Source organism: Coturnix japonica, chromosome 9 (assembly GCF_054131305.1).
Source record: "Coturnix japonica strain WE chromosome 9, WE-NBRP24, whole genome shotgun sequence".
Classification (NCBI taxonomy): domain Eukaryota; kingdom Metazoa; phylum Chordata; class Aves; order Galliformes; family Phasianidae; genus Coturnix; species Coturnix japonica.
This window is the reverse complement of record NC_140671.1, coordinates 348,053-592,349: the sequence shown is the minus strand read 5'-3', so window position 1 is coordinate 592,349 and position 244,297 is coordinate 348,053. Positions and strand designations below refer to the sequence as shown.

Here is a 244,297-nt window from a genome sequence, read left to right as displayed (position 1 = left end):
CGGCACGGCCGGGGCTGCACGGGGAGCGGCGGGGCTCAGGTGCGGGCGGGGGAAGCGCTGCCAACGCAGCATCCGAGGGAATGAGGAGGGAACGCGGTGCCGCATTGAGCGGCACGAAATGCCGGGGAGGTACCGAAGCGCAACGCACTGTGAGCCGCTGTAAGAGCGATGCTGAGTTATTCCAGGTAAAGCTGCAGGAATAACGGCAGGAGGCGGCAGGACGGAGCTCCCAAAGAGCCGCGAGCCCACGGCCGAGGAGCGGCCGAGGAACACGAGCCGACGAGGTGCGGGGCAGCTCCGCTCCCCAGGAACACGAACCCGCACGGCCGGACCCGCCGCTGAGTGCACGAGGGCGGGGAGCACAAGTGACACTGATGCCGAGTGCTCCGGTCCTCGCCGTCATGGCGGCATCGCTCCTCTTTCCTTCCACCCGCTAATTGAAAACATCCCCCGGACCCGAACACGGAGACGCTTCCAAACCAGCAGCTGGCAGCACCAGGCTCGTGGGATTCCCAGACCCATTAACCTGCCCCCGGATTGCTTTTAGCCATCGATTCAGAGCATCGCAGACGGTATTTCATCAGTTGTCAGCATCCTCCCTTGCTGTTATAGACCAGACAGCCACAGACATCAAACTCCACACCGCAATTCAAGGCGCCAATGACCCCATCGGCGATTTAGAAGCTGCATTAGTCTGCACCGGGGGAAAGCCCTGATTTGATGTAAGATGACGCTTTTAGACCCGCTTCCCCAGCACACTAGTTCCTTCTGCAGGACGGGCCGTTCATGTTATCTCTGCTCACAAAGCTCACTTGGAGCACATCAGAACGCCCTGGTTTAGTCGGGGTGTGGCTGCTCTTCCACACACACAGAGACACGGAGCATCGGGCTGAGGCTGCAAAACATGCAGCAGAGTTCTGGCAGAAGCACAAAGGCACAGATAAGGGCACACAATCCACGTGGAACGGGATGGCTGCAGTTACTGCTCTCACCTCGGCTCTCTTGACAGACATGTTTCACATCCAGATCTGCATAAAACCTGCGGTGGCTCTGCAACTGAAAACAAACCTGGCACCTCGTTTCTGCTTTAATCTCCATCAGAGCAGCCAAGGTAACAACAGCACATCCACTTCATGCAGTTTAAGTCCATGGGCCAAATACGCATCCCAGAGATGCCAGCCTTCTGTGAGGTCTGTCCTGATTGAACACTCTGCTGGACAGCACATTAGGGCTAACAGCAACACGATACACACTGCAACACAGTACAGAACACAAAGCATCTCAATCCCACGTGTGCAAGACAATTTACACTCACAGGCATATGACACAGGACTACAAAAGCAGGCAAGTGAGCCACGCGCTCACAACAGCACAAAGGAAACTGCAGCAGCCACGAGTTCATAACCGAGGTGTGAGATCGGACCTCCCGAGGTATTTATGGACACAGCCACTCAGGAGGGGCACACTGAGTGCTGCAGAAACAGCAGCAGAAGCAGATGTGAAGATGAGCTGCCTGACTCCCAGAAAAGCGTTTGGGTGCTTGGAAATGAAACGCAACGGTCAATTCTAGAAGAGCCTTCTGTCCTTCAGGCCAAGTACCACGACTCCTTGGAAGACATTGTGCACGGCACCAGTACAACAACTCACAAACACCAACAGAGTAAATAAAACAGAGAGAGAAAGGCAGAAAACAAAACTCAGCCCAGAATTCATCTTTTTCCACATTGATACAATTTATTACAAAACCTCCATGAAAATTAGTGTTCTGGTATATAAAAGGTTTGGTACATGCCATCACACTGGGCTGGGAGCTGCTAGCACTGCGATAGTTATACCTGCAAGCAATACTGAGGCCTAAAGACAACTCCCCGGAGGCAGCCACAGGAGTTTCAGGCATGCGTAATGTTCATGGGATTTAAGGCACAATGATTTAAAAGATCAGCTTCTTTATGTCACCGGAGAATCGACAGTGTTCTGTATGTGTTCTCATACATCATACAGATACAAACCACCTTGATGAAGCTTGAAAAAGAACTGAAGCACAGAAAGTTATGAAAAACGGATACTATATAGAAGGGTTTAAAACAGCAGTAGGAAGTTATGATACCGTGCAAACACAGTCACTGCCAGCAGGCCACAGGCTCTTAGCACTAATCACAACACGGTTCAGAACAATCTAGCAGACACACGATAAACTCCTTGTCCCAGCACAAGGCCTACTCCAAACAGCATGCGGCTCCATTTCTGTACCAAAGGCATAGGGAGGAGAATAAAAACACACTTATAAGTATGAAGACAGTGTTACCAAAAGAATCAAAAAAGATACAGGATAACTTGATTAACATCGAATATATAAAACAAGCAGTTTTACAACATGATCTTCAGACTCTGTGTCTGTTTTAACGCAGGTCTTGATCTGCAGAATCCGGCTTTCGCACGTAACGTTACCACTTGGTCAAAGACAAGAGAGCACCCGTCCACTTAGAGAAGTGTACGCTGCTGCAAACAGAAGTGGAAAACAAACAGCATTAGAAAAGACAAATTCTCAGCACTACTGGTGTGGTTTTGGTATCCTGATCCTGATCCCCTCCTAGCAAAGCAGCATAAGCCAGGGAACGGAGCACTTCAGCTTCCCCCTCACAAGGACCTGCTCTACCTCGGCTGAGTTAGATGATGACAGCGGCGATTTCTCGATGCAGTTTGGCCACAGATACTTGTCACAAACATCTCATAAGAGCACATACATGAGAATCTATTTTTCGGTGCATACTTTCTTAAGTACCCGCACTGCCTTTCGCCTGCAAGCATGCAAGAACTGTGCTGCAGCTCAGCTCAACACTTCTGCACATGGAAAGCAACCTCCGTCAGCCTGTGATGTGCAGCATTACTTCTGACGCTAAGAACTGCGTGTAAGATCACTTACCATCTAAACAGGGCTAAAATAAGCAGCCAGCTTGACATTATGCACAAACAGAACATTATGCTCTTGTGACACTGCTTAGGAAAAAAAGAAAAGCAAATGGATTTAAAGAAGGAACACTGACCTATCACTTCAAGAATGACTCCCAGTTTTGCATGTCTCAGTAGTTACTTGCCAACTGAACAAAGCACAATTCCAGCTTTCCCTGAAAATCAGGTCCTGCTTCCAACAGCTGTGACAGATTTGGAACTTGGGAGGCACCTCCAGCTCCAAAGGAACTCTTTCCCAAGTGGGAAAAGTAGCTCAGCCCAAGCACCCAGCTGGAGGGCAACAAAGGGATGTGCAGTGCAGCACAACACCAATGCAGGCAGCACCTGCAGAACACAGCTGGGTGAGCGACAGCTGACACGTGGGGTCCTTCACTCTTTGTACTGAACAGAACCCTCACACTGCCAGCAGCGGGGCCACCACCTCACATGACCCAGCCCAACAAGCAGCTGTATGGTGTTAAAGCTGGAGATCACCCACTGCTAACCACCTTTAATATTCAAAGGCAAAAATCAACTTCATGTGCTACACTGTTATTTCAAATATGGAAGAGAAACTATTTTCCTGCCATTGCCTGCATAGCTCTGAACTGTTACAAGACACATCAAAAAGAGATGGTAACCAGGGTCTCAGTCACAGACAGACTAAAGCTTCCAATACAAACCAAGGCTCTGGTTATAAGCAACAGCGTGCACTGATGTTAGCAGCACCAGCAGCATGGTATCCATCTGTTACGTTCACAAAACAGAACTGAGCACAGTGTCTCAGGCATTTCCAGTGTGGATCTGTTTCACTGTTTTCTCCCTTGTCTCCTCCTGAGACAGTATTTTATGACACATGAGGTTAATATTGCTCTATACAGATTTTTGTATCCATTTTTATACACTAATGTGTGAGACTCCCCCATACTTTCCGAGTGTGTTTGCATTAAAAGCCTCCATCTGCAGCAACAATTCTCACCATTATTTAATAGACAACACAGTTCTGCAGTGCACTGCTGATGTGCTCAGTGAGGACCCCAGCGAGCAACACACACACATCCAGACCACCAAGAATCCTGCACTGGAAAGGCTCAGGAAGGAATGGGTTTGCCTCCCCTCAGCTGCTTCCCAGAACACACATCAAGGTGCTGTGCATTGCACTGATCTGCCTCTATAGCTCTGAATTCCCAAGGAGAAAAATGCATTTTATAGCACTTACATTTTCTTACTAACCTAAATGATCTTCCTTCAAATAGCACCCATTTGGTGTTTCATGTAGCTACACTTCACAATCGTTAACAAGAACTTGGAGAGGCTGAGTGTCCCCACAAGGCTTTGCTCCATAGCTAATTCCCAGAACATTTGCAAACTTTGTCCCAACTCCTGAAAGAACAGATCTGTCAGTACTGGGTAACGTCAGTGCCCTGTTGTTCACTAGCTCTGACTCGTGCCCTTACAACCCCAATATCTGGGGTTACAGCTGAACTTCAGCCATTCTCTGTCGGCTGCTGTGCTGCAGGTTTGTTCCATTTCCTCTTGCTGCTCCGTGGCAGCACCTTATATTTTCCCATCATAAACGTCACCAGCCAACTACACACAGCTCCAGAACGGGCTTTTGAACTGCTTTCCAACATTTACCAGTCCATTACATGTGCTAATAGGCTTAATGTCCATTGAGTCATATATACATAAACACATACCAGGCTCCAAGCTCCAGAATGATTACAAATGTTCCTCTGAAAATGTTTGTTCAGTAAAAAGCTGCCTCAAGCATTTAGGGGCCCAGCACAGTAACACGCCATGCTTTGGCACAGCCCTGAGAGGTCTGAATGCCCCATTAATGCCTATGGAACTCCATCAGTAAACACCTCCCTTCACCTTCTGCATCCAGTCCACCTAATGGCCATCTCAGATGCTGCAGTGTTTCTGTTTCTCAGTGCCAAAGGTGGAAATATTTAAATTGTATCATTCCTGGGAAATCCAGCCTCTCTGAGGCAGGAACACAAAGGTGCCACTGTGCACATTGACAGGAACTGAACATGTCACTGTAGCCACTGCATGGTAGACTTTATCTTTCCCAAGGCATCTACACGTTACCAAAAAGCAAATCAATGTCTTTCAATGTTTTGAAGGTTACCACTGTAAGTCCCAACGTTTTTCCTACTGGGAAGAGTTGAGCAACCGATTTCCTGTTAAAGGCACAAACGGGACATGGAGACAGCCAAGGCCACAATCCAAGCACAACATCATCTCATGCTCCTGGACTGCAAGGAGATGGCTGCTCTTACTAACTGAGAGCAGACGGGACTAATAGGAGATATTATTTTTTAGATGTTATTTTCAGATGAACAAGTTCATATGAAAGCTTTATTGTTCTCTGTGTGGAGGATTAAGTCACACCATGATTGTCTGAAGTGTGCCCTGTTACAGCTGAGGGCAGGTGGGCACCCGCTGTGAGCAGGAGGACGCCAGTCACCGGGCAGCTCCTATGGACCCAGTCAACATTTTTCTGTACAACTTCAATTTCCTATGGAGCCACATAGATTCAGCACTACAGCTGTACAGCAGCAAGGAAAAACTAGTTATATGAAAGTCTACTCTCTAAGGGAAATCAGGATTTGTGCTAGCCCATCAATGCAGGGTTTGTTGAACAACTCCAAAACAAAGACAGCTGAAAGGAGCTGGAGAATGACAGCACTCTTCTAATGCAGTTTCTAGCTGGAGAAACAGCCACCGGCAGTGCCAGGCGGTTGTTCCAAACACTACAAGTTTGCCAAAGCTTCGCATTCTCAGGGCTTTCAATTTCAGCTGCCAAAAACGACACCATGATCTTTGCTTCCACCAATGCCATTTCTCATCAGATCCATTCGCCATCCAGCAGCATCATTTCAGAAGGCTGGTTGCTATGGCGATGCTTTGTGTTTTTCTGTTAAATTGTGTCAGTTCACTGGTAGAAGAAACAGCCTGTTTGGTGCCTGTATCAAAAATCAGAACAGCGTCAGTCAGCTCCGAAAGCTTTAATGCTGATGGAAATCGTGAGCGCACTAAAAGAGCTGATATGCTATAGATACCCCAAATGCCTTTCTTCCCTCCATGCATTTCTGTAACCAAAACTACGTTTCCACTTGGCTGTTAATTTTCCACAGACTGACTGCTGTTACTGTGTCCCCATTTGACCCTGAAGCTACACGTAAGATAGAGAATTCAGACTTGTAAAAACAAGAGAAAAACAGATTGCAAAGAGCGATACTTTCAGAAGCAGAAAGGAAAGAAGAAAGCCCCACCACCAAACATTTCACTTGAAAAAATAATTGCTTCAGAAGCCAGTGAACATGCTGGCAGAGTTACAAAGGCTGATTCCAACAGGCTGTAAGTATTTACACTGGAATCAACAAATAATACTATATCAGTTTTAGTTTCTGGTAACTTGGCCCCACTCTCCCCTGCTTTCTCTGAGCCTTAATTTGAGCTGCCAGTGATAAGCAATAAGCCCCTACCAATTTACAGCAATCCTGCATCCTGAAAATCAAAAAGGAAACAATACATGAAACTTAAACTCACTCTGAAGTCTTTATTAAGCTTCACATGGACTTGTAAGACCAGTGCAACAGAAGTTAAGGAAGACGTGGCTCCTGCTTGTTCTAACCTCACCCTGGCGCACAGCTGTGCCCTCACTGCCTGCTACAAACACCTCTGTGCACACAGTCTGCACATTATTTGTTAAGCACACTGTCTTTGTAAAAATCTCTGCCTATGTCACCTCCCTGTGCTCCACATTAGCCCCAAAAGCAAAGGAAAATGTTTGCAGTAAACTCTCCCTTCACTCTTTCCCAAAGTCTTCAAAGATGCTCTTAATTCAGAGCATGCTACATTGGGTATTGCCAGAAGCTGTGAAACGCACAGAACCTGGTGCACTGCTGGCTATCTGTACCATGAATGCTGCATCCTATCAGTGCTCAGATGCTGACCTCACAGACACCCTGCACTCTGCAAGTGACAATTACAGACAAATCAATTAGATTTAGGGACTTTTTTTTTTACTTACCAAGCACCAGTTTAAGGGATGCTGTGTGATTAAGCATGATTTGCAAGCTGCAGAAAGAACAGCACTACCTTGCAACAAGGAATAATTCATACTATGTGAGGTTTCCCCTATCAAACAGCTATTTTGACAAGAGGCCAGAGTCCGGCCATGTGATAGAGTCAGCATGAAACCTTGGGACCTTCACTTTAGGCTAAAGAATTTAACAGGCTGAATAATTACCAGCTCCTGCCTGAGGAAATGAGAGCTTTCTGCCAGGCCCTGCTATCACATATGCTGCATGGTTAGCCACAAATTAACCTCAGTGTTTAGATTTCCAGCTCAGGGAATACGTATCTCAGTATGGAGGTTGGAAGACAAGATGTGAAGATTTCTCTACCTGCAAGACTTGGAACTGTACCATGAAACCTGAGCTTGAACTGCTGCTTTCCCTTAACTACTTCACCCAAAGATTACAGTGCACGTAACAGTAAAACCACCGAATTCTCCTTAAACAGGAGCCCAGTGAGTAAAGTTTATTTCTTAGGAGATTGTTTTTTTAAATATATAAACAGGAAGACTGAGAGTTCAAATAAAGGCAACAAAAATCTCCTTATTTTAGGCTTGGAATGTTGGCAGCTGCCACAAGGTCATGAGGGATAATATAATCCATTTTATTCAAGCTTTACATTCCAGGAGACCAGCAATCAAAACTGGAGTATTAAACTGCAGCATTAAGCAACAAGACTCCTCACATCCTTCTGGTTTTTAATCTTGCATTAAATATATATTATATATGTGCCAAAGAACTGGAAAAAGAACTGCGTATTTCTGAAGACAGGGAGAATATCTGCTATAGGAACCATTGTTCCTTCCCTCATTCTGATCCCACCAATAGATCATATCTAACATCAAGTATTCAGTACACTTCACCAGTTTGTCTAAAATTTCATTTGGTTTAAATTCAGAGGCCTACACACCCCCAAAAACTGTACTTATGTTTATATAGAGACAAACTAATTTTCTGAACAGCTTTTTGCTTGCAAAACCAACGTCAGATGATCCAAAAATAAGGCACTAAGCATTTGCAAATCTTAAAGACAGATGGGAAAGTAGTGTTTGCATCATTTTTCTTAACGTACCAGAACAGCACTGTGTTTTACTACAAGTACTGTAAAGGCATGTCCTAAGTGCAGAACTGGCAACAGTCACTTTGAGAGCCTGATGTAAGAGGAATAAACAAGTCAGAAAAGTCATACCTGATGTACCCAGCTATTAAGTATCTTAGTCATCTCCAGGCTTCATCCTCATCTGGGCTTGCATCTGTGCAATCATCTCCTGCATGCGGCGCAGCTGGAAGAGAAACACTTACATGTTTAGGACCATCTCTCAGCTTCAACACAAAAAGTCCAAAATCCAGGAAACTCACAATGTTTTCTTCCATGGCAGAAAGCAGATCCTATTTTGCCTCCTTATAAACCAGACACGTTTAACTCATTCACAGAATACAGAAAAACTGCACTTTTCCCAACCCAGATTCTTTAAAGCATTGCATACAGCTTTCCCAAGAGACAAGTAAGGATGCTTACAACGAGATTCAATTAATAAAACACAAATCTTTTGAAGCAAGCTATGTTTGCAGATCAGAGAATTAACATCTACTTTACGATAAAGAAAAAACATTCTAGTTAGAGAATGACTGATTTATTTTCTGGAGGGAAAAAAAGAACAAAACTCTTCAACTGAAAACATACTGCTGAGTTTCAACAATTATGTTGTATCTTCCTCTGTATTAGCCACTAAGACACTACTGACTTTATTACATTCAACCTCAAAGAGTTGGCACTGAATGCTTGAGCACATGCATGTAGAGCATTCAGTGCTGTGCTGCTCCCTGCCTAGAACTGGCAGAGAGCAGCTACAAGTGCCTGTGTCACTTTCCCTTGCCTAACTTCAAATACAGATCTGGGAGAGTAAGAAACAGAAGTGCATGCACTGCAGTGCAGCCAGAGGCAGCAGAGCTGGCCTAAAATTAGCTGCCTTATATACTGGGACACATCTCTTGCTGCAGCAGAACAATGCTCAGCAAAGGCTAATTCAGGCTCCTGTGTCTGCAACGTAGATACACTCTAACAAAAGTGCTCAGAGGGGATCACAGAGCTTCTAACAGCTCTCCCAGGACAGGACAGAAACCACAGATGAACAGCTCTGCTTTACCGAGAGGATTTCATCCCAAACACTTTGCCCACAATGCAGACGAGTACTTCACCTGAATAAACAGGGTTCTCAGCAGCCAAAAAGAAGTGATATTAAATATAAATGTATGTCTAAATCTGAGGAACTTCATTTGTTTTCATGTAATCACAGACTTAACGTTTTCCTGGAAATATTCCCTCTTCAAACTTTTAAGAATTTTGTTATGAAACATTTTCAGAGTAAGAAAAAAAAAAAAAGTATTGCACAACACTACAAACCGTCCTGAGTCCACCTACACCACAATGTCAGAACCATGTGAAGTGCAGCACATTCACGGTAAGGAATGTGGTCATCTTTATTCTTATTTTCACTCCAGCTCAGAAAAATGGATCATTCATCACTTGAAGGCGACCAAAAAGCACCAAACTGAGCAACACATCCAAGATGACAAATTAGCAATTCCACATTGTGAACCAGGGACCACATGCTTCAGCATACTAAAAATCATTTTAAAGTGATGCTCTGATAACGATGCTCCTGGCACTAACCCAGGCGCTCATTCCTTCCAAGGTTATATAAACCTTACAGAGCTGTAAATAGAACAAGCACCGTTACTGATGGGAATGCAAAGCAGGAGGGGAAATGGATATTTGTTTTCCCTGAAAGGCTGTGGAATGCAAGCCCATTTCCTCTGTGCTTCTCTCCTCCCCAGATTTTTCCCAGTCTGAACCATAGGGATCATATGGAGATGAAGGGATTTCATACCAGCTTATCTACAGAAGATTCAGCAAAGCTCCTTGATCTCTTAGGGACAATAGAAGGCAGAACATAAAAATCTGTTTGTTTTTTCAAGTTCTAACCTAATCCTCTGCAACTTCAGCAGCAGTTATTCAGAGATGATGAGTCCCAGAGGGAACTTTCACAGACCATCTGTCATGAAATTCAAGACTTCACCTATTTAACCGTAATACATAAAAGCTACATTACATCCATACATATAAATATTATATATAGGTCCACACAGAGTCAGAATAGATCAGTCTACCATGAGGAGCTTACCATACCAACAGCTTCCAACAACAACAGTTACAGCAGAATGTTTTCAGGTGTAAAACTGAAGACAAATAGTTCTAGAACACCTAAATTTCTACCTAACTCCTAGGGCAGAAATACACATAATTGGTTGTATTTTTACTGTTATTACTTTAATATCTTACTACTAATCACTGCAGAGAGAGAGAGAGAGAGAGAGAGACCTTTTAAGTCATGCATTCCTCCATTTACAAACTTGAATCAAAGTTGAAATGGATAAAATAAGAATAAACAGAAAAAGCCACTGCCTGCCAACTGGCAGAAAGCACTTCCACCATGCAAGAAGTCAGAAGTACTGGCAGTGAACTACTTACATTGCAATACTAGGCTGATAATCTCCAAATCTTAAGAATTTTAGCATAAAAATCTCAGGATGAAAGGTTTAGCAATAATTTGAAAGCAGAGTAAGAAAACAAAGACTGAAAAGTTGAGTGGTGTTTAAGAAAATTTATAGATTTTGCTGCAAGTCAGAAGTAAGATAAAGAGACCCACACAAATTATATCACAGGATTTTTAAGACTCTGTAACCTTTTCTACCCTCCAGGCACAAGACATGGATAAATTTACTGCTAACCCATGCCCATCTGGAATGACATCTGAAGAGTGAGCAAAGCCTCAAAATGGTGGTAAGGTAACACTTTGCTATAGAAAGGGAAAGGGGAACTTCACAGAAACCAAGACAAAGGGTAACTGTACATTTAAAAGTGCAGGGAAAGGGGGAATTGCAGACACTTAGTCAAAATAAAGCCAGAGAAGAGGGCAATAAAGATAAGAAGAAACTGTCCGGAGACCTCTGACAAGAAGGATTAGATCCCCCCCCGGGCAAGATGATGCCGACATGGGAGAACAATAACAGCAGATAACACCAAGAAGAAAACAGAAGAAGAATTTCACCCCAAAACATCGGCAAGAGTCGCGGGGAATGGGGTCAGGGGGAATGAGGGAATGGGGTCGCGGGGAACGGGGCCATAGGGAATGTAATGAATATGTAATCAAACTGAGGAGGAGACTATTGATTATGTATTAGCTTAACCTATATCTGTAACACACTTTTCTCTTTACGGTGTGCAAGTTTGGAGGAGCTATCCCCCTTGCACCCGGCGCTGCGCAACGCTGGAATAAACATACCTGCTTTATAACCCATCTCTGGATTATAGAGTTTGATTCCGCAAGTCAATTTGGCACCCCAGATGGGACCCTCTCTGTTCGGCTGCAGGACCAGCTGAGAAGGGGGACGCCTTTGGCGCGCCCCGAGATTTCTCGGAAGGACTCCCCTCCCTCATCTGATCACTGCAGGAGCAGACAAGAACCATCTATCGGCGGACCAGGTATGTGAAATGGGGGACCCGTAAGTCGTGAGGAGACGTCCTACGCAGGGCACAGTGGAGTCGGCGTGCTCCCCCCCAGGGATGTGAGCTCACGGGTTAGGTTAGGTTGCCGGCTGGGTTAGGACTCCCTAGGGAGTGCCTACAAAGGGGCCAGTAAGTCGTACGCATGGTAAAAGGGCTATTGCTCACATTCAGGTGATTGCTAATTGGGCAGAGCTTGTCTGCTTTCTCTGGTACAGGGTGATTTGGGTAATCCTGGGATAATTGGTATCGTACAGCGCTGTTTATATAGGTGACCTAAGTCAACAACTAGCACCGGTGTTCTTAACATCTTTGGTTAAGCTTAACAAATGATATAATGTAATTGTGCTTGAATTGTCGTGTGAGTGTGGTGTGAGTGAGACGCAGCACAGCTGCGGGGCGAGTGCGGAGTCCCGACCCGCGGTTCCGTCCTCCCGCGAGGGAAACGGCCGGGGACGGACGAAGCGAAAGTTGTCTCCAATACTTGTTTGTCTTTGTTTTAATACATGTTTATTTTGTATTATTAATTACTGGTTGTTGTAAAGTATGTGGTCATAAGTCATAACAATGCTGTTGTGTCAGAAGTGGTTTTACTTATAAAAGAATACGGTGGTTTATATTAAGTTACGATGGGAAAATCACAGAGCAAAGAGGTCCCTGCGCGCTCACCCCTGGGGTGTATACTGGCACATTGGCGAGATATCGCTGGGGAACCAGGAGGAACCCTGAGCCGAAAAAAAAAAAAAAAAAAAAAATCCTGATTAAATATTGTAATCAGTGGTGGTTGATGTATAAGCTAGAGGACAGGGACAATGAACATATAGAGGGATGTCTGTATGGAATGAGTATCAAGCCATTTATGTGATACTGTGTTCTGCCTGCGAAGAGGTGTAAGGGAGGTGGGTCAGTCAGTGCTGGCTCTGTGGCGAGAGGTTTATAACTGAACGATATGGATTGCTAAGGGAAAGTTATAAGGTAGAAAGGGTGTTTATGGAAACTGAAGAACTGTGTTGCTTGATTTGTGGGTTTTGAAGGGAATGGGACAAACTGTTTTGCTGGTATAAGAAAGTGTAGTTGTTAATGGCATACGGAAGTATAGTTGAGGGTATGTGGAAGTGTAACTGAGGGTACAAATAGTGGAATAGTGTACAGAGGAAAAAGGGTTAAAGAGAAAGTGAGTTTATCTGTGCTGGCATGAGAACAACCCCCCCGCACCGTTCCCCTGCAATCAGAACTCTCAGAGTGGGAGAGGGAGCCAGGGTCAGAGACTGCTGCTGTAAAGTGCAAAGGGGGAGGTGGAGAGGACAGGGCATTGGAAGTGAGAATAGCCTTCATGTGCAGAGATGTGGGAAATCTGAAATCTGGGCAGCACTGGAAGGCTCTGGAGAGGAGGTGAAATGTAATGATTAGAGTTTGGAAAGCGAAAAAGTTTGGGAAGGACACAGGTTGAGGAAGGCAAAGATAAAAACAGGGATGTCAGGTCTGAAGAGAGGAGTACAATAAGAAGAAAACAAACAAACAACAACAACAACAGAAAACAAAACAAACACCTGATTGAGAATCAGAGATGTTCAGGAAATTGAGAATAATAACAGCTGTTACTGTTGTGGTGCTAGAGTTGGGCCATAGGACCCAGAGATCCCCCACGAGGAAAGGGGGGGGAGGGAGGCTTGAAGAGCCCAGGGAGGGCTCTGCCCCGCTGGAATGAAAGCAGTGTGCAAATGCAGTGGGACACTGGTAGAGAAATCCGACCAAGCTGAGTGAGAAGGAATTGCCTCTGATTGCAGAACTGAACAATGAGAACTTGGGAAGTTAACCCTAGCAGATACACCGATGAAACTGCAGCTAAGGAAGCAGGATAAAGTAGTTCATTTTCTGATGGATATGGGAGCTTCTTACTACCCATAGATGGTTTTGTAACATTAGTAGGTGCTACTGCCCAACAAGAAAAGGCTTACTTTTGGAATTAATTAAATATAAGCTAAGAAAACAAGTAGGAATACAGAAATTCTTGTACCTGTCAGGTTACCCTGGCAAGAAATTTAATAAAACTGGAGCTAAGGGTCAAACAATATTGGCTGATTAAGAATTGTAAGTCTGACTATTAACACAAACTGGGAAAAACAATGTTATACTCCCAGGAGCCACAGCAATCTCAATTAAGACACACTTAGGGGTGTGGGCATCAGGGCCAAAAATTAAGCCCTAAATACAAGTTAAAAGCAAGAGCTCACCCACTCAGGGTAAAGTGGTGCCCTTTGAGGATATGTGACTGTAGAAGGACAAAAGAAATAATAGATAATTTTTTGAGTTTAAATTACTAATTGAATGGGAATCCAAGTACAAAACTCCAATTTTGCCAATTTGCTAAATTTTCGGATAGCAAGTGCTTTAGTTTGGTAGAAGACATGAGGACAAGTAATGGAATTGTTGAATGGATACACTCAGTGATGGAAAATCCATGCACTTTATCAACCAAGTTAAGGAATGAATAGGTGGAGTTTACCTTCTGGATTTGAGGGATGTCTCTTCTGCCTGGTTTGGCTAAAGGAAGCCTAAGGTTATTTGCCTTTGAATAGGAAAACCCTAATAGAGGGAGAAGAGACTCAGTTAACCTGGACAGTGTTACCCAGGGTTGTGAGAATAGCTTAATGATCTTTGAGAACTGGTCAACTCATGAGCCTGAGACCTGGGATCCTCCATCCTAGGGTGGAACTTTACTGGAGCATGTGGATGCCACAGCAACAAAAGGACTGTGTACAATAGACTGAGAGTTTGCTGAGTTTCTTGGTTTACAGAAAGCACAAATAACTCAGAAATTACAGCTGGACTTTGGACCTTAAGGACTGCCAAGAAAGAAGCCATCTGCTAAGCCCCTGAGCTGCAAACTGTCAAGGAACTCCATACGTTCCCAGGAATGACAGGAGGATGCTGACCATGGATACACAGCTACGGACTGATGGTAAACCTCAAACAGCTTGAAGTGAGTAAGGGATGGTGCCTGAGGGCAGTGGCTGCACTGGTGCTCAATATTCAAGAAGCCTATAAATCTACACTGGGCCAAAGGACACCAGTTTTAATATCTCATACAGTGTTTACTATATTGGAGGCAAAAGGGGGACATTAGTTCATTGGCTCTCACCCCAAAGATTCCTGAAATACCAGGCCATCCTGGTAGAGCAAGGTGATGTAGAAATAATTGTGATTAATATTGTCAACCCAGTATCTTTCCTTAGCGGAACTCCCGGAGAACCACTATTACATGACTGCTTTGAATCAACTGAAGCTGCACATTCCAGCCGGTCAGTCGAACCTGAAGGACGAACCCTTAGAAGATGCAGAAGACACCTGGTTTACCAGCAACTGCAGTTTTATGAGACAAGGAGACTGTAAGGCAGGACATGCAGTAACTGCTACTGACCAGGTAATCGAAGCACAACCACCAGCTGTGGGGACTTCCCCTCAGAAGGCTGAAATAACTGCCTTGACAAGAGCTTTAATCATATGGACAGATGCTAAATATGTGCCACACGCTCATAGTACCATCTGAAAAGAGCAAGGATTGCTCACACACAAGAAAAACAGCCTGATTTAAATCTACCAATGGTTATTATATGTTGTAAAAGACATCAGAAATGTAACACTGTACAGGAAACAGAAAATAAGATGATAGATCAGGTGGCAGAACAGGCAGTTGAAGAGGGCTTCAATTCCAGACGGTAAACTTAAAATCTCCGAAGCCAAGTCAAAACCTGTAAAATATTCTAAAGAGAACAGGAGTCCAATTAATGATTTAGAAAGGAAGAGAGCAAGCTGACAGATGTGTGCATGCCCAAATGGACACATTATTATGCCCTTTAGTATTTTATGGAAATTGGTTATAAGGGAAGATAAGAGAATATATTGAGCAAACCAACACTACAAAGTACAGTCCCAGTACCAGGAACAGGGCACAAGTGTGGGCTTCATGGGAGAGGGCCTTCCAGGGCAACAACGGCAAATTGAGTTCACAGAACTCCCAAGAAAAGGGGGGTACCACTGTATGAAAATTTCTGTAACCTTAGAAACAATTGAGGATGCTGCTGCAGATGCTTGATGGACAATCCAAAAAGAGATATCCTGTTTATCCAAAGATGCATTGCAACATGGAGTAGGCAGGGATAACACCGATTGGGGAATAGTTTTCTCTGGATCATGGGATAAACTTACTAGTTGCCAAATTTAGGATGACTAAAACAGCTTTTCTTAGCCTGCATCACCTTGCTACTCTTGGTGTGTTTTACTTGTGTTGTTATAAGATGTCTTTTGTGTCTGTACCAAGGTACTGGAAGGGAATACGAGGTTTGGAAGAGACATGAGCTGAGACAAAAGGTAGAGAGCGGAGCCTATTTTGAGACCCATTAAGAATCTAGCAGGTAAAAGCCTGCTAGATTAAAGAAAAGGGGGGAATTGAAGAGTGAGCAAAGCCTCAAAATGGTGGTAAGGTAACACTTTGCTATAGAAAGGGAAAGGGGAACTTCACAGAAACCAAGACAAAGGGTAACTGTACATTTAAAAGTGCAGGGAAAGGGGGAATTGCAGACACTTAGTCAAAATAAAGCCAGAGAAGAGGGCAATAAAGATAAGAAGAAACTGTCCGGAGACCTCTGACAAGAAGGATTAGATCCCCCCCCGGGCAAGATGATGCCGACATGGGAGAACAATAACAGCAGATAACACCAAGAAGAAAACAGAAGAAGAATTTCACCCCAAAACATCGGCAAGAGTCGCGGGGAATGGGGTCAGGGGGAATGAGGGAATGGGGTCGCGGGGAACGGGGCCATAGGGAATGTAATGAATATGTAATCAAACTGAGGAGGAGACTATTGATTATGTATTAGCTTAACCTATATCTGTAACACACTTTTCTCTTTACGGTGTGCAAGTTTGGAGGAGCTATCCCCCTTGCACCCGGCGCTGCGCAACGCTGGAATAAACATACCTGCTTTATAACCCATCTCTGGATTATAGAGTTTGATTCCGCAAGTCACATCGGTCTACCAGTCTATTCCAACGTATGTTTAAAACAGCACACGTAGGTAACAGACACAAAGAGGCTTTGGTACATAACAGGAAATATAAATTCTGTTTATGGAGGTGAGACATATTCCGCCTTTACAACCAAAAGTCCCCATGTACAACCTACTATCCACAGCATACAAATAAATACACTTTGCACAGGCACCTTGTATGCAGGTTGACATACAATACATTACATCTTGTTTCTCACTACTCCCGTCTTACACTCTGTCTGCAGCAGCTGATGCAGAACCCTGGAAGTGGAGCATGGCAGGTATGTTTAAAGAGCAATAGCTGTAGAAGCTCTTACCTCAGCCTCCTTCTGCTGAAGGATTCTATCCTTGTCTACAACTTCTTCTTCAACAGGTCTGTTGAACAACAGAACACACTGATGATATAAGATACTGAAAAAGTCTCCAAGAACAGCTTCAAGGCTCATATTTCAGCTACTGTAACAACACAAGTCTGCATGCTTTCTCATAGTGGAAATGGAGACATTTTTAAACACATTTGTGTTGTTTCTGTAAAATGTCATCTTCTACTCGTCCCTAGGCCCTGGTTATCCTCTCTCTCTAAGTTTCCTCCTCTGTTTTTCTCAATGTGTAATTTCTTCATTGCTACAAGGATCTTTTTGCTGCAAGATTCTCTCTACCACCCACCCATGGTACAAAATCATCCATGAAAGCAATTGTGGAATTGCTGCTTAAGCTATTTCTTCACCTGTTTAAGATCTAAACACTTAGATGAATACTTAGAGAACAAGATGGGGAGAAGAATGCTCTCAAGATAGATGCAGTTGTGGACTTAAATTTACCAACAGAAGCATTATAAGAAAAAAAGAAAAATAAATTACAAAAAAAAAGATTGCTTGGGCTAAACTTCTCTCTGCAGCTGTATATGAAGGAGCAGGAAAAAATCCAGCATGGCAGTCTTAATCTCATCAGCTTAATAGGTTGTGATCTATATAACCTATATAAACGTGCCCACTAGAGTTTGTTTTTTTTCCAGATAGATTTTATCCGATCATGTCTACACCCTGCTTCTTTATGCATCTTCCACTTAAAAGCACAGAGAAGATGGAATAGATATGCAGACAAGAACAACTGTCTGTTTATACAGCACTTCACAAGACCCATGTTTAACACATTGAGAAAAACATCTTACAAGTTTCATTTACTCCACATATTGAAATTTGATAAGGAATAACAAAGAACAAGGAATTACTTAAGAGAAATGTGTCAGGTCAGAAAAAAAAAGGAAGAGACTCACAAGCAGAGCCCAGAGACACACAAATACTTACTTGCCAGTTCTCTTCAGCCTCTCTGAACGGAAGTTCTCATAGTGCAAATCTTGGGTCACCTCCTGCAGGTCCTGCATGTGAGTGCTACAACATACAAAGCGTTTCTGAGTGCTTTATCCTTTTTGTCAAAGGGAATATAAAAACTGAAGACAAAAACGTTCTTAATTTATATAATGGATGCACTCAGTAGAAGGACAATTTTCATAGACCACATCAGCCATAAAGCTCATCAGGACACTGCCTTCATGCTTGCTAGCCTTTAAATTTATAGTTTTGTACCCTCCCACCGATGATCTTAGAACACATACAGTGTGCTGTGCTGTTCACGCATTACTTTAAAGGAAATGTTTATATGAGTTTGCAGTGTTAGAACCTTGTGAAGATTCGCTCAAAAAGAGTTAATTCCTGAAGTGGTTTTTTTGTTTTTCGTTTTATTGTTGGTTTTTGTTTTTGTTTTTTTTACACTTAAAGGTCATTAACTACAATTTGGAACTGAAAGCTGGGTGGAGCTGCTTGGCTCAGGTAACAGCTGGCATTGCCTCGCAGCTTTCAATTGCCTGGAGAAAGAAATGCTGCTGGAAATGATGACCAGCAGAGGGCAATCCCTGCTCAGCAGAGATTGAAACCAAAAATGCACAACAGAATTCAACTTACAAGAGCAAGATGCATAAGAAATTACTTAAAGCCATCTACGCTGGCAGAATGTCCATATCAGCCTTTAGAATACTTGTCTTCATGGATTCACTAATTTCTTAAGCATCTAAAAGTCTCTCTGCCTCACTGCACTGTAAGAAAGCTTGAATTTATACATAACGACATAAAAACAGTTCATGTAAGATATAACTTATCAGATAACTTAAAATACAGAAAATATTTTCTTAAGTCAGAGCAGAGGATCACAGCAGTGAATAAAGGGATAAAGGTGGAGGCCAAAAAATAAAAAAAAAAGGTCAATCTACACTTCCTGAGTGCTACCATTGAATAAAGTCATCGCTGTGCATGTAATTCTCTGGTCATTCCATTGGAGTTACACTGCCAGGAGATGCAATGATTTTAGCATTACTCACACCAACATCGTGCGTAATTTAAGGAAATCATTGTGCTCTGGGTTCTCAACTTCAACCACTCCCCAGGGATACAGACGGCCTCGGATTTTCTTCCCTTTCACCTCAATAAGTTGATTGGATCCAATAACAGCAAAGGGAATGCTCGCCTAATTGAGACAGAGCAGAACAAGTTATTGCGTTGGCTTTTGGTTGGGTGAGTGGGTTGGTTTCTTCTTTTGGGGGATGGTTTGTGGGGATTTTTTTTTCTCTGCTCAGTTATTTTTTTCTTTTAAGGACAGCACAAAGGTATGGTAAGTAACAGACAGGAGACGGGGAAAAGAAATGTTGACAGAAATACTTTAATAAAATCCTCCTACTTTCCTTCCAGAAAACCAACAAATTCTATGCTGAACAGTGCAACCTCTCCTTGCTGAAATCCAGTTTTGTTAGGATTGGTTTGTCCTAGCAGAAGCTCAAAAGGAAATGACACTTTGCTTTAGGAACGTTTGACTGCTGGTGAAACAATTTGGGCATAATTCGTCATCTGACATAACATCATGCATGGAAAACAGCCAACAGAAACATGCTTCAGATACAGACTAAAGTAGCTGGAGACAGAATTTCAGATGTGTTCTTCGAGCATCTGTGGAAGTATCGGAGCACTAACAGGAAGTGATTTAATTAAAACCTTTATTACATACTCTAACAAGAGGAAAGTTGTTAATTAGAAGAGTAACCGTAATGCACATATTCTCTTTTCACTTGCATTTTAAAAGGTTTGTCAGGATGTCAGACAACAGACAGCAACCACAGTCCTTGGTGAACAGTTACTTACATTTAAAAAAGAAAAGTAAGTCACAATACAACATTTGGACCTCTGATGAAGCAAAGAATGGATTACAAAGGATTATAATTCAGAATCAACATTTTTTCCAAGAACAAAATTTGTATTTTCAATGCATACTATAAAGGAATTATTACCTTTAAGGATACAGTAGGCCTGAACACTGCAGCTAAAGAGTAAATTAAGAGAGAGTGGAACTTGCCTTTAAGACTCTAGTTTGTTCTTTGAATTCTTCATCTTCATCAGAATCTGCATCAGGGAGTTGGTAAATCCTAATGCCATGTTCAGAAATCTCATCTAGAACCTGAGAAGTTTAAAAGAGGAAGGAAAATAAATTCTTATTCCATTGCAGAGTTATCATTATCTTAATTATACAGCACATTTCTGTTCAGTGAGATAAAGATTCTAAACTCTTTCTGGATTTTAGCACAGCTTTTGTTACCCTGTTTCTCAGTACCCTTCAACAAATGGAACTCACTGCAGGGGTAAGCAACTGCTTCATTCTGGGCACGTGGCACTGTTCAGTCCGTTCAAACTGAAGGAAACTTTTCCATTGTCATCCTATTAAAAATATTTGTGTGGGAACAGCACCGTCAACATTTTCTTTCACCAAAGAAGAGCAGTAGTTTGAAGAGAATATTAGGAATGAATGCTGACATTCCACAGTAACTCTCTTCCAATGGTAGAGGATATCTGAGCAGAAAAACAGACAAACTGCAGCAACTCCTTACATGGGTATTCCCCAAGGGGCTGCAGCTGTGACCCACAGCCGCACAGGAGCAGCCGGCAGCACCGCCACAACCAACCTGCGGTGGTTTCTTTCCTTCTTTTTTAGGTAACCAGGAACACTCCTAGATGTCTATGTAAGCTCTTGTGCCATCACATGTCTGTAGGTGTTACAGCAAACAAGCACAATAACTTGATAGCACAATTAAAACTAGATTCCAGCTGCATGGGAGAGGTCTTAATGAATCTTCACGTTGGGTTCCTTCATCTTCTGTTGTGGTGGCAACCAATGGCTACGGTATAAATAAAAGTTGTCCAACTGGACCTTGACTATTAAGCAGCTGTTGGAAATAAAACAATCCCTCACACCATCAGACGAGAAGTGAACTGCAGCTATTCCCATGACAGTGCTTTCCTGGCAGGTATATAAACATCCCCCGCACTCGCACACGCGCCCAGAACAAAACAGGAGCCCACACCAAAGCAAAGAGAACTAATTTCTAAAGGAAAAAAAATATGGGAATAAGTGTCGCCAATAAGCTGTATTGACTGCACTGCATTTAAATCAAGAGATGTTATTCTTGCTTTGCAAAGTGGAAGATAACTGACTTATCACCAAACGATAAGAAAACATGGATAGGTGGGGCAGTGCTGCACTGTGATGCCTTTAAGTATCTGCATAAAACTAGAAAACACATTTAACGTGACTGAGATCTTAAAGATAAAACACAACTGAAACAATAACGGGAAAGCCAACAACAAGGGGTGCTAGAATAATATATTACAGCTGTTAAACCTAGTGCTTTCCTGAAAGGAAAAAGAATCGCAATAAAAACAAACTGTATTTCATGGTCCTAACAATGAAACAGCATTTTGCTTTTTCAAATCTCCATTTTATTGGCCTCAGAGGATTCTGTGTTCTTAAAGATTAGCCTTCCCATGGGAAATCAAAAATAAGTCCAAATATTAGTTCCCCTCTCATGAAGTCATTCTTTTGAGCAGGTTTCCTTAGCAGCCCTGCATGGCACAGCTTGTGAAACTGCCCTGCATTTCTTCCCACTCGAGAGGGACAGAAAATAACTTTGAATTCCAGAAAGACCAAACAGGAATTGCTCCAAGCTGTGTTTCCTTTGCAAGCACCACAAACTGGTTCTGCTGCTTTGGACTAAGCAGCAAAACAAAAACAGTTTACTTTACACTGACGGCCAAAAAAAAAGACTTCAATCTGCATCAGCAAAGGATTCTGATTCTTCCTCCTGATTAGAGGTTCCGTTAGCAGAGACGCTTTGAGTTAGAACAATATACAGCAGCCAGACTTTCAAAGCTTTGGAACCACATTATACATCTGACTTCGTATAAACTCACTTTGCTGAGTGACCTCTGCCAGCAGAACAAAAATAATGAAGGTTGCTTTCTACCTGTTTCCCTCAGACTACAGCACAAGGGCTGTTATTTCATTTTAGTCAGCCCATGTGTGAACTCTGCTCCGCATAAGCACGGACCGTTTTAACAACTAATCAGTAAAAACTAACTTTGCACTAAAACGGAAGGAGGTGGGCATGGATATCATAGAATACAGTCAAGAGAGGTTGCCTTTAAATTAATCTGTTCATCACAGCATGTAAATTGGGATTCGCCTCCATATTCCACAATAAACACGCATCGGAAGCCCTCAAATCAATCACAGAACTGTACTAACTCCAGTTTCTCATCAGGAAACACATTTGCCTGCATTACTGCCACTCTGCGACTAAAATCTTGCGCTAACAAAACACAAAAGCAAGAGTCAAACAATACATGCACTACACTGTGTTGGACTCTAAGAGAGACCAGTGAGCAGCAAATAAAAGCAGCATAGAAGACAGACAAGATAATGATTGCATGCACTGAAGTCTAATAAGAGTATGTTCCTCTTCATTTCACCTAAGAACTATTTAGTGAAAGGTAAATGCAGTTAGAACCCATTCCATGTTCAGTTATTTTAGGCATTTGAACATTCAGCATTCTGAGTGGGTGATGCTGTCAAATATTCCTCCAGTGCTCCACTTAAATGTCTGCTTCAATTCTTTCAGCATCATTCTGCTACCAAGCGCTGAACCAGAAAATAAGTACTTGTGAAAACTGAGCCTGAAACACGCTGCTGAAAGAGCAGACATAGTTTTATAAGCAGCAGCTCCGTGAACACTATTAGCATCGGAAGAAAATCTTTCACCAAGTCAGTATAACCACTGAGAAAAAGAAGCAATAAGGGCAGCATAAGCAGCCATATCTCTGCTATGTCACTTCCCTGAGGTGCTCTTTCCATCTACCCACAATACATTTCATTTCCCCATAGCAAACATTAGACCTACTCTTCTCTTCAGTCTCTCTCTCTCCTTCAGTGTCAGCGTGTCAGCCTTGGCGATCACAGGGACAATGTTGACCTTTCCATGAAGAGCCTTCATGAATTCTACATCTAATGGTTTCAGCCTGCCAACAAATGGACAGAAAATGAAACAAGCTCCAGTGAATTGTGTTTGTTCTAGCTTTGTACAAACCAAGTCATGTATTATAAATGATTTTTTCAAGTATCTACATCAACAGTATGTCCAGAATAAACTAAGTCAGAGCATCTGCTTATCAGCCCTGTTATCTAAAGACTGAATTGAAATTAAAACTGTCACTATGAAATACATGAAGTATTATAAGCTCTTAAGCTTCTAGGTGATAAAACAACATAACACTGATTGCTTCAAAACAATATTAATCACCAAGATGGAACAAAAGCAGAGGAGAACGTTAGTCTCCAAAGACCATTTAATTGCGTTGGCTAACTGACAGTAACTAAGACTTTTTTTCCTAGTTCAAGCAGTGAATAGACTCACAAACACAATTTAACACCCTCAAATATAAGAGCTTTTTCTTACCCGTGCCCAAAGGGAGAGATGAAGTAAAAACAGCAGTGGACTCTATTGTCTATAATGTGGCGCCTGTTCAGCCCGCTCTCATCATGAAGGTATCTTTCAAACTGGTTGTCAATGTACTGGATGATCGTTTTGAAGCTGTTGTATGGCAGGGGGGAAGGAAGAGAATCATTGCAACTTAGCTTTAAAGTAACAAAAGTGAACAATGCAAAGGTAAGAACAATAGGAGAAAATCACGCTTTTGTTAAGATCTCTACTGTTAAAAAATTCAGTGTTGCAGCATCGCATCTATTATTGACAAAAAGTATTTAGATAATACAAAACGGAATTTTCAGAGCAGCCAATTGCCCATTTATGCCTACAGCTACTCTCAGTGCTGCTCTGACCACCTGGACAAAGAGTTCAAGAGCAAGTTCAAAGAAAAGCACTAACTACAGGGTAGGCAACAGAGACAGGAACACAGAACTGCCTGCTTTTTCTTCCCGGGGGCAGGGGCTAAGGATTTGCTTTTAAACCAGCTGACAGATGATATATCCTGGATATCCTCTTGCAACCCTGACCTGGAGCTAGGTTTCTATAGCTACCTATGGAAATCCTCGTATTCCAGTCCACTCGAATTAAATACAAACACATCTGAAAGTCACGCACCAAAGCATCACATGGCTTTGGCTATTTTTGTTACTTTACAGAATCCTTTTCTGTTGGCAAAGGAAAATAATTCCTACTTAGTTCAAAGCAAATTAAAATAAACCCTGTGGAGGTAAAGAAACACCAAACATGGTTATAGAGATTAATCAGCTACAATGAACGGTGGCTACAGAGAGAAAAGAAAACGCAATGCATTACTAAGAGGATTGTTTTAAGATATTCCAGAGCATGTAGACACCTGCAAACAACATCAGTGTAAAAGGACACTTTATATTAAGCACCGCAGGAGAAAGGAAATGAACACGCTGATGCAGATAAGATTAGGCCAATGACTGCACCACGAACATAACTTAAACTACGTGAGACAAAAAATAGGAGCAGAAAGCTTATGCTGAAAATTAGTATCTCAGTTGTGGGAAATTGAATATTCGGATGGAGAAATTAAGAAGACAAGAGAAAGCAGAGAAGAAGAATGAATAATAAGGAAGACAAACACAGTATGTTGGCAAATACTGTGGCAGGCAGAGAAGTTCAAACCCAGGATGAGCTGCACTAATAACAATGAAATAAACAAGCATGATGGAAGAAATCCTGGAGGGAACTTGATTTCTCATTGCTGAGCTCACTCCTGGATTTAGGAGGAATATATTCTACAATGGAGTTACACACACATTTCTCTTTGCAAAATTTGCACTGCTTTAATTCATCCTACAGAAGACAATACCGCACTACATGAATGCACTGATTGTGACCTACGTGCTACTTAGTATCTTCCTATCTAAATGTGTTGAAAAAGCACAATGTGTTTCATGTTCCTGTTGATCTTTAGACCCTTTTAGCTGGTGAAAGGTAACAAGGCTGAAGACACACAAATATTAGGACAGAAACCAAGCGCAAACAATGGGAAAGCAACTATCACACACTTCTCTGGCATTGCAATCAGTTTACATGCAGTTTTCTAGTTATAACAGCCACAATTTTCCCTATGAATGTGGTGTTAGTGTCCTGTACCTCCTGACTTCCGGGAAACACCTGGCTTATACCACAGTGCTATCATTACTTAGGAGGCAGCACATCCTGTATTGTAACAGCAACAACACAGCCACTGCATTTAAGAAGCCCACTGGGGGAAAATGAACAGTATTACCAAGCTGCCAAAACCCACAAAACACAGCTTAACATAAACCAAAATAAATACACAAATTAGCAGCGGACAGAAAGCAGTATCGAAAAAGAGCCCAGTACACTGTAACAAAGATGCAATCAGGCAAATCACCACCAATTCCTAACAAGTCCAGCCATAAACTTCTATTTTCATTTTTTTATGGTTATGGTTAACCATGGTTAGTGTTCACCTTTTCTTACTGCCTATTCAAATACCAAAGAAAATAACCTGTTTCAGAGATTTATTACAATGCATTCACTAATCATGCATTTCCCGATCCAAAACTGCAATGCCTCCAATCCTGGCCATCCAACCAACCATCTCCTAACTACTACCAGCATTTCTGCTGTGACAGAGCATATAGGAACCCTGACTGCAACTCCCGTCCTTGGAAGTCAAACTCTGTTAGAAAACCTACTCAGGAGAAAAGACATTTTGAAGCGGTGATAATTATTGCTGCCTCCCAGAAGCTTCATGCCAGTTTGATTTCTTATTTATCCCTTCAAAAATCAGCCTCGGGAAGATAATCACACTGGAAAACATGTGGACCACATAAACTGCAGCTCTGGGAAAAAAGTTTTTACCAAATACAGACTGCGATCAGCACCATCTACTGGTTAACTGTAACTGCAGCAAGTGCTCCGAAACAAAACTGAAGTTCCAGAACACAAACTTGCTGCTTCCTCTGGAGGGACAAGGAACGAAGGCAGTCACACAGCGTTAGTCTCAGCTACAGATTGAAACAGAGTCTACCCATCCGTGTTCCTATGACATCCTGTAAAGAGCAGACTGTCAAAATGACAGGATCACAGCCCAGTCTGAGCCCTTACGCATGACATAAGAATACACGTTTAGAGAGAGAAATCCAGAATTCAGTGATATTTTTATTTTCCATCAGTAAGTACTACTCGTTCCCATAATGTATGTTCATGTTTAAGAACTGTCATGGAAAACAAAGCATAGAACACTAAGTTATCCTACTGAGTCTGAATCATCACAGAATGATTTCTGTTTAGCAAGACTCAAAAAAGAAAAGGGAAAAAGTCTGAACACGTACGTCTCTAAGAAACATCTTAACAGAATAAACAAAGGGCATCAGAGCACAATCAGCAGGAAGAGCTCTGCGTAACACAATGCACGGGCGGCAGAGCTCCTCGCTGCAGCGGAAGGAAGCTCTGGTCAGCAGCGCACGAAATAAGCAAGGCCATGCTACTGTCCAGAAGGGCGTCCTAATGCTACTCCAGAAGTTAGATGACTTTTCATTCAATAACACTGGAAAAGTGGAAGGTAGAAAAACTACTAAGCAGGGCAGTATTTATGTACATACCAGTCCTGGCTGTTAATGGCATCTCCATAGCCTGGTGTGTCCACTACCGTTAAGCGCAGTTTCACTCCCCGCTCCTCTATCTCTACTGTAGAAGCTTCAATTTGAACCGTTCTCTCTATTTTCTCTAAAATAAAGGAACATTTTGACTGTTACTATTCTTACATTTCTATCAATGCTGCAGATACCCCTGAAAGAGAAAGCAATGAAGAAAACACGCAGCTTTCACTATAACCGTCAGGACAGAATATTCCGTAGAAAAAAATAGTCCAAATTCAACAAACAGAGAACCACAGTGAACCCAGAAAATCAGATTTGTTAGTGATAGTATGCAAAAAATAAAACAATATGAGGAAGTGTGCCAGATTCTTTGCCAAAAGGCATTGACACCTCTAATTAGGACTTCAGACTTCGCAGGTGAAAAACCAATAGAGGAAGTGGGGAATAGAGTAAAACCACATTTAAGTGTTCTAACATCTAAAATGTCTGCCATTTGTTTTTGCTCTGTAGGGTTGTTTTGTTGTTAGTTTTTTAAATAGAACCTGATGAATAAACAATAAACACTGAGTTTTTTAAAGGAGATACAAATGAGAAAACGATGGCTTAAGGACAAGCATTGGGAGATTAAAATACAGTAAAACTGTTTGAAGAAAGGGTCTCAAGGGTGAAGTTACCATCAGGATGAGAACTGTGAGATTTGCTAGAGATGTATGTGCTAAAGGAACAGAGAAACCACATTTACCTGCAGCTCCAGGAATATAACGCTCTGGATAAAGATCAGTCAGAAACAGACTGTTAATTAAAGTTGATTTTCCCAAGCCAGACTCACCTACAAACAAAATAATTCATATTATTCAGCATATACACTTTTTACTCCAGGCTTTTTTAAGCACCACCTCTTTCCCCAAGCCCACATAACAGAGGATCTGTCAGGATCCACCCAAGCTTTTGAGATAAAAACATCAAAGGTTCAGCCAAGCAGTTTTTAAAACACAGGAAAAACAATCCTTTAGTGTTTTCATAAATGCTGCCTGAAAATGCAAAGCTTACTGTTCTGAATTTCATAATAAAAGCTGAGAAGTCACCCAGCCCTTTAACTATGTAGAACCAGAGGTAGGTGGCTGTATTTCATGGAAACGTATTAAACCGGGAGCTGTAGCTCTCTTGATGAAAGTTTACTGAGCTTTGTCCCTGCTGGGACATTGACTGGACAGCACATGAACAAAGCAATGCCAAATTAGCTGTCAAGCTCTGCATCCCTGTAGTTAGGCAATGAGCTAATGAAAAAATCCTAAGAAAATCATTCAGAATTCAGTGAGAAGTTCCATCAATCTAGAATTTCAAGTCATACAAATGTCATCCTACATCAAAGCAGTAAAGTTAAACCTGTAAATGCAATTGTTAAATCTGAATTACAAAGTTATCTTCCTTTTTTTCCTAACTCAAGGCATCAGAAGAGCCAGCATTCAGAAGTGGCCATGCTCCCCTTGTACTTGAACAACACTAAACTCATTCTGTGTCAGCACAGCACATAACTTAGAATGGCTTTCTACCTAGAAGTCTTCCCATCAAAGGCTCCTACAGGTGCTCATTCGCAGAACAAGCAAATCAAAAGTTTATTTATGATGCCAGATTGAGTCAGCACAGAACAATAGAAAGCAGAAGAACAGAACCACCATTACAACAGAAAGACATCAGTGTGCATTCACATGTTCAGCTGTGGAAACCTGACAATAAGAAAGATTAGGCAACTATCCCTAACATCTGATGATGAGTCAGTGAGGATGTCCTGCTGGCACACAGTTATCGCCTTCAATCACTACAGATATCCCCTCCTATGAAACATGACAAATTGGAGATTGAGCCAGACAGAACAGTTCAGCGCTTTTCTCCTCTGTATGCTCATATATCAGTTGTTACCTTGGAAGATAAAGATGTCTGCGTGAAAGAATTATTTCATTTTGATGGTTAAAATCAGGAAAAAAAAATCCTAAACAAGCAACTTACCAACCACCATCAGTGTGAATTCAAAGCCCTTCTTCACAGATTTCCGGTGGACCTGGTTTGGTAGATTAGCAAATCCCACATAACCCGCTGAGTCTGAAAACTAACCAGAAAGAAACAGAGTTCAAACCACAGCTGCTTTCACAAGTTGGACAGATTCAAAGCACAGAACCCTGGCTGTGCAGCCATCTCCTTACCTTCACTTTTTCACCTGACTGAGACATGTTTCGTCACTCCAAGTGCCAGACACTGAAAAATAAAACACAGAGTAAGTGGTAGTTGATGTCATTATTAACTTTGAGCTGATTGATCGCATACAAACACCAGCTTTTATTCTAGTAGAATGAAACGTAGAAGAACAGCATTCTTTTTCATCCTGTTTTTACCCTTTCCACAGATACATTACGTTTTTTCTCTTAACAACAGCTTACAAATAGCAGACACTATTTTATCAGTTGTCTAAAAAGCACCTAAAGGTGACGTGAGGATTATGGTGGCATAAGAAGTTCCCAGGCACTGGGACACTTGCGGGCTACAAAGTTACTTTCAGGCACACTGAAGCACTTTCCCTGAACATTAAGGGGATGCTGCAGAACCACAGTGCTCAGCTCATCCACAACGGGCGTGAAATCTGAACCTGATCTGAGGGACCCCCATAAGTAACTGCAGTTTCGACATCCAGGAGAGCTGTGTTTTGGCAAGCCTTTATCTCCTTCCTGAAGGATGTTAGCTGCAGTACAGCTGAGTTACCACGGCAATGCGAGGCCCTTTCAATCAGTGCTGCCACAGAGCCCTCGCAGGAGGTGAAGCAGTGGAAGGAGCACTTCACAGCTCGCCTTGCTGCCAGCACAGCCCTTGGCCTGGGAAGCAGGAAGTGACCTACGCAGCACCTGTGAGCTCTGACAAATGCCTTCCTGTCCGGCAGCACAGGCCATCCCAGCAGGATGCAGCACAGCTTCTGGCAGCGCCTGCTTGACAGTCAAACCCCGGCAGAGAAACACCAAGCTCTGGGCTGAAGGAAAGGCCTAAGTTAGCATCAGTGCACTCTGAGCTTTAAAGGAAACACATCTTCAACTTCCACACATTTAACTTGTCCTGGAACAGACACAGCCCTACAGACACAGCTGCACTGACACAAAGACAAGGTACAGTTGTGTAACAAGTGCATCGGCAGCACCACTTTGGTTGCCAAGGCCTGCAGCCACATTCTAGCAGGACTAGCAGAAGGACAGCTAAGCTAGAGAATATCCAACAAATTCAACTTTCCAACAGTGGATCTCATAGCAACAGCTCATTCTGGAGCTCAGTGAATTCCCCTCCAACATAACGTGCTGCTCAGCAGCCACAGCACTGGGTGGCACCGCAACGAGCCACAGCCAATGTGGGCATGGCAGCCTGCTGCCCTCTGCAAGGAAATGGGGCTGCAGTGAGAGAGAGAAAGGGGAAGGAAAGTGGGTCATTTCCTCGGTTCCTGTCAGGATGCAGGCAGCTCTCAGGAACACACAGTCTGGGACTTTCTTAGTGTTAAGCAGCACAAAGAAAACGCTCTGACAAGTACCCAAGGAGCCTTTCCGTACACGGCTATTAACAACATTGTAAAACAATGGCTCTGCGGTGATCTTAGCCATCCCTGCAGCAGAACGGCCACCCCGATTCACTCAGTGAGTCACCTTTCTTCTCATCTGAGTTCATGTTCCTTTGGTTCTCTTGTAAAAGCACACATTACAATCAAGCACGGCAGCACAGGAAGCAGCAACGTAAGCAGATGTCCAAGCGCTGAACATGGCTTTGGCACCAGCAACAGAAATTCTGATGGCTGATCTGAGCCACAAACAGACAGAAGAACAAGGACAGCTCCATGGAGCATCACCTGCTGGGTCCTCACCCGTGGCACCAGCCCTCACAGCATGCAAAAATGAAAACACTGAAAAACTTGGTCTCTGAATTGGTATTTGGTGCACAGAAGTTTCACATATTGTTATTTTTGACACTGCATTCATCCAATGACACACCATAACACGTTCGCTTTGCTACTGGGAAGGCAACGCTGTTCATCAAAGCCAATAATGCTTCTATGTCCTTAAAAGCTCTGCTGATCATCAAACCAGCAGTAGAGGAACTTTCACACTAAAAATGCAGCGTGTTACACCTCTGTGACTTGGCAGCGTGTATACGCACAGCAGAGGGATGCAAGGAGTCAGCAACTAAGAGGGAAGAATGGTGTGTGAGCTCCGTTATTAACAGGAAATGGGCTGGAGAAAGTGAATGCAGCTCCAGCTCTGATCCGAGGTGTTCTGTGGAGGGGTCAGTTCTAGTGGTAACACACTGCCCTGGACACCTCACTTTCTCATTGTTATTTCAGCGAACGCCATCACACAGAAGGCACAAAGGAGGCATCAGTTGTGCTCGCATTAAGGGTTTGTTTCAGCTGTTATGTGTTTCCTACACAAGCAGCTATTGGCAGCATTTCCCACAGTTACTGCACCAAAGAACAATACCGTAAGTCAGTCTGCACACACAATGGGCTCCTTAAAGTCAGTTCAGTGAATGACCACGATACCAGCGGGGTAACACAGCGAGCTCACCTGCAGCCACACACCTACGAGAAGCAAAACCGTGGGAATATACGACAAATGAACCGTTAACACACAACAAACGGACACCTCGCTATCTTTATCCTTCTGCATTTAGTCCCGCGGTACCGCACCGCGGACGTGCAGACGCTCCAACCTCGTGCCCCGGGAGCTGCGGGCACGGCCGGCCCGGCGCGGTTCTGGCTGCCCAACTGCGGGCCGAGCTGCTGCGAGAGCGATTACAGCAGCCCAACGACGGCCAAGAAATGCAGCCCGGCCGGCACGGTACGGTACGGCACGGCACTGCGGGCAGACGGGAGCGGGCACGAAGCGGCACGGACAAGGGGCACGGCGGCACGGGACGGAGCGCTAACCGGGACCGAGGGCTAACCGGGACTGAGCGCTAACCGGGACTGAGCGCTAACCGGGACTGAGGGTAACCGGGACTGAGGGTAACCGGGACTGAGGGTAACCGGGGTTGAGGGTAACCGGGACTGAGCGGCAGCCCGGGGTAGGCCCAGGCGCTGCTGGCGGGCCCCAGTTCCGAGGGGCTCAGGGCCGGGCCTGCCGCGCTGCAATGCCGACGGCCCCGGGCCGGCTGCGAGGGCGGGCAGCGACCGCCCGGTGCACACAGGCCGCCCGGTGCACACAGGCCGCCCGGTGCACACAGGCCCCGCCCGGCCGCTCCCCGTGCCGTCCTTACCTCAGCCCGGTGCCGCGCTGACAGGCCTCACCCGCCGCCTCCGCCCGCGGGCCGCTCGCATCCCACACGCCACCGCGGCCGGGCGGCTCTATGGTTGCGGGGCGGGCAGAGCGGCGCCGTGTCTGCAGGGGCGGCCCGCGATGGCGGCCCGCGATGGCGGCCTGCAGCTCGGAGCCGCTCGTTGTGCCGCTCACGGCGCTGCCGCCCGCTGCCCCTCGCTCCGGTCGTAGCGCCCCGATTCACCCGCACGAACGTCTCGGTTCCGGGCTGTCGGTCCGGGCTGCAGCGGGGGCACAGCTCGCAGGTTCTGGAGCCAGGGAGGACTCACGTGTAGGAACCCAGAGCACCGGCGATACCCGCAGTGCGGTCACGGAGCACAGCGCTGTGTGATGCCGGAGGACACGGGACCGGTGAATGAAAGCACTGACAAAGGCACAGGGCCTGGATTCAGCCCCGTGCCCAGCAGTGCCACAGTCGCACTATGGACGGCAGGTTTTGCAGGTGATCTATAGGATGTCAGGCAAACCTTCTGCCTCCACACCTCAATTACCACAAAGCACATTTCTGTTCTGTCTGTGTTTGTATCCATTAAGCAAATGAGGTCACGATTCTCAACAGGGAGACGTGGCAGTGAAAGATGCTGCTGGAGGCAGCTGGCGCTGTTTGCTGACTCCCATCACAGCATCATGTGAGCATTGATGGGATCTGAGTAACAGCGAGACAACAGCCCAAGGAACAGCAGCCGGGGCCCATCTCCCAGCACAACAAGCGCCGTGACAGTGCAACGTGCTGCTCAGCACCTGCAGGGATTTCAATTGCCATTTCAGGTCATTCCATAGACATCTGTAGGTGTTTTGCACTATCACCAATGGAACAGCAGTGGCCATTTTTCTTTCTTTCGCTAAATCTGAACCCTGGTGCACAAAGTATTTCATACGTAATTTGCTATTACAAATAAATGGTCTAATTTCCTGGGTAAAGGAACAGATTTGCATGGACAGTACTAGATAAGAGCCCAGCACAGCTACTGAGTCCAGGGGAAGTGAGAGCTTTCCCGTCATTGTTACTCCTTTCATCTGACCATCTTCAGTGCGATGGATGAGCAGTTCCCAGGCCTTTAAATGCCCCAGAACTGACTGGTGCAGGTGAAGCAGACACTGACCAGCTCACACACAAAGGGCTCAGGGCAGTCACAGTCCTCCCCGAACTGCCCGGCCGCACCATCGTGCGCCATGAGGGCGGGAGCACAGCTCAGCCGTATGGTGCTGCAGAGCAGATGCCTGGGGACAGATAACAGCAGCTCTGTGCCTGGGCATCCTCCCGGCTTCCGGCCGCTTCCTGCAGCACAGCCTTTATCCTGAGGGTTTTCTCTTCCTTGAATGTTCTTTGTTTCTTTTTGAACCATCCCAGCTTTTGGCATGAGGAGCATCCTGTGACAATGAGCTCCGCAGCACAATTGCAATGTACTTCTGTTGTTTGGAAAGATGTTATGAGAGTTGTTATGAAACTGCAGAAACACCGAGCAGCAGAACTGGAACTATTCAGTGTGTGTAATCTGTGATTGAGAAAAGCTGCACTGTGACACTGCACAATGTGTGGCCACAAAACACGTTCTACGTCCTTGCTGCTCTTAGAAGAGATAGAAGACAGGATCATGTTGAAGAGTTCCCAGATGGGAAATAGAAATAGGAATGCAGAATCCTTTTCATTTCCATCCCGTTTCTCACAGCCTGGAGCTCCAGGACCCAACTTTCAGGAATAAAAACCCAACGGCTGCATGCTGTGCATGGTGTCATCTATTAAGGGGTCAGCAGGAAAAAAGTCCTTTGAACGCAGCTGCACTGTGCGGCATTAATCTCATGTGCAGAGGAGGTGCCCAGACCTCTCCCGTGTGCTGTGAATCTCAGGTTTCCTGGGACGCTTGAGGGATGCAGCACGTTTCCCATCATTGACTGTGAAGAGTTTTCACTTATCTCCAAGGTCACGTTTTTATTAATTACTTCCAACATCTGCAATGTATATTTAAAACAATGACATTTGTCCTTGCTGACGCTGTTCTTTACCAAATGACATCTGATGTGATTTCCCAACAATTACGTGGGAAAGAGATTGGTCTACCAGAACCTGCCTCGCCACAATCCGTGGAAGGAGGCGAACTCTGGGAGAGGACAAAATTAAACTACAGTTCTCCAGATAGGAAACATAACATAGAATGGATTCTTGAGTGTGAAACAATGTATATTTCCTATAGTTCTTTTCTCCCTGCCTGCCCAAGCTTTGATATGTTCTCAACAGCCACGGCATAAATGAGAAGCATTACACTGCTTTACTCTCAATGTAGGGTGCAGGCCAGCCAGAATTCCCCGCTTCTGGCTCCCTGACAGTGCCAGTGGGCGATCCATAAGAGAAAGCCCAGGCAGGGCAAGGACTAGCATAGGGCCAGGGTAGCTTTGTTTAGAAAGCGAATACAGCAGCAAGCATGTGAGGGTTGGAAGCAGATCTGTCATCTCTTTCATCCATTTTTGCAACTACCTATATTTGTTTCCTTCCCTTCTTCCATATGAGTCTTCTCACATTACCACTGAGGGTGAGGAGTAGCGTGGGCATGTTTCTCCATCCCAAAGATCAGCAGCAACACTTGTACTAAAATAAGTTGTCGGATGCTCCTTTGTTAGTGCTGGTCATACGGTATTTATGGTCCCTCTTGCAAAATGCTGGTGCTGTACTTAGATCACTTTTTCTTTGCTCAATATATCAACAAACCAAGGGAGTGGCAATTCCATCTTCTTTCCAAATTAAAGGAAGCTGAGATAAATCTGATGGGGAAATCCTGTACTTTCATTTTGTAATCAGCCCATCATTTGACAAGGATTCATTCTTACATCTCAACTTTCTGATGTGTCACTCTGGCCTGAAGATGTGCTGGCGCTGTTGCTGTGCAGGGACTTCATGGAGGCCCACTTCTCTGCAAGGCACAGAACGTGAACTCAGGCTCCAACCAATTCTTTTCTGGGAGAAACAGTTTCATTTTGAAGGATAATTCAGAAAGGAGTAATCTTGACTAATACAGAATAACTTAATTAACGATCTATCTGTAATAGGATTCCTGATTCTTCACTTTTGCTTCTGTCTGATTCAAAAGCGATGGTAAGTCATCTTGAGATCTTTGATTTCATCTTTTGACTCATTCCTGTCACATCCACACAAACAATATGATTACAATGTGTGTGTAGAAGCTTGACACCAAATGACATTTTCTTGTCTTCCTGATGCTTAACATTTCAGGAGTGAGACGGAGCAGAAGCAGTCTATACTTCAGGTCCCAAAAGGCAAATCTGTCTGAACACAGCCAGCAGAATGCTTTGGGGCTGGGCACCGCAGTTCTGTGCCATGGGCCAGGGTTCACACAAAGGCACAATCAGTGCTGGACCCTGGAGCCTGGAGCCCCTCAGCAGCCCTCCCAGTTACTCTGTGCCTGGTGTTTGTCCTGATCATGTCAGGAAAAGCATGAACACACAATTGCTTCTAATCCCAAAGCCCCTCTCACTATAGTATGGTTTCTGTGCATTGTTCTCACTTTGAATACCACTTCCGCCCATTTTCACAGGCTGCAAAGCCCCCTCTGCATCCCCCCAGGATGATTTAATAAATACATAACTGGAACAGTAATGGATGTGGTAACATAAATGGTAATTTGTTAACGACTTACTTTGCTTCAAGAACATCATGTCTTTGAATTGAGATGAATGCAGACTTTATTAACGTGGATTTCAGTTACAAGTAATGATTTATTTACTTAATATCCCAGGCAAATGCTGCTTTGTGTTCACTTTTAAGAAACTGAACCTTTTCATTCTGGGGAGCTTCAGTTCATTCCCAGTGCTGTGACATTAACACCATCAGAAGTCACAGCCTGATGATGCTGAGGGGGTCCTGAGCCCCCCCACAGCTGTGTCCATGAAGCCACCTGCAAGTGGAACTGGAGCAGTGAGCGCTGGGAGCCTGCACAAAGAGATCTCATTTTCAGCACTGAGGAATAATTATAAATGGTGTGGCCAGGATAAAAGGCAGATCCTGGGTAGGAAAAGGGAACACACGCAAGAAGCGGTTGTGCCAGGAATGGAAATGCCTCTTTAAGCAGAAATGTTGGTTTACCCTGTGTTTGCTAAGCATGCACTGCCCCAGAGAAATAAAACTCATGGATTAGGTGACTTGGAGGAATCAGTTGCTTGGTAACAGGTACAAGGTGAAGGTGGGGTGAGGGCTGAGGAGGTGAAACAAGCCATGCACTGCTTCCCTTCCCAGCACGCAGCCCCAGCAGCTGCACGGCCCCACGAGTGCCTGGGCAGCACATAGGCCACGTATCAGAGGAAACTACATTTCTGTGCTCCTGGGCAAGTGGCAAGGGTGGGGCTTCCCTGTGCTTCCAGGCTAAGATAACTGGCTTTTCTTCCCCCCCTTTTTAATTGTTCTTCTGAGGTTTCTACATAACTGTTATTATCACCATAAATACAGACGTTGCTCAGTCTCAGCTTGCCTTCCGGGTTTCCTCCTGTGCACCTCTGAGGTATCTCTGTCTCTGTGGTCAGTTCATTTGCACAGTCCCCTCTTGCTGACTTACTGCAAGCAGCCTCAGCCTGACAGAGCACAGCCCCAGTCACACATTCCTGCTGGACTTGCAGGCTGGAATTCACTGTTTTACATAATTGAAGTAGGCTGTACGTACTTCATATACAGCTGGTAGAGGAGAACCCCCGGGCTCCATTTACCAGGCAGCCTCTGTTAGGAAGACGTTTTCCATGCTAGAAATGTTTACAGCTCCTCAGTCAGAGCTAATTGACGACAGGCTGCTGCTGTCACAGACTGCCATGTCCACATCACGATGCTCCACAAAGCTGATGATCTTTTGATTCATTCTTTTGGGTGTCTCGTGGCTAAATTTCACCTTCCTGTTGGGATAACAGTAAGTTGAAAGGCCACGTCCCACCGGCTGTGACCATCCGCCATCCTCGTGCTACCAGCACTTGGGACCTCTGCACAAGGTTCCTCAAAGCTCTGCCAGATGCAGGCAGGGCATCGCTCAGTGCCAGCTCATTGGTCATGTCCTCAGTTGTTGATACCTGTGATCCTTTTAACTTCTGCCCTATCATTTCTTGCTCCTCTGCTTCACACATGGACTTGTTCATTTTCATCACAAACCTTTTTTCATCTCCGTGATTTCCTGTGTACTAGAAAGATCCTTTGGGCTAAATGAAACCAAATAATCTACCCAGATCAGTTCTCAGTGCCCAGCGAGCAGAACTTCCAGTTTTGCTTACAACATTTTAACTTCTTTAAGAGAAACAAAAGCAGTCCATGCTGATATCAAAACGAGCCCCCTCAACACACCCAGCAGAGCACTGCCGGACTGCAGCTGCTTGTGAGCGCAGCGAGGCAGCAGGTGAGATCTTTTCCTCCTGCAGCTGTAACAGCAGCACTTAAGCACAGATGCTCGCCAGCCCATCGGGCTGTGTGCTGCTGGGCAGGCAGACTGCTGGAATGAACCAGGGCTTGAATCAAGATGTGTCTGCAGGACGCCTGTGGTCCATGAGGATACTGCAATGATGTGTGGACTAATGATGGAACCTCTTGCAAAAGTTCTGTTTGTGATGCTGAGCCTGTAGACACACCATGAAGATTCAAATGTACTTGAGCAATTAAACAGTAAAAGTGAAGTTGGAAATCTTCATGGCAACATATCTAAATAGGTTGCCTCGCTCTTGGCTTTGCTATCAAACCACTTTCCTGACTGATACCACTAACCTTAATTATCCTTAATTGTGGTACAGATAGATGGTGTGCAAACTCGACTGCACAAAACCCTTTCATTCCCTGGGTGGTTCCTGTTGCTGGCTTACACTTTTCCCTGTCACAGTGCCCAGTGGATACATATGATCTGGCCGGTCAGTCTGTTACGAATGGATCAGTTCGGCTCTGATAACTGGGTCACCCACGCCGCTGTGCACCCCGACAAGACCCATGCAAAGGGTTAGCAGTGGACTTAATCAGTAGGCAGGGAACGTAGAAATAGCGGCACTAAAAGGAAGAAATCCGACTGGCCCAAATCCTTCAGGTTTTCCCTGCCAGCTCCGCAGGGAGTGAGGGGCGGAGAGTGGGGGGCGAGCGGAGCAGCGCTCGTCCATCGGGGTAGGAGCCCTCGGAGCGAGGGCTGAGGGCTGCGCGGAGCTCCGCTCCCCGGGCGGGGGTTACAACGTCCGCCAATGGCCGGGCAGGGTCCCCCCTCCGCGGGAAGGGCCGGGCCGGGAGCGGGGCGGGCGGTGGGAGGGCGCCCGCGGCTGCTCATATAGCGCTGCCCGGCGCGGCGCCGCTCACAACGGCTCGGCAGTTGCGCCCGGGGCCGGAGCCGCGGAGCCGCCGTTCTTTCCCCGCAGGTTTCCGAGGAGCAGCGGCAGCGGCGGCATGACTTCGGCGGCGGTGGAGATTCTGGGGCTGGGGCTGGGCATCCTGGGCTGGGTGGGGGTGATCCTGGCCTGCGGGCTGCCCATGTGGCAGGTGTCAGCCTTCATCGACGTGAACATCGTGGTGGCGCAGACCATCTGGGAGGGGCTGTGGATGAACTGCGTGGTGCAGAGCACGGGGCAGATGCAGTGCAAGGTGTACGACTCCATCCTGGCGCTGCGGCCCGAGGTGCAGGCGGGCCGGGCGCTCACGGTCATCGTGGCGCTGCTGGGGCTGGTGGCGCTCATGGTGACCGTGGTGGGCGCGCAGTGCACCAACTGCATCCGGCCCGGCAAGATGAAATCCCGCATCGTGATCGCCGGAGGGACCATCTACATCCTCTGCGGGGTCCTGGTCCTCGTCCCGCTCTGCTGGTTCGCCAACATCGTCATCAGCGACTTCTACGACCCCTCCGTGCCGCCGTCCCAGAAGCGGGAGATGGGCGCCGCGCTGTACATCGGCTGGGCGGCCACGGCGCTGCTGCTGTTCGGGGGCTGCCTCATCTGCTGCTGCTCCTGCTCGCAGCGCGACGAGACCTCCTTCCCGGTCAAGTACTCGGCGCCGCGGCGACCCACCTCCAACGGCGAGTACGACAAGAAGAACTACGTGTGAGCGGGGCCGCCCGCTCCGCCCGGCCGTGCGGGCACACGGACAGACGGCGCCGCCGGCCGGGAGCGACTGCGGTGAGCTCGGCCCACGGGAGCCGCGCCGCCCTTCGCCCCGGAGCCCGGACAGCGGCACCGCCGCGATGCTGGAGCGGAGTCGGGAGTGTTGGGGAGCCGCCGGTGCCTCTGTGCGCTGCCGGGCCGCCGTGCGTGCCCTGCCGGGGAGGAGAAGCTTCCCTTCTTCGTTCTGTGTCCTGAAAACCTGCAGCTGACTGACTTCTGCCACGGCTTTAACTGGTTCAGGTTTTTCCTTTTGTTCTTTGTGGGCAACTAAACTCGGGTTCCCATCTGAAAGACAGTCCTAACCTCGGTCCTTATTCATGCAGGCAAATAACCGTTTGGAGAAAGGCTCGTCATTGTGTTCCGTTGTTTTGGGCCCTCAAAGAAGCGCGCTGCTCTGTGCGCCTTTGAGACTTCTGAAGTGATTTCAGATAGCGGCTGTTGCTTAGCAGAGAACAAAACCCATTACTGCAGGTTCTCCATCACTTCCCCGTCAGCTTCTGTTCTTGTACTTGAATACGAACTCATTGCAGGTCGCCATTTACAGGAGGACTAAATGCAGAGACCTGGGAGATCTTAGTGCCCCGGTCCCAGCAGGGCATCCCTCTGGCCCCTCGTCTGTGCTACAGGAGACTGGAAACATCTTTCCCCCTCTCGTGATGCTTAGGCTATCAGAGGCTTCGTGGCCTTCTTGAGCGCTGCTCGCTGCCAATTCTGAATCACATGTGCTCAGCTGGACATACACATGCTCGGCTCCCCACTGTAACTTTGGTAACCTGCACTTGCCTTAATTTAATTAATCGGGCTAGAAGACTTTATCCAAATATCTTCACTGAGACCGTGCAGTGGGGGGGGAGATGGGAGGTTATGGCTGCTACAGCCCTCACAGCTCCTGGTTGCACTGCAGACCAGGAGGATGGTGCTCTGGGCAATGTAACTCACTTTCTGAGCTGTTAAACCTCACAGCAGCCTGGATTATTAACACGTACCTTTCCCTCCTATGCTGCACACAAAAAAACCCAACACCAACAGAAGTGCCAGAGGGGTGGTGTGATGCTCTCATACAAACTGTTGAGAAGGTGAAACCCCTTCCTTGTAGCACCAAATTGAGACAGAACGCTGCTGCAGGCTGCGGCGGCACCGTGCTGCCACAAGGAGCCCCCTGCCAACAGGGACAGGGGAACGGTGCTGTGAGTACACAGGGCTCCCACAGCACCCCCCGCTCTGCACTGACTCTTACAGTCCCTGCTGATGCTCAGACATCAGGCTGACCATTCCTGGGCGTTGTGACAGATGTACATTGACTGTCCTTGCTTTGCGTAGCAAACTTAAAACCCCAGCAGTACCAATCTATACACGGATCTGAAAGAGGAAAGAGACTAAAGCCCCCACAAACACAGATGCTGAGCACAACATTTCCCCTTATTAAGATAACTGCTTTTGTTTTCAAGCACACACATTGCAGGGTCTGCACCCCGCAGACAACAGCAAGTGGGACCGTATGTCCGGGATCAGCTTTGCTCTACAAAGAGGTGCCGTTCTTGTACAGGTTGCAATTAAATAAAACCTAAGATGTTGTTATGATGGGATATGTAGTTTTGGTACAAGAATGAAATACTCCATATTTCATCGGTGCAACTTTTTTTTTTAACCAGTGTCACCTTGTAAACAGTAAATGTATTTAAGTGCATAATATTCTGCAAGAAATCTACCAAAGTTGGCTATAACGGTTTGGTGCCTTTATTTGTTTCACAGTTATTTTCTTTGTATTTTAAATGCTACTGTCCAACTGTCTCTGTGAGCCAGCCCCTGCCTACAGCCACCTCACAGCACCCCCAGCCCTCTGCTGACAAGAAAGGAGAGTCAGCGGATATTAGCTCGAATCCTGCAGGCTTCACTTTGAATTGGTGCGATCTGCTAAAATAATGGGATTTGTCTCAAATGGAAGAATGACCAATAACCCGCAGCCCGGCAGGTTGGCCTGCGTGGGGTTTCACCTCTGAGCCTTCAAAGTGCTGCTGGATTTGGGCACTGAGCAGACAGCAGAATTTCTGCCTGTTCCCTGCAGGTATTTACCATCACATCAGAAATGGTGTGCAGGGGGTGGGACAGAGAGAAGCACAGCCCTCCACATGGAATCATTTTAGCAAGCCAAAATTCTTGATAGCTTCATGACATGTCAGGGCTGGGTCCACTGAAAACCAAATCTGAAACAACTGCACAACCCGACCTCATGGAAGAAGCCAGTGCTAACTGTGTATGTGTTAGTAAACAAACCCTCATCCAATCCTAAACATCTCTCGTTGCTGATGTGTCAAATCCACAGGTCATAGGGTAGTGTCCAACAACATCCATTCAAAAGAATAACTGCACGTTATCTCATCCTTCAGCATACTTATGTGTTGCATCACCTCACAAGAAACAAAATGAACAACCACCCATGTGAACGTTGCTACCACCATCGCTGGCTTCAGGGCACAAATTGGGTTCTTTTGCATTGTTTTGTTTTCTGAGAGCAAAGATCTAGTCCTGAAGCTTAGGAACTGAAAGCCTGAACCTCATCCCAATGGAAATAAAGTTCTATAGCACTTGTTTTGATTTTATATTTATAAATCCTCATAAAAATAAAAACATCTCAACCAACCCCCAAAAGGAGTCGCTCTTTATGAAAGGCAGGGGATGGTTTGGGCTCAGCAGTGGGAGCAGTGCCCACGGAGCAGCCTTCCCTTCCCCTCAGTGCTGCAGGGAGCTGGCTCAGCCCTGGGCAAGTGGGACCTTCCCTTGTGCCGCCCTGGGCACCTCAGCCCCCCACTGAAGCTCAGACAAAAGAGCAAGTGGCAGCGGTTGGTCTTGTGATGTGAGCACATTAGGAAGTGGACTGAGTCCCAACTACTTGCAGAACAGCTCTAAGCACGAAGTCCTTTAAGCTTTCAATTCCTACCAGTTTAAAATAGATGGGTGAAAAAAAGCCCACTGCTGCTTGGATCGGGCCCAGCCTGACCTGATACCCTAAATCCTTTTCGCCATCCATTTTTGTCAAGAAGTGCATTCAAGCTGGGGAAAAAGCATTTTCACGGTTGCATCAGAACAGAACCTGTGAAAAAATGTCTGTTAAAGGAAAGTGCAGAGGCTAATTACTAGCGGGGGAATTTGCTGAAGTTACGTGGCTGCCAGGGAGGTCTTTCAATATTTTTTTTTTTTTTTGCAAGATTTTTATGCTTTCTTGAACTAACTGCTGCTTTAAGAATGAAGAACAAGTATCTTCAAAGCCTTCGTTTTGCAGCATTCTTGCCAGCTTGGTTGAGATTAACAAAAGCTCCTTGCCACCCTCCTACTGCTGTGCACACGCTGGGCTGGAAGAAGGATGTCTGCTGGCCTGGCCTTTGTCCTGCTAAATGGAACATTTCAGTTATGAATTTGAAAGTAACCTGGGTTCATAGCCTGCAAATCTGGTTAGATCCTGTCTGTGTAAAGAGGGGAAATGCACCAGGCAAAGGGAAAAGGAAGCTCCATCAGTCACGTTTGCTGCAGGATGTTTAAGGAAATGTTTCCTTTTCCTGCACAGAGATGTCTGCTCATTGGAACAGGAATGAAACGTTTTACTTGAGTGAGAAACCACCGTAACTCCAGATTTGTGTTTGTAAATCTATTCCTCAGCTCAATACTATATGAGCTATTTACTCTTATTCTTTGGCCATCTTTCAAACCACAATGCAAATAAATATTCTCTTAATCCAACTTTCCTCAAACTGGGACCAGTCCATTCATCTGTACTGCTAAATCAGATTTCTGCGTAACAGAAGCCATACACCACAACTAAGTGTCACATCCCTGCATACACTCAGCAATCTATTCATGCAATATTCATGATCACTCCATACCCACAACGCACCCTGTTCATTGTTGCTTTGTGTACTAAGAAATAATTAAGTACGTGCTTGAGGATTTGCTTTTGTAAGTCCACTTCATAACATACAGCAAATATTTCTGCCGTATTAGATCAGTCAGAAGACAGCAGCTGAATCCTCTTTTCAAGTCAAACACTGTATTTGTTTTACCTGTGCACTAATTGTGGAAGCAAAATGGTTCCAAAAGCAGAGCCTCAAGCAGGTCTCATGGCTTTATATTGGAAGTAACAACGTCCTCTTGTTCTTATTCTGACCAGACTTTTGCATATATTTGTGTGTGTGTCTCTGCTCCAATCCGCTGCTTGTTGAGTCTTTGCAGGAAGGAGCAGTCTGCCTAGAAAAGCCCTTCTTCTTCCTATCACAGACCTCAGTTACAAGAAAAGGACAGTTTCAACCACTGTGTCACTGATAAAACCTCCCATGGCAACAGCAAAGGCTTTGCAGTTGCTTGGTTACACGAGCTTTGCTTCACCTTTTCTTTTTCCAGACACAAACTGAGACATTCTGCCATGAATCAACTTAACACTGTCTTTTGTCTGTGGCATTTTCAGATTTTGTTTACGACTTCAAGCTCCCCCCTCCTCCCAGAGCTCAGCACGTAGTAGCTTCAACTCAGACTCTGGCACACAGAGGTAACAAGCAGCATGGCTTTGCAGGGAAGCACATGCATTACATGGCAGCTGCCCAAGGCTTGCACCAGTCTTCTCATCACATTGATTCCAGCTGCACCTCAGGCACTCTGACAATGTCCTGAGGTATGGCTTTTAAAACTGGCAGAAATGCACTTCACTCCATGAGCAACAGAGCTGTCAACAAGAAACTGCAATTTCATAATGTTAAATTGCTCTCGATTTGAGAGTAAATTAAGAGACCTCCAAAGCCCAGGGCAGAACGGTACAAAAAGACTTTAGCTAGAAAACCAGGCAGAAACTAACAATAAAAAGATCTGCTCCTCATACTCCTATCCTCCTCAGAGCAGTTTAAATGACAAAGGCCATTCATTGATGAGGTCCATAGCAGTTACAAGATACTCCCAAAGCCCATCTGAGGTGTACTCACACCACTGTCTCTTTAGGACAAAATATATCTGGTTTAGACAGGCTTGAAGTGCCTTGGTGCTACTGTGGATAGCAATAGAGGTGGGTCTGTTCCCTGTGGCACCAAGTCCAGGGAGGGCCTCTTTGGTGCAGCCAGGCTGCCTGCGTGGTGCAGGGAGGTGCTCTGGTATACGCAGACAGAACAGTTGAGCCAAGCCAGTGCGTGTTTGTTTACAGTGGAGGACAAAAGTAAATGTTTGCCTGTAAAACCCAGCTATTTTAAACAACAGATAACTCTCAAAAGCAATTCTGATCACACAGGATCACAACTAGGCAGGTTTTGAACATCTCCAGAGAAGGAGACTCCACAGCCTCTGTGGCAACCTGTGCCAGTGCTCTGCCAGCCTCACAGTAAGAAGGTTTTCCTCATACTCAGATGGAACTCCCTGTGTTTCAGTTTGTAGCTGTTTCCTCTTATCCTGGCACTGAACATCACCAAAACCAGCCTTGTTCCTAAAGTTTTAGCCATCCAGGTAAGCTGATGGAAGCTGAGTGTCACTGATCTCTGTCACATTCCAGATACTCCAGCAATTAATCAGACCATACGTAGGCACCTGTGAACTCTGTTCTCACTCTCAAATACTCCAACTAGAATCAGTTCCATGCTGCTACTTGGGCACAAAAGAGATCACTCTGGAAAGAAAAATATTCCCCCTTGGACAAGAGCACATGAAATCTCCAAGCAGCATGATTTGGTTTCAGTATAGCTTCACATATTTGAAGGAACAAGCAGAAAAACAACAATCACAATTCTTATCAGCTCTAACAAGTGCCTAGCACGGCAGAATTCTTGTTCTTTGTATATTTTTAGATTACCCTTCCAGTTGTAATGTTCTGCCCGCACTGCCTATCTTTTGTTAGAATTAGGATATCTGTTGCAGCAGCCTGGATAACCTTTAGCCTGAGCTACAAAACCTTCTACAGTTTCCAATTATAACAGCAATCTTTCATTCCATAACACAAATAAACCAAAGTATTATCTCAGCACAGAAGACTCACATGAATACCCAATGACTGCTGTATGATTTCACCATTTTTTTTCTCTATCATTTCCTCCTATTATTTCACTAGAAATGACTGCCAAGATCGAGGCAACATAATACATGTCACTGTGTTTGTTTCTGAAATGGTTTACATCTACTTTATTTTTGTTACGCTGTTGACATTTAACCATGTTGACATTCAAGACAGGTTTTAAAATGTTATATCTACTCCCAATTTCATTATATTCTTGAACCCACAAATTATTTGTCTCCTGATTTTGACTTATCCAACTGAGAAGGTCTACTTGTTCCATTAAACACCAATTTTAGATAACTCTTAACTTCCATAGATTTGATATGCAGTATATGATACGGAAGAGGAATCTGAACAGTTCAAATAAAAGTAGCATTTCACATACATGGAAATGGTTCCTCCATAAAGACAATCTTGGTATACTACACCAATATGGACCAAGCGCTATTTTTAGGGAAAGGGCTGGTCCCATGGGATGGTACAGCAAGAAATGAAACAGCAAAGGCCTTGTAAGGTTTAGCACATCAAACACACATATGTGCCAAGCACCTCAACAACCCTGGAAATATCTAAAAAACACAAGGGTGGACAAAGCTGCAGAGAAGTCTCCAAAGAGAGTCAGAGCACAACACCTTAGAAAGACTGAACAATAAGCAAAGTATACACAAAGGATGAAACTCAATGGAACGTATTGCAGAGATCCGTTGTGAAGCAGCAAGGTGAGAACAACCAGACATCAAATGGATGGCGCACACAACTCTCCAACATCAGCAGGTCTGAGTGGGAGCTGCAGAGGGACTGTCACTACCCAGCAGCCAAGTGCTCGAGCCCTGTCCTCTGCTCTGGCACTCGTGGTGAGGAGCAGACAGGCTGGGGACACGGAGCTGGCTGAGAACAACAAACAGTGGTTTTCTTTGTGTAATCACTGTCTTGCTGCACCGTACAGTGGCACGAGCAGGCAGGACACAGAGGATTTAAGTTGCCATCAAACTTTATTCTTTGATCTCGCAAATGAGTTTGAATCAAACAGAACGGTCTTATCTCTGATGAGTATAGAGAAAAGGAAAGAAATAAAATAGGGAGGTTTTTTTCAACAGACTAGAAAATAGCATGTATAATTCTACACGTGACATTGTCGGTGCCCTGGACAGCTGGAAGGCTAGGATGCATCTTAGCAACATACAAGTTTTTTGTCCTATAAATAAAAGGATGTAATTAACAAGTGATAGGACATTGGAGTGAAAAAAACAACAGCATAAGTTGCTGTAAGTAGATTGCATCTGACACGTTTGATACTGCTCATTTATTCACCTAATAAAATCACCACAAATCTTGTTATTACTAATTGATCTGCAACATTAACATCTTTTGGGATCTCCCTTTTCACTTGAATCAGAGGTGCTCTTTCTAACATCCACACTGCTGAAGGGAGAATGTGAGGTGGAAATGAAAATAGTTCAGAAGTTAATTAAATAAAAGACCACAAAAATGTGCTGAATATCAAAAAATGAGAGGTCATCACATTTTCTTCCTGGGGGCTGTAATCAGGGGAGGAGGAGGTGTGGCAAGTTTTGTGTAATTTCTGGCAAGTCAAGGCAGCACTCTTGGAGCCATGTACAGAATGGCCATCATTGAAAGGTGTGGACAAGAAATCTTTTCTGAAAAAGAAACACTTGTTGGTTATTTAGAGACAGCAGATGCATTGAGGCTAATCAAAATGGGACTTTGGCCAAGAACAATATTTACATTTACCAGCAAGAAGTCTCCATAGAAAAACATTGAGTTAAAAGAGTTTAGCAGATAATAGGAGAAAAAAAAAACAAGTGATGAACATAAACAATGCTGGCATCAGCTTCTAACGATTCCAAAAATAAACCTCTCTTCCAAACAGATCTTTTTCCTCCTATCATCTGTTTATACAAAGAAGAGGTGAGGACTCTAATGCTGGGTTATAAGGCTCCTGTGCAGCTGTGCTATATTTCACTCCCCCTTTTGTTGCAGAGACAGTTCAGTGGGACAAGCTCCTGTATCCTATTTCCTTTCCTTCGTTATTCACAGCAGAACCTTTCACTTAGCATTTCTAATAGCACCGTGTAGTGCTGTCGTTTCAGGAAATGCCTGGCTGTATTCACTGCTAAATCAAGAAGGAGTCATGCTGGTAATTCAGGGAACACCTCATCAGAAGAAAAAAGGCAATTGCTGCTGAGCTATTGTTTTCCATTTCATTTCACACACTCAAAAGAGCTCTGGTGACCACCCAGTGGGTGCCCTGAAACAGAGATTTCAAGACACCTTCCTGAGCTAGAAAGGCAGGCCGGATTTACTGCTCACCCTCCATTGTTACTCACTATTTTCCTGTTAGTCTTTGTTTTCTATTTTTGTGTTTCACCCTGTCATTTTCAGTCTTTTTCAGGTTCTCTTCTCAGGTTTCTACGCAACAGTTGGAAAGCTTCCCTTTGACAGCATGCTATGCCCAGAGAGTTTGCTGAAGAGATGTTCTACAACAGGAGCCCGCAGGACTGAGTCAGAATTCAGAAGCCTCAGCAAGGAGGAAGTCTCTCACAGAGAACATGTTCATTAAGTTATTGTTCTAACTACTCCTTCCTTAACACTGCTATCAGCTATTCTATTTACATAGCTACGCTGCAAGTGGAACCATCTGAAACAATACTCTCCCCCGTCTTCATGTTCATGAAGCAGCACACGCTGGCTTTGCAAAGCAGGTAACTCTATACCTACTCCTATGCATGAGCAAACACTGCTTCTGTGGGTGTGAACAAACTACAACAAAATGAAAAGAAACTCTTACCTTGAGGGAGGTTTAGATTGCTAGTAGGAAGAATAGGAAGCAGCTTAGATTAACATTAGAGACAGAAAACACACACATAGCAATAATTCACGGGAGCAGAAAGAACAAGCAGGTGGCAAGGAAAACTGCATGGTTCAGAATGGTTTGGTTTTTTTTTTCTCCTTTCTCAGTCTGTCTCAGTTTGAGAACATTCCTGACAATTGGAATAGCAGATACAAAGCAGCAGGATCTTAGAAGCACTAAGTTTCTTACTGACATCCTTCAAAACAGACTAAGTAAAAATATCCACAAAGCAGGTAATCATCACAAGGTAACTCACTAATTCCTAGTAACAATAATAAAACAGCACTCGCTAAGCCAGCTTAGATGGTTTCAAAAGCATAGATCAGGCCCCTTAGAGATCTGAGCAGTTCCATTAAAACATGAAGTTACTAGCAGCAAGTAGTTGCCATAAGACAATATAACCTGACAAATACATTCTGCAATCGTGGTACTCGAATCCTGAATTACAGTGGTGATCACAGTGGCATTTAAAAACACTATTTTACCTTCCGTATAGGCTAGTGATCTAGCTACACTTTCATATCACACAGGAGGGAACCGTTAATGGCATAATTATTTCAGGAGCCCTTTGGTGACTTCCAGCAAATAAAAGCACAGAGAGCTGAATGTCCCTGTGAATTCTTTCCAATCCAGTGCAGGTGCCTCCAATTTTCCACTGACATGCTGCAAATGAATGATTAAATGAAAGTAAATTCCACCGAGCCAAACAGTGGAAGGAGATACCAACACCACGAGGACTGAAAAAACAGACGTGCTGTATCAATGAGGGGAGGTAACTGAGTGCTCTACACAGTTAAAAAGACAGCAGCTGTTTCTGTAAGGGAACATTAGCTTTATGTCCAAGGATTGGGAAGGTATTATTTCAATTGAAACTATTTTTGAAAAGAAAACAGAAGACTCAGAATATCATAGTACTTACCAAATACAGGTAACCTAGTTAACCTCAAGGAATACCCAGAGGAATTACCTACAGTTCTTAAGTCACAAAGCTGTTTTGACTTTGGAGAGGTCTGTAGGTGAGTCAGGGAAAGAAAAACAAAACCTAGACTTAATGAAGTAGACCCGAATTCAGAAAGCGAATGAGCTATGTTGTGATTTCACTTGCATGTACATTGTACCTTGGTTAGTACATGAGGTATGCTTGGGCTTGCTCATAAATTTCTGCACTGGAAAAAAACAAAAGTCAAATGCTTGAAGAGAATGAGAATAGTTTGAAATTAAGGCTCACATCATTCTCTTTCCCTAGTGAGTGTTCTGTAACATTTCCTGCTAAGAAAGTGTTTATAACTCAGCTTGTGCATAGAGGTGGCACTGTACTTAGAGCTCCACCCTGGGCAGCATTTTTTCCTTAGTCCTTGAATCCAATCCAAAGGGAACTTTCAGTACCACCTTGAAGCCAACAATGGTATGTGAGAGCCAAGAGAGACTTTAATTTTTCCATGTAAATAAACTAACAATTCACTGTTTTCTTTCCCTTCAACAAGCCAGACTTCTCTGTCAGGCTTCCTGGGATTTCTCTACCTATGGAGCTAGAAAGCTGGATACAAGCACTTTTTCACTTTTTTGCTATTTTATATCACCAAGTCAACAGAATTTACTCCCTCCATCTATTTATGCATTGTTCAGTGATGGAGTCTCTGACATTTTTTTCTTACATTTTCCTTACTATCAGTAAGAAAACTAACTGCACTCTTGCTTTGATTTGAAAAAATAACCACCACCAACCAGGTTACATTCTGCTTGGATGGCTGAGAAGTGATGCACACAGCAAGAAAACTGCTCATTTGGAGCACTGCCAGCCTACCAGTCAGCTCAGAGGAACTGGGGTTACAACAGCTACATCCATTAAAGCATCAGATAGCAGAACAGTACGGTACCAGTTAAAAGGAGCACATGAGGAACTGTTAGAGGAAGAGAAAGCTGGCAATATCATTACACTCCTGATAGGCCTTGTGCACCTGCATCTCAAATACTGCCTGCAATTTTCCTTCTGGTCTGTCTGACAATTACTTAAAGCAGTGCAACAGCAATCAGGATGCCAGAACAGCTGCAGCAAAAGGAAAAAATAGGCTGTCATTATTCAAGACTGAGAAGAGATAACCGCGGGGAACACAGAAGAGGTTTATGAAATGACGACTGCACAGAGGAAACAGGCAAAGACTGTAAAGCATCAAAAAAGCCAACAATTGGCAAGGCTGTATGTCTGCCCCCTACACAGTATTACACAGGATAAAACTTTACAAGGATCTGAGAGGAAGTTACCCCAGTTTGCAGATAACTACTGACAGGCACCAAATCCACAGAAAGCACATCTGGATCAGGATGTCCTTGGGAAGGAGGGCTGTGAGATGCGGAAGGAAGCATCATGCTATTTCTTTGTACCTTAGCATCTGTTTTTGACATTAGACATGTCAAAATTCAGATTAAGTGTCCTTCTGGTCCCTCGCTGTGGCTACATCTATGTTTAAGGTGGTAGAAACCCAGTACTTCATTCATACAAGAAAGCTGCAGTACTTTTTCCTTTTTTTCTTAAAAGCAATATAGAAAGTAAGAATTAATTTTCACCACTACACAACCTCAACATTGGTAAGTACAGGGCTGCTGACTGCCTGTGATTCTTGGGGCAGGGAATACACTTCAGTTCCAATCAAATGAGGTCCTTACTGTGTAATCTCTATTATGTCTAAGTGGTCATGAATCACTGGGCAAGAACAGCATGATTTAGTCAGCTTGTTCAGACACTTCAGTACTTTGGTACATTTAATTTCCTTACAACATCAAACTTTTTAAAGGATGGTTTTGTTTCTTTCATACTTTTGTTGTTCTCTAAATTAGAGTGGGAGCAACAGAAATAATCTAAAGCATTGATTTTTATAGCAAACACACTGGAAGAAAAAGAGTTACTGCAGCTCAAACATAATCCTCAGGGAATGTTTCTGTTTGCATTCAGACATGGAATGCCACCATACATCTAAAGAGGGTAAGCCGATTTCTTAGTGCTTTAACTATTTCTTTTAGAATGACATGTCAGGGCCACATTTTCTATTTGGACAAATAAATCAAATGCATAATAATCTCTTCATGAAGAGATGTTAAGAATTCTTGGCATGGAAACTCTGGCCAAAACTTAACTGTTAGAAGTGACTACTGAACCAGTCGGCAGCATTTCACTGTGCCGTTCCAGCTGCTTCACTGCTGAATGGGGCTGTTTTTCTGATGATGAGGGAGGCTTCAGCTTGAATCTTCCTGTACCATGATTCTCCAAGTAAACAGCATTAACACATTCATTTACAAATTCTATAGCACAGAACGAGCTACGTAAAAAGTGCCTGACACTTCACGTATTCTAAATTGTTGACATGCACATTTTTTATCCACTGACAGAGATATACTCCAATTTCCACATAGACATAACTATTTTCTTTTATGTAACATTCAGTATTCCTCACCAATTTTGGGCCACATTTGACAGCTTCTGGATCAGCTCAACAGCTGATCAATTCTAAAACCACCTTGGGAAAGCTAGACCCTAAAAACCAAAAGCAGGAAAAAACCCAGCGACCAATAAAGGAGCCAATAAAGGCCAATAAAGGACATGACAGTTGCCTGCTAACACCAACTCAAACACACACACACACACACACACACACACACCTTCTTTCTAAACTAACAGCAATAACAAAACCTCAAATAAAAAAACAGTGGTAATAATTTGCAAAGATCCTCATCAGTCACAGAACTGTGCTGTGTATCGAACGCACTGCACTAAAACTTAGGAAGCACAACTTTCCATTACTACGAGGTGGCACAAAGATTTGATTTTTCAGATCAAAAGACAGCACTAAATAACTCCTTCTGTTTGGATAAAAATATAGTTTAATTCGATTTCCACTGGCTACATCTAGATCACATTTGGTATTAAATAAACTTGTAATAAAAATCTGTACCAAGTACAATGTAATGATATATACTCTTTACATAGTCATTATAATACATTGAAGTCATACAGAATTCAAGCAAGCATTGCAAGATGAAAAACAATTCCAAACATTTACAATGTACACCAGTGTACAGCAGGATAAGTCTAAATAAGACTGAATATAACACCACCTCATACGACTAAAATGAACCGGAGCTTCTGTTATGGAACTGAAGAGATCTAGGCTGACAGTTACAATGCTACAGTCCGCGCAGTTATCATCCTGTTTTAGATTCTTCCCAGAAAAGTTATTGCCAAAGCTAGTCTACAGGTGACAATACAGCATCACAATGCATGACTAAGAACGCTTTGCTGGCACTGGGATTCCACAGATTTTATCTGGTAACAGGCAATTTCTTAGTACATGACACAGATTTCAAATCCCTAAAACCTTAAAACTTGCCTCACAAAACAGCTATTTCAACCGAAGCACAAGGCTTCAGCCTGACAGCACCAAAAAAGATTTTCAAGATGTCATTTTAAAAAGAATTTTAAAACATACAGGGTAGTTTTAAAGGAACATTTAAATATGGAACTTATTTAAAACCTATTTTTGTTGGTAGCCCACCACTAAATATCAAAGGCGCACGTCTACTAATAAAAGTAGGTTTGATGAACAGAAACACCATGTACAAATTCTCCTACTCGAGGCACTTTGCCTTTACAAGGATTGAGTCCTTACAAAGAAGCAGTATCCAACATCTGTGAGCTCAGGTTAGAAATCCTTTAACCTCTAAAGCACAAAATCAAAAGTCCAGGCCTGTATCGGAACATTTCAGATAAAGCGAGATGACATAATCGCAGCACTACGAAGTCTGGAACATCTGAAACCACTTCAGAGCATCTGATCCTCAGCTTCCAGCATAAGGAACCACAAAGCACCACCACATAACAAGGCCAGAAGACAATCTGAAACAATCTGTAGTTGAAGCATAAAGAAACAAATAGGCATAGGAATCCCAGTGAATGGCAATGCCATCTAACAAACAACTGCCATTATTGACTCAGTGTTTCTAACTTCTGAGCGAGCAGAAAGAAATTACGGTGTTAATATCCAATAGATTAATATCCATTTGGTTAGGCCTGTGAATGTACATTCACACACTCTTGTCAACATCATAAACAAAAGCAAACAAACAAAACCAACAAAAAGTGCCACACAAATAGCAAACAACTTTAACTTCAAAGCCAAGAACAGTAATCCTATGACCAAGATTCTGCCCTGAGCTCAAGCAAACTATCAGAACTGAAAGAAAAAAAGTCAATAACGGACTGTCAATCACAATTAATTAATACCTCCATTTCCTTTCACAACATATTCAGCTGCTCCTTTTACAAGGAAACTGAAAAGCCACAAACAGCTAGAATAATTTCTAACAGCTTAGAAATGGTGACATTTAAATGTCTCAAAAGAAAAAAAAAGTTCTTTTCACACATTGTCTGCCTCAATTCCAGAAGAAAAACAACCATCTTTGTAAGAAATCCTTACCTTCACTCTTTATTTTCACTGGGAATTGCTGTGTTCTGTTAGAACATTCTACAGATAACATGTGAACGTCATTTGGTTACTAACTTGAACTGTAATAAATTTCTGAATTAATCCTTTTTACTCTGTCTTACCTTTAGGACAAGAGAGAGATGAGTGCATCCAGAAATTTGCTCCTGTCTTCTGTTTTCAATTCAATTACTAAAATATAAAGTACTTTGTTACATGATACAAATAACTGAAAGATATGTCAGGTATCATACAAAGGATGTTGATTCCTACTGTGCTTATTTACATTCCCATCCAGCATTAAGAAAAAAAAAAACGAAAAAAGAGAAACCACTTGTTTGGGCAAAACACAACATGCACTGTGCATTCCAGCAAACTCACATTGCTAGGTGCTCACTACAAAACATAGTCACCATGTTTTAAACCTAGGAGAGTTTGTTTTACGTTCAATGTGCAAATACAATCAAAATGTGTAGAGCTAAAACACAAAGCAAGCAGAATCTCACTGCATAAATATCTTGTTTTTCAAAGAGTCAGTCAGGAATAAACCTTGTAACATCAATACCATACTTGGCTTGGCTGCTAAACAGAAAAGCCCTCACAGATATCCTCGTAGATGGCAAATAAAGTGTACATATGAAAATCATAAACCTGTGCAACCTTTACACTGTCTCAAAATGACAAGCAAGCCCCTGCTACATAGTTTCACTTCTGTACCAGACATGACTTAAAAAACAGAAAAGAAAAAAAAAAAGATCAGCAAACTAAGATGCAGTTTGTATCTATCCTAGACTCAGGAATGATGATCTCACATTTGCATCCAAGACATACAGAAACGAGTAATTTGTCTACACTCATTTTGCTTGATGGAGCCTGTGTGAACACTGACCCCTAAAGGAATACAGGGTGAATGAATTATACGAAATGAAAGATGGCATTACTCACTGGACATGTCGAAATGGTTGTGTAAAGTCCTAGAATTGGTACTATCAGCAGCTTTCTCAAATGCTCTTCCAAAAAAGCTACAAGATAAAACACAAAGTTGGTTACGTATTAGAAGGCACCACCCACTAAGAGCCACAGCTCTCTTAAGCTAAATACATAAGTAGTTAAGATGGAGGAAAAAAACTGTACAAGGGAGCTGGAGAAAGTGTATGTCCTCTCTCAAAGTACCTCATGTATATACTAGAAGCAAAAGCATTTTCTAAGAAGGATGCAGGTCAAGCCAGTAAGTAGGTACAGGAAAGATGTAGTTGTCTCAGAGACAGGAAAAGCATATGGATACCTCTAGTAAGATCTTTTAAACAACATCCTTACTTCTTTTTGTCAGAGCTTTCTGTCTCTGGAGGAATCCCCACCATGATCACCGTTCCCTGTTCAACATTCATTGGAGCAGCCATTATCAGTGGCAGTAATTTGCAGCGCTTGTTTTTTGTCTGGAAATCAGAAAGGTTCTTTGTGCTAGGAAGTTCCCCAGGAACAGAATTCATAAAGGTGCTAAAATTACCCAAACAATCAGCAAAAAAACGTTTAAAATTTTAAGTTGATACGAAAACATTTTAGTTGTTAACTGTAAGTATCCAGCAGAACAATAACTATTACATAGGCCAAAAGTTACATGAAACCTGATTTACTTACAGAGCAAACAAAGGATTTGAGCAAGTATTTACTAAGCAGGCACAGAGATACTGGTTTGGAAAACAGTTTCACATCTGGCGTACCCTGGGAAAACAGGAATTATTTCAATTACAACACATGGCAACGGTTCCATTTATTGATTTAAATTCTGATACCCACTGACACAGCTAAAAGCTTTGCATTGTTCCAGTTACACTAAGAAGAACCATTACAGTAAAGGAGGTTGATATCCCCTTCTTTACTTGGTAACTAAGTTCTCTCATTTGGGAAAACTGATTCTTTCTTTGTGAATTACAGAGCAGATGTCAATACTGACACATGGGAGGACAGAACAGTATAGATAGATTCCTTCTGACTTTCTGTTGGCATCATCCTTATCGAGCCAAAGTTAGGAAAACATTATTCAAATCAGACAAAACACGACACTGAAATGTGAGATGGGAGAAAAACAGAATTCTGACCTCCATGAGAGAGCAATAAAGAAAAGGCCCTTGGGAAATAACAAGGTTGGTGCAAATGCAGCTGGCTACCGTCTGCTGAATGGCACGTAACTGCTTTTTGGCCAGGTCCAGCCCCTGGTGCAGTTTGTCCAGGTTACCCCTGCAAAAGACAGAGGAAAAATGTCGTTATATAAAAATGTAAAGCTTTTCCATGCACAAGTGGGACACTTCTAAATGCCATCCCTGAGGATATTTTCTTTAATTTTTCTTTTATCTCTTATGAAGCATCAATGCATCTCTTAGATATTTAACCCACATTCCCTAAATAAAATTGCAAAAGAACAACGAGAATTTTTGTACCTGGAGAGACTGTCCAAAGCTTTAATGAAATTAGTTGTTTCAGGCCCCTCTTTCTCTATGCTCTCCATGAGAGAAGCTGTGGCATAAACTATATCACTTGCTAAGAACTTGTTCTTGAAGCCAAAATGAATGCTAAAGGTCTGAACTCTTAAATCCTTCATTCTGTAAAATGAGATAAAAATAGACAATTTCAGCTGGTGAACGTTAATATTATCTCCTCAGTGTGTTATTGTTAAGAACCTGAAGATTAATTTCGCTCTAACATTTGCAAAGAGTCTAATATTACTTTATCTTATCTTTTTTTTTTTTTTTGAAGGAGACATTATATCCACTTCATATAAAAACATTTTAATTTAACCAAAAATATTTTCAGGTAAATCACTTGTATGTAAAACAATTTACCCAAACTTATTTGCAGATTCTTCTATCATTTCCCGAAGATTTTCTTTCAAAGACATGTCCATAGAATTAAACTTCTGTTTCACTTGCTTCAAAGGCAAACTGAAAACAGAAGGAAAAATTACCAATAGATAAAGCCAGAAGAAACAAATATTCTTCCTTGCCTTCATAAGGCATTAAGATCTGGTAGTTTAGCAAACAAAGTCCAACTGAGCTTGTTTTGCTCTAGACATTGAAGAGAAGGTATAAGAATACATAAGTCATTTCCAAATCAATTATTCAAGTAAGGGCATATAGCTGAATTATTCTTCATACAGTAAGGCACAAGTGGCACAACTCAACTCAAAGAGACTCCACAACTGACTCAGAGCCCTACAAACACATTTGAAAAACAACACACTATTAAAAAAAACTCACCCCATGTCAGCCAAAAACTCCTGCAGCCGCTTCTGTCCTTGCACTGACCAAAGCTTAAGGTTAGCAGAGGTGTATGAAGTATTACAGAGACTTTCATACAGAGACCAGTGCTGATAAAGTGCCAGGCGCAGACTGAACAGGAATTATAGGAAATACAAGCATACACATTCTCTGAAGTTACAGAAAGATAGAGAACTCTCTAACTATCAGGTGCCTTCAATTGCTCTTATACAGTGTTTGTCTAATCTTTGTGAAAAGATGCAGCTACAAATAACACTGCAAGACAAGAAACTCTGACATCTAACTAAATGTGTAGTTAAGCTGAAATGAAGCTGTGGGAGGTACTGAAAGATTCTTGTGTTCAACAAGACATTCACATTTTCTTTTTTTTTTCTAATTCTGATTTCAGCAGCAAAGCGGTTTGGGGTTTCTTTCCCTCGACATAAACTCAGCTGGGGTGCACCAAGTAGGCACAGTTTGATTTTGCCGAGTTGAGGCAAGGATACTCGTATTCAAATGCTATTCGCATGCAGTCAATTGACAGGGAGTTTTCCTCATCCTCGTTGCGGTGGTTATGGCGAGACACGTGGCGCTGCAGGACTCCAATGTCAGTCACATACTTCATCCTTAAAAAAAAAAAAACAACAACATTAAATTCCAACATTTCATGATCTTTATTAATTGCTATTAGCTGCTCCAAAAAAATAAGAAGGAAAAAAGCTTCCTTACTGAGTAATTTTATCCTGGACCCACTGATCTGTTAGGCCAACAATTGCCCACCTGAAATTGGGAAAACAAACAAGTTAAAAAATAAAAATACAACAACAAAACAAGCAAACCTGGAAGGTGTGTTATATTTAAATATTTAAGTATGTAACAGAATGAGGCAGAAACATGATTCATCAGCTGGGCATAGGAGTTGGTAACAAAGTTGTACACGGTTATTTCTAATCGGTTTGTGCAGCTGGGTCCTCCAAATTAAGACAGACATTTGCTTTAGGAAATAAGCTGCTATCTCATGCTGAAATCACAGTTTTGGAAAATCTCACTTCTTTACTGTACAATTATTTACAGCCTTCACAAGAAACGATAACAGAAACCTACCACAACATGTCATTCAAATCTTTAGACATTATCCACGCCAGATCAAACATCACCATCGCAGACTACATGAAAGGAAAGCAAAAAGAGAGAGCAAATAAACATAAAGCTCGCACTTCATTATGCAAACAGAAAACTTAACTTTGCCAATTGATGCCTTACAAGTCTTTTCACAAAAGTATTCTGGGGCATAGAGGTACTTTTCCAAAATCTAAATAAAAATAAAAATAAAAATCCACTACTAGTTTTTCTATACTAGCATCAAAGATATCAAGCAGCAGAAATGTTAATGCTTCTCCTCCAACTTTTTTCTCCTGCTGTTAACACTGTACTGCACACTGCCATGCAGTTGGCACTGCTGTCCCAGCCTACTGGGATGTTTCTGGGACATCTCTAATTCAATAACAGGAGAAACAGATGTGCACAGCCTGAAAACTTTACACTGCTAAGGCAAACTGCTTGTTGGTTGATTGTGTGTCTCACCATATCTAATAAAGACTATTACATAAAGTTTTATTAGTTAGTTACAAATTGTATTAAATAAAGCAACCAATGTCAGAATTACAGTGGCACCTTGTAATTTTGTGGAGAATAAGCTGATACTTACTGAGGTCCCATGGTATTCATATTGCTCGTAATCAAAAAGAATTTCACGTCTAAAAGAAGAAAAAATAAGTCTGACTAAGTGGAAAACCAGACTTATCCAATTCAAATGATAAACCTGAGCTGTGAAATAATTGCTTTTCATTTTAGCAGTAAGAAAAAGATAAAACTGGAAAAAAAAAAGAAGAAAAAAGAAAAAAAAAAAAAAAAGATCTTTGAATTCTCAAATTGTTTATTTTTTTCCTGATCATGTCATTTAAAAATACTGAGATTAAAAAGAAAGTGGCCCAGATTTTATCCTTAGACAAGATAATAGTGCTGCTTAACAGTGAAGCTCTGCAGCTTTTGCTCTTCCTATTTATAAACTATTGACAATTATCTTCCTTATAAGCATATAAGCATTTTAGCTTTATATATACATATATATATATATATATATATATGCTAAATAAGTCTTTCCATTTTCTGAGGAAGTTAAAACTAAAGCATATTGGAAACAAAGAACCGAAATGTACAAAGCAAAAGACAAATGTGCACAACACAGAGAGAACCTGAAGCTCACCTGCGTGCCTCCCATTCTCGCCTTTGTCGCCTTTTCATTGTTCTCTCTATTACCTCCTGCAAATTAATTTGGACATTAAAATGCTAAAAAAAAACCAACAACAACACACTCCAATAAATCAGCACTTATCCAGTTACTTCAGTGACTAGATCTTCATTAAAAGAGGAATTACTCAGCAGCCCAGAGCACATAAGCAGAGGTTGATCTCCTCAGTTAAGCAATTACATGAGGACAGCACTACATGTGTAATCAGTTTTAAGTTCAAAACATGTTCTGATAAGCAGAAAATACTTCAGTGCAGCTCAAATAAACAATCTGTGCAAGGGAAAGTCATAGTAATTATCTTTTACTCACACACTTAATTTTCTACCAGATCCAATATGTTATTGCTGTTAATTAATCTGCTCCAAGGACTTCTTATGTCTGGCTTATTTTCCTATCTTAGAAAATGAAGCACCAGAAACAAACCTCTTCAAAACGCCTGCGTTTATCTGACGGTTCTGAGCCATCGCTGTCATTCTCTGAGTCCTCTTCTTCGTCCTCTTCATCTCTGAAGATATCATCATAAGCAGGAACATCGAGATCGTCGTCTTGTTTAACTAACAGTTTAATCTAGCGAGAATAAAGGCACATTTTTCAGCAAAGCACCATTTCAAACAACAAATGCGAAAGCTTCAGATACTTCAAAAGAGAAACCAAAAACTCATTTTGGCTGTTATCCACCCCAGTGTTAAGAAGCAGTAGTTGTGTTTATATGAAGACCGTGCTTATTTATCCAGCGTAAGAGTAGAAACTGCATTCGTTTTCCACAATGAAATCATAGTTAGAGCACGGCATGAAAGAACTTGAGGCTGTTACACACCGTACTACGCTTATCTTTTGATTTGTACCAGCGTGAGCTGCAGGAAGAGAACTCTCCAGACAGCCATCACAGCACTAACAGTGTATGTTTTAGGAGCTCAAAACAGCAGTTTTTTTGCTCTGCCAATATTACTGGATATCTGCATCAGTAACGGTCATTTCCTGACTGCAAGCAGTTCTGCCACACACAGAACAGCACTGAGGCACCCCCAGCCCACAGAACACACAGTTTGTTACAACACAAGCTGAAGGAAAAGCTCAGCTCACCTGTGTCTCATTGTAAACATTCACTACATTGATGGGTCTGTGGCTGTCGCACACAAAAAAATAAGTGTCTTCTTCAGGCTGCAAGATCTCCAGCAGGTCCACATTAGCACCACAGTTAATAAAAACAAAGTGTTTGAACTGCAAACAGAACCAAAACAAACATTTTTCATTTTAATTAGTGGGAAACATGGAAGACTACAACGACCTCTACAAGAGCACAGAGCACTCACTGCTGCCAAAACCAACATGACCCTAAGAAGGAAAAAACGTGCAAGACAACAGACCATGTTTAAGTTCAGACATTGGACATCCAGCACCACCAACTTCCACATCCCAAAATTGTGTGAGCTCAAGTTGAACCGATCAGAAATGAGCTGATATTAAAAAACATATATCACAAAATATATATACCTCAACAAATTTGGAAGCAGAATATTAAAACTTAACCGCTGTGTTGAGGTAAGAAATAATATAATTACACGAAGAGCTGCCATTTTAAATTGGGGAAAGGACAGAAATAAATTTCTATACACAATGAGCTGCAGCTTCTCTTTTTACCTGATCTTTATGCTCAAGAAAGGCAGTTTCAAGTTCTTGCCATCCAGACACAGGGACTAGTGTATATTGCACGTGATCACATTGAAATAAAGCCTGAAATGAAGCAAACAGCTGTCAGCTACAGCGCCAAACAATCCCTTCTGCATCACTGCACTGCGCTACAACTCCATTTCATACCCATCTTTATCTTGAAGATGGCCAAACTGACAAGCTGACAGCGGCTGTGGCAGCACGGCTTACAGCGTGTCCACATTGGGACTCATGGAGAAAACGTTTCACAGAATCAGTTTCAACTTTTCCCCTTTTCTGAGTTCAAACCCATTCAAAGAATCCCAGTGACTTTTTTTGAGTTGGCCCGCAGAGGTAACAAACACTTACCTGGAGTATTTTACAAGCACACAACGCATCAACGTCTGAGGCCACAAGAAGAAGAACCCTCTGCAAAAATAATAGAGTAACAGTATTAACATGTTAACAAAGGGGACAGATCTAGTGAGCTAGTACATGAAATGAGTGACCGTGGGATGAGAAAGGGAGGAATTGAAGCAGAGATCACTATAAGCATGGAACAGGACTGGATCTAAACAGGCACTGCAGCAAAATAAACCATTTGGATCCCAGTAAATGTGAACAACGAGCAGCCCCGCTTAAAGCGGTGAAATCACAGCCCAAAAGTGCCCGTGCAATCACAGCACCCGGCGCCCTGCGCTGCGGCACCGGGTCAGGGCCGGGCAGCTCCACAGCCGCTGTGTGTGCCTCAAACAGGCACAGCTCTAGTACAGCATCTGAACGGCCTCGAACTAAGAAAGCCTGGAGCAAAAACAGGACCGAGGCAGCGCCTGGTACAGCCCATGTCCAGGTAGCTCAGCTTTTGGTTTAAGGTTCAAACACTTTCCATCGCACGGACTGTGGAAGTAACACGGGCAGAACGCAGCGCAGCGCCCCAGGGAAGGGAAGGAAGGGAAGGGAAGGGAAGAGAAGCTTTCCCGCTTCAGGACGCGGATCGCCGAGGGGCAAAACCAGGCTAAGAGGAAAGCGGGACTGAGGGTAAACTAAAGAGAGTACGAGATCCAGTGTCTGGGCGTGCAACACTGCGGTGGTTAACAAGAGATTTTAAAAAGGTTAATTTTTTTTTAATTTTTTTTTTAAAGGCAAATCTAGAGCTGCCTCTGCTAAACAAAAGAGCAGCAGGAACGCGGCAGCCTGCAGAGCACAGAGCGCGGCCTGCAGAGCACACAACCCTCCCCGGCCTCACACACAGCGCGGCCCGTTCCCCCCACAGCCCCACGGGAGCGGAGCAGCCGCCTCGGTCCCGGCGCTCCCGGAGCCGGCCCGTCCCGGCCTTGCCGCACCTGGCTGACGATCACATCGTAGAACTGCTGGCGGCAGTCGGTGACGAACATGGCGGCAGCGCAGCGCTGAGGGAACGGCGCCGATGGCCGCGCCGCTCAAAGTGGGCGCCAAAGCAGCGCCGCTTCCCATTGGCCACTGGAAAAGCGGCCGTCGCTAATTCGCAGCGCGGATTGGGCGAGCCGCTATCGGGTGTTCGCCAATGAGATCGGTGCGAGGGGGACGCGACGGCGAGGCAGGCCAATGGCAGCGGGCCGGAAGTGCCGTGCCGGGCTCGGTTGCTGTTGCCGCCATCTTTGTCGGGGGCAGTTTGTTCGTTCTGCCCGCAGACGCGCCTTGTTCCTACACGGGCCGGGGCGGCTCCGTTCGGTACCGGCGGGCTGAGCGCTCACAAACCGCCATAGCAACGGCTACAACGGCACGGCCTCACCGCCGGCATCCTGCCCTCATCCAACATGGCGGCCGGGGGGCGGAGCCGGGGGCGGATCAGCGGCGTCCGGCAGCGCAGCGGCCGCGTCCGGCGTCAGCACCGGGAGCGGCTGAGGGAGCTGAGGCGGGCGGCCAACATGGTGAGCAGCGGGAACGGGGCGGGAACGGGGCGGGAACGGGGCGGACAGGGCCGCGATAAGGCCGTGATAACACCGTAATAACGCCGTGATAACACCGTGATAACGCCGTAATTAATAAGGCCGTAATGACGCCGCCCGGCTGTGTCGCTCAGGGCCGCATACGGGCCGTGCTGACGCGGCTGTTTGTCCCGCAGTTCTCGTTCAACATGTTCGACCATCCCATCCCCCGCGTGTTCCAGAACCGTTTCTCCACCCAGTACCGCTGTTTCTCCGTGTCCATGTTGGCCGGGCCCAATGACAGGTCAGATGTGGAGAAAGGAGGGAAGAGTATGTGTCTGTTTTCTTTGACTCGGGGCGGGACCGGCCGGGGCTGAGCGGGGTGCGGAGCTGATGGGGCGGAACCGGGCGGGGAACGAGCGGGGCCGGGACGGGGATGGGGCGGGACCGGCCGGGCCGCGGTGCTGGTTCGGGATCGCCCCGACGGCCCGTTGAGCTGTGACTGATCCCCCGCGGTTTCCTACTGTGAAACGAATCTGTGCGAGTTCTTAGAACGAACGTGGTCGCGGTGCCGGTGGAATTGAGCTCCGTTCTGTCTGCACGGCCCTGACTGTCCTGATGTTACTCTCTGTTTCCTACCTGCAGTAATTATGCCGCCGTCTGCTTTGGATCAGCTCAGTAAGTGCATGTTTTCTTCTGGCATAACAGCGTTAGGAAGGACTAAGAGCAGAAGTACAAACACGGCACCACACAGCACGGCACGTTGGGTGTCTGTTTGGGCCCGATCAAATAAAGGATATGAGATAAGGTCATTAGAAAGTGTAGCTGTGGGGTTTTGTGTCGGTGAGCAGTTGGGTTGGCAGCAGGACCAACAATAATAAATTCCTGTACTGAAATAATACCCAGTGCTGGGTCATCTCTGAGCTCAGGGTGATGTGATTGCTAATCCTCGGTCCCCGTGTAAATGGAGGCATTAAAGCCCCAAGTACAAAGGCAGTTTAGTGCTTCTGGATCTCCATTCCCTCCTGGGTTTGTAGTTTTGAGAAGCTGAAATAATGGCATGAGGGAAATCATCTCCTATACCCTGGCTCATGCTTTTACTAATGTCCGATCTGTGAAAGCTCCACAACTGTGCCGTGTTGTGTTTTTTTTCCTCCTCTCTCTCCAGGCCGCCTTAATATCACTTACCCAATGCTGTTTAAGCTGACCAATAAAAATTCAGACCGAATGACGCACTGTGGAGTGCTGGAATTTGTGGCTGACGAGGGTATATGTTACCTACCACACTGGGTGAGTTGTCTTATGCTGAACTGTCAGAACCTGAAGAGCAGGATTGAGGAGCTGCCAGGGTAACATTAAGGAGATATAATGTTTCCTGAAGTTGCCAGTCTTTGCTAGTCATGATCCTAAAGCAGCTTTCAGTCGCAGCTCAGGTTTCTGTCAGTATGAGTTTAACCAAAACAAAGCAGGATGTTACTTAAGATGCACCTGTCTTCTCCCTGAAATTCAAACACGGTAATCTGGTGCATTTCAGGGAAGATGGCAGCTTTGGCAAACTAAAATAAATCAAAAACGTTGTCTGTGTTCATATAATGGTTTGTATCTTTGTTTTCACTCTCGCAGATGATGCAGAACTTGCTGCTGGAAGAGGGAGGCCTGGTACAGGTGGAGAGTGTTAATCTCCAAGTTGCCACTTACTCAAAATTTCAGCCACAGAGTCCGGATTTTCTCGACATCACCAATCCCAAAGCTGTGTATCCTTCCTGTTCAGTGGTGGACCAGGGAAGAAAAGTTTACTCGCAGGTTGTAATGATGCAGAGCAATCTCTTTGGACACAGCTCATGGTTTTCTGGTAGGAGGTAGCACTGCTGCCATTTCTGAAAAACACACCACAAGGAAAAGGAGCTCCTGGTGCAGAATGTTGACACAAAGCGTAGCCTGGAGTGTAAGTGAGCATTGAGTCTTCGCTAAAAGTCCCCTGAGTTTAAAAGTGTCCTATAGAAGAACGTCTACAGAAGGATTTGTGTGCCTTAATGTTCATTAAAAGGCAGTCTTCATTACTGATGATTTTTAAAACATGTTTGAGGGAACAAAGATCAGAGTTTCATGGGACTGTAAAGCTTTGATGTTTCACTGGAAAAACAAATCTTAACATGCTCCACAGATTGGAAAATGCATTGAGAAACTTTGCTTGTCTAACTACTGGAGATGTTATTGCCATCAACTACAATGAAAAGGTACAGTATACAGCGCCATCCGATGTAGGTTTCATTTCTGTGCCATCAACCTGGTGAAAGAAAGGCACTTCAGATAAAACACTTCCATTTTAAGATGTGCAATCTTAAATATTCAAAACTGTTTCAGATCTATGAGCTTCGGGTAATGGAGACCAAACCGGATAAAGCTGTGTCCATCATAGAGTGCGACATGAATGTAAGTGATAACTGCTATGGGAAGTCTGGTTTTACTGTGTCTTTGCAAAAGGAGGGGGCACCTCATGAGCTGGTAGCACTGGGCACTAGGAGAGGCAGCATCAGATGGGACAGGGAAGGCAACTCATTGAAGAGCACCTGTGTATCTCTGTAACCACATCTCTGGTCACGTGCTACGCTTCAAGTCCCATCAGGTGACTTCAGTGCATGGAATGTTTAGATTCAACATGTTTCATAATCTGAAGAGTCTTATTTAACAACCTTGTCTTGGTTAAATCTCCAGTGGCACCGAGTGCTGCTTTACCACTCTGTTTCAATGACATGCTAAGATTCATTCCTGGGGAGGCTTGGGTTTTGTTGTTCTTCTGAATTTTGTTTGTTAAATGTATTTATATTTAATGTTAAAGCCTCAGTTCTTCCTTGTGCTTTCTAGATTAAAGTTGGAACAGTAGTTTGTGGAGCTCTGAGGAACAGTAGTATAAAGCTTATGAGAAAAAGAAGTACTTGTGCTTCTTTACCCTGTGTCAATAGGTGGATTTTGATGCTCCTTTGGGGTACAAAGAACCAGAAAGAAGTGCTCAGCATGAAGAGGCCACAGTAAGTTAAGCTCCTGTTTTGCAAAATGCATTCCCCAGTAATCTGCCTCAGTTGTGAGAGAGCAGCATGTACCTATATATGTATTATTATTATTATTTATATATTATTATTTTATTATTATATGTATATATATTTTTTTTTTCCTGAAGCAACTTAAGTCTAAAACTTACTGACCTGATGCTTTAGCTTGAGTTACTTGGGAGATGGTTGTTTAACAGCTGCTAGTTTTTGGAAATGGATTTTTCTAAGGCTTTGTTTGGTCAGAAGTTTATGGAGTTTACATTGACTTTGCTCATCACAAGATGAACACCACAAAGTAACTCACTTTTTGCCTGGCAGGACGTTGAAGCAGACCATAGTGGTTATGTGAGCGACGTGGGATTTCGTGTGAGTCCTCTCTGCTCCTTTCTGTTATGAAATGCTGAGGGAGGTTGTTCCCGGCAGCTCCCAGTACTGATAACTGTAGTAGTTCTTTGGGCTGTGGTTGTCGTTAACCAGCAGCTGTCTGCAGATGTCTTGTGGTGTTTACAGCCAGTGACACTATGACTTACTGTCCTTAATGTGCCACTCGATGAACAGACAGCTGAAACATACCCCTACAACCAGGGCTTATCAGCTTATTACATGTACAAAAAACCCATTCTGAATCAAACTGAAGATTATAGAAGGCTTTCTTTTTTTTTTTGGTGGTGGTATTGTTTGTTATTAACAGACTGTAATATCCCTGTGCTTTCAAATACAAGATACTATTGAATTAAAGCTCACATTTGTATACACAGGCATTCTCTGGCTCTGGGAACAGGTTGGATGGCAAGAAGAAAGGCGTGGAGCCCAGTCCGTCACCAATTAAACCAGGAGACATTCGAAGGTTTGTGGTTTTCAGTCACTTCTCAATCACTGATCGATCCTTCACTTGCTGACTATAGTGTTTCTTTAATTTACCTTTGCTGCTTTTCAGGGGAATACCCAACTATGACTTCAAGATTGGCAGAATCACATTCATTAGGAACTCGCGTCCTCTGGTGAAGAAAGTGGAAGAGGTCAGTAAGGTTGGATGCTGCCAGGTGTGCGTGGAACTGGAAGGTTCAAACCATTGTCTGGGTTTATTTCCCTATACTCGATTTTTCCCAGATCATTTACGTTATGAAGTTGTATTGCTGAGTTTGCTTTAGATCGGGTCAGCCTGTGACGTCCTTGCTGAAATGAGATTGGGCTGATGCAGGTTGAATGAGTGAGAGATGGGAGTGTTGTGGAAATGGGAGTGTTTGGTTTTTGGAAAGAAAGCGGTAGTTACGTAGATAAGGTTCTGTAGGTAAGGATGAGGAAGATGGACAGTCCTTTGCTGCTCTGTTGGACTGTTCTTTATATTATAATAATGATCCAGCCTTGATCCAACTGGAGCTGCTGCTTCTCTGTGCAGGATGACGCTGGGGGCCGGTTCATCGCGTTCTCGGGGGAGGGGCAGAGCCTGCGCAAGAAGGGGAGGAAACCGTGAGAGGGAGCCGAGGTGTGGAGAAAATAAACGGGAATCGCAGCGTGTTGGATCGTAGTTATTGCGGCTTGAGCTGACACACGGGCTGAATCTACACTTGGAAATTAACGTCTAGGACTTGTTTAGGGGTTTGTTCCTGTGCATTGCAAAGGGTTTGTGCTGTGAGCAGCAGCTCGTGCACAGCCCGCACTGTGCGCCGTGCTGGGATCTCGGTAATAAACAAACGTGTATAAACGGTGCGGAAACGGCTGGTAACGGACCCACTGCGGGCTGCGGGAGGGATGGGGGCGGGCTGCGGGAGGGTCACGTGCTCAGCACGCAGCCCTACGCGGCCATGAGCCGAAGGGCGCAGCGACGCGACGGGCGGTTTGTGCCGCCCCGCGCCATTGGCCGGGCCCGCGGGGCGCCGCTGTAAGCGCGGCGGCGATTGGCGGAGCCCCGAGAGCGACGCTTGGCGGAGGCGGAATGGCCGGCAGTGACAGCTGGCGGGTGAGCGGGGCGGCTCCCGTCCCCTTCTTTCCCCTTCTCCCCTCGCGGCTCCTTCCCCTCATCGCCCGCTTTGCCCGCAGCCCCCGCGGCCGTGCGAGGACTATTGGTGGGAGTGGAAGCGCTGCCGCGGGCTGCGCCACGCCTTCCACCACTACTACGCGCACGGAGCAATGCCGGAGTGCGGGCAATGGAGGGACGACTACGGGGCGTGTAGGGCGTGGGAGAGGGAGCGGACAGTCACCGCCAGGGTAACGGGACGGGGGGAAAGGGACGGGGGGTGAGGGCTGGGCTGTGTGCGTTGCCGGGCTCGGCACAGCGTTGTTGTGTATGTGTGTGTGTGTATGTGTGTGTGTGTATGTGCTGTAGGACGCGCTGATCCAGAGCGAACGGGCGCGGCTCCAGGAGCGGCAGAAGCACGGCGCTGTGTGGGCCATGAGGAGCCGCCCGCCGCCAGACTGGTACCGCCCGCTGGACAACGGCGACAAGTAGCGGGGCGGTAACAACGAACGGCACGGCGACACGGAGCGGGGCGGTAACGAGGAGCAGCACCGCGCTGAGGAGCGACACGGAGTGGGGCGCCCCGCCGGGACCCGCCGCCACGTGTCCGCGGCCCCGCCCCGCTCCCCGCGCTTCCTTCGGTTCCGCTGTGTGCTCAATAAAGGCGCTGCGGTACCGAGTCGTGCTGCCGTTGGTTCGGGTCTCACGGCGGCACCTCGGCCGGGTCGGGGACGCAGCACCGCGCTGGGTCGAACCGTTGCCCGGTTGTGCCGCGCCGTGTGCGGAGCTGCCCCGTGCGCTGCGCTCTGACATGACGCCGTGCCGTGCTGCAGCTGTGAGCAGCGCTGCGCAACGTGCCCATGGCCGGACTTAACGTTACCGCCACAATAAGGCTCTAAATGGCTGAAGTGAGATCGGATTTAGGGCAAACACCATCAGACGCTTAAGGCGCTCGTTACCAGGCAATAAAGCAGCCATGTTTTCCTTTATCAAGGTGTATTTTCCATCACTTTTCCCTCTTCTATTAAAAATCACTGACATCTGTAGCAATGGAGGGCAGTGATCAGCCGGCTGCAGCCTCCCTGCTGGTACAGTCTCATGTGATGACTGCAGTGTTCCTCCCTCGTGCTTTATGAGCCTCTCTATGTGTGGATTGCACAGAGCAAACCCAGCTCTGCTCAGCAGTGCAGAGAGCAGCAGCTGTGGGGCGTTTGTTACAAAGAATCCAATCACACCCTTAGTGCATTTTCTATTCATTCGTTTTTACAGTCACACACCCACTGTGTTTTAATGTGCCAAAGGAACCAGCGCTTCTCATTGCATTCCTCTTCAGTTGGCCGAGCAGCTTATTCCAGAACCAGCTCCATCACTGCGTGTACACCTTGGTGATATCGACGCACTTCCCTTCAGGAGGATCATAACCAGGAAGGGGTGGGGTGTAATCGGGTCCGTCCCTCTCAAAGGGGAAGAGCTGCTCGTCCCGTCTGAGCGCTGCCTGGTACAGCTCCTCAGACTCCAGCCTCAGTTCCTTTAGCGCCTCCTGCTGAGCTTCTACCAGGCTCCGAATTGCTTCCTTCTCTGCCTTGTCTTGCTGCTGCTTATACAGAGACCACTTTTTCATCAGTAGAACTCTTCTTTCGGTCTCCTCAAAGGACAGGGGGGGAAGGCTGCGCACCCTGTTGGGGAGCAATGTGACCTTCTGATAGGGAACGTGCCCCAAAAAGCAAAATAAAAACAACTGCCACCACTCAGCACACACCTCAACACCCACACTGTACTGCTGTCACACCGTGCCTGCCCTGGGGGCTTTACACAGCCGTTCCAACAGCACGTTCACACCACTGTGCTCCAGGCTTTTAGCAGGAACAAATGACATTTACTTGCCACATTTCTGTCCTAGCAGGAGCCGGCACCACCTCACACAAAGGCTGGCACTGCTCTGCAGCTCGGTGGAGAAAGGCTGGAGGTGACGGCCAGCCTCACTTACCTGCTGCTGTCTGAGAACTTCAGCGGGGTTTCAAAATCCTCGATGGGAATCAGTTCTGGAGCAGCTTTTTCCAGCTTTTTAATCTTCTTTTTCACACGATCCTTCATTGCTTGCTCTCTCTTTGGATCCACTTTCTTCTTTTTCTTTGGTTGTGCTCTAGCAAGGTAAATAATTACATCAATATATAAAGATACTCCTCCCTCACTGGATGGGTTATCAGCAGGGGGTTGGAGCTGGATGATCCTTGAGGTCCCTTCCAACCCAACCCAAGCCATTCTATGATCATCCTTCCTGCCGTACAGGTGGGAGCTGTGAGTGTCCATGGAGCAGGCAGTGATTGACTCTGCACACCACACAAACTCACACTGCAGTGAAAGCACTCCCAGCTCCCAGCTGGATGTTCCAGTGACCACAACACACCGCTCGTCTTTGCAGCGCTGCAGCCCCTCATGTGCACAAAGCAGCTTCTCTGTGCAAAGAACCTTCCTCTGGCGGGATGCGTCAAAGCGAACATCAGAACAAACACACACCGAGCCGTGACGCTCCGTAAGGCCCCGCGCTCACCTCGCGGGCAGCGCCGCCCTCCCGGCCAGCACGGACGTGTCCCAGTGTGAGCCCCGGGATGGGGCCAGGCGGGGCAGCCGGGAGCTGCGGGGAAAGGCACAGCGTCAGGGCGGCACAGCGCAGGGGGGGCGTTCAGAGCCCGAGCCCCCCAGAGCCCGAGCCCGCCCCCCCACCCCATCCCACCCCACCCCATCCCATCCATCCCATCCCATCCCATCCCATCCCATCCCATCCCTTCTCATCCCATCCCACCCCGCTCAGTCCCGGCTGCAGGCGCCGCTCAGCGGGAAGGGCCGAGCCCGAGGCCTCAGCCCGCCGCTCCGGGCCGCCCCGCGCCCTACCTGAGCCCCCGCGCGGCCGCCAGCATGACTGCGGGGAGCTATGGAGAGCTATGGGGAGCTACGGGGAGCTGCGAGGAGCCGCCGTGCCGCGCCGTGCCCGCTCCGTTCCGCCGCTCCTCCGCCCTGAGCCCGCCCCGCCCCGTCACCCAACGCGCCCCGCGGCCGCCCCGTCCGGCGGTTCCTCCCGTCCTGCAGGGGGCGCTGTCCCCGCTCTGGGGGCGGAGCGGCGGCCCGGAGCGGGATCTCGCCCCCCGGCGGCCGAGGCGGGGGAACGCCGGGGCTCGGGGGCGGCTGTTTCCCGCCGGGCCGGTTTGGCGGTTGCCAGGCGCCGAGTTCCGGCGTTCGCCGGGAGCCGCCGGGAGCCCAGAGCGGGGGATGCGGCCGGGAGGAGGCGGCTGCGGCACGGGCGGCGCCGGGACATGGAGCGGCGCTGAGGCGGCTCCGGGCGGCGGAGGGGGAGGGCAGAGCAGAGCGGCGCTGCCCGGCGGCCGCTGAGCTCCGCTGAGCTCCGCTGAGCTCCGCCGCTCGGTCGCTCGGCCGCAGCCCGGGAGGAGCCGCCCTGGGGTCCCGAGGGCGGAGGCCGGCGGGGGATCCCGGGCGGGAGACAATGAAGCTCCTGAAGCCGACATGGGTCAACCACAATGGTGAGAGCGGCAGGTGCCGCGGGACGGGCGGGGCAGGTGCGGCGGGGCCGGCAGGGATGGGAACCGGGCACACACCGGACACACCGGGCACATACCGGGTTACACACACCGGACACACCGGGCACACGCCGCCTGCGGCTCCTCCGGGTCGGGTCCCCGAGCAGCGCTGAGCCGCGGCGAAATGGGAGCGGGGTCCGTCCGGGCCGGGGAAGATGGCCGCGGGGACACGGGGCGCCCCGAGCGGCTCCGAGCGGCTCCGCGCTGCCGGGCGGGACCGTGGTGCTGCGCTGCCCTTATAACCGGGCAGCCCGGCGGTACCGGCTGCGGGACTTGGCAGCAGTTTCCGGAGCACGCGGTGTGGGTGCAGCTCCCCGCTCCCCGCTCCGGGCGCTGCCGTCCCAGCCGCTCTCGGTTCCCGCTCCCGGCGCCGTGTGGTCACGGAGCGGCTGCACCCGCGGCTCCGAGCGCCGCCGGCCCCGGATCGTCCCGCAGCGCCGGGAATGGCCGCCCGAGCCCGGAGCTGTAATTGCCGTGTGGCCGCGCTCCGCGGGGCAGCCGTCGGTGTGCGCCTGTAGCCATCGGAAGGAAAGTGGAAGTGCTTCGCCTGAGCCGTTTGTTTTGTCCCTGCTCCATTAATCAGAACCGATGCACCGTCTGCATCTCAGTCTCTGGCTTCTCACTCGAGGACTCTCCGGTCAGGGTGGCTGGGGGAGCCCAGCTGGCAGCAGCTGGCAGTGAACTTCTGGCCTGTGCAGACTGCACAGATCAACGGCCCCGTGGCTGTTCTCTGTATTTCTTTAATGGCTGCATTATTTCAATATGGGTGTGTGTTTGGAAACTGCTCTAACTTCTGCTATTAGCTTGTGAACTGTAGGAAAGCATCCTCTGCGGAGCAGTGTGCTGCTAGGTTGCGTTGTACAGGCTGTGTCTCAGTGGTGATGCAGTGCAAGGCTTTGGTAGCCCCACATTTTGTCACCGCTTTTCCGCTGTCCTGCTGGGATGAGTTTGGGCAGGTCGGTGTGTTGTGCCGGTGGTGAAACTGCTGGGCATTTCTCACAGGTTCCATCTGTGGGGCGTTAAGGTCTGTGACACACACAGAGCTGTCGGACATTCTCACTCCCTCCTCCTTGGGGCAGGGAATGCAGCATCAATCAGGTGAGCTCAGGCAGGTGATTCTGATGTACCTGTGTTCCAGCTCCTGCAGGCATTGCTGCACTCAAACCGTCCCCGTCACTTCTAACAGGCTGCACGTTCCTTTGGTCCCTCCCCAGAGATGGGGGTGGTTCCTGCTATGGACTCACTGTCAGTAGCTGCTGCTTCTTTTCTGTTCAGTGCTGCTAAGAAGAGCTTGTTTCCCAGTTGTTGGTACATGAGCAAGAGTCAGGATCCCAGGACGGCTCCTCTGTGTGCTGTTTCCTTGCTGTCATTCCTCCCTTCTCCTTTACCTGCTCAGTTTTGGCACTTGTACTTTACTGAATGTGCTGGAAGCAGTTGAAGGATGCTGTGAGATGACAGACATGGGGAGTCGGGGTCACAGCAAATTCATTCAGTGCACCCAGGCTTCTCAGCCCAGCCGCTGTGTGCTCCTTGTAAGAGCACTGCACGTTTTGGCTCTACAGGTTTTGGTCTCGGAGTTGTTAATATTGCTTTGCCTGAGTGCTTATTGGAAATACTTCTTCAACTGGATTTCCTGTAAGCTTTTTGCACTATTAATGCCAGTTTCTTAAATTTGTGCAGTAAGTGCTTGTTATCAAGTTCTCCTTACCTCCTTCCTTGCCTTGGAGCAGGACGGAACATTGACAAGTTCAGTCTCCTGCATGGGACACTACTATAGATACTGAGCTGGGGTTTGGTTCTCCCCCCAGTACCCGTATGTAGGTGCACAGCCCTGCTGTGTGTGCGTGATTGGCACACAGCTGGTTGAGAGCCCTGGTCTGTAGCAATGGCTCGTGCTGAGCCCTCTTGGGAAGGAAATCCTGTGTGATTCTGAGAAACCTCTGCAAACCCCGAGGTGCCGTTTGTGTGTTACGGCTTGTACAAACTGGAGCTCACTTTGTTGAAATGGAGGCACAGAGTTTATTATCTCTTCAAGCTGTAATGGTGGAAGGTAAATATTTAAATACATACGTGAGTCACGTAGGATGCTGTGTCTTGGATGGGCTGCAGGCAGAGTAAATAGATGAGTAAATCTCATTCAGATTGTGGAACTTTGCATAAAATTGTCTTTTTGTTTTAGTGATTACTGCATAGAATTAAGTAACAAACCATGTGATGTTGTATGGTCTGTCAGGAGGTGTTCTGGTGTCCGTGGATCTGGTGTGTTGCAGGGAGCTTCAAGAGCTTAAACTAGTTTAAACAATGTGCTGGTTTAATGTAAAGGAACTTCTGCACCTCAGGAAGAGTAAGATCAATGTTTGCTTCCTGACTGTGCTTCTCAAAGTACTCAGCCATTTATGTTGCATTTCAGATGGTAGGGAAAGAAGAATAGATTCAAGCACGGCCTGAAGAAAAGCCACAGCTAAAGCACAAATTGAGATTCATGTGGTTGAGAAAGGAGTGCGAGTGGAGAGCTGGCTTAATCTAGTGAAGGTCTTTGCTTGGCTGCCTGTAAAGCTCTTAAGGAGAATCACGTGTCAGTGTTGCAACGTGAATCCAAACAAAATAAACCTCAAAACAAGTCAACATAAAGACAATACGTGAAGCAGAACACACATCCCTCAAGCAGTAAGAGGTATTGGGACAAGGATTTTGTTTGCAGTTTAATGGCAGGGAAGCCAGCTGGTATAGCTGCAGCATAAGCCTATAGCTGGAGAATCTAGTTACATTCTCCAGGACTTATCAACAAAGCAACAAAGACAGAAACCAAAACAAAACTTGCTTCAAGTCATCAGCTAATGAAGTACAGAAACCTGGAAGGAATTCCTTACCCAAATGTGATATTACCATGTTGGTGCAACTGTGGTGTTACTTTGCTTTGAGGCATTTGGCATATCCTGCAGGATTGTGTCCTTTGTTCATCTCTGGTTTGTTAATGGCACAGTAACTTCCATCTACACTTCTTTGTAGCTGTTGTTCTTTTCTACTTAGCTGTATTTCTTATAATTACTGCTTCTAGAAGCAAAATGCCATTTGCCAACCTGAAGGGTCACAGATCTGTTGGCATTACTGCGTTCTGCTGACTGTGAAAAAATTCAGCGTGTTTCTTCTTGTTCTCTGATTGCAGGAAAGCCCATATTTTCAGTGGACATTCACCCAGATGGGACCAAGTTTGCAACAGGAGGACAAGGTATGCTTATGCCCTGAGGAGGTCGGACCCCTGGGCCACAACAAACTCGTGCCCTTACAGTACTTCCCTCTTCCTGACCCATTTACAAACACAACCCTTACGTAACTGTGTCACTTGTTAGGATGTATAGAAAAGCCTGATATTACTGCAGAAGGTAGAGCTGCATTTCCTGGTCTATGCATCCTCTTGGATGTCATTTGGGCTGGTACTGCGATAGCTGAGTAGAGGCCATAATAACCAAATCTCTTTTTTATTTGAAGAGGAGCTGAGTATTTGAATTACTGAATAGGAAAATCAATGTGTAGAAATGGAATGGCTCAAGAAATGAGTGCAGAATTACTTGCTGTTGTCATCCAAGTAACAATTTTGTTGGCTAAAATAATTGCCTTTTGGATTTTGAATGTATGTCTTCATTTGCTGTATACAGTTTTACTGTATAAATAGTTGGTGCCTGTAGTTATTGTTACTTGAAGTTGTTATGTTGTTACATATGAGCGATTACTTTTATCACAGCTTTGTAACTTATTTTCAGTACAGTGCTTCTGTGCAACTGTATCAGAACAGCATCTGTAGCTCAGCGTTTCCATAGTCGCCAACCCCAGCAGTGACTGAATCCCCCTCTCTGTTCCACCCCTGTACGAGTTCAGCTGTTTCGCCTCTCTCATGTATTCACATGGCTTCTCGTTCATCTGCAGGTCAGGATTCTGGGAAAGTTGTGATCTGGAACATGGCTCCTGTCCTGAAAGAGGAAGATGAAAAGAATGAAAATATTCCCAAGATGCTTTGTCAGATGGACAATCACTTAGGTACTTAGATGCACTTATTCATCTGTGCGGGCTGTTTGTTATTTGCCAGAGCATTCCATCTGTCTGTGATTACAAGAATCATGTTCTGTGCAGTGGTAACGAGCCATTGCATCCAGCAGAGTGGTCTCATGCTTTGGCTGGATGCGTTTTGAGGTATTTGTTAGAAAATGGTGTTAAGATTTGGAAAAATGCATGGAGAAATATAAGTACCACTGGAAACCTGTGAGCTTCTCTGGCTGGGTTTTCTCCAGGCAGTTTCCTTTGTTGGATGAATATACATCTTTCGCTTTTAAGTTATATTTATTGAAGATTCTTTTAACCAATTAATAGTTTTTTAAAAAATAAGGAGTTCCTCAAGTGCCACTGAAAGCTAAGTCCCAGTTCATTTGTCTAAGGCAGACAAAGTGCCTTGAGCAGAAAAACCAGACTGAAGTCCTAAAGGTGTCCTGGCAGGTGTTACCTGTTATCGATTCTGCCCCATTCTGGGAGAGTTTGTCCTCAGTTTTCATTTGACAAGCTTTCTTTTCTAAATTTTCAGCTTGTGTGAACTGTGTACGATGGTCAAACAATGGAGTTTACCTGGCTTCAGGGGGAGATGACAAACTGATCATGGTGTGGAAACGAGCCGCGTAAGCATGTTTCTTCCTCCTTGGTTTTGTATTTTGTTTCAAGTAAGTGACAATATTGAGTCAATTAATGTTTCTTCCCTTTGCAAGCATCTGATAAGCTCACTGCTTCCTGTGGTATGTGTGGAGCTGCCAGCTGTGGTATCACATCACTGGTAGTGGAGAGTCAGCCCTTTGTTCCATCTCTTGGGCTGCAGCGTTTCTACCTGGGCAGTTGTGCTCTGGCTGTGAGTTAAGGCAGCATCTGTCCTCGAAGAAAACTTCCTGATGAGATCTGGAGGGTTACTTAAATGATGTCAATTTTTGCTCTCACTGGACAGTATAAATTGTATGGCAACTATTTTTTTTTTTTAATAGCTGGAATTACTTTCTATATACGTGTTTTGGTTTCAGCTTTGTATTGCGGGAATAACAACATGAAATAGAAGGGCACTGTGAGGCTGGTTTTTCCTTAGAAAGTGTGTGAAAAACGTGAGGTGGTTCTGTTGGGAACTGTTTTTTTTTTCTATTTTAATTAGGTACATTGGACCCAGCACTGTGTTTGGTTCTAGTAGCAAACTGACTAACGTTGAGCAGTGGAGGTGTGTATCGATTCTCAGAAGCCATTCAGGGGGTAAGTTAACAGGCACAGCGTAAACATAATTTGTGTGTCTGCTTTGGAACACAGTGAGTGTATTACAGTATCTACAGTTCAAAGAGAGGCAAAGTACTCTGTATGTGCATCAGTACTTCTATAGTCAATAAGTATTGCATTTCTCTATGACAGAAAAAATGTCACCCCACAAGTTCCTTTAAAAAAGATTTTTGGATTCTCCGTTGGTGTCTTATGTGGAAACTCTTTTTAAACAGATGTCATGGATGTAGCATGGTCTCCGCACGATGCTTGGCTGGCATCCTGTAGTGTGGATAACACTGTTGTCATCTGGAATGCTGTCAAATTTCCAGGTGAGAAATCTTACATTTCAGATGTGCAAGTATATATTACTTTCCACTAAACTTCTCTGTGGGTGTATTTCATTGGCAGTGCCCACGTGGCAATGGGTGTCTGCCTTTCGCTTGCAATATGGTGAGCTCCCTCTTCCAAGTTTGGTTATTGATGATCACTGGATTCTGTGCTGCTGGAGACAAGTTATGCTCAGATTATTCTCCTGATTTTACAGGAATGTCATTATTACGTGCATTTTCTTTACCTTCTCTGCAATTTCATAATTACGTACTTTTGTGTTTTTTCAGTCACAGGTAGTAAAACACCAAATTTGTTGTGACAGTCTTTGGGTGCTGAAGAAAGTTGATGAATGTTTAACTGAAGTTCCAGTTAAACTGCTGCTTTAAAGAGGGTTTTTTTTGTTGTTGTTATTGTTGGAACAGAAATTCTTGCCACTTTGAAAGGACATTCTGGCTTGGTGAAAGGGCTGACCTGGGATCCTGTTGGAAAATACATTGCCTCTCAGGCTGATGATCGGAGTCTGAAAGTGTGGCGGACGATGGACTGGCAGCTGGAAACAAGCATCACAAAACCCTTTGATGAGGTACTTGAGAATGTGTGACCATTCAACATGAATTTGCCTGCAGAGCAAATGAACGTTGTTAGAGTAATTCAGGTTCTGAGGAAGCATTAGGTAGTGTAGTTTGAATAGCATTGTTAAAATATCCGGTGGTAGATTCTAAAGGGGATGTGGAGGAAAACTTTCTCATGCAACATGTCATTAAGTCGAGACTCATTGCCACTGAATGTTGTTGATGCCAGAGATGTATGTGGTTGTGGAAGCAAGTAGATGCCTAGAAAGATGGGGGTTATTCCAGGGAAGAGTTGGCACAAACTAATGTCATTGCTTTTGCAGTCTTCCTTATGCATCTTCTATTGGCTATTATCCGAAATCTTAGGGGAAGGGATCTTTGGTCTGGCACCCTAAGGCTCTTATCTGATGACTTTGATCAGGAGGTCAAACTCCTGGGGAGAAACTGATGCTTAGTGAGTGGAGCGTGTTGCACTGTGACATGGCAGCATCACAGTGATAGACTGTAAATGGCTGAATACACATAACGTGTGGCAAGCTGAATCTCATTGTTAGCAGTTGGCGTGCTGCAGCTCTATGACTGACTAGAACTGTGATTGTTAAAGAGTGTGCTGTGTGCAAGAAGACTTGTTTTGTTTCCTTTGAAACTAGTTCTCTGGATTCATTTTTCCCCCTTTTGTCAGAGCTTCGTAAATTGTGCTACATCACCTGCATAAATGTGGCCAAAGTGCTGAGAAGTGTTTGTGTTGTCTTTCTCTTATGGAGACAAAAGACTTTGTAACCATAATTTCTAAATCTAAAATTTAACTAGTTTGTGTTTAAAAAAATAATTATATGTATGTGTATGTACACACACATGTACATACGTATTTGTACATATGTAATCAGACACACTTTAAGCTCTAGTATGTTTTTTTTTGGATTTATTTCCTTAGTGTGGAGGGACAACACATGTGCTGCGTCTTAGCTGGTCACCCGATGGTCACTATCTTGTTTCTGCTCACGCCATGAATAATTCTGGACCTACTGCTCAGATCATTGAGAGGGATGGATGGAAAACCAACATGGATTTTGTGGGGCATCGGAAGGCAGTTACGGTAGTGGTGAGTGAATGATAATAATTTATTCCTGAAGTAAAACATGTAAGATGTGCTTTTTGGTAATTGTACTCGCCAGTGGGATGAGAGAGGGAGACGGGTGGCAAGGTTAGTAAAGCATGTGAAGTAAAACATGGTGGTGTTTAAAGCTGAAATTTATTAATACTGGAAACAATCAGCCTGCTTGTGTGATACGGGAGCTGGATGCAGGTGAACATGAAAAGAAGGGGGAAATACAGGAGCAGGTTAGCAGTGTCAGATGCCAGCTTTGTTAGCTGCTCAGTGACTGAGGTTTCTGTTGGGTTCATGATCATTAGTAAAGCTGATGTTCTTTGGCCAGGTGTTCAGACCATCCCTTAAGTAAGCATGTGGGGCTCTTTCAGTGCTCTGACAAAGCCTGGCTGGGGACTTCATTTCCATGAAATGTTTTTCACTCTTAACTGGAAAGCTTGTTTTTAAAGCAGATGTACTAAAGTACGATTACTGTAATAAAGTCTGTGGCCTCTCACTTGTGCAGAAATTCAATCCTAAAATTTTCAAGAAGAAGCAGAAGAATGGCAGCTCTACCAAATCAAGTTGTCCCTACTGCTGCTGTGCTGTTGGCAGTAAGGATCGATCTCTTTCTGTCTGGGTAAGTGTGTTTGCCTTCTTCGATTAACGTGGTCATTTGAATAGCTTGTAGGCTTAGCGCAAAGGTCATGTGTACAGCATTAGGTCTTTTACTTAGATTCATATTCAGATTTTTTTATTCTTGGTTCTGAGAGGATTAAATGGGAGAAAATAAGTGGATTGGTAGTAGTTTATTTCAGGAATTCAGCATTCTGGAGCCAAGAACAACTAAAAACCAATGACAGAAAATGTTGTGGTGGTAAAGGGGGGAACCGTTAAGGGGAATAATGTTTTACTTCAGCTAATAAACATAATTCAGCCCTATTTCCTTCCAGTGTCTTTACTTGTTCTCCATGTGAGACTGAAAGAAAAAGACTGTACTATTACTCCATACTTAGTCCACCTGTTTTTGTTAATTGCTTATAGAGTCTAGTTTTGATAGTCTTGCTTTTTATAGGTACAAGGAGAGTTCAGCAGGCACAGCATAGCTGTTTCTAAGCATATACGTCTCATCTTTGTGCTCTGTTCTGGCTTCAATCCCTGGCTTCTGCCTTTGCTGTGAAAATCAGTGTGAAAGTGAATGAGCTTTTTAAACATACTTTCAAGTTTTCAATTTCTGGTTTAGATTTTTGAAGTATATCCCAAACTCAAATTATTATTCCAGCTGAAGAGAGTGAGTATTCAATGCAAGCAGGTTATTTGGTAACTGCAGAGAATAGAGAACAGGTTTAGCTGATTGTAAGGCTTTATGATGATATGCTAACTGCAATCTATTGTTCATAGATTCCAGGGTGGTATCTATTCATCAGTCCTTAAATGCATAACACTAAATCTTTCTGACCTTGCTACCAGCTCATACGCATATCCAGTATGGTATATTGGTATATTTTATTCTATATTTATACTATGACTTCATGTAGGGAGTCTGTTGAAGTTTCACTAGGTATTGTACAGATGCAGTTATAGGCAGTCATTACCCCGAAGAGCTGGAGGAATGTATACAACACAGACGTAGGAGGGAAGCGTAAAAGGACCTGCTGAAGATGACATACTACATCTGTGTACCAACGAGCACTAAACTTTCTAGATCAGTTTGTCTTCTCCTCCTTCATTTTGCTTGTGTTATGTGCTGTATTCATCAAGTTCATTGGCTTAACATTAAGGAGATTAGGATCTCTGATTTAGAGCAGCATACTGGAGTTTTCGTGTTCAGTTCTTTATTACTAAGCTGAACTGTAAGTGTAGAAAAATCCTCCTTATGAGTATTTGTAAGTGAATTTCCCTCTGCTATTGGCAGGCATCACTTACTGGGCAGGTGGTCTGGGTGAAGACACGAAACCTAATCTGTCTTCATCTTGTGCTGGCAGTTTGCAACATCCTTATCTCAATAAAGCTTAGAATAGAAGGTGTCTTAGTATGTGCGGAATTACTTTTTGAGTGGTGGAAAGCTCTATGACTGCAGTAGAAGGCCTAAGTTGGTGAAGACATTTTATGTTTCAGAAAGGAGGGGATGATTGAATGTCAGCCTTTCTCCAGAGCTTTCTGTGCTAGTAAGGAGATAGCTAACCTGACCCTTCGTATATCACACTGTCAAAGATGCAGCTGTCTCTTGGCCTAGTCTTGTTTGGTTAATAGTGTTAGACTATGGGAAAGTATTAATGTGGTAATATTTGTGGTAGTATTGAACTTCTAAATTTCTAATTGTTGTTTTTTCTATTTTCAGCTCACGTGTCTGAAAAGACCTTTAGTTGTCATACATGAGCTGTTTGACAAGTCTATCATGGATATCTCCTGGTAAGTTGATTTCTTACAGAAGCCAGAATGTTATTGTCAGCTTTAGGCAGGTGCATTACTAGAAATTCATTAAAATAGTACATTTCTGCTGCAGTATCTTTGTCTGCAGTATCTTGCTGTCCATCAACACTTTTTCTCCTTGCTTTCCCGTTTCTCTGGTTTCATCAGTGTTTCCTGCAATAAAATACCTTAGACTGAATGTGTTTTTTATTCTAAAATTTACTGCATGGCCCCTTCATATCAACAAAAAAGAAATCAACAAAGACGAATCTTTCTTTCCTTCAGGACCCTCAATGGGCTCGGTATCTTGGTGTGTTCCATGGATGGATCTGTGGCATTTTTAGACTTTTCCCAGGATGAACTTGGAGATCCGCTCAGTGAGGAGGAAAAGGTACAGGAAACACTCCCGAGAATCTGTGATCTTATATGAGGGGTGTATTGATTCAATTAAAGTACTGCAATGTTTATAGAAGTATGCAGTGAGTGATTTTTCTATTGCAGAAAAATGTGTTCTTGTTTACTTTAAAAACATTACAAGGAAATGAATTGATGGTGTTTGCTTCTACTCTGGAAAGAAAGTGTAGTTGGAAAACATCCTCTTACTTACACATCATTATATGTTTCAAGTAATTATTTGACCAAGGAAACAAGGAGTGGGTGCTTCAGAACACTTAAAAATTACTCTTTGACTTCCTTATATGCAAACCTTTTAAAACTGATTTGCTGTTGGCTGTTTTTAACTCTTATTGCTATTAGCAACTAAAGCTTTGAATTCTAATTAATGTACTGATTTATTATTAGCTCAAAATGTAAAGAAAGGAAAAACTGATTAATTTATAAATGATAGAAGACATGTATCAAGTCTTCTTTCCGTTAGATTTGTGTGGTTCCTTTACATCACAGCTAGTGATGTCGTGTTGGCAGCTGTAGTCACTCTTTGTCTGGTATGCTTCTGACACTTGCAGAGCAACATTCATCAGTCTACGTATGGTAAAAGCCTAGCTATAATGACTGAAGCTCAATTGTCTACAACCATCATTGAGAATCCAGAGATGCTCAAGTATCAACAGAGGCAGCAGCAGCAGCAGGCAGAGCAGAAGAACTCATCAATAAGGGAAACATCTGGGGCTGCAGCCACGGCTCCCAAAGTGGCAAGCATGGTCAATGGAGAGAGCTTAGAGGACATTAGAAAGGTAGGTGCTCTTGGGCAGCTGCTTTATAGAATCAAATAGAAAGTCAGTAAATAGCAAATGTTTGTAGTAAAAGAAGTTCTGCAGTCTTGTTCATGTTGAATAGATCTGAAACTGGAAATGGCTGTGCCTGAATTAAAAATGAAAGTAATTTATGCTATGTTATAGCCTGAAAGCAGTAATCAGAACTAGAATCCACTGTATTTTGTAACGTATGAACTTAAATAGGATTTTGTATTTTTTTTTAAAGTTATGTTTCAAAATATACTGGTAGATTCAACCATCACATGTGCAGTAACAGCCTATTTATCAGAAATAATGGTTACATGTATTTCCCAACAGAATCTGTTAAAAAAGCAAGTTGAAACACGAACAGCAGACGGCCGGAGAAGGATCACACCTCTCTGCATAGCTCAGCTGGACACTGGGTACATTTGAAGTAGTTTCTAAAATCTCTATAGCTATAATGTTTTGTTAATAGATGAGGCTAACTCTCATTATCTGCCCTTGTAGAAGAGTGAACACTACTAAAGTATTGCAGATTCATATCTGCGCTAATTCCAGCTTTATGGAATCATAGAATTGTAGAATTGCTCAGGTTGGAAGAGACCTTAAAGAACACTGACTCCAGCCACAACCTATCTTCATCTGTATATGAAAAAGGGCTCTGGGAAGTTAGTTACCTGTGGTTTATTTAGGCTGTCTGTCTGTTTGTATGTGTGCTTTTGTGCATATATATACAAAATGTGTGATGAAAATCTCTGCATATGGCAGAGGGAGAAATGGGATGAGTTTTAATTAAAATGACTTTCTTTCCATTATTTTCAAAGTGTTTTGAAGAAATCTATTTACTGTTTGTTTGTCTTTTACTTAGGGATTTTTCTACAGCATTTTTCAATAGCATCCCTATATCTGGCACACTGGCTGGCTCAATAATGTCTTCTCAAAACAACCAGCAGCTCATGTCATTAGATTCTAATGCAGCAAATTCCCTTAATACTTCAAAGCCTTCTGCAGAGCCAACAGCAGCCAGTATAAAACCAACAGATGATGCAGCCAATAAAGATGGGTCAGTATTTGCAGAAGTTTTGTTTTTCACTTATATGGTTTTAAGTCTTGTTTGTGATTTCGTCATCAATCAATCGTTACAATAATTTCCTTACCCCAGAACTTTAAGAATCTAGCTTTCCTGTGGGCGTTTTATTAGTATTTGGTTACTTACCTTGTGATGAATTGGCAATGAATAAATTCATATGCATAGTTCTGAAAATGAACTCAGTGCAGTGATATACCATTGACTGTGTGCTAATGCTCTGACAAGGTAGCATGCTTGTAGAATACTGACTGCAGCATAGTGACTGGCTTTGTCAGTGCATGAATACTGAGTTGACAGTGTGTCTTTCAAATTAATTATGGAAGAAATAAACTTTACTTGCTTTTTCCTCAGTGGTAATGCTGATCTTCCCCTCCTATATATATATATTTATAGCATTTGAAGGAACACGATGTCATCAAAATCTCTACTACTCCATTAAATTTAGTTGAAAGTGGTCATAAATTAAAGAGTGAGTGGGGAGGCCATGAGGAATGATTGACAGACAGTCATTAAGTCTCCTTTTCTTTAGAAATTGTGCTTCTAGCTGCTCTTTAATGCAAACCTCAGTTATCTTAGAGCCCTCTGTTCTCCCGAATAGACTGAAAAATCTCTAAAGTAAACAGCTATTCAAATAACAGATCCCTGGAATGCTTTAGTGTGGGGAAAACACATTCCTCTGTCTTAGTCATGCTTGGAAAAGGCATAATAAATTGTTTGGATTCTTCAACAACAAAATTAAAACTTGGCATGGAATGTTTCAGCACAAATTCCTTGAGTGGTATACAGTGGAATATAATCCTGTAAAGGAAAGTGTTCAATAATCTGAAGCATGGATAAAATCAGAAATCCCAGTCATTATTTAAAATAGCAAACCTTTCCTTTCAGGAATGTCAGAACCAGCTAAAAATTTAGTTCCTGAATTAAAAATACCTAAAGAATGAGCTAGTTATGTCTCTTAATGTAGATATATCTAGATTAAGCAGCAAGATCTTAGCTCAGAGATGCATTGTAAACAGTTTTTGAGAGTAAAAAAAGCTTAGAATATATTGAAATATGAAAGGTGAAAAAGCATGTTATAATTCACGTATATCTATGTATATATGGGTGAAAAGTTTTGAATATTATTTCTAGCCAAGGTAATGAATGCTTGCTGGTTATTATGGGCAATGTAGGTTACAAATACTAAATTTCTTTCCATCCTTGCTCTCATGTCCCTTTTATTAACAGTGTAAATGCTACCTCTGTTTCAACTGCTCCTCCTGCATCGTCTTCCTCTGTGTTGACAACTCCATCCAAGATTGAACCTATGAAAGCATTTGATTCTAGATTTACAGAACGATCCAAAGCCACCTCAGGGACTGCTGTCGTAACAAATACAAATCAGGCTGTTGTGGACAGGTAAGAAATAGCCCGAAGCACAAAAAAAGTAGTAGTAGTAATGTAGAGTTTAAAAGCTGATTGTCTATGATTCTAATGCTGTGGAAATTCTTGGGTCTTTTCCAAAACTGGGATGAAGGAGAGAGCTGGAAATGGGTAAATTCTTTGCTACAATTATTCCTTTGTACATTTGTGTCTCTGGCACGTGACATGGGGCAGACTCTTCAAAATACTCAGTGTTAAAGCTCCTGTTACATGAGGCTGTGTGCATGTTCGTGCCTTCATGTGTGGGTACGTGCATCTGTGCTCCCTAGAAGACAAAAATAGCCAGTCTGTGTCCATGTGCAAGAGTGAGATTTACTTTGAGATAAATGACAGAATGCCTCTGCAAAGGACGTGTCATGCCTGGGAGGCACACAGAGAAGACTCTTTGATTTTAAGTTTTTGTCTGACTCTGGATCCCCGTGATCTTTATTTAAAAAATAAAAAATAATGAAAGGGCTTGTGACATAATGTGTTCTGGTGCAAGTATTTCCACTTCACCAAAATAAATGAGGAAAAGGGTCTTTACTAGGGTATAATGTCTAATGAGTTCATAGGGATTTGTACACTCTCTCCTTTACTTTTGTTGTATTCCTCAAATCCAGAATGGAGCGTTGCAGTCACTTACATGGTTTGTAGATACGCAGCTTACGTTAGTCAGAACTGAATGGCGCAATTTTGGGGATAGACAGTACAATGACAGATGAAGGCCTCTTTTAGTAAGCAGAAAGTGTAATGTCCATTGGAGGGGAAAAGATGGGAAACTCTTATACTTTAGAGTGCTGGATTATTTTTATCAACCCAGGGAAGAGAACTGATTGTAGCTGGAATTTAATGCTGAAATAAAATACAGTTTTTGGAACTGGCTTACTTGAAATGTGTTTGCTTCCGCAGACTGAAGGATCAGAATTTAATTAAAGACAATAAGCCCAAGGATATTCTGGAGAGTAGCAGTGACAGCGAAGAGAAGATTCCAGCTGCTAAACCACTCAGTGCACCCAAGCGAAAGCTGGAACTTGAGGGAGAAACAGTAGAAAAGAAGAAAAAGGGAAGACCTCGAAAAGACTCCAGACTTGTACCAGTAACTTTGACTGTTCAGGTGAAATAAGTGAGATTCATTATGACTTCCAGTGTTCCTTTAACAAAATAAGTCATTTGTTCCACTGAGTCAAGTAAATACCACTAATGTAGGATTCCTCAGAATTTTTAGCTCTCCCTTTTCCTTGCTTTGAACCCTGTTCTGATTTAAGATAACCAGCAGGTTCATAAGATTCAGCAAACACGTATCCTTTACAAGGATAAGCAGAGATACTCATTAAATGGAAGCAATTGCTGAGTGCTGATAGTCTGCCAAATCACTGTATGGAATCAAAGAAACTCCGTTAGTTTTTGGTATGGGTGTAATGTAAATGGTTATGACTTCCCTAGGAATTGTGGAGCACTCAGTTACATTGGAGTTTCCATCATTTTAGGAATACGTATCCTTGAATGTTCAGAGCTTGGCTTTTCTGTGAAATGCACCGGAACTTCCATTAATTAGTTCCAGCTCAATTTTAAGTTTAGTTTTCGCTTAAGTCTCAGAAGCTATATTGAGAATGCGTTTATATCACTAACGTGACACAGAATATTTTCAATGAATCTTATGTAGGATCTTTAAAAAGAGTTTTTCAAATCCATTTATGTTGTAGCTTATCTTCGTTTTTAAGCCTTTTTTAATGGATAAATATCTGCTTTCTTTTTCCAGTCCCCAGCTGCACTGGCTTCTGAAAAAGATGCTGCTTGCATCTCAGCACCAGCATTAGCACTTAAACTGCCAACCCCAATCCCGCAGAAGTCTTTTACTTTGCAAGTAAGTACAGCAGTATTATTTGAAGTAATTTTAGCAGAATACCACACTTCAATGCTTTGTTAATTTGGTGTTTGAATCTTATGAAATTTGTTGCTTTCTTTGAGGAGTTGCTTTTCTCTTCCAAGAAGTATTTTATTTTTCCTTTTTCAGGTAAGTTCAGATCCATCGATGTACCTTGAAGTGGAGAATGAAATGACCATGGTGGGAGGTTCCAAGCTGAGCAGGTTGAAGTGTAATCGAGAAGGAAAGGAATGGGAGACAGTCCTCACCAGTCGAATTCTCACAGCAGCTGGAAGCTGGTAAGAGAGCCTGTTTTTGAGGAAGTGAGAGCCTGCAGGCCAGAAAATGTTTTAGGGGTATAAAAGCACACTTGAGAAGAAGTGAATTACATACAAAAATAAGTGTTTGCATTGTGCAGATAGGTGGAGGCTCTAGAAGAATTTTTATCCACTAATTTAGAAATTTTGATTAACTGCATCACTTCTGTTAGGGATTGATGTGACTATTTTTGCTTGGCTCAGGATGTCCTATTTCTCTTCCACCTAACCTGCTCTTACACAGTGATGCTCTCAATCTCTCAGTTTTGAGACCAATTTCACTCCAAATGTTAGTTCTGTTTTAATAGTCTTGTAGCATCATGAACCCTCATAAGCTGGTAAGAAATGTTATGTATTTACAGTTCTTTAACTTTCTTTGTTATCACTGAATATATCGTGGTAACACAGTATTTAGCATTTGAGCAACTGAAGAAAGATTTGAGACAAAATGCTGTGTGATATAGAATTTTTCTTAACTTGCTTTATGCTGATTTTCTGATGGCACCCTGAGGTTACTAATATTTGTAGTTAGTACCAGTGTCTTCTATCACACTGCTGTATATAGTTGAAAAAATTAAATAAGCTTGCAAACAAGGAAAAAAAGCAGCAGATTTCAAAGTTAAATACAAGTTTAGGCCTGAAGAAGACCTTGTGTGTACCCAGAGTTTTACTGGTATTTCCAACTATGCCGCTAAGTGTATTAAAGAATAGCACCTCTACCTTCAAACCTTCTGCCTATCGCCTTCCATCACTGTGGTTAAAATAAACAAAGGAGATGTGGAATGCATCTAAAATGGATAACATGACCGCTGTTGGCCTTTCCTTTTGGTGCCTAGGATTTTGTTAAAAGCTATGATAGTTACAACTGGAACTGGTTCCCTGAAAGTATGGTAACCCAAGAAGGCAGTGTGGCTTTATGCAGCTCTCATTAATTGAAATGTAAAAGTTTATTTTGGACTTTCTTTTTCAGTGAGATTGTCTGCGTAGCCTGTGAGAAACGAACGCTGTCGGTATTTTCGGCTTGTGGTCGTCGCCTTCTTCCCCCTATAATATTGAATACGCCCATTTCCACCCTACATTGCACGGGTTCTTACATCATGACTCTCACCACCGCTGCTACGCTCTCTGTTTGGTAAGTGCCATGTTTGCTTGCAGTGGCTGGCTGGACTGATTTGTATGGGTTACTCTCTTCAATTGTTGACTTGATGCATTCCTGTTGAAACTGTGGCTTAAAGCCAGATCTGAACATAAATCCCATTTTGAATTCAAGATGAAGGCATAATTGGGCAGGACTTGAATCCTGAATCTCTGTTCTAAGAGGGAACATAATGTTCAGGTTGGTACTATGAGGGAGATAGTAGGAGATAGTAACTTCATGCTGACCATGAATCTAAACAGCTTCCCTTGGGTATGTACGGAATGAATTGGGTGTGGGGTGGGAGAAATATGGTCTCTTCTGTCATACTTAGTCAATGAAATGTATGGGATTTGGAGTTAAAGTACTCAAGGCATCTTTTAAAATATGAAGGTAGAAACTGCAGTAGTTGTTAGATTAAATCTAATATCTCATACAACTGTAAACAAGTCAGAGCTGCTACAGGCATTATTTGGGCTCTCAGGTTGCTGTTATGAGGATTCCTGATTTCTGCCCTGATGTGAGAGCTTTGAGTTTGCCAAAACAATTTTCTTAGAGCAATGGGGAAAACGACAAACAGCCCCCTCCCAGTAACTAGTATTGATGTATGTTTGTTAAATGATTTTGGATGCTTCTGTTTGTAAACTGCAGACTTTTCCTTTCGTGCTTCTTTTTTAGGGATGTTCACAAGCAGACAGTCATTGTTAGAGACGAGTCTTTGCAAACAATACTATCAGGTAATAAAGAGGGTCATTTGCCAACCTTTAAGCTCAGCCATGCTATTTAGTCACATTTATGACTATGCATACATACTCTGCAAGTGTATTATCTTAGTGATGAGGAAAAAGGGTGGGGGAAAGGGTAGTTTTTCAGAGCACGCTGTCTTCTATTCTAGCTTTAATCCTCTCAATACAAATCACAGCTAACTTGACAGGTATTTGTTCCAGCAGTCTTTGAGAACAACAATTACTTCACCTTTTTCTGCTGGTTGCTAAGGCTAAGAGTTAACAGTGGGTAGTATATTTTTCTTAGCGTGATGAATGTATGCGAGACTCAAAGTAATACCTTGCTCTCATTTGATTTGTAGGAAGTGATACGACAGTGTCTCAGATCTTGCTGACTCAGCATGGTATACCTGTCATGAGCATGTCTGATGGGAAGGCGTACTGTTTTAATCCTTCTCTTTCTACGTGGTATGTTTTACATGTGTGCCTTTTATAACCTAGCTGAGCACGTATTCTGGTTTACTGTTTCACTCCACATTTTGAAAGTTAGAGCAGTGCCCCGGGGCTTAAGTGTGCTTTATTTGTTTAGATAAGCTGACAAATTGCATGGTGAACTTCCCAGGCACCAAGGAGCAGGGGTGGACTTCCAGGCAGAATTCTGACCCTGCTGCCTCTTTGTTTGTTTGTACTACAGCTTTGGAAACATATGAAGGAGCAATCCCTTTAGTCATCGTACGAATTTAAACATGATAAAGCAGCGAAGGTTATTTTAAATATTCATGCCATTTACCTCTGAGCTGTCTGGAGGTCTAAACTTAGTGCCATTTTGAGCCACTGATTCCCTCGGCATCTCAAACTTAGTGAAAACGATATCCTTGATTAGGTGTGGAAATGTCAGCTGTAGCTGTCAGCTCCCTGAGTAAGAAGGAATAGCTTAAAGTCTGAAGGACGTCAAAATGTGCCATCTGTGATGACCTGTGCAAGGGCTGTGGGGACCTGGCCCTCCCTCAAATCAAGTTCACAATGCAGAAGTTGTTACCTGGGGCGTTTGCCGCAGTCTTTGTTGTGGGTGTGCCATCTCATGTGCTATAAAATGCCAGACAGTGATTTTCCTTGTGCTTTTCAAAATAAATTCTGCATTGTACTGCATGATCCATCCTGTCAGCTCTGGGGCTGGGAGGGACGTTTCCATGAGAGAACAAGAGGAATTTGCACAGACCACAACCGTTCCAACTCAGTGTCCAACTGCCGAGCACCTCTGTGATGCACTTGTGGTCATCTGTGAGGCAGAACTAAGCTGTGTCAGCTGATAGCACTGCTTGCTCTCTTCAAACTTGTCTTTGCTTTGTTTGCTGTTTTCCAGGAATCTTGTCTCTGACAAACAGGACTCCTTGGCACAGTGTGCGGACTTCAGGAGTAGTTTACCATCCCAAGAAGCCATGTTGTGTTCTGGGCCCTTAGCTGTAATACAGGGACGAACATCAAAGTATGCCTTTCTTTGCTTCATTTCACCAGCACCTTTGTCCTTTTCTTCCTGCTACTTTCTCACATGCCTGAATCAGTGAGATGTTCCTGAGATGCTGATCACACATTGTAGTCTGTATTGCAGTGCTGTTCTGAGGTTATTCAGGGGGTGGGAAAGCATGCACCAAAATTAATCGTTTTGTATGAGTCTCCTGTTTATCGAGTGGGTGAAGTATTTGATGATTCTGCACATGTAATATCTGTATTAGCGATTAGTGGTGACACCTGTCATTATCCCAGTGGAGGGCAAGGCAGTTTGCAGGGAAGCGCTGCCTTTGTCACTGCAGGCTGGAGCCCTGGAAGCAGTAGGTGCCTCTGGAAGTGAAGTGCAGGACAGTGTGTTACAAGAATAATTTTGTCTTAAAATAGCGTGTGATATTATGGTGCCATGTTAAATTGTCTTTGGTTTGCAGTTCAGGAAGGCAAGCTGCCAGATTGTTCTCCATGCCTCATTTAGTGCAACAAGAAACAACACTTGCATACCTGGAGAATCAGATAGCAGCAGCGCTCATGTTACAATCCAGTCATGAATATCGCCACTGGCTCCTTATCTATGCACGGTACCTGGTTAATGAAGGTGAGGCCCGGCGTGCTACGCTGCCTTTACAACTCGTTTTTAAGAGGCTCCCTGTTCACTCTGTGTGTAATGTATGATCACACTTAATCTTCATGTGCCTGGAAACCAGCTGAAGCAGGTTTGTTTCTCGTGGTGCTCCAGTACCCGGGAATCCTATTTTTGCATGCTGTGAAGATTATGGTCTGGGGAAACAGTGCCACCTATGGGGCCTTGAGCGTAGGCTAGAAATGTGCAGGGTGTTGATTAGGCTGTGGTATGTGTTATCTGGCTGCAGCTATAGGCACTTCAGAAGCAGCAGCACCGTGTACAATGTGAGATGTGCGTTGTGGAGCAGGAGAACTGCTCAGTCCTTGATACTTACAACAGCTGTGGAGAGTTTGATTCTGTTACTTGCACTTTATACTTCACTTTGCATTTGAACGCTCCATCGGCTCGTACTGATGAGTCCCATTCACTATAAATTCTGTGAGGAAAATGATCCACGTAGAGGATTGCTTGAATCCATTTGATATTTGGGAACATTCTTTATGCTGCTATACTGAGCAAGGCTGACCAACTGGTGATGGTTTTGGGGATTCTCTGTATCTCTGCCCGCTTGTGTTCCAAATCCAGTCATTCCCATTGTATTTGTTCAACCACGTGCCATCATTTTGCACAGTGGGGATTGAAGTGGCGTTAGGCCTCCCACTGCTGTGCTGGCAGAAATGAAAGTAAGCACACTGATTCTCGGCCCCTGCTTCATGTCATACAATAGTCGGGTGAGTTGTGTTCAGTTCGTCTGGGGTCAGATCACGTGTTTAAAGCAGTTACACCTGGGAAAGCCTTCACTAATTGGGGAGAAACATCTGCCATTTCAGAAATGCTGCCTGTCGGCCCTACCTTATTCTAGATATCTGCAACTCTGTTTTTCTTGAAAATGTTGTCAGTTAAATTGTGGAGAAGTTTTATTTCGTGAAATTCTTCTGATCTTATTTCTAATAAATTTCAGGGTTTGAATATCGTTTGCGAGAATTATGCAAGGATTTACTGGGTCCAGTCCATTACTCAGCTGGAAGTCAATGGGAATCAACAGTAATGGTGAGTCTCGAGGGAGTTTCCCGTGGAAATTGCAGGATGTGGATAAACAGCGTAACTTAAAATATGGTTAAACTTAATAGTCATAGATTAAAATGGCTTTTTGCTAATCCCGGAACCCTTTGAACTCTCTAGTCCTATCCCACAAAAAGGCTCCTTCCTACAGCACTTGTATTTATTTCGAGTGAACCTGCAGACTAATGCTCAGCTCCACAGTCTCTGTTGCTGCTGGCTTAAACGCCGGTCAGGTGAAGCAGAGCTACAAGTTCAAGCTTCTGCATTCTTTGGAGAGCATCTGTGAAACAGCAGCGTGCCAACAAAACGCCTTCCCCTCTTAGAGGCTGCAGCAGCTCCATGAGTATACAAACTTAATGACAGCTTTTATTTTGAGAGCCAGGCAAGCAGAGTAAGAACTTCAGATGTGCAGCTCTTCCCAGACAGGAAAAGAAATGCATGAATCTTAAACGATCCTATGGATTACATTCCCAATGTGAAGCAGCACATTCTATGGATGCTTTTGTGTTGTGTGGCTTGTATGTTTTGGTTTGTTTTTTTTCAGGGTTTACGAAAGAGAGAACTCTTGAAAGAACTTCTTCCTGTTATTGGACAGAACCTCCGCTTCCAGAGGCTTTTCACAGAGTATCAGGAGCAGCTCGACATCTTGAGAGACAAGTAGCAGTTCCCCAGCTTTTCCCTGAGAGGCCTCGTCCGAGAGAAACTGCTGAGCAGCGTAACGTGGGGACGGGACAGGAGAGAGGAGAGGAGGGGAAAGGGAGCCCGCGTAGTGTGGGACTCTGTTGGCGGGCAGTGCTGGGGGGTCCCAGACGCTGCAGGTGACCTGTGTTAGTTGTCAACATCCACGAGTGGATCTGTGGAAATGAGCGGATGAGCGTAGAGAGTTTCCCAGGTGAAACGTGACCAGCAAAGCTGTGACCAGCAAAGCTGTGGCCTCTGGTTCTATGGAAAGGTGTGTGGATGGACTCTGGGGGGTGGGGGTCCTTTTGGATCTGATCTCACTTTAATATCAAAATCAGCTGAGAACTGTTGATGGGGTTTCTTGGATGTCCTGTGAAAAGCACAGTACTTCAGAGTACACTGAACAGCGTATTTAACCCTGTGTAGGGTTTTTTTGCCTAAGGATTTATTGAGGCTCAACACTATATTGAATTAGATGAATGAGCCGCATAAAAAAGAAATTTCCTAAATATTACGGTATTATGCAGCCAATAGACTCTTTCCTGTGAATATAGTGACGATAATAAGAGGCTGTTCTAACACATGGACTATTTTTGTACTAGAATTTGCTAACTTGTGATATGGGGTTTTATTTGGCCAATAATCAGGCTGTCTCTACAAAGTCACCTGGTAGGAAATCCAACTCGTTGCAAAATAATCCGACCAAATTAACACGTCCTCATCTGGTTTGTAATTTTTAAACGTTTGTAAAGGGCGCCGGGGGCGGGAGGGAACCACGGGCGGCTCGTTTTGTAAGTGCGGGAATAAACGAAGACAGCATTGGTTTAAAAAACGCAACGAAGCGGCACCGTGGCCTCCAAGTGTCGTTACGGACGGTGCGGGCGGCTCCATCGCGGCTGGTGCAGGGCGGGCCGAGCCGCGGTAACGCGCACAGGGCGCGGCTGCTCCGGCCGGTTCGTCCCTGCGCTCTGGGAGCCGGGATCGCTCGGATCGCTGGGATCGCTCCTTCCTACGGCCAAGAACCGGCTGCACCACGAGCCCGACGCCATGAGCGATAAAGCACCACGTGCGGCTCCACGTCACAGCCCGGCTCTTCCGCTCGGTGCCGCCCCGGAACGCCGCGTGCTGCCCGTGTTCCCCGCGGAGCCGTTGGGTGCTGCACCGGAACGAGCGGCCGGCGGGAGTTAAAGGGGAACCGGGACGGACGGAGCGACATGGGGAAACGACAGCACCAGAAGGACAAGATGTGAGCGGGGGGGGCGGGGGGGGTGTGATGTGTGTGATGTGATGTGTGCTATGGTGTGTGCTATGGTATGTGCTATATTGTGTGCTATATTGTGTGCTGTATTGTGCGCTGTATTGTGCGCTGTATTGTGCGCTGTATTGTGCGCTCCGTGAGCTGACGGCGCTGTGCCCGCAGGTACATCACGTGTGCCGAGTACACGCAGTTCTACGGCGGAAAGAAGGCGGGTGAGTGACCGACTGTGTCCGTGTGTGTGTCCATATGTGTCTCCGTGTGTCCATGTCCGTGTCCGTCCCGTCCGTCCCGTCCCGCTCCGGCCTCACTCCGCTGTGTCTGTGTCTGTGTCCCGTCCCGGCCCGCATTAATGCCGTGTTTTCTGTCGCACCCACAGACCATCCCCGCACCAACTTCAGGCGCATCTCGTTCGATCACTGCAGGTGAGCCGGCGGTGCATTATCCTCATTGAGGTGTGAATCCAAACGCTGCCCGGAGCTCAGCGCCCCCAGGAAACTCCATTGGTGTGAATGCGGTGGGAATGAGGGCAGGGGATGCACAAGTGACACAACAGGGCGGTCACGGTGTGTGCACAGCTCACCTGTCTGCAGGCAGAGCGTGGGTCTGTGCTCCTGGTCAGAACGTGGCCGGGTTCCACTCAGATGCTGCCCTGAGGTTGCCTGAAGGCTCAGCTGTGTTACTGTTTCCTGCTGGCTTTGCTTCTTGAGGTGCTGATGGAACCTGCTGTGCTTAGGGAGCATCACAGCATCCACCCCAGGACTGTGGGTGCTCAGCTGCACCTGAAACCCTCCAGAATGGTGTAACTTACATGGAATGAGGTAGCGGGTGTTGGTAACTGCTCGGTGTTCTCATTGCCATAAGCCTTTCTTTAACATGCAGCTGAATCAGTAAAATGTCGTTAACTTCTGTTGTCATCATCATGTTTTCCAGCTGATTTTGCTAAAACAAGTGTCTTTTTTCCCCCTAGTTTGTCTCTGCAGCCATTTGAATACCCGGTTTGTACTCCGGATGGGACAGTCTTTGACATACTGTAAGTTCCTGTTCTCAGCTCTTCTTGTGTTGCTGAACTGCTTTGGTTACAGCTACGTAACCATCTTTAGATCCAAGCAAGTTGTCAGGAATTTACTGTGCCTGTTTAAAACAATGGAGGTTTCTCATGGTGCTCATCCCTCAGTTTTCTCCCTTCTCTTTTCAGAAGCATCGTTCCTTGGATAAAGAAGTACGGAACCAATCCGATCACGGGAGAAGTGAGTGATGGCTGCAGTCACTGATGTCTCGGCTCTCTTGATGTTCACTTTCCTATTTAATGCAGTAAAAGAAGTTGAATGGTAGTGAGAATGTGAACCTTTCGACATCAGGTTTGCTAAAAGGAAAGAATGGGCTTCTGAGAAGAGCTCCTGTGCTGCGTTGCTATAAGCAGATTGTTGTCCGTAAGGTAAATGGTAGTTGTGAGGGGATTGCTCTCTGTGTGGAGCTCTGAAGGACCAGACAGGTATGAAATACTGGAGATGTTTCCCTACTGAAATCATTCTGTCTTCTGATACGTTTAAAGAGCGTAAGTTGTTTTTGAAGACAGGTTTTAAACAGGTTGTTGTTCATTTACTGAGGCCTTTCCTTGAGCGGGCGCAGTTTCACTCTTGGCCACGAGGGAGCAGCCATGGCACGGGGTTTGAGGTTGGTTTATGGTGCGGGCTGCATTACCATTGAGACATGTTGAGTTTGATTAAAGGTGCTCCCAGCAGGCGGATACAAGGAGATCATAACGGTTTTCAAGCGCAGTAATTGAGCTTGGTCTTAACATGTGCCCATGGATGAGAAGCTGGAGGTGGGCACAGTAGGGTGGGTTTATGGTGATGTGCAGCAGCACTGGGGGCTGCCTTGTGCACAGAGCCTGGCTGAGCAGCCCTGGCCGCACACAGTGAGCGCCCTCACCCCGCACTGCTCCCAGCTGCTTCCTTAAATCGCTCGGCTGAGCGAGGGTTGGCAGTGTGGGGTTTGCCTGAATATTTACAGCCACTCCCAAAGCCAATAACTTCCTACCTGAAAGTAAAATATTGCAACCAAGGCTGTCATTTTATAGCCCTGGAACAGTCCTTCTCCAACACGTTTTTTAGACATTTGGCAGCTACTTGTTCTCCTGGCGATGCTGGCGGCTGGTCTTACTGGGCTTTATTGTAAGGACGCAAGGTATTTTCAATCTCATGAAGACGTGCTGCTGGTCTTGTGGTGGCAGAGGTTTGTTGGGAGGTGAAGGAGGACTCTGCTGTTACTGCTGGTGGTGTCGGTCGCAGTTTGAAAACAAACACACACTTCTTAGTGCACTCAAAAAGCCCTTGGCTGTGTGACCACGGGAAATCCTGCCCAGAAGGATGCGGAAAGTGGAGCAAAGTTGAAACTTCCTTAATCTGGAAGTGTTTTTACCATGTACATGTTTTGAAAGCACAGATACCGAGGGAGATAGCGCTGGTTATTGTTTCTTCACTTGAGAAATGAACACAGTGAGGAAGAGGGCTTGAGTATTTGTTCTTGTTTTGCAGCATTGCGAATGGAGAAACCGCGCTGCTTCGGAGGTGTAAGAAATACATCAGCCCAGATTGAAGGGTGTAGTGTTAAAGCACAGCTTAAATTCCCAGTGCAGCTCTGCAGCTCAGCGCTGTGTGCCGTTATCACCCTACAGAGCTGTGTGTATGTGGGCAGCGTGCTGAGCACCACGTCTTGTGGGCAGACATTGGGCTGTGCTGGTGGGGGTGGGAAGCACTGCGGCCTGAGCTCAGCATGTGTGACCTCAGTTTCACGTGACCCCCATGGGGTGAATCAATGTTACTGTGGCTTCAAACTCCATCTCATTTGGTAGATGTGGTAATGAGCTGTAGGTTGCGGTTTTAGTCGTGTTATTCCAGGTGTGCTTCTAGACAAGGAGCAGCAGGTGGTGGATATCTGTGCGGAGGATGTGTGCTCTGGAGGTGACCTTTGTGGCTCCAGGAGCTGTCAGGAGAACACCCCCGCTGTCGGCAGAGTCCTGTGTGCAGCACTTCAGAGCACACCTCGACCTTCTGCCCTCACAGCAGCAGTGCAGTGAGCGCTGCAGTGTGTGTTGACAGGAGGCAGCTCCAACTGCCCAGGTGTGCTGGGAGCATCAGATGTGCCCGTTGGGCTGGTGTTGTTTTGCAGCCTGTATCCAAAGGGTCAGAGCCTCATGAACAAAACAGACGCGCTGCCTCAGCACGGAGGGACTCGGGAGCGCTGCTGACTGACACACGAGGATTGTAGGTCGAATCTTCACGAGAAACACAGTGTTGACAAAGGATGACTCGGTGTGGAGCAGCTGCTGTGCCCCATCTGCAAGCTGCCGCTGTGCCTCGTTAGTCTGCGCTCCATAACGGCCTGTGTTTGGCTGTGGACAAAGGCAGCGCCCTTCGGTGTCAGCAACAGATGGGGCCGGGGCTGCTGGTGGCTGAAAGTCGCCTGCGAGAGGAGGCAGCAGGGAGGGAACTTGCCTGCTTTTCTTTGGGGCTGCTTTGCGCCCTTCCTTGCCGTGCAGCATCTGGCACCGCGTGCCATTCAGCTCACCTGCTGTCCCGTGTTCTTGCTTCTGATGCTTTTAGCCGTGAATGTGCAGCTCTGCTCCCTGCTCAGGCGGAGCTGTGTGCTTGTGGCCTTTCATCCTTGTCATGAATTTAGAATTTTAATTAGACCAAGAGTTTCTTGTAAACGTTGCTTTCTCCTTTCCTCACTGGAAGTTGACTGAAACTGGGTGGTAATTGTGTGGGGGGAGCTCAGGTCAGAAACGGTTTTGAACCTGAGCAGTACATTCCGTATTTGAGCTCCCTCATGTTTTATTACTAGTGAGAAATTCATGGAAAGAAGAGCTGTAACTCCGTAAGGGCTCAGTGCTGCTGTCTCTGTGGGAAGGCTGGTGCCTGGTTGTGCCATACTGGACATTGCCATGGCAACAAACTGACGATGCTTAGAAAGCTTTGCCTTTTTTTGATGGAGGAGAAATAACAGCAGATTCACCCACATGTGAGAGAACTGTTTTCCAATGAAAAGAAGAACACGGGGTGGGGCAGAGGGGATAAAATACGGTTCTATGTCACGTTCTGTCATAGTTTCCTGTGTGACATGTCTGTGAAAAGCAGCCTGGCTTTTCCATGCAGCCCTGCTGGAGCACTGTGTGCAGGCTGCTCCGCTCCAGACATGCAGCGTGGTGCTGCACTTGGGTCCCAGTACCAAGCAGCCTTTGTAGGCCAGGGCCATCCTTTGTAGTGGATCAGAGCCTGGCTTTGCTGTCCTGGTGCTCCAGAGATTTCCGTTGTCAAAAGCCTGAATCCCCCTCCCGTCTTTCCATGCATTAGATGTGCTCATTGACTTCTCTCAGTATCTCTGGGCTGTGGCTCTGACTGCACTGTCCATGTTTTCTCGTGGGCAGCTCTCAGCCCAGTTAGTGCAGCAGCTGGCCCAGCCCAGCCCGCTGTTGGCACTCAGAAGCCCCCTGTGATGTGGGGCTGCTGGGAGGGCAGGGCTGGCACACTGCGGCCATCGCACTCGTGTCTGTGCAGCACTTCCTCATACAGGGCTCTCGTCCTGGGAAAGGCTCCAGGCAGGACGTGTGCTTCTCATCTGACATCGTGTTGTTTTTGAACTTACTGCTGGCATGTAAGAGCTGGTCCTGCTGAGGAGCAGATGCCAGCACGAGCAGCTGATGCATCACCAGTAACTGCTGCTGAAAATGAACCTTTCTGTGTAGTATGGAAAGATGTGACCCAAAACACCACACAGTTCCCCTGGGTATCCAGTGAGAGCCCGAGGGCTTGGCTGCACTTCTGACAGTACTTGGTACTTTGGCAGGTGAAACAGTGCGTTACAGCTTCTGCTGCCTTTAAAGTCTGTGCAGGAGCTCAGTCTCTTCTCCACTGAGATTCTGTCAACATGTTAAGCCTGAATCTTCAACCACATTATGCTGTTTCTTAGGAAACTGTTTCCATTTTTGTTGAAGGATGATCTGATGCAGTGAGCAGGGGACATAATGCAAAGGCCTTTCTGTAACTGATTGGTGTTTCCAGAGGTATTTCTGAAGGATTTTTTGGTACTGTAATTCCTGGGCTGTCCTGCAGCAGATGGGCGCTGCATTGTGTTATTAAGTTGTTTTAAGTTGAAGGGATCTGTCCAGGCTCATATGTTTGTTTTGGCGGCTCTGCTGTTCCCCTACTGCTTCTGTGGCAGTTTTGTTCTAGCAAAAAGCCTGATGAGTAAATGAATAAGGTTCTGCATTCAGTTTACCATTTCAGACCTGCTGTTGCCTTTGTCCTTTCTTTGTAACCCGGCGGCCTGCAGACAGTGCCTTCATTTTGTTGGTGATGTGTTTTAAGAAAAGCAGTATCGCCCAACCTGGCTTCTCTCTTCCTTCCTCCATCTGGTTCCTATTAGCTCTTTCTGCACTTCTGGCTAATACATTAGAGAGATGGTTGCCTTTCTGGCAGCCCATCAGCTTACCAGTGGACAAGAACTGCTTGGAGAAGTGCCTTCCTGCAAGCAGATGAGCCCAGCTGCCGTGGTGTGTGCTGCATGGACCACAGGGAGGAATTCCTGCGGGCAGAAAGCCCCGCTGCCAGGGTTCCATTGGTGTGGTTATCGCTGTTTGCCATCACAACTGAACTGGCAGAGCCAGCCCCACGGCTGGCAGATCTCTGCTCAAATCTGTGTATAAAATGCTGGCTGCATTATGAAAACCTCCCTGAGCTGCTCAGGTGCTCAGCTGCTCTGGGAGATCTGATTGTTTCTTTGAAAAGGCCCCTTGCTTCGTGTGCTCTTAGCAGTCCGTTTGGCAGCAAAACCATCTCTGATAGGTGATGCAGTCGATAGGTGATGCAGTCGGAGGGCTTCTTTCCCACTGAGCTGCTGGCTCGGCGTGGAGGCGGCAGGGCTGGCTGTGGGTGGGTGGCTGCGCTGGGTGCTGCCCTGCTGGGGGCACAACACCCCAAAGGGGTGAGGCAAAGAAACATTGCAGCTCTCTTAAGAGGTAATGACTGCAGAAATAACACGCGGCTTTGTGCCTCTCCTCAGAGGTCCCTTCGGAATCATCACTTCTGATGGGCAGCAGCAGTGGTTGCCTCTGCCTGTTGTGTCCCTGCTCAGCTCATGCTATGGCAGGGCCCTGTCACCTCTCAGGCACACTGGCTTTGCCCAGCCCCATGTTTCAGACCACAATGCCATAAATATGGCTGTATCCCCATTCCCATGCGCTGTGAGCCTTGTTCCTGTGGCTGTGACCCCCACTCCCAGGGCTTTTTTTTGATGCAGACAGCTTGCAACATAGCATTAATACACGATGCACTATTAAAATACTGACATTGCCGTTTCTGTTATTTCCGTGATTAGATTCTGTTGTCATTAATTTTCCTCATGCTTCATTTTCTTTAGAAACTAGATGCCAAGTCCCTTATAAAGCTGAATTTTGCTAAGAACAGTGAAGGTAAGTATGTTAACTTTCTGTTCTTGTTGGCTTGTTTCTTTCTTAATGAACGCTGCAATAAATCCCGGTTCGCCTGACTCCCAGTGAAGTGTCATAGAATCCTCTCTGCTCATGTTTGTCCAGCAAAATGTTATCAGGTATAGCAGTCCCTTCCACTTCATGATCCCTTTTTGGTGGAGCTCAGCATCACCTCAGGCTCTGTGCTTTTGCTAGGAGTGGCATCGTGGTGGTTTGTTCTTTTTGCGTGTAGCTGGAGCAAGGCCTTGCATTCATTGGTGTCTTTGTGCACCCATCAATTGGGCCGTACCCCGCTGCCTCTCCTAGATGGATGGCCCTGTTTAAACTTTCTCCTTAGTGTGTTTTTAATGTTCAACTTAGTGACATCAGCAGAAATAGTGCTCAGCTGCTGCTTGCTTCTCCACATTGGAGATCAGTGCCTCCTCTGGCCAGTCCTTTAATCGGTGAATACTCTGCAGGTGCTTCCCTTCCTGTCCCTGCAGGTGCTGTGAGCAATCTCTGTTCTGGCCTCCCTGCTGGTTTGATTTTCAGATGGTAATTAGGACAAAAAGAACAAAACGGGCCCAACCTATTTCAGAATCTCACCCAAACACTCAGGTCTAGCAAAATGATCAAGTATTGACAACATCCTTTAATTGCTTCTGCGGAGCTCGTCCCATCGTTTTTCTTTTTCCTCCTACACTGGCTCCCATCAGTGTGCTTGTTATTGACATGCTTAATATTTATGTTGACCCTCCTGGGGAAAATTCACAGCTTGGTGCGAGCAGAAGCTGCGTTCCTTATCGAATAACGTGCTCAGATTTAATGGCATTCTGCTTGTCACATTCAAATGCAAAACACTCCTCTCTGAAAGCACAGCAGTTGCTATGAGCTTTCATTGGGTGTGAGCTAAACTTCACTTCTGGGAACAACACCAAAAGTAGAGTTCTGGGTGTGTTAAGGTACAGGCCCATGCTCTCAGCAGAGCTTTAATTACAGCAATAATGGTTCTAATGTGATACTTCATTGATACCGTGTGTGTTGGACAAAGCTGTGCTGGGAGACTGAGGGCAGCACGTTTCAAAGCTGCTCTTTCATTGCTTGGTTTATAATTCTCTGAAGTGTCACTTTTCAGTTTTGTTTCCTCTTTGGCTCTGAAGAATCAAAGCACAGTTGAAGCACCATTACCTACACTCTGAATTTACAATCAGTGTTACAAAGAAATGTGAATGTCCTTTGCAGAAAGAACAGAAATCAGCTATTTTGAATTAGTTGTGATGGCTCCATGCTAAATCCACCCTTTTTTCCTGTCCCTCAGGTAAATACCACTGCCCCGTGCTGTTTACTGTATTCACCAATAACTCCCATATTGTGGCCATCAAGACAACGGGAAATGTGTTTGCCTATGAGGTATGTTGTCTGTCACGTTTTGATATGAGTCATTTACACTTTAGAATGGTAGGTAGGCTTTGCTGTGTTTTACAGCCAAGGAAAGGAAGAGCAGGGAGATGGACTGGCCTCACAAACTGCTGGCTGACTTGTGGTCGATGTCAGCCCTTTGTTAAAGCCACCTGTCTCCTACCGTCTGTGAAATACTTATCCTAGAAAATTCAAGGATTTGGGGTTTATTTTGGCAGTACTTCTGTGGTGAATTTGGTTAAAATTGTTTTTAAAAACACAAGGAAAACCCAATGACTTTTGTAGGGATTGAATGGCTTTTCACCTTCAAGCATGCAATGAAAACATTGCAGCTGCCAGTTAAGAAAGAAGTGCACAATTATTTTATCGTAGCGCTTTGTGAGTGGCATCGTGTATTTACTTGCTGTGTGTATGTATTAGAATTCATTTGTTCATACCTGTATCTTTCACCGGGCTGTCAGGCAGTTGAGCAGCTGAACATAAGGCCAAAGTGCTACAAGGATCTCTTGACAGATGAGCCCTTCACCCGGCAAGACATTGTGACACTGCAGGTAATCTGCTCTCGCCATTACGTGTCTTATAATCCAGGTGGTGTTGCTGTTCTTTTCTCAGAAGGTGGAACGTTATGGATATCCTGTATTTGTGCTCTATCACTGAGTGAATAGAGAGGCATTACTCTGGATTTGTTCCTGCAGAGGAGGGCAGAAGGGGAACTGCTGTGTTGTCTTTATTACCCAGACGAGCCACAAAGATATTGTATAACATAAAGGCTGATGCACCTCTACACTGACTTCTGTGTGCCTTGTAGATAAGTAGAATGCTGAACTTTAGAAATTAAAAAAAAGGGGATGGTGCACAACAAATGTCAGGGATGGGATGCAATGTGAAAAGGTGAATTTGGGCAGATGCTTTTGCAGTTGTTTGCTCGCTGTTTCCCTGAATACAAGATGTGTGTAATCACAAGTTTTAATTCACGTGAGTGAATAAAAAATATTCCTTTGTGTCAGGATAGAGAGCTGAAGGACTGTGAGCAGATAATGGAAATATTCACTCATCTAAAGATACTTTGATACGTTTGCGAGGTTCAGGATTGAATGTATATATGCTCTTCTCAAATAAGATCAGAAAAAGCAAATCTGTCCTTATTTTTGGGGTTGGACTGGAAGAGATTCTGACCATTTTCCATTGAACTGCATGACGCCTGCTGCCAACCTGCAGCCATACCTCAATTTTTCTTGTTCTACTCAAATGCCACCCAAATCCAACGCGCAGAACACGACCTGAAATGGTTTGGCTCCTGGGTGTTAAAGTATCTCTGTGTATTTGGTGTAAGAACTTGCTGTGATTTTCTTCATGTAAATTGTCAGGAGACAAACCAGCATCTCCTTCCTCAATCCTCTCGCTGTCAGCATTGTGTGCAGTGTGTTGGCTGCGCCCTGCCAAGCTCTGCCACCTGTGGCTTTGGTTCTTGGCCAGACTTGGAGACTGCAATCTGTTGTGTTTCAGTTTGTAGCTCCAGAGCTCTGTCCCAAATCCTCCTTCTCTTACAAAAAACAACCTTTCGATTCTTTGGCGTTTATTGTTTTTTGGTTTTCCCATTGCCTCCTGTTCGCTGAGTGCTGTGGTGTCTGAGGGTGCTGGGATTGGGAGTGAATGGAAAACGCTGACCCAGCTGTCTGTCCGAAAGATAAATATAAAGAAAGTTGCTATAAAAACGTCCTTTGCTTTGCAAACAACAGCTGAATGGGACTGTCTGTAATAGCTTTGTTTATCAATAGAAAATGATGTTTCCAGAGTCTGACTGTGAGTGCTGCAGGAAGCAGGTGAGGTACCTGTGCTGGGCAGTGCAGCAGATGATGGATGGGAGATCTGAGTCATGTATGGTCACAGATTGGGCCATTGCTTTTTTCCTTATTGATGCAGAAAGGGCAAAGCTGCAGCTGCTAGGGATGTTCTGCCTGCAGAATAGCATGTGGCCTCAGGGCTGACCTCTGTCTCCTAATGTGTGTAATTAAAACACAGAAAAATTGGTCTTTTCAGGACAGAGATAATTGCATAAAAATCTTTTTGTTCCATTGTCAGTGCTAACCGCTGTTCAAACAGCCATCACAGCCCTTCCTGCTGCCTTGTTTGGTGAGCAGCACCTCAGCTAGACTCTCATCTTTAGTGACAGTTATTTGTGTCCTTCTGCTTTTTACTTTGTTTAAAATGACAAATTATTTTGGATCTGGGACTAAAATAAACCCAAAGTAACAGCGTTTTGGTAACGGTTAATGACACCATCCTATGTTTGTGTCACGCTTCTCATTGTGAGCACATCCACAGTGCTTCCTGCACTGACATGGACAGAAGCAGCCTCGCTCCCTGCTGAAATGCAGAGGTCCTGGGGCATCACACAGCAGCTTTCCATCAGCCCGTGCAATGTTGTGCAGCCACTCAGGGCAGGACGTGAAGTATAATAACCATGTCCTGGTGTGTGAGATTAATTACCAGACGTGGCATTGACAGAAACTTTGATGTAGTTATTCAGGAAAAAGATGGCACCTGTTCTGGTTTCGTGTCTTGCTGACAGTGTCAGAGGAACACATGGTGCTGGATCCCCTTCCTGTACTCTGTCATTACTGCTTATTTTAGACGACAGCTCTTTATCCCCAGGCTTTATTTGCCTTTTCTTAGTGGTGTGCTCTTGCCACAAACTGCACTCAGACCTTCTATTTTCATACAGTGCAGGTGTTATTTTTTCCTCAAGTTCTCTCTTTATTGTCAGCATTTCTGATATTTTTTTCTCTCAACTGTACAGGTCTGTATCTCTTTCATGTGGGGTATTGTTACTCTTTGTGTTTCTGTACATCCCAAGCAGCCGTGGTCAAGATGTAGTTCTTGACAAGCAATGTATTTCTGAACACACTGAGATGTAAGTAGGCTGATCTCACCTCGGTTCAGCTCAGCTCTGGTCTCGGTGCAGGTAGCAGCAGCAATAGGCAGCACTCAGTTCCTGGTCCTTTATTTGGGGCAGCCCAGCTGGACTGTCCTGGTGGTGTGGGGCTGTGCTGCCTGTCCCGGCTGTGGGTGCACTCCTGCACCCCTCATAGTGAGCTGCCTGTGGGTCAATGCCCCAGTAGTGCCGTGCAGGGAGGCACAGCACAAACAGTTTGGTGGAGTTGCTCAATGCGAGCAATTAGGCCAGTTAAGCTGGTGAACATCGGAATGAATTGTGGCTGCAGAACAGTTGGGGCTAATCTGAGTCATGCTACCCTGAGCACAATGCACTGGGTTTCTTAAGGCAGCCAAAATTACCATCCACTGCTGCTTGCTTTTGAACAATGCACAAAGCAGTAAATCTAGAAGCTTTATTTAGAAGAATGCAGTGAAGTTATCGGCTTCATCTTCCCTGCTGTCTCCTGACCTCTCCCCCTTCCTGTCCGTACCTCAGGAGAGGTCAGATTCAGTCTCGCCCTTCAGCTTTGCCACCAATGGCGGAAACGTGAATTGCTATAAATCCATTTGTCTGCGTTAATATTAATATGCAGATTATTTTCCTCCTTTCCTGGAAGGGATAAGCTGTCTTCCTTACCTCATCCCTCGTGGTGGCACATTGATATGCAAGGCAGTGATTCCTGTCAGGAAAAGCTGCAGTTTGTGATAAGTGAAGAATGTCTGGGAGGGAGCAGGCGAGCTGTGTCTCCTGGAAGCACGCTGAGCCCTTTGTCTGGGTTTTCTCCACGTATCTCACTGACTGTCGGAGCTCAAGGCTGGAATTATCTCTGTGTGAGGGTGACCATGGTTTTACTGACATGAAATAAAAACTATATGTGAGTGCGGGAGTCAGAGGTTACAAAAATGGGTAAAGAATCATGGAATCATAGAATTGTTTGAGCTGGAAAGGCTGCCTGGCCCAAATCCCCTGCAGCACACCAGGACGTGTCCCTGAGCTCAGCTGTGTGCTGCCATGGGCACCCAAGGACAGTCCTAACTTCCTGTTCCTCACCAGGTTCATTTAAGGATGCTCAGCTTCTAATGCAGTATCTTAAAGATAAAATATGTATTTTTTTGTCTGTCCATTTCAGATGAAAATCTGTCAGAGTTGGTATCGCAGGGCGGGCAGCAACAGTGGAAAATGGTTTTGTGATTGCTAAAGGGAACAAAAGCCAGGAGGGCATTGTAGGGTGCAGGCTGACATAGCTTGATTTTATAAATGAAAGGCATGATTGGATCATTTAGCAAGGGATGGAGCTACCAGCTCTGTCTGTGTTAACCATCACATTTAGCAGAGATAGAATTGTCAGGATTGAGAGGTTCTGTTAAACTTATTTGGGATAATGCTGTTTGTGTCAGTGCTGCAGACCTGTGCGAAGCATGTTGCAGTATTTTCATTCTGAATGTGGTATATTGAAGTCATACAGATTTTAGATGACCTTATGAAAGATGGGATTTCCAGAAATTCCTGGGCTGTCCTGTGCTGACGCTTTGACCTTTCTTTGTCGTAGAGGAGCTTGAGGAGAAAACCCCAACATGGCTGTAAGAGGAAGGTTAAGGACTGTTTAGTAACAGTATGAGGCACCCCAGGTGGCTGGTGGGCATTCCTTGTTCTTCTCTCTAAGAGAAGGTCAGAGTCCTGCTGCGTTTTGCCTGGGGATGGTATAAAGGCTCACAGTTACGATCTGCCTATTTTTGCTTTTTTCCTTGAGTGGCCTTTGAACAGTTTCCATAAGGCCGCTTCACATTGTCCTTCTGAGTATTTCATGTATCTATTTGATGTCATTCTGTAAGCACAGATTTCACCAGTACAGTTCTGACTGCACAGACTTGCTCTGGAGTTTGTTTGTATTTCTGAAACACTTGACAGAGGTTCACAGAACATGCGTAAATCTCAGATGGGGAGTGAGCTGATGTGATTTGCTTAGGTGTTGTACCAAACCATGGGGTAAAGGAAAGGATCGCCCTGTATAACGTAGGCTCTGCTTAGGTATGATAGCAACTTCTGTCAGCAAAATGTGTGTGCTACTACTTTTGGGACTGAATTCCAGGCTCCTCGGGGAGCCTACTGAGCAGGCTGCCTGTTGCCTTTTGGGTTGGATTAATTTAAAAAATGGTGTATTATTTTTCAATCGATCTGATCTGGAGATTATGGTATTTAGCGTCTCTTCCTGTTAGTTTGTTGCAGAGGTGTCTGCCCTTCCAACTGATCTGCTGCATGAAATGGGTGCCCGTGGAGTTCTCTGATCGTGTTTTTCTTAATTGTTATTTGCAGGATCCAACAAACCTGGATAAATTCAATGTCTCCAACTTTTTTCATGTTAAGAACAACATAAAAGTGGTTGATCCAGGTAAGGCTGAACTTGAAGGTAGGCTGAGAAAACAGCAGCCTGAATTTGAAACCAGCCCTTTTGCATCAAAAATGTCAATAAATTTTGTATCAAAGATGTGGTTTGTTTAGAAATCATGAGCTGTCTGTGAGGATCTGTGAGTGCTGTGCCGACACAGAAGGTTGTCCTTTAAGAGTATGTGGGGAGGGAGAACTGAAAAGAGGAGGAGAAATGATTTGCCAGTATCCTCTCAGCAGAGCCAGGAGCAGCAAAGCTCCATCCAGTCACAGGTCGCTCCCACCTGCTGTGTGCTGGGCACTCTCATGTCAGTGCTGTGGCAGCGTGCTGTCTGTCCTTCTGGCTGGATGGCAGCAGACGTCTTACAAACTAAGACTGATACATTTTTCTAATATACCCCTAAAATTATTTCAGTACAAAATAAAGTACCTTTTTTGTCCTTCTTTGTGGGTTTTACAACTAAGGACTTTGCAATTTATTTATTTATATTCTTTGATAGCTAAATGCTAATATTACATAACTGGAGGAATAAAGTCTCTCCTGTGTCCCTGGGGTTTCCACTGGAATTGTTTCTGATACTGTCTGTTTGCATATTCTGAGCATGGTGTGTTTTTCTGAGTCTTAGCTGTGCTCAGCTCCTTAAGGCTGACTCTTCAAGCATCTCTTTCTCTATTACTCACTTATTTTTAGAGGGTAATATCTGAAGGATGGAATGTTTAATTTTCAGTGAATAGAAGACATGCCAAGATGAATACAACTTGCTTAAAACAAAGAAATTCTCCAGGTCTAACCCCACTTCCTCCTCCTGGTGTCCCAGTAAAGGTCTGATCTTGGGACTTCTGCATTGCAGACCTGGTCATTCAGGGGACAAAGGACAGAATTTGATGTTGTACCCAACAGACTGTTGTCTTTATTGTTCTACAGAAGTAATTTGGTTAGACTTGCATGAACTTGGATAATTCCTAGAGGTTCCTAAGAGATTTCTGCAACAATTGAAATTGATTTTCTGTTTACACGATCATATCAGCATTCATTGTGTCGTGTTTCAGGTTACCTTGTCTTTAGTGTTACACGTTGCTACTTGTTGCTTCTGCAGGAGCAGATATAGTTACTGGACTTTTCATTTTAAAAATGTAGAGAGATCTGGAAGACACTCATGTAACAAGGAGTGTTTTTCTGTTAATTTGGAATGATTTAACTTTGTCTTATCTAGATGAAGAAAAAGCAAAATTGGATCCATCTTATTACTTGAAAAATACAAATACAGAGACCCGAGAGACTTTACTGGAGCTTTATAAGGAATTCAAGGGTGATGAGATTCTAGCAGCCACTATGAAGGCTCCTGAGAAGAAGAAAGTGGATAAGCTGAATGCCGTAAGTTGACACAATTTGTACTTGGCACCAATATACTTCTTGAAGAGAGAATATTGCAGGACAGACATCATCCCTTGTGTTCTCAGTTACATGGAAGTTGATCATAGTTGCGAACATGAAACTCATACTGGGATTCCATTGCAATGTGTCGTGTGTGTCAGTGAATGTCTTTGTTGAGTCATTACAAATGAACCCAAACTCTTTAGAAACAGAGCAAGAAGGAGGATTCTGTCTTGTATGGTCATTATGTATGTGCTGGGAGAATGTTTTCTCCCAGGTTGCAATCTCCTGCTTTGAATTTGTTTGTCATTGCTTCCTGCAGTTACTGGCAGAGGGAACACACCTTAAGGGCAGTACAGGTGAATCATTTCTGGTGTGGGCAAATACATAAATCAACTTCAGTTGCTTCCCCATTTTTTCTACTGTGTGTTCATGGTTATCCAAAGAAACATTTGTCTGCATGTAGATTTCCTCCAGCCAGGCAGAGTATTTTTCTTTCCTTCAATCATTCTGGGATGTCTGTGTTTTCATGCTTTGATTATGTTTGCACAAGAAAGAGTAGTAATGCAGCATATGGCCTTTTATGAGGAATAAATTCTGATAATAAAATCTTTGCGTAATAATGTGTTAAATTGTTGTTGAAGGAGTAAACCACTTCAGCTCAGTGCCTGGGCAGCCTTCACTAGAGGCGAAATGTTACGGGGAACAGATGGAGAAATACCAGTGCATCACATATCTGTCCCTTTCTATAGGAGCTAGAGCAGGAAATCTGACTTCAGAAGTATGATGTAAATGCCACTTGTGTGTTTACACTGCTTGTGCAGTATCTAGTACATATATGGTATTTAAAATAGATTCTAAGATCTAATGTCTTTTTCTTTTGCTTCTTCTTCTGCAAACAGGCCCATTATTCCACTGGAGCAGTAAGTGCTTCCTTCACCTCCACTGCAATGGTACCTGAAACTACCCATGAAGCAGGTACCAGAACTATGTACTTACAAGCTGTTTGCTTACCTTGCAGTTTTAAGGTGTGCTCCCTTGAACACACACTTTTACAGGGATAAGGAATGCGTTGATAAGCAGTTAGTGACGATGCAGAAATGTATGTACTTTCCAGTAATCTCATTCTGGAAATAATGGAGCTATTATGCATTAGCTTAATCTCTGAATGGCAGTTACTTACAACATTAATTTCAGTTCCATGTATTTTCTATGCCTGGGACCCACAAAATGGGGTATCTGCTTATGTAAGTTAGCTGTGAAGTGTAATCTCTCCTGGTATTGCATACAAAATCTTTACCACCCTTTTGGTCTAACCTAGTTTGGTTAGATTAACAGCAGGTTTTTTAATGATAACTTTTGATTTACTACTTTTCAAAGTTGTAATCTATGCGAAAGTACATTTCAGTAATGTAAAGATTTTCTTTCGTTTTCTAGCCTCCATATAAATCTGTAGGCCTAATTAAATGTGAACACTGATTAAATAGTTGAGCAGTTAGCTTGTATTTGTGGAGAGTTGTTTGGCTTTGGGCTCTTCAATGTAAAGTACTGAACGAAGATGGAATGCCATACTGAAATGACATGGTTACCAGGTTGTGTTCCTGAATTACAGTGGTTTATACGTGAATCTTTGAGCATTGGAAGTGTTTGACTAATTGGACGTTTTGACACAACAGGAGTGGAAGTATTCCAGATTGATCCCTTGGTTTGACTTTCCAGTAATGTTTCCAGTAATTTAGCTCCATTTGTTTCCAGAACTGGGTAGATCCTCCATATGTCAGCAGTTTGTGGTTGGCCGATGACAACCTGTTTAACTTCCAAGTTTGACAAGAAATTATTTGGTTTCAAAGTAATGTTTGTGATTGGCAGACGTTACTTGAAAATTACAGTATATGATATCAAATGTTTCTGTGACTTAAAAGCAGATATATGTAATTTATATATTGTATTGTTGGCTCTCAAGGAGTTGGTGGCTTTCTGTAATGGAAAGTGGTTTGCACGGAGAGATTAATGTGAGGCTGTCGGAGATAAATTGCCAAGTGCCGCCCCTGAAGACCTGGTGCACTCCAGAGGAATAAGCCAGAAAGCAGAATCTAGTCATTTGTTTGCTGATCAATGAATAAACTTCTAGAGACCTAATTACTGCTTTTTGTTTTGTTACAGCTGCTATTGAAGATGATGTTGTGAGATACCAGTATGTGAAGAAGAAGGGCTATGTACGACTTCACACTAACAAAGGAGACTTAAACTTGGAGCTGCACTGTGACATGGTACGGTATGCCCGTAACTTCTAATTTATCTCTAGGTAACAAATACAGGAGGAGCTGGCAAGGGAAATGTCCAGAGATGGGGAGCAATGTGTAGTTGTAATAGACACAGGTGAGTAATGAGCTCTTGGTGATTTTGGTGTGCCTTCTGCATGGAGTTTCATCTTTCAAGCAAAATATTTTAGGAGACTCACAGAGGTGGTTTGTGGTGTTTTTTTTGTTTGGTTGGTTTTTTTTTCAATGTCAAGCGAGGTATTAAAACACATTAATTGCATGTAATAGCTGTGCTGCATTTATTATGGGTACGGACTGGAGGATCTACTGTGATATTTGTATAATTTGATATATTATACTGCTGTGTGTATCAATGTACTGTTGAGCAGCGTGTCACGCATTTTAGTGGGGCAACTTCTGATATGTCAAGCTGTGTGTTTAGAGCTTCGAAGGGTTGGGGTCATTGTGACCCAAACAGTGACTGGATGAGAAAGGCAGAGATAAAAAAGAAGAAAGAGCACAAAGAAGGGAGACAAGGTTGCTCAGCAGGTCACTGGAAGAACCAGGACAAAACCTCGATGAAACAGAGCGATCTGAATACACCTGGTTAAGTTCTCCAGGAACCATTAGAGTCATTTCTAAATCGTGGCCTTTCCAGAACAAGCCTAAACAGGTGGACAGGCATCCTCAACAGCTTATGGTGCTGGTAATTCTGTAGGTCTCTGTCATCCATGCAGGTGTTTCCCATGCTCTGAAATAGTAACATTATGTAGTAAGTCAAAAAGCAGAGGATGTTACTACAGCAATATTTGGGGGAAGCAGCAGAATGAGCAGATTGCATTGAATCATTTGTTTTGCCATATGTTCTGAAACTGGCTCCTGCCTAATGCAGACCGACTGCAGCTATTCTTGTCGGCATGGTTTCTTTGGCCACACGTGGGATCAGTGTCACGCAGTCCTGACGACTCAGGTTCAATTGCCCATTATAAACTTCCTGTATAATATCCACTGTGTTTCCTTTTGTTCTGGATGAATCCCTGTTCATCTCCCTTTCACGCTGCTTCATTATGTGCACACTGTGTACCGTTTTGCACTACCAGACCTGCACGAGCACTGGCCATCTGTTTCTTTTGCTTCTCTCTGTCAAACGTATCTGTATGAATTAAGCAGACCTTTGGCTTAATTGAGGAAGAAGATGCATATATTTAGAATAGGTGGAAGAACTGACTGTTTTGGGGAGGTGACACAATGTTCACTTTAGGTCGTTGTCTGAGGTCTATTAAATCAGTTCTTTTTGGAGATGCTTATTTTTCTCCCTTTACTGTATAGGGAGGTTTTGCCTTTAACTTCTGTTTTCCTGAAGCACACTGAGCACATAAAGTAGCTTAGTGCAGGATTGAGCAAACATCTTACAAACACATAATACGTAAAGAGGTTGCACACACGTATGTGGATCAGCTACAGTGGATCTATTGAGATTGCAAAGGCAGACACAGAAAATGGGGAAATGCCAAATTAAGACCTTCAAATACTCTGTTCACTGTGCTGGGGAATATGCACAGTAATAGTATTTCATCACATGATGTTTGTGTTAATCCTTTCTCCTGGATCTTGCAGTATATGAGCTGAATCAGTTCTGGGATGTATTTAGAACCATATAGTGAAACAGTTTGTCTGCAGGGTTTTGTTTCTCTGCAGACATGTAGAATGTGGGCAAGGCGCTCTGTGAGTCCCTTGAATGCAATCTGGGGGAGTTGGAGCCTATCGTATTGCCTGCCCAAATTAGTGTTGCACGGGCTTTTTGGTGGTTGACTTCTCAGCCTTCATGATCTTTCAGTGTAGCTGGTGTGGGTAACAGCTTTTCAGAAAGAAATGGGGTGAGAAACAATTCTCAGCCCAAAGCAACTGTATTGATACCCACTGGTAACACCAGCAGATTTGGGGCCCCTGGGTTCAACACATGGTTGTGTGCTGCCTGAGTGAATGGGGGAGCTGATAACGGCATTAGGCTGTCAGTGCTGTTTGAATTCAGCCAAAATGTATATAATTTGCGAAATTCATTTGTCTGCTCTCTCTTTTAAGCAGCGCAACTGCAGGAGCAAACATATGATTTGTGAGCCGTGCTACAGTGCTACTCAGCTTCTTTTTTAAAAAACTGGGCATTATCTGACTGGTTGCTCCCTTGACCTGACCACAGGTTCCTGTTTGTAACTGCTGAGTGATACTCTGTGCTCGGATTATTACGGAAGGCACACTAGCAGTGCCTGAAATTGCAGGGTACTGCAAGCGTGTGATTGTGAAATGCTTTAGGAAGCTGGAGTCTTAAGTTGCTATATAAGTATGATAAATGAGTACCTGTGTCTAGAGGTAGAACTTAGAACATTCAAATTGCTTTTTGAAATAGTCTTGTGGGCAAGATGTAAATATATATTTTGAGGTGAAGTCTTTTTGCCAAAATAGAGAACCACAAAGCAAGGTGGGGGCTTTACCCTGAGGAAATGTCAGATTGACTTGGAAGTGAAGGCAGAAAAGCAGTGTGGTGTGACAGACAGACTGCAAAGCTAGGAGCTGGAAAACCCTGATTCCTTTGCCACCAATACACCATATGATATGGCTGCATCATTTCGGTAGTTTGGGTATGGATTTTTTTTAAGCAGTGGAATCCCATTTGTCACTTTACAGCGAGCAATAAATATGGGCACAATCTTGAGTTCCTGGACAATTGGCAGTCATGGGCGCCTGACTGCACTCGTGCAGCAGCAGGGACAGTCTGCCTGCTCAGACCAGCAGTCCTTCACGAGAGCAGACCATATTGGATGCCTGGTCTGTACCTGCAAAAGGGAATACAGATACCTGTCTTTGCCTGCAGCTGCTTTGAGGCTTGTACTTTTTTATTTTCCTTGTTCCATTGAAATATATGTAGATTTTTTTAAAGCACCCCAGAAGGTCCTGTCAGAATGATGGGCAGGTGGTTGGTGTGTGCTGTGTCTGCCTTCTCTCTTTTGTGCAAGTTGTCACTAGAGAGCAGTGATCTTAAACACGTGCTCACTGTAGTAATTGAATAGTAATCTGTAACTGCCATGCCAGGTTTAGTTAATTCCCGTGTGTCTCTTTGATGTAATACATTAAGGTTTAAGGGCAGGTTGGCGTTAAAAAGAGGAATGCGAGATGGATTTTGAAGCTCTGTCCAGCACTCCACGAATGCTTCTTGAGGTTTTTAGGACCTGACAAACTCTACTTAATGATGACATCTTGGCATAACTATCTGAAGAAGCCATTGTTCTACAGACAGTGTTTTAATCTGTCGAGGCCCTCTGAACTATTACATATGCCTGTGATCTATAAATGTGTAATCTAGCCCCCATTCTTTGAAATCATCTTTCCTGTTGTGTGAGAGACTGTTCCAAAGATCAGAAACTTACGAACTTCTTATCCGTTTCCAATGGGAAAGAAGCGAGTTGCTTAAAAAATCCATTGACCTCCTTGCATGATGAGGTCCTCCAGCCTTCCTGAATGTCTCATTTTCTTTCCAAATTAAACATCTGTACTCCTCATTTTCTGCCAAGTGTACGGCAAATATATGGCTGATGTTTTACCAGTTTACTTGTTCTTTCAGTAACATCGTTGTAGGGGTGAAGTATAGTGGTTGTAAATAGCTTGGCATATTTTCATCAAAATACGTAATCATAGAAAGAGCTGCAGGTTTTGGCTTTGAAAGTTCTGGTTAACAGAAGCCAAAAGCAAATCATTCAAACCATCCTCTCCAGTAGCAGAACTGGGAGTGAGGAGGTGCTCAGCCAGCTAACAGCATTCCTATCCCTGCACTGTGGACCTTGCTGCCCTTGGCTATTTTTGCCCAGTTCCCTGGTATCCTTTGGGTAACTGGGAATACATTTTTCACATTTGGACCTATCTATCCCTGTAGCACCCTTGGCAAGTTGGATCTGGCAGAGAGAACTGATCACTCTTGGATTCTGTTCTGCTTTAGGACGTTTGATGGTGCAGGAATCCCATACCAGCTGCCTCTGCTGCCTGGTGACCCAAACCTGAGGATGAGGCAGTTTGGAGTTACACAGCTGCTGCTCTTCATCTCTTTCTGACATGTTTCTTGTTTGTACCTTGGCTGTGATGGGAGCAGGGTGACCCTGAGAGCTGACAGCTACCAGAGCTTCACTGTATAGTATGGAAGTGATTATAGGGTGTATTTTCTTAAAAGGTAGAATTTCTGTGCCATTTGCAGACTGAAGAAATGCCAGGGAGCTGCTGTGAAACCTGCCATGCTCCAGACTTTACAGCTGCTGGAGGTTACCTGAGCAATTTAAATTGGGTCTGTATTGAAACTGTACCTAGTGATGCTGTGTCTTATTTGCTGGCACCCAGCCCGCTTCTGCTTTGTCTGGTCAGCTCCTCCACTCTTGTGGCTTATGGATTGGAAGTGGGAAGGGTTGTTTTCTTCTATAATAAGTTAGAGGAAAAGTAATAACTGCAGCTAGGAATGACGACTCTGCCTCTGGAGAGCTAGCAGTTAACACTGACAAATTAGAGGAGTGAATTAGATACCCTGTTCAGCTAAACTGATTGATTAATGTGAAAACTGGAACTGGAACTTGTCATTTCTTATTGGCAACTTGTCTGAGCTGAGCATATCAGATTCCGAAAAAGTTTTCAGTAGCATTGTTAGTGCCAGAACTGAAAAGTGCTTCTGAAAAGTGAAGTGTAGCCATCTGCTATAACCTTTGCTAAACAGCTCGTTAAGTTACAGTAGGTTTCAATGTAACGAGAATGCCATAGTTCTGCTGCTTGTTCTAGGAAAACTTTGATGCTCTGAGGTAGCAAAATAGGTAAATGTTTGCTGTCAAGTCAGTAGATGGTGACTTCTGGAAGTTCTCTGCTGTTACAATTGTAATACTGCTTTTGACTAACTGCTGAACAAAGCCAAGCTTTTATTAGGGCAAGTTTGTTCCTCTGGGACAAGTAGGATATGAGGATTGTGGATTGAAAGGGGTGAGCAAGCCCAGTGTAAGCTTTACCAAATCAGCTCTGTATGGCTCATGCATTAAGGCCGCTTGTTCTAGAATGAGCAATTAGAGCAGTCTGTGTGCTCTGGAGTTTTTGTTATTGTTTTGTTTTTAAGTATGTGGATGGACAAAAGCAAAGCAAAAATGGCCAGAGATCTGTGTTAAAAAAAGACGTGGCACTTAGTTTGAAGCCTTCAAAATTTGTCGCTTGCTCGTGCCTCTTAATAGCAGGATTCTGGTTTTGCTGTGATAAGATTTTAATTTGTGAGGAATCGGCTTTTCATTATTTCAGATTATTTCTGCTTTGACACATTGGATTAATGGAAAAAGCTCTGTATTTCAGTGCAACTACAACAGTTCATCCAATTCAGTGAGACAAAAAGAAAGAAAAGGGAAATGGCATTAATGCAGGGAGATTATGCAGATGTGCAAATGACAGCTTCGGAATGCTTAGTGTGAGATGTCTCCTCCAAGGTTCATGCAGATCCTCGAGGGATGGAGCGCTTTGAAATGATTAGCTCTTCACATAGTAAAGCCTCCTTCCTCGCAGCCATAGCAACAGCTCAGTAGCTCTTTTCCCATCTCGTGTACCTTGGCAACAGGGATGTAGCAGGTCTTCAGTCTTCTGGTTGGCTCTCAGCTGTCCAATACCAATAGTGAGTTAAGCTGACTTTTACAAATGGAGTGACCCATTTTAGGTGATGAGAGAGGAGAGCTGCAAAGTGAGAATCGTTTCAGTATAAATATTCTTTTCCTTAGTGTTTGTCACTTGGAGAGCGTAGAAGTGGCTCTGATTCGAAGGACGTGGTGCCGAGGCAGATTGGCTTTTGTTCTCCCGTCAGGACAAGAGGAAAGCTGGGTTTCCCAGCTCTGTCCTTTGTGCATTTCTGAGTGCCATCCTTCTGCCTGCAGCAGTGGGGGGAGGAGCTTCTGAAAAAGTGGGCACACTGCTGCCCCAAGGCTGAGAGTGTGACGTTTAACACAAGATCTCACACTCAGGTATCAGAGTTGGGTTTGTTTACACACATTTTGCATCAGTCTTTGTAGCTGAAACAAAGGCTTCGGTCTGGTTATGTTTGTGTGGTCAGTGCAGACTGCAACTTTGTTCTGCACAGTCCAACAGACCTCCAGCCCTTTTCTTCTCCTTTGGACAGGATGCTGCTTCCAAGAGCTACTGAGATGTGCTTGGCAGTGGGAGATTTGGCAAGAACATTGACTGCTTTGGATAAATTAGATAATCTGAGCCTGATATGTAGATAACTGCATGTCTGAAACTGAGGTTTATTGCTAATTGAGTGCAAAACTTTCTGCTTGTGCCTCTACGAAAGAGCACCACGAAAGATAATGGTGATGTTGCTAAGGAACTGTTCACCTGCGAAGTGTGTCTGTGTGATGCCTGTGGTGACCATGGGAACCAATTTGGGAATTATTTAAAGAAAAGCTTGCAGTGAGGTGATGTTGCATTGCATGTACACGAAGGATTTCTGTAGTTGCATTTGAAAAGCCCATTTCTGGGAAAAAGATGTAACTGGAAAGCAATTTAAAGAGAAGGGTCAGCACAGGTACTACCTGAAAAACACATTACCGTGATTAGTGCTTTTTAATGTATGTTTTACAGATCGTGTCTTGAAAATAAACATCAGCTCTGTTTTGGGTTACCAGCTTTGTGCATGTTTGAAGCCATTTGATGCTGATCGGTACGGGAATTAGTCTGTCGCCTGATCTCATTTCTCTCAAAAAATTAATTACAAGTTGCTGTATTCCCCCCAGAGAACTTATTAACTGTGTCTTTCTCTCTAAGGAGCACTCAGTTCTCATGAGGTAAAATGCCCCGGGCTAAAAGCTGCTGATTCCCATTTCAAATTCAAAAAGAACAATTTTAGCCTTGCTAAAACTTGTGTTTGTCTTTCAGACACCTCGAACCTGTGAAAACTTTATCAAGTTGTGCAAAAAGAACTATTACGATGGGACAATTTTTCACAGGTCAATTCGGAATTTTGTGGTGAGTATTGACCAAATCCTTTTTAATACGCAGTATACAGCACTCTCAAAATACTTCCTTAGCTTGAGTTTTAGTATCTTCTTTGCATTAGAAGTAAATTAAAATATACCTCCAGAACTAGGATTGTCCCAGCTTACTAAATTTGTAGTTGTCATACTAACAACTGTTTGTGACCAGTACTATCAGAGAACATCACTGGCATCCAGACAAAGCCTTTGAGAGTCTTGTCTTGGCAAGGCAAGAAGAAGGATACTATAAAATATGGATTCAGATACGTTCCATATCTCCTCATTTATTTCCTTTGCATCATGTGTTGGATTGGTAGCAATATATAAAGCCTTTTCTGTTCCAGAAGCAATATATCATCAGTTAAAAAGCAGGTAACACTGTAGTACGTAGTGGAAAGGATGATCTGATTAACCCATCTGAGTCTGTTTATTTTCCTTATTTACCCAGGAGACCTATTATTTTATAAAATTGTCATTTTGCTCTTGTGTAAATTATGCAGGAGGTGACAGCCAGCTGGTAAAAGAAGCACCAAATAAGTAGTAATGGTTCCTTGTTGCTAATTTGTCAGTGTTACTTAGTGCAGGAGGAAGAGTGTGAAGCAGAATTGACTTTCATAGCTTGTATTCAATGTTTTTTTGCACAGATACATATGTAACCTATTGGTTTTATTCTAATTCTGCAGATTCAGGGAGGTGATCCAACTGGAACGGGAACAGGTGAGGCTGTGTTTGAGTGAAGTAAACTGTTTTCACTTCTGGCACTGTGCTGTTGAATAGATGTCATCTAGTCATTCTAGTTAGTGCTGCACATTTACTCGTTATCCACTTGTACATTTTACCTAATTGCTTCTAGACGTCACCAGCCTCCACAGCTCCTTGTCTGCCCTCGTGGAGTTCTGTGCATTTTTATTCTAGTCCATATGTACGTCACTGGTGTACACAAGCACTGTATTCTTGTGTGTGTGCTCACAGACCATTCGAAAGAAGAATGTCTTTGTAATTCTTTAGCACTGCTTACTTTGTAAATAACATCATTGTGAGCTGCCCAATACATAATCCTCAACAGTTGCATGCTCTAAGACGGGAATTAAATATTCTGAGTCTCGATGGCAAAAGCCTGTTAACAAACTTTGTTGCTGTATTTGTGTGGACTGTCAAACAATTGTGATTTGATTTTGTTAGAGGGAAAGTTTCAGTTCAAATTCCAAAAGATGTAATAGGAACATCTTCTAAAGTGAGAAATTAAAGAGATGTCAGGAGACCGGAGAAATGTAATGGATTGACACAGGCAGCTTTTGCCCTTTTGTAGGGTGGAGTTCAGTTCATGCTGTGAAGGGAAAGTGAAGTTGCTGGTGTCATTCTTGTCACTGTATGTGCAAATGGCAGAAGTGCTGCATGGCAGCACAAGTAACGGTTGGCAGGAGGCTGGCAGGGTGGCTGTTCTGAAGGTCAAGGCTCAGCCCTACCAGTAAGGGGAGCAGGAAGTGTAAGACCAAAGAGGAAAAAAAACAAAACAAACCAAATAAGACCATAGGAGAAACAACATCTCTGTGAGTTATTTTTAAAAAGGAGTGTAATGACCTCTAGACTTTTCCATCATGTTTTTGACCTTGTCGTTCTTAATTAAATATGAGTATACTGTAGACAAGGTGTCTTGCAAACAACTGTCAAGGCTATTAAAGTTCTAATAAAGACAACAGTTTACCCTCAAATAAATGTGACAGTGTTGCACATTTGTTGACACTATGGTCACTAAATGGTTTTGATGTTTTGAACGTAACTGTACTTTAAATAACCTTGTTAATCAATAGTAGTGGCAAGAAAATGTACTAAACAGGCAGTCTGGTGAGCTGCCTGACTTCTTTTGAGCTCCTGTGCCTGTGTGCTTAGTGCTTACATGAAGCAGCTTAGGCAGCTCGCAGTATAGGTGGTCGGTCAGGCTTTGCTCCCCATTACCTGGCATGCTTTACGCACTGTGAGGTGTCTACAAGCCAGCATTAGCTCCATGTAGTGATGTGTGTGCCTCATTTAGCCAGTATTCACTTTGGGATGGAAGGAGGGTAGAAATGTAGATGATGGCATCTGGAAGTTGATACCGTGCTAGAAAGAGTGAGGAATAGAATTGTAATTTAGCTTATCCAGCAGACCTCCATTGCCAAAGGAGTTGGATACACTGTCCTGTAAGTTTGACACTGATTTAGAGGACCAGTCTAATTTTCTGCAGCCATCTACCCTAAGTTTCATAAGACTACTGGGAGAAATTGTGTTGTGCTGCAGCAGTTTCTTTCTTTTCTTTAATAGAAAAAAACCCATCCATGGAAGCAGTATTCAGAGCAATAAGCTGAGTCATGGTTGTTCTTTGTAATGATTAATTATTTGAAAATGAATTTTACATTTGTGATGTATCTTTTCCTGCTGTTCTTAACAACAGAGTGGTTGAACTCAGTGAGTAACTCAGTCTAGCTCACAGTAGTGCAGATGGAACAGCTGCTCCGTATTTTCAGTGTTCCAAATAATAGAAGAAAATTTGCATGTAGGAAAAACAGGTTTAATATCCCAAACCCTTTGTATGAAAAAGGGAGAATTGTGTCCAGGACGTTCTGTTTTTAAAGCAGCACAGGCATTTTTCAGCTGCTCACGTCCTGTTGGAAGACGTAATGAATTGGGTTGAGTTTGCCTCTATCCATTGCTGAATCCAGGAAGGCACAAAGGAGGCTCATAGTGCATTTTGGTTTGTGCGGAGCAAAGCAAAGCCCTTTTTTCCCCTCCTCTGAACTGTCAGTAGCAGAGAGACTGTGGTCAGTCTTGGTCAGTTCTGCAGTGTGATTTCCTGGCAGGGAAAGGTGCTAAAATGTCACCAGTTGTAGAACTCTGTTCTGGCATGCCTGAAGTTTAGCAAAAGGACAAGAGGAGGCCTTCTTAACTGGAGCAGTGCACTCCATTTAGATTGCAGCCCCTCAGATATGTGGGTTAAAAGTGCTGTGTCTCCTTGTCTGAAAGGAGAGAGGCAATTGCTGGATAAACTCAGGCTTTTGTATCTGCACAGTGATTCAAGGATCTCTCTTGGAAAGCTCTATGGAAGTGTCAGATGTTATTATGTACCTCGCTGTTCCAAATGACAAGAACATTACAGAAAGTAAGCCATCATCTTTGTGAATCAGAGCCCTCCCACTTCCTTACCACTGCTTAGCAATTTTTATGCCAGAAAAAGGAAGGATTTACTTAAAATCACAGCTGCTATGAATGATGATTCCCAGCCCACACCTGGCTTTTGGAACGTTATGTTTGTGAAGCCTTAGGTGCATCCCTCAGCTCTTTGCATAGAAGTTATGCAAGTTCTGCATGTTCATCAAAAATAATAATGAAATAGATGATTACTGAAAAAGTCATTTGAAAGGAGAGACTACCGAAGCTATTTTTAGTTTGAAACACAATCTGAAAATATGACTTTTATACTTACTAATATTTGATTGCTGCATTTGGCAGGTGATATCTATTCACCTTTCCTATTAGCACAGTATGCGGAAATGAGGCTGGATAACTAACCTTGCTCCAGGGCACAGTCACAGCTCAGCTGTCACCTTCCCAGTCCTGGTCCAGAGTGAAGCCCTGTCTGCTCCCTTGTGAACCTCTTTGATTTTGGCACAGAAGTCTCCAAAGTATTTTACAGCACTTCCTGTAATGGCAGCTCAATAACATTTCAAGTGCACAGGGGCACGATTCCACTGTGACAGAAGATTATCTTATCTGGGGGCAAAGTGGGGGGCAGGTGAGTGCCAGGCAGCGCTGAATGGAACACCCAGACACGATTCTTGTTTTCCATGGGCTCTGCTTGCGGCCTGGGAAGTTGGCTTTGGGTTCAGATTTTGCATTGTAGGGTTTCCATATATAGTCACTGGTGATCTATGCAACCTCAACCTCAGAGGAAAATCTGGGGGATAAAGGAGGAGCCTGCTCTGCTTATGGCATGTGCAGGGAATGACCACACGGTTCCACCTCCTCCTGCTCTGTTTGCAGCCGCTCTGCTGTTGGTCGCAGTGGAGGTGGCACATCCACACTGAGAATAAACACAGTGCAATCTGTTTGATACTTCAGAATGCCTCATGTTTATCAGTGCCGGCTTGTGGCCTGTGAGCTGTTTTCTCAAACTTACATTGAGCTCTTCTATATAATGGAAAATGCAAAGGTCTATAATTCCTGTTCCAGGCTGTGCTGGCTGAGCGTTAGGCACTGTGCTGCTGTGCCAGTAGGCTAATAAGGGATTTGTGCTTAATTCTCATGGAGAAAGTGATTCTGGGTTTCAGTAATTAAAAACATAGTCCTTTTAACTCGCTGTCTTCTGGCTGCTGCTTCATGCAGATGCTGGAAGCTTGGAACAATTCCAGAGGTCAGGAATTGTTTGACAAACAGCAATTTTTAATTGGCTGTTTTTAATTTAAAGGGAAAACGTTTGGTTCTTGTGTTTGAAGAATAAAGTAAAATCATTCCAATTCCATCTATTCCATTGGTGTCTCAGCACCTTTGCTGCATCCCCACCTCACCGTGACAGCCGTGCTGCCAGGCCTTGCACCCATCTCCATTCCACCACCTCCAGCAGCCTGATGAGGCCATCATTCAGCATCTGCTGAAAGCCTGTGAAGGGTGCAGCAGGCTCGGGGCTTCGGCCGCTTGCTGCTACATGCCATCTCCATCACATCTGCTTATGTTTGCATATCATCTGAGAATTTCTACTCCTCTGGGTTAAGGCTGATAGTGCATCTGCTTTGCAAATGATGAGGAGTTCCTTCAGGACATCCTTTGAAGCAATGTTACCTATTTCTGGAAGGGAGTGTGGAACATGAGTGTGTCCGGGGGCAGAGGTGTGTGAGCTGCAGTGCTGGTGAGGAGTGGGGCCAAGGCTGCAGGGCTGCAGGCTGTGTCTGGATGGCTGCAGTGCGACGGGCAGAGCTGAGCACAGCAAAGTGGGAGAGGAATGCAGTGCACAGAGCACAGTGCAGCCAGTGGAGCCTGCATGCTGTGCAGGTGTGCTGTTGGTTTTGGGCAGCACGTGCAGCCCTGCTGCATTCCAATCCCTGCTTGTTTGTGTGCAACTACAGAGTGAGGCAGGTAATAGGCAGTACACGAGTGACCTCCCATAGAAACACACAGGGATATTCATTATCAAAGTGAAATGTTGGCATTTTGTAGTAGGCTGAATGCGATTTGGCCAGAAGAGCTGGTGCTGGGATCCATCTTCATGACGGCAGGGCGTGCTGCAGCTTTACTGTGCACCTTTCAGGCAGTGTGGGAGGGGGTTGTTGTACAGAATCAAGCTGATGTAATTGAGCTGAATTGAAGTAGTGGCTCCTTTTCTCCTCCTGATTACAGAAAGTCCTGCAGGGTTTGTACTCTTTTGCTTCCTCTTGTAAGACTGCAGAGCGGGCAGCACTCAACTCTATTAATAGGTCTTTTGAACATGATTAATTGGGTTTTTAAGTGGGTCATTTTCTTCCAGAATTGCTGGGTTAGTTAATTCCACCTGCAGCTGCCCACCTGTGAGTCGTTGTTCTGGTGGTATCATCTGGAACTCTGCTCTCGTTTGATGCACACTTGTGATTTTCCACACGTGGTTTTCAGTAGGAATTTGTTTTATGCTCTCACTTAATTTGCTGCTTGTCCGTGCAGCTGTGTCATCAAGTAGCCTCTGTGTGTTACATGTGCAAGTAGCCACTGCACGCTGCAGGTCTTTTACTGACCTCTGCTCTGTAAGTGATCCAGTGACTCAAGAGGACTCTTGAGTGGTTCTGCACATGGGCCAGTCTTTGATGCCTGTCTGGGTACTTGTGTTTGTTTTATTTTTAATCCTGTCCTAAGGTGATACATTTTTCATGGTTTGTCAAGCAAGATTATGGATTTGGCCGTAAAATTGTGACTCATCTCAGCCTTCGTTTTTCTTATTAAGAACGATCCTGGAGGAAAGTGCAAATGAAAATGGCAGGTCTGTCATAAATAATGTAAAAATGACAGCCTGGAGAAGTCTCACGGACCCTCTTTTCTATCCACAGACACAGAAATCAGTTTTGAGGGCTGGGTCTGTGGCTGGCACAAAGTTTTATCATCCACAGACTTAATTGTATTTAAGGGTTTACATCATCCATGTATCTAGTCCGAGATATCTATTTATTTTGAAGGAATATAAATCATCTTTTTTTCATTGTTTATCCAGAAGCTTTTGAGCTTGTAGTCCCTATTCTTAGTTGATGCTGTAAACATATTCCATCTCCCTAATGTTATAATTTTGGAAGAGTTGCTGTATCCAGAGTGCAGTTAAATCAGTAATTCTTTGCTCCCTGTCTTTTTTCAGTCAACCGCACTTGAAGACTGAATGTCTCAAAAAAGAAACACTGTGGTGGATGAGCAGTACAAATAAATGAATCCTCGGCAGTTCTTTGCCACATGATACGTAATGCTGCTGATAAACAGTCTCATCTGTTGCAGATGATAGTGGTGCGGAGGCACAGAATTGTATTGCTGGTTACAGACATCTGATTTCAAGGGCGTGCTCAGATACTGGCCTAGTCATAGGGATGAGGTAGGAATATATTACAAACACAGCAATCAGAAGCCCCAGGAACTTGGAATTTACTGCCGGTGTCTGATGTAAGATGTTACTGGGAGGCTAATGAAAACAAACATGTCATCTATCATTTTTTCTTTTTTTTCAGGAGGAGAATCGTATTGGGGAAAACCATTTAAAGATGAATTCAAGCCCAACTTGTCCCATACAGGACGTGGTATCCTTAGTATGGCCAATTCGGGGCCTAACACCAACAAATCGCAGTTGTAAGTTGTCACTTGTACTTTGTATTTTACATTTTCCCTCTGGTCATTGTGCCTTGTGCTGTGGAGAAAATAAATGACATTTTATGGGCTGCTCCTTAAAGTTCAGTCAGGTGAAATACTGTCAGGGAAAAGGACTTGGTGTTCAGTGTACCAAACAGAGGGAGGGCTAAAGTGAGGGACAACGTGAATGAAGAAAAGGAGAAAGAACAAATGAGATTTAAAAATATTGAAGGTTGTGATAATGTACTTTAATTGTGACAGAAGCACAGAGGTTTGCCTGCAGTCTTTGCAAGATGTCCCGTGTCACTTTGAGCCAGCTGTGTCTCAGCCACACTCTAAGAAGAAAGTTGTACCTCTATTGGGAACCTCAGAGAAAAGTGTGTGTGCAGTTCTGTGTATTGGGGCTGGGAAGCGCTGGAGGGGAGCCTTGCTGTTGGTCTTCACAAGTATGGCTGGGTAGCTATGCAACAGCGTGGTTAAATTTAACTAAACACAGGTGCTTGTCTCCAGGCCCTTAATAGATTTACTCACGTGCTTAAGCCTGAGCGTGTGTGACAGGTCCAGTTGCTGTGAAGCTTGTTTTGGATTTGAATGTTACTGCCAGCACTCGGGTGCTAAATTAGGGAAGAGCAGAGGCTTTAAAAGAATATTTACAAGGAGAGGCGGGGGGTCAAGATGCAAGTGAGACAGTTCAGGAATGATGTGCTGCATTGATTTTCATCATCTGCTGCTGTAGAGGTGATCGTATGTTTCCGTAAAATTTGCATATGAGATCTGAAGTTCCCATATATACAAAGTCCTTGCACGTCTCCAGCTGCCCATATTTTTACAGCTTCCTAAGCAGTGTTTAGAGACTTCTGGCACCTGGTGTTAATTCCGTTGTCCTTATTTTTAACTGTAGTGACATTCACAAAGCTTTCTCTGCATATTTACTTCTGCTCAGTTTATTTTAATTACAATTCCTATTACTGTATAGCATCTAGCATGGCCAGCGGATGGTCTACATATTGGATATCTGAGAACAAAGTGAGACGAAGAACCTTTGCACAAAACTAAGTTGTAACAAACACCCTGTGTGGGAGTTTGCATTGCACAGCATCTCAAAGCTTTCCTTTGGGCAAGCTATGTTTTAGTAGATTGTCTAGCAGATTACAGCCCCTCCTATATGCAGTCATGTAACTTCCTGAGGCAGTGACTTATATGGGAAAGTACTTTTGGAATGTTTATGTATTTTTAGCTGTCTCTAATGTGGTGTAACAGATGGACTTGGAGAGAGCCAGCACTGCGTGTCCAGCCAGCGTGGGCCATCCTGGTCTGCAGACCATGGAGTAGAAACCTCTGTCTCCTATGCTTGTAGACCAAGTCTTCTAAAGAAGCATCAAACCCTAGAGAAAGGTTTTAGTAGTAAGAATTGTTTTGGATTTGGTATTTCAGTTAGCTGAGTTTAAGTTTAAAATTGCCCTTCCCCTCACTTAAAAAATCCAATAAATTAAAAACTCAAGTTTCACAGATTTTCCTCACTTTTGACACTTCTAAGTGCCATGTTTGTACCTGAAGTATAAATCTGTTCTATCCAGAGGAGAAATGGATCACAGGGCAATGCAATGGAAAAGAAACTGCAAATACTGGATGTTCAGAAAGGTGAAAGTTTACACTGGAAGGAGATTGTTGTGTTGTATGACTGAATTTGCTGGGTACAAACTCCCAGTCATGCACAAGAAATGTGTCACTGTCCTGCCATGGACTTTCCAAAGCCTGCCTGGCCAAGTAAGCAGATGCTCATATTGCTTTTGGATGCTGTGCAAACCAGTGTGTTTGGAGGACTGCTTGGAAATGTTGGTAAGGTATAAGAGTGAGAAATCCTAACTCACAAATCCAAGGCAAAACCCACAGAACAGAGGAATTAAGGGACGTTTAACCAGTGGGACTCCCAGAAAGTGAGATCCCTCTCTCTCTGCAGAGGGCTGTTCCACACATTTTCTGTTTCGAAGCATAACTGGCAATTGCTGAGTCTCAATGAGCTGTAATACTAACCCCTATGTTTTTATTCTTTCCAGCTTTATCACATTCCGCTCTTGCGCGTATTTGGACAAGAAGCATACGGTGTTTGGTAGGTAAGTGGAAGATGCCGTGAGAAGCAGAGTACCAGAAGTATCTTCCAGTGTGTCCAGACCCTAGAGAGAAGAATCTTGAGCTGTAGTGAAATCCTTGCTCACAATCTGGTTCCATTGGTTGTAATTAAGTGGCCAGCATCAGTTCAGTGCCAGTCATCAGACTCTGCTTTTTTTTCCTCTTTCCATCACTGCATGTTGCCTTATTTCCTTTCTGTGGGTAGTTGTCTTGGGTGTTGGGAAAAAATCATCACCTTCATGTAACACTTTCACTCTTATTTTATTTCTGACAGGGGTCATTAGTGTAACATCTGTGTGTGTATCTGTGTATGTAGACTAATAATCTGTCATCAGACTCCTTCAGCTGTTTTTACCTTTGTTTGTTGTTTTGAAAACCATCAAAGCCAAAAGACTGAAGAGATGGTATCTCTAGTAGAACTTGCTGTTTTAGATCCTGGGTGTTTCCAGGATTTGGTGACTGTATCTGATCTGAGACTGTAGAGTACAATAATATCTGGAAAGCATATCTAGGAATGATATGTAGGGTTAAGAATAGAAAGAACCCATGAAATCAGAAGTCTTTGTTTCCATGAATGCTATGTTGGACCGTCTCAACTGGCTGTTTACTGGCCTGTCGTGACTTTCACGTAGACTTGAGGATTACTTGTTTCAGTTAATATAAAACCTAAATACCCAGAACTTAGCTGTGACCTCAACCATTTCTGTACATCTTTGGTTCGTGTTAATAGGTGTCACATACAAATTTCTGAGAGCAGAATTGGACCTGTTTGCAATTTGTGGGAACTTTGCAGCAGGAATTTCATACTTACCTTTTTTTCTTTCCTATGTGGGATGGAGCACTGACACGTTCCTTTCCTTGAGAGCTGCCTTTTGTTTGTACCTCCACTGGTTTGAAGCACAGTGTTTGCACAGCAGCAGCTGTTAGGAGTTGGATGTTTGGCTGTTCAGTGTGTTTCTCAAACATGCCAGCTGCAGGCAGTGAGGTTCTGTAGGGGTGGCACGGTCTGTCCTCATGCACAGGGACTGTTCAGTTTTGGGAGGACATGGAGAGCATCTTGTCACACGAGTGCTGCCCACCGTGGCGATAATGAGGGCAGTTGTTACCAAAACTGAAGGAGATCATTTGGTATAGATGGGGAATAAAACCAAACGCAGAGTAAGAGAAGGAAGCCTTCCCTAGGAGGTGTGCTGCAGGCTGTGTGGACTTCCTGCCCCAGCAGAGCTGCCTCGATTAACCTCGTAATTACCACTTGTAGTAATTACCATTTCTCCCAGTTTAGCGAGTGCTGTAATTAACTTGAAATCTAACCGGTAGCTTTTGTTGGCTTCCAGCTGGCTGGCAAGAGGTTTAGGAACTAGGATAAAGTAGAGCAACTGTCTTGAGTTTGCTCCTGTGTATCACAGAATGGAAAGGACGATAAATATTTCCAGGTGATTGCTGCACAGGGAAGGTCCTCGCTGCTGCACTTCTGTGCTGCTGTGTGAGGGGGTTCCCCAGCCCATGCTGCAGCCAGGAGTTCAACCTGCATGAGCTACAGGGGCACTACTGCTGGAACTCCAGTGCAGACTTACATTCCTGTCTGACATGCCTTATAAAATCTAGATGTGAGCACATCCCATCTGTGTTATTTTTATTTTCTACTGCTCCAGTGGCTCGTAATTCCCATGGATCAGACACCAAGTTCATCTGACACTTGTAATAGAAATAGAAACATGATCTGTGCCAGACAGCTGGCCGCATGAGTAGATAAAGGAGTGCATGCAGGTGTGGGGATGTTACTGCACCAACCCCTTTCAGCTTGCCTTTCACCAGCAGTCTGCACTTTATTTTGAGCCAAGGAAGAAGAATGCCCTAAAGAAAATGAAATGCCTCATGGATATCTTGGGGAGCCCAAAACCAAAGGGAAAGCCCATGTTTGGAGTGATAGTGAAAAGTGATCAAACTGTTGTGGCCAGCAGGAGGGGAGAAATGTTTGCTGTCCAAATTGTGGGTGAAGTGAAGGACAAGCGGGGCAGTGAGTGCAGGCAGTGGGTATGCAGCAAGATTAAAAGGAGGGCAAGACAGAGCAAAGGACGAAGTGTCACCTGTCATAGCTGACATGCTCAGCTCAGCCTTCTCATCCTTTCCTCCCCTTGTCAGATGCTTTTGTGGCAGAAAGTTTACTCTCCTTAGATAAGCATCATTGCATTTAATATCCCCTAACCTGCTTAGTGCTGTTGTCCTCTAAAGTGATAGCCATGTAAAGCTGCTACAGTGCATTGAGGTACCCAGGTATGATTCAGTGGTGCACTGTTTGTTTCTATGTGTAATGTTCCCTGTGTGCTGTGGATCAGTGCACCTGAGCAGCTCCTGAGCTGGGAGGCGCCGGGTTCATCTGCTGAGTCCGGTTTCCAAATGCTTTTCTCCAGGTTGCTTTACTGTTTCGTTGCTTTCCATCACTGTGTCTCACTTCCCATCTTAAGCCCTTAGGAGAGATCGAGGTGTTTTGACTACATCCTTGTGGCAGGTTGGAATTGCTCAGTCCGTTTTGGTTTGGGTGTATACATAGAAAACATTTTGTCCTGTGAGTGTGTGTGTTTGTGCCTGTATATATTGTTGTCTGTGTATATGAGTGCATGTACTCTTTTGTTTTAATATCAAAATCAGCTTGAGTGCAGAATGTATTTACAAAACAGCATTTCTTTCTGGTTTCTGTTCCTCGTTTAAAGTGTTGGTGTTTTATTTTTTTTGAGAAAGTCCAGACGTTGTTCTTGTTTCATCCTCTGGTCAGGAAACCCCATCGTGCTGGAGCTCTGCCACCCCAGCACCGCGTAAGGCGCAGTTCCTGCTGCTCTTCTAAACAAGAGTTTGAGAACTATAAGTTCGTGTGTGAGTGGCTGTGAGGCTGCTCAGGAGCTGCTGTGTCTGTAGGGACAGTGCTGGTGTAGCAGTGAGAGTTCCTTGGCGTATTGCAAATGAATGGAGCTTTCTCCACATGTTCCTCTTGCACTTCGTGCAAAGTCTTTGGCAGTGACTGCAGGATGGTTACTGGTTTGCATAATAAAAGATCTGTAATGTGAAGTAGGATTTTAAATAACATCTCTAAATTTGGGATGCAAAGATTTCCAGTGCGAGCTTAGCTGGGTGTTCAGTACAACTGCATTGCATTGGTAAGAGCATGTTTTTCATTACTTTTCTAACAGAAAAAATGTAAACGTACCCAGTTCACCCCCCACGTGTGAGTGCAGTGCAACATTTGTCACGCTCCTCTAAAAGCACAACGAGCTGCCTCAGGGACACCGAGCTAAATATATAGCTGAGGTCATCATTGCTCTGTTCAGCATCTACTGGAGACAGACAGCAAACCCTGTTTCACTGCTTGTTCTCATGTTGATGGTGACTTGAAGGTGTCACCTTTTCCATTGTGGGCTGTCTTCTGAACTGCTGTTTAAACCTGACAGAAACTTGCATGGTCCATTTAGGACAGAGCATGCACGGCACCTTGTCTGAGGAGCAGAGCCACAGACAGTGCAGCGGGGGGACCTCATTGCTGCTCCTCAGCTGACCCCCTGGCTGGCAGCAGTGCCCTCAGTGCTCCGTGTCTGCTGCACGTGCAGCCTGAGCCCATGGCCTTTACCTTCTGTCTTAATGAAAATTACCTGCAGGGCTCTTCATGCTGAGACTCACAGTTGTTCATGCTGCAGGTCTTATCTCCTCAAAGTCAGTGGGCTATTTAAGTAACATTAAGCAGTGCCTCTCATTTTAGAAGGTTTTTTAGTGCTTTACTGTACTGCTGTCTTGTCTCAGCACTGGGCTTGTATTCAGATTCATTTCTGTGAGCAGTTTTATCACAGTATGGGAAGACACAAACCAATACTGAGAGCTCACTGTGCTGATGCTGCAGCACACATGGATGTACTTTCTGTGGAAAGCATTAGAGGCAAAGGTGTGAGAGAAAACAGGGCTGTGTTGTGGAGAAAAGAAGTTGAAGTAGGAAAGAGAATGACCTGCAGTGCGGGCCCACAGCTGCAGCGAGGGGAGAACAACGTTGTGTCGCCACTTGTGAATGAGGAGCACCCTTGCTAGACATGATACATGAAATGAAGGGAAGCTGCTGTCTGGAACCAGAGCTGACTTTTCTTTGGATCAGTTGGCACAAAATGGCCAGTTTGTCACTGCAGGCACCAGCACCAAAGCACCAAATGCCAACATGTTTCACTGGCTGCTGGTGCTGCAGACGAAAGGAAGTGCCGGCAGCTCCTCCCTCCTGCAGGGCACGTCTGCAGTTGTAAGCAGAGCTGATTTGGTGCCTGAACCTTGCAACGTCATACAGATTCTTTTATTTCAATGCAGTCTTTACTGCATGTAAGAAGCGCTGACTAGCAACGTCTGCTTGATTCTTGTTGACATCTGAGCAGTGGATGTAGAAGCCACCAAACCATCATGAGGATAATACCTTTGTCTTCTCTCCTGACACTCTCTAACCACGTCAGCCAGGTGGCATTTTGTTCCTTCCCTGCTGCCCTGTGAATGCCACATCCATCACTGATGTCAAATGTGCGAGTGACGAACTATTCCCAGTAATGTTAAATTAGCGCGGCAAGTGAAGGTTCGTGAGTGTTGCCAAAATGCATTAGGGGTAATATTGTGGGAAGTCTAGCTATGGGCTGAGGGATTACTCAATTGAATTGCTAGTCACAGCTGATCTGACTATTTTAAATGATCAGAACCTAATTAAATGGAAACACACAGGCAGATAATGAATGGAGCTGTCGGCTAGAAAATCCTCCAATATTAGATCAGAAGTTTCCTTTAGGGGTAATTAAAATACGGTGAATGTATCTTAGGCTGTGTGTTAATCACTGGTATTAAAAGTAGATCTGATATTGGCCCGAGGAGGGCTTTGAAATTGAGTTTTCTATTACGAAGCTGCTGAAGCCAGTGCAGGGTTGTCAAACCCCCTCTGCTCTCAGGAGGTTCCCCCAGTGTGATATCTCCAGCTGCAAATGAATGCATCTGTTCCAGCCTGCATTCATGTATTTTAATTGCTCTTAGAAGTCACGACCTGATTGCAGAATATTAACACACCTTTGGGGAACTGAGAGAAGTTTGGAACGCTCAAACAACAACAAAGTGTTTGCAGGGACCTGTTCAGGCAGGTGATTGGCAGCAGCCTCTGGAACTCAGCTGTGCTTTCTGCAGCCGGGTCTTTGTGTTGGTCATGGTTATTGCTGTTAGCCAGGTGGTGCAGTGAGGTGCAGCCCTCAGCTCCCTGGCAGCAGGTCCTGCCCTCACTGCGCAGCTCCTGAGCTCTGCTGGCTCCATAAGCTCAGGCTGCTCCTTGTTGTCCCACAGACACTCGTACGGGCTGTGGTTTTGGTTCCTGGATGTGGCCTGGCTGTGTTAACACAGATGTTGTCCAGCTACAGCCTGCATTTCTAAAGGCTCTGGATCCCCCCGGCATCAGTGGGCTTTATTTACTGCTGTTCTAGGTATAGCTGTTTTCACATTTAATTGAGGACAGTGATGTGGATAAAACCGGTAAATACCTTGGGACCAAGATGTGATCCCAGCAGGACCCCTTGGAAACAAACTGACTCAGTGGTTCCTATTTGAAGGCAGATTTTCACACCTGTCAGCCAGACTTTAGATTTAACGCGTGCTGTGTTTGCATCATTCTGGTTTCTCCATCAAAATATCAGCACCTTCCAGAAGTCCGTTCCACTGACGCTGTTATCCCTATTAACCACATCTGGTGGCTCAGAGATAGAACGCTGCCTGGCAGACTCTGTTTTCCACAGAACCTTGTTGATGGCCGTTACTTATTTCCTTTCTTTCTTAATCATGTCCTGTCTCCACTATTACATTATTTTGCTGGGATAGATGCCAGGAAGACGGGCTTATAATTATCTGGATCAGCCATTTATCCTATCTAAAAATCCTTTTCTGGAATTTTCCCATTGTTCCGTGCTTCTTTTTTGGATAAGGAGGGGACAGGAATAAAGCACCAACAACAGACCACAAGTCTTCAGGCTCCTTTTAATGTTTCAAAGCAAATATTTGGATACGTTGTATTGAAAAATGAGCAGCCGGGGATCCTCTTCAATACAGCCCATGATGAGGGGTGTCCGCGATGCGATGCTCTGCTGCCTTCCCAAAGCCCCCCCCAGGTTCATCACTGCAAGCAAAAAATGGGAAGTTAATGAAAACAATTGCTTTCTTGACCCAGTCCAGTCTAGTTTTCAAAGCTCATAGTAACATTTGAGATACAAATGTATGGATGTAACACTAGCAAATGAAGCCATTTTGCAATGGATTTGTTTTTTCTTGCACACAGAGCTGTCCACAGTTGCTCCTTCTCCATCTGGCTGCTTTCTTTGCACAAAAGGGCTGCCCTGTTTGGGAGGAGATATCTTTGCATTCTCTCTGAATATTTGACTTTTCCTTACTGTGTTTAAACTTAAACTCAGATCCCAGATCTGAGAGAAAATAATCTTACCTTCCATCTTGCGTGACATTATCTCAAGTCTTCCAAATGCAGTTGCTGATCACTTCCCCTGAACACAGCGGTGTAAAAGTGTGGGGGAGCGGGTGGGCAGAGACGATGTTGGATGTGGGAGTGTTGGATGTCTCGGTGATGCTGTGACAGCTGGAAGTTGTCTTTCTCTCTTAGAGTGGTCGGCGGCTTTGAGACTCTGACTGCTATGGAGAACGTGGAAAGTGACCCCAAGACGGACCGTCCCAAGGTAAGTGGGAAGTGACGGGAGCTGTGTGGGGATAGAGAGCTGCATGGCGTGGTCACCCTGCTGCTGCTGCTGCTTCCCTGGGCCAGATGGTGCAGTTTAACCAGAGAGTCAATGTTCTCCTCTTCTGTTTGCAGGAGGAAATACGAATCGAGGCAACAACTGTTTTTGTTGACCCGTATGAGGAGGCAGATGCGCAGGTGAGGATGGCGTTCCCTCATTTTTTCAGTTTCTGCCCTGGTTGATCCCTTGTGGAGACCATACACTTTTCTGTGCCTCCTCTTTGCACCACCCCTGCATGCTGGAGGCTCTGGACCACACGGGCACAAGGTAAATTGGAACAGCTGCTCCTTACATTGCATTGTGTGCAGGGAGCACCGCTGCTGTTTCAGCTGAGAGGTCTTTGGAGCTCGGTCTGGCACAGTTCCCCTCCTCACCATTAACAGTAGCTTCCTTTCCAAATGCCCACTATGTGTGGAGGTGGGAAAGTTTTATTGTAATGGCTGCAGACAGCAGGTTTGTAGTGGCTCTTGAGGTCCATTTCCTAACGTCAACCCTGTAATTGCAGCAATGCTGATTGCTGTCTTAGAGTGCTGTAGAGCTTCAAAGAACTACAGTCATGGTCTCCTTACTCTGGACGAGCTGTTGTAACAGATTTCACTCTGCTTCCCATAGGTTGCTGCAGAAAGAGAGAAGGTTCAGCTGGAAGAAGAAGCAGCCAAAACAAAAGCTGAGATGGTCCCACTAAAGAAAGAGGTCCAGACTCCTAAAACTTACCGGCAGGGAGTTGGAAAATACATTAACATGGCTGCAGCGTAAGTTCCCTGCCCAGCAGATCTTTGTTCAGTTTTAGTTGCCTTTCCTGCTGGATGCTGACCTTGCCCGTTGCTGTTTCTCGGGGCTACCTGCTAGAGCATGCCACACACAAGGAGCAGACTTAGCCAGCTGCTTTACACCTAGTACCCCATAATCCTTCTGCTTCCACATGACTGGGTGAGAAGTGGGGGCAGCTCTTGTGGCTCAAACTTTCAGTGACTGTGCTAAAAAAGTGACTGTTAAATCTTCTGCTCTGACCCGGAGAACTTGCTGGGGTTTGAACACATTCCTGGAAGTGCTCAAGGGCTGACACGAGCATCCCTGCAGACTGTCTGGGTGAGCCAGAAGCCCCAGCCCTGCTGTGCCAGTGCAGGGTGCGCACTCCTCTCTGATTCATAGCTGGCTCCAGTGTAGCTGTTGCAGGGAGAGGCAAGGCAGCCAGCTGCCCTGCTCCCACCCAGCAGTAAATAGTCCCTAAGGGGTGTTTTCATTTTGGTTCCAGGAAGCGCAGCGTGGAAGATGATGGGCCCTCAACAAGCACAGCTGCAAAGAAAGAGAAGAAGAGCACAGGCTTTGGGGACTTCAGCTCCTGGTAGCAGCAGCACAGCAAAAAAGAAGAGGCAGCCTCCCACATGGCCATGAAGAGCCCGAAAGACCATTTGTCCTGTGGAGAGGGAAGGCACCCGCATTCACTGTGGAAGAAAACTGTTGCTTTGTTAAGGCTGGTTAATGTGGCTTTGTTTTCAGGAGATCTGCGTTCCCCCAACTGCATCTTTCTGGAAGGCCTTTTTGTTGTTGTTCAGCTGAGCAGGGAGCACAGCTCCGCTGGGGATTAGCTGCAGCCTTTCTCTGCACAGCCAGCAGCAGCCCAGGCAGAGCCCAGCTTTGCAGGACGCTGCCTCAATAACAGCTGCACTGTGAAAGAGCTTCATTTACAGGTAATCGTTTCCAGGCAAGCCAGGTCTGCTGGACAAATTGGTGTGTTGGGGAAGCGCCTGAGCTGCTGGAAGGCGCTGTGCAGGGGAGGACAGGGCTGGGCTGCAGCCTGTCCTGCTTCTCCCTTCCAGCTGCCTTTTGCTTCTTCTCAGAAAGGACAGATTCCACCTTTTCCTTTTGCCTCCTGGCTGGATTGACTGCTGTCAGTCTCCACAGGGCCCCGCTCACTCTGAAATGAGCTGTGTCTGCACCCACGTGATCTCGAGCAGCCTGGGAAGCAGTGGGGCTGTGCAGTGAGCAGTGTGCCTGCTGCTGCAGCACTGTGCGCTCCTCTGGCTGCTGGCCTCGCTGGAGCCCCTGGGCAGCTGGGGGGCTGGGCTGCCCCACTTCAGAGCTGCCCTCTGGGTCCAGAACTGACAGCCTGGAACAGCTGAGTGGGAACAGAAACAGCATCACAGCATTTTTTTTAGCCATCCCCGAGGGCTGCTCCTTGCACAGGCATCTCCAGTATTTCCTTCCATAGCCACACAGTTAGGATGCTTACGAAAGGCCTTACAGAGTGCAGAAATGCCAGCCTGGGAGATGTAATGTGTGCTACCATCACTTGCAGGTGGTGCAGTAGATCCTGAACACAACTTCTCAGTGTTCTCGGGTGTTTTCAGAGCACAGCAGTGCCCTGCCCTGTCTGGCTGAGGAGGTGGTTTTGTAGTCGCCTTTGCAACCAGCACATTGCTATCAGTGGTTTAAGAGCTTGAGGTCTCCACTTAGAGGAAACTGCTGTAAAAAATTTTTTGTAACAAGTTTTGCAATTAAATGCTTTTATTTTCCTTTGGATACTCGTGTTTGACCCTCAGCTGTGATTTCCAGGATCACAGCATTACGGCATCGATTGTCGTGCAAGGAAATGATTCATTCCTATGTCTAAAGGTGCTTGTGAGGAACTCGGGGATCTTTGCGGATATGATTCCATCCTTGTTAAACCATAGGAAGTTGAAACTCATTTAAAGAATAGCGGGGGGTTTCTGCAGTGTTTTGCAGGGTACAAAGCCAGACACGATTCCTGGAGCTGAGCAGAGCTTTCCTGCAGCTGAGCTGCTGGTGCTGTTCTGCAGTTTGCTGCTTCTGCTGGGCTGGCCTCTTCCTGACGAAGGGTATCGATCTCTTGTGTTGCCACCTGCTTTGTTGCATTTTAAAGTTGCAGAATTCACAGTGTTGCTGGAGCTGCTGCAGTTTAATGAACTCCGTAAGCATAAAATGGTTTTCCATAATAGATAAGAATGGAGATTATTATGAATGAAGGGAGCTTTTGCTGACAAGGAAGCGGTGGGATGAGGACTGCTGTCCTGCTGAGGCCGTGTTGCAGGTGCTACAGAGATGGACAAGCAGATTTTTGCTGTCGTTGCTTGTGGTGCTCGTGTATTCAGTGCTCATAGAAGAAACCAAAAATGGGGTCTTAGCATAGACTTAGCATAGCTTTTGTCTGGAAATGGGTAACGTGTTCTGTTTGCTCCTTTTGCTCCACACTGAGCTTTCTGCTGAAAAGCAGTGGCACTGGGTGAGCAGTGCATCCTCACTGCCTGAGACCTGGCAGCGAACACCACTGGGGTGCTTGGGGTGCAGTCCCAATTTGGGGACAGCCAGGCAGAGGCACTGTGCCATGTCTGTGGGGTTACACCTGCCCGTGTCAGCCTCTACCCCTTCTGGGGCTTCTGAGCTCAGCCCAAGTGCAGCAGCAGGGTTGCAGCACCCGCAGCCATGCCAGTGGGGTTTGCTAGGAACGGATGCTGGAAACCTTGTGTCAGGAAGCAAGGGAGGGCTGCCCAACACCCCCCACCTTCTTAGCACTGTTTGCTTTGGAGAGGGATAACGAGAGCCATGGGCCAAGCAGGAAGGAGACAGGCAGCTGCCGGCCCCTTGGCTTTGTGGCATTGCTGGGATTTTTTGCTTCCACTTTCTTTGTAAATGGGATTTATTGCAGCGGGAGATTGATCGGGTTGTGGAGCGGGGACCAGAGGTGTTGCTGGGGTAGGCGCTGTGCTCCATACGGCGCTGGGATGCCTACAGCACCCACAGGGATGCTGCTGCTGCTGCAGGGCTCAGTGCTGCAAGACCAGCAGTGGGTACCCTGAGCTGGGGTACGTGCAGCCCACTGACCTCATCCTCTGGCAACAGCAGTGGGGAGCACAGTGTTTCTGTGCCCCTGCAGCCCCCAGCAGTGGGAGCAGCAGTCCTGTGAGTGCTGCAACCCCTCTTGAAAGCAGCTGAGCAGGTAACAGCTGCAGCTCCTGTCTGGGGCTGAGGAGCCCAGGCTGGGCTGCAGGCTGAGGCTCTGGGTCAGCATTGTGCCCGCAGGGCTGTGCTGAGGCAGCTTCCCAACCCCACGTGAGGTTTTAGTGCTCCTGACGTCATGGAGTGGCTGAATCTTCCCTTTCACACAGGCTCATGTGCACTCACAGCAGCTGGAGCTGGCAGCTTGCGGCTTCATGGCTCCTGAAAAGCAGCTTGGAACACAGGGCCAGCTGTCCCCAGCCCTTCCCCCTGGAAAGCCTCCCAAGGTCTCACTTTTCTGATATTAGATATGCTCTCTAATCTTTGGCCTCTGTTTATTAATGGTTAATTATATCTATTTGCTTTTCTGCCAGCATTGTCCTTTAGCTCGCATGGCCGCGTTCCCTCCCCGATGCTTCCCTGCGCTATTTATAGGTGGGATTGGGTCCCCTCTCTGCTGCTGTGCTTGGCTGCCCGTGCTGCGTGCCTCCTGCACTGCCCGTACTGGAGGAGCTTTGTGCTGGACTCAGAGAGCAGTGAGCTGGCTCCGTCCTGCGCTGTGGATCCCGTGGGATGAAGGTTTCTGTGTGCAGTGTCCCCATGTGTGAGAGCCCCCATCCATATTGAGCGGGGCTGGGGGTGCTGCTGCCCTCCAGGAAGCAAAGCCCACTCACTGCTCATGGTGCTTCATTTTGCCAGTCCCCACGTGCCCCAGTGGAAGCGCTGTGGGGCAGTGAGAGTGGCTTCCCAGCAGCCCACCAAGGGAGCAGCGTGTGATTTCTATCTATCTGTGCTTTCATCCAGCGATGAAAGGGGTGATGGAAAGCATTTGATCTGACCACAAGAGCAATGGACCCCCCGAGGAGGCCGCCTCCCCTGCACTGCTGGCAGCAAATTATTGAGATAGATAAGGAGCCAGCAGGCAGAAATGCCAAATGCTTCCAGGCCTCCCAGCAGCTGCAGCGCAGATCTTTCTCCCCAGACTTTGATATGTGCTGCGCCTTGGCCGGAGGCTCCAGCACCAAAGCCTGGTGCTGTGCAGGTGAGGTGCCAGCGGTGCTGTGGGGCACAGCTGAGCTGCACGATGGCCCCATGCGTTGTGTGCTGCTGTATGGCTGCAGCTGGAGGATCTGCAAGAGGTGTTTGGGTTTTCTATGGACACGGCCAAATGTTTAACTGCAGACATCTTCTCTGCTGATCCCAGCCAGGCTTTTAATGGATGGGTTCCTCGCCAGCGGCAACTGCAAATTGATTGCAGCAGAATGGCAAGTGCAGACAAATATAGAGCTGGCTGCCTACAGGGAGCACAGAGGGAACTTCGGGGGCTATTTTTGGAGCTTCATCTCTTAGAGTATTTCTGATCGTTGCTTCTCCCTAAGAACACATTTGGGGTTGGGTTTTGTTTTGTTTTGTTTTGTTTTGTTTGTGGGAAGGAGAAACTCCCCTGCTCCACAAGCAGCTTTTTCAGCTTTTCCGCACTCCATGGCCCTGACCTCAGGAGCAAAGTGATGGGTGAGCCCAGAAACCGGCTTGTTTGCTGCCCTGATCCTGTGCTGGGGAACCCGCACTGTTTGCTGGGCACCAGGAAACCCTTTGGGCACATGGTGCTGGGTCTGTTCCTGCTGCTGTGACCTGTGCAGCCTGACGGGCGCATCCTGGCACAGATGCTCTTCTGCCATCATTTTGCACCTCTGTGCTTCTCAGACCCTGTTCTGCCTTCATCTCACTGAGCTGCAGCCTGGCATTGCAGAGTCTTTTTTTGCATGTTTGCCTCCAAATAACACAAAGGGCTCAGCTTTACCAGCATGCTGGTTGGTGCAGCCTTAAAAATAAAGACAGCAAAACCAGAGAAAGCAAAGGGCTCAGTAGCAGACAGCCATGCCTTTAGCAGAGGGTTCTGCACCCTATTTGTTTAAAGCTTTCTCTTCCACAGCCCCGGCCGTGGGGTTCCCATGCAGAGGCACAGTCCACATCCAGCACAGTGTGCCACCCCAGAGCCCCCTCCCCAGACACAGGTGTGTCAGCCGCCCCATCACCGCTGTGCTGTGTGCAGCAGGAGCAGCCGTCCTGTGCAGGAGGTTGTGGCTGCGATCAAAGTCCCAAAGTCCGGGCTCAGCACTCACCCATGGGTTTCTGGGCCAGAGAGGCAAAGGTGAGGGTTGTGCTGGGAGCTGCAGGCGGCCACGTTCCCTGTGGGGCAAATGGGGCTGCACAGTGCCCAGGGTAAACAACAACTGCACAATCCTTTCCCCGCGGTGCTGTGTGTGTGTGTGTGTGTGTGTGTGTGTGTGCCCCAGCTGTGCTGCTCTGCATTTCTCTGTGGCATTTCCATGGATGGGACAGCTGTCTCCTGCACAGGCAGAGGGGGCCGATGTCAGCCCTCATCCCCATCACTGCGGTTGGAACCATCCTCACACTCCTGGAGCAGGCAGGCAGGGCTGTGGGGCATGCTGTGCTATTACTGGCACCTTCTCTCTCTTCTCCATGAACACACCAGCTCTCAGCCTGTTTCCATAGCAGAGGTGCTCCAACCTCTGAGCATCCCCATGCCCTCCTCCGGTCTCCCACAGCTCACAACTTACCAGGCAGGGTGCAGCTCCGGCTGAGCAGGTCCCAGCCCAGCATGGCTGTGTCCGTGTGCTCCCAGGCCCCATGCCAGGTGCCCGCAGCCATTGCGTGGCCATATATTACATGTTTGAGCTGTGAAACACTGCGCACATGGAGATAATCATTAACTGGAGGAGCCGTTAACCTTCAGCAAGGGCTGGGCTGCCAGGGAGGGCTGCCAGAGCAAAGTCTGCTTTTTAGTAAACACTGAAAGAATGCTGCAAAACACATTTGTTTCTGTGTTATGGGTAGGCAATTACAGGGCATTAATTTGTGTCTGCAACCTCTGCTCTGCAAGAACCAGAAGACAGGCAGGGGAAGTTACAGTGCCACAAAGTGCAGCTGGTGTGTCAGCCTGGAGCACAGAGCGCAGCCTCACTGCAGGGCTGCAGCTCACACAAACCTGGCACAAAGCACCGAATCTAGATGTGAATGGAGGCAGCAGTGCAGCAATAGAGGAGCAGCAAAAGCTGCCTGCCCTGCCAGCAGCTCAGGGCTGGGCAACAACAGGGAAACACAGCGACTGCGGGCTGCAATGGAGCTCACAACAAGTGGGGAATTGAGGAAGGTGGAGGGTTTTTTTTAAAGAGGAAGAAAGGGAAGGAAAACATGAACAGCAGCAGATTTATGGTTGTGTCTGTTCTACCCAGTGAGGAAGTAGAGTGGGCACTTACCCATCAAATCAGTGCTCACTCGACCATCAGCGGGAAACAGTTAATTCAGGCCTGTAAGATGTTAACAGTGGAAGCAGAGCAAGAGTGAGCTGGGCTGTGATTGTCTTGGGCAGCTGGGACCGGGGCAGTGCGAGGAAGAGCACAGTGACCTCAGGGAAAGCACCGCTCCTCCCTGCACTGCCCCTGGCTGCCAGCCCCGCACCAGGCAGCACAAAGCCCCGCACAGAGATGGATGGCCTGTGTGGAGCTGGTCGCCATGAGCCTCCTGTCTGACTGATTGTGCTTGCACACCGTCAGCAGGACAGGCTGCAGGAGAAGCACGGAGCTCTGCACTCACCCACTGCTGCACACCCTGCACCCCCAGCTCTCAGCAGCGCGTGTTTTACATCTGCAGCCCATTTCCCAGATGTAGCAATCTGCCCCAGCCCTGTTGCAACATCAGATCATCTCAGCCTTGGCAGCTCCGCTGTGTCACAAGATCCCTGGCTGTACTGGGTTCTTAATTTTGAAAAGCAGTGTTTGCACAGCACCACGCTCATACTTTTTTCACTCCAACTGTTGTTGTTGTTGGAGAGTACTACTGAATCAGGAAAAAATAAGTTTTAAATCACCTTTGCTGCACAATACAGTTTGCCTGACTTCCCTTTCAAGCAAACTCAACTGGAACCACAGTTCCAGCAGCGCTGGCTATGAGTGCCATTCAGTCCCCATCACAAAGCACAAAACCAGAAGCATTCACCAGGCAGAAACACACCTCCATTGTTCTCCCACTGAAAGGATGCGCTTTCATCCCAGCAGCACAGCAGCAGCACTGTGTGCAGTTGCACTCCTGCTCCTAGGGACAAAGGAGCAACAGGACGACTTAAAGCAAATGGGCACAGCCAAACTCAAAGATGCTTCTGTTGTTATCTTCTCCTATAACTATAATGGGCTGCGTTCTGCAGTGAGACAAGGCAACCAGCATCTTCATGTATATTGCACCAAATGGAAGGGTTAGCAAAATAAATAGCCATCCAACCAGCAAAGCTTCGTGTCAGTGCCATAGGGAATATACAAATGAGGGAGGCATTTTCTTGCCAGAAGCTCATCCACCAGCACTGCGCTGCCACCAGCTCCAGGGCCCAAACCAGGATTTACTCAGACATTGTTTCAATAAATGAAGTTAACTTTCCTCAGCTGTCCTTCAGCAGAAGGACTGTTCCTAAGTGAGTCATAAAGGTGTCCTGATTGATACCACAAACTTGCATCCTTCCTTATGGTAAAAGGTGGAGTCATGCTGTGATGGAATTTGCATCCATAATAAAACAGACAGCACACAAACTCCATTCTGAGTGAAGGACTGGCTGCTGTCAGTGCACAGAAATGAGTAACCTCAGAACTCAGCCTTTACTAGTGAAGGTTCATCGGTCACATGGCTCAGCAGAGCTTCACAGCCAGGAAACCTCTTGGTGCAGCACAGCTGGATGCAGCCACTGGCTGCGCTCAGGCGCTCAGTGCTGCACCCGCTGGGACACAGAGGACAAAAGGAGCCTCATGGACAGGGCTCCCTCACCAGGGCCCTACTCAGAGGTTAAGCTGAGCTCCAGCTGTGACCTCCTTGTCAGCTATTGGCAGTGAGGCCCACACACATCACACTGCAGTGCTATGGTGCTTAAAACTACAGTGCTAACACATGGAGAACCCTCAACCACAATAGGTGCTCACTTACCTACATTTAGCAGACAAAAAGATCTTCTAATGGAAGACTCCCAGCTCTTAGACAAGGCATCTGCCCACTGCTGTCCATCCCAAGGTGCTTTCCAGCTGGCTGCAGACAAAACTGGAGTTCACAACTTCAGACTTCTTCCTGCACTCTAATTGCTGCCAGGCAGTGTTTTCCTCACGATGGAAATAGCATGTTTGATCTCATATGTGGAACATCCCCTTCCACTTGTGAGATGAAGCAATGCATTATTGAAGAGTCACTGAATAAACCCACACTGAATTACTTCATTCACCACCTCAATCTACAGGGCTCATATCTATGTGCTCTCACCAGCACTCAGCAATCGCTGCACATTCAGCCAACCACATGAAACCCCGACTCCCCCACATCACACACAGCTCTTGGCTCACAAGCTCCGACTTCACTGGAAGTCAAACCAGGAAATCAAATTCAAACCATTGTTTTGTATTTACATTCTACTGATTGACCACCCTAAAACAATCCGTGGATCACAGCCACTCCATTGGCCTTCATTGGAGGCAGCAGAATTCCAGGAACATTTCATTAGCACTTCAGTGCTGAACACACTCGCACGATTTGTGCGAGTAGACAAGTCTAATGCAAAGCATTTCCTTTGAAGTCATTTATATTTAACTGGTCTAACACAATGAAGGACAAACCTACACCTGCATTATACAGGAGAAAAACCAAATCACTGCAAAAGCCCCTCGCTACAACTTTAAGAAGTTTTTAGTCTTCCAAATTAATAAAGACAACTGTTAAGATAAATATGACCATCTGATTAATCTTCAGAAGAAAACACTGCTTTGCTTGGACTTACCATTCACTAATCCACAAACTGGATTTCTTAATAGGACACGCAAAAGTGGGGAGAAGGGCCATCACTGGGGATACAGTGTAGAGATAGGCAGAGATTTCAGACATGCTGTCCTTGTGGAATCTCTTTCCAAGCACATGGAGGACTGGAAGGTAACCAGGAGTCCCCCACGCTGCCCCAAGGACAGACCACACCTGACCAACCTCCCTGCTGTGGCAATGAGCCATCGGCCTTGCTGGAGCAGTTGCTGCAATACACTTCAGCTTTACTGAGGCTGTTGACACTGCTCTCCATAGCGTTCCACAGAATGTTGCAGTCAGATAAATGGACTGCTGGACTGAGAACTGGGGAGGCTTCCAAGCTCTATCAGTAGTAATCAATAGCTCCATGTCCAACAAGCAGCTGGTGACAAGCACAGTGGCCTCAAGATCAATACAGAATCCACTGTTCAATATCCGGTCAGTGACCAGCCAACACCACATCCTCCTTAACGACTCAAGGGTGGGTGGGTCATCCACAAATGTGAGAAAACTGCTTCTGTGATTACAGGAACTGGAGAAGTCCCTCCCAGCCAAAGCAGAGAAGAACAGACCGAGTGCCTGAGCTCCGAGTTCCGCTTTGCTCTCCAGGTGACCGAAGTAACCAAGCAGAAAGCACATCCACCCTTCCTCCAACTTCTGAGGGCTGCTGTTGGGAGCAGGCAGACCGATTCTCCCTTTAAAAGCACTTTGCTTTCATGAGGTTCATGAATTAGCTTTAACTGTGCAGGAGCTCTCAAGTAGGAAAAGCATCTTAACTCTATTTTGGAAAGGTTAGCAAAAGGAAAAAAAGAAACATTTAGTGACAATCTTAGCAGAACGTACTAAACCCGATCCAACCCACACCCACAAGTTTTCTGCGCAACTAAGAGCAATGGCTTTCCTCTCCAGCATTATCAGAGAGAAATAAACAACATAAGAATCTAAACCAAAATAAGAGCACAAGAACAGCAAGCAACTCAACAAAACAATTGAAAGCTTTTATTGTGATACCTCAAGATACAATATAGTGAAACAACAAATGATGTACAGTATTGCTAGGACAAAACAGCAGCACAGCCATGTCACCTGTAAAAGAAAGCATTGTAGGAGATTAAGGAACAGTGAGGCACAACTCAACACCTGAGGAGTCGTGCTTTAGGGCTGAAACCATTCCTAGCAGTCCTTAAAGAAGGAACCTCCGAAGCCTCCGTTCCTTCTATAGAAGCGTTCAGACCAGTCGTTGGCTTAACATGAGCCTAAACGAAGAACAACACAATGTCCAAACAGTTTAACAACAATTTGTCAGCTTCTCCCACTCGTCTCCATTATCAAAGAATGGAGATGTCACAAGTTTGCTCTGTGGCTCTCCAGCTGCTGCTGTTGCTGTCTGACTGCTGAGATGAGCGTGCAGATACATCTCTGTACAAGCACTGCTTGGAGGAAGCGTTACGTGCACCAGAGATGGGACACAGCACTGAGGAACTCCTGCACTGCTCTCAGCTGCTGCGAGCTACTGGTGACCGCTCGGTTTATGGGCACAGCAATGACTTTGTCAGCACTTCTGAGATCAGATTTAAATTAAAGGCTCTTCATAAACTTCCTCCCTGCTCCTGCAATTCCTACTGACTGCAAGCATGTGGGGCACCTGCTCACACTGACAACCACACTGGGCACTGCTAGTGTGAAGCTAAGGCTGAATTACAGCACAGTTAATACAGTCTGTCATTGTATAACCTGCAGTGACTGAGGGAGAAGAGCGGTTTGAACCAGCAGATAAGAATTTAGATGAGCGGATCGCTAAGAGTACACAGCAGCAGTGGTCAGACTGAGTGGGAATCCCTCACTAAACTCTGCAGCTCAGGTCACAGCCAATCTGCAGTTTAACAGAGGTTTCAGCCTTTCCTCAATCAAAAGGGTGGTTATAGAGTGACCAGCCACAGAGCAGTTCTGGTGTTCGGAGTCAGTCCTGGAACACCTTTGTTCCAGCCATTATTTTGGATCAAGACTGAAGGTGTGGTCATGTGAGATAACAATTACTTTCAGACACAGCTCAAGCACTTCAGAGGAAGAAAGCTTTCAATACATGTACATTTCTGCTAGCAAATTCCTATGCATCCCAATGAACATTTCTTCTAAGCCAGCTCATAGTCAGTTCATTTGGTCCAAGAAAGAGCCAGCAAGAATCAAAGGTTCACAAAAGCTTTTTGTTACAGTTTGTAAAAAACAAAATACAAAATAAATGTTAAGACCAACAATAAAAATAACCAGTACGAGTAACAAAAGTGCTTAAGTTGGAGGGGAAGTAAACTTGCCGAGAGCGAACACATACAAACTTTAAATATAATCTTTAATATATTACAAAAATTGGTTAGAGGGAAAATGGTTTAGTAAAATGTTTTTTCAAGTAAGTTCATTTTTCTGTCAAAATGTAAGTTCATTTTTCTGACTGCTGGAGGGTCCAGTGACCAGACTGACCTCTTCATATCAGCCAGCAGCTGTTGCTATCTGGATTCTACTTTCACCAAAACCAATAACAAGAACATTCTACATCTTTACCAGGGGAGAAAGTAATTATTGACACTGCCCAAGCAACACAAGAAGAAAAATTCACATATTCCCTCAATAGAACGAACCTGACCAACCGTTACGTGGCAGCAGGAAATAGCAATTCTGTGTTAGTTCTACTCCTTCTACTCATCAACTCTTAAAAGACCAAAAAGAATATTGCTTTGTTTGGTTCTCTTAAAAGCCATAAAAGTCACATTTATATCATTAACTCTTTATGCCAGTAGTCTGAAGCTCTATGTGCTAAAAGCACTTGATGAAGTCTCAACCTTTGGCATCAAAGTTAATTAAGGTTTTGGTGAAAATGTCCAGTTTAAAATATAAATAATGCACTGAAGAAAGAGGCTGAATTCCTAAATAAGAATCGGGCTGTATTACAGATGGGATTAACTAAGAGAGCCAACCCCCCGACTTTATAGAGAAAAATCTTTAATACTTCACATACTTCCTCTAATTTCAACTCTCTAGTGAAAAGCAGCCATTACTTTTGTCTTCAGTCCAGCGTATTTCAACAAGCCTGTAGCCAGGAAATACAAGAAGCTCAAAGATGCACAAACTTCACACAAGTATCTTCACAGCTATTAACATTACAACTGGACTTTGAAGCCAACACAGACGTCAGCAGATAAAAGTTTTAGTGCTGTTTTTGTTGTTGTTGGCAACATAAATTTACAATGGAGGAAAAAAATCTCAAGAACTCCAAGTCAAAAACACCAAGAAACAGGCAATACCAAAGTCCATCTAGCATCAAAGACACCATTAAAATTAGACTTTGAAGCCTGACCTTATTTATGACCACGAAGTAGCAAGAAATAAGCCACAAGATCCAGGCAGATCACATCACCTCAGGTCCCTGGACTGCAACCCAACAGCTTTAACTACTCCCCTGATTTTTAGGCTTTTAACTCACAATATCTTGAATGCAGCTAAGCCAGTCTGCAGAGAATGCTTACACATGGGAGAACTCTCTTCTCACCCTCTCCACATGGGCTGGAATGCTGCCATTGCAGATCTGTATTGCCCCCACCCATTGGCATATTTTTTTATTTTTTTTTTATGCATGACAAAATTTCTAAAGTGCAGCAGAATTCAGAAGCCCATCAGAGATTCCCAAAAACGTAACAGCAGCAACGGCTCCAAGGGCTGAACTGTGCAGGTGCCGTATCAGAATTGTTTTTGAAAGACAATGATTTTGTATTGCAAGGCTTCTGTCTTGTTCAGGTCTACCCTTCACGTAGTGTTAAAAGATTTTTTCCCCCAAACACGTTGTCCACAAGCATTAAGAGGATTAAAATACAAACGGTCTTCAGAGACTGCTCAGTTCGAAAACAAAGTCAGCAAATTTATGTAGAGCATTCCTTTAAAAGTTGAGAATGCGCATGCACTGACACCAACACCTAATATTGTACTCACACCTCCTGGAAGATTCTCTCATTAACTCATTTCTGTTAAGAAATGGTGGGAGATCAAAAGAGAAGGTAAGTTTCATATAAATTTTTATTATAAAAAGGTACTTGGGGATGATTTAGCCAGCAAACCAAGAAACCCCTTCCCCCCTGCCCTCACATTTTAAAAACTACCTTGTTAATTTAGTTTATGAAAAAAAATGAGGAAAACTCCCCTTCCCTCTCCTTCCCATCTCTCCCTACACGCAGGATACTCATTCTCATCTCATAGGCACTGACCATTCCTCATAAAAATAAATATTTTTGTTCAAACGTAGCAGAATACTTCAACGAGTTTCCTTGATATCAACCTCTTTGTCCAGTGCATTAGGACTACACAGTCACATGGAACCAGCCATAGAACTCTACCAATGCACAAGTCCCTGTTACTGGCGAAGGTACAGTACCAATTCATTTCTAATACACCAACTGATTTTTTCCCAAAATAGAAGATGCATATATTTTTCTTTGTTTCTTTTTTCCATCTTTCAAGCTACAAGTTTATAAACTTCCTATCCTGGAAACTCCTCGGGGACGTGTTGGTCTGAGTTGAACATGTTCTACAGCATTATTGATTTCAAATCCTTCTCAGGTTTGTTTTTTTTTGAGATACCGAACCTCTGGCATTGCTCATCCTGACGCTTCAGATCCGCTCATTCAGACAGTGCAACTGAAATGTTTTTAAACTGAGCACTGTACCTTTAACCAACTCACCCACAAGATGTACACAGGTTGTGGTAAAAAGAAATCAGTAACTACAATACTGCATCCCCTTCACTGCCAAATACATCAGAAATTGCTACATATAAGAAATCTGCACCCCATCCCATACATTCTTTCAGACATCTCAGATACAGAATTTCTATGGGATCGGAGTGTAGGTGTTTAGGCAAGGAGCATGCACAGCAGAAGGTAGCATTAAAGGCATAGGTCAAAACAGACGCTAACCAGTAAAATCCATTTTCAATTAGTGAACTGTTTCTCTAGTTTGAGTTTAGAAAAAGGTCATCCAAAATGTTCCAAAACAACTGTTCACACAATAATACACGTACAAAAAGAGGGAACTTACACAAGGAGAAAAGGCAAACATGGCCTGAAATAGCCACTTACACTACACTACTCATCTGTGAGGTTTCAGAGTTCAGTGATATTCTCAGGGCCACTCTAGCCAAGCTCTTCCTTTGCTTTGCATTAGTCTTTGTAAAGCACGTTCCACAGAGTATTGTCCAAACAGAAGGAAAAAGGTTATGATTCACTCCCAGCCATTGTCTTTTATCATGTGGGCAAGTTCAATGATGAATTTTCCTTCTTTGTATTTCTGACTACTCTCAAAAGCATGTTCCTAAACAGGAAGAAAAAAAATAAAATCAAGATACTGAAATAAGTTGGGGAAATACAGCAGTTAAACATCAAATCTGCATCAAAAACACAAGTTAAACAACTTCAAAAACTGAAGATGTTAACACAAGTTAACACAAGTTAAGGGTTTTTCTCTGTATTTATTCTTTCCTTCTATATCAAGTTTTCCAAATGGTGACTTCTTGTTCTTGTTTAGCATTTATTTCTAGACATATCCCTACCTGTATATCTTAATTAACCTCATGTTGTGACTTTATTAGACATCACAAAATGCGTTTCATTACAATCCTGCATACAATATCCATAATCCAAGACTCTCAAAGTGTCTTTTGTGTTACAGAAAACCATGAAAATTCACACAACTTTTCCATCGTCAGAATCAAGTTCACATCAGTTGTGAGCAACAAGAAGCATTTGCTACCATTGTCACAACTGACATTTCTGCTGAATGAACCAAATTCTGAAATCAAGACAAGCAAGACCTGTTTTGTCAATTTCTTCCACCTGCTTTAGTATATACTGTGTGTAACAACGGAAAGAAGATATCACAGAGGTATTGCATAGCTGAAATAACACCAGTACCTCATGCTAGTTTTGCTGTTATCCAAATAGCCATCTGTTACAATGTTCCAGTAGATGTAAGGAAGCAAAACTACATTACTGTCATCTGTATGTGAAAAGTAACATCAAGTAAACCACCGCCAACATCAAGGCTGCTCAAATACTTGTGTTTGAACTGAGCAAAACCAGAAATATATTTCTTACATATTTCCATCCAAGAGTGGTTTTACAGTTTTCACAATAGATATCTGCCACAGCATGTAAACCTGTCAGAAGAACTCTCTCCTCTGCTGGACCACAGCCCACATTTACCCTGGGGAGAAAAAATAAAGACAGGTGACTCCACATTAACTACATGAGAGCACTTCTCTTATCTGTCATCCAAACTCAAAGAATCGGCCATATCTTATGATAAGGGCACATCCCAAAACTGCCAAATTGCAGATACCTTTGGCCTCCAGCAGGTTTGCAATATTCAAGGTCACTTACAATGTACAAAGTCCACTGGAACATTAACCTGTAAATGCATCCATCACAGGGGACAGAAAATGTCAGACAGTGAAGTTGTCCAAAAGAAATTCAGTCATGCAATCCTTCTTGACTTCTGGATTATCTCAGAATGGCAACTTTCGCTCAATATGCCGGTCTTACACAGAAGGAATTTGTCATTAACTCCCAGCTATTAGCAGGACTACTTAAACTGTAAGAAATGAATGGCTGCATTGGAGCTCTTATCAGCTCAGTAGCTCTTTAATGACTATTGCTGGTAAGTTAAAAAAAAAAAAAAAAAAAAAAAAAAAAAAACAACCCGCTAAAAAGAGCAGGACAACGTGAACTTGGGCAAACTGCTATTGTTTGCTGCTTATGAAGCATACAAGAAATAGTGTGTGTAGGTAGTGGGCATAACTGTAACAACATACTCACACAGAATTGAAGAGGTAGGCTCGTCCCTGGCTTCCCTGGAAGGACTGCATTTAAAAAGAGATGGAATTTGTTAAGAGAATCCAGCAGTACTGAGCTGCATTAACAAAACCTGCCCCCTCTTTTCTTTTTCCCAGTTTTCTTTACCAACTTACTATCAAAGAAAGTTAATCATTTTCTCCACATTTGTTCTGAAATGCTTTAAAGATCCTGCAGTGCCAGTACTGAAGATCAAAGACCAACTCTTCTGAAAGCCACAGTACGGCAACACGGGAAGCTTTTGGAAACAAAATCTACTTTGAGGTTGTAGTAACAGAAGGCACAGACCATAGGCAGGATGTCCATGCTGCAATGGCTGCCTCCTCTGACACGTATCTACAGTGACACGAACAGAAGGCATTTGACATCAAACCAGATATTGTGCTAATTTAATGATTAGCAACACATCAGAAACTGCCACATCTTAACCACCTCCCCAGAACAGTGCACAAAAAAGCGTAGAAGGGAAAACTGTACATAAACGAACCAGGTGTTCAGCTGAAGCCAGACTACATACAGCACAAAGGAAACCACCACAGTGATTCCTGTATGCAGCACCAGAGCAGTTACACACAGACTTCAGCTACCCACAAAGTCTCACTTTAAAATGAGAAATTCTACTGGGCAGCTGACAGTGCTGACATTAAACTAGTTTAAAAAAAAAACTCAATATTTGGAAAATTGATTTTAATTTAATCCACAGCAAAGATGGAAGAAAAGGTACAAGAATTGCTTTTCACAGCGTGAGGGGAAAAAAGAGTCAATGCCATGCAGTGAAAGGTAAAACTCGAGGTAGTGCTGACCCTGAAAGGAGACACTGCTGAGCACAGCCCAGGCAGCTCTGCCAGAACGTAATCCTTACACCTCCGTTAGGGACAGAACACACAGCACCGGTCACTGCCTGGGATGCTTGAAGACCTGAAACTGGCACAACGGTACAGATCCCACAGCCTGTGGCTTCCACAGAATAAGCAGCACTAATTTAGAGGCATGCCTTGAAATCAATGAAGAAACAGAGAGAGAAGAAACAAAGCATGCTTCCTGCAGATGAAAACAGAATCTACTGATATATACGCTATTAAAAAAGCTTTGCTAACAAAGGAGGAACCATCCTGAGCCGCTTCAGACCAAGCTGTTCTAGAAAAGAAAACCCCACTGTGAGAAGCTCCTCCATTCCCACCTTCACTTAGTTTCCTGTTAGCAGAGTCTGGGTGATGGACTGATACCATCTTTCTCACCTGTATACATGTTTAGAGTCTAAATTCAATATTTACATGCCATAGAACAACTGCTTTGCAGTCCAGCCAGAAGAGTGAGTTCTTCCACCTTCACATTAGTAGGAGATGACTTGGAACAGCCTGTGACAGCTTGCTTTGCTGTGCTCTCAAACACACAACTTGGGTCTGATCGACTCACAGCAGCCTTCCCTTAAAATCAGTGTTCTACCACAAGACCAATGCGCCCCTGAGCATTCAGTGGTCTGCAGTCCATCCATGCAGGACTTTTACACGCTGACTGAAGTAAGAGCACTGGAAAGATGCAAGTCTTGAAACTCCTGGGCCTCATCATCTTTCGGATTCATTCCTCCATTTGTCAGAGCTCTGCTATCACACCTTCCCACTCACATGGATAGATAAGGAGCTTGTTTTTATCAAAGGCTGTATTCAAACAACACAAAAAGGCACACACCTGTCACCTGCACTTGACCAGACAGTTCTGATGAACAAACAGGGCTCTCATCCACTAATGGGCATAAGAAAGGTTTATGACCAGAATTCTACACCGACACATCCTGTTAGCAGAAATAAGAACAAACTGGTGGCCCCTGAACTGCTCGCCAACCTCGTAACCTGGCTAAAAACAGAGTATTTCATGTAAACAGAGTTTTTATTCTGCACAAATATTTCTTTTTACCAGCATCAAGTTCCTCACATTCTGCACGGTACAACTTATGCTGATACGAATGTTAAGACACTGACAGGTTAAGCACCTCATGTGTCAGCTCCCCCAAGCAAATGGAAGAGAAGGGAGCGCCTTAACTGGCAGTGCAAGGACCAGCAGGCACAACTGTTCCAGCTGGTCTCCAGACAAACTGCTTTTCTACACAGTAAACATCACCCATGCTAACGCAGACTCCTTTGAAATGTCTCCTCAGCTCTTTCTAGACACAGAAATCCCAACAAAACGGAGTGCTCCATTAGAACTGTCATTATCTTGAGTATGTCTCTCACCCAGTAGAGATAAATTAGACCATAGCAGGTGTGACCAGCTGTCATCAACAACAACTCAGAACAACCAGAACTGTTACTTACAATCCAGGCAATTCACCATTTTAACCAAAATTCTCACTTAAAACCACCCTGTTTCACATCTGGCTTTTGATGGGCCTCAATCAGCAGCACAGCATTGATTTAATGAGTTGCTACTTCCCCAGGAAATTTACACCTGTCCAGTTCTACAGGCCGGTCTATAAGAGCATTTTTATTACAGCTAAGCCAAAAGTATTTACAATGTCTGATAATATAAGAAAAACTGTGCTTAGGAACTATACTCAGGTCAGTTGTAACAACTGTTTGGTATTACGATCTTAAGTCATTTAACACAACTGTAATCAATTTGTTTTATAGTAAAGGTTTAGAAATGCTTTGCTTGCACACTGGTACATACCTGCAGAAATAGGTACAAACTATGCTTCTAAGTTAAACAATAATTAGCTCTAACAGCAGGATTCACTGCTTTACCCAGGAGAAAAGGAACCAGCAGTTCAACAGAACATGCATTTACTGCCCTAAGGCATAACTAAGAGCATGGGTGGGGGAAGGGAAGCTACTAAAAAGCTCATCATGTAATTAATCATTCTTTGCAGGCAGGATTAGATGCTCCACTGAAAATATCTGAACTGCCACCTTAGCATGTATTAAAAGGTGCAGGTCACACCTACGTGACAGCAGATGGAGGCTGCAAGTACAGGAATGTGTGTCACATCTGAGTTTCCATAATGCATGTCCTCTGCACACAACACCCACAACCCAACAGTGAACCCAGGAAAGATACTTTGCAGCGTGCTGCGAGTTTGCATCCCTCATCTGCTGGGAGCCTTGACACAAGGGCAGCCAATTTGCTTAAGAAATGATTAGTCAAGTCTATAAGCAAACCACTTGCCTTGGAGATCAGTTCATCGTGATTGGCCAGGTGTGCTCTGCAGTGGATACAGCTGTAGGTCCGATGGCAGTTGGGCAGGTAAGCCTGGAACGTTTTTGACTTTGTCATTTTTACCATTTCTGCTGGTGGCTCCTCACTCAGCTCAGGGCTGGCACTGGAAGAATTGCAACTTTGCTGAACTTGCTGACAGAAGAAACACTGGAATATGCAAGCAAAAGCCGTTGTTGTTCTGGAGTGTGTGTGGCACTTTCCACACAAATGACAGAAGAGAAACAGTCACAACCTGCAGGTGAAAAGAGCAGAAAATGAGCAGCTTTACAGAGGCACAGGAAGTTTGTTGCTCAACAACACGGGACACTAAACTACGGATTATTTAAGAGCAAATGTCTGGTTGTGCTGCCATCTTCCTTCTGGGGAGCTGCTCAATTCAAGTTCAGTTTAACAGAGCAACAAGCAGTTTGTTCCACTACTGGCTTCTACTCCATCACATTTGCTACAAAGGTGACACAGATGTAAAAATACTTCCTACAACGCATCAGGTATATCCTCAGAAATGCATCCAGCTGTTACAACAAACAGGCTGGCAACCAGGAGTGGGCTCCAATAGAGCAGGGGCAGGTACCTGGAAAACACTCGCTATGACCAGCAATAAACAAACAAGAGATCCCTACGTCCCAGCTCTCAGCAGCTGCTCCTCTGGCTGGGTGCTGCCACCCTTGAGCGCTGTGCACCCTCCCCATCCCAGCTCTGCAGAACGACGCCTTTAGACAAAGACCTGACAGCTGCCCTGAGCAGGGATAATCAGATACAAAATATCATCGGTGGTTACAACCGAAACCATTCAGAGCATAAAAGCTGAACTCCAAACAAAGAGCACACAACTGCTTCCTTAATCCTCGGGGTACCTTTAAGAAAGATTCCATGCACAAACACAAGGCCAGGCCTTCCTGCAGTGCTGGAAAGCAGAGCTGCTTTAAAGCCTGCCTGGAAATCACAGATTCTAAATATTCATAACATCCACTGCTCTGTCAGAGGGCACCAGGCAGCACACAGCCTGTGTCAGGGTAATGAGTAACCCACACACAGCACATGGCACCAGCTATCAGGTGATCGGCACAGTAGGTCAATAGCACAGGAACAGCAACGAAAGTGGCACAGAGAATTTACAGCTGTTGAAATGGGCACACAAAGCACTTATCAGCTGTGAGCTGTGTGTGCAGGGCAGAGCTCAGCTCTACTCCAGCAGCAGGACGGCGCTAACAGAGAAATAACAAGAGCCACAAATTAAGAACTGAGAGGAAGTTGTGAGTCTAAATAAGTCCCGAGGAAGAGACTCATAGAGGGGGCTCAGCACACGGGAGCTACAGCCGAAGTTAAGGCAGCAAGGGCTGATGCTCTGCAACCGAGGGACTGTAAGAGGCTTCCTGAGAACATGAAATGGTGAAGGCAGAGGTAAGGATACAGAAACGGGAATGGAGGAAAACACGCACCGTGCACAAACACAGCAAAGGGAACAAACCGCCATCCAAAGGGATAAGGTAACGGGTCTGAAACATTAACCCAGCGACACGAGGAGCAGATCTTCATTATTAATAAAGAGCTTTAAGGAAACACTGCGTTATCTCGGGAGCGCAGACAGTCAACACAGCGCAGCGGGGGGAGCATCGAGCAGCACGTGCGGACAACAGCGGGACGGGCACCGAGAGCGGGACGGGCACCAAGAGCGGGACGGGCACCAACAGCGGGAGCCGAGAGGAGCGTCCGGATCCTCCCCGAGCGCTGCCGGCCCCGCCGTCACACGGCGCCGTTCGGGTGCGCAGAGGGCGGACAGGACCCGGACCGGCTGCCAGGACGGGCCGGCAGCGCACGGGGCCGGTTGTGTTTCACACTCTGCAGATCAGCACGAGCCGTGAGCTCAGCGCCCGCCCGCGTCCGGCCGGCACAGCGGAGCCGTCCCGAGAGCCACTGTATCCAAAGGCCGCTCACAGCCCGACCCCGGACGGACCCGAACGGCCCCGCGGGCAGCTCCCCCCGCCCCCGTGACGTGCCGTGACGCCGGGCGGGGTCTCGGTGCCGTGGGCGTGTCCGGGCCGCCCGGCGCGGCTCCCGGATGTGTAAACAAACACCCTCGAGCGTGGCGGGGGGGCGAGGGAGCGGAGCGGGGGGTGAGGGCGCAGAGCCCGGGGGTGTCAACGGGGAACGGCCGGGACGGAAGGAGCGACACAGCATCGCTCCGTGCGGAAACCGACGGCGGGGAAACGGACACGGTGCGAGGAGCCGGCTCTCAGCGCGGCGGACCCGCTCCGGCCGCCGGACTGAGCCCGCACCGCGCGGGTAACGGCCCGGCTGGACCCGGCAGGACCCGGCCCGGCCCCGGGCGGCCCCCGCCGCTTCGGCCCGTTACGTAAAGAGCCGCCCCGCAGCGGGAGCCGCGGGCGAGCGGCGCTGCCGTCACTTCCAGGCGCTATAAATAGCGCCGCGCCGCCTCCTCCCGTCCGAGCAGCCCCGGCGGCCCCCGCCCCGCGCAGCACCCCCACAACTGCCCCCCCCACAACTGCCCCCCCCAACCGCCACCCCAAACTGTGCCCCCAACCCTCAGCCCCCCCGACTGCCACCCCCCCCCGCCGCACTCGTTCCTCCGCCCGTCCCCCCCGTCCCGCAGCTCTCGGTACCGGACACTCACCGGCTCCGCTCCCGGTCCGGCAGCGCCGCGCTCCGTCAGCTGCGCCCGGACACGGACACCACGAGCCCCGCAGCGACGGGCAACGAAAACAAAGAGCGGCGTGTGCGCGTGGCGGCGGCGGCCGGGGGTTGAGGGGGGGGGTCACAGTCCGTGCCGGGCTCTGGGCTCGGCGCTCCCCGCCCCTGGGCCGCGCTCCGGCCGGTACATCCTGACCCGCCGCCTTTGTTTTGTTCCCCCCGGTTCGGGGGCGCCGCGGCCGTTAAACGCGCTCCCACCGCCGCCGGCAGCCAATCACCGTGCGCGCGCGCGCGCCCTCGCTCCCGGTCCCGCCCCCCCCGGGCTCCGAGGGGGGACCCGGCCCCGCTCCGCCCCAATAACACGATCCGCCCCAATAACACGATCCGCCCCAATAACACGATCCGCCCCAATAACACGATCCGCCCCAATAACACGATCCGCGCGGCCGGGGGCGGGACGAGATCCCGCACCGCTCCGCCCCAACGCGGCTCCGAGCCGGCGGGGTGGGATGGGATGAGACCGGAGCGATGGGATGAGACCGGAGCGATGGGATGAGACCGGAGCGGTACCTGTGAGCGCGGGGCGCGGCCCGGCCCGACGGCGCTGCGGGTTCCGGGACAGGCGGCGCGAGCTGTTATTGCTGAGCCGAGGCTGCCTGTCTACAATGGGAAACATTCAGCCATGAGCCTTGTCCCTGTCCCGCACAGCCAGCACCGAACCGCTCCACCCGTCTGTGCTCAGTGACCGCAGCCGCGGGTCCCGTGTGGGACGGGGCGGACGCCGCGGCGCATTTCCCCCTTTCCCCCTTCCCCTCTCCGCTGTCTCGCCGGTCACCGGCTGAAAGGAAGGACCGTAAACATGGAACAACCAGCACAACCCCGCGTGCTTCTCTATAGATGTGAATGGCGAGTGTCTTTGCTTACCTCGAGAGACCTGCTGTGATCCTGGGCTGGGTGCTGGGAGCCAAACACACACAGGATTCTGACTGCACGGTGAATTAACATGAAACAAAAGTCCAGCCCTGAGCAGAGAAGCAGTTCTGTATGAACAGAGGGAAGAAAGGAGTGTCTGTCATTCAGAGAGGACACCAAAGGGTCCCGAGGGTGGAACAACGTTTCCATTGTTTTAACACAATCTCTGCTTCTCCACTGTTAGATCTAAAGCACAGGGACTCGAAGGCTTTATTTCTCTCTGCTGTTTGTTTCCTTAGTAACAAATACACAAGCTGCACTGATAGAATACCATCATACCATCATACCATCATACCATCGTTTTCTCCTTCCCCCCCCCCCCTCTTTTTTTGCTTTTTAGGATAAAGGCATAGCAAGGATGTAGTTGGTGCCTTCAGTAGCACGATGAGATTGCTCACACGAACAACCTCTGATAAAGAACCACGTGCTTCATCGTACTGTGTTAGTCCACAACGGCACTGAAACAACTCAAACAGCACGGATAGAACGAAATACCTGAATCTCAGTCTCAATGTACTGCTTGGATTACGAGCTCTTAGGGTGAATGTGGGGCTCATCTGCATTAGCAAGGCAGCTTTCATACTACAACTACTGAACCCTGTTCTGTCCTAATCAGATCATAAACATATTATCATCAGTAAATTAACGGCACTAATTTCAACAGTCCGGCAAATCCTGCCTGTGTTCCTGTTGTGTGCTCTGCATCACTGTGTAACATGAGCAGGAAGGTGTTATTTTTCCTCATTAGGATTCTAATCAAGGTTATGGTCTGCAGCTCTGGAATTCGTCAGGCCATAGGAGTTGTAGGGCGATGTGCAGTCACTGCCTCTGAGGCTGAGCATGTTAGAAACAGAACTGGTAGGTGAGTTGTACCCCAAACCATGAGCCGTGCTGAAAACTGGACAATTAAAGGCATCTCAATGGGGAAATAACACCAGGATTGTTCCTTCCTTTGCTTCTTCAGGACACGTTTGGAGGCTTTAACAGCATTTATTACAAAGCAGCTGCTCTAAGAATGGAAAAGCTCCATGATCTGTCTTTTAACTGGAAGATTTCTTTCAAATAAAAATCATTTCCTGCATGTTTGCTTTAAATGTAGTCTTAGTAATGAAAATATAGAGATATATAGAGATAAATACACACACCAAAAGGCCCCACCTTGCTCTTTGCAGTTACTTAAGTTTATAACATTATGTTCTGCCAAGTTCTCCAAGGAAAATAATACGCATCTATTTGATGACATGGCAGCAGGAAGGTTGGAGTGTATAATGCAGGAACAACTGATGTATAACGAGTGTTGTGAGGGGTGCTGGGATTTAAAACCAGATTGGGAAACATTTTACAGAGCTAAGTGATATTTCCTTGTGCACATCATGTATGGAAAGGGACAGAAGCAGAACAAGGTTATGGTTACATAACATTAAAATACAATGTGTACTAGTTGAAACCAGCTCATCATTAGGTAATAAACAAATAATACTGGCACTTGTCTCAGCATATTTTTAGCTACTTGTGTAACTGTGCAGAGAGGTACTTCAGCAAACAGCAAACCTGCATTTTCGTTGGGGATGAGTTCTGAAAGCAGCAGGAGAAAGTATTTGGCTGCACTGCAAACAGCAATGCAAAACGTGCGACTCCTACCAGTGGCTGCACCAATAGCAGGTAGCGCTACTAGTGGAGCTACTGCTTCAGCAGAGCAGGGAACAGGAAGCGATAAGCGCAGCTGCCTTAAACATCATCTCTGGGATGGAAGGGTTTCATACCAGTTCTGCGCTGTAACTGCCCGGATTTCTCCGATGCTCACAACACTCTATGAGGGGCGGCCGGTGCTGCCGGCCATGCGGACCCTCCTCAGGTTACAAAGCTGCTCGTAACCTCTGCTGCGCCGGCTCCATCTTGTGGCCAAACGTTCATACACGGACAGACATTTCAATGAGATCCCGAACCTTCTTAGAACAACTCTCACATCAACACTGATAAACAAACGTGTGAATTTCCTCCACACATTTATAACAAGTGGCTTCCTCAGTGAGTGGTTCGCTTCTAGCAGTGTCAGTGCTGGCAGCAGGAAGGCAGTGACTGGGCAGGGTGTGCTGGGTTTGCTGTTCTGCCAGATATCAACTTGTGCATTATTGGATAGAGCTCCTAAGGATCAAATGAGAATCTGCACTCATCTCTCACCTCAGTACTGTCTGAGGTGCAGGACTGCAGCGATCAAGAGCACACACATTATGTTTCCAGAAACCTAAACAGTTGTTGCTGGGTATGTGCTAAGTCTAACTGCACACATATTTTGACTGTTCTAACATCAAAGGTACATCCCAGATCCATGTGACATGGAAACAAAACAAGTGTCTGTTTACAAGGAGTCACAGATCTCAGCAAAACATGTCTATAGAGAAGAGTCTTTCCATATGTCACACAGAGTGACCATGATGTCCACTGGTAACAAAGCTGCCTTACCTTTTCATGTGTATGTAAAGTTAAAGACCATTCCGCACCCAGATTTCCATCCTGTGTCTTTCGCAGCTGTGCTCAAATACCTGGAAATAAGTGCAGGTTGGCACACAGCGGGTTAATAGTAGCAGAGTCTCTTTCTTAAATCAATTTTCTCACAGCTGCACTACTAGAATTCCTTGCTAGATGTTGTATCAAGAAAAGATAATTGCATTGAATTCTGCTGGGTTTTTTATTGATATGAATTACTCATGGTTACTTTTCACCAGCAGATGGCACAGCTACAGGTTTAACAGCTCTGCAATTACTAGAAGCTCCCAGAGAAACGTGGCACCCACAGCTTCAAACTGTAGTTTTGCTTCTCCTTTAACAGCTCTTTGGATTTGCATGAAGCCAAAGCTTCCAGCAGGAAGCTGAAAAAGAAGTATTGCCGTGTCTTTTCCAGGTCCAATTTTATCTCTCTTCTCTTTGCACTCTCGATACCATCACAGGTCTAGGCACTGAAGGCTGGACACTGAGCACAAGTCTTAGCAGGAGCAGCTGAGGGAACTGGGGCATCATTTACTGCACGGGAGGCTCAGGGGGGACGGTATCGCTCTCTACAGCTGCCTGAAAGGAAATGGTGCTGAGGTGGGGGTCATCCTCTTCTCCCACATAACTAGCAGTAAGACTAGAGGGAATGGCCTCAGGTTGTGCAGGGGGAGATTCGAGTTGGACCTTAGGAAAAAAAAAACACGTTCTGAAAGAGAGATCAGGTGCTGGAATGGGCTGCCCAGGAGGTGGTTGAATCACCGACCCTGAAGATGAGAGCAGAAGCAGCACAAACTATGCCAGTGAACTCTTCTCCCATTGCTGTGGCCAGGAACAGCCATGATGGTACCAGGAAGTAAATTACATTACTCGCTAACAATTTATTATGGTCAAAACAGAACAAGAAATCCTCTGAAGATTATGGGTTACACGACTGAAGCGCAGGTGAAAGCAAAAGTGAAAGGGTAAATTCCACACCTCGGCCTCTGTTACCAGCAGTGACTGCATTTCTTAAGCACCCAGCGCTTCCCGGAGAGAAGGGCAATGGCTTGGCTGAACTTCTGGACCGACCCAATAAAACCATGTGACATCAGACAAACCACGCCATAGCAAGGTGGCTTCTGCTGACTCCTGGGCCCTGCAAGCTGACAGTCCATGGGTTAGTCACAGGTATGATGTGGGAATGGTGTTTGCAGGACAGCTCTAGTTGGGTTCATATATCTATTTTATCCAAACATTTCAGATGTTAGCAAGCTCCTTGCTACACAAGTAGCTACAAAGACTATATAAACTTATTACCCCTACACAGGCCATTCAGAGATTTCTGTTATCTTTACTAGTTACCTTGAAGATGATTCTACAGTGAATCCAGGCACAGAAGGGTGCACGTTTAGAGAAAAGCAAATAATGTTTCCCCACCTCCACATTCAAGTACAGTTAAGAGGCAACAGCTACGTAGGATCACTGAAAAGCTGTCACATTTCTTTTTACAGCGAACATTACTGGTGTTCAAATGATTCATACGTTTAAGTAAAACCAAAATACACTCGTGAAGTTTCAATGCTTTAACACAGAAGTATCACCGTGAACCCATTCTCAGTGCAAGTGAAGAGCATGACAATACTTGAAGATCCTGAGTAAGGAATTGAGTTGAAATCGACCCTCCTGGTTAATTAATTGCTATCATTGTTCGAGGAGGTGTGTGGCAGTTTGCAGATTGCATTTGTTTTGAGAACGTTCACTCCCTGAACTGGACGTTCAGTTTAATATGCTTACTGTAAACACCCTCCATTACCCCTCAAGGTAAAAGACCACAAGCTTCCTGCTTTGAGAACGTTTGGTCGAACTTAAGCGAAACAGTTTCCAGAGGTAATTTACCTCTTAATTTATTTAAATCCCCTAAATAGAATCAGGCTTCCAACCACTGTATTTAACAGCCACAGGGAAGCAAATTTAGAGGAAAGAATGAGGTGGAGAAGTACAGGAACAACTGAAAGCTCAAGAGCAGGGACACAGCCACATCCAGCCACTGAAAGTCACGAGCAGCACAGAAAGGTCATTTCTCTCTAGACACTGAAGGACTGGCATGAATAGAAAGCAATTTTCTTGACTACTTAATAAAAGTTTGAGGGGCAGTGTTGTAGCTCATATTATGACACAGCATCACAGCATTCCAGGGCTACAACTTTCCTCTGCTTTTTCCCTCCTGGGCAGTTTCAAAACGACTTCAGACTGAATGCTGCTCAAGCACGATGGCTCTCAAAATGAATATGCAAAAGGTTTGCCACTCAATGCCCATCATCACAATACGCAACAGCAGAAACTCTCACCTCTGTCACCTCCACCATACAAAACAAAGCAAGCACAGCCAAAGATGCCAGCCAAGGTTTTCGTACCCTCCCACCATGAAATACATCACTTACTTTGAAAACAATCTGCTATTGACAGTTCTCACAACAGCAACAAAAGCCAGAAGCAACGCTCAGTCTGCACCACCAGGCATGGGATGAAGCCAGAAATCCTTGCGTTATCAACTCCTACATGCACGAAGGCAAATGGCTCTGAAGAGCTTTCTGCATGCCAACCATAAGGAAAATGCAGCAGAACAGTGTGTATGTGTGTGTGTGTGTGCGTGTGTGTGTGTGCGTGTGTGTGTGTTTTCCCCACTAAAATGCAGCACTCTGTGTTCTTTCCCCAGGTCAGACCTCCTCCACTTTTTTCTGCCATCCTCTCCATTGGACAGGAAGCAGGTCACCTTCTGCTGGAGCTGATGGGCTCCAAGGACAAAACGCAACAGTTACCTACTCACCTTCCAACCATAAATAACTTTGTTCTCTCCTTTCCAGTGAACTGATATTTACATGAAAATGTATTATCAATCAGCTCAATGTAGGTGTTGATTTGCTGTCATCTAACACATTACGTAGCAAAGTAACAGTGCAGAAATAATTGTTGTCAATGCTGCATCTTCCTGGAACTTGTGACAAGGAGCAGAGTGCTGTGCAGTGCTCACAGAAACGGCTCTTGTGAAGGCACAGACACCGGCTTTGTAATCATCGAGTGCTATGGGCAGGTCCCTCAGGACAGCACAGTTAAGATTCACAGCTAAAGTCACGTCACACATTTACAGAGCAGCACCACAAATAACTTTATAGTAATTTTATTTACAAGTTACCATATGACACCTGTAGTACTACAGTTCTTATAACACCATTAGCAGTAAAATAAGTCACATCTAGAATAGGAGGCAGTAGAGAAAAATGTGCACAGAGAATGCAGAAAAGCTACTCGGTTATAATTAAAAGTAGGTATCGTTCTAAACACTTTGAAAGCACGGAGGAACATACAAGTTGAGAAGAGCAAGTTCTTCACCCCTGTTAGTTCTACAGCATTAAAAGTTTTCTAACAGTGACATCTCGGTGTGATGAACGCTACACATTAGCAGTCAAATGCAAGTGGTGGGAAGATAACTGTATCAATACCTCATCCTTCTGAGGAAAAACAAAGCTTCCCTCTCTTAAGGGAAAGTTATCCAGGGCAGGTTTAATGGCAGGAACGCTATCAGGGGGTCAGGAAGGACAGAAGTTAAGACTAGAGAGTTCCCATGCATTGCATATTGCCTGTGCGTTCTTATCTGGTCTTGAGTTAAGTAGTTGGTGATCAAAACCAGCTGCAGCATTCCCCGAGTCATTTTACAGCGCCATGATCTAATAAGGCTGTGTGTTGCTTAGTGGAATCCCAGAATTGAGCAGAGAAAAAAGCCCTTCTGCTCTCTTATAATCCTTGGCTCTAACGATGCTGGTGTTGAGCCCGGGCCTTTCTCAAGAGGAAAAATGTGGAGGAGCAATTCCGGTGAAGCTCTCTAGGTCTAGATGTGTTCTGGAGATACGACTCAGAAGAAAACAAACTTACTGCACCATCAGATGCAACACTTTTCTGCTTCAAAGTACTGCAGCGGCTCCCAGAAAGCAAACAAGTGCTGCACAGGACTTCTCCCCCCTCCCCCCCCAAGAAAATATCTTCAATAGCCTGAAACAACTGTCAGTGCACAAAATCCATGCTAGCAGCAACCACTGGAAAGACAATGCAAATAAAAGCTGCACAGTAATAATTACTTCCACTACTAACTACACACAGGATATATTGCTTTTGGTACAATGCCATTTATTGTTACAAGAAGAAAACCAATGATTAAGTTGAGCATACATGAATTATGCAGACCTTTGCCATGCTGGAATAACAGCATATTCTACTTAGAGAAATGTCATCAAGTCAGCTGCAAAAACGGCTTAATGCAGTTCTCCCCAGACACCAAACAACCCTCAGAAAGAAGCCTATGAATTAAATTCCTCTATGAAAGAATGTGTTAAGAACTGAGCACAGTTTTATTTTTCCTTAATCCCCACCTTCCTCTGGAGCGCTGCTGTCTGCTGCTGCACACGAGAGCAAACACAACACACAGCTACAGTGACAGCAACAATGTTCATTTGAGCACTCGTGGATGTGCTCCCTCCATGTCTGTGCCACAAAGAGCCTGCGAAAGCAAACACACGTACCAACACTAACAAAACTTTTTAAAAGCACAAACACATTAACAACTCTTTAGCCTATAAACTTGAATCTACGATGTCTCAACTATGAGATGGGATATTTGTGAGCCTGAAACACTCCCAGGAATACAGGAAGGTTTGACAGTCAAAGTTTTCTCACGTGCTATTGAGATTAAAGCTGAGCTCGGAGAAGGCCCGACTTCAAACCCTTCCAAGTTTTCAGCTCACCACTGATATCGTCGGCTCAGCTTCAAGCCAAAATCCTGAATATTCAGCATTTTGCAGATTTAAGGCAGAAAAGCACCTTCAGAACAAGCTATGCGCCTCGGTGGGTAAGATGAAAGCAGAAGGTGCATCACTAGTCTCTTGACAAAAGCCAATTCTTGCTGTGTTATTTTTTAAACTCGTGGCATTCTCTTACAGCTTTGGGTTTCACTTTTGTTGGTTTTTTTTTGCTTGAAAAGCCTGAATTTTGGAACAGTTTTTGGTAGTGCAGAAGAATGCATCACAGCCAGGGAGAAAGCAGCTTCCCAGTTATTTCTGGCTTTTGTATTTGAGGCATTAAACAGTAAGGTGGAATGAACAGATCGCTGCACTGTGCAAAACCAACCTGGTGCAATCCCAGGCACTGAACTGAGGGAACTGCTCTGCCTATGCAAGTTTTCTCCCCAAAGCCAGTGGCTGGAGTGTAACCAGCAGCCCTTAAGTCAATTGCCTGTAAGCAGGGCCCAGCTCTGTGAAGAACGGCCGTGTCCACGGCCTTACAGAATAGTTAAAAAAAAATAGAGATCTCTAGAAAGCAAACAAATGGAGAGTTGTGAGACCACGAGGAAGCTACAGCCATGCAAAATAAGAACAAAAATGTGACATCAGGTCAGTCACAGCAGTCAAAGGATTGGGGAGAAAAATACCACCATGGAATGTATAAACCCTGAGGAAGAAACGCATCAATGGAAGACAGTAAGTCAGCAGGATCAAAGGTCAGTTCAGTCCAAGAAGCAACGGAAGGAGACAGAGAAGCACTTCAATCAACCAGCTGGCACAACCGGGAGTACCACACAGAGCCACAGAAAGCCTCACAAGGTATACGCAAGTATTCAGCCTGGTATTTTAGGGGAGAAGGCATGCTGGGTTTCCAGCACTTTCGAGACATTTCTTCCTCTTTTCTGGGGAATCAGAATAAGGATTCCTTTTATCACCCCTCGTGTGCTAAAAGCCACTCCTGCAGCAAGTGAAACTAACACCTGCAGGGTCACACACTGCTCTGCCAGAACCATCAGCAGCGTGGGAAAGGGAAAGAGCTGAAGGACGGGTGCACACTGCGAGGGAGATGTGGGCACACTGCAGAGAAATGGCACGGGGCCTCCAGTGCTCACAAGGTATTCAAGGATGTACAGCCAGAAAAGTTCAAACCAGGCTCTGCTGAATAATCTCAGGCTCAAGTTCCCAACAGCAACAAAGGACTGCTTGTCACACCACACCTTACCCAACTGCACCGCTCCTTTCTGATCACTTCAGGTTTGCCTCTCAGCAATGCACATCCCATCACCAGATCGCACGCTGCGCTTCCAGCAGGAAGAGTGAAAGAGCAGGAGACCTGTCAGGACTTTTTGCTTACCTTTCCTGAGGATTTGCATCAGTTTATGCAGCAGGACCAGTAATCTGTTGTGTATCGCCAGAACTGCACAAAGCTCAAAGTTCGGTTTGTGGAACAACCAAGACTTGAGCTTCACTTTGAATGAGAAGACGAGGAAAAACACTGTCACAGTAGTGAGATGTACTGAGAAAGCAAGCAGAGTTCTGGGAAATACCTGAAGGAAAGTGCAGGGTGTGAGTACCTTACAAAGTGGAACCACAGAGGTTTCACAGAACAGTTTCCATACCTTAATTCCAAGACCAGCCCTTGCACAGACACAGCGTGATAGAACCTCAGCCCTGACAGGGCACTACCAGCACCGCTCACCTGCAGCTGGCAGTACCTGAAGGCCATTCTGCAGAGGAACCAAAGAGCTCTTCCAAAGCACTGACATGGCACGTATTGATGTGATACAGTTTTTAAGTCTTCTACAATTATCAAATGTTAATTTTTGCTCAGCTTGTCAAGCATTACGCAAATGTTACTCAGTAGAAAGTATAATGAAACACACAGAACACGGAAGTGAGAACTTTTGTCTGCACAGAAAAATACTGGGGTTGTAGCTCTACAAAGCCCAGCAGCACCAAATCTACACTGTTCAAATCTACACAGCTTATATTCTGAAGTAATTCCTCAAAAGACTGTGAGAGCATGAGCTCCTCCATGGCACTCTACCTATGAGAGCTCATCCCACCCCAGCACTAAGCCTGCACACAGACCCCAGAACCCATTTCTGCAGTCTCCAGCTCCAAGGTCTCAATACCCACTGCCCTTCAAAGCTCACAGACAGGAAGGATCAGTGTCCTATTCTGGTGGAACAAAGCAAATAAAAGCAAAGCATTTTCCAACTAATCCTAACTAAACAAATGTGACAAAAGCACTGAGTCAAGCAGTAGCTTAACAAAACCTCTGCTGGGACAAGATGCAGGTCAGTCATACTTTGAACTCACTGGAACACGCACACTGCAATACAGCACACTGCTCGAGGGAACAGCCAAAGGCAGCCGTAGTCAATGAGAAAGTAACATGCACAACTGTACATACGGCAAAATTAAACTCCTAACATTTTGCAACAAAACGCGCACTGCTGTGAAGGCCAGACAAGGGATGGAGAGATGAACTTTAAGGAGCCAGTCGTTAGAGATGTTACTGACCTGTTACTGACAAGCACCTGTTAGTTCCAGGTCACGTTTTCTATGCTGCCATACTAATTACAGAAGTTTCAAGCTGCCATGATCCAATTACACCTTTTCTCAGTTCTTTGGCACAACTGGATTTCAGACTACAAGAATATTCATACAAATGCCATTACAGCGATTTTGGAGCACATTCCCAGAAAACACAGAACGTCTCAAACCTCGGCCTGAAAAGAACCCCTTTCATATCAAAATGAAAACATTTGGTCTCTAAGGACTGCTCACGTAATTCTTTGCAAAGTTTCCTGGGAAGTGGGCTACATTAACATGGCGTGAGCCAAAGGCATCGCTGCGCCCAACAGTCTACAGAGCCCATTTCATAACTTGCTTGCCACAAAGATACAGCACTTCTGCCTGTCCATAAACTTCGCCTGCAATGCTTTGGATGGCTCTAACTTCAAGCTGGTAATTGCTCACACACTGAAATAGACACACCTGTGTATCCAAAAACATGAATGTAAGCTACCTGCTCCTGCTCTGTTCAGGAGACTCATTTAGCCGTGCTGATGTAATACGCATCAGTGCACTCGGACTACAAAACAGCAGGCCATGTTACAGCAAAATCTCAGTCGTTCTACACATGCACAGTACTATGCTGGTTTGGTAATACAGGGACACGATTTAATGATTTTCTTTGCAGTTGTTTTTACAAGACTCGGATGCCAAAAACAAAACAGAACATTAAGTTACCTGATTTAAAGAAGGAAATCACATATGTTTACAACATTAAAAGAAGAAGACGAAATATAAACCTTTGCTACTTACAACTGATCTATACAGATTAACCAAATCACAAATCTGTCACAATATAAATGTTTAATTGTTACAGTGAATAAGAACATACAGAAAATGAAGCTTTAAAGGTTTTTTCTTTTTTCTTTTTTTAATATAAAATCTTCCTTTATTTTATTTTAAACTTACCATTAACTAAATGAGCTATGCGGGACCTGTGGGGTACGTGACTAAGAAGGCACCAACAGTACAAAGCAAAGACAAAGCCGTTTGAGTATTTAAGAGTGCTCTACACTGATACAACACAAGAAAAGGCAACAATAGTAAGTAACCCAGCTGCAACCTTTAGACATTTGTTCTAGATTTACAAAGGTAGCCCAACTTTTCCATTTTGTCCAAGCTTGACCACAGCACATGCTACAGAAAACCATGGTATGCTTCACTTTACTAATGTGCACTTTTCACTAATTTAGTGTCTTGATTTCAGTCATTAACTAAACCATTTTGAACCACAAACGCATTTAAAACTTAATAAAAGGACCATTTAGATTTTTGTTTAAACCACTGCATTTACAAAAATACTTCCCCTAAAATCTGGGATTACTTGAAGACATCACTGTACAAATATAAAAGTACTATGCAAGGGACCAAATTCATGAGCATGTTGTGTGTACAGGCCTATATTTATACCATATCACTGTGCTGTAACAACACAAATTCATCAATAACCAAGGACTATATAAACTACACTAACATAAGCAAATATATATTAATAAAGTTTAAACCTATAGTACAGTTGCTCAGCAAACAACTTGGACATGGTATAAATATATCGCAGCGTATTACAGTGGGCAGCAACAAGTTTTTCTTTTTCCCCATTCTGTAAGGAGAACCACGCTAAGCTCCTTGGGTTCCATTTGGCCACTGCTGAGTCACGTCACCATCTGCTACTCCCGAGATCTCACAGAGCAGCAGCTGCTCGGCCCATGCAGAGCGTTGTACACCTCGGACCTGGCACGTGTGTGACGGTGATGAAGAAGATTCTGGGGACAGTCAGGATAGCAGAATAAGATGCTTCCTTTGCCAAAGCATCCAAGAGAAGTTTAAGTTCACCTATTTTTCTTCCATAATACAGTTGGAATGTTTAGACAGTCAACTGTTTACATGCCTAATTCCCAAAACATCTTTACCATAACATATATATTACTTCAGTTACAAGTTCCAGATCTCTGCTCTGCACATACAAAAACTAGATAAAGGTGGAGGGAGAGGGGGAGGGAAGAGGGAAAAAGTAAAATGGAGCAATCACTGACCTGACAGTGTTATAGGCACCTTCTTTTAAACATTTGCAGTATCTGACAAAAGAAAAAGTCATGCTTCTGCACTTGACGTAACAAATTCAGCCTAACAACGTTTACTGCATTCAGCAGAAGACTGATGGATACCAGTGGGTATGCAGGTACCAATGGGAGCCAGTTTGGTCCAGTAAGGACTGCTAAGGAAGAAAGCCTGAGAGCACCACACGTTAGCTAACACAAACCCTTGGTTTGTCATTCTGAGAGACAGATCGCAAGGATAAGTTTGCACCGCTCCAGAAACCCAAAATTAAAGTATTAAAAAAAGAATTGGGAAACGGATGAAATAAGCTGCCAAAATTCTTCCTTAATAAACTCGGATTGAGGTGTTACAAACTAATTTCAGTAACAGTCATCTTCCCAACCACGATTCCTGTAACAATGATGATGGTACAAGTAGCAGAGATTCTAGAAATATTTCAGCTTCTCAAAACTGCACGAAGCATTTTGGTAAAGATGTGTAGAAACGTCAGAAGAAATTCCTACACAGGTATCAACAGTCAAGTGCATAATTTCTATAGAAACGTGTTTTTTTTTTTAGCATAGGTTCCAAACCACGATTCCCAGATCACTTGTGCAGTGTCCTGACTACGCTCATTATGTTCCGCACAATAGAGATGTATGTACCACAGGACCTTCCTAGCTGAAAATGCCCCTTAAAATGAACCCTTGCTTATAAAAATTAGTTTTGGTAGACTAAGACTCAAACTCGAAGAAAAGATCTGAAATGGAATCTCGTAAGCACCCTTGCCTATTGAAATCTAAGAATGGCTTTCTTATTTTTGAAAAGCAGACTAAGTGGAATGAGGAAGCCTGGATTCATTAACAGCAAGCATCCTGTAATACTGCAGTAGCAACTGAATCTGATTTCCATTCAAACACATTACCCAAGAGGAAACCAAAAACTAATTCTTTATGTTAATGTGAAGATATAAGATTTAAATTTATTTCCAGGAATTACAAGTGCATTTTGTTCATATTAGCAAGCAGTCTATACAATCCATTCTTCACTGCTGCCAAAATAAATTGAGAAGACAGCAGAGATATGAAAAGCTAAAAATAGAGCTATTTTTTCCTAAGTTATTTGTTGAATAGCATTTCAGTTGAACACAACTCAGAGGTAACAATAGATTTTTTTTCTCTCAATCATAGGCATGTGGCACTTAAACAATCATCTTTGCACAGAAAGCTTTAACAGTCATGCGAGGGCACAGTAATCATTTTAAACAAGGCAAATTTCTCACCACAGAGAGCAGTGGGGAAAGAAAAGGAGGCACTGCACTGGAACATAACACCTAGTAAACTCCACATCATACAATTTCAGTAACAAATACTTGAAAAGATCATTAAAAGGTATACAATTTTAAACGTTATTTAGTGCTAGCTTTGTTTGGTTGTCCTAACTCAGCATTATCAGAAAAGTTTGATAGTACTTGACAACAGAACAGTACTTTATGTCACGAGCTCATGGAGGCTGGATTACAAATCACCATAGTGTAGGTTGCAAGAAATGAACTTGAGATGCTGACATGCTGTAGGAGCAAAAGGAAATTCAAACTTTCTCATTTAAAGATGCAGTGTTCCTCTCTGCGAGAATTCTGAATGTCAGTGATCAGATTCAAATGTAAAACTACCAATCCTCATTTGAAGCATTTCATTGGTATGAAGTATGCAGTCTGAGTTTATTAACTCCATGTTTTGGTTTCTCGCTTACCACATTCGGATGCCTTCCACAAAGAAAAGCATTCACCACCAGGTCATCGTGCCATTATGTTCTTTGTTAATCTCCCATCACACAGGGAATAAATAAGTTGGCAAGCTGCCACTCTTTCTCCTTGCACAAGCCTTATAAACATGACCACAAGGTATGAGCTTTGGAAGTACTACCCCCCTCCCAGCATGGCCAAACTTAAAATGAACTCTTTTGAAAAAGGCGGGGAAAAAAAAGGTACAAATTTTGTCAATGCATGGTAAAATGTTTCTTAGATGAATTCAATTCAGATGGGTTCCTATGTGGCTATCACACTGTATAGAATACCTGTATGTACAGCACAGGACACCCAAACAAGTGCATAAGCAAGATTAACATGAACACGACTTATGCTGTAATCCAGAGCATAATGGTAAAACCCCACTCACTGGATGCTAACCATTTCTATTTAAAAAGGAAGTGCAAAAAAAATCTGGGATGTCACTGACTTAAAGTGCCCTGAATAGTAGTTTTTCTAAAAAAAAATGCCAGCGACTTGAGTAAAGTCAGAAAAACATAGTTCATGGTGTAAACTTCCATCAGTTAATGAATTATCTTCTTGGATGTTAATCCAGGAGTGAAAGGAACCACTGCATCTCTCAAACCAGAAAGCAAGCAGTTAAAACATGGCCAGCAGTAGGTGCACTTACAGTACAGTACTGCGACAGGTCAACAATGGGCATTACGCATAGGAGTGTCAATTACAATTCTTCAGGCTTAAAAGATTCATTGAAAGCATGAAAAGCCAAAACTACCAGGAACTGCCCTCCTGAATGGCTCAAAGGAGTTAGTGGATAAGCTGAGAGAGGCCACAAGACATGACCAACAATAAAGAACTGGGAAGAGGATCAGCAACGTTTGAGCATGCCCAGTCCTTTAAGTCCTTGTCCTACAAAAAAAAAAAAAAAAGAAAAAAAAAAGCAGAGACATTTCAGTGAAGGAAATTTTAACATTGTCTTAAAATATTCTCCTATTTCTCCCTTACTCCAAATTCTACATTATTTGGTTACTGAAGAACTGTACAAAGCTAACACAGTGAGAGCCTGGTGATAGCAAAGGGCTGCAGAGGAGAGCAGAAATATACAGGAAGAGGCTTACAGAGCAGTTTGAGCCAACTGCTGGGGACTGGCCTTCATTAGGATGTCAGCTACTTACATTTAAACGAGGTGCAGTGGCATAGCTAACAATTCTGACCACAAATTACTCGTACAATACCTAGTGAATCATTATCTACTTCAGTAAAATACTTAAATTTTAGTACATTATTGGCCAAATCAACTCTTCAAGCAGCAGTACTAAAAGGAAACATGTCAGATCACTGACATCTGCACTCCTAATCCCTTTATCCCTAATACAACCCAGGAATGGACAGTCTGGGCAAAGGAGGCAAGGAGCAGAGATCATGAGCTATGATTTACTACAGTGTCAGCTATTTGCTCTCCCTCCTTGATTCAATGGCCTACACAGGCTTCATTTTACTCCATTTAGAAAATTTTCCTCCAGAATGTGCATGCAGTCCTAGTGCTTCTTGTACAGAATTAGCTTTATACAACACAGGAGGGAAGCAGGCACCGCCTGCCTTACTGAACTCAAACTGTTTTTCAAAATGAAGTCCTGATGAAGATTTACAGTTTTGAGATTCGTGGATTTTTTTTTTTTTACAGTAGTTTAAGAGATTTCTCCTCCGCACATTAAATTTAAGGAAGAGGTTCTAAAGAGCATTTGAAGCCACATGATCAAATACTCTGATATCTTCTATGAAGATCACTGAAAAGTTGTGGTTTCTGTTTTTAAGATTTGCATTTCAGAAGTGTTCTCATCGCTTTTACTCTGAGAATAAAATCAAATATAATGCTTATTCCTTAAATGCAACCTGAGAACCAGGTAAACATCTCCAGACAACCTTGCAGACACATCAGCGCTGCAATCTACACTCATTTCTTCAGTAAGAGAACAGGACTGAGGTCAATTGAACAAGCAGAAAGTTGCACTTCAGCAGCCAGTCAGCAAGTCAGTGGAAATTGTCAGCTAAACGTTTCACTAGCAGTAACCACCAAGTTTCAAGATTCTACAGGCTAAATGGTTTCTTACCGCTGTAACTTTACCTATGCACAATTTAAGATCGATATCCTGGCTGGAATCTAGCAGTTTCCTCAAAAATCAGTTCTTTCAGCTTTTCCTTCGGCAAGTCATCCAATTCCATATCAAACTTGAAGGGTGCTTCAGCTACAGGCTTGATAAAATTAAAGAAAAAAGGCAATAATTTGTCTTGTTTAAACTATTATTGTTCTGTTGAAATTAACAGAGATTCTGAATGGGAAAAAACATCTAAAAGTGCGTTTCACAGAAACAAGCAGTATTCTGCAGTCTATGAGGAACAACTCATTTAATTAGTTCCTTATATGCTTCATGTATTAGTTTTTAAATGTTTAGATCAAATCACAGTGAAATGTAAAACCAATCATAATATTTGACAGCAGCTCCTATCTCAGTAACTACCTGAACAAAAAGGATCTGAGACATCAGGTTTCTCAGAATAAATCTGTCCCCTAACTCCAGTAAGCTCCATTTTGGGGGCTTTTAAAGCACAATGCAATGACAAGTTCTGCTACCTCTCCTGCCTCATCTCAGCCATTATGAAATAAACCCACAGATAACTGAGAATTCCCTTTCAGAACAGCACTCCTTAGAATATATTTATTTTTGTGTTCTGCCTCCAAAACGTAGCACTGGATCGAGAGATACAAAACAAAAGCAATTACAAACACACGCCATGTGAATACATTTCTAACCACGCTGGTAAAATGGTACCATCCACTCTTCAACTCCATGCCACAAGTAGAAACACTGACTATAAACTAATGAAGACAACAACACATTGTATCACTTAATCAACATTTACATTGTAACAGAGTTCTTACCTCATCACTTGGATCGTAATACTGTTCCAGATATGGATGGGCTAAAGCTTGTTCCACTTCAATTCGCTTATGAGGATTAAAGGTCAACATTTTATCCAACAAATCAAGTGCTAAGATGAAAAACAAGCAGACAAGAGCTTAATGCACACTCCAAACGGCAAAGCACAATAAATGCTACTGATGTTACATACGGAAGAGAAGCTTCCCTCAGTTTTGTGCTAATTTTCATTTACAGCAGTAGCAGCAACAGAAACAGCAAAATGCTTCCTCTGAGTTGGGTGGTGCGTCTTTTTTTGCCCATCTTACCAGCTCTCCTAAGTTACAGAATCCTTTGGCCGGCTCTGGTACATTTTAAGAACAAACGTAGAAAAACATGCACCCTTTAAAAGGCCCTACAGCATCAAAATGAATGTCAAGGGAAGAAATGCACAGAAGCCTATGCACAGAACAATCCACATTCAACACCAGCAGAAGTTGAATGAGACTTTCTTCCTTGTTCAAATATGGCATAAAGATCCAAAACAAGATAAACTTTGTCTGAAGTGAAATAATCAAGATTACTTTCTTATTTTGAAAAGAACGCTAAGCTACTGCAATCACAGTACAGAACTACAGGCACAACCAGCAGCTCAGGAGATACTCCCCAGAGAAAAATGCCAGTGTGTTCATGTCAATGAAATTCACACAAAACTGTATAAACGTGAAGGTTCTGTTAGGCAGAGTGTGAGGTCTGCTCAAATTCTGGACGAGCATTACAGGCTGGAGTTACTGCAATTGTTCAGTTACTTTGACCATTAACACATTGTCCTTTTCTTGGAAACGGTGAATAATGATGATAGAAGCAAGAAGCTGACAGGTATTTGTGAAATCATGAGCTTCCACTTCATTTTTTCTTATTATCACATTATTAAACTTAAACATGGGCTTATTACTGCACTGTGGCGGTTCTGGCTTTGTATCAGGGTAAGATGCCTTAAATATTTTCATTAAATTTTGACAGACCTAGAAACCGCCCTGCTTCCACCACCCCAAAGCATGCTGTGCACGCTGCTTCTCACTGAAACAATAGCAAAGAGCTTTCTGAAAACCTGCTCCGAAGATTTAGATGGAAAGGTGTCACAAAGTCACACTGACTGCACGTTCCCCAGCAGCTAAGCACATCAGCATCACTGCCATTTAAGCTGTCAAAAACCCCAGTAAAAATTTCTCATGCTGACGAGCACAGTTACAAAAACAGTATAAATCACAGCTGTTTCCCTCAATAAGGATGATCAGCTCTACTGTTTCAGCTGCAGAAATCAGCTTTTTCATGGCACTTCAGTACCTGATCATACTCACTGAAAGCACATTATTCTATCAGTTCAATAAACTCAGGTGACAAGAACTGTGTCAAAGCAAGTATGAGAGCTATGCTGCACATATAGCAATCCTTGAACTACACAGAATAGAAGCTAGAAGGAAATATCAGTTACATAACAAAAACTGTAAATGTCCAATGCCAACGCTGAGTATCTGAATGAACTACACTTTCTAAGACAACTGGTGGGATCCCCATTTTTACAAAGAAGTTAAAGACCATAAAGCAATTTTCAACTTGTTTAAGAATGAGAGTGGAATTTCATGCTGGTTTACGATCTCACATCTGACTGAGATAGGCGTTCTGAGGGACCCCCCAGCGTTCCAGTTTTAACTCAAACAAATTGTTAAGGTGGTTCTAAAAACAATCCCTTCCTGCCATTGATTTTGAGTTCATTTTCACTTCTGAAAATCTGATACAATGTAATAGAGCATAAAATACCTTTGGGGTCAGCATTGGGAAACAGCCTGTTCCATGGTACCTTGTTTTTGTGTGGTAGGGAAAGCAAATAGTTTCTGGCTTTTAAATTTATTATACAATTCAAATCTTCTTGGGAGGGGGATCCGAGTATACCTATAAAAATAAAACACAAACAGAACTGCACTCCTCTGAAAGTCACCTTAGCGCAATCACATCACATTTCTCAAAAGCCAGTGTTAAAACTGCTGCAGAGAAGAACTGACACCACGCGTTCTAAGAGCACAGAGTACCACACAATGTTCACAAACCCTTACTAACAAGGTGCTGTGGGTTTTTTTTTCTCATAAATAAACAAATGCATTTGAGTTTCCCAATGAGCAGCAGTTTGTTTATAAGATCCAACTGATATAAGTTTACTGACAGAAACTTTTAAAAATGGATTTAGACATCTTGGTATGTGAGCTGCTTTGTTCATTGATTTTTTTAAAGCATGTCTGCTGATATACTAACTAACATCCACCAGCCACCCTCAATCAATGATTAATTACATGAATCACTACAGATATAACTTCAGGGAACACAAAATGCACCTACAGATCCATAAATTATACGTCCATAAAGACAATCCATACACACATTACCCTGGGTTAGACTAAAGGACTATATATAGACTGAAGGTACTACAGGATTAGAAGAAAAAAAAATGGATGACTCAAACTGGTCCATCTGGTAGTAACGATGAAGAGAAGTGGATGGATGAGGAAATGTCACTTCATCACGTAGAACTTACCAAGGATATGGTTAAGTTGGTCAAGGTAGTGTTTTCCCGGAAAGATGGGTCTGTTGGAGAGCATCTCAGCCAAAATACAGCCTACTGACCAGATGTCAATAGACTTGGTGTAACCCTGCAAGTAAAGCGAAACCAAAAACAAAAAAATACACTCTAATTCTGTTTTAGCATAATGGTGGTAACACATTCCTTTAGCAAAATGCACTGAAGTAATTGTTTAAATGCATCGCGCCTGTTCACACTGTTCAATTTTTCTGGTATATAATGAAATAATTAAGAATTGCAGATCAAAAATACTGCTTCAAATAAGTAGCGAAACCTGAAATACGCAAGATACAATTTTACAAAAGGATTCACTAATGTTACCTGTGCATGTGACTGATCACATATTTGTGAGGCTCCCTAATTCTATAGCCAATTTACATCAACAAATTTCACCAGACCTTACACTAACTTGGACTCTTAAAAGTTTAGTGTCAGGGTTACTGTAGTTCCTATCATTACGCCAAATGTGAGCAGCAGGAAAAAGCCAGACTTCTACATATGTCAGTAAAAACCTTCACCACCAAGGGGGCAAAAGGGCAACAGATTGTTGGTTAGCTGGTCTGTAAACATGGTAGGAAAGTAAGAAGCAAAAATGATGTGAGAAGGCCAAATGCTGTGATAAGAATGGGACAAACAACACCTTCAGGTGAGTAACTCACATTACACATTTTGGAATCAAATCCTTCCCTTACGCTGCCAAGCGCATGGATGTGGTAACTACTGCAAAGGCCATGGAGGTTTCCCATTAAATCTTACAGAAAACGGATGGACTTTAACAAAGGCACAGAAGAATGTAGGAATAATTCCAAGTATTAAAAAACCAAAGGGATGATTTGATTAAGACTTCAAGAATATACGTAGGATGGACATGCAGCAAAGACCACATGCCTTCAAAATAAGACTCACCCTCATTATACATTCTAAATCTAAATGAAGATGTCAAGATTAACACTAGGGCAGCACTTTCAAACCTTCTTGAATACACTGAAGGGCCCTCATTACCAGCATTTCTGTTCTGCTCTACAAAAGACCATCTGACAGATTAAGGCCTCATGAATGGCTAGAGATGAAGCATATGGGGACTCAAGCACATCTTTACTCAGCTGTGGTATCCAATAGTTGTATTTGGAATCTCAGATTTCCAAACTAGTGGCTATGTTGTAAATCCATTTCTCTGTCCCTCAAGATTATGCACGTGCTCCAATTGTAAAGAAAACAATCAATCCAGAGAGGGCAGGAGTAGGGAGAAGAATCTGGTGCTTACAAGTGAAAAATCAGCAACAGAAGCACCACAGCAGCACACTGCAGTTCTCACCTTCGAATTCAGCATGATTTCAGGAGCCCTGTACCAGCGTGTGGCCACATACTCTGTCAGGAATCCTGTGTGATCATGGTCTGGATCTGCAACACGAGCCAGTCCAAAGTCACAAATCTGGTTTTAAATTAAAAAGAAGAAAAAAAGAGCAAGTATATTAGACATACAACATACAGCTCCCCATCCTGCAATATTACTAAGTCACCCCACCTACCATGTATCAGTGATGCTAGCAAGTGTTCCCAGAAATAAATTATTTCACAAAGGCTAAAAAAAAAATATTTGGAACTCAAATACAAAAAGACTATTTGGATAGAGCCCCAAAGAGGGGTCAAGGAGAATAAGTAGCCTGAATAGCTTGAGGGAAAATATTTCTGACATACAGTTTATACTCTGCTGTGGACTCGTTTAACACTGTATCTGCCAGGACGGTGGTAATGCATTCTGCTCCAATTTATTGGAATTTTACCAAAAAATGAAGAGATCAGGCTTTCCAGCAACAAAAATAATTAATAACCAAGACATCTGGAGCACAGTTTACACCACTTTACAGGAAGTACCATTACAACAGCATAGCTCTGCAAAAAAAAAACCATCATGAGATAACAGTGTATTGGAGAGATTACAGGTTGCTGAAGGAAGCATGAGAGCACAGAAACCCACAAGAGAACATTTTTCAGTCCTATGCCAGGAAAATAATTTTATCTAACCATGAAAAACATCTCCAATGTACACCAGTGAGATGGGCAAAAAGGAGAAAGCGTTCTTAACTACGCTCTGATAAGGAGGCTCCGTGGCTTTCAGAGCCATTTACTGTCCTTCCTCCAAAGAGAAAGAAAAACTGGAAACGTGAAGAAAGACAGCAGAGCAGCTCTGTCACAATGCCATTAAAGAAAAATTTACAGCGTTAAACTGAAGAGGAACAGAATTTCTTATCTTGTTCCCCTGAAAGCATGACTTAAAGCTGTTCATTTTCATGGGACTCTGTTTTGAATTTAAGTGCAATGATCACTTTGTAAGCACGCATGTGCGCATAACACAGACTGGCAGAACAGCCCTAGAAGAAACAAGTCAGCACAAATCAGCACTCACCAGACAAGGCCCAACATGCACTAACTCTCTTTTCTATTCTGTTTACACTTTAGATGTGGTAATAACACGACAGTTCCCTTTAGGTTAAGAAAAAGCACTTGCTCTGTCATACAGACTACCATACTCTGCACTAGGAAAGCACGGTACAGAGGCCTGCTCTTTTTAATACCCAAGAAAGAAATCAGAGCAGTATTTACTGAGCTCATACCCTGCCACCCAGCAAACTTAATTTACTTCTTAGGAGCATCTTGTCTTGAAACACCTTTAACTGCACACACACAGCTGTGCTCAAACTGTTCTTTTCCTGCTTCTACTGCAGATTTTACAGCATTTCTTACATGAAGGGGCTAATGCCTCAAGGGACTTTGATGTGCCAACAGCTACTGAAAGTCCCAAGGCAAGAGGCAGAGCGGCTTGTCCAGCGGGATGTGTTGGGAAAGGCAGACAAGGAGCAGTGGGAACACAGAGCAAACTAATGGAGCAGACAGTATTTAGAATGGACCAGCGTACAAAGCATTTAAGCAGCAAAGGTTTTTCTTGGAATTCTGACAAACTTGTATGGCCAGCAGCCGGTTCACGTTCTGCAGAGGGTCAGTTATTGCTACTGTGTTTTTCAGTCAGTGTGCCAGAGCCACCACAAAAAAATCAGTGTAACGAGGGGGAAGACAGCACGTAACAGAACAGTTGTACCACATCAGATCAAAGCCATGTAAACTCCAATCTCATTCCATCAGCAGCCAACAAATCTGCATCTACCTATCTGCAGTATTAAGTCATACAGAGCCCAGGACTGAAAACATAACCTAGCAATGCTCTCTCCCCAGCTGATTGCTCTGCTTCCAATCAACACTGACTTTCATGTATCATTTTGGTTGTCTGCTATTATGAAGTTTTTTCCAACTCAGAATGGTGAACAGTTTCAATGAAGGCATTCAAGACTTGAAATACACACAACTGTCAGTTTACCTTCCAAGTAACCACAACTGTGTTTCAGATTGGTATTTTCACCAGCTTTTAAAGAGGCTGTTTCAAAGTCAGCCTCCAGATGGAAACAGCGATGCATTCATTAGAACAGTATAACAGAGCACAGAGTTCTCAAACATTAATCATTATTTTATGACAATTCATAATGATTTGGCAACCTTTCCACAATAAAAATCACATTAATCCCCAATAGCTCTATCACATTCATAGTAGTTCAGTTATAGCAGTTATGTAGCTGATGAAGACCATAGGAACATTTTTAAGAAATTTCCACTAACCTTGAGATCACAAGTGGTGTTAAGCAGCAAATTTGAAGGTTTGAGGTCACGATGAAGCACATTGGCTGAATGGATATATTTTAACCCTCTCAGAATCTGGTAAAGGAAATAACAAATGTGGTCGTTGCTGAGGTGTTGAGTCTTTAAGAGCTTGTAAAGATCTGTTTCCATAAGGTCTTGCACAATGTATCTGTAAGGCATCAGATGTAAGGCAGCAAAACAAAGCTGGTGGCATGTTACATATTAACCCCCAGTACCAAACAAAACTTCTAACACCTTTTTTTTTGTTTTTTGTTTTCTTCTATTTGCTTCACAACAATTGGAACTACTTGCTTTACGGACTTCTAATCAAATCAATCCTGATACATGATAGAGACCCTTAGAGAATTAAGAGGCTCCAGCATGTGGTCCCCCCAAGATAATCAAACTATTTCCTTACATTAGAGACTAATCTATATTGGAATCTTACAGTTAATGCTTTCTATCCTGCTTGCCAAGAAATAGAAGTTGTTTTCATTTCATGAGTAATAAGCCAAGATATTTGCTTCCTGCTGCACAAAAGCTTCAAGGTGGAAAATCCAATCACTTCTGATCTGTCTCTGGCACTTTCAAAATGCTCTCCTTTACTACATGTTTATCATGCTATACTGGTAAGCAAAGGACTATTTGTGCTCAAATTAAATCGTAGTACCTTCCATCATATTTTCTTTCCCAAGACTGAAATTAACATAAAGGGTTTTATTCTGCTTTGACAAAAATGAATTGAGCCAAAAATTTCCTTTCCTTTAATTCAACTCAGCTCCAGAACTCCTGGGGCGTAGTTCCATGACCGTTTTCCACCAAAACAGGATTAAAAAAAAACTAACAAACCCACAGCCCCAAACACCAAACACTTCTACTGCCGTCTCAGCTGGGCATTTCCATCCCATCCTTTGCGTGCTCAGATCACACCACACAACCAGGACACCTTTTCAAGAGCACACACTGACAGCAGCCAGTGGCCACAGAAGACTGAGCTGAAAAAGCACACTGCTAATTAACGAAGTGAGAACATTTGACCCAGATTCAGTTCAATGCCCTGTGCTTTTAAACAGGCAGACATCTGTGAAAATCTGGGAAGCCAACAGGAAACTAGATATACAGACTTAGTGAAATGATGCGAGTTGACTCCAAACTAAGGTTGGTATCACAGGCAGAGCCTCTCAGCTGTGACAGCCACAAGGTTAGACAGACACATGAAGCCAACAACGAGCACAGATTTACCATCTCGTGTGTCATTTTAGTCTTCATACATGCAAGAAGCATTGCAGGGCTAGAGTAAGGGGGGAGGGATGTTTGGCCTCATTTATCCCCTCCCCCAAAATGGATCCTTTCCATTCGTTAGGAAAATCTTAGACAGTTACAGCAGAGCTTTACCATTCCATTTTCTCCTTGAAGCAACCTGATAGTTGTAACAAAGGTTCTGCATAAAGTGACTGTAGTTCAAAGACTGACTGGTCTAAATGAACACTGAGTTCTTTGCCTTGGAATATTTTTTTTAAATGTGGAAAAACCCAAACAAAACTGACACTCACCCAGGCACCAAACCTACCTACTAACACACTGGCAAATCCATCAAACACTACAAACTTCCACTCCTGTTTAAAATAATAAAAGCCAGCTTATTAAAATTTAGTAAGGATAAGGACGAATTGAGGAAAGCAGAGAAGGAGGTACCACTAAGCATAACAGATTTTGAAAGGATACACATCTTTCATTTGTTCAATAGTTGGAGCTCTGATAATATCATTTATTCCGATAATATTCTCATGCCTGAAGCGCAGTAAGATCTTTATCTCTCTCAGAGTTCTCTGGCAGTACGTCTGATGCTCAAAAGGACTGATTTTCTTTATAGCAACTCGAACCTTGTTGACGTTATCATAGGCAGAACTAGAACAGAATAAATAATACATGTTAAAATTTATCCATTCGATTAAGAAAGCAAGAATGCTAATTCTACAGAACACAGAGACTGCCCACTTGTTTTTACTTTATTTTTATCAAATGAAGGAGACAGTACAAGTATCTTTTAATTTGATGACACCGCAACAATATTTTTCTTCAACATATTTGGGTACCTACAAGTCTAGACCTTTGGCAGCCAACTTTTAGTCTGCCGAATCCCAAGGACCTGAACAAAGACAGGCACGTTCACCTCCTTCATCACCCCGTGGAAAAAGTAAGTTTGACTCTTTTCTTGTACACTGTGATCAAGAAGCAATTTTAGGCAAGAAGTGAATCCTTAGCAAACCCATTCACTTTGGAAACGCTCTCAGAAGTCGTCTTTCAAGCAGAAGAATCCTACCCCACATCTCACTCCTCCACTGAACTGCATTTTCTGCACCTCCATGAACAAGGGAATGCGGAACTTGTGAGGACTCCTCCCATTTCAATTCCAAAGACAACAGTTCCAGAAAATAAACACTCTCATTTAGCGAAAGCAAGGAGCAGTGCTGTGCCACAGCACGTGATGGTGCCCAGCATCAGCAAACACACCAAGGCCACACTGAGAGCACGCCGAAGTAAGAAGCACAGGGCAGCACTCAGAGCTACACCAACACAGGAGCTCCGGCCTCCTGCTCTGAATTCCCACCCACTCCCAGGGAACGTCACTGCCCCAGCCCAGCCATGAGGTTCTGCGGAAGCACAGCTCTCCAAACCACAGCCTCAAGTTATTACTGAGTGAAAAGGAAAGAATGGTTACACGGCTGTTCCAGGATGTTCTTTAAGGTCTTGTTTATATGAATGGCAATTATTATAATAATTTCTCTTTAATTACATTACCATATGCTTTTAATATAATTAGAATTTAAATGTGTTCATGATTTCTTATTCCTTTCAAATTTCTTCTTATTCGCTACTGCAATCTCCAGAATTCTTTAAAAATGCTTATCAAGCCCATACTTCACATTTATTGGCCTCAGCCACTTCACAAGAAAATACACCCCTTTTACTTGAATCACTTTGACCTGCTCAGACCTGTAACTCATCTATAAGCACAGACCACATGCAAATGTTACATGCCTCTGGCAACACTGAACTCCAGTGCTCCACACGTGCTCCAGAATTCCCTGCACTAAGCATTCATGACACCTGCTGTTAGTACATATGTGTATCCAACACATCAGCAGCCCACAAGTCCCAAACCAAACAACAAAACACCACCTCCCCAGCGGCTGCTCTCTGAGCTGATGGGGTGTTTCCAGCAGGCCAGAACGGGAAGTCACCAGCAGAAAACAGAGCTAGAAACTCTTAAGCACAAACAGCCTGTACTTGGGAATAAAACAAAGGAGTCTTATAGATTATTTGATTGTTTTAAACAAGCTTACTCTCTTCTTTGTATTGACTGGAGCCTATGTGAAGAACCACCACGTATCAGGCAGGAGCTACGAAAAGTAGGCGACTGCAAAATGCCTGACAAGTACAACTTGGTGCTGCTTAAATAAAGCCTTAATCCCTTGCAGTACTGGATAAATGCCTGACTACATTGTTGATTCTCACATAAAGGTGGGACACTGATGAAAAATAACCATCTCTCCTTGTACAATGAACCCAAACCTACCAATCAAGTGTGCCTAGATAAATATGCCTTCATTTGATCTGCTGTAGCTTAGTTTCAAGCAGAGCTCTTGAAACATTTCTTTAACAAAACACTTAGATTATGTTTAAAAAAAAAAAAAAAAAAAGGGCGATTTTGCTCATGATTCATGTGGGAAAAAAGCACCATATTTGCAGCAAAGATGCAACCAACTTCTCACCAGTGCACACGGCCATTCTTCTGTTGGTACCAGACCTCACCACATCACCGTAACTAAGCAGGCACTGCTGTTCCCATTGGTACCATCACACCCATATTCAGCCTACGAAATTATGTATTGCTACCTAATGTCATGACGTAGGAATCACAGCACACTACCATAACGGAGCCCTTTGCAAGCCAGACCCAGCTGCCCCTCCTACTCCTCACAATCCACCATCAGTGCTACTCCCCAGAGCAGCTGAAGGAACACAGACACACTGCTGGGAGTCCATTGGCAGCCAGAGGAAACGAAACAACACCTCTGAAAAATGCAAATCCAAAACCCCAATGCAAAAACTCAGAGCAGCTGATGAACAGCTTACCACCTAACACAGGATTCATCTTGATCAGCCTTAGCCAGAATTAGAGATCTAATTTTATGACAAACAACCACCTGGGCTCCCCCTACAGTTCAAGAAGAAACAGCTTCACACATACATTCAAAGCGCATCCTAAATTTAGATAATCTGTATCCTGGAAGCGCGGTCCCACTGCGCACAGCCTAACCAGGCTCTGATGGATCCAGAGCAGCCAACCAGCACAGCCTCCCAGAGCCAAGAACCTGCTGTATTTGAACTGGGAATACCAGTTCCCATACCAGTAACTAAGTGCCAGTCCAGAGCTTCTAGCTTATAACCCTTAACATAAACCCACCGCTGCACATCGGGCCCTACCAGGCTCTGGGTTACTGCCATGATGGCACATCTCATTACCAGAGCTAACAATTCAAAAGGAAGGATATATACCCATCACGATGGGCAGCTTCACCACCCGATGCAACCACAGCTGTGAATGCTATTTATCTGTAACATGATGAAATAAACATAGATTTTGCAACAGCCCAACTCCGGCACACACATTATTGCTATTCCAAGCTGCAGCTACCAGCCTGTGACAGCCTGCAGCAGCAGCATTAGCCAGATCCTTTCCAGACACCACGAACAAATCAATACAAGCCCTACTGCTACCGTTTATCATTCCCAGTATTAAGGTAATATATTTAAGGTAAATACATGACAAAGTTTTGACTAAACAGAACATCCCACAGAGCAGCACAAAACAAACAGATGAGCACGTATGGCCCAGGCAGCTGCGCCACGCTGCTCTGAGCAGCCTTCATGGCTGCACAGCTCCAGCACTGCAGTCTCAGCCCAGGGCAGGGCTGACTGCCCACAGGAGCCGTGCAAACCAACTGCAACAAGCAGCGGGCGTGCACAGTCCCTCTGTCATTAATCCCTTCCTAGGGAAGGAAAGCTTTGCACCACACGGAACGGGATGGGCACCAAAGCTCCACTCCTACCGCAAGCTCTCCCACCCATTTCTTTTCTTCACACATTTTGGAGCTGGAACAAGTGAGAGCACGTCACAGCTGCTGGGAGAAAGGAGCCAGCTCCTGGCCGCAGCCACATCCCACAGAGGACTGTTTCTTCACAGATGCTGACAAACAACGGCCTCCTGGGCAGCTCCCTCTGCTCGTGCTGCCCAAAGCTGCATGGTGCCCTGCAGGGTCAGAAGCACGATGCTGCCCTGCAGCTGCTCACAGCACACAGAGGTACCAAGTGCTGTGGACACCACGATTCCAACTCAGAACTGACCCATTTGAAGTTTAAAAGGGATGTTTTGTCAGCAGCTCGCGTTGCTGTGGAAACAAGATTCCAAGGGCACAGTCAGAGATAATAGCCCCGAAATACTGAATAATGCAGCCTGCAGCCTGGAGAGGAAAGCACAGCTCCCAGAGCAGCTGATCTGGGAAGACCTTCAGCCTCTTTGCTCAGCCTGCATTTAACTCAATTGCAGATACCTCCACAATATGCTGACATTTATCATGTTACAATGCAAATAACTTGAACTTATTTTTTAGGCTGCTGCATGAAAAATCACAGTATTGTGATACAGTTGGCCAACCAGGCTGGGAGCAGCTACACAACACTGCTCCCTTTCCTAAGAGCAAAGACTCGAGGAATGGACAAAAGTTGGCAGTTTCAGATTCACTGACATCCAGCTGTGTCATTTTCTAACTGGACGTACTTGCATCCCCCAGCTGTGAACAACTAAGGGTGATACAAGTCTTTGATACCTTGTTCTGCTTATTCCTAATAGTTCTTAAGATAAATAAGCATAGTACGCATTAAAGCACTAGTACTGAACTTGAGAATCAGCGCCTACTTTTGAAAGAAACGTGCATACTTACATGAAGGCATATTCCCCTCATTTTAATGGGCCTCAACCTACAAAAACACAACTCACGGAGCAGATGAAAGCAGAGAGCTGCTTCTATGTTAGATTCATGAAAAATTAAACATAAGAAATCCCACCCTTCAATCCCCAGCTGCTTTTCTAACTACTCAGAGATCACATGCTTTAAGAACATGGCTGCTTCTGCATAGCACAGGAGGTCAGAAGTCAAACACGTTGTATTCTGAGCCCCGAATCAGCTGGGGCACAAGGCAGGAGCTCCCTGCAGGGACAGCAGCAGGAGCGCAATGGCAGGAGCACACAGCGGGCCCTTCTCAGCGCAGCCCTCACACATCTCACTGCTGAATGCGTCACCCATGGTCAGAAAACCGCCCCAAGTCATGAAGTACCAATGACCTCATGGCTTCTTGTTGTCAAGAAAAGCCAAACAACACACAGTGCTGCAGCACACCACCACCAGCACACACTGGCAATACTGCCTATTTCTCTTCATTTCCTTACATCTCATACTACAAATCTGACAGCAGCAGAGCGAGCAACAAGAGCATGTTACAACTGCTAAGTGGTACATGCAACTCAATTCCCAGCAGTGTGAATTTGGGCCTGCCAGAAAGCACCTAACTATACATTACCTGAGAATTCATCTTCTCTGAGCAGCTTCCATTTGACTGGATCTGATGCCACCAGGTAGATTTATTGCATTTAGGCCAAGAAAACACAGATCTGTTTCTAAGTCTACTATCTCAACTCCTTCCCAAAGCAGCGTCAGCCTTCACAAACTCCTCAGGAATCTATCCATGTCCTTAACCCCCTTTTACATGCTGCTCACCACCAGATCAAGTCCTTCTACATTATTTTTTTGTTTCTTTTGTTTGTTTTTAACTGCAGATGACGTAAACAAGCCACTTTCACTTGTATTTATTATAAATCTGATTTTTTTTTAATTTTTTTTTTTTCTAAAGGGAAGGAAAGAAATCGCATTCCTAACAATGCCTGTTACTTCAGCTCAGGAGCAAAGCCTGCTGCCATGTGAGCAACATGCTGCTCCATCCTGGCTTTGTCAGCCTCTGCTGCTGACTGCACTACAATGGAACTGTGTGACCTTCGCTGAGCCCCCTCTGGCCGTGTCTCCCCCATCACTCCCCATCAATCCTAACCATAAAGGTTTCTGGCACAATAAATGCAAACTCTTTCCACCCTGGAACAGAAGTGAACAGTTACTCTTTGGTGGTTTTACACCTCGGCAGCTTCTGACCCAGCACAGGTTGCTGCCCTTCACACCACAAATTCTTAAGGCACTTCGGCACCTCTTGTGAGATATTTGTTTCCATTTATTTATTCCAATAATTTGATTATGCCAAAAAGGCACAAACTTATTTTTCAGAATTTGCAAAGTAAAATCTGACCTTTGAAAGCATTACAATTGAAAAGTATTCACTATGTGTACAGTAATGATTTAATAGTTCAATTCCTTAGATTGCTCCTAGTTTTGAAAATAAGTATCTAGTCATACAAAATGGAGTCAGCAATAAGTTCCTCCTGCCAGAAGCTGAGTCACTGCACACTGCTGGGTGGCGGAGCAATGACCCCAGTTCTGTTAGCAGACATGGGGCTGAGCCATGAGGAGCAGCACTCCCAGCACTACAGCCCAGCAGCAGCACTGGAAAAGGCAGTCGTGCTTTCACACAGCATTCTCCATGGCTTCATTAAGAGTCACTTAACTCCTCACTGTTCTGACACATATCAGGGCTCTGGAAACCCGCCGTCACTGAGCTGACAGTGCGTTCCAACACAGCTCTTTCCATACTTCTAGCTATGTACCACACTTCAAGTCACTGTAAGAACCTACTCATCACCCCACCTCTTCTGCTTGAGATGGTCTTTGGGAAACGTACATGGAAGAGTCTCATACTTCTTACAGCTTTGCCCACCTTTGGCCTTCATGCTCACTCCCATTTTAGATGTAAGCTCTCTGATTCTGATCAACAGCACACGTATCCTTGTAAGCTTTGCCATGTAAAAAGCCCTTCCCTCCGAAACAAAGCACCCACCACTACGCCAAGCTTCCATATTGTGTATGAACTTCAGACCATTTCCCTGTGAACTGCTCAGCCTGGCACGGGCACAGTGAGCTCAGCACTGCCCCTCCCTCAGCTCACACCCAGGGCAGCACAAAGTCAAGGAACGGGGAGAGCAAAGAAGTCCTCTACCAGCACCTTCCTGATCCCTCCCTGCTTCAGCACTGGCACTCGGATCTTCACACCCACCATGGGAGCTTCCACCCCCACCCCGGATGCTGACCAGCAGCCGCCATGCGCACTGCAGCTCAGAGCCAGCCGGGCTGCAGCGGGTGGCACTGCGGGCACACAGGAAGGTATGGGGACAGCTGCTACTTGCAAGGAGAACTGCTGCATGAAGAAATTACACGTTATAAACTGTAAGCCTAATTGCAAGTTGCTGTACTTAAGACATACCCACAGCACAGATGAACACTTTCTACCATGTAACAAAAACCCTCATTTGCATTCTAATCACCTCCGAGCACTCCACTCTTTTATGAAAATTACATTAAAATACAACAGAATAACCCCCAAGAGAAGCGGTTTTTCCTCAGCAGAACTTGTGTTGGATTTTGGGCACTGCTGGGAGAGGCGGCCAGAGAGACCCAGCTCTGCACAGCACCCATGGATCACACAGAACAGACCACAGACCACTCCACGTACACTGCTCACTTCATTCTGCATTACAACAAGGTACAAAAAGGTAATTCTCCAATACACCTGGAAACACAAACTTAAGTACCACTGAAAGCAACCAACAGGGCTTTCTTGGATGTTATTCCCTACCACATCCCACCCTGGGCACAGACACGTGCTGCCTCACAGCACTCCTTACCCCGCACATCGCCAGGCACAGCCCCACAGAGCAGGCAGGGTCACTGCAGGGCGCACTGCAGGGTCTGGGCTCTTTCAGAGGATAAAAAGTGACAAGAGGTTGCAGGTTCCCCGCAGCAAGGGAAATCCTCGTGTTTCTCAATGCAGAAGTTTCACCTGGCAGCTGGTCACGTGTGAGGAGCTGCCCAAAGAAGAGACCTCCATCTGCAGGTACTGTTTAGTTCTGAGATGCAGCCTGCGCTGCTGGATGGATGTGGGAGCCGTCCTGTGAGCGGCGGACGGGCTGTGTGACCCACGCCTCCAACCCACTCTGCTCCATGCACTACTGCACAGCAAGGCGTCAAAATATTAGTATCAAGTATCAAAGGGATCAGTTGATTTCCTTTGTGGATCACAGCAGAACGCTTCCACAAGACACAGCCTCCAAGGAAAGGTCCCCAGCCCCACGTGCCCAGCAGCCATCCCTCCCCATAGCAGCATGCTGAGCTGAGCCCTGCCGCCAACAGGCCCCAGCTGCCAACAGGCCCAGCCGTGTCTCTGCAGCAGTGACCTCCTGCGTAAACCCTCCCCCTCAGACACACACGGTTCTGCTACAGTAGAATACAGATTTTTAAGAAACTTGCAGAAATTTCTCACCTGGTGAGACCTTCACCATCTGCCACACAATGGAGGCCCAGCAATAGGTCCCAGAGCCCGAAGCAGGAGTACAGGAGACAGTGATGCAACCACACATAGCTAATGTGAGCACAACAGTCTTATTTCCTCCATATGTAACAGGAAAAAACAACACAAGATATCTGCTTCTGTGTGCTGGGACATGCCATGTTACGAAAACCTGTATTTATTTACGGAATGCAAGTGTCCCCGTGCTGCACTGTCCAAGCCCTAAGCTGTGTCTTTGTGCACAACCCCCCTCGAGCCCCCAGGACAGAACAGGGGATGCTGCTGCCAAACCCCATCTGCAGCACAGACCATCCTATCACAGGAGACTGCTGCCAGAGTGAGGGGACTGACGCCCTCCACCATTACACCCCCAAATCTCTGCTCTGATCCGTGCACTGATGAGGAGACATTAGGGCAATGCCTATTAGCTCCCTGCTTTCCTTATCAGAGACCAGAACACACTAATTAACAGGTAGCAGCACCTATATGCAACCCGTGCTCCCTAAAAGCACTTATAAAGGAGGACGCTGACCTCTGCACATGCTCCATCATCATAATGTATTCTCCCCAGATCAACAGACTCATTAACAGAACCAACCCAAGGCCACCTCTGCCTCAAATCACCAGCTCGGCCTCACCAGGGAACACAGGCACCGCCTGTATCTAACTCGGACTGGAAAGAAAACAGTAAGTACATCCATCCAGCAGAACAGTACAATTTAGGTTAAGAAATACAACACATGAGCTTCAAAACAGCTTCTTCCCACTGCATTCACCTTTATGGATTACATGCACAGTTTGCAGCAGTGATAACACTTCATGTTTACGTAAGTGTGATGGCATGAAGAGTTCTAAGTAACAATACAAAACAGAAGCCTGTCATCACACTCTCATTAACCATTTCCTTCCAAAAACTACCTGTTTTAAACTATCAGACAATCCCTTACCAAATCAGCACTGACCACGTGGATGGAGAACAGCTCCTGCTGGCAATGCAGGGCTCAGTACCTGCAGAACCTTTCGAGGCAGGCTGCCCCACCAGCACCTGGCGAGGAAGGGGCAGCTTCGTTCCAGAGCCATCACTGCACCTGAGAGCTCCGCAACTTCCAGCAGCAGCCAGTACTGGCTGATCCCAGGCCAACAAAGCCCTGTATTTGCTATTTCATGTCTTACTGTCAGCAAGGTGCTGCGGATTTCAGCTACATCTCAGCATGGTGCTCATCCCCTGGTTCCACGTGCAAGAAAAGTGAAAAACAACAGTTTGGGAAGGGATGCTTACATGGATACCCACTTATTAACCTCTTAACTCCCAGCAAGATGTTTTTTAAATATGAACTCCCTAATTCAGCGATGTGGAAACATAACACTTGTGAAAAATAAGCGAGTGAGGGATTCCACTAAGAGTTAAGCCACCCATTTTGCATATAGCAAGCCTTACAGCACAATGCATTTAGAAATAACCAGCTCCTTCTGTCTCATACACATCAGCTGACTGCCTAAAACAAAGCCATTAACGCTTGCCTTGCTGTCCTTTCTTAAGAGTACAAACCTAAATGGCTTTTCAATAGCAGGAGCTGTCTCCACCTGCACCCTGTGGCTTTGCCCTCTGCCACCCCAGCCCGGAAGGGAGATGCTCTGCAGATCTGCACTGCGTTACAGTCAAAGCAAGACCCGGGACACGCAGTACGAATCTGCATAAGCTCTACCTGCACTGCTCAGTAAGCACTGTTACTTAACCATAGTAGTCGGTGTGCTGCGCTACAAGGCATGACAGTTGCTATGGCATTCAGCTGGAACATGTGCATCCAGCACCTCCTTTGTCAAACACGCATAAACTGAGACTTTGTTCCCTGGCATTTCACACCCAAGGCAGAAGATCAATAATTACAGTGCAATGTATCACGTTCAGGATTTCACACCAACAGCTTTAGAGAAGAAAACAAAGGAGCCAAATGAATATCTCAACTAAACTGGAGATTCAGAATTTTTTGTTAAGAAATACGGGTAGCATTTGAAGCAGATTATCATTTAATATGGCAAGTTTCCAAACAGACGATAATATTCCACAGTTTCAGAGAGGAAACCCTTCCATAACAGAATGGAGTGACACACCGTGTGCAGGGGAAGAGAAGGACCCCGTTTCCCCGTCTGCTCCCAATCACGGTGACGCCAAAAAAGGGCATCAGCTGCCACCGCACTGCGCCGTGCACAAACATCTCAGTGTGAGCAGCCGGCTGCGGCACCACCTCGGTACCGCACGGCACGGCGCCGCTCACAGCTCCTGCCTGGATCACTCTGCGGGCACCAAGCTCTGCTGGGGCTGTGAGCTGCCACCCAGCTCCGCTGATAAAGGCACACAATAACAACACCTGGAACACGAGCTCTGGACGGGCCGTTGTTGTGACTTCCAGCACTAAACCAATAACAAGGTTATTTTTACACCATCAACGGGAGCTTTTGTTTTTTTTGGTTTATGTGCTGGAGCTTCTTCCCACAACACAAAAGCAAAGGCCGCAGCTTTAAAGTTCCTGGCAGATGTTTGTCTGCCTCCCCAGCAGCTCAGGAGCGGCTCCAGCTCCCACCAACACAGCTCGGCCTCGCCGTGACGGAGCAGCACATCCCCACAGCTGCGAGAGGAAACCTGCAGATCCACAGCGTGCAGCTGAAGGCAGCAAGGCAGCTCTGCTGAGCGATACACTGCGGTTTACAAAGCACGAACAGACAGAGAGAGAAAGCAAAGCTGCTACACAACCATAGCTGCGAGTGTCACACAGCACCTCCGGTCACACAACACACCGGGAAGCGCCGCGATGGGCCCGTCAACGAGGAGCTGAGTTTCCCGTCCACAGCCGCCCATCCGGAGCAGGTGCCCCGAGCCGAGCACGGCCGGCCCAGCCGGGAGCTCAGCGGCAGCACCGCGGCTCGGCCCGGCACGTCGGGGCCGCCGCTACAACGCCAAAATCTCGCGATCGTTGTCCCGCATTTCGCGGTTGGCGCTCGGAGCTCGGACCGGTCGGCGCAGAACGCGCACACACGGCCCGGCCGCCGCCTGCCAGCCGGGCAGGGCCGAGCGGAGCCACCCGGCCGCAGCCGCAGCGGGAGGCCCGGGCAGCAGCAGCAGCAGCCGCCAGGTGAGCGCCGCACAAAGGGAGAGCGGGGCCCAGGGCACAGCGGGGCAGGGCAGGGCCCAGGGCAGGGCAAGCGGCGGCCGCCCGGCCTTCACCTTCACCTGCCCCGCCCCGAGGCCGCGCGGGCCGCTCCCGGCCGCACTCACACAGCGCCCCGTGCCGTACTCAGCACACCATGCCGTACTCACCACACCATGCCGTACTCAGCACCCCATGCCGTACTCACCACCCCATGCCGTACTCAGCACCCCATGCCGTACTCACCACACCATGCCGTACTCACCACACCATGCCGTACTCACCACACCATGCCGTACGCCCCCTCTCCGATGTACGAGAGGTTGGTGTATCGCGGCCCCACGTCGAACACTTGGCCCCGCACCATCTCCGGGCCCCCGGTGCCGGTAGAGCCGCCCGCAGCCGCGGCCCCCGCCACCGCCGCCATGTTGTCCGTGCCGGGAACCGCGGCGACTGCGTGCGGGGAGGGGAGGGAGGAGGAAGGAGGGGACGGGAAGGAGGGAGCGAGGAGGAAGGAGGCGGCTCCGCCACAGCGCGCTGCGAGGCACCGGCGGGAGAACGGGCCGCGGAGAACGGAACGAACCGACCCGCCGAGCAACCACCGCCACCAGAGCGGGGACGGGACGGGGCGGGAGGGGGCGGGGGGCGGGGCGAGACCGGGGGGGGGGGGGCGGGGCCTCGGACTGCGGTAACCGCAACCGACGGGGAGGGGGCGCGGCGCGCGGGTCACGTGGGCGGCGGGTCACGTGGTGGGCGCGGCCGCTCCGAGCGCCGCCATTAGAGGAGTCAGGTGATGGCGGGAGGAAATGGAGACCGGGACGGGACGGGACGGGACGAGCACGGCGGGGTACGAGCTCCGTGCGGGTACGAGCTCCGTGTGCGTCGCTCCGGGCCGGACACGCAGCCGTTCCCGCGGCTCCGTGTCCGGCGCTACGTGCGCGTTCCCGCGCCCACACGGTGCTGTCACACACGGTGCTGTCACACACGGTGCTGTCACACGGTGCTGTCACACACGGTGCTGTCACACGGTGCTGTCACACACGGTGCTGTCACACACGGTGCTGTCACACGCAGCCGGGCCGGGCCGTCTGTCCGAGCTGACATTAAAGCATCAGTGACAGAAGGAATTGGAAAGTGTCTCAAGCAGGTCATTGGTTTGATGGCTGAAACACGGCGTTATGTTGAGGGGATGCTGATACCACGAAATGACGGCGGGTAATGACGAGTGGAGAGAAGAAAATGAACAGCATCATTGGGCTTAGAAAAAGCACAAACAGCTGCCCCACAAACAGCTGCCCCACAGTGCTGATCTTGGGGATTTCGTTTTCTCTGCTAAAACTCAAACTGAACAGTGCTGCAGGAAACTTAAAGGTAGTTTATAGAAACAAGTAAAGGAAATTTAAAGGTAACAAGTAAAAGAAACAAGGGGCCTGGGAGAAGCAGGGAGAAGCAGGGAGAGTGCTGTGCTCTCAGTGCTGTGCTCAGTGCTGTGCTCTCAGTGCTGTGCTCAGTGCTGTGCTCTCAGTGCTGTGCTCTCAGTGCTGTGCTCTCAGTGCTGTGCTCTCAGTGCTGTGCTCAGTGCTGTGCTCAGTGCTGTGCTCTCAGTGCTGTGCTCTCAGTGCTGTGCTCAGTGCTGTGCTCAGTGCAGTGCTCAGTGCTGTGCTCTCAGTGCTGTGCTCTCAGTGCTGTGCTCTCAGTGCTGTGCTCTCAGTGCTGTGCTCTCAGTGCTGTGCTCAGTGCTGTGCTCTCAGTGCTGTGCTCAGTACTGTGCTCTCAGTGCTGTGCTCTCAGTGCTGTGCTCTCAGTGCTGTGCTCTCAGTGCTGTGCTCTCAGTGCTGTGCTCAGTGCTGTGCTCTCAGTGCTGTGCTCTCAGTGCTGTGCTCAGTGCTGTGCTCAGTGCAGTGCTCAGTGCTGTGCTCTCAGTGCTGTGCTCTCAGTGCTGTGCTCAGTGCTGTGCTCAGTGCTGTGCTCTCAGTGCTGTGCTCTCAGTGCTGTGCTCTCAGTGCTGTGCTCAGTGCTGTGCTCTCAGTGCTGTGCTCTCAGTGCCCCATCATTCAAACCAAATGCAGACATCCAGTACAGAAAGCAATTTTCCAAGTGTTATTTAAGGAGACTTCAAGCCTCTGCCTGGAGGAGAAGAAAGAGAAGTAAGACATGTAAGGCATTCTATAAAGATGTATTTTAACTTCTAAGGCAGTCAGCAACCATGGTGATGAATGTGACACAAACTGAAATTGCTCGGATATGAGCTCTGATCCACAGGGAGCCATCCTAAGAGAGTCATAAAGAGCATGAGATGCTAATGACTTCTAATCAGAACCTACCTGGGCCTGATTGAACTGGTGTCATACAGCCGAAAGCCCACGGGACAAGTTGTCATTTAAATGTCATCCACTGCTTCAGCAGTGTAAAGTGACCTCCCCGTGATTGAGAATCTCTGTCATTTTATGCTGTTGGGCAGATAAAAGCAGTATCTTGCCCAAAGTGCAGGGCAATTTGATGCCAAAACAAACTCACTTTCTTTTTCCCCCAGTATTTGTTTCTATCCTGCTCAGCATTCTGACCGACTTTGCAGGAAGCTTATTATGGTGGTTTATAGATTATGGACTTAAAAGTGGTAAACAGCTATATTTGTTTTGAGCATGCCACGGGGAGCAGAAACAGTGATTAATGGCAGAACTGCACTGTCCCTAACAACCTTCATCTCACACTGGATATTGTTCTGTCACTGTTGTAGGGGTGTAGTGTCACCTTCTTGTCAAATCTGATGTTCACAAGTATGAGACAGCTTGAAAGCTCAGGTGCAATTTCAAGTCCTTTGAATGCTCTTTAGTTTTATAGCAGTCATTTACAACTGTATTCTAAATATTCTAGAAGGAATCCATTTTACAGCATCCTTAAAACCTTATAAAACTCCAACAATTGTAATTCATGTACTGACATTTTGCTGCCATGTAAAATTAAGTTGCTTTTATTTCTCAGCTGCAGTAGTAGCAGTATCCAGGCACAGTCCTGCACTTCAGTCATGAAAATTTCCCAGCATCAAAGCACACTCAGTCAGCTGCAGTAAAACTGGGTGATTTCTGTATTGGTGTGTGCTTCACTTGCCCTCAGTGATCTGGAGCTCGCGTCTTTTGAAAACCAGCTTCTCCTCATGAACCAGCTTCGCTTTGCTCAAGACTTGGAATTCTGTAAACAAGCTGTGGGTGATGCAAGCACTGACCCAAAGTTATTCTACAGCAGTGACAAAACATGTGCACAGTGTTTGTGCAGAACGTTATGGTGACTTACAAGGATGTCGCTGCAATCACAGCTGGCGTGTGCTGAAGCTCCTTGCACTGAAAGGCGACGGAGATCTTACAAAACAGACGTAGCGTGTGATGTCAGCCTCATGAGCTCCCTGCTTCTGATATCACCAGTTGCTGGATGAATACACGAACATACAAACAGGCAGTAAGAGTATTACAGAACCCCACAAGGCTCACAATTTATAAGTACATCGTCTGTTTCCCCCACTCGCTCTCAGTTCAGCATCATGCTGGACAAGGGATGCGTCCAATAAAGGCAGAAGTTAAAGAATGTAGAGTGGGATTATTGGGGTTTTATGCGGTCCAGATATTGCTGCAATCTCACTTTCATTCTTTCTCTGCAGAAAGAAACAAGCTGTGCAGACAGGAGCGGTTTCTCTAAGGAAGTGGTGTTGCAGTGCTTTTAAAAAAAAAAGCCAAGCTGTTGGAATATGCATTGCGTTACATGGACAACACAACACCTTGTAGTGCTTCCTGTTTGCACCACGCCATCCTACAACCTGCAAGCATCTGTTAATAAACACTCCTAAGGAAAGAATTAACAGTATCCAAATATACAACCCCCCCGTGGCATCTGCTGCTGTAAATGGACAGTTTTCATGATAGTATCAGGGACCGTTTGTGTGAGACAAGCAGCTTCTGAGGCCCAGTCCACGTCCCACCGAAATCCACACCGCATCTCATGGGGCCATTGCAGCCCCGGCATCCTTTATTTTTTCCCCTGTAAATACATAAATAGTGATTCATTTGAATAAATTTCTACTCTCAGTGTTTGTCGTTTTTGCAAACATAGGAATACAAAGCAGGAACTTGTGCAGAAACGCAGCACAGAGTCTGATGTGATGATGGCAAAAGTTCAGCCTGTTCCTAAGGACAATAACCTGCACGTTCTGAGGTGCCCAATCAAATACAGACGTTGTTCCCACCATCAGAGCAGCGCTGCATTGCCGTGTGAGCCTTCACACAGCACAGCTCAGTCCAGCTCTTGTAGGTGAGCTGACCCAGCCTGACAAGGCAGAGCTGCAGAACAGAAGAGTGCACATTTTTCAACACCAGGAACCTTTCTGGTGCAACTTGCACCCGCAGCAGATAAGATCTTTGGCAAGGAAATACAAACTGCAGACTGGTTTAGGATGTTCTTGCAATAGTGGCTAGAACTCAGCCTGTGACTGACAGGAGCGTGGGGTGGGGGCCAAGCACAAGTTGTCTGCTACATCCATAAGGGAATAAGCGCTGTGTCAGGTAGCTGTACAGCTGTGCAGAAGACAGCTCTTGTGCCTCACGGGGCTTCACTGCTGAAGGAGGCTCGTTAAGTTCAGAGCTGATTATAAATCTTTGTTCAGGCTTTCTGGGACAAATGAGAACATCTGAATGGCAGTTTCATGTGGTAACCTTGCTGCCTGGAAACTCAAGATGGGTAATAATTACATGTAATTCTTACTTCTTTAAATAGCTCTGATCAGACCAAGAGAAAGGCTGAACCTCAGAAGGATGTTCCCTCCAGCCACCAGCACTAGATCTAGCTAAATTTCATGTAATTAAGACATTTATAGCATTTTAACAATGGGAAAATTATCTGCTTCCATTACTATTGTCTTACCTGACATCAACAGTTATTACTTCAGATATGTGGAGCTCCGTGATAAGATGCCTTCTGTAAGTGCAGTACATCCATTGTAATCAAGTGTTACATTATCTTACTACATTACTGAGCCTGTGGGTCTCGTACAAGTGACACAAAATTGCAGGGATCCATCAGCACCCTTCATCTCTACCAACTTCTTGATATGATGTCTCATTTCCCACCATCATTAACGGAGCCAAAGTGAACCTTTGGCTTGGAAATCTTTTGACAGAAAAGCCAGCAGCAATGAGAAGTATTTCTGAGTACCTGACAATAAGGGCTGCTTAAAATAAAATGGGGGAGGAAAAAAAAAAAAAAAAAGGAAGATGGAAAGGGAAAAAGGGAGAGCAGGAGAGAATGCAGCTCTTGGAAGGGCATGGCAAAACATCTGTAGCATGACACTGCATCTGTAGCATGTGTGGAAGAACAGACAGCAGATGCCCAGACACTTGGGCCTATGCCTCTCACATCAGACTGCAGTATGGAAGTGTGTGTGGATATTTAATTGTAATTGATCTATGAATTGCTTGGGTTTATGAATCTGGGAAGTCCATATGCTGCAGCCAGAAACGTGTGTTTATTAGCACAGTAGTTCCTCCAGCCTTTCCTATGAGAGGCAAAGTAGCCCCTTCTACAGCAAATGGATTAAAAGCGAGTAGTGCACCACTCTCGTGTCCCCTTTACCTCTGTGAAGTGCAGCTGGATGCATGCCAGCATGCGGATACATTTCCATGGTGAGCTCTGAACAGCCAGTATCACCACTTGTCTCAGATAATACAAATCCAGCTGCTGTCCTCTTATCAAAACCCAATTTGGATAAATGTATGCCTAAATAAGGCAGATATACAGGACTGTTTCTTCAGGAACTGCTAAATGGATACATTAGCAAAACCCTTTAAGAGCTAGATCGGCAAAATGGGACCATTGCCCCATATTCCAGTGTTTTCTCAGTGCTTGTTGTAGCAGCTTTTGCAGACACTCTGATCACACCCTCTTTGCTCCTCAATTCTTCCACTACTCTTACCCATGGCAACATCCTCCTGGGCTCCTGCAGTCCTGCAGCAATTCGTTCCCCACTGCTGGATCACCTCCCTTCACCTGCCCAGGCATCCTTCTTAGTCACTCTGTATTCAGCACGTCCTGTTCTGAGGGAAGGCAGCACCTGGGAGATGAAGAGGGAGCTTAAGTGTAGGGTAGCAGCAAGGCATCCTCCAGCACACCCCCAACATCTAATATCCATACCTCTCCCCACCACTGCAGTCCCAGTTTTGACTCTCACAGTATCTGCCCTTCCTCCATTCCTGGGCTGATAACTTCAATATTTTTTTTGCAGAATTCATCTTCTTAAAGTTTACTGAGCTACATAAACTCATCAAAGGGTTAGAGAAGCACCAGAGCTGCACCAAAGGAGAGCAGCAGGGCTGTCCTTTTGATACCAGCAATTCAGTGGTTTGGCTCAGCTGCCATGTGATAGCGCTCTGAGTCTCGCTTTGCCTGTGCAGCAGGGAGATTTGGCTGCACTGCTGAGAAGCCTTCAGACAGCTCTGTTGGCTTTGCCATTCTTTGATGTGCTTTTCTCAGTTGTGTCCAGAGCAAAGGAAACAGTCATCAGGAGAGCAGTTGTGTAAGGGCCTCCCTTACCACCTCCCTTCTGCACATCATCTTCCCCTCCTGCTTTCCTGTTTCTGCCCTTTATCCCTCCCAAAACCTTTCTGTTGCAGCTGTTGACATCTAGAAATGTGCATGTAAAAACACAAGCGGCACAAGTCAGGCAGACAAACATAGGCCTCCTTTCTTAGGGCAAGTGTTAAAAAAAAAACCAAAACACCTCAAAATGCATTACACAATGCACACAACATGCACATTACTCACCAAAACAACCATGGGTATCTGATTTCTGCAGCCTCTTTCTTTCCAATATCCTACCAATATATCAAAGCTGGTTCCCACTAACCATCACATGTGCATAAAGCCAAAGCCAGGGGGCTGGCGCTTTTTGTGCAGCTGTACACAGATGTGCAGTGATGACCAGAGGCAGCCCTACCTTGAAGCACAGAACGATCCTGGTGTTTGTTTTGTGATGTGCTACGATTGTTTATGCTGTTGAATTAATAAAGATAACCAGCTAAGAGATTTTCAAGTGGAATCCATTGCTAACTGTCATTCGTTGCTCCATTCTTATTCCACATACATTAGGAAGTGCGCATTATCTTATAAATTAAGACATAAGAAACAAATAACTGCCTTTGTATTGTAAGGAAAAAAAAAAACCCTTATAGAAAGCCTGTAGAAACATTCACATCCCCCATTTCTGTCTCTTACAAAGGGCTGGCTGTGTCTTATTATTATCAAGTAAAAAGTAAACAAATGTAATTTCATCAGCTCTGTCTTTCATTGATTCACATCAGCAATAAGAAACAAAGGCAAAGGCAGAATAGAAAACAGCAGCTTTGTACTAAAAATCTGAATGCACAAAATACTTCTTTCTCCAGCTGTCAAACATTAAAAAACGCTATGCATACCAGTAATAATAAAACTGTCAAACAGTCGACCACAATGGGAATCACAATGCTTCATTAAAAGCTCTGAAGCAGAGTAGAAAAGCTTCCAGCCATTTGTTAAACAGAACTAAATGCTCAGATACTTTCAGAAGCGTCAGAAGAGGCTTTCATCTACGCTCATCAGCCAGATAAATATCTCCTTGCTTGCTTCAGCCCCATCTCAGCTCGCACTGATTCAGCAGTAACAGCTGTATGCGCCATTTGCTCTCCTGGGACTGGGGCATCTCTCAGTAAAGCAGGAGATTAATGTCCCTCCCGGTGACCAGGCCTTCATTCCATGCGGCGCAGGGATATAATCAGTAATTCATATTTACATGTGTAATTAGGTAGTATTTAGAGAACCTAACCTATTTGTTCAGCTGACAGGCCATGTTGCTATAAGGAATTTCAGCAGACAGGATATTTATAGGGCCTTTATCTCTATGTACGATCAGAACCAAAACGTCAAACAATGCCCTGAATGAAGGGTTGTTTCAGTTCAACTCTTCTCCATTGTTGCTTTTCCCTTTTTTTCCCTCCCTGTCTGGTTACTGCTTCAAACTTGGCAGCAAGAGGAAAAAAGGGAACGTGACTCACACTTACAACTTCATTTGCTGTAAGAGACCTCAGTAATTGCTCTAAGCCTTCTTACAAGAAGGCTACCCCTCCTCTTTCTCTTCCTCCGTCCTTAGATAGACAGGCCATGTTTGTAACATGAGCAGCCCCACTGATCTCAGAGGTCACACCATCACTTATGAAGTAGCCAGGCCTCTTTCTCTTCACTTTTCATGTTCTGGATTCAAGTTAACCCATCACAAAAACTTAAAGGAGCCTCAGTCTAAGGGTCAGCTTCCTGCCATGGGTTTCTCATGAACCTAATAGCCGGGGCTTCCAAAGGAGCCGCAGCTCAGACACAGCAGGGCTCAAGTGGCTGCTCCCATGACGTGCACCAGTCTGGCAGCCAGTGCGACAGCTTCAATATAAAGCCACTGGCAAGTGGAACAATTGTTGTCTTTTCCCTTCTGCATGGGATGGGGGCAGGGGGCAGTGAACAGGAACAGAAGAATAAGCACAGATGCCTATGCGGCACTCTACCAAAATATATTTTCATTTTTAATTACATAATCAACATAATGAGAGTGGCATTCGTAGTGAGGGGGTGGAACAGATGGCAAAGACTTAGTTTTTAGCAAGAAATTAATCAACAACAGCTCTGGTTTCTGCTAGAAAAAAGGGCTGCTCTGCTCCAGCAGGGTTAAGATGGGCTCTTACTACGTAGAACAAAACTCAGTTTCCACACATGTAAATTGTTTGGAATTGTGTCAGTCTGCAGGGTACCCTACGACACCGCAACACCGACCTACAAAGGCTTATTAGAACCCAATACAAGTTTGGGTCCTAGCAGGAGTTTGGGATTCTCATGGCAAATACTTCTGCATGCTCTGTAGACACGAGTGCAGAAAGGAAAAGGAGAAGTGTTAATATGATCAAATGGCAGCGCTTTGTGCAGCTTAAACTGCAGGTGAGGATTGTGCCGCATGCAGCAGCTTCTCAGAGATACAGCTACGGCTTCCTCACATGTTCTACACGAACTTTGTTTCCTTTTTTCCCCTTTTCCACATAATTGACTTAATATCTTCAGCATACTGAAGCGGCTGAGTTGGAATGAGCTATCCCAAGGGGACTAAAGCAGAAAGTAGCTTAGAAAGACATTTATTAAAACCACAGGCAGAGAATACATCACCCAGACACAATGGACAGGGAAACAACACAGGCAGCCGAAAAGTCTAGCCTCTATTTCTCTGTCTGATGAGGTGGCTGGACGCCACGCAGCCCACAGCTGCCCAGCTCTTCCCTTCCTACGCTGCCAGGTGACACAGGATTGCTTTTCTCTGCTTTGCATTCACCATCAGAACTCTCTGGAGTCACACGCCCGAGGCCGTGGGCCACATTCCTGCGGGGATTACGGCCACCCCAGCAGGAGAGAGGGAAGATACGCGGGCCGGGAGGGATGGGCAGCTCGAGGGGAGGAGCCATGTTGTAGAGCCCTGCGATGAGCACAGGGCTGGGAGAGCTGTGCTGCGGGAAGAGGGGAAGTCACATACTATAATAATGTTATATAACATAGGGCAGCAGGGCATCTAGATTCATCCTCCGTACTGCTTGGAAATGGACTCTTCATTCCCACATCTCAACCTGCGTTGGTGCTGCCAGCAAATATCTAAGAGTTGACAAGAAACATCTCTGCCCATTCTAGTGACGTGTACATTTAGAAGGGAAGCTTTTCCATTACTCCCACTTACTCTATGCAGGCAGTAGAGTTGTGGGGCTTTGCTGTAAGCTAAAAATCACACCCCTGCCCAAGAGTGAATGATATAATTGCAGATGATGTTTCCCCACCACCCCTAGCATGTGTGTTAAAAACATTGCTGGATCATGTTAATAACTACATCAAAGGAATATTTCAATTATAAAGTCAAATACTAAAATATACATCTGAACTAAGAATGCCTGTTCACCCTTCCAGCAGCTATTTTTATTCTAATACCAGGTCAGACTCCCATGCCATACTGCTGTCAGCCATGACAAGGTGCATCCTTAAGTTGTTATGGCTGAGCATAACTAACCTGTAGAATCGTGCACGTCTTGGGCCTTCATCAGCTCATGGTGGGTTAATCCAGAAATGGGCACAGGCTGGAACTCAGTTCCTTGGATACATCAGATGGCAGCAGATTCCTCGCAAGACTTTTTTTAGGAGAAGTGCCATATATCACCAAAACTGTGCTGAGGAGGTGCAAAGTAGTAGAAAGGAAAGAACATAAAACACTGTTTTCTACTGAGCTTGTCCTCATTTGTAGGGCTTAAGAAGGAGATGGGAGAATCAACAGAACTGCATTTGTACTCACTGCTACTTTACTGGGGAAGGGAGGAGTGACTACAAACCCCTTGCAGGAATTACCTTTAAGAAATGAAATCGGTGCAACAAGAAAATTATTCTTTGAGAAAAGAAAAAAGAAAGAAAAAGAAAAGCAAAGCAATCAACAGATGCACAGATGAGCACTGACTTCAGTGGAGCTGCAAGGCTGAATTTGGCTTGAATTCTGTGAAGTACTTTCAAAGCAGGAGCACGCTGCATACAAATGAGCGTTAAGTAATTTGCATCATTAGCAGAGCTCCGAGCAGCTCATCTGGACATTGAAACAGCTACAGCAAACCTACATTTTTTGAATACCATTACGGACAGTCATTAACCAGCATGAAGACATCCACTGTATTGACACTCAGTGCTGCAATTAGAGACCATCCTCCATCCCTGGTCATTTTCCTTATTGATTTTTTGATTTCATGTAGACAAGCTTTCAAGTGCCACAGGGGTCAGCAACTCATGTAAGAACATCCGTTAAAGGACATAAAATTACTTCTTATTTATACTGCATCTTTTAATTTAGGTTTCTAAAAATGCCGTCCTGTTTGTGCGGTGCAGATATTGTAGACAGTTTAAACACTAACAAATATCAAAGAAATAAAGACACTGGTAGGTAAATGGGTTTATCCAGGATGACACGGAAGGACACAGTGTAACAGAAAGAGATTACAGGATCTGGATGCTCAGTTTCCTGGTTCAACCATTTCACTTGAATAGCCTCAAGCACAGCTACTGTAGACCTGGAATAAACTATGGCCTCATACCACATCAGGGTTAAATGCCAGGGGCTGCAGGGATGGCACAGAACAGGCCAGGTGAAGAATGCAAGCTGTGCAAAGAGCCAAAGGTACAGTACAGTTTTGTGTGGATGAAGGCATTCAGCTGCCTGAGCTGCAGGAGGTGACTTACAGAATACTGAGAGCTAAATCTGTGCAGCAAAGTGCACAGGGGGAGGCAGGGGCAGGCAGCAGCCTACAGGCAGTTAAAGGGAAGCTGGAAGGAATCCCTAATGAAGGCAGGAATCATTCTGGGTGACTCAGAAAATTGGTATTCACAAAGAGAACTGAGAATGGGCAAAAATAAATAGAGATGCAAGCAGGACCCAAAGGCCAGATCCCTCTCAATAGCCCAAACACTGATATAATGTGAGCAACCAAACAAGAAGTCCTTGTGCAAACCTCCCAGCTGCTTCCTGTACACCAGCCTCTCTTGGTGGCAGTGACGGCTGCAAGCAGCTTCCACTGCATGGGATGGAGCTACGCAGGCTGCTGCTGCACCAACACCATTCTCCCCAGTGGTTCCCCCCCACACCCAGAGCCCTGGTTTCCCCAGGGCATCTCAACCAGCACCCTGTGCAACCTCACAAATGCCCCAAGAGCCCCAGGAAGGTCAGCTTTGCTTCCAGTAGCTGCCAGCTTTTGCACGGCAGTCTCTGACAGATTCCAAGTCCCAATAGCTTTATTTATAGGTGGATTTATGCAAGCCAGCTTCAGGTCCTGACACTATTAGCCCGACACGCATGCAGGCAGCCTTTAACTACTACTGTTGAACAGTTAGTTCCACAAATCTTACAATGAAGACCAAACTAAAGATTAGTATCCGTTTTTGATATGGACATAAGTGTGATGGCTTTTTGCCTCTCTTTATTAATATTTCATTAAAGAGTAGTCAAAGGAATTACAGTTGGATCTATTGGAACTGAGATCAGTAAGACTGAAGAACAGGAAAGGCTTCCTGACAAGTGAGATCTATTAGTCAATGGAGAAGTCTCCCAAAGGAGATGATGGGAGGACAAGAAGTGCTTTAGCAGAGCCAACATTAAGTGCTCCAACTGATGCAGCCAACTCCTAGAGGATTGCCATGAGACACACTGCCTTCAGCAAGGGAGGATGCCTGCCATTAGCCTGCTAATGCACATCCTGGTTTGGTCTATTACTATTTGGGAACAGCTCATTGACTTAAAATTTCATTAACAAGAAAATACTAGAAGACTGAGGGTAAGGGCAAGCCTTTGCAAAATATCCTCTAATTACAAGAAGTGAAGAGGGAAGAAATGAACAGCTTTCATAAGCATTTCTGCCAGGATTTATCCACTGGCCTTTCCATAAACTACTTTAAAAATGGCTGGATCCTCTCTTTCTTACTCTGCAAAAGCCAGACACTTGCTCATCTCTATCCAGCACTACCAAATACATAAACAAATAAATAAGTAACAGCTAGGAGTTACAAAGAGGTTTAAGACAGAGAATACAGATCCCTAATCCAGTGCCTGACAGCACTGCTGAACGTGACCTCTGCCTCAACTGCACGTTTGGTTTCTTAAGAAACGTGTGATTTCACATAACTGTCCTTATAGAAAGGGATACTTTGCAGAGCCACTTCAGCATCTGATTCTTTCTCCCATCTCAACTCCCTCGGTACCGGGGGCTCAACAGGAGTGGTGCTAAAGAAGCAGTGATCTCCAGAAGCCTTGGAGAGCCAAGACAGTGAGGATACGGTACCTTTAAAGACCAGTGACATTTGGCCAGTTAAGTTTGTGATAGCAAACTCTTGAGGTCATCCAGGCGTCACCTCATGCCGGTCATTGCAGCTGCTGGAACAGTTGTGCGGAATTAGGAGCATCAACAGAAAGCAATTAGGTGAAATCTCTGATGCCAGTGGCCCAACTTGTGTTACTTGCGCCTGTCTGTAACCCCACAATTAGATCCATCATTAGCAGCTTGGCCTAATTGTAACTTAGAACTTCTTCAAGCACAGACTCTGCACAAGATTTTAAAATGACTGTAATTAATTACACAGGAGTCTTTCAGTGCCTTCTGTTCCACTGTTGTGCTCTTTTTTTTCTTTCTTTCCCTACGCTGAAACCAGAACCTGCTTTTATAAAGGAGCTGGTCTCAGCTAAAAGAAAGGTCTCAGGTAGGCTAATAAGCACACATACACACACACACACACACACACACACACACACACACACACACACCTTTTATACTTTATATAAAGAGAAACACAATGACTTTTTTTTTTTTTTTTAAATCTTATCTAAGAGATACAGAAAAGAACATTATTTTAAGCTGCAGCTGTTTCATCCCACTCTTTCCATGAATTACCTCTCCTGCTTACTGCGCTCTCCCCAGATGCCGGCTGTTGGCCACAGTCAGAGATCCGGTGCTGGACAAGCTGCATCCCAGCCTCAACCAACTACCTGAGCTTTAACCAGCAAGGAAACAAAACACGGAGTTGGTGTCAGAATCACTGCAGCTCCTTAAAAGATACGTGGTTGAGAAGAAGTTGTTACAATGCAGTGAATCGTTTTTGGCTCAGCTTTCGAGTGGCTTAACTGCAGTATTATGGGAATGACACAGCACGCCGTGGGCTCCCCTGAGCAACTTGTGGAGCTGAACAGCATCACGTATCTGCCATGGCCTTTGTTTTACTTTGGCCAAAGGAAAGAGGGAGCCCTCTAGGGGCAGAAGCACACAGCCCTGGAAGAGCGCTCAGACCGCAGCCGGTCAGTTGGCTTTTCCCATACTGAGACCCTCCTGCCTTTCCTTGAGACAGGAGCAGGTCCACGTCACTCGCAAGGACTCTGAAACCACAGATTTATGCAGCAAAGCCAGGCTGGATAGGAGAAGATTACAAGCTGTTTCCTGGAAGTGCTTTCTCTGCAGCCTAGAACGTGTGGACATATTCTTTTCCCTACTGCTTGTGCAATCTTTTTCAAAGAATACAGAACATCCACTAAACTGCAGATTCAAGTACTGCAGCTGGGCTGGCCCACCACAGCATAGTGAGGTTTTTTCTTCTAGGCTACACAAAATACTTGTTTTTGCCTTATTACACGCCTCAAGCACACAGTGAACTCTTGCATACATACAAGAAGGTTTGCATTTGTCAAGGCATGTCCAAAATATTTCTTTCCAAGAGTTACTTCTGTCTGAAGGCTTGATAACAGCTGCAGATTTAAACATTTAAATATTGTCTTATTCTAATGAGAACCTGAGATTATTCCCAAACAGCTCAACGTAATAACAGGAGAATGTGGCAAACAAACCTCAAAACTTTTAAGCTGGAGTTCACAAGTATTAAAAGGCATCTGCCAAGAAAAGACGAATTAACACAGTGCAAGAGGTAAGACACGTGGTACCATGTCCAAGGCAGAAAAGTTCAAAAGTAACAAAACATACTGAAAAAAGCAGATGATGTTAGGAATGCTGACCCTAAGATACTGGCATGGCTGCATATACAGAACTGCACTATCAGTTTGTTGAGACAGGTAGTTCATATCCCTTACAATCTCTACTCAGTTTACAAGTGACTTTCTGCATAACATAAACTTATTATGGCTTTACATTAAAGTTTTATATTCATTTTCATGGGCTTATTGGTTGTCTTGTACCTAAATTTACCAGCAGTGGAGAACTGCAGAGGATGGTATTCCAGAGCAGGTTGGCTACGAGCTCCATTCTGAACACGTGATCTATTGGAGATACTGCTTTTCTGAGACTACTGCATTTTTACAGGCATTCTTACTAAAAAAAATAATTTTAAAAAGCAGAAAACCAACACTTAGAGCCACGGAATGAAAATACCTTCCAGGTGATTTAAGGTTTGATCTGAAGTATGTTCAAGTATGCCCACAGCACTTCAAACAGAATCTGCTCAGCACTTATTTTTGTATTTCAAGGAGTACCTTATCTGCTTTCCTCTGATGCAGCATCCTGGTCTCTTACTGGGCTTCATTTTCCTTCTTCACTAAGATAAATGCAGTTGCATTTAGGCAAACTGCCCAAAAGGCTGCATACTTCAGATTCCCCACAAGTTGTTTCAGATTAGCAAGTGTTATCAGTGTCCTGCCGTCCTTACATCTTCCTTTCCTGAGGAAATGAAAACCAGCACTTCAGAAACCGTGACAGATTAGTTTAGCTCCAAGCTATTCTCATATTTTGAAAGTTATCTCCCTGATGTAGTAAGTTAATCCTACGTGCTTCCAGATCATTTCTTTAACAAGCAGGCAAGTAAGCAACAAATAGTTACCATCTCTTTTGAAACAGGGATGTTCACCTTTATGACAGGAATAACCCTCAAAGATAATGAAATATGACCCATTGTGCATCGAGCTACTTGAAGGATAGAAATGAAAGAAATACATTGAAGAAAAGAAATAAACAACACTTGAAATCATTATGCTTTATTAATACTTCAGAAATGTCAGATCCTACAGCAAGGAGTTCTTCTCCTCGTTTCCAGTCACTGCTTTGAAGCAGTTTCTTGAAATATACAAGTAGATACATGAGGCACTGTGTGAATACAAAAGTAACAATACAAAAAAACCCAACAATTAAACCTCATGCAATACACACATACAAATTTATATAAAATATGGTAATGTAGCATAATGCACACAAGCACTATTAGAACAATTCATATAAACAAACATACAATATGCACAGCATGTAATGATCAATGACAACAGGTTTCTGACCTGTGTGCAGAACCAGTCAGTTTAAATAAAGAGTTCTAAGATACTAGAAACTGGTTAAGCCACAGCCTATAAAACCTGCTGTGCTGCAGCTTCTCTGCTCTGAGTCACAAGTGCAGATTAATATACAAAATAAATAAAGACTACAGCTCTACAACACTTGCCTAACAGCTCCTACTTCAAAGTCACTGGCCATTTCATTTTCATTCAAGGTTCATGAGCCAACACAGTGGCAAGAAATGTGCCTAAAGCAACAGTTCTGCTCTTGGACTATTTTAATACTGATAAGGAAATGTTTTTGTGTCAGCAGGAGTGGCTACAGAAGTCCAGTTTCTAAATAAGGAAAGGACTGAAGCTATAACAGAGCAGATGATGAGGAAGTACACTGACAGAAGCTGGTCAGCCACATGCAATGCTGCTGTTAACCAGCCTGTCTGCTTGGACAACTAGGGCAGGAAAAAGAGAAACTCAGAAGGCTGCTCCAAACAGTGTAAATTGGTGAAAACACCAACAGTCTGCAGGAACAGAAACCAGAGACTAGAAAGTCTCTCAAGCCCTGTATCTGGGATAAGAGCAACTCTTACCTGAAAAAAAAGCTCAAGTATTCCTAGGAAATAGCATGCAAACAGGAGGACTTTCTTCTTAACCAGCCAGTACTGGGCAATGCCAGAAGTACAAGTTGTTCTAGTCTCATACCTTCCTAGCTGACATGGTACCTTCTATACTCTTGGTGCTGCAGGCCTCCAAAGATCAGACCACATTCACTATATAACACAGATGAAATTAAGATTATAAAAAGGAACCAAATTGATTTAACAGCCAATATTATTTATTGATTAAGCAGCAAGTTTTGGGGAGGGAGACAAGGCAGTGGATGGCAGTGGGAGGGCTGACAGCAAAAGAGGCTGCAAAAGGTAGAAGAAAAAGAAAACTGGGAAGAGAGAGGATAGCAGGACTGGCTTTCAGAAGAGGAAGTAAAAATGCAATATCCTTTTTTGTCAGTGTAAAGTTTTAACCCACAACAAAATAAATGTCTATTACGGAACAGGATGTTGCTTCAAACACACTGAAGGTGCGAAAAAAAGACAGCAGTATTCATCACCCAGTACTTAGCAGAATGTCTTTTAACATTAGAAAGAGCAACAAGAGAAAGATGAGCTGCTGTATCCCACTTTCCCGAGAAGGTCCCCTCAATATCTCTCTAGTTTCTCCTTATCTCTACACATCCAAAAGGAACAGTCATCCCTTACATAAAAGGATAAACACTTCCTCTTGGGATCAATGATCACACCTTCAAGGTCCATCTGCCAAAGTGACAAACCCTCCATGTGCCAAAGGTACTGCTGCACAAATGATAACAAATCAGGAAGTGATCTGCTAGATCAGGGTTTTTGTGCATGGATATCCAGAAACATTTTATCTTTACTATGTTCACTACTTGATATACTCATATCTCATAGGAATCAGTAGTCAGGCTAATCGTTTAGAATATTATTACTGAATATTCTCTCCATTAGAGCAGTCACAAAGCCCAGAAAAATGTAACTTCCTAAGCAGCTGAATATTTTTCCCCTCTTCGGACTAAAAAGCACATAAGACATGAAGCCCTGACTGAGTTTGTTAACGAAATAAAGCAAGTACTACAAAGCAGCCAAATCCATCTGCTGAGGTTTTAAGCTGACAGTCCACTGCAAACTCTTTTAGGTTGTTATTGCACTGTTTGCATTCCAAGAAGCTTGAAAACATTTATTTCCCTATTGATTTTCTCCCATGTGACAAAAGGTGCACCTTGCAAGATCTTCTGTGCTGCCAACACAGCTGCCTTCTCTTTATTTTTGTGTCTGTTACCAGCAGCAGCACTCACTGCTTGGAAAACATGCTGAACTACCAACACTGAGAAACTCAAGGGGACGGCTCAGGCCTGTTCAGGCCCCAGCCCAGCAGGGTCACACAACAAAGGCATAAGCAATTCTCTGTAAGGTTTTGGCTTCCTGTTTTGTTGGAGATAGAAGGTTGTGACAAGAGTCTATCAGCTTATTTTAAGATATTTTGAGAAGTGTCTACGACAGATACGTGTTCAGATGTTTCCATTTGATTATGTTTCAGCTGACGTGGCTGAAATCAACAGAAATAATTACCTACAGTAAAATCCAATGAATACACATAAGAAACAAATAGAACTTATGCACTAAACAGCAGGTTCAGCTCTTAGAGCTATGGAACAGTCCCACAAAAGGGCAGGCTGTTCTGGTGGTTGGATTCAGGGAAGCAGGAAGGACCAGCCTCATGCATTTAGTGCTGTAACTTTCAAAGCCTGTGATGAGCTCGGCAAAAAAAAAATGAATTGTTTTTCAGCACAACTGCAGACATGCCATAAACTTGTTTAGAAAGAATACACAGACGGTGTAGATGAGGAAGTTTAGCACTTATTTCAAAGCTCTTCTCCCTTTCCAGCCCTTCCAGAAACACATTCTGGTTATCAGTAGTTGTCTGCTCCCCCAGTAAGGGAATCAGACCATTACTTCCCAGTGGGATTTTGTCTGACACCACAGACCCAATTGTACAAGGGACAGTAGCAGAACTAAGCAGAGAAATTTAATTCAGGCTTAACTAGAGCTATATTACACATGAATCCTATGCAATCTGCTCCATTATGCCTAACGTTCACCCCATCTTCTCCTTAAAGTGCTTGCTTGATACTCCAGTTCTATGAGAACAGAAGTACAGCATGTCTGGTGCATCCACGAGAATCTCGGTAAGCCAACCAAAGAACATTCACTTAAACAAAGAACAGAGCTGCAATCTTACTTCAGGCTTCAAGCAGCTCAACTAGCTGACTCTGAATGGAAGGCATTTGCTGGTTCCTTACAGATACAGTCTCTTCTGCATCACTGTTTAGAAATGTCCATGTTCCTCAGCCACTTGTTTTGGAAGCACATTTGTTTGATTTTAAAGAACTGCTGGGACAGAAGTTTCACCCCCAAACAGCTGCTTTAAGCTGTCAACAGAGAGGAGGTTTTCCATATCAGACAGCCAACTTCTCTCCAGAATTCAGAAAGCAAGAGAAGCACTTTTACAAATATTCAACAACAACCAAAAAGGACATTTAAATGGCTTTTCATGACAAAAAGCTAATAGCACTGGAAATGCTTTTAAAAAACAGCAATATCTCTTCTGACTTTGAATTTAGATAAGCGTCTATTAAATGCTATTAAAGTCATCACTGTGATTAACACGATTCAATTGCCAGCTCTGCTATAACCACTCTGCCCAATTACTCATCCTATGAGAGCTCACCAGCAGCATCACTTCGTTAGCACATTTCACGTTACTCATGTCAGCAGCTGCAGTAACCAGCGACTGAATGCACCCAGTGCTCCCTCTTAGCAGTACTTCACATGTAAAGACATCTTAAAAATCCATTTGGTGGCATTAACTTCCAAGATAGCACCGAGGGGTCAGATTAAGTCACTCTGGATGCTTTTACTGTGATCCCTTCCTTGACTGTTTGAAGACAGAGCTCCCAGATCTCAGTTTTGCCTTTTTAATGGGTGTGTTTCTAATTCTTTCAAGCACTGGTACTTCATGCTAAAGAAGAACTGACGTCTGTGGCTCTATATTCCAGCCCACTTCCTTTTTAAAATAGGCATTAATAATACTTAAATGCATTCCTCTCTCTTTTTCACTCCTCCATCACTTACAGGGTGGATTTTCTTTAATCTCCTTCTGTTCCAAAAATTTTCCTGCCTTTCTATCTTCTGTATTAGGAGGGGGAAAAAAAAGGAAAAAAAAAAAAAAAAAAAGAAAATAATCTTTAAAATTGTAATCTCAGCTGCGTCAGACCAAGATTTCACTATCCCAGGTACATTTCCTTGCCAGGGAGGGCAAGGCAGGAAAGGAAAAAAAGGTACAAGTGTGAATTACCCATAATCAAACGAAGCATCGTATACCCACTGAGCAGGATGGCTAAAGCTACTTTTCAACCAGCAAAATGTGAGAATTTAAGCAAGCTGTGTTTCAAAGATTCTGGCTTCTCTAAGGGGCAACATTCTAATGCTGGGTGCTACTAATGCAGCCGACATCCAACTGGAATCTAGTGAAACATGAAAACAATTTTTCATTGAACGCCTATCTCAAATGTTTCAGCCAATTTCTACAACTTCAGAGATGGTGGCAAGACACAAGCATTGGTTTTGATGCACGTTCATCAGAAAACAAAAAGGCAAATTGTCAGCTGGACACTGATGGACATGCATTAATACACTGTAGTATTGTTGAGGGCACTGGTAAGGCCTAGAGAGGGGAGATCATTCCCTCACCTAAATTACATGATACTTTTGTACTGTTGAAACCAATAAAGTCAACAAAAATAAAAGAAAAAAGCAGAGCAGATCCACCACCTGAAATCCAGGGATTTTGGAGAGGGATGATAAGAAAGGTTTGTGTAGCAGATGGGTACTATGGGAAACTTGACCAATTTCAGACAGTGAACCACACTATGGACTTAGCAAAATGTCAAACCTCCTTCATGAATACAACAGCTTCCTCCTCACCATCTATGAAATCAAACAACGCTGAATTGTTCTTTCTATGCCAACAAGAACTTTGTTTCCAAGAGGCACTAGTGGTCATCAGAATTTATCATGACTCTGAACATCTAGGTTAGAAATCATAGTGATGGGAGATAGCAAATCCAAAGGGATTATATTATGCAAGTCTAAATGCTCCCTGAACTGAAGCAGGCTCATACAAAAATTAACACCTACCTACTAGGTTACCCTCACAGAAAGCTTTCACATTTTTTATGTCAGTAAAACATAGGCTGGAAAGTGGTTACAACTTTGTTAGTGAAAAGTTACTGTTGTTGCCCAGCAAAACAACAAAGTAATTGTCTGAGTTGCTACAGGAGAGGGCAGCTCACAGAAGAGTTACTGTGTTAAACGCTACGATCATCCCTAATAACCAGACAAAGGCTCCAGTCACCCCAAGGACTGCACTGCTCTCACCAGCTGATGGTGCAGAGACAGCACAGACAGAAACAGCTCTGCTGTTCTTGCCTTTGTTCAGTCACCCCAACTCTTCTATCTAAAACTTCCTCCCATAGAGACATAACTTTTCAACACATTTTGAGCCACAGGACTGACATATTGCAACATCACGTGCTTGTAAATTAGGCATACAATCTTGCTGCCAGATGTAAAGCACTTCTTGTTTAGGTACAGAAATTACTAACACATTTGCCATCGAGCCTTCAGATCTTGTTGAGTTCTCCGAGTCAGGCCAGCAAAGCAGGAGAAAACATGGCCAGGGGCTCTAGAGCATAAGGGATCTAACAGTTGCAAAACAAAAGGCACATTCATTAAGGACTCTTTCATTGTTACCTTAGCCTCACATCTCCTTAAAAAGTTACTCAGATCCCCAAAGTCCAAGAAGTATGGCAAAATTAATCATTAGTAACCAAAAACTATTACTGTTTCTAGTTTACGTTACTAAATTTTCTTGTGGAAGTCCAATATAGATCAGATTATTACTTCATGATTACCCAGGTAGAGCTTTATGCATGGGGCAGAGGTAAGTCACAGTAAGTATTGTGAAGCTTATGCCACGTGTTATGCAATTTGGCAACAACAAACGAGATGTTTTCTTGAAACCCAGTTTCCACTAAAATCATTAATCAAAGTGAGAGTTAAGTGCATCACACATTAATATTAATGAAATAAACTCACATTTTAAAAACACTATAAACCGGCTCATCAGAGTATGAAAGAAGCCAGTAATCCTTGTGGGAAATATTTAAGGCACTTGAGGACAGTCAGTTTTTAAAACCAGGTAATAGAGATACCACATTAAAATCCTAATTTAAGTAAACCACAACAAAATAAAGTAACACTGCAAAGAAAAACAAAAATCCTCCAACTGCAAGTTTCGGAAGCTAAAATAAAAATCGCATTTGTTATAGTACACAAAAAAATGGTAGAAACGGAACATACTGAACAGCTGCAGCATACACACATTATAAGCATCTCGCTCAAATACAGCAATACAGTTTCTTTCTTTCCAGGCTGATGGACAGCCAATAAAACACGTTTGCAAGAAATAATCCAGTGCAGTTAAATACTGGATTCCAGTTTATTAACCGTAGCATCCCAGAAAGTAGCTTGGGATGTTGCTTTTTTGCTCTGTCACTGGAGCATTCAGTTTCATTTTCCCTTCTCCATACACACAAAATTAAATGTCTCTGCTTGATGAAAAAGGCAATATCATTCTGTTAACATCATCTTTGGTACAAAACAGAAGTAACTTACACAGCATAATGGTGCCTTATCAAGACTGTTCCTACAGACTACACAAAGTAACAGCCCTTCCTTTGATAGTGACAGCTTCTCTACTCCCAGTTCCCAAGGTAATGTCACAAACATAACATGCAGCAATCTTTTGAAGCATTACTTCAAACTTTCACTCAGAATTCACAAACGGGTGCTCTCACCCACTAGCTTATACATACATTTTCTACCACCCCCACCCAGGGCAGAGGGATATGACAGCAGTCCTGGGGTGTGTTTTTGAATTCCACTCCCATGGACAGAAGAGCTGTACGAATCTCCGTGCCTCTCCAGTGTTTTTTGAACAGAGGGGAAGAGAGAGAAAATACAAATGGGAACTCAGTAAAATAAGATTTTCCTTTTTGTTAAGTGTTTGCCCATTTGTCATTTTTCCTGACACATTTTGCCTATTGTATTAGAGGCTTACTTCAGTGGAAAGCAGTTCCTTAAACAAACATTTAAACCTTCTGGATTAAGCAGACTTTGTCACTGTGTGGCTGCTGCCTCACAGCTGAGGAAATTAAAGGGTGAGCTCCGAGCATCATCCCCAGACTCAAGGCTCTTTGTGTCTCTGAGATGGTCTGCCAAGATGTCCTGTGGATCCCTCAAGAACACCACTAAAACAGTAATGTTGTCACTGGATCCATTTTCCTTCGCAGCAGCCACCAGTCTTTCTGCTGCTTTGAGACCCACTCCTTTGGTTTGCATTAAATGATCTAGGACTAAGTCTACAACCTCAAATGGCTTGACAGCATCAAAGAATCCATCACAGGCTAGGAGCAAGTAATCTTCAGAACCAGTCAGGTCAAACGAATCTCCATCTGCATCACCAGAGATGTAAGGCTTTTGACACACATCACCTAAGACAAATGTTTAAAACAAAGGCTTCGTTACTTCAAATATAAACAGTTCTTCACCCATAATTGCTTTCAGTGCCTCAGAGGACAGACAGATCATACTCCAGATATATCTGATACCAGTCTGAAGCAGTGAAAAATAGTGAATTCAAGGAAGAATGCAGCAAACTGATTTAAAAGTTGTAGTCAAGAGTGAACCAAAAATACAACAGACACTTAAACACAAAGAAGCCTGGATGAACATTTTTTACTTCTTCCACTTTAACACAAGAAATACTCTTAAGTTTGTTGGAGAACAATGGAGAACAGTGTCAGAGCCACTTTCAAGAAGCCAAAGATTTAAATACTTTAGAATGTCACGTCTAGGGTGTAAAACAGAACAGCATACCATGTTCATGTTAAAAGCAGTAAGACTAGATAGCTATAAACTATTTAAAAGTAATATAGACGTAGTCTAACCTTATGGCAAGGTGGTTCACTATTTGAACAATACTGAGCAAAATGTTATTTATAGCTACACAGTCTCATGTGGTTCACTTTAATAAAGTTTGATCTGAAGTGTGCTACTGCTTACCAATAGCTCTGGAAACAGCCAGAGTGCCATTAACCCGCCAGCAGTCCATGTAGGTCACACATCCACCCAGAGCCTCAATACGTGCTCTCTCATCCTGAAAAACAGTAAAATACATATTTTATACCAAGTGTCTTTCAAAAAAAAAAGTCTGGCTAGGAACTTTACTTAAGACTACCAGTACCATCAGTACTTTTAAGGCAGTTGTGGAATAGAGACTGCCTTTTCATAACACAGGAGTGGATGGGGGAGCCGGAAATGAAATCATCATTCTCAAAAACCTACCACACTATAGAAAGCTTGTAGATCATGAAACAATTAATGCTTCGCTCCAAAAGGTTTCAGAGAGATTTTAACAGCACACACAAAAGAAAAAACAAATTAAAGATTCAGACTTACTTCTCTCTCTGGTTTGTGAGGTTCCATTAACGTCACAGCATTTCCTTGCTGCACAAGCATTACCTGCGAGTCCCCTAGCCATGCTATGTGTAGCTTGTTCCCTACAATCAGTGCAGATACACCTGTTGTACCACTCCGCAGCCTCTACAGAAGGAAGCAGTTACGTTAGGTGAATATTCAACAAGCCCTGCTAGGTTCCATAGCAAAACTACAAACTTAAGTTTAATGAGACTTAAATGCAGTGCAGCAGTCCTGTGATCATAATTCAAGTACATTTGAATACAAAGGAATTAATCTCTATCCACTCACCTCTCTTTTGGCTTTGAAAAGAAACATTTCATCTGTCTTCTGGAAAGAGCATTTCAAGGCCTTAGCTGGATTCTTAACGATCTCTTCGTGTAGCCCCACATTTACATGTAAATGAGTTGCTGAATAATTGGCAGCATCCACTCCACCATGGCCATCAAATACTGCAAAGTAAGCACGATCGATGTCATCCTATTGCAGGGAGGAAGAAAGAGGAAGAAATATAAATGTTCAAAAATAAAATAGCTCCTGCAGTGGTAACAGCAAGCAAAGTTCTTTCATCCATACGATGTTGCATAGGTAAGGACAATTTAAGCCAGTTAAGCCACGTGCAAAATGGATAAGTGGGTACTATGCAGGGGAACTGCTTTTCAGCTTTTCATTAGCAGATGTTAGCAATTTAACATCTGTGGAAATTCTAGAATTCAAACAGTACGGAGTTAGTTATGTAGTTCTACTCCAGCTTTATTTATTGGCACTTGTCTTTGTTTAACGCTTTTTTTTCTTTTATTTAATTAAAACACATCAGATACCTCAGTCAGAAAAACATCACACCTCCAACAACATAGCGACAGATCACTTCCAATATTTCTACAATGCTTGTGACATGAAACCTAAGTCACAAGATCCTTCTTTATCAGGGCATTAGTTAGGTTAATTAGCCCCTAGCAAACGAAGTAGTTGCTCCAGTACAGACATGACAAGTACCTCATGGCAACAAATCCTTACCATTTCACAGATCACGTATCACTAGATTACTGTGTTTATAGCAATGCTGAAAAGCTAATAAACTTCTCTCTCCAGTGTTGTTCAGACTTACTGCTAAGCCAAACAGCTGGTTGAACTCTGTGAGGATAACATGGCGGTCCTCCATTTTCCGTCGAGTGTTACGGATGGCATGGATGGAAACAAGCAGGAAACGCTTCAGTGGTCTCAGTGGAGGCAACTGCTTCTGCCATTCAAAGCAGACATCCCGAAGCTTGTTAAAGAAGCAGCGCTGCAGCGACTCTCCATCCAGCACTGACAGCACAAAGACAAAACAGTAAGTCGTGCCCTATCATTTACTCTGTCTTTCCTTAGAGCTACATACACACAGCTCCAGACAGACACTCAAATCCATTTCTGGATTGGTCCCAAAGATCAATTAATCCAAACTTACTGCTCATCAGACTGAATGATTTCATTTTTGGCATTGTGTTAGAAGTCCTTAACTAATTCAGGAAGCAATGTGAAGATGTTCACTTGCCGATTTTTTTTATTTTGGAAGGACAAACTCTTTTCCCTTTCCAGAAAACCAACCCTCACAATGAGTCCAGGGCTCCAGACACCACATTTGTATCTTGCCCACAAAACCAGCATCACTACCTTTCTTCCCACAGACACCCGGCAGGGGCAAATAAAGTTCTGCTCAGGGCTGCTCACCAGACAGTCTAACCAGATATTCTGGTGAACGTTTCAAAACACTAAAGTCTTCCAACAGACAGACTCTGAGAAAACCACAGAAGGAGAAAGTGCACTTACAGGTGAACCTTTCCTCATCTCCTTCTCCCTGTCTTTCCACAATTTCCTTCTTAAATTCAGTCAAGTCTATTTGGAGAACTTCATCAACTGCAGCGTGGATCAGTGATGCTGCAAGGAACGGTGACACACCTCTGCTGGTAACAAAAGGAAGGGAAAGAAAAGCAGCATTAGTTTAGACTGAACTACAGCCTCACTGTTTATGACTGCTGACCTCAACTCAGAATTAAGAACATATACTCAATAATTTCAACTTTACTAGTAAACAAGTAGAATAAATCATGTTGGATAATTATTCATATAAATGTTTAGAAAGATCCTCAGTTAGACAAATACCTTCTCAAGAATGCAAAGAGGAGGAAGCACACGAACCATGTTTTCAATCTGTTGCCTCATGCTTCAGTCACAGCTAGCATCTGATCATACCCATCTAGCAAAACCTCTGCTCTGGACAGAACACACCTCCTGATTGTTTTGTAAGCTGTCAGTGTTAGTACTGCCATGCCTGTAAACCTATTCTTTAATAAAGCTCGGGTAAATGGGGCTCCAGGGCAATGCTGTCTTCCATTCAGCTTAGATGTTTACTGGTTCTAATCTAAGCCCTTAAAGCAGAGCTTCAAGAGCTAACAAAACACATAAAGAGGAGTAAGAACTGCAGAGTCCAAGGTCTCACTTGGCAGGAGAACGGCTGGAGGCAGAGGCAGTGCCTATGGCAACCACCGCAAAAGCAGAAGCCCACTGCAGTTACAATAACAAACCTCAAACCTTTTCTGTAAGCACAGACAACCATCGCTTTTTGTCAGAATCCTTTCAAAGCAGCCCAGGACACCCTGCTGACAGGCTGAACCAGCACAAGTCAGTTTCCATGAATCAGAAGAAATACTGTAGTTGCTTCCTAAGTGAGAAAATAACCATGTTGGGAGGGAGGGGGAAATCAGCGGGGTGTGTTTCATGGAAGGAAGCAACATCCTCTTAAAAGCCTTAGAAAAAAGTATGACAGTGCCATTTCTATGACACATGCAACACTAATTACTAAGACTCAGCCCACACAGGCTGGTAGTAAACAGCCTTAGAATTCCTCTGCTACAGGCTATTGCTTTGCTGACAAAAAGGGTGTGTTTTGACCACAACAAAAATTAGAAGAAAATTAACGCATGTTGTAACAGTGCAGATGAAGCACTGTAGCTTCAATGCTAGTTGAAGTCAGAACACCAGTGGCTGGGGCAGAGTTCATATCCTCCAGCTACTCCAAGGTAAAAGCATAAGCCTCATTTTAAAGACCTGAGTATAGATAAAAGCACTAAGTCAAAGCGTAAAGCCTCAGCTCTGACTGCACTTCTTCCAAAGGCCCGTAAACACACACAGACCTTCTGCTGTGCTCAGTGCCCGCAGCAGCATCCAGTGCAGGGCGGTACAGGCCTCACGAGGGACCAAGAGCCCAAGGCTTACACACAGCCCACAGAATATTTTTCCCTTTTCTTGGAAGGAAAATAATTCACATCCCCCAACGTGCTCTGTCCCACGGCACACGGACAAGAACAAAGCTCACTATGCAGTAGCTGTGTCTGAACATCACTTGCCACTTATCACAGAAAAAAAAGTTACGGATTTTCCTTCAAGATATTAAAGTGCTGCCACTGTACAAACCTCATTTCAGTGTATCTATATATACAGATATACACACACAAGAGCTATAGATAGAGGTAGGTAAAGGCGTGTGATGAAGAGCTGTTCTATCTACCATCAAACGCTCCAGCTTCAGTCGGCGTTATTGGGGAAGATCTATTTTTGCTCCTACTGGTGGCTGTAATGCAGAGGAGCACAACCAGCACAGCTCTGCCACTACAGCAAAACTTCGTCCCTGCAAACTCAGTGCGTTTACAGCACATTACAACCACATCAGCAAAGCATTTTAAACACAGATTTGCAAATGCCAGCAGTTCTCCAGCAAGTCTCTGGTGCTGCTGAAATAACACCAGGTCATAAGATTTCCCAATAAACAAGAGTTGATTTATTCAGTATTTTCTCCCCAGGCCGTGACTTTTGTTTCTCTCCTCCAGATACAGAATCATAGAATGGTTTGGGTTGAAGGGACCCTGAAATCCCATAATGGATGGGAAGTTATTTCTTGTGTTAATGACATTAAGTCTTTCCAGTAGACAAACACTGGTGGAATTTGAACAAAATCAAATAAATATAAGGAACATCTGCAGTCCAGGAATTCCATCTTTCCATGTTATTCTCTTTCCAACCCATGAATACATGAGCACACCGGGTCACAGCTGAGCACAACCAGCCCGTGAAAAGCAGGAAGTTTGTTGGTGGGCATTCACACAAAGCTCCCTTTCCTGAAGCAAATGGATCAGTGAGATCATGAACACGTTCCTAGCAAAGCACAGCACTAGTGCAACACAGCTACACACAGCTCAAACTAGGAGAGAGAAAGTGAGCTCAGGGCAATTCATTCAATGCTGGCTCAGTAACAGAGAGCAGGATCATAAAGGTTGCTTTTAGAAGAGATTGAGTCAATCCAACACAAGATAAGTCCCTCCCCCGGCTTCATGTGAACGTCACATAAAAACACTAGAAATATCAGAGTGAAGAGTTCTAAAAACAGAGAGTTGTTGAAAACAAATAGACCAGGGCAACACCTCGGGTGTAGGCGTCACAGTGCAAAGCACAAAGACACAGAACAGGATGCTGAGGCAGCTGAGGGATGAAGCTCAGGAAGGGCCACAACGGAAAGCTGCAGCTCACGCCTCATTGCAGTGAGGTCTGCTCAGACAGGAAACCCGCATTGTTCTTGTGCTGTGTCACAGGATGCTCCTCAGCTCCCTCAAGGCAAAGGAAACATTTCTGCATTAGCACTAAGATTTCGCCTTGCGTTCTGTTTCAGTACAGGGCTGAAACATTTCAAGTTAATTTCTGAATGCTTGGAAACAATTAATGGACTTCTCATTCACACTGATCCATTTTCACAGACCGTGCCTAGGCAAGCTCTCAGCCAGAAGAGTATTAATACAAATCCTGCAAAACAAGAGGGCTGTTTTGCCCAATTCTTAAGAGCTCTGTGCATTTAAATGTACAGGGCGGGCAGTTCCCTTGATTTAAATTATCCACAGTATCTGCAGAGATTCAGTAGATAAGACTCTAAACCTGGTAAGGAAGCAGAAAGCGTTGCCTGTCTCAGAGCACTAGCTACATCTGCACAAGAGTTAAAATAATTCATTTGAGATTAATAAAGACATGCAGGAGGGTCAGCTGCAGACATCCGGCTCCTTCCACACAAGCAGAACGTGCAGCCTTGGGGACACAACAGCAGCGGCAGGATGGCCCGGCAGAGACCAGCAACGTGCAGCACAGCCCGGCTGGTTTGGGGCCTGGAGCCGTCGTGCTGCAGGGAAAGGGGGTCGGGTCTTCTCTGGCCTGACTCCGGAAAGTCGAGCCTTCAGCTCAGTCAGTAACTGCCACGTTACGGTCAGAGTTACATAAGAATGCTACTCTTAACTAAAAAAAAAAACTTTTAAAAAGCAAAAATAAGCCAATTTGTACATTTTTATCCTGTTTTGCTCCCTTCAGTTACCTCCCCTTTGCTTACGCTTTCCCTGCCAGCTGCAGGAGCCCCACGGAGCAGCGGCCTGTCAGCGCTGCAGGGCAGGAATGTGAGCAATGCAGCTCTGACAGGGCAGGCAGCTCCGTAAACACAGCGGTGACAGGTGAGGTGAAAGTATTGCAGCAGCAGCAGCAGCAGCAGCAGCAGCAGCAGCAGCAGCAGCACTCTCTCTGCTCTCTGCTCTCGCCTGTTGACGCAGGTGAGTAACTCAGAAACTCCACTTCAACCATCGCTACAGCTGCAGAATCCGCCCTGCATCCCCGCAGCTCCGAGCCCGTCTCAGAGCAGCTGAGCTGCGGGCAGACGCTGCTGGACGCTGCGCTCAGGGCCGGCAGCTCCGCACAGCTCAGCACACACTGCGCTGCTCCTGCACCGCGTCACAGCGCAACTGAGGAACACAGCGACCGCTTCCGTCTTAAAATAAAGGATGATAAGGCTGGGGTCAGTGCATTTGTGCCATCAGGTTTAAGGGGGCAGCTCGGCTGAGCTGGATCCATCACACACAGGGTCCATCACACACAGGGTCCATCACACACAGGGTCCATCGCAGCCCGTGAGGCCCTTTGGGCGCATCCAACCCACCCTCACGCCTCCACCGACACTCGCGCTCAGCGCTGGTAACTCGCGCAGCCGAAACCGCGCACACACAGCGGGCGCTCCGTCCTTCCATCCTCACCCCGCTGACCCGGACGCTCTCAGGCCGCCCCGCTCCGCTCGGCTCAACGCGGCTCAACGCGGCACCGCCCGCCCGTCCCGTCCGTCCCTCCGTCCATCCGCGGGCAGCAGCGCGAGGCCTCTCTTCTCTTCGGCCTCTGTCGGGCTGCAGCTGCTCCGAGCTGCTCCGCGGGGCCGGGAAGCGGCCGCGCTCCCTCAAGGCCCCCGAGCGGCTCCGTCCCGTCCCGTCCCGTCTCTCACCTGCTGCCCAGGAGGTTCCTCGCCAACTCGCCCAGCGCTCCCGGCGCCTCGGCCTCGCTCAGGGCGCCGCTCCCCGCCGAGCTCCACGGCAGCGGCTCCGCCGGGCCCAGCGCGGACGGGAAATCCCTGAGGAAGGAGCCGAGGGCAGCCCCGGCCGCCTCCGCTTCCAGCGCCATGGCGGCACCGCGCTCGGTGCGCGGCCGGCCGAGGGGGCGGCGGGGAACGGACGGCGGCGGCGGGACGGCGCCTTTAAGCGGGGCGGGGCCGGGCGGGCACGTGGCCGGACGGGGCGGGCGCTGCTCCCCGCGGGGCCACGGTAACGGAGCGGGCCATACCGAGCTATACCGGGCCATACGGGGTTGTAACGGGCCGTACCGGGTTGTACCAGGTTGTAACGGGCCGTACCGGGTTGTATTGGGCCGTACCGGGTTGTACCGGGCCGCTGCCGTTCAGGTCGGTGCGCGCAGGTGACGTCCCGGCTCCCAGCGGAGGGAGCTCCCCGTGCGTACGACCAGGAACGACTTTTTCCTTCAGACACCGGCGCAGCGTCGGGTCGGGTCGGGTCCGGTCGCTCTCCCCTGCAGTAACAGCTTGGGGCGGTACCGGTTAGAGCGGCACGATAACGGAGGAGCAGCCGCTCTCGTACCGGCACCTCGCTGTGTTCTGCCGGGTCCGGCTTCCTCCTGCCCCCCCACCGGCACAGCCGGCTCACGGCGCAGCCCCCACTAATGGGAATCACCGCGCTCTGTAAGAAAGCAGCAGTTAATGCTGGTGAGGTTTGTTGCCGAAAGTTGAATGATTCAGGTTTGAAGCTGGAGGTGCCCCCTGCAGCACCACCGGCCCCAAACAGACACGGCCCTGTTCTCAGCCGCACTGCATTGGAAACATGACAGCAACAGAAACAGATTTTTATAAGAAGTTTATTTCTTTTTTTCCCCTCCATTGTGTGACCGTTATACAAAATAAGCAGCCAGAGCTGCCATTTTGTCCTTGGGTTTCTTTGGGTTGGGTCTTCCTCCAGGCCGCCGCCCTTTTCCCCTTCCTCGGCCCTGCCGTTTTCCTTGCCCCGCGCGGTGCATGGGGTGCCTCATGGCCGCGTGTTTCAGCTCCACCAGGTCTTGAAACACGGGGTCACAGAACACACAGCCCGAATGCTGCGTCTCATCGCCGGGCAGAGGGGATTTGGCCTTGTTGAAATCTACGTCCACGAGGGCGGCGTCGCACAGCTCACACGTCTCCGGCGACACTCGGACTTTGTGGGCGTTCTCAAAGAAATGCACGATCACGTTGCATTTGTTGCAGGCCATCTTCCACTTGGGACCTGACGTTGAGTCCAGCACCAGAACTCCATTCTCGCATTCAACGCACTGCCCGATTCCAAGCATGCTGAGAGAATGCTGGCACGTGGGGTGGGTGCATTCGTTACAGCCCATTCCTGGTGGAAGAAGAGCGAAACCGTACCAGTGTGGAATCCTCTGTATTAGCACTGCTCAGTTTGCAGAAGGTGAGACACAGATTTGAAGGACAGCTTAATACGTTACGGATCTTCTGAACCATTGCACAACGGAACAGAACTCCACACGGGGACCCATCTCTTCACATCTTCAGAACAACCCATTGCTCCCAACTGAACAGTGGCTCCTACACAGTGCCACTGTGTGGTACATAGAGTATGTTCTGTCAACCCTTAATATATCCAAACATTTTCAATTAAATGTACGACTCCTAGTTGCTACTTACATTACACCGTATGCTGTTAGGATGAGACATTTTTAATTAAAAGACAGTAATCACAAAAGATGCCAGGAAGCTCCTGCCACTCATTCAAAGCCTCCAAGCGTTACCTTAAATAGCTTTTGATCTCACAGTTCGTATGTATGCTAACTGCTATTTTTGCCCCTTATATCCTTCAATAATTTCTGACGCACCATCTATATCCCTGTATCAAAATACAGTTCTGCCCCTCTCAGGCCTATCCTTAATCTATAGGATCATCCATATATTAAATGTTAGAAAGGTCACCTTCTGTGCACGTGGATCAGTTAATATTGTATTTTCTTCGTAGGATGTTGAATAAACCACAACAGATTTTGAGTAAGAGTTTTCCTAAACATTTTAAGACATGGCTGTGCAACCAACAGCACTCTCTTCTGTCTTACAGCAAATGCACTAACAGCAGCTTCTCTCATATTCAAGAAAATACACAGGGAACTTTTTCACAAAGATAACTGACGTTTGAGCCAAACCCCTGCATTCTGTTTGTTACCTTTTTTCATGTCCCTGAAGGGAGGATGGTTGTAACAGTACGGACAGAGGGGGTAGCTCTTTCCTCTGGATCCAGACGACCACAGCACCAGCTCAAAGTCATCAAGAGGACAACGTAACTCTTTGTAGAGTTTAATTGTACCGTTTTGTGGGAGACTGTAGGTATCATCACAGTGAGAGCAGTGCAGACGACTTGGTTTGGCCTGGAAATAGAATGCAAACCTTCAGAACATGTGTACTGTCAGTAGGGTTCAAAACATGCAAGAAATCCAGCTGTGACCACTCTCTGACTTATACTGCACAGAGAAACTACATCAGGCTTTGCCCTTTTCCCTCCCCTCCATGAAGGGGAAAGACGTTTGAATCCACATTCAGTAACAGAAAGAGGGTTTCTAATCACTGTGAAATTTAAAATCCAAACAGGACGTGAATTTACCTGAATATACTTCATAAAACGATGGCATTTGCCACAGCGGGAGAGAGGTTTACCCGTAGCAGCCAAGGGTGAAAATGACACTTCCATCAGCTCATCCATACCTGGAGAAGGAGAAATTCCATTTGTTTGAATTCTTACCGACAGGGGGAAACCTCATGCTATACTACTGACAACAAACACAGTAGGGTAAGTACTTCAGCTTGTTTGAAGCTTTTCAACACTAACCACTACACAGTCACAAAATAAATTTTAAGTGGAATTCTGGAGATATGATCGAATTTATTTCCTTTGGAAAGCAACAGTCCTGGAACAACTTTCAGAGAGCCTAAACCCCTAAAAACAACCTCATTTGTAAGTACTTCATAGTAATGCCTTTACAACAATTAAGTAGTTGTAGGGAATTTCACATGTATCAGATTTACCTGCAATAGAATCCACAAAATAGTGAAATTTCCTTTTGAAGATGTCAAGGGTGTGCTCCAAGACCTGGTGGTAATTTGCTTTACCCAGAGCTATTAAGTTGAGTTGCTTCTCCACAGCACTGCGGATCGTAGGAAGAACTAATTCTGCATCTACCAGAAAAACCAGAGACAGAAGCAACAGAGAAGCAGCAACAGAAGACCAGAAACAGAGGTAAGAAAGTGCCCATATATAAACTGATATCAAAATAAATTGAAATTTTTACAGACTTTTAAAATTAGCGATACTTTCCTCGATGTATCTTTTCAGACAAACATTATTTATACGATGTCAAAAGCCCCTAACTTACTGAAGGGGACAAAAGGTAAGAGGATGAAGTTGGAGGAGAGCATTTAACTGACCTATTTTGTAATAACCGTGAACCAGAACAATTCCAAGGTTTGTAGGCTTTAGTCTTCGACCACTCTCCACTGTGACATAGTTCCGCTGGCAAATGTTGTTGATGTGAACTGGAATACTTGCATCAGTTCCTGCCGCACAAAGGAAGACAATATAATCTACCAAGGTTTTCACTGAATTACTAACTTCCGACTTCTCTGGTTTTGTGTCATATTACAGCACTTCTGACGCAGCTTAAAGTACAGATACCTTTTTGCTACCCAGTTTCCAGTGGATAATATCTCTAACATAAATGGATAGGTGGATAATATCTAGTAATATACATGTTCCTTTGCAGTTCTGAGAAGTCTGAAACACATGTTTTAACCTTAATCCTTTCATCTCTTCCAAGGAATTAGTGATGGGAAGGCGGTTATTGTCACAATCACTTATTCTGGAAAAATACACTGGAAAAAAAATACTATGTTTGGACTGAACATGTTTATGAAAATATATTGAAGGAAGCAAGTCACATTGAGAAATAATACTGTGATAAATTATACAAGAAAATATTTAAGGACTACTGAAGCAAGCTGTAAAGACAGGAAACCATTCCTAACAACTGGAGGTGCGTTCTTTCACACAACAGCTCTTTACGACACAGTAAAAAGTGACAAGGAGAAATTATGAAAGGATGAATGGAACACAGGGAAAGCAGAATCTGCCATTCAGGTTTGACGGGAAAGAGATCATGACTGGAGTTATTGAAATGAATACTGAAAGATCACTGCCAACAGAGCAAGTTCAGAGGAGTGATTCAGACTCCTTTGCCCTCATAGTAGATATATTACAGGATAATGTATGTCAAACAAGTACCTACCAATGCCATGCTTTTCCATCAGTGTGATGAGTTCTGCTTCCGTCAGGTAGTCAGGAGGACTGGTTTGCATTTCCAACAATTTTATTTCCCCAACTGGAAAGAGATCTCCTTTCTCACAGCAGGGAAGGCTCTCTTCTAATGGGATGCTCTGCCAAGGCATAATTTCTGTGAAGCCTGGAGGTAAACAAAATAATGAGAGCTTAACTTCACAGCTTTCAAAGGGCCAAGACACACACTTCTAATTTTAACACGGGCTACACTATGCACATCAAAGTTGAGAGGCTGTTTGCCATTCCCTGCAGACAATATTTGAAATACTGTATCAAGAGATGGGATCTCCAACAGCATAAAAATTTCTGTGGATAAATCGAGTCCTGCTGATATATGGAGAAAAAACAAAACAAAACTGAAAAAACAACCGAACAGGGCTTTCCTCAAACAAAAGCACAGTGCCAGAAGTCTTACCAAGTGGATGGGAAGAGTCTCTTAAAAAGAAAGTGCAAATACTAAGTTGTATTAATGTAGCAGATGACTGGGACAGCCCGCTGTGAACATTTCACTGAGGGTACTATAGTCCTTTTCCTGAGGCTCAAGGGAAAAATATAAGAAAAAACCCATCAGCCTTTGTGCAACATAAACCACAACAGGATCTGCAGTCTGAAAAAAGACTGGTCTTTACACCGGTCAGTGTGGCATTAAAGCTTTGAGACCACTACATGGGAAGTACATCCTTTTCCAGCATAACGTAAATAAGGAAGCGAAGACCAAGATTCAGTCCTTGTCATCTTAATAAGCTCCAGGAAAAAAGAAGTCTTAAATTCTACTTGCCTCCAAAACTTCACTTTTATATCTATTTAATGCATGAGTGGGTAAAATAATAAACGGTGCCTAACTACTTACTCCCTGGTTAGTTTTACCTGGTGAAGTTACCACTTTCCCAACGCAGTTAAAACGTTCAGGGCCAATGCTGACAGAAATGTTGGTTTGTAGGTACTTGCAATCAGCGCTCACAGTGGCAATGAAATGCCTAGTGATGTACTCATACAGTCGCCATCCATCTCCACCTGAGGATAAACAATATCTTACTCCCACAAATCAAGTCCTGCAGCACTACATAAAATTTGCACTAAAAGATATCAGATTTCCACAGAAACCACAGGGAAAACTGGTACCTAAGAGAAAATAGGATTGAAAAGTCCATCCAGCTTCCCCTTCAAAATTTCCTACCCATAAAATCATACTTGTTAGAATCCTGTGCTACATTAACTTCAACTTTTTCTTTTTAAATATGTTATTAATCGGGCTGCCTGACAAACTAGCACAGAACAGACAAGAGCTACACACAGTTTCCTTAATCACAACATATAGCTAGGAAATCAAATAGCAGAGAGGTTATAATACTATAAACAGAAACTTAGCTCCTAAGTATCAGTCTTGTGCTTTGCATATTTCATCCTATTGTGTACAAAGAAGTTTTACATAGCCATTCAGTAAGCTGTATGGCTACTCAAAGTCTTAACATGCTTCTTTATCAGAGAACCAATTTCCTCACAGTGTTCTAACACTATTCAGTTTGTCTGTACCTAATTCTGCTTCTGTTGCAGCTTTCATTGGAGTGATGGGTGGATGGTCACCTGCATCGTGGCCTTTCCTTGGACGATTGATGCCTTCTGATAGCAATGCTTTTACCTGGGTCAAGGAAAAGAGAGAAAACGGGTTGAAGTGGATAGCAGGTCTCTACTATCAGGTTAGAAGGTTTTTTTTTTTTTAGATCAAATCCGTAACTACAATATCTGTAAGTAAAAGCAATTACAGATACTTGTTGTTTGCAGAGACCTACAGATCAAGACATACCAGGTAAGATGTTCTAAAAACACAGACTAGAGAACCACCTGTAGAACAGTACAGGTTTTGATTTACTCACCGTTTCTGCCCAGTAAGGATTATTAGCTTGTTGTCTCAAGCATCCTTTCAAGTCAAAGTTTTCTGGATAATGGGTAGTTTCTGTTCGAGGGTAGCTAATATAACCCTGTGTATAAAGACGCTCTGCTATTTGCATGGCGTGTTGCGGACCCATTCCTGGGATGGCACAGGAGAGAACAAAATCATACAGCAATCAATCTGTAGATGCCTTTGGTTGCTGAGTCTTAAAGCACACCTTGTCAAAACATTTAAGCTAATTACAAATTACAACTTGTCCTTTCTATAAGACTTTTGCCACCTTGATCTGACCCAGTACTTTTGACATGCTTTCTAAACTTGCTTCCCAAAAGTGATACATTGTAGGGAGACTTATTAAAATATTACATATGGGCTTGATTATTTCAGCTGAGAATCCAAAGTATTTTGCTCTAAATCAGTGTGAAAATCTAAACTTTTACACGTACCTAAAGCAGCACTGGCCACTCGTAGCATTTCTACCGTGTTCAGAGCCAGTGGTCTCTGCTTCACCTTCTCTTTTTTACTCACAGATTCTACCTAGAAAATAGCATTTTTCCAGTAAAAGTTTTGAAGTTTGGTAACTGATAAATGTAAAATGTCTATTATGACTAAAACCATGTGGTATTCCTACCAGGACCTGCTTTCGTCACATCTGTGTTTTGATATTTTTCCGTAGAAAAGTAACCGTCAGATCTGGTGGAAATCTGATGGGAAACAGCTTTACCAAATGCTGAAGGAATAGCCCCAGGGTCCCTTCACATTATGGACTAGATCAGACCTACCACTGGACATGAAGGGATGTAGCTTACTGCTACCTTCACTTCCCATTTAGCTCTGCAGCACATACATCAGTGCTACAAGGGAGTAGTGCTCAACCCAAGTAACGGTCCTAGATATAAGGATCTCAACTTTTTAAAACACCGTGCAGCCTCTGAACGTTGGTAGCTGTAAACACTTAAATCCCAACACAGTGTCAGACAAGCATTGAACAGAACAGCAGGTTAGTTGGCTATAAGGACTGTACCGTACAAAGTTAAAAACTTAACTGCAGGAATGTTGTTCTATAAGTAAATAGATTTCGATCTATGCAGTGTCCTGTGGGAAACAAGAGGTCTGCTTGGAGAGTTCTGAACTGTGCTTCTCAGCAAGTTCAGCAATGAAGACTGTTAATTCCTATCGTGAATGATGACCATTTCCAAAGTCAATATTAAGAATGGGCTTCTGTTGAGATGACCATACTAATGTAACACAAACTACAAGCAAGAACCTTTTGCCTTTTACTTATCATTTACACAAAGTTGAATGAAATAAAAAAAGATAAGGATTATATTTCTTAACCTTCTTCGCCAAAAGAAGGCTCAAAAAAACCCAATATACAGTAGATGAACTATTGAGTAGTATTTCCTTTACGTGAAATAAGCTCTACCAACACCTAAGTAAATAGTTCTACCTTTGCTTCTTTTGCAGCCTTTGTTATATTTAGGAACATCTGAGCGATCTCACGATCAAATACCCGCACTCTGTCCCAACTCAAAGTGAGAGAACTTTCCTTTTCAGGGTTCACCTGATGGATCAAAAACAAACAACAACAAATTAATTCCCACCAGCACTATTACTAAAAGTGCAGAATGCACTTCAGCAATAATCCAGCAAGTAAACCTTAGTAGTAGTTGTTTTACAAGTGCTCCAAGCATGCAGCTGTACTCATTTTCCAGTGGCTTCTGAGAAAGAGTAATTTGAGTTCTGGGGCGAGGAGAATGACTGAAATTATTCTTGCAGTTAACTGAAATACTGTGCTTATTTTAAATACTTGGAATAACAAAGGCAAAATGGGCCGAAATTTAAAGTTTAACATTTTCACTTAGCAAAATTCATTAATTCTTTGCATTAAAAATAAAATGTACGTGGGCCACAATCCAAGTCCCTCCTACAAAAGTAAATATGAACTAATCAATGTGTGTGCATGAAACACCCTGAAAACAGGAACCAAATGCTTCCTAGCATGACACATATAAAGGAGATATAGCAGAAAACAGATAAGAGTAGACACTGGATTTCAACTTTTTTTTCTTTTTAAATTTTAAAATCTAAAAATAGCAACTTTTTACCATCTATCTCCTATTTATTTACACAATCCTTGTCATCACAAACAGTAAAACCATGTTGGTTAGCGCTCCAAGTTTGAACAGCAGCAAGGCTATAAAACTGCCATAAGCTGCCAAAGCATTCAGAAGACTCAGTGCCAACACAGTGAACATTTTATTTGCTTCAGAATTCCAATACTCAGCAATGCCAATGCTCACTGGCAGACAAATTAATTCTTGGATTCAAATTAACACCACAGTTGGTCCAAGGACCCCAGGGAACAATAACAGGCCATTTTAAGTAGTCTTTCTGGCTCAGTCTAAGCTTAGATGGTTACCACTAAAGAATTTTTACAAGCAGCACACAATAACCACTTGAACACAGAACCGACATCCTCAAATCTATTAAGAGAGTGGTGACACACATGTGAACTGAATGAAAATAGACGAGTAAACTGTAGGCACTGTGAATTCTTGTCAGCAGCTACAAATTCATGAATGGACAAAATGAAAGTGTTAAGTCCGTTTCTTACTATATAAGAAGGAAAACATGTTTTAATCAAACAAATAACACATAACTTACTTTAGCCTGCAGCACCCAGTAAGTCTCAGGCTTGAATGACTGGATTTTGTCGTGCCTTTCAACACAGAAACCAAGTGTTGGTGTTTGACATGGCCCAAAGGAGATGAGGGAGCTGTCTAAGTTTCCGTATTTCCCCTGAAAATACTTAGTCTGAAACCTTAAGGAAAAGATCAAATAAAGCATCAAGTAGATGAATATCCTCATTCCCATGCAAAGCAGCAACTTTCAGGAACTTTCCCAGATACGTATGAATAATCTGCCAAGTCACTCATGTATATTTAAAAAAAACAAAAACTTCACAGTATAAAATTGTTTGCTTTGGTAACTCAGTAGAATTAACCACTGCAGCTCTAAGGCACATTCTGTGGACAGGGCAGTATTCCTGAACCTTTCATAAAACCATCTGCAATCTGTGCTGTTACCTTGTAAACGCGCAGCCAATTCTGAGATCCAGCTCCTGGCGGGCATCCACTGAAAGGGCTTCATTGCGATTGGGTTCTCCCAAATGATTCATGGCATTGCAGATGTCTGTGTCAGTAATAGAACTGAATTTAGCTCTATAAATCGTCCTTTCGGTGCTAGGAAGTTTGTTCATAACAGGAAGAACAGCATCAAGAACCTAAGGAGGATCAGAAGAGGATTTTGTAAGTAACTGAAAGCTGAGGGCTTAAGTCAGTTCTTTACTCTGGAGGGGAAAAAAACAGAACAAAACAAACCAAACCCTCCCCACAAAACATCTGCTGATGTGTAACACTGCTACACAGCAACACTATGAATATCTGATGAATATGTATCAGTTTCTACCTAAGGTTGCCAGGGCACAGTTATGAAGTGGTGGTATTTAAAGAACTTAAACACTTGCTAAAATGTGCTTCTTTAAACAAGAGAGAATGAAATATGGTATTAGAAATCTTACTTCAAAACAGATGTTTTCTCCCTCCTTATCACAATCCAACCACAAGACAATGCAATCGCAGCCTCTTCCCTCCACCTGTAAGAGAAATTAGCAGAGTCATCAGCTCCTCAAAAAAGAATCTCTTCAATAACTGTATAGTTTTTGTTTCTGTTTTAAAGCTCTAAAGACTGACACAATTTATTTGGTGCAAAAAGAGTTGGAGTAAGAAAGCAAAAGTAAAAAGGAAACAGCATGTAATCATAGAATGGCTTATGGGAGAAGAAGGCTGCGCTTCACAGAACTGAAGGTTTGCCTACATCCTTTCTGCAGGATCTCAAAAAAATACATATATCAGCACGGATGGCTCTACAGCAGAGGAAGGCTCCTGAAGTTCTGTATGCTGTAAGCACACTGTATGCATCACCTTGGGCCCAGTCCCTTCCCCTTCCTCTGTCTTAATTCTTACATCATTAAATCAAACAAGCAAGAATAAAAAAAACTAACAAACCACAATCAAGAACCACTTTCTAGCTCATAAAGCTGCCAGGAAGTCTGAAGTTATCCACCAGAAATCAGTCTTACACCAAACACCTTCTTTCAAGAAAGCGTATCATTTTGAAAAAGGATCCAAATCTTTGCTTTCATCCCAGAGAGCTGCACGTGAGAAAAGACTGACAGAGACACCCTGAAGGAGCCATTTACAGGCCAGACCTTCCATGCGCTGTTAGAAGCCAAACACGTATCCAATACACATACAGATTGTCTTTTTTGACAAGAACCTCAAATACATTTCTCAAGAAAGAATACCTGCAAAAACTTCACCATGGTCAGTTTGGGATTAGCTTCCTTCTTTTCTGTAGGAGCTTTGCTAAAAAGTTCTGCTGGATCCACCTTGTCCCAGCTGTTATACTTTCCTGAAAAGCAGAACTGCATTAAAGCAGAGCTGTAAATAGACATTAAAAACTCCAGAACATTACTTTGGCTTTCAAGCTTTATCTTGGAAAGCTTTCTATCCTAATTTATCTTGCTTTTCTGGATCTCAAGTGACCCTTAGCTCTACGTAAACTGCAGCTGTAATTCTGAGGCATGGCTCACAATATAATTCAGGTACTACAGGTACGTTGCACGCCCGCAGACACACAAGTCAGACAGGGTAAAGAAAACAAGTGTCTTCCCGATGGCCGCAGTGATACTGTCATCCCCGTTCCGCTCTAATTCTCTTTAATGTTTTTCCTGAAGAAAACACCATACATGGAAACAAGTCCTTGAAAGTTTAACAAGACATTTTACAACAGATGAAGCCTCGAACAAACCAATACCTATGAAATCCAAGGTCATGACGTGCCCACACACCGACGTCATCTTGAAATGGGCGCTCTGCCCCATGAACGGCCCCGTGTACTCGTGCACCGAGCACGCCCCGTTCAGCCCCTTGCGAGAGGACATGTTTCCTGCGGGAACGAGACCAAAATTAACGGCAAAATACGAACGGAGAGATGACGAACCGCCCATCTCAGCGGGCAGCGCCCGGCAACCCGGCACCACCAGCACGGCACGGAACGGACCGACACGGAACCGACACGGCACGGAACCGACACGGCACGGCACGGACCGAACCAACACGGAACCGACCAGCACGGCACGGAACGAACCGACACGGCACGGAACGAACCGACACGGCACGGAACCGCCACGGCCCCGCTGCTGTTCGTACCCCGGGACAGGATCCGGGCGATGGACTGCGCCAGGGACGGCTTCTCCGCCACCATCAGCACGGAGCGCATGGCGGCACGGACACAGCGCGGTCAGCGCCAACAGCCACAACCCGCGGCTTCACAGCGGGCAACACGGGGAACGGCTCGGACCGGGACTCGGACGGGCCGCGATAAGAGCCGCGATAAGAGCCGTGATGATAAGAGCCGTGATGATAAGAGCTGTGATTGATAAGAGCCGTGATTGACAAGAGCAGCGATAAGAGCCGCCGGCCGATCCGAACCACCTCCCAGCCCCGCGCCTCAGAGAGCCGCCATGGCTCCACTTGCACTTCCGGGGCACGGAGCCGGAAGCAGAGGGACACCGCGCACCTTCCGCCCCGCCCGCAGCGCCCCCTGCCGGTGTGGAGGACTAACTGCGAGCTGCGGTCCCGCACAGCGGTTCGGCCCGGTTCGGTTCGGTTCGGTCCGGTCCCGGCGGTTCCCGCGGCCCGCAGCGCTTCTGTCGGGAACTGTCGGGTAACACGCAGAGGGAAACAGCCCGGAACGGAACGTGCGGCACCAGCACGAGTCCGGAGCGGAAGGAGCGGATCCACCTTGATTCCGTTAGTGCCGTTATACGAGTCACTGGGCACAGGACAAGCAAAGCGACGGGCAGTTTGACGGCGCCGTGCGGTGCCGCCCCCCGGGCACCGCGGACCGGCCGCTGTGTCACTGCGGAGCCGCCCGAGTTGTCGCACCGTGCGGGCAGTTCGCTCTCGCTGAGCCCAGCACAAACCACCATCAATGTTCCGTAACACACACCGTGCCTCTGTCCGCCCCGCAGCTCCCCGCGCTGTGCCGCGCCCTGCGCTGCCCGGTTCGCTGTGGGCACGGCGGGATCACGGCGATGGGGACGGGCCCGTCCCGCCGCTCCGCGCTCACCCCGCGCTCCGGAGCTTCCCCGCCAGGGAGCGGTGGCGGCGCGGGGTCGGAGCTGCCGGTTGCGGGGCGGGGACGGGCCGGAGCCGGCGCCACCTCGGGCGGGACGCGGCCTGGAAACCACCTGCGGGGCCGGGGCCGCCTCGTGCCGCCGCTGTTTGACGGCGCCGTTTGTTCCCGGGCCGTTCCGTCAGACGGTTGTTGAAGCGGCCGGAGCCTCTTGTCCTGACACCCGCCGCACCGGCAGAACTTGCCCCGCGCCTGGAGCGTCGGGCTCCGCATCTCTGAACGACTGCGCTCATAACGGCCCGGTGCACGGAGCTCCCGGCCTTGGGCAGCGGCTCCCCTCCGTTCGGGGGCGTTCAGCAGAGCTGTTTATAAAGCTTATTTTAAGGGCAGGATAGGAAAAGCTGCAGAAGTTGCAGCCGATACGGACAGCATCGTCACTCCCGTTTTCACTTGGCTCATTCCTGACCTTAGGGTAACTGTGCCCTGTTTGTTTCCAAACACACTTGAAGAGACAGTCATTAAATTAATAAGTATCGACAGGAGGATCAGGCAGGCAGGAACACATCTGGAAAGATGCCACGGGCATCAGAAATGATGAAAATGCAGGTGATGAAACAACAGTTTTTCTTCTTTTTGGGGACTAATAAAGGACTATGAGGCCACAAAAAGGTGCCCGAATCTTGATCACGAGTCTGGTCTCCAGATACCTCAGAGATGGAAAGCAGGAGATAGAGTCAACTGCATACAAAGAAATAAGAGCTCTCAAAATGCTTTGGGTTGAAGTGAAAGATATGTGTTCCTTATAATAAATAATAAAGAATAAAAGAATAAATAGAAGGGAGAGGAGAAGAAAGAAGATATTGTAGAATCTTGACCCAATTTTCCCCTTTGGTAGCAGTCTTTTATTCAAAGAGAAATGGAAAAGCTCACAGATACCCAAAGCTCTGTGCTAGAAAACAGATATCCAAGGTGTGGTTGCCAGTTCATGCAGTACTGGTGGGGCAGAAAGGCTCACCCGCTGACATGGTGGGGGAACATATCAGATTAAAGTGGCTGCAGAGCTAAAAGTGCCCATTCACCATCTGAAGTCACTGTCACAGATGTGCTGACATGGAACCTCTCCTGGAGCTGAGCTACCTCCCAAACTCCGGCTCAGGGTTTCCCCACCATGGTTGCACTTCATCCACGAAAACTGGCTTTGCTCTGCCCCGCACTGTGACCAGCTCCTCATTCCCCGCTCTGAGGACCCACTATGGCTGCCCACCTTCCCTTACTGTGGCTCCAGGCCCAGTCTGATAAATGCCCACTTGAGCCAGGCTGCTTGCTGCCTCTCACATCTCTGCTCCGTGTCCCACACCTATTTGCTCACTGTGTTCCCAGCCGTAACATTCAGCACAGAGACATGCAGGTCGACCTACTAACAACCTAATGCTGGTCTGGCAGAACAGACTTACATGTGCTCAGGCTACAGTCAAATATATTTGCAATTGTAAAGATCTTTTTCAAGCAGTTCAACCTTAGACAGCAATATACCTTGCCAGAACCAACATTTGGATCTGAGTAAATACGTGCTTCATAATTCAGAAGCATACAGGCAGGTTTAGACAGTCTTGTAAAGTTTGCTGTATACCTAATTACTCATGTCTCTGCCTTCCAAGTGTCTGGGCTGTGTAAATGAGGGGTGAGGTACATTCTTTGCTGTCACTTTGTAGAAATTTCAGCTGTTTGTTTGGTTTTTGCTTTTGTTTATAATTGGGTTTAGAAACTGGGATTTCTGCTCTGAGTTGGGCTGAACCCTCAGTACCAAGAGCTCTGCCAGCTGACCCCATTTGGAGCAAACCAAAAGCTCATTTTTGCCTGAGTTCTACGTCCCACTCGTCCAGGCCAGGGCAGAATTCAGGACCTTGGAAACATCACTGCACTGTTACATTTTAGCCTTTCTTACATCCTTTCTCTGTCCCATCCCCCCAAAGTCAAAACGACCCACAGAACCATAACTGCGCTGCTCTTTGTTCAGGAGAAATCACCAGTCCCCCTCACATCCAGGCCCTTGCCCAGGTTGCAGTAGCTGTGAAAAAGCTGAAGATTCATCCTTAGAAAAAAATGAAGACATCTTATAACCAGAAGCTCTCAGAACCTCATTCATCAGCTCTGGTTTTTTTAGATACGAGGCCCTCAAAGCCTCTTCCTTGCTCTGCCTGTGGCCATTGTCTGCTCTAATGACAAAGTTTTGCCTTGGAGCTGTGGGGTTGCTGTTTCACTGGTTGTGGCCCTGGCCTTTGAGCTGTGAGTCGGTGTCATACATTTCGAGCTAACTTCCATGCTTGTGCTGAAGTCCACATTTCATCTCCACTGTTTGGATGCTGCTGTGGCTCTGGCCCTGTGCCACGGCTCCCTTGCCATGAGCTCCATCAGCCCTGCAGCCAGCAGTGGGCACACACAGCAGCAAGGAAGGAGCTGGCCCAGTCCCTGTGGGACAATTAGAAGTAAAAATAAAGTAAAATAGAAAAGAACACAAGTGGGTAGAAATGCTGTAGAGAGGAAGGAGCTGGCACCTCTGTGAATCAGGCCCTATTAAGATCATTACTGTGGCAATGAAAACTCCTTTTACTCAAGTTTTACTCTCCAGCTGTGACTACCTGACCCCAACTGGACAGCAGTGGCCACACACCTCCCACTCAGAATACCTCGAATGAGTTTGTTAGCCCAGAAATAACATCAATCGGCAACTGTTCTTGAGGTAGGGAAGTAACTTGACAGACTCTTTCAAGGGAGAATTAGGTTCCTAATTGTCTGTGACCTCGCATGTTTCAGAATCATTACAGCCATTACAGGACATCACCTGTCTGTACTTTGACTGTTCCTGCTTCCTTTGCATTCCTCAGCATTTTCCTATTGATTTTCAAAGGAGCTGATGGGGTCACACTGACAAATCCTCAGTACCTCCAGCAGCTCATAACTGGAGTGTAGGATGAAAAGCCATATATTGCAGGCGCGGTTAAACTCTGAGCCCTCAGCTGCCATCTGGGAGACAGAGACAAAACAGCAGCCATGCTGCATTGGGATGGGCTTGCATGTTAGGGCAAGGGCCTGAAAAATGGTCTGGGACGCTGCTGGGGTAATTCTGCTTCCCGGGACCCTCCTGAAAAACCAACGTCCCACAGAGCAGCAGTCAGGCACAGGGTCCATGTCTGCTGGGTTTCCCAGCTGTGCCTGCTTGTTGTAGGCACTCGGTGGGAGCAGAGCTGTAGCTGCAAGGAGGAGATGTGAACAAAGCATTGAGCTTCACACGGTGACAGGGTGCTGCGGCTGCTCCGGTCTGAGCATTTTGAAATTGCATTCCTCTTTGCAATTTGATAGCTCCGGAGGTATTTTAACGCACAGCCTGCTGCCATCATTGTATCACCTGAAGCTGATGAGAGAGAGGCTGGGCGAGCAAGTGGCAACATGGCATTCTACACAAATATGAACGAGAAGCCGGGGCTGCAATCAAAGAGCAGGCAGCTGTCAGAGCATTTCCATGGGAAGCTCCTGAGGTCATTTCTCCACAGTTTTCAAAATAACTCTTAACATCTCTGCAGAACTCTCTGGGAGGTACCGTGTCACAGACGCTCCAATTGAGGCCTCCATGGGTGCAGTGATGGAAGGGGTTAACTGGAAAAGGGGCCAGGGGATCCCGGAGACATTTTCAGATACCTGGGGTACCTTCGGCTCCACAGCTCTGACCTCTGACTCCTAAAGTTTATCAGCATGTTCACTAATCAGAGGTGTTTAATGGAACAGCCGCATGGATTCCTGGCATTCTTGAAACGTTATAACCCTGTCAGTTGTATGAAGACAAAAAGTCTCTCACTTTTGAACTCGATAGAGCTTGCACTGTCTTAGAAGCCTTTGATAAATACTTGCTGGATTTCTTACCTCTCTGCTCTAATCTGCGCAAGGTCGTCACTACAGGGGAAAAAGAAGTTTCATTCTGTGGGCATTCATCACTTCAGTGGATCAAATCAATGTTTTCTCAAATGGTGGAGTGGAAAAAACAGCATCACGTGCCTTGTTTAGGAAAACCAGCAGGTAAAACTTTGATTTTCGCATTACGTGCACCATTTTTGTGTTCTCTGTCAGTAAAAAACAAATGTCAAACATGCTTTTCCACAAACCTCCCTCACATTACTTAATTATCTCACTCAGGGACACAAAGGTTTTTATCAACAGAGTCCACGTGGGTGTTCTTCCTTCACAGCTCACACTGGAGAGCTTCAGTACAAAGCTCTGGATCCAGTTACCAGCAGGGAGCCAGGCCCGGCTGGAGGAATGTGTGACCCAGACCTTGCCCAGAATTTAAATGGACCCACATTCACATGGGCTGGGATGCCCAAGTCACTTCTAAAAAATCAAACGAGATTTTGGCAATCACTTTGGGTGCTTTGTAAAATCTGATCCAAGTCCAGGATACATATATAAACACACACACACACACACACACACACATATAAAACATCAACATTCAAGTAATCTTACTTGCATTTCAAACAAGAAATTTTTTGTCAGATTTCTGGTGAATGAGCTCCACAGAGAGCAAGCCTTGCTGGCACAGATCATGTGGGAAAGCAGACTTAACTTATCAGAGCCTGAGCCTTCTCAGGGCAGGGGAAAAGCGAATGCGAAGAAGATCAGTTCCTACATGCAGTGGGAGCTCAGGTGCTGCTGCAAAGCCAAACACTGAGCACAACCAAGTCACTCCTGGGACTATCTAAACTTCACCTGTCGCTCCACATGCATCATCCTCCACCTCTCATCTTTTACCTGGTGTTGAGTGCTACTGAGCACTGGGGACACACTGAACAAAGCGCTTCCCAGCGGCACACAGGCGGGCAGCAGGATCCTGCTGTTAGCACAGATCTGGATCCTAGGAGGTGCTCCACAGCACTGCTTGGAACACCTTGCTCTTCTCATTACCTCTCTTGACCTAGCAAATGAGGGGCAGGATAGGAGCTACTTTTGTATCTAGGCCAGATCTTAATCTTTTCTTCCCCCCTTTACTGCAGAATCACTCCCTCCTGTTTCCTCTCTGCTCCTTTCAGGTTTGCCTTTCAACTGCTGATGAACATCTGATGAACATTTTCCGTAATTCTTTCCCTCTGCCCTCTTCAGCCCAGGGAAGAACCATAAGAGCCATTTGTACTGAACAGAACGGCATTTTTCTTCATTTTTCTTTCACTTCTCTTTTTCCTCCTTCCACCGTACTCCTGTGTCCGACTGTTGTAATACAAGGAGATACTTTAAACCACAGAAATTTAGAAGCACCCTTGCAAGCCAGATTCTTCTTTGATTTATTTTCTTCCACTTACCTGTCTGCAGAGCAGAAGTCAGCTGAGGACCCACTGATGTAAATGCTGGGTAAACTCAGTACTAGTGAGACTCACTTATCTGCCTCCAGCCTCAAGTTCCTTTGGTCCATGAGGCCGTGGAACATCTCTCCATAGATACCATGTCACGAATGCTTTCTGCATAGCCCCCAGCACTTGCTCCTCTGAGGATGTGCCACTCTTCCTCTGGTCTAAGATCCAGTACTTTGATGCAGCTTAGGAGTCCAGTCTTTACCAACATTTACATCCATATTTTCTGCTCTGCCATTGGCATCATTCAGAAGGAATCCCAGAAGTCATTTTGGCCTGGAGTTCACACTTTGCTCGGAACCTGAACCAAGGCCAAAGGCCAGTGACAGCCACACCAGGACCTGCCTGACACCCCGCATGCACAGCACTTGGCAGACCTTCCTCTTGCAGACCCAGATATCCTCAAGCATGTTCTGCCCTCCTAAGAGGGGCTGCACTTGCACGCTTAGTAATGCTGGGAAAGTACTGGGATTTATTCTTCCACATCTGTTCCCTCCTCCCCTGTTCTTCCTTTTAGGGAAGTGGCAGGAAAGCAAACCAGAAAGTGTTTGCAACCTACCAGCTTCTTGGAGGCTGAAACATTTTCCACTCCCAAGAACGTTACTGGTTTAAGACTACAGAGCAAATTGCTCTTTAAGGTGAAGCTCGTGAAACGCTGATGTGCCTGAATGCCTTCTAAGGCTGCAGGTTATATTGGCTACTGGTGAGATTTTAATCATCCAAGCTTAAGTGAACAGTTTAGCTGAAGTGAACAGTTGGTTTCACGCTTCACCTACTGAAATGCTGAGCCACGAGGCTCCCTGCTCACTGCACACCAGACACAGCTTGCTCTCCACGTGTGCCACTTGTGCTGCTTGGAGTCTGGTGTGTGATTCTCTTGGAGCTGTGAGAGCCTGAGGTTGCCAAGCTGACATCTGGGGCCTTTGGTCACTGCCCCCACAGCCACCACCCCTGGCCTGTGATCTCCACAGGTTCCCACAGAAGCAGCTCTGGCTCAGGGCTGCTCTCTGGGCTCTGCATCTCAATCCCTTACACTTCTCCCGCTTTTGCTCCTTGGATGAGAAGTTATTTTTGGCTCTGTTTTACAGTATTAAATATTAGCTCTAGGCTTTCCCTTCTGCACGGCGTAATCCTTTTCTGTGTGGGTTTTTATATATTGTTCTTTTGACATTATCACTATCGCATATCAATAAATTAAAGTTTTAGTTCATGTTACCCTCATGGGCCAACATATATTGCTAGGGGATGAAAAGAAGGGATTAAACTGACTTAAGATGTCCTGCTCTTGTATCGTGCTACAGCAGATGCGTAAGAAGGATCAGGGAGTTTTCTTGGCTCTGTCTCTTTATATTAATAGCAGAATTGTGGGGGTCATAATTTTTATTGCACTCTTAATAAGCTTTTGATGTAGACACATTTTACACCAGTGGGGAAAATATCATTATGCTGGAATTGTAAAACTGAATGTTCTTAGTGGAATATCACAGAGCATGAGGAGAACAAGCCTTCACGTGACACTGAAGGAAGTTTCAGCGAGCCTAGGGAGGAGGAGAAGGTTTGATATAAGAAAAAAAATGAATAAAAGTAAGTCTGAATGTTACTACCTGGGCTCTGTGAGTTAATAATTAGCACAGTGACTGGAGAGCTGGTGCCATAGGCTGAAGTCCCTGCCAGGAACACATGCACGTGCCTGGCGTGATGCTACTTACAGTCAACAAACTCCCATGATAAGAATGCACAGGGGAAAAAAATACAGGGTCTACAGCTTATGCTGAGGTTTCAAGGTTTATGTCATATCTTTCTTACTACCACATAGTGCTGAGTTGAACAAAACTTGAATGAAGAATAAAGCAGTGTCACACGAGTGCCCCATCAGCCAGCTCCAAAACAAGCAAAAGGCTAGAGACTGCTTTAAGATGGAGGTAGAAGGTATCAAACACTAAAGAAACCCCCAAAGTGAAGCAGAATTATAGGGTTGAAAGTTGGAGGTAGAAAGGCAGAAAGCTCCGAGGCACACAGCTGCTCCATGTTAACTGCAGCACACGTCCAGCCCTGGCTCAGCCACCTCTACCTCAGCACTAAAAAACCAGCAGCCAAAGGCATTCACTTCCCCCAGAAGGCCCAAGCAGTGTCAGTTGCTGCAGGGTGCCTGCTAGAGCACATCTGGCAGCCCTTATAGCCATCCTTATGGCCTGCTCCTTTCTTGCTCAGACATCCAACTCTGCAGCTCTGTGCTGGTATCTTTTGTCCATGGCTTCAAGACTGCCTGCAGATCAGATGTTCCTGTGGCCTCAGGGTCTTACAGTGCCTGAGATACCTGCATTGCTGCAAATCGTATTTGTCCACCTAAAGGCTCCTTGTGTTTTCTTTAACTATCATTACTGTTTTGTATCTGGTGGCATTCCAGACTACAAGCTTGTTGTTAATACTAAAGGAAGTCAGTTCCTTGCTCTGAAAATCTCAGAGAGAACAAGAAACTGTTGCCTTAACTGTTTTGCTGTGCTATCTCAGCACAGGGCTGGGAGCAGACAGGCTCTGCAGAGATCTTTGCATCCCAGCTCCAAACAGTGACTCCTGGGTTATGATTCCTGCTCGAAACCCTGTCAAATGTATCTTAATTTGTTAACAGTTTTGCTCCATTAGGCTGAGTCTGCTAAAGGCTATAAAAAGTAATAGTCCATTTGTAACTTTACAGCTATTAGCTACAAGCATTAATTCACGCGCAAAAAAAAAACAAAACCCAAAACACCACTATGCACCTACATACCTTCAGCCAGTAATGAAGTAGAGGAGATCATACAGTGGGTGAGGAAATTATTCCCATTGTAGATCTGGTGCACGTTCATCTGTAAACAGTCACTCTTTCCGCTCCAAGACAAAAAGTAGTAACTTCTTGGTTTGAATCACACTGTCAGTTCTAATTGCTTTATAAACAACATCACAGGGTGGGTAATTGGCCCCGTTAGCTTCTCTGTCATAACAGTGTGGCTACACAGGAGAGGGAAACATTCTCAGCCCTCCCAAAAGCTGAAATACACCAGTCACAACTGCATGGGAAACGAGCCTTCGGGTGTCTCCACAAGTCATGGCAGCCTTTCAATTCAGTTCATAACTGTACTGTTTTTCAGGATGTCATGGGCTAAAAGCAGCCAGACAGCTCAGCATCCCATTGCTGCAGCTCAAACACATTGCAGAACCGCATCGAGAAAAGTCCCAGCCCAGCCGTGTGCACTCTGTGTGTGCACAGCTCCACTGGCGTGGCAGCCGGCTGACTTGGGACTGCTGGGAAGAATTTTCTAACTTTCTGCATCAGCTCTATAGTAATAAGACATTTTTGCCTGTCTTTAACAAAATAAACATGGCTATGAAGATAAGATGAATAGGAAAACAAAAGAACTTACCATAGCTAAACCAAGACTCAAGTGAGACCACATGGAATGGGAAGCTGAGAAAAGAAAAATATTAGAAAAATGCAGATCGTATTTAGTGAAACAAGATCGTGAAAGTCAGTGCAAAGCCAG

At 44.9% G+C, this 244,297-nt stretch overlaps 12 protein-coding genes and 4 long non-coding RNA genes across 52 annotated transcripts; 6 read left to right on the top strand and 10 right to left on the bottom strand.

Annotated features, from left to right (window-relative positions):
* Positions 1–1,714: 1,714 nt before the first annotated feature.
* Positions 1,715–31,965, bottom strand: LOC107321056 (septin-2). 3 transcript variants are annotated; one of them, XM_085555471.1, is made up of 14 exons: positions 31,902–31,965; positions 31,124–31,224; positions 28,823–28,874; positions 28,629–28,728; positions 27,364–27,450; positions 26,625–26,748; positions 23,488–23,622; positions 22,933–23,050; positions 20,058–20,159; positions 19,033–19,178; positions 17,966–18,049; positions 16,976–17,033; positions 8,230–8,323; positions 1,715–2,499 (listed from the first exon to the last, which is right to left on the bottom strand). In XM_085555471.1, exons 3-13 carry the CDS (start codon positions 28,847–28,849, stop codon positions 8,255–8,257), a joined length of 1,050 nt encoding a protein of 349 aa, XP_085411597.1. In that variant the 5' UTR covers positions 28,850–28,874; positions 31,124–31,224; positions 31,902–31,965; the 3' UTR covers positions 1,715–2,499; positions 8,230–8,254. The 3 variants fall into 3 exon arrangements, with proteins under 3 accessions (XP_085411597.1, XP_015733054.1, XP_085411598.1); XM_015877568.3 differs by lacking the exon at positions 31,124–31,224; XM_085555472.1 differs by lacking the exon at positions 31,124–31,224 and having other exon boundaries at positions 1,715–2,496.
* A 3,681-nt stretch (positions 31,966–35,646) lies between these two features.
* CLDN5 (claudin 5) lies at positions 35,647–41,716 on the top strand. Its single transcript, XM_015877569.3, has one exon. It carries the CDS (start codon positions 38,361–38,363, stop codon positions 39,009–39,011), a length of 651 nt encoding a protein of 216 aa, XP_015733055.2. The 5' UTR covers positions 35,647–38,360; the 3' UTR covers positions 39,012–41,716.
* A 721-nt stretch (positions 41,717–42,437) lies between these two features.
* CDC45 (cell division cycle 45) lies at positions 42,438–62,094 on the bottom strand. 5 transcript variants are annotated; one of them, XM_032447919.2, is made up of 19 exons: positions 61,991–62,094; positions 61,017–61,076; positions 60,639–60,731; positions 60,081–60,218; positions 59,421–59,564; positions 58,953–59,008; positions 58,395–58,443; positions 57,791–57,852; positions 57,416–57,466; positions 57,193–57,312; positions 56,687–56,818; positions 56,273–56,371; positions 55,871–56,032; positions 55,532–55,670; positions 55,071–55,154; positions 54,750–54,868; positions 54,378–54,454; positions 53,558–53,624; positions 42,438–42,455 (listed from the first exon to the last, which is right to left on the bottom strand). In XM_032447919.2, exons 1-18 carry the CDS (start codon positions 62,039–62,041, stop codon positions 53,560–53,562), a joined length of 1,701 nt encoding a protein of 566 aa, XP_032303810.1. In that variant the 5' UTR covers positions 62,042–62,094; the 3' UTR covers positions 42,438–42,455; positions 53,558–53,559. The 5 variants fall into 5 exon arrangements, 3 of the variants coding, with proteins under 3 accessions (XP_032303810.1, XP_015733012.1, XP_085411581.1); XM_015877526.2 differs by lacking the exon at positions 42,438–42,455 and adding an exon at positions 51,817–52,856; XM_085555455.1 differs by lacking the exon at positions 42,438–42,455 and adding an exon at positions 53,419–53,474.
* Positions 62,095–62,489: 395 nt separating this feature from the next.
* On the top strand, positions 62,490–67,314 carry UFD1 (ubiquitin recognition factor in ER associated degradation 1). 9 transcript variants are annotated; one of them, XR_014949028.1, is made up of 12 exons: positions 62,490–62,557; positions 62,752–62,858; positions 63,200–63,232; positions 63,723–63,844; positions 64,178–64,308; positions 64,719–64,791; positions 64,919–64,987; positions 65,420–65,583; positions 65,923–65,970; positions 66,363–66,451; positions 66,542–66,623; positions 67,004–67,314. XR_014949028.1 is itself a non-coding variant. In XM_085555474.1 (12 exons), exons 2-12 carry the CDS (start codon positions 62,852–62,854, stop codon positions 67,076–67,078), a joined length of 795 nt encoding a protein of 264 aa, XP_085411600.1. In that variant the 5' UTR covers positions 62,490–62,557; positions 62,752–62,851; the 3' UTR covers positions 67,079–67,314. The 9 variants fall into 9 exon arrangements, 5 of the variants coding, with proteins under 5 accessions (XP_085411600.1, XP_085411602.1, XP_015733020.2 ...); XR_001558437.3 differs by having other exon boundaries at positions 62,752–62,884; XR_014949029.1 differs by having other exon boundaries at positions 64,919–65,180; positions 65,518–65,583; positions 67,004–67,200.
* A 201-nt stretch (positions 67,315–67,515) lies between these two features.
* Positions 67,516–68,550, top strand: C9H22orf39 (chromosome 9 C22orf39 homolog). The gene is made up of 3 exons (XM_015877535.3): positions 67,516–67,564; positions 67,645–67,812; positions 67,931–68,550. Exons 1-3 carry the CDS (start codon positions 67,541–67,543, stop codon positions 68,051–68,053), a joined length of 315 nt encoding a protein of 104 aa, XP_015733021.2. The 5' UTR covers positions 67,516–67,540; the 3' UTR covers positions 68,054–68,550.
* Positions 68,551–68,802: 252 nt separating this feature from the next.
* Positions 68,803–70,578, bottom strand: MRPL40 (mitochondrial ribosomal protein L40). Of its 2 annotated transcripts, XM_015877537.3 has the most exons (4): positions 70,454–70,578; positions 70,113–70,196; positions 69,549–69,704; positions 68,803–69,237 (listed from the first exon to the last, which is right to left on the bottom strand). In XM_015877537.3, exons 1-4 carry the CDS (start codon positions 70,477–70,479, stop codon positions 68,928–68,930), a joined length of 576 nt encoding a protein of 191 aa, XP_015733023.1. In that variant the 5' UTR covers positions 70,480–70,578; the 3' UTR covers positions 68,803–68,927. The 2 variants fall into 2 exon arrangements, with proteins under 2 accessions (XP_015733023.1, XP_015733024.1); XM_015877538.3 differs by lacking the exon at positions 70,113–70,196.
* Positions 70,579–70,701: 123 nt separating this feature from the next.
* HIRA (histone cell cycle regulator) lies at positions 70,702–93,271 on the top strand. Of its 2 annotated transcripts, XM_015877522.3 has the most exons (25): positions 70,702–71,097; positions 74,321–74,383; positions 75,079–75,189; positions 75,728–75,818; positions 76,334–76,428; positions 76,665–76,760; positions 77,184–77,344; positions 78,268–78,435; positions 78,947–79,060; positions 80,762–80,832; positions 81,118–81,223; positions 81,798–82,025; positions 82,365–82,450; positions 82,897–83,091; positions 84,346–84,516; positions 85,432–85,636; positions 86,282–86,386; positions 86,537–86,685; positions 87,674–87,835; positions 88,517–88,575; positions 88,926–89,031; positions 89,927–90,049; positions 90,501–90,664; positions 91,653–91,741; positions 92,298–93,271. In XM_015877522.3, exons 1-25 carry the CDS (start codon positions 71,061–71,063, stop codon positions 92,412–92,414), a joined length of 3,072 nt encoding a protein of 1,023 aa, XP_015733008.2. In that variant the 5' UTR covers positions 70,702–71,060; the 3' UTR covers positions 92,415–93,271. The 2 variants fall into 2 exon arrangements, with proteins under 2 accessions (XP_015733008.2, XP_085411578.1); XM_085555452.1 differs by lacking the exon at positions 89,927–90,049.
* A 321-nt stretch (positions 93,272–93,592) lies between these two features.
* PPIL2 (peptidylprolyl isomerase like 2) lies at positions 93,593–135,830 on the top strand. 2 transcript variants are annotated; one of them, XM_015877527.3, is made up of 20 exons: positions 93,593–93,680; positions 93,855–93,904; positions 94,069–94,114; positions 94,660–94,722; positions 94,888–94,939; positions 100,113–100,164; positions 101,480–101,571; positions 102,042–102,131; positions 106,832–106,907; positions 108,118–108,278; positions 109,181–109,256; positions 110,442–110,548; positions 117,470–117,559; positions 118,251–118,284; positions 124,272–124,389; positions 126,447–126,503; positions 133,175–133,247; positions 133,382–133,444; positions 133,920–134,059; positions 134,563–135,830. In XM_015877527.3, the coding sequence occupies exons 1-20, from the start codon at positions 93,649–93,651 to the stop codon at positions 134,654–134,656; spliced, it is 1,566 nt and encodes a 521-aa protein (XP_015733013.1). In that variant the 5' UTR covers positions 93,593–93,648; the 3' UTR covers positions 134,657–135,830. The 2 variants fall into 2 exon arrangements, with proteins under 2 accessions (XP_015733013.1, XP_085411582.1); XM_085555456.1 differs by lacking the exon at positions 93,855–93,904.
* LOC116654127 (uncharacterized) lies at positions 132,527–143,225 on the bottom strand. 2 transcript variants are annotated; one of them, XR_014949035.1, is made up of 3 exons: positions 143,092–143,225; positions 142,254–142,474; positions 132,527–132,679 (listed from the first exon to the last, which is right to left on the bottom strand). It is a non-coding gene; the product is annotated as an uncharacterized LOC116654127 (long non-coding RNA). The 2 variants fall into 2 exon arrangements; XR_004309064.2 differs by lacking the exons at positions 142,254–142,474; positions 143,092–143,225 and adding exons at positions 133,001–133,923; positions 139,847–139,974.
* Positions 143,226–144,085: 860 nt separating this feature from the next.
* Positions 144,086–156,901, bottom strand: YPEL1 (yippee like 1). Of its 5 annotated transcripts, none has more exons than XM_085555480.1 (5): positions 156,785–156,901; positions 153,161–153,443; positions 149,963–150,006; positions 149,243–149,351; positions 144,086–148,460 (listed from the first exon to the last, which is right to left on the bottom strand). In XM_085555480.1, exons 2-5 carry the CDS (start codon positions 153,275–153,277, stop codon positions 148,371–148,373), a joined length of 360 nt encoding a protein of 119 aa, XP_085411606.1. In that variant the 5' UTR covers positions 153,278–153,443; positions 156,785–156,901; the 3' UTR covers positions 144,086–148,370. The 5 variants fall into 5 exon arrangements, 4 of the variants coding, with proteins under 4 accessions (XP_085411606.1, XP_015733025.2, XP_085411607.1 ...); XM_015877539.3 differs by lacking the exon at positions 156,785–156,901 and adding an exon at positions 155,844–156,145; XM_085555481.1 differs by lacking the exon at positions 156,785–156,901 and adding an exon at positions 154,651–154,810.
* A 1,950-nt stretch (positions 156,902–158,851) lies between these two features.
* On the bottom strand, positions 158,852–160,418 carry LOC146759634 (uncharacterized). The gene is made up of 3 exons (XR_014949036.1): positions 160,298–160,418; positions 159,296–159,375; positions 158,852–158,977 (listed from the first exon to the last, which is right to left on the bottom strand). It is a non-coding gene; the product is annotated as an uncharacterized LOC146759634 (long non-coding RNA).
* Positions 160,419–167,300: 6,882 nt separating this feature from the next.
* On the bottom strand, positions 167,301–193,105 carry MAPK1 (mitogen-activated protein kinase 1). 5 transcript variants are annotated; one of them, XM_015877533.3, is made up of 9 exons: positions 192,762–193,105; positions 181,487–181,669; positions 179,741–179,930; positions 177,387–177,503; positions 176,027–176,141; positions 175,258–175,389; positions 173,460–173,569; positions 172,630–172,771; positions 167,301–171,427 (listed from the first exon to the last, which is right to left on the bottom strand). In XM_015877533.3, exons 1-8 carry the CDS (start codon positions 192,902–192,904, stop codon positions 172,655–172,657), a joined length of 1,107 nt encoding a protein of 368 aa, XP_015733019.1. In that variant the 5' UTR covers positions 192,905–193,105; the 3' UTR covers positions 167,301–171,427; positions 172,630–172,654. The 5 variants fall into 5 exon arrangements, with proteins under 5 accessions (XP_015733019.1, XP_015733018.1, XP_085411594.1 ...); XM_015877532.3 differs by having other exon boundaries at positions 172,644–172,771; XM_085555468.1 differs by lacking the exon at positions 192,762–193,105 and adding an exon at positions 192,648–192,666 and having other exon boundaries at positions 172,644–172,771.
* Positions 192,225–196,553, top strand: LOC146759633 (uncharacterized). Its single transcript, XR_014949034.1, has 2 exons — positions 192,225–192,462; positions 196,130–196,553. It is a non-coding gene; the product is annotated as an uncharacterized LOC146759633 (long non-coding RNA).
* Positions 194,244–223,209, bottom strand: PPM1F (protein phosphatase, Mg2+/Mn2+ dependent 1F). 6 transcript variants are annotated; one of them, XR_014949026.1, is made up of 11 exons: positions 222,857–223,209; positions 218,332–218,465; positions 217,631–217,830; positions 216,814–217,002; positions 216,505–216,648; positions 216,109–216,202; positions 215,413–215,537; positions 207,566–207,749; positions 198,434–198,571; positions 195,769–195,899; positions 194,244–194,604 (listed from the first exon to the last, which is right to left on the bottom strand). XR_014949026.1 is itself a non-coding variant. In XM_015877528.3 (7 exons), the coding sequence occupies exons 1-7, from the start codon at positions 223,207–223,209 to the stop codon at positions 215,164–215,166; spliced, it is 1,488 nt and encodes a 495-aa protein (XP_015733014.2). In that variant the 3' UTR covers positions 208,048–215,163. The 6 variants fall into 6 exon arrangements, 3 of the variants coding, with proteins under 3 accessions (XP_015733014.2, XP_015733016.2, XP_085411584.1); XR_014949025.1 differs by lacking the exons at positions 194,244–194,604; positions 207,566–207,749 and adding an exon at positions 195,433–195,666; XR_014949024.1 differs by lacking the exons at positions 194,244–194,604; positions 207,566–207,749 and having other exon boundaries at positions 195,280–196,506.
* Positions 201,648–206,205, bottom strand: LOC146759632 (uncharacterized). 3 transcript variants are annotated; one of them, XR_014949031.1, is made up of 4 exons: positions 205,983–206,117; positions 205,377–205,468; positions 202,577–202,733; positions 201,648–202,028 (listed from the first exon to the last, which is right to left on the bottom strand). It is a non-coding gene; the product is annotated as an uncharacterized LOC146759632 (long non-coding RNA). The 3 variants fall into 3 exon arrangements; XR_014949033.1 differs by lacking the exon at positions 205,377–205,468 and having other exon boundaries at positions 205,983–206,205; XR_014949032.1 differs by lacking the exon at positions 201,648–202,028 and having other exon boundaries at positions 202,596–202,733; positions 205,377–205,465; positions 205,983–206,090.
* Positions 223,210–223,760: 551 nt separating the features above from the next.
* Positions 223,761–234,939, bottom strand: TOP3B (DNA topoisomerase III beta). 4 transcript variants are annotated; one of them, XM_015877525.3, is made up of 17 exons: positions 234,823–234,939; positions 234,058–234,189; positions 233,546–233,665; positions 232,760–232,834; positions 232,266–232,462; positions 231,844–232,000; positions 230,627–230,740; positions 229,623–229,713; positions 229,160–229,314; positions 228,819–228,924; positions 228,153–228,299; positions 227,236–227,409; positions 226,379–226,507; positions 225,980–226,129; positions 225,558–225,658; positions 225,123–225,324; positions 223,761–224,291 (listed from the first exon to the last, which is right to left on the bottom strand). In XM_015877525.3, the coding sequence occupies exons 3-17, from the start codon at positions 233,561–233,563 to the stop codon at positions 223,810–223,812; spliced, it is 2,298 nt and encodes a 765-aa protein (XP_015733011.1). In that variant the 5' UTR covers positions 233,564–233,665; positions 234,058–234,189; positions 234,823–234,939; the 3' UTR covers positions 223,761–223,809. The 4 variants fall into 4 exon arrangements, with proteins under 4 accessions (XP_015733011.1, XP_015733010.1, XP_015733009.1 ...); XM_015877524.3 differs by having other exon boundaries at positions 233,546–233,652; XM_015877523.3 differs by lacking the exon at positions 234,823–234,939 and adding an exon at positions 234,453–234,793 and having other exon boundaries at positions 233,546–233,652.
* Between the last annotated feature and the right edge of the window lie 9,358 nt (positions 234,940–244,297).

Bases quoted from the DNA above. Each gene is read 5' to 3' on its own strand.
- LOC107321056 (XM_085555471.1), bottom strand. From the start codon at position 28,849: ATGTCTCAGTCAGGTGAAAAAGTGAAG. The intron at 18,050-19,032 runs GTGAGTAATGCT...TGTATGTTGTAG, and splicing joins AAATTACGCACGATGTTGGT to CACTCACATGCAGGACCTGC. The intron at 8,324-16,975 runs GTAAGAGCTTCT...TTTCTCTTCCAG, and splicing joins TTCAGCAGAAGGAGGCTGAG to CTGCGCCGCATGCAGGAGAT.
- CLDN5 (XM_015877569.3), top strand. From the start codon at position 38,361: ATGACTTCGGCGGCGGTGGAGATTCTGGGGCTGGGGCTGGGCATCCTG.
- CDC45 (XM_032447919.2), bottom strand. From the start codon at position 62,041: ATGTTCGTCACCGACTGCCGCCAGCAGTTCTACGATGTGATCGTCAGC. The intron at 59,009-59,420 runs GTTTGTTTCTGG...ATTAATTTGCAG, and splicing joins AACGCAGGCGTTTTGAAGAG to GAGGTAATAGAGAGAACAAT. The intron at 57,853-58,394 runs GTAAGTATCAGC...CCTTTCATGTAG, and splicing joins ATGAATACCATGGGACCTCA to TCTGCGATGGTGATGTTTGA.
- UFD1 (XM_015877534.3), top strand. The intron at 65,971-66,362 runs GTGAGTCCTCTC...TTGTATACACAG, and splicing joins TGAGCGACGTGGGATTTCGT to GCATTCTCTGGCTCTGGGAA. The intron at 66,452-66,541 runs GTTTGTGGTTTT...GCTGCTTTTCAG, and splicing joins AAACCAGGAGACATTCGAAG to GGGAATACCCAACTATGACT.
- C9H22orf39 (XM_015877535.3), top strand. From the start codon at position 67,541: ATGGCCGGCAGTGACAGCTGGCGG. The intron at 67,565-67,644 runs GTGAGCGGGGCG...CTTTGCCCGCAG, and splicing joins CCGGCAGTGACAGCTGGCGG to CCCCCGCGGCCGTGCGAGGA. The intron at 67,813-67,930 runs GTAACGGGACGG...TATGTGCTGTAG, and splicing joins AGCGGACAGTCACCGCCAGG to GACGCGCTGATCCAGAGCGA.
- MRPL40 (XM_015877537.3), bottom strand. From the start codon at position 70,479: ATGCTGGCGGCCGCGCGGGGGCTCAG. The intron at 70,197-70,453 runs GTAGGGCGCGGG...CTTTCCCCGCAG, and splicing joins GCGGCCGCGCGGGGGCTCAG to CTCCCGGCTGCCCCGCCTGG. The intron at 69,705-70,112 runs GTGAGCGCGGGG...TTACCTTGCTAG, and splicing joins AGGGCGGCGCTGCCCGCGAG to AGCACAACCAAAGAAAAAGA.
- HIRA (XM_015877522.3), top strand. From the start codon at position 71,061: ATGAAGCTCCTGAAGCCGACATGGGTCAACCACAATG. The intron at 74,384-75,078 runs GTATGCTTATGC...GTTCATCTGCAG, and splicing joins GTTTGCAACAGGAGGACAAG to GTCAGGATTCTGGGAAAGTT. The intron at 76,761-77,183 runs GTGAGAAATCTT...TTGTTGGAACAG, and splicing joins GAATGCTGTCAAATTTCCAG to AAATTCTTGCCACTTTGAAA.
- PPIL2 (XM_015877527.3), top strand. From the start codon at position 93,649: ATGGGGAAACGACAGCACCAGAAGGACAAGAT. The intron at 93,905-94,068 runs GTGAGTGACCGA...TCGCACCCACAG, and splicing joins CTACGGCGGAAAGAAGGCGG to ACCATCCCCGCACCAACTTC. The intron at 110,549-117,469 runs GTACGGTATGCC...TTTGTCTTTCAG, and splicing joins TGGAGCTGCACTGTGACATG to ACACCTCGAACCTGTGAAAA.
- YPEL1 (XM_085555480.1), bottom strand. From the start codon at position 153,277: ATGGTAAAAATGACAAAGTCAAAAACGTTCCAGGCTTACCTGCCCAAC. The intron at 150,007-153,160 runs GCAAGTGGTTTG...TTTTAAATGCAG, and splicing joins ACGATGAACTGATCTCCAAG to TCCTTCCAGGGAAGCCAGGG. The intron at 148,461-149,242 runs GTAAGAAATATA...CTTCCTGTTTAG, and splicing joins CCACTCTTGGATGGAAATAT to GAACATGCTTTTGAGAGTAG.
- MAPK1 (XM_015877533.3), bottom strand. From the start codon at position 192,904: ATGGCGGCGGTGGCGGGGGCCGCGGCTGCGGGCGGCTCTACCGGCACC. The intron at 176,142-177,386 runs GTGAGAACTGCA...CTTTACTTGCAG, and splicing joins AAATCATGCTGAATTCGAAG to GGTTACACCAAGTCTATTGA. The intron at 173,570-175,257 runs GTATTTTATGCT...TTTTCATCTTAG, and splicing joins TCCCAATGCTGACCCCAAAG to CACTTGATTTGTTGGATAAA.
- PPM1F (XM_015877528.3), bottom strand. From the start codon at position 223,209: ATGGCCCGGTATAGCTCGGTATGGCCCGCTCCGTTACCGTGGCCCCGC. The intron at 216,649-216,813 runs GTGAGTGGATAG...TTCCTTCTGTAG, and splicing joins TTTTCAAAGCCAAAAGAGAG to AGGCTGCGGAGTGGTACAAC. The intron at 215,538-216,108 runs GTAAGCAGTAGC...CATTTGTCTTAG, and splicing joins GGCTGTTTCCAGAGCTATTG to GTGATGTGTGTCAAAAGCCT.
- TOP3B (XM_015877523.3), bottom strand. From the start codon at position 234,522: ATGCGCTCCGTGCTGATGGTGGCGGAGAAGCCGTCCCTGGCGCAGTCC. The intron at 234,190-234,452 runs GTACGAACAGCA...TCGTTCCCGCAG, and splicing joins CGCCCGGATCCTGTCCCGGG to GAAACATGTCCTCTCGCAAG. The intron at 228,925-229,159 runs GTGAGTAAATCA...TCCTTGACCCAG, and splicing joins ATCCTTACTGGGCAGAAACG to GTAAAAGCATTGCTATCAGA.